General features: G+C 41.9%; 4 protein-coding genes across 6 annotated transcripts; 1 reads left to right on the top strand and 3 right to left on the bottom strand.

The window, feature by feature from the left end:
- Window positions 1–34,887: 34,887 nt before the first annotated feature.
- On the bottom strand, window positions 34,888–36,090 carry rxfp3.2b (relaxin family peptide receptor 3.2b). The gene has a single exon (XM_070832768.1). It carries the CDS (start codon window positions 36,088–36,090, stop codon window positions 34,888–34,890), a length of 1,203 nt encoding a protein of 400 aa, XP_070688869.1.
- Window positions 36,091–45,469: 9,379 nt separating this feature from the next.
- creb3l3a (cAMP responsive element binding protein 3-like 3a) lies at window positions 45,470–51,588 on the bottom strand. Its single transcript, XM_070831998.1, has 10 exons — window positions 51,402–51,588; window positions 50,897–51,013; window positions 50,454–50,697; window positions 49,927–50,060; window positions 49,192–49,302; window positions 48,988–49,094; window positions 48,169–48,237; window positions 47,842–47,926; window positions 47,121–47,214; window positions 45,470–46,082 (listed from the first exon to the last, which is right to left on the bottom strand). The coding sequence occupies exons 1-10, from the start codon at window positions 51,420–51,422 to the stop codon at window positions 45,775–45,777; spliced, it is 1,290 nt and encodes a 429-aa protein (XP_070688099.1). The 5' UTR covers window positions 51,423–51,588; the 3' UTR covers window positions 45,470–45,774.
- An 18,909-nt stretch (window positions 51,589–70,497) lies between these two features.
- celf5a (cugbp, Elav-like family member 5a) lies at window positions 70,498–249,105 on the top strand. Of its 3 annotated transcripts, none has more exons than XM_070832952.1 (11): window positions 70,498–70,855; window positions 86,800–86,882; window positions 170,491–170,539; window positions 214,946–215,074; window positions 218,295–218,374; window positions 228,091–228,237; window positions 234,908–235,056; window positions 243,049–243,254; window positions 243,561–243,647; window positions 244,593–244,736; window positions 248,978–249,105. In XM_070832952.1, the coding sequence occupies exons 1-11, from the start codon at window positions 70,498–70,500 to the stop codon at window positions 249,103–249,105; spliced, it is 1,560 nt and encodes a 519-aa protein (XP_070689053.1). The 3 variants fall into 3 exon arrangements, with proteins under 3 accessions (XP_070689053.1, XP_070689052.1, XP_070689051.1); XM_070832951.1 differs by having other exon boundaries at window positions 234,908–235,073; window positions 243,039–243,254; XM_070832950.1 differs by having other exon boundaries at window positions 228,043–228,237; window positions 234,908–235,073; window positions 243,042–243,254.
- Window positions 249,106–258,812: 9,707 nt separating this feature from the next.
- Window positions 258,813–265,993, bottom strand: rgmd (RGM domain family, member D). The gene is made up of 3 exons (XM_070832076.1): window positions 265,798–265,993; window positions 262,239–262,750; window positions 258,813–260,470 (listed from the first exon to the last, which is right to left on the bottom strand). The coding sequence occupies exons 1-3, from the start codon at window positions 265,991–265,993 to the stop codon at window positions 259,772–259,774; spliced, it is 1,407 nt and encodes a 468-aa protein (XP_070688177.1). The 3' UTR covers window positions 258,813–259,771.
- Window positions 265,994–275,017: the final 9,024 nt, after the last annotated feature.

Below are 275,017 nucleotides of genomic sequence, written 5' to 3'. Positions count from 1 at the left end.
AGTAGTTTAATTAGCACAATGTGTATGTGGAGGGCCTTTACTTGTTGTGGAATATAGGTACAGTGTGGTATTAGCACATTTACTGGATTGGAATACGCCTTCCACCACTGACAGAGTGACAATTGACACTGACGCAAGTGGAGTAAATATTAAGATATTTTCAATTGTATTTTAAAAAAATATTCTAATATTTAGGCCATTTAACTACGTTAGTGTCAGTTGTCACTCTGTTGCTGCTTAAAAACAAAGACGTAAAATGTGAGGAAAAGTATTCCGCAAAGTGAGCGCTTTTACTTTTGGTGCCTTAAATATATTTTGATGCTAATACTTGTGTACTTTTACTTAATTAAAAACTCTGAATACTTCTTCCACCACTGCAGACTGTTATCTTTTGATGGCAGGATTGAAAGATTAGGCAGAAAAGCTGATTTGCTTTTTTAGTGTTTCATTTGGTATTAATCATAATACACAGTTCTAGTAAAATACGATAAACCAAACATGTCAAGGATTACATGCTTATATCAAGCAATCTTTTCTCTTTGATCACTTACTTCACTGGCTTTGTAGTTAATCCCTGCACTTTGACTTCTTTTAGGAAAGAGGGAAAAAAATGAAATTACTACGTTACTACGTAAAATCTCACATTATTATCGGCATACAATACATACTAAGAATCATAAATGCTGCGTTCCAAAAGTAAACCCAAATCTGTCACATCCTGTTGTACAAAAAGTGGACCAAAAATTTTAAAATGTGGTTGAAAAGGTCATTAACCTGTATGTTACAGATGAAAAACAAATATTAAGAAGAGTGAAGCTTAAATCAGCATCCTTCACTCATCAAGAGACTGGCCCCTTGTTCCCGTCGTGTTGCCTGATTATTTTTTACCAGCAGATGGTGCCCCAGCCTCAGAAACTCCAGCTGTCAGCACTCCAGTCCTAAATTTTATAGGACTCGAGTGTAGATGAGGCTCACCTGTAATGGTGAGATGATCATTTCGCCCTTGACTGAGATGTGAGCAGTGATTTTAACCTCACATAACACCAAGTTAACATTGCTTTTCTTCATGGGCTCTTCATAAATGTGATGGAAAAACCTCAGCGTCCTTTTAGATCCTACTGGATTTTATGCACTATTTATTTCTAATCAATCTAACTTCAGTAAAAGATACATTAGGTGGCCTGTATTTTTCTTGTGTAGATTTGCTTTATTACTGCTTCCAAACACATATGCAGAGACACAAAGAACGGGAGGGAGAAACAACAAAATTAGCTGTGTGAGAGCTAAGAATTTGGTGGAGAGGGAACTCACCGAGGAATGCTGTTGTGTTTACCTTTAAAGGATGCCATTGTTTTAAACTCTCAGTAGTAATGAACAAAGGGAATGTGTAGAAGAGTATTACTCTTCCTTCGTTCAGGAATTCATAGTCCTCAGGTGGATGGGCTTCCAGTAACTCGTGTCATAATATTACATGTGTAGCTCAGAGGGAATAAGCTTATTCATTTCCCTTAATTCCCTATAAACTCCATGATACACTCATTAAGAGACAGACATATCTGTTGATAGAACTAAATATCATGTAAAACAAAAATTTCTATACACATTTCAGCTTTGCCACTTGAGTAATGGTTTTATTGACTGACTGGAAGCTGCAATGTATGACGTCTAGTAGACAATTTCTCAGGGTTACTAACAGTCAAGGTTACATTCAATGGGTGTTTTCATTACAATAGAAATTACAGGCATAGTGCTCCAAGGATTCATGCATGTGGAGAATCCTTATATCGCTGCCTATAAGTAATTGACATACCACCATTTACCGCAGTAAACACATATAGTGTGACATTTAATTGCATCTCTGTGGGGCAGTTTTGTGTTTGAATTTTGAAAGTCAGCTCTGTTAACATGATACAGATGAATAGATGGACGTCTCAGTCCTCATTTCTATAGAAGGTAAATGACAGTGAATGCACAATGTTATTGTGTGTATATAAAGGCATACGCTGCGCTGCTCTCCGTCTCCCTCGCATGACAGATTGACCATTACATGATGAATTGTATGGACATGCTAATGTCACAAAATTGCTCCTCAAAAAGCAGGAAATTATTCCATGACTCATATGCTGAGAAGAGACGAGGGCTGGGGGCGGCGCATCACCTGCAGAACTACAAAACAGTACGGCATAAAATGGACACAAAGACACGCTCAAGATCCACAAATATAGTAAACTGAACAAATTTGTGCGTGTTAATTATCCTACGTGTGAGAAGAGGAGGTAGATCTGCTTGCCGACCCATGTGATGCAGCTCTCAGTGTGCTGTCATATCTGAAAACAGTCACACAGAGTGATTGACTGTGAGAAATGGCAAGCAGCTCAGCCTGATTAATTGACTATGGATTGAAATGACACCAGGATTTTAGAGGGGAATGATTTCTCCCACAACAGCTCTCTCTGGGAATGTGTCTTGTTGTAATTCAAAGTTGTTGCGCTCACCTTAAGAAGAGTCCATGTTCTGCTGGTACTTTGACAGGAAGAGACAGAAGTCTGACATACCGTATCCACATATTAGCCTCAGTCTGATCCTCAAAAATACATGCGGGGCTGAAGGTGTTCAACATCTGTGAGTTATCCAGACTCATCCTCTCTCTCTTACTCTCTTGCCTTGATCCTTGCCCTCATTTACTCCTAATATGGGAGCCCAAACATCACTCATAGACACTGGTGGTTTTTTAACAACTTCTACTATTGCAAAAAAAGAAAACAGATGAAAATGTACTATCTTTAATTACAATCAATCATGCAACTCCTGAAAGCAGTGATGTTACTTCACAACATTGCTGATGCACTTGAGAGCCCAAAGATACTGTCAAAACACATAAGTACTATCTCGATTAGAGATTAGATTTTGCTCAGAAAGACAACACAAGCGCCCTTTCCCCTGGAGATCCTTCAAGATGTCAAACAGCAAATATATGTCATAAATAATACATGAAGCATATAAATACACATTTTTCAAATAACTCAGTGTAATCCATTGTTATGTAAATCCAATGTATGACTCTGTGACAGAAGTGACAGCTTTACAAAAACACAGAAGTATAAATATGAGAAAATGTGCTAATTGATGAATTTTGTTGCCCAATTAAAACGTGAGTTCAGTTTTCAGTAGGTCTGCTTACACTGACACATAGAACCAAGAACTAATACAATTCAATTCAATTCAATTCAATTTATTTTGTATAGCCCAATATCACAACAGAGTGTCTCATAGTGCTTTACAAAGTTCACTGAAATAAACAAGTGTAAGCGAACAAACAATCTAATAAAGAGTCCAGCAGTCGATGAGGCCAGTGGATCAGTCCGGTGGATCAGTCCGAGGCATCACCTGCCCTTTATGACCCTCCTTCTTCGGGAAGGAAAAACTCAAAAAACCCAGCGGGAAAAGAGAAACCTCCGGGAGCACCACAGTGAAGGAGAGATCCAGCTCCCAAGGACGGACAGGCTGTAGCCTTGGACAGACGCACATCCATTGGCTGATGGAGAACCACATCAGCAGGACCAGGACCAGGATCCATAGGAACCAGAGAACCACATCAGCGGGACCGGGACCAAGAGACATGCATAAAGACATAAAGATAAACACAGTAAACATAAACATAGCTTTTTTGTACCCCAAATTGTGTGGTTTATTGTGTGTCTATAGTGTTGTTTATTGTGCGTTGTAATGTTTTTAAGCAAAGGCAGATTATGAGACAATGGGTCCCTGGGCACAGGCAAGTAAGAGCCCCCATCTACCTCCCAACCCCAGCAGGGCAGGTACACTGATTTACAGTCAGCATAATAGCCAAATCCTATTCAACCAGGAGAGACTTCTTTCACTAGAGACTCAAGAGTGGTGAAGAAGATTTATTTACAAAATAACATTTATATAAAATAAAAATCTATGAATTTATATCCCTTGACAGAGTCTAGACACTGGTGGTGGTGATGAGAAGGCTGAGAACTAAATGATGAAGTGCAGGATTCTGGCATAGCAATGTTATAGTAAAAGATGTGAAATAGTTGCCTTAAAATAATTTTGAATAAAAGATATTGTACAGCACTTGATCAACTGATCGCCATCATTGCTTGCATTAGGTGATGGAAACCACGGGCAACGCCTTACCCCTGAATACTTCTCCTATAATAATTGTCATTGAGCGGTTTGTCAGTGAAGAAGACGGCAGTGTTGTTATTTTGTATCTTCAGTGATCTGAATGGAGGCAATACTAATCAGAAAGGGGTTTACAGGAAAATACGTGGAAATATTCATGTGTTATTGGCAGACTGGCCTCTGTCAATACTTCAATTGACACTGTAGAGACTCATTAAGTCCACATACACACTATAAGTCTGTGTGATTCGATTTTCACATATTTAGCCCTAACAAGAAAAAACACATACATGACTGTGTGTGTGTGTGTGTGTGTGTGTGTCATTCATCCCCACACATGATCAGACTAAAAGCTACTGTGCAGTCATGCTGCGTTAAACGTCCAGCATAATACCGACTGGTTAGTCTCACTTTTACGTCCATCCAATGGTAGACTGATGAACTTTCAGCGAAAGTCGAAATGCTTTTCTTTCAATTTAGTTTGAGTGAAGAGTTGAGTACAAGATAATTGTGGCGGAGGCCGGTTACATTAACATGTAAATATCATTGACCCTCTGTTTACTTTCTTCACTGAGACAGACGGAAACTAAAAGACTCTGTCAATCAAAGTTCGGCTTCAGGAAGGGAAGCGATAAGGGACAAGATAAGGAGACAAAGAGAGAGAATGAGAGATGGTACAGTCCACTGAGCTCAGGATAGGATCACCATGACATCCCTGTGCTGTTCAACACAAACAAAAACCAACCTGATATATTTACCTCAGGGATATATATATGTGGTTTTTTTGGTAATTACAATGTAACCTATGACTTGAACAACAACATATAATTATAGCATAATTATAGTGTAATAATATAGTGTCATGGTATAAATACTGTACATCACTGTAAAACTGAGGTTTTACTCATGTTTATGTGCACATATCTAAAACTCAAACATTAAGACAAAACAATGAAGTGTTAGGCTTTTACACGTTGGCAGCAGAGACAAGTGAGGAGTCGTGGAGAAAGGGACAGGCAGTGAGTACAGCGGATGAGAGAGAACAGAGAGCAGAAGATGCAGAGAGAGAAAATAAAGAATATAATGCTGACGGCAGAGAGACAAAGAGATATGACAGAGGGAGGGAGCGGGTTATGGAAAGGAGACACAGAAAAGTAGGCTAAGAGAGAGAGAAATGAAGAGGAATGAAAGAGAGGAACCCGCAAAGCCGAGTGATGCTAGGGGAAACCAGATGTATTATAGTTTTGAAATAGTTTGAATGTAGGTTTTTCCTTCATTTACTCTTTCATTTTGGTTTTTGAATTCAGTTTTATTTTAGTTCTAGTTAGTTAGAGGGCATAATTATTTTTATTTCTATTTTGAGGAATTAACCAGTTTTAGTTTAGTTTTTATTTAGTTTTAGTTTTTCAGTCATTAATCATTAAGGCTTACAAGAAAGCCTTGATTCATGTAGCTGAAAAATGTTGGATGAATGAAGCGTTGAGGCGACGTTTGCTCGATACCGTGCAGCGGTCTGACTGTGAGCTTACGTTAGCAGTCTCCTGCTCCCTCAACTCCGGGAACCTTTCGCGTGTTTCTCTGAGAGAGCTCCTCAGGTGAACTTTTATGAAAAGCTTGTTTCCATATCAAACATTTGCGGTTTTACAGCAGCCAGCAACTGGCTTTAGTTTTGAATAACCTGAGTGGAGATATTATTCTAAAGCTGTTGGTGTCCAATTTTTCCTCTCGAAATGTCTTGAAATGCACATATTCATCTTATCTGTCAGGATCGCAGGGGAGCTTGTGGGCAATTTTAGAGTCACAAATTAATCTAACCTGCATGTGTTTGGATTGTGGGAGGAAGCCGGAGTAAACCCACGCAAGCACGGGGAGAACATGCATACTCCACACAGAAAGACCCCAGGTCCAACCTGGAACCTTCTTGCTGTGAGGCAACAGTGCTAACTCAACAGTGCTAACCACCGCACCACCGTGCAGAGTCAGTTCAAATTAACCCATGTACCACATGGCCCTTGGGGTCTTTGTTATTATATCGGGGGTCAGAGAATTGCTGAACTCAAATTTTAAATCCAAGCATACAAATACAAGCTAATTTTGAGCAGTTTCTATACACAATATGTACATTGTTGGAAAAATCACTTTCATTACCATCATATGCCAACAATGTGGAGGTCCACCTTAATAAAGAAGTCCAGACTACAATGTTTCATAGTGTTGTAATATCATGAAGCGGATTTGGCTCTGAATAGTCATTTGTTTTGGAAGGTGCAGTCAAACGATGTCATCGTGCTGTCAGATCAGAAAATGCTTCATCAGAAAAAGGATAAATAATGTATTTTGTTGGTTAAATTGGAAGACTGTCAGCACTGTTGCTTATAAAATAACAGAGAAATATGAAACACTATGAAAAGAGAAAGATGAATCTAAAACTATAGGCTGCAGCCACAACATGAGAACACTCTATTTGACCTAGAACCAGAAATAAGGGCAAGGCTGCACATGGGACCAGAATATTTTTGAGTTCAAACCATCACAGCTGTGTACGAGTACCAGTGAAGTCTTTCATATTTCATTACAACATAAAGAATATATGCTTTCATGGCCTAGTGATGTGAATGCCAGTAATGATAAGCCTGTCTCCCATAATACGCAGTTTGACAGTCTTTTCAAAGCCACTTGACCTTGGTGTTTTATAAGGTTAGTTACAGCACAATATTTGTGTAAGACACAATAACACAAAAAAACTAACTGATCGAGGCCGTGATAGTCTCATATTCTGCAGGGTGAAATTGCAGTTTTTGTCAGTAGAGTCTGATGGCTTTGAGAAAAACAACATAACGACAGTTTCTGGTTAAACAAAAATTATCTTTCACGTCTATCTCTGTAGCAGTCCTTTCTGGCATGTTGTCAGTGTTAGACACTTCGGCCAGTGGCAAAAACCAGCACCTTTAAATGAAATACTGTTATCTCGCTTAGTGGCTCCAAAAGATTATGTTTCAGTCATTTCAGCTTGTTTCGTTGCTGCCAGCTGAGGTGATCTACTCGACCGATTCCAAAACTTTCTGTGCCTGCCACTCATTTCTAACAATTTGTCAAATAAAGAGGTCCCAGGTTTAAAAATAGTTATCCATTAATTAACATTAGATCCTGACTGATCCTATTGGTATAGAAGACGACACACACTTACTGTTTATTCTGTGATGGGATAAAACTTTTTTAATGCTCAGTGCTTTAGATTATGTAACTAATGTTTTCCTTATTAATGACGGATTATTTCAGCTCGAAGTCAGCTAAAGGAGTCAGATTGTCCATCTCAGTGTCCTTCAGGTGCTGCTCCTAGCTGGGATAGGCTCCAACCCCCCACCCTGCTGGATAAAAGGGTATAGATAATAAATTGAATTGATTTTGTTGAAACTTTGGCATGAAGAAAGGGTATGTAGCAGTACTGAATGCTGATTGACAAAATAGATAATTTGTCAATTAATTCTAAAACACTATAACATTTCTGCCGAAGACACACCAGCTCATTAGTACACTATCAAGGAAAAACTGACTGAAAGAAGACAACATGGACTATTGGTAGGAGCTTGGATGCAAAGTGTGGTCTCTGGAGTCCATGTCACAGTTTTTGTACATGAATCTTTCCACTCTAACCTTTCTCTGCCGCTTGACATCCTCGAATAATAAACCACTGCTGTCCTTTTTGCCTGGAGAGGACAGTCATTATTCACACATCCACAAGTGGATACTTGTCAGGAAAATGTAAACATGTTGTTTTAAGCCGTTTGAATAACAATGCTGTTGTTTTCTGAAAGGATGAGCCTATCTGACTGTTTTTACAACAGTGTCTTCGTATTTCACAAAGATAACTGTGTGTGTATGTGTGTGTTTGTACCGTACCTTCTAATTCAGACAACAGTTCATTCACTCCAAGTCCCCTGACAACAAGTGTGGATGCAACCTTATCTATCCACGTTTGTTTTGACTGCAGCCATTTACCAAATGTCTCTGGTGTGGGGGAAAAAACAAACTCAAACTCACTCTAAAAATGTAGAGAATTACATCAGAAAACACATTTTCGTAATTGCGATAGGTGACTGAGTTTAATACAATCCTCTCGTCTCATAATTGGTTATTGATTGTTACAGCTGGCACCTGCCTCGCTCGGAACATTACATTAAGCTCAGTTCAGGCAGTGCTGGACACACTGCTGTCTGTATTTGGTTACCGCTGGAATTTCCTCTAAAGTAGTTTGAGGCACGCTAAACACTCTTTATATTTAGCACTTAAGAAATCTTACAAAACATACAATACCACTTTCTAAGGCATAAAAGATCTAAGTAAACGTGTCTTAAAAAGCTGTTGATGAGGATGACCTTTATGGTGTGTCTTCCCTGAGTACAGCTTGTTTCGTCTTTTTACCAAGCGCTGTATTCAAGCCCTGTATTTTTTTAATCTGTTTAGTAAAATTCCCTTAACTGTGTTTACTGACATGTCAAATTTCTTCATAAGTTCATAAAAGCTTACAACCATGTGCATGAATCATCTCATTTACAAACTTCTTAAAAGTTTGTTGAGGCTTTCTTTTGGCTATCCGTCGGGAGACAGGTGGCTTTCATCAGTCCAGTACTGTTGCACTTGAATCCCAAATGGAGAGGGCAGCTAACGATAGTATCTCTCTCTCTCCTTTTTCTGTCTCTCTCACACTCACTGCATGAAGTCAATGTCAACTCTCTCTGTGGTTGTAGACTCCAGATGTTCACTCGTCCAGATTTTTGACTGAGCAGGTTAGCATACTGTGTCTCAGCCTTTGAGTCAGGACTCCTCATGGGATTTGCGGTGCGGATGAGGTCACAGAAGGTTTGTAACTATATTTATTTGATTTGTGTGTAGAAACCAAATTAAATTTCAAAGTACTTGTGCTCAGAATTAAATTATTATGCTTTGTTGCAGAAACAAAATTCAATCAGCACCTTTAGTTGAATAATTGAATCATGTTATTTTCCTCTCAGAATTAGTAAACGCTGTTGAGCTATTATTCACTTGAACTGAAGGCTAAGGTTCTGCCTTTTTTATTAGTTACACATTTAGCGACAGTTTAGACATCTTGACAAGAAAACTCACTATTCTATATTTGAATCCTTCAAATTTATTTCAATCATCACCTAATTTGATTGAACCGAGCAAAATTTATAACGTTTCGCCTCAAAGTGTCCACTGATCTATTACTTATGAGTCTGACTTGTACAAACAGTTGGCACACCTTTCTGTGTTTGCCATTTCAACTTCATTTGACTCACCAAATAGTGAGGTGTCTGCTGTAATGTGTGTGTGTGTGTGTGTTTTTTTTAAAGAATGTACACGTTATCATGACAAATGCTGTCACGACAACTCGTCTGAAAACCCGTGCTTCAGGAAAATCCAATCCTTGACACCAGGTGGGGAAATGAGGAGAGAGCAAAGACACCGAGAGAGGAGACGAGAGAGAGGAACAAAGGGAGAAGGGGTGACAGAGAAAGAGTAGCGGAGCTTAGGCTGGGGAGAGAGGTGGGACAATATAACAGCATTAGTACAAAGCTGTTAGACTGTGCAGTTGCTACCAGTTGCGATAAGTGTGGTGAGGAAGAGGAAACACACCGCTGAATGCAAAGGTAATGGCCAAATGGTTGACAACTTATATTTTCTCTCATCTCACTTTTTTTTTGGTTTGTGGGCATTAAGTGACTGGATGCAAACAAGCTTAAAAAGGCAACGACATTTTGAAATCTATCCCAAAAATTCAAGATGACTAATGACCCGGTTGTGGCAGGACACTTTACAGACAGGGATCCCAGCAAGAGCTTCACTGAATTTTGATCACTTTTCTAATATTTCTTTCTTTGCAGGTACATTATTTAGTTGAGGTTATACAATGTCTGGTAGCATGCCAAGTTGAATGTACTGCACTGCACAACAGTAGTGGTGATGCTCAGTTTTATTTGACAGGCTACTGATCCAGATGATATGATGATAGAGACGTTTGTTCAAGGAGGAAAAGTAATGGATGTGATTTTATAGTGTTTGTACTTTGTCATCATGATGCAAACAATGTCAACAATACACTAAAGCCAACTCGGAGCCATTTTCATATCCATAAGGTGGCTTACTGGAGTGCTGGAGTTACCATTCACACTGAAGCAAAAGCTGCTGACATGCTGCCTTTAAGCCGACTATTGTTGACGTTGAAAAGGGCTTCAAAGTCTATGTTGTGTTTATGCTGTGTCAGTTGGCAGCAAACCTGCCACACTCATCACATTTCCATCAGTTGCATTATTTTTCAAGGTCTTTATGCTTGTATTCACTCTGCACTCTGCACTCTGATATGAGCCTTGCTACAGTTGTTGTTGCTGCCTCCCATATTCTACCTGTTCAGTTCTGCTCTTTCTCCCTGCAGGGTCTTAATTTCCACAGAAACTGCCACAGGGGGATTATTTGCAATACTACCTTCATGTTATTTATCACTTTAGTATATAGTCTGTGCTGTTGTGCTTTATTTATTTTTATTTAGGGAGCACACCCGAGGCTACAGCTGGACTGCCAAGCAAAGCTGCATTACCAATTCAATTTTCAATATCTGGTCTAATAACACAAGTTATTCCTGACTGGGAGATTTTCAAGCAACTTTCTAAAAAGAACAAAATAATTTGCCTCAAGCTCTTTCCATACATATATGGTTCCCTTATGGCACAGTGAAACCACTGTTAGTTTGCTGAAGACATGCAAATTATGCATTGAAATAAGCATGTATAGTTTTTTCAAATTGAAAATACATTTTGCATCGGTATATTAAAGAATAATCACCATTTAGAGAATCTCAAGGAAGGTTAATTGAAGGTTATCTGATGATACCATCAACAAAAGCAAAATTTTGGTTTATGTACAAGGCATCATAACTAATGCTGTCACAAATGTGCTTTCTTTATTCATTTATTTTGTAATTCATTTCCATTCAATTTCATTTCATTTGGGCATGTGTTGGCTGATGTCTTTGTTTCCCTTTGGAAAAAGTAATAACATTTTATTTATAAAATATATATAACATATGTGGCGTGGATGTATTAAATAGTGCACATGGACAGTGAGGTTATCAGGATGATATTCACAATTTTGAGCTGGCCTCACTGAGGAAATGTCCTAGGATTGTTAAATCTATTTGGCCATCTAATCTTAGGTGCTGGAAGGTTCTCTGAGTCCCCTGTTGAGCATTTTGTGCAACACTGTTATCATGCCAAAAACATCAAGTGTAATTGAAATAGCTTGTGTCTGTCTTTTATGGTCTGTGCTGCATGATAAGAAATTATGTGAAACATTGATTAGTAAGGAACAGATATGGAGAAAAAGCAGATAGAATCAACATGAGGCAGAGAGCAGTGTAATCACTGTCTGCAGCCATGAAAATAAATAGATTTAGTTTTTAGACAATGAGGTCAGAGGCATTCGGCCGTTATATCGAAAAGTATCCTTACTTAGAAGCAAAATTGCTGGTAATCAGTGTATGAATGTAGACCTTTTTAACAGTCCTTTTTCTGATGACAACATGATTAATTTGTTTGCATGCTGCTCACAGAAGCATACACAGACACACACAGGCTACATTTCAATTCTATTTTCATGTCTCTACAAAAAAATGGTTGTCTTCTGTTTCTTAGTATTCGTCCAAGGGTTGTTATTGACTCTACTGCAGAGTCGTCAACAGCTCCAACTGCTTCTCACTACTGGTCACAATGCATCACAATCAGGCGCATGTTTGGGAGTTTCTGTTCCTGTGACAAGATACATGGCAAACAATTTCCACAAAAAGAAAGCACTCAAGTCATAGCAGACCTCGGCCAAAGCCTGATAAGTGTCCTCAGTTATACTTTCACAGACAATTTTGGACTGATGTTGGTGACAGATTGTAATTATAGGGAAGGTCTGGCCTGATGACGGCGCTGTGACTAACAATAAATAAATACACACACACACACACACACACACACACACGTATATATGTATATATGTATCTATATGTATGTATATATACACTCCCCTCCAAAAGTATTGGAACAGTGAGGCCAGTTCCTTTATTTTTGCTGTAGACCAAACCACAACTGAAAGAGGCTGCTGTGAAAGCCTGGAAAAGCATCACAAAAGCAGAATGCAAAAGTTTGGTGATGTCAATGGGTCACAGGCTTGATGCAGTTATTGCAAGCAAAGGATTTGCAACTAAATATTAAGTCACGTTAATGTATTTTAAGTCTATCTGTTCCAATACTTTTGCTCGCCTAAAAATTTGGTGTTCCGTTACAAATAATGCTATCTTCTAAGTTGTGTATCAGATCCAGATGTAAATACCTGGAAATAAAAGCTGAAATGTTGATCTCTTGTCTCATATTCATCTTTTGATGTCAAACCCAAATGTTTTCAGTCTACAGCAAAAATAAAGGAATTGGCCTCACTGTTCCAATACTTTTGGAGGGGAGTGTACATACACACTTTAGGGCATCAGATGTAGCCACCCAATTAATACACAAACCATTTAACGTAACTTTGTTGTTGATCATCTTTAAATGCATCTGATTTTATCCATGGAGATTAACCAAGATTCAAGATTCAAGATGTTTATTTGTCATGTGCACAGTAAGAACACGATGGTGAACCTGAGCAATGAAATTCTTACTTTGTTCGTTTCCCTCCACATGAATAAAAGATAGAAAAACAATTATAAATATAAAAAAAGAGGGCAATTTACAGAAGAATAATTTAAAAGATAGTGCAAATATAGTGTGCAAAAAGTAGTGTGCAAAAAGTATATAAGTATTTATGGTTGCAGAGGTAGTGTGGTTCACAGCTTATGACAGGTTATATGTATTTATTTAAGAGCCTGATGGCCTGTGGATAGAAGCTGTTTTTCAGTCTTGTTGTTCTGGCGGTGGCGCTCCTGTAGCGTCTGCCAGATGGAAGGAGTGTGAAGAGTGTGTGTTGTGGGTGTGTGCTGTCTCTGATAATGTTCTGTGCCCTCTTTGTGGCACGGCTGTTGTATATGTGATGGAGTGGTGTGAAGGCTGCTCCGCAGATGTACTGTGTGGTTTTAATGACACGCTGGAGAGCCTTCCTCTCCTGTATGGTACAGTTCCCATACCATACTGTGATGGAGTTGGTCAGGATGCTCTCCACTGTACATCTGTAGACGTTGCTGAGAAGTTTGGTGGGCAGACCGAATTTTCTCAGCTTCCTTAAGAAGTACAGTCTCTGTTGAGCCTTCCTGATGATGTGCTGTGTGTTGTGAGTCCATTTGAGGTCTTCACTGATGTGAGTGCCAAGGAGTTTGAAGGTTTTCACCCTCTCCACCTCAGACCCGCAAATGAACAGTGGTGCAAGCTGCTCTTTCCTCCGCCTCGGATCAATAATCATCTCTTTAGTCTTCTCAGCATTTAAAGAGAGATTATTTTCATGGCACCAGGATACCAGCTGAGCCACCTCTTCCCTGTAGCCTGCCTCTTCTTCATCGATGATCAGGCCAATGACTGTCGTGTCATCAGCAAACTTGATGATGGTGGCGTCATCCTGGGAGGAGATGCAGTCATGGGTGAAGAGGGTGAACAGGAGAGGGCTGAGCACACAGCCCTGGGGGGTCCCTGTGCTCACTGTTCTTGTGCCTGATGACCTGTCGCCAACCTTGACTTTCTGGGGTCTGTCTGTGAGGAAGTCCAGTACCCAGTTGCAGAGGAGGGGTGTTAGTCCGAGGGTGAGCAGTTTCTCAGCCAGTCTGCTTGGGATGACCGTGTTGAATGCTGAGCTGTAGTCAATAAACAGCATTCGGACGTAAGTGTCCTTCTTTTCGAGGTGTGTGAGGGCTGTGTGGATGACTGTGTTGACGGCATCGTCGGTGGAACGGTTCTAACGATAGGCGAATTGCAGGGGGTCCAATGTGTGGGACAGCCTTCTTTATGTGTGTCATTACTATTTTCTCAAAGCACTTCATCACAACTGAGGTGAGTGCAATGGGACGATAGTCATTCAGGCAGAAGAGGAAGAAACATTTCATCATTTCATTATTTTATACTGGACATGATAGAGATAATAATAACAATTTCTAAATTGAGCTTTTTTTGGTTTAACAACAGTGTTACATAAATCTCCGACGACAATAACACAGCCACTACCTGCACTTTATCGCTACTCATTTGTTTTATGCTACTGTGCAATACTTGCAATATCCTGTGCAATACACATATATATTTAATATTTTTATGTTCGTATGTATTTTTATATTTGTTATATCCCTTGTTTTTGCACTACTTCTGTTACTGACACTTTATTTCTGCACCTTTTCTGTCTCCTCTGTTGTTTTAACAAGTGAATTTTCCCAGTGTGGGATGAATAAAGTCTCTCTTATCTTTTATCTCTTTCATAGTTGGTCACACTTGCTTTGTCATACTTCATACTAGTCACCTCGTCATGCTTTAGTCATACTTCACCTGCCGTCAAAAGAAGGACAGTTATTATCCAAGAAGTTGCATGAAAATGAATTTCAGTTTGCTTTAGAGACTGCATAAAATTAAAGCCCCTTTTATTTGTGCCTTAAGGAGGCAGGGTGATGTGCTTCAAAGATTAGAAGAGAGTGAACTCGAAGATGTACTGTATGTAAGCCAGTAAAAAGGTTCAGCACCTTCTGATTTGTGTCAATATTCTAGCAGCAGTGTTTTTTTCAGCTGAACTTTCAGCGGCTTGATGTTAAACACCACAGACTTTGAGAACAGTTTACATATCAGGCACAGGCCACGCAGGCCATGCTCATCATTTTTCCTCATCTCCATTGCTGTTTAGGACAGAATGTACCAGCGATGTCTCTGAATTGCGAAGGCGATTGCTTATGTAAGGGGGTCCTTTCATATAAGCAACCTCAGAGAAAATACACTCTCAATTCAGTGGTACTTCAAACACAGCTATTTGCAAAGTTGGGTTCATTTTGTTATTTTTCGATGTCTTTCTTTGATTCCTTTGGATAAATTGTGTAACTTTGTCAGTGTTGCAGCACCTTGAGATATCTCCAGCAAAGCTACTTTGTACATTGGATTTAAACAGCAAATCTTTTTCAGACTTTTGGAAATTCAAGTTTGGGTGTCAGTCCCCAATGACTGTGGGCTTATTTCAAGACTAGGCATTTTGCTTTAATGTTCAACAGTCACGCAGGCAGAAATCCGTTCTGCAAGCTGCAAAGATAACAACGTCTCCATTGTCAATAGTCTCAATACACCATTGCAGGCTGAGGGAAAGTGAGTACAAAAACAAAGTGAGTACACGAGATTTCATTGCAAAATAAGTTATTTTGAGATGAAGTGCAGTGAAAGCTGAGATGTGCCGATGATTTATAACTATGAAGGAGGACAATAAACATGATTTCTGAAACAAAAATAATGATGTTTTCCTGCATAGCTTACCAACTTATCTTCTGACCCCGATACAATTCACCATTACGTGCTGTAAGAAGCTGTGTTTTGGCTTCATGTTTGGATGCAGCCTGCTCTCGTTTGAAGCCAAGCTTTTAAACTGGGAGCCCTGCAGCAGAGGAGCCATTCAGTCCAATTCCATTTGACGTGGCCTCTATTTAATATGAGTGAGAGCTATTCTCCTGTGTGGATGATTTCACTCATGTGATTTTATTGGCCACGTTTGGATGAATAGCTTGTGTTACTGGCACCTATGTTGCATTTTCCATTTTTGTTTTGTGATGGACTGATTATGCAGTGTGCAGAAAGCTCGGGCCATCACAAGCTTCCCTGGTGTGAGGAGAGGGAATGAAGTTCACTTCCTGAGGGAAACAAGACCCTGCTGTTTCTTTTTTACAAAATGCTGGCATGTGGGTTTATGCGTCCGTTACAAGCCAACTGCTGTAAAAAAAAAAAACTCAACTCGATGAAGGATATATCCCTGAGGTGAGTTGGCAGAAGAGTACAACTGTTTAGACAAAGAAAACAATTTATTCTGACTTCTGCTAGTCAAAGATCAAAATCCTTCCTATAGTAAAAATATCATGCTAAATAGGTCAGCGGTTTCTCTGCTGGGATATGAGGTTAAATCATATTAAAAGCTGAGGAAATGCCAAGTGTTGCAGGGAATTTTAAGCCTTCCAGGTCCTTTGAGGGGAGAGTGAGCTCAGTGATGGCAGCATCTGAATCTCTCCTCTTTGCTTGGTAAACAAACTGCGGGAGGTCAAAAAAGCCTTCCACAGTCCCCGATGCCTAATCTTTCACATTTATTTTACCCTAAAGAAATGTATGTGAACTGCAGTGAGACTAACACTTCTCATGACGTAAGAAATATTAGCTTCGAATCAACACCTCTCAGACACAACACACTCCCTGTAAAAAGTTATAAAAGTTAAGTTGTAAAATGTCTGTAAATCTACATCTAGGTGTAAGTTCTGATTAGTTGCCTTGTGCTTGATTTTGACTGTTTGATCCTTAAAGGAATAGTTAGACATTTTGAGAAATGGTCTTTTCGGAGGCACAGGACAGTCAAGGAAGAGATCGGTGGCCTCAGTGTTGCACCGTATTTGGTGACACAGAATCTGATGGGTCACCAAAGACCCGTCAGTCAACACGGCTACATATGTGGCAAACAATTCATCACAGGTTAGTCAATGATGCTAAAGTCAACAGTTAATGCTAGCCTTAAAAGGTTTAAGTTAGCCAACAGTTAACCTTTAGCTCACCAGCACTGGCTGTAGCAGGCTGCCTTTTCCTTGAAGGCTTCACGTGCCTGTTACCTGAAGGGATGTTATGTCATGGTTAATTAGTATAATGACCCAAATTGTGTCTAAATGCTGTATTAATGTCATAATCAAAGGGGATCGAATCCTAAATAAAAAAATACATTAAATTATTATAACCGGAGTTTTCAATTTTCACTCAACCACTCAGCTGGCTGAGATCAGAGTCAACACCATTCTTGACAGACTAAATAGAAATTCTACAAGAGACTTCCCAGGCAACCAAGGAAACAAAAAAAACGTTACACCCAGATTGACATGCTTCTCCTTTGCCATTGTTCCTGTTCGGATAATAGAACTTGTTAACATCAGCATAAATTACAGAGTGCACGGTCCTGCAGGCCGTGATGGTTCTATCTGCCACAGTTTTTTTTATTTAATGAATCCATTATTCATAACAACCCCTTTGCGTTTTGACAAAACAGTCACACAAGTGTTCAAATTAAAGGGTTGTGAGAAAAACTGTCATGAGGACGTGGACTCACTGGAATGGTACAGACTCTGCTGCTGCTGATGGTAATGGCTTTGATCCCTGGACACTATGACAGCCGTTAATTAAGTGTCCCCACTTATAGGGTGTCGGTCAGACACGGCAGCACGCGGTGTCCGACGTTGCCAGTTTAAGCGGGCTTTAATCAATAGCGTCTCCAAAGTCTTCGTTGCAGAGCCAGCAGCTTATGTGGGAAAAGGTTAGATGTTGTTTCTGAAGGTCACAGAATGTGATGTGTCAGGAAAGGATGAAATTGTTCATCAGTCGTACCATTATTAGCTCTTTGGCTTGTTATCAAAGGAAGAAAAGAATCTGCATCTGATGTACATAAAAATATCAATTTATATTTTGCAGAGATATCAGATATAAAACTTTATAATACAGCCTGCAGCTTAGTTTCTTGCCATTTACAGTGTAATTTCAAGTTACAGTATAGTTTTGTTCTATGAAATATTACATATAAACCACTTCTTACTAGTACTTAGTCTACTCATACTAGTAGTCTCTTACTAATACAGCGTCAGAGTGACGCCTTGTTTGACTGATACCCCGTAGTGAGGACATTTAATCAGTTGCTGTTGTGGTGTCCAAGGATCAAAAACAACAGCATGATGTCAAACGTTTAGCTGTTTACCAGTACTGTACCCCGTAGGTAACCAGTATTTACAAAAACATGTACTGTGTAATTAATACGTACTATAAAATTCCCAATCGATTCTCCTGCGTTCCCCATTACCTTCAGGAGTATGCTGATTTGCCCCAGACAGCCAATGGACAAACAGTACAGATGTGGGGTGTTAGCCAGCTAGCAAGGGACACTCCTATTGTGTTAGTGGGCAACCCTGTTTTTTCAGAAGTTATATTTGTATGGCATTTAATTGTTTCCCCAATGACGTTGTGCTAACAAATATAATCACTGCCTGGATTGTGTTCAGTGTCGACAGCCTTTTTTCCTATAATAAAATTTATAAACACCTAATTTGCTACAGTTTATGTGTTTTGAGGTCAACGTAATGCCAACCAAATTACATTTACTATTTACATGTACTACATTACATTATTATGAACATAATAAGGAAATGCTGTTGATTAACGTACCTGGCAAGTCGGAAAAATGTTGATACTGAACGTATCAGTGAAAGTCCACTGACCACACATTTCCTTGGTTTTCTGTATTTCATTTCAAAACACATTAAGTTTCTTGTCCTTTGTTTTCTGCCAAAAATAATGATCTTTCCCTCATCTTAACCAAAGTGCTTTTGTTGCCTAGACTCTAGACCTAAACTCTAGACTCTGTTGATACTCATGTTGTGTGAATCAAATAATAGTGGACTTTTTCTGTTCTGTACCAAGAACATTTACATAAACGTAACCTTGTTTTGTCAGTTCTTTAACATAACTGCAGAAAGTTTAATACTATAAGTGGAAATTGTACTACGAGATCAGATATTCTAACAGAAAACTAATAAAATACGTTATCACTGAATGTTTCACTGTTAATCTAGTGTCAACATTTTTGCGGCTTGACAGATATGTTAATTAACAAGATAAAGTTAATTGAAAACATGCTCTCTGCGGCATTATGTTTCTTTAAAAATGAATTTGCTCTGTCAAATTAAGATGTTGATGATGCACGTCATGTCTAACAGACTCACCAGGAGCTCTCTCCTGCTTCCTGTTACCTCTGTTGTAAGATTTTAAACTCAGGTGGATGCATCTAGTTGTGCCATTTTTGTGTTTACAGTAATTGCTTCTTTCCATTGACTTTTTATGCAATCACGCTGCCTCTAAAATTTGCTTGACCAGTTGTCAGTAGAATGAAGATTTACACTGTGGCTCTCCACTACGTAACCATAAGATTATAAGTATAAGTGAGTAATGGATTTATTGATGGTTAATAACAAATAGCTAATCCTTTATAGAAACCTTGCAGGCCAGCAATTAGACTAACATTTGAATTACCGGGTCGTGAAAAATCCCTTTTACTGGTGTTCATCCTCCTCCTGCATGACACTTACTTTGTCTTTTATAGCTCTTTACTACAATTAATCAATTAATTAACATTTACAACCACAGACTTGATGGATTGTCATAATGTGAGTATTTATCAATGGATTACTGACATTTGAGAAATACAAACAATAAAAAAATTGGAGTAATTTTTTGCGACCAGGCAACCCAAAAGTTGTTCAAAAGCTGGTTAAAACACGGGTAAATGATTCATTAAAAATTCATAAAGCCATTAATTACAACTTATAAACCCTCTACAAAAGGTGTTGCCTTACAGTAAAGATGAGGCTGTGTATTATTCTGAATGGAGAGCACTTGTTTTTATTCTTTATGAAAATTTTGATATTTGTATACACTGTTTAATGGTTTGGATTAGACTGAAAAAAGATTAAGATGTCACTTTAAACACAGAAGTAGAACCAGAAGATTGAGAGACTCATCACTGCAGATCAATAGACAGCCAAATACAATTCAAGTCACTGTGGTAGCGAGGTGTAAAATTTGAAATCTTCTCCTGTTTCACTGAAATGTCAGAACTATCTTTTCACTACACGTTTCCACCTTGAGGGATTGTTTTTTATTGTGTTCTGTTTTTCTTTGCAGCTAAAATGGCACTTGCGCACTTGTATCCACAAGCTATGAGACAAGCAAAATCCCTTCTACTTGAGATAAATATAATGAAAAGGAAAACAAAGCAAGTCAACCTAAGCTATTCTTAAAAAAATAATTCAGTTCAGATCACCTCTTATATCACAATATCCTTTCTTTCATCTACAAATTTGCTCTCTGTTTGTTTGATGCTCTATTGCATCTCAATCCTGGATCAGCCCTCACCGCTCATTGCCTGCCTATTTTCACCTGCTGCATCTCTTTTCTTTTTTCCCTATAACTTAGTATGCAGGTTCCCACGTTTTCATTTTCAGTGCCGATCAGACAGATGGAGAGGAGGAGGTGAGCGTTTTTGTTCTGTCCCTCTGGTCCGTTGTGTTGCTCTCTTTTTTGTTTTACAGAACACTGACTGCTGTCATAAAGAGAAGATTGTCCTTCACCAGAGCCACATTGACATTTTGAATCATTGTACTCTTATACTCAGTGTTTAGTTTAATTCAAGGCATGTCGCAAACTAGATTTTAGCAAGGATCAAGGCTCCTGCGGGATCTAAAGAGCTGACTTGTTATAATAGAATGCAAAACAGTTGCTCATTAAGCTTTCTTCAGCCTGTTTTGTTTGCATTAATCAGCACACAAAAACAGTTCACATTACTTTCTCTAGGCAGATCCATTTAGATACTAATATAGACTGAGGTATATACTACAGCTGAAATGGTTAGTCAATAAACCGATAAGCTAAAATGCCAAAAATTAACTGGTTAACTTTACTGGTTCCAGCTTCTCCCATTTATTTGCTTAACATTTGCAGAGTATTTGCTGTCATTCTATTGTCTTCTACATTTTTCCTTTTTCTGGCATGTTATGTATCAGGAAATAATCAATAGTCTAATTAATGACAACAGAGTGTTCGATAAAAGACTGCAAACTCAATCTGCCTCTGTTTAGAGTGAGTGATGTGAAACATCATGCAGTCACTGACGGCATTTCTGTAAAATCACCGCTGTCGTAACACTGCAGAGGTGACCTTGATTCATCTATCTAGCAAGTGAGTTTGGAATGTCCCTAGTTAACATACAGTAGAGCTGAGGTTTACAGTTGGTTAATCTGGCTTCTCTCAGTGACTAACGATAAAGCCGAGTGCTCTCCAGGCGCCGTCTCAGCATCCCGTCTCTAAAGAGATAAAAAACAAACCCACAACATGAGAAAACTGAGTTGACTCATGTGTGCCCTCTGAAAACCACTAAGCTGTCTTTATAATCCCCCTCAAAGATTCTGCAACGAGTGTGTGTCTGCATGTGTGTGTGTGTGTGTGTGCGCCTTTTTTATTGCTATTTTTTCTAGCTCTAATGGCATTGTGCTCCAGTAGAGAATGATGCTGTATGCAGATAAGCTTTATATCTGTTTAAGGGTAACCTTATTGTTCCTTTTGAGGCTAACATCTGCCTTCCACCTGCTTATGGGCATGAGTGTCAAGTCCCTGACAATGGATAATAGCTGCAGTACGAGCACGGTTGATGAATATTCAGCGATACACACTGTTGAAATATTTGTCCCTCAGAACCTATCCTAGACTTCAGTCCCAGAATAAGCGATATAGATAGATAGATAGATAGATAGATAGATAGATAGATAGATAGATAGATAGATAGATAGATAGATAGATAGATAGATAGATAGATAGTCCCTTGAGGATAGCTGAAATTTGACAACAAGAAAATGCCTGACCTACATTGCAGGGGTTTCAGTCTCTGGAGGAATCTGACTTGTGAATTGTTGTCTATGTGATAAGCCCCATGGAAAACCTTACAAAGCCCCATCGTCTTCTGAAAGGCTGAAAAATGTGTGTTAGGGTGAAGGTTAGGAAGCTCAATATTATCTGCATCTGTATAAATTGAATAACTGCTGAAATCCTCTTGTCTTTCAATTTAAAGATCAGAGGTACATGAGAACACGAGTGTGTCGCCTTGCAACGTGGAGAATGATAAGTGGACAAATGTGCTAATTATGCTAGTAATTCATATTCATGAGTCTGAGGTTTGTGATTTCATTTCCTTATGTAGTGCAATAGACCATGGTCATTTAAAAGGCATATTCATGGATATTCCTAAATTGATTCTGTCATGAATCTGGAAATAAATAAAATATCTGAACAACAAAAGTCTCCAGAATAAAAACCCCTTATATAGTTTATGTAATAATTAACATAATCACCTGTGCTACTTAAGGGATTATAGTAGCAGTGATACGCTTCAGTATTCTGTCAACACCTCAGTTCATCATGGTATACACAAACAGTAGGGCTGAGAGTGAGGAGAACATATTGTACACTCATTTACTTGTAATCTGTCAGTCACTTTCTGAACCATTTTTTTGTAAATGTGAGTGCACAAAACTCTCACTGAACCAATAAATAGGTCAATGTCTCTGAAACGTGTTGGTGACAGAAAGCACACACTTCTCAGAAATCCTGAAAATGACCTTCAAAAGTTCAGTCTCTTAACTACAATAATTTGGTAGCTCTAGTAGAAAACATAATTAGCAGAGGCACAGTTAATCACTTATTTATATGTGCTAGATGCTATAAATCATGATATTGTTTTGAAAGCTCATCATTTCACATTGATAATATTGATAATACTTTTTTTTTGGGTGCACCCACTAAAATCATAGGTTTCTTAGGCAGCTATACTGCTGATGTCCTTTTGGAAGTGAGTGGTTCAGCAAATGAAGCTGTTACTGAACAGAACCAAAAGATGGCAACTTTTCACAAAGTTGTGCTTGTGTGTAATGCGATTTAATCCCAGTTGCTTAACGTCTGATTCTAATTCAGGGTTCTTGAAATAGATCAGAGCCTGAGGAATATTTCAGTGGCAGGGTACTTTTTAAAATAGTTTTTTTTTCATCTATGCAGCATCAACACATGCTTTTCATTTCCAAATGTAGAAGAAGCATTCAAATCACTGCTTCTTTATATCTCTGTGAGGTAGCAGTGGCTCATGGTGCATGATGATGATGTTGCAAGATGATGATGGTGGTGGTGGTGGCGGCAGTTATCATTATCTGTTCATTCTCATATATTCTGTACACAACCGCTGACTGACAACCTCTCTTTGCTTTTGTGCTACTGTTTTAGCTCACTGTGTGTTTCACTGTGCTACAGGGTTGCTCGCTGAATGATTCATGGACTTACATGCACAAGCGTGCACATGCAGTTGTCCTGACTTCCAAAACAAAGGACAAAGAAGCTCAGATTACACACAGAGTGTGACTCTGCTCAGGTTGCCATCATTCAGCTGTATCTTTACATAGCAAATTGTTGTTTAATTCTATATTAATGTTCTGAATGTCTTACAGAGCACCTTTACACAAAAGAAATAATCCTTTATTCTTCAAGGCTACCCCATCTTTTGAAGAATGAGACTACAGCCATGCCAGCAGCTCTGAGAGATTTGCTTAGGCACAACTGCATTGGAACTAAATGCTACTGTCGGCATGGTGAAATTAATTAATCAAGGACGAGGACGAATTGAGGATGATGAAGGTCATACGTTTTGCAGGTTTTTGGTCATAAACCAAAGTAATGGACATTTGAAATGTTGATTTGTGAATGGTGCAAGACAAAAAGCCAAGGATGTGGTGTGATGTAATGAGTTTGGCATTTGACCTGTTGATGATGTTGGCGCGGGCTGTATGAAATCTGGTGAGGACCCATGGATGGCTGACCTCAACATCAGGTTACAGAGGTAACCTTCAAAATAGATATTGGGGCCAATATTATAGCCATTCTGAGCAGGTGTTTCAAAGAGTCATACAAAAAAGGGAAGCTAGATAAAGCCCGGAACCCGCTCTAAGGTGGTGACAGTCCTGGGGTGAGCTACAGAAATGCTCTTATATAGGGAGCAGAGCACCACAGGGAAAATATTTGTGTTGAGAGATCCACATGTGGCACTACTGAGCCAATCTGCTTCAATGAGACTCAAGTTGGTAGCCAGAGTCAACACCATAGACCAACAGACAGTCAGAAACCTTAGGCATGCTTAAAGTTCAGTTCATAACGCTTCACTAAGCTGGGAGCAAACATAAGTGAATTCCCATCTAAAGAATCAGCTCACTATACCACCTTCATCATGCCATTTGGGTGTTAAAACTGCCTGCTGTTTGGTATCTCCTCTGCTCCAGAACAGGTTATCACGAGTCTAGAAGGTGTTGTCTTCAATATGGTCCATATCCTCATACGGGGGACTACAAAGGAGCAACATGGTGCTAGGGTGCATGATATCCTGGGACAAGTGGAAAAGGCAGGTGTCACTTTAAACATGTCAAAGTGCAAGTTTGGGAAAACTTCGCACCAACGAATTTATGTGAGCTCAGGAGCTTCCTAGGTATTGTGAATCACCTAATGAGTTAATACCAAATCTGTCTGAAAGAGACGTACCACTAAAAGACTTGTTGTCCAAAAAGAACCAGTGGTAAATCAGCTGTACGACAATAACAAGCAAGTTAAAACATCGGTCCACGCCTTGTCCTATGAGCTAGGGGAGAGATGCTACCAAAGGAGGGATAGATTTGGTCACAGGTTGCTTATGCTTCCAGTTCGCAGACAGACAGAGAGCAGCGATATGCTGAACTAGAAAAAGTGACCCAGGCCTGTGAGAGGTTAAGTGATTTCATCCTTGGAGAACAGGGATGAGCTGGAAAGAGATCACAGACTTTTTGTGACTTTGCTAGGTAGGCAGGCTCCAAGCTGCCTTGGATACTGAGATTCAGATGCTCTTAATGAGGCATCGCTGACATATTCTCTTGCTTTCTTTTGATGGCGCTACATGTGATGATTGTGATCTGATGGAAGATACTAAGATCTACGTCAAGCATGTGCTTCTTAATCTCCCAAGTGATAATTAACTGATGGATGCTGACATTGTTTGCACACAAGCCATGAGATGCTGTGTGGAGAGTTGGCCAGACAGAGAGACAAGTTAGTTATACCTGCTACCATGAGAAATGATGAATATGAGAAAATACATGAGGGTCACCACCAATGCGGTTTGTGCAACTGAATCTATGTTTGCACTGCACAGCATTTCAGACACACTCAAGTGACAATGGCTCACAACTCATTTATTTAGTGGAATGTTTTCTTTTTACGTGTCATGTGACACTTAAAGATGACAAAGATGACAAAGTTTGGTAAATTTGTGGAAAATCTGCAGAAAATTGAAAAAGATTTGTCAAAATTTGCAGGTGCAGATTCTGTGTGGGCCTGCCCCAGAGTAATGGCAAGGCAGAGCGCGCCATTCAAACTGTTAAAACTTTGCTTAAAAAGGCCCCATTCATGCTTTATTGACCTACAGAGCCACACCTCTGAGTAATGATGACAGCCCTGCCCAGCTACTCACGGGACCTGACCTTCGCACCACATTGCCTGCCCCTCCAGAGAGGTTGCAGCTGGCACGACAACATGGATGGATGCGAAATGCTTTGATAGGAGGCACAGAGCGACTGACTTGAATGGTCAGTGGACCACAAAGTATATACTGAGGAGGAATCATGGCCATCTCGTGCCTATATCTCCAGCAGTGTCTCAGGATGAGAATCAGCATGAGCTCATACTGGAAGTGGACACTTCTGCAGAATCAGGTTCAGGGAGCCAAAAATCCCAGAGCACGTCTGGCATTATGAGAATCAGGTCACGCAGAGAAGTAATAAAATGACAGAGACTTAACCTGTGAGGGTGAAAAAAATAAAGTTAAAGTCCAACTGTGTATTTGGTTTATGGGGTGAGGTAAACTAGTCCAAGGGTTATGTAGCATCTATACTGGGACTCCTGCCTGCTCCTCCAAATTGGGGGCTTGCTGACCACAATCTGTTGTAAGTAATAAACTAGCTATAGATGAGTACCTCATACAGCCCCAACTAAAATAATCCAAACTATACCTGTAACTTTATTGGTTGATGTAAAGGTTCTAAATGTTGAACTAAAAGTAGTCATTATTGTCTGTGATAGAACCCAATACAACAGGGGAGTCACTTAAAGTGATTACAATTCATCCTGTGGGGAATCTGAAAGTTTGAACAAAATTTCCTGGCAGTCCATCAGATAGTGGTTGAGACAATTCAGTCTGGACCAAAGTGGTGGACTTGCTGTCCAACACTGCCATCCGTGGAGCCATGCCACTGGTATGGCTAAAAATATCTAAATCTAATTATCTTTCCTCAGCATAATCACTTTCAGCATCTGTGAAGTATTATACACTGACACAGACAAGACAACAAAATGACAAAGTGTCAAAAATTAGCATTCATTTTTCACACCTGACAACCATACCTCCATGTATGTGAGGTTCCACCTGATCCCTCAGTTTTGCCTGCTGTGTGTGATAAAAATGGCCCCAGATATGGATGACAGAATCTGTCCTGTACTGGCTTGGTGTATCCAAAGCTTTCTTTGTCTTGAACTGGGCTTCATTATGTGGCAAGAAAGAACAGATAAAGCTTGAAACACTGGCTGGTATTTTGGCTTATCTATATTCCTCAAGGCTGGGTGTGATCATCAGTGGGGAAAGGTCAGTAAGCATCAGCCGATGAGGCCGAGTTCATCCTCGGAGCTATTGCAAGTAACTGAAAAAAAGCTTCTACCCATTTTATCTCTGTGACAGTGTCAGCCTGTCTGTTGGCTGTTCGGTTCACCGCTTTGGTCCACACTCAAGTATCTCAACAACTACCACATGGATTGCCATTAATGGTCCCCAGAGGATTAAACCACGAGACTTTGGTGATCCTCAGACTTTTCCTCTAGTGCATGGGCACCTGGTTATAGTTAAAAGTGGGGGTGCATGATTAGTGATGGGCACAAGGAGGTATAGGAGGAACATTTTCATTTGATTAACACCTGAAAATGACATTTCATACAATACAGAGCCTTCAGTGATGACATAAGTGAGTGTACATAATGCATATATTTCATAGTTTGCCAAGAAAAATTCCAAAGCCACTGAACTCACTTGGACATACAGTACCACTCAAAAGTTTGGACACACCTTCTCATTCAATGTTTTTTCTTTTCATTATTTTCTGCATTGTTGATTAATACTGAAGACATCAAAACTATGAAGGAACACATATGGAATTATATAGTATTATACAAAAAAAAGTGTTAAACAAACCAGAATATGTTTTATATTCTAGATTCTTCACCTTGTGCTTTGATGACAGCTTTGCACACTCTTCCTCACAAGGTCTTCATCTGGAATGGTTTTGCAGGTTTCCAGCACAGGTTTTACAGAACTTGCTTTTCCTTCACTCTAACTCATTCGAAACCATCTCAATTGGGTTCAGGTCGGGTGATTGTGGAGACCAGGTCATCTGATGCAGCACTCCATCACCCTCCCCCTTGGTCAAATAGCTCTTACACAGCCTGGAGGTGTCTTTGGGGTCATTGTCCTGTTGAAAAGCAAATGATGGTCCCACTAAGTGCAAACTAGATAGGCTGGCATGTCACTGCAGAATGCTGTGGCAGCTGTGCTGGATAAGTGTGCCTTGAATTTTGAATAAATCACCAACAGTGTCACCAGTAAAGCCCCCAGCTCTAATCTGAAGTGCTGTTAATTTGCAGTTTCTGAGGCTGATAACTCTAATGAATTTATTATCTACAGCAGCGGTAACTCCTGGTCTTCCTTTCCTGGGGTAGTCCTCATGACAGCCAGTTTCATCACAGTGATTGATGGTTTTCGTGACAGCACTTGAGGATACATTCAAAGTTCTTGAAATTTGCTGTATTGACTGACCTTCATGTCTTAACCCCTTAGTGCCTGAATTTATTTACAATATATGAAAAAAATAATGATTTGTGTTTTTGCATTCAAGCAGATGCTAAATTAAGTGGAGATTGTTAATTTGAATATAGCATAGCATAGAATAGTACAATATAATAATAGTACAATAAAATATATACGTATATACGCATACTGTATATATATTTATTTATGTATGTCTGCATCTACGTATATATAATGTATACATAGAATATGCATCAACTGGCATTAGAGGGATACAGAGGCCACCTCAGCTGCATCAAGACCGGAAGAGGTTTGAGGCGAATTTGCGACAACAGGCAACAAGGGGTTAAAGTAATGATGGCCTGTCGTTCATCTTGACTTAGTTGAGTGGTTCTTGTCATAATATTATTTGGAACAGTAGTTGAATAGAGCTATTCACTGTATAGAACTGTGTACCAAACCTTCCTCTGCACAACACAACTGATGGTCCCAAACATATTGAGAAGACTACTTTGAAGAATCTAAAATATAAAACATATTCTGGTTTGTTTAACACTTTTTGTTTGCTACATAATTCCATATGTGTTCCTTCATAGTTTTGATGTCTTCAGTATTAATCTACAATGTAGAAAATAATAAAAATGAAGCAAAACCACTGAATGAGAAAGTGTGTCCATACTTTTGAGTGGCACTGTACATCACCAGATTTCCTAAAGTCTTTCTAGCAGAAATCCCTGAACGTAAACTTCATCATGCTCAGTGATTGAAAACCAACTACACACACATTCAATAACGTAGTTAGTTATTGTATCTTACTGTTAGAAGGTTTTTCTCATGTGAAGTTCTCCGGTGTTTTGTTTGGACCGCAGTAGTGTAGTTCTGACTGGGTCTGAACGGTCAAACCAAGTTAGTTTATACATTATCGCACGTTTCCATAGAATACCGAACATTACCTTACATTACCATAGAATACCATTCATTACCATTGAATAGTGTTCCTTACTTTAAGTTACCGTGGAATACTGTACTTTACCATAAACATTACCATAAAATACCACAGAGTACTATGGAATTCTGTACCAAACCGTAGATTACATAGAGTACCGTAGGTTACGATAAAATACCATAGAATACCGTACATTGCCATAGAATACTATATGTTTCCATAGAATACCCTACATTATTGTACATTACCACACAATACCACACATTACCATAGGATATCGTATATTACCATAGAATAACGTATGTTACCATAAAATGCCGTACATTACATTACAATCATATATGGTAATGTACCATACATTACGTACGTTACCATAAGTTACCACACATTAGCATATTTTACCGTACATTAGCATACCATATCCTATGTTTTTTAAATTACCAGACATTACCGTCCAGACCCTATTCTCTGGGAATTATGTTGAGTTTATATGAGAAAACAAATTAGGTAAGAGCAGGAAATTTATTTTTTAATTCGCATACTACATATAATGCTGCCAGATATAACCAAATTTGACATAATTTGCTAAAATTTGCTTAAAAACAGGAAGTTTTCTGATCAAAAGGTCAATTCATTGTATTACCTTAAGTGATCCTTTAACTTCTCATCTAGTGCCACCATCAGGTCACCGTCTTTATTTGTCCAGTGCTCACTTTTCCATCAGCCTCAGCTGTACTTTGTGTTTTGTGCTAATTAGCAAATGTTGCATACTAACACAATAAACAAAAATAATGAACATGATAAAGATTACACATGCTTAGCAATAGCATGTTAGCACTGACATTTAGAGCATATTGCCATCATGGTTGTGGTTAGTATGCTATTGTTAGTATTTTGCTCAAAGCACTTCTCTGCCAAAGTACAATTTCACAGATCACAACTCCAAACTTTACTCTGTTTCCCCAAATATGAGCCACTGCACCATCATCATTGAGCACATGCATGATTTGAATCTCATTGGCTGATACATTGACATTCGTGCTGAGCCTAAGACTATATGACCCAGTTGTTATAACCTCCGACTTACCTGGGAAATCTTTTGATCTATTTCCAGACTGTTCATGGAACCGTGGGGAAACCTCCTTTTATTATCTGCATGGATTTCAGGTTCACAGAGGAATTGCTTGACACTGTCTAGTGTCCCCTGGGAGATAATAAAACAAATCAGGAATCTTATGTCTCTGTTGTGCCTGCAGTATCGTATGTGGGCATCACACAGGGCGCAAAGCTGCCAAGACACTTGAATGACTCAAACAAGCAAAGAATCAGACAAGTGAGAGAAGATTTTTACTGACAAGTATCAGCAGGATCAATGAATGTATCACTAAATCTATTTGGACTTGGGTTACTGCTACAATCAGTTTGTGCTCTGTCTCAGCCTAACTCTGCTAAAGGCAGCCACAGAGCAGGCTTTAGTCTCAGGCTCTCCGTGTGGGCAGCAGCAGCAAAATGAGTAACCATATTTTGCCAGATGAAAAAGGCGTAGGTTTCCTGTCTTGCTTAGATCACAGCCAGGCAGCACTCATACTGAGTGAATAACCCCAGCGGCAGAAAATCTGGCAGAAAGTTAATCACGAAGTGTGGCAGGTAAGAAGTGAGCATCACAAGTGGAGTCATTATCAAAAAAGGAAGCTGGGAAGGGAATGAAAGAGAGGCAGAGTCAGCTTCTGACTCAGTGTCAGTGCTCAGCACTCATCAGGCCTCTTAATAGTCAGAGAGATAAGCAAATAATGTTGCTTTGGGAGAGTAAATTGGATTCAGTGATGGTCTTTTGAAGATATGGGTGTGACTGAGCAACTGGATATGACCACAGAAAATAGCGCCACACATAAATTCAATGATTTAAAATCTTCAAGCTCTTCTCCTAAATGTGAAAAATCTTGGAAATGAAAACGACTCCCACAAAGAGTTAGGTGCTGCTTTGAATGATGAATTCGTTATCACCCCAGTAAATTATGGTCTGGTGAGTTTGTGTGCTTTTACTTATCAGGAGTGGGATTCTCGTTTAAGAAATTAATAGGGAGAGGATAAAGATGTGTTTGCACTCTCACTGACGCTGAGTTATAGTTGGATCAGTCACGTTTGTTTTTTCATGTTTTCACCAACAGCCTCCTGTTTGTGCTCTGCTGTCTAATTGTTAACTAATGAGCACCCAGCATCTCCTGCATATATAAAGCCCCCAGCTCTCAGATCTTTCATGAGCTGCCCAGTTTGTTGCCTTTCACGTATAGATAATCAATTTAGCTGCCAGGGGTCTCTTTCACCTCAGGAGCTTCTGATGTAAACTATGTGGCATTAACACGCTATGTGTCATACCTGCTTCTAAATAATCCTATCCACGGTAGAAAAAGTCAACTCTACCTCTGCAGAGTCTGCGCCTGTGTACCGCTAATGAGCGATAATTAAATATTCTAGAGATGCAAGTGTGTTTAGGATATCATTAGACCTTAGACAAAGGTCGCCACCAAGGGTGTCGTGCAACCTGCTACCACTACTTCCTGTCCCAGGGGAAACTTGGATGCATATTGATCAAACAACCTGACATGAATGGCAGTTAAGTGCATGCTGATAAGTATATTAGCTTACTGTAACGCAATGAATACCTGTTATAGCAGTGCACTTCTGTGTCCGAGATTTAGTTTTAATCAAATACTTTATCTCATAAGTGGGAAAGTGAGACAGTAAAGATGTTTTGGTGTCCTGCATGACCCTGTTTGATATAGTCTGATTTGAGTGGGCAAGGAGTTCTTTGATTTACAGCCAAATCATAATGTAACACATAAGAAAAACCTAATTTACTTGTAATGAAATAAGAGCTCAAAGCCTTTCTGCTGCTTTGGCTTCTCTGTGAGTCACCCACTCTATTTTCTCTCAGGTGTTACCTCTAATATAACATTTACTCACTTTAAATGGAAAGTTATTGTTTGGTTACCCCTGACTTCTTGTAGCTCATGCAGATTAGTCAAAATCTATTCTCTCACTCAGCCACCCATACGCAGAACCTGCAGGGAAGACTAATGAAAGACAGATAAATCCAGGGAAGTTGTATTCTAAGAGCAAACTGAGCTGCCGAGGGCAGATCGTACTGTGTGAAGATTATTTCTGTGCAAGTGGCTACACAAAAACATATAGGTCAGCTGTAATTTAAGAAAAAAAAGCATTGTAAACATTGTATTCACTTTTTATTCCCGAGTTGCTTTCTGGCGCTAGGAGACCTATTAAGGAGAGCACATAAATGCTAAACAGTTCTTCCTCTACAGGGCACTTGTTCATTATCATTTTATGAGCTTTGCATGCTGAGTTTTCATTGCAGGCCATTTGGATTTTGGCCATGTGCCAGTTGTTATTGGAACGATGCAAACCCTGAACTGTTCATCTGTGGATTGCCCAGCAGGATTTACAGGATACACACGCTGAAGCTACAAATCCTATGAGTATGGATAATTACAAAATTGATAGTCCAAGGCTGAGAGTGAAAACAAGTGACCAAGTGCATAAAGATAAGCCCCTGGTTTGATACCAGTGATTTTTCATGTAGGCTTATATATGATGTGAGGCAAACTTATCTTAAAATCTGCTCATGCAACACCAGAGAGACTGGATGTGCTCTATATGCATCTAACGCTTTGCATGAGCAGGCTGCAGCACTGTTAATGGAAAAGCTCGGTACAAAACTTATCTTTTAATGATCAAATTAATTCAATTTAGTTATTTGAGAATCCATGTTCTGCATAATGAAGACCCCTGAGATTCAGAGTTAATGGTGTTATGACAGGAAATAGAGTTTGACTCTGCGTCTAGAAATTTTTGGATACACAATTTCTCATTAATCTACTCTGAATGACTACTGAGTAAAGGTTACTTAAGTCACTGATTCTGTTATTTGCCGAAAATAATTTTGCTCCCAGCATGGCCGGATTAACCCACGAGGGGGCCCAGGGGCAAAAATAAGCTCTGCGCTCCTGTTGACTGCCCTCCTCCGTTTCTTTGGTCATTATGCATGTTCCAGGTTGCCTTCATGTACAGCACACACAGCAGACCACCCATGGCAGATTAATTTTATTTTATATAGACCCCCAGAAAACCAACCACTAATTTCTAGCTGGAGTGTACTGTGTGACTTGATGTTTGATGTTTGATCATGCATAGTGGGACTCCACTCACAAAGTAGCTACTAATTAGGTCATCACAAATTAAATAACATACAGTGACTCTGGGGCTTTTGTGGGGCCCTGGTAGGTAATTATTTGGAGTAAGCTTTGCTATATCACCGCTGTCACAGGAGCTTTGGTCAAAAGTGAAACCAAATTCTTATTTCATCCCATCTCATCAGAGATGATCAAGATGAATAAGGAAAACTATCCCCTTTATCTGACAGCCATTCCTGTTAACAGCACTTTTGTCAGCGTTTTTGCTAATAGGTTATTTGTGCAGAGCCCTGCTGATTTTGTTAGTGATTGAAGAGGTGCTGCGCAAACGCGGAACAAGAAAATGAAATCCCATTAATAAAAGAACAAAGCGGTGCGTCTCAATTATCTGATGCCTGTGTGTCAGTGTGTAGGATTGTGTTTTTTTACAACATTAGTCCCACTTTATTTTTCTCTCAGTTTAACTCTCAGCTTGGCCTGGCCCAATTAATATTCACTTAATTTCATTTACAGAATGTCAATTAGCTTTATATCCTATTGAAACATCAAATCAATAAATGTCTTCAGTAAATATCATGGCGATGGTCACGGTCATGATAGAATACTGAGACACAACACATTCACGTCACTTTTACTCAGTTATGTGCGCCTTCAGCATACGTTACTACGTACATGCGTGTCATTTAACAGAGAAGGAAAGGCCGGTGATCCAGCACCAATGGACAGCCCATTGAGAAAAGCTTCATTTTTGTGAATGGCCTGATTCCAATATGCCCTACAAATACGCAAATCTAAAAATTTAATGTGGATTCTGAATTATTAATTTTGTTATTCAGTCTAACACATCTACAGCTATGAGAAAACTGCACCGGTATATGTTTCATGTGTGTGTGTGTGTGTGTGTGTGTGTGTGTGTGTGTGTGTGTGTACCTCTCACCAACTATACACTGTTTTATACTGATCCCTTTCATGCATCATATCATATTGTTTTTCTTGAAATATGACAGGAAATTGATATGCTCTTGTACCTACTATCGATTTCTTTTTTTGTCTTTTATTTTTTCACATTTTCAGGCATGAAGCTTTTCCCCAAAACACACACAGACAACAACTATTACAGTATTATTTTCAATTCCAAATAAATTGCACAGATGTTGTACAGTGCTTGATTTTGACATATTTCCACTTTTCAACAAATACATACCATTAGGCTTTTGAGTTACCTTGCTGTTTCTATTTTCCCTGGCTTGCTTTCACTGTATGAAAACATTTACACAACCATAGAACAAACACAAACACAGCAGCTGGCCAATACACTGGGAAATAATTTTTCATATTCAATTCAGGTTTTTCTATCTGGTACTTTTTTAAAAAAAAAACACCTGGGTCATGATTTATCCAAATGACTCCCTCATGAATTCACAGAGAGAGTTTTCTCAGTAAAGTACTCATGTACTGAGTGTAAAGAATGGTTTATCCCACTCATGCGACAAATCTTCATTGAGGTTTACTATTTTATTTATCCGAGGTCATCTCACACAAGTGTCTGAGTGCTGCAACTACTTATATATCTGATATCTATACATATTCATGACAAATTACCAAAGAGCAGTACTAGTGTTGCCTGTCAGAGGCAGAGAGAGAGAGAGAGAGAGAGAGAGAGAAAGACATACTGTATGAAAGTCATTGTTTAACAATTTGCAGCAGCGTGAATCTCAGAGCATGTGGATAAAGTGGGGCACATCCCACAGTGTAGTCCATTACGACTATGTTAATTTGAAAAGCCAAAAAGAGATTTGATTTTCAGGGTTGACATGATAAACAACTCTAGGTCACTTTAGGCAGCTTTGACCTATTGACTCCTTCAACCCATCTGTCACAGTAAGCCAGTCATCAAAGTCAGACCTCCATTTGGACCAGAACCAGAACGGGCGGCGCCTCTGCCACTTTGACCTTGCGACGCAGCAGATGAGTCAGGCTCCTGTAGGACGGCGTGGTGTAGAGCAGAAGTTCCTTGAGACCTGCTCGAAACTCCCGGCGAATCAGGCAGTACAGCACAGGGTTGAGGCAGCTGTTGGTGTGTGCCAAACACACAGTCAGTGGGAAGGCGTAGGCCTGCGCATTGTAAAATGCCTTGCTGAAGGGCACAAGGTCAAACTTAATGAGCACTCCCCACAGTGTCAGCGCCTGATTGGGGAGCCAGCACAGAAAGAATGACAGAACCACAATGATAATGGACTTGGTCACTTTGGAGCGACGATTTTGCCGACCCTGCTCAACCTCTGGCCCTGCTGCACCTGTGATGCGTCGGCTGAGGATGAAGCGCAGTAGCAGCAGGTAGCAAACAGTGATTATGATCAACGGAATAAGGAAGCCCAGCAGCACCTTTTGCAGCTGGTATAAACCCAAAAGAAGCTGTGGATCCCAGCTGCCTGAGTCTGGGAAGCGCACCAGGCAAAGCTCCTCATCTGACACCTGGGCGCTGGTGGAGTAAATGGCATGAGGCAAAGTGGCCAGCAGAGAGACAGCCCAGATGCCCAGGCTCGTCCACTTGGCCCTAGCGGCAGCCGTCTGCCGGCTATGCATCTTCAACGAAGAGGAGATAGAGTAATACCGTGCCACGCTCATTGCTGTGAGGAAGAACACGCTGGCATACATATTCATAGTGGTGACCGAGCTGATGATCTTGCACATCACGCGGCCAAATGGCCAGCGGAAGTCCAGGGCTGTGTCCACTGCCCAGAAAGGTAAAGTCAGAACAAACTGCAGGTCTGTGATAGCCAGTCCCATCACAAAGCAGTTGATGGATGACTGCTTCTGCCTGTAGCGCGAGTGCAGCAGATACAAAGCCAGCGAGTTTCCGACCAGCCCGAGCGCACAGACTATAGAGTAGACGCACGCTATCATCACACGCACCACTAGGCTGGAGCTGTCACCTTGAAATTCCATGATAGAATCCTTGGTGAGGAGCTGCAGCCAGCAGTGCAGCGACAGGTTGCAAGAGGAGCCTCCGCTACAGTTTCCAGCGTTGCCCTCCCGTAGTATTTGCTGCTCACATGGCTCTGGAGCCAGTGGTTGAACTCCAGTCTCATTCTGCTGCATGGTTGGACTCTCCTGCTCACATATCACCTTGCGCAGCAAAGTTTGGCGGCTGTGTGTCACAAGTGAGAGAGAGAGAGAAAGTTTGTGATGATGACATTTTGAGCCTCCCTGTTCTGTATCTGTCAGATTATCTCCCACAGCGCCTCAGATGCCATCCTCTGCCGTGATTATCCTCCCTTCCTCTCTCCACGACTACTCGCAGCTCTGCGCGCCACGACTGTTTATAGGTTCCACGTGAACGCGCAGAGCTCAGTCGCGCGGTCGACGCTCCTCTCCTCTCCAGCCAGATGATTGGACCAGAGCAAATTCACCCTCTGATAGCCGCAGCCACATCAAAGTCTCACAGCGTGTCAGTCAGCGGCGATGCTTAATGTATTTTGACACGACACCGGCACTGTCTAGATAATCGTGTTTGTGCGCTGCCGGTTTTAAAAAGCAGCTTTTTGGAGAGGTGGAGACGCGGGTAAGCGTAAAAAATGCAAAGGTGTGAAGAGGACTCCTGTGCTGGATTCCGACTGTCGATTAACACCCAGGGCTGTGATTGATGTTCTCACTCTGCACCTCTGATGAGGAGGCGCAGGGGAGGGAGAGCGTTACAATGAACCTTACTGGAGGCGATTTGTTATTTAAAAGAGCAGCCCCTCTGGATGAGCTTAATGCACTCTCACTATTCATTTGAACAGGATAAAACTATCCCCACCCTCAATCCTTGTGCGCCATGTATGTGGTTGTAACTTTTGCAAAGTTTGAAATACACATCGGAAATAAGATATTCTGCTTACAGGGACACATTGAAAATAAGAAATTACTACCACTATTATTATTATTATTATTATTTTTATTACCCACTCGTTCCTTAGTAACTACCACAATTTTGTATGATATTGTGAAGTGTTACCAATATTAATTATACTACTATATATGATAATAATAATGATGACAAGTGATTCAAAACATGTTCCAATATTTTCACTCTCTAACTTATGTTGTTTTTTTTGCTTGAGAATGGAGATGAAAAGGAGCGAGCATCCTTTTTTTATCCAAAGTAAAATCCAATAGATCATAAATATTAGAAATAATATCAAAGCTTACTGAAGACTTTTGATTTTCTCATGCGGTCAGAGGAGTGAAACTCTCAGCACAAATCTCGCAAGAAGCAAAATGAAAACCACGAGGAAGTCAACTATGAACAGAGTGGAAGATTTAACTGAATTCCTGGTGGAAAATCTCTCACGTACTGATCATAAAATGTTTTCTGGCTCAGAATTGATTCACTTTGCATCAGCTCGTCAAAATAACTTTGTCAGGAGACTTCCTGATTTTCTGTCTGTCCAAATTGTAATAATATGCTTCCTCGTCCTCTGATCACATGAATTATAGTTCTGTAATCAAAATTCACATTTCTTCAGTTCTTGTTAGCTGCCAGCTGGCATTATCTGGGGAAATGTGCTGTGCTACCTGTTGTAGCAGCTGCTATCCCACCAAAGCCCAGGTAGATTACAGTATTAAAGTAAAAACAGCTTTGCACAAAATGGAGTTGTCCTCGGACCATAAACTGGTAAACTGTGGAATCACTTCCCTTGTCCCTAATTAATCCTCGCTTTACATTTTGGAGCAAATTAAAAAGACACGACTGGATGAAAAAATTAATCTGCACTGTTTTAATCCACTGCAACCCACTCCTTGTCATCTTAGCAACTCTTAAACATCCAAATGTTCATGCACTGACAGCATGCCTGCGTTAAGCGTTCAAATCTGTGATGTAGAGTAAGTCTGCTCAGGCTGCTTACTAAGCGCCAGATATTTCACAGGTTGCATACTAAACCAGTTTTTCATCAGCTTCCAAGTTATTATGTGGCTGTGAAGGACCCCTCACAATAGCTCTGTGATCGAAATAAGAATAAAGCCATCTGTAATCGCTGGAGCTTATGGAAAGTAGCCTACTTATCACATCGTGTTCTCCCTTTGTCCCCTACTTGTGTGTGAAATCAAGTTTATTGTTACCAGTTCATTGTCACCACAAGCAGGGGACTTTATCAGGCTCTGTAGGCTTGTCAAGTTAGTTCTGCAGGTTCTGATCACTAAAATATGAATGGGCTGCTTTGGCTAAACTGAATGGACCCTCCACATTCCCCTCAGAGCTGTTTGTATACTGTTTAAACCTGGCACCACACAAAGCCACCGGCTGGATGTGCCACACAAAGCACTGTGGGATGGCAGGTTACATGCCAGCAACCGACCAGTGATGTGAGACACTGTTGGGTCAAACTTAATACAATAAAGGGGAAAATTCAGCTGGAAACTTTGCAGTGATTTACAACTAAAAAGTGATGCTGTGGTGAGTCAGGAAGTTCAGTCAGGTGTGACTAAATATCTGTAGAGAAGAAGATCATTTCTCAAGTTTCTGGAATTTTGTCTCTCAGGATCATAAATGAAGACAAAATGAAATTCTGCTTGTTTAGTTTCAGTTTAGATTTTTGTAGTTTCAGTATTAGTTTTAGTTCTGTTATTGTAATATGCAGCTTATTTATCTGGGGAAAGATTTCTGAAGTTCTGATTTAATAGCAATTGAGTCCCAGTCACGTAGACATCCCATTCTCGGTAAACTTATACACCAATTCCTCTTCATTACTTGTTGTGTTTAGAAATTAGATCAGATGGACCAAAGACTGAAACTTCAGACATTTTCCATTTATTTTGATGTTATTTTATTTAGTTTTAAATACACAATGTGCTTTCAGTTAGTTTTGATTTTCTCCTAAAATCTAGTCTCTATTCTTATCATGATGTGATGACCATCGACTAGACAGCCAGCTTCGGGGTTGTTGCTGCTGTCCTGATTGATCATGCAAATTTGGATACGAGCGAGACAACTGTTGAAAAGGCAGCATGTGTATGACACAACTTCTTGGCTTTGTTACTGATGACACAACAGCGACTCCTATCTAACTGACCCACGAGACAAAGATGTGTCTTTGACTGTTCAATTATCCTGCATCAGAGAATCATTAAAAATGAGAGAATGATTAGATGGATATATTTTGATGTCTGTCTGCCTGGAGTGCCAACTGTCTCCTTGTCTGAGTGGAAACAGTTCTCTATCTTGTCCCAGCAGGGCTCGAGATAATGCTAACTGAATACTGACATATTTGTGATGGCACAGCAATCTCATGTTGGAGATCTGTTCACAGAGCTGGCCTCAGGTCCCCGGTTGGATCACCTTGAGAGTGATTTGTATTCCAGGGTAGAAAAACAACATTTTCGGATTGTCATTTGTTAGGCAAATATTTGGTGTAGGTCTAATCCTGGGGATGAAATTCTGCTGTCAAACATTCATCTATGAATAGGCAACACTCCATATCAATTCAGAGTGCTTTGACAGCATTTTTAATGCTTTCATTTTCAGAACATGCAAGGGTAAGATTCCTTTTATGTGTTCTCAAAAATTTCATTTCATAATTAAAGAGAAGTAACACAAGAATCATATCACATCAAATTGTAGTACCGAACCTACATTTAAGTCTTGTCCTTGAGCTGATTGGTATGTTTCTGCTGCTATTATATCGCTCTGTAGAAACTGATTTGTACTTTCAGCATTTGCAAAGACAGAGGTAAATAGTGTGTGACCCGGTCATTTGTGGAGCTCATTCAAGTTCAGTTTGAGCGTCAAGTGGAGCCATCAGTTCAAGGGTGATGCCGTGCCCTGCTAATGAAATTTATTTGTCTGGGTTTGCTTGTGTATTGACTCACCGTCACCACGGCCCCCTCAACATCCATCCAAATACACTGTTGTCATGCTGCATCTGAGCTGATGGGACTGAGATGTAGTCTGTTTTGCTCACAATGATTTGTTTGCCCACTTGAAAGCTAAATTCCTCTATCTGTGTGTTCTACATAATAATTCATCTTAACATGGGTAATAATAATCTTTAAAAAAACAGATATTGGTGAGTGTGACATTATGATAAATTAATAAGAATCTTTCTTAAATGAAAAACCTGAAGACTCCAACTATGTTAAGCTTAAAACTAAAAAGAGAAAACTTAAAAAGTTCCACATGGATGTCATTAACATTTCATGAACCCCTCCGAATTCTCTGAAGAGCTTGGAAGTTTAAAACATGTTATTAAAAGTTGCTGATAGACTTTATATACTTGATGTGGATCAGCCTTCTAGGAAGAAAGTGTAATGCAGAAGTCAATTAAGATACTAGTGGGAGACCTATAAATATTCTCCATGTTTAATTACTCCTTTGATTAAAGAATATACCTGTTGTACATCTTGATAAAGGGAGTGGATCCAAAGCTGATTTAAAATGCTTCCTTTTTTACAGCAACGTGTTTACAGTGCTCCCCATGCCTACAGTTCGGACAAAGTGACTAGAGGCACAGGTGACTTGCAGAGATCTTCAGGCTATCTGTGCTTTCAGAATTTATCCAGATTTCTGCATCCAAGCCAGTGTTTACAGCAACAAATTGTATTTTTAGGCTATGGTCCATGCCTCTGTAAAAATAGACTGCCAGGGGTAATTTTTATCCTTTTCAACAAATATGGGCAACGCAGCAGCTGCACCAACTCTCTGTAGAGAAATGTTCCAGAGGTGGTACAACACTGATGATGTTTCTGGCACATTTGTGGAAACAGTCATGGTTTTATTCATTTGGTGATTACTTGCATTTGCTGCATCCATGGATGTGTTAATTTGTTAGACTGCCAAGCTCTAACTGAAAGCCTGTCTGGCCGAGGGTGTTTACACTTTACAGCTGACAAAATTGCAGTAATTTTAAAAGACAAACATAAGTGAAATAGGGACTGCATATCGTTCTGTTTGCAGTATAACTTCTCAGTTTTCTTCTTATTGGTAGCTTATTGTGAAGATCTGGCTTATGCAGAGCTTTTTCACCCTCATTTCAGGCTATTTTCAATCAAAGATTATTCTTGCAATGCTGATACTTAAAATAAGGCTGCATACATTTATTCGCCCATAAATCACCTCATGTGCACAGTTAATAAGTTGCAAACCAAGAACCCCTTTCCACGATTTACTTAAATGGGCACAAAACCATTAACTCATGCAGTGCTTTTGATTCAATTTGTTGTTAATTAGCCTTGTGGTTTTAGATAAGCTAACAAACTGTCAGTCTAAAGGAGCTTGATAGCATAAGCTCGTGTAGTAATTAAACTGTAAATAACAGTTGTGCTGCTAGTCTGCAGGGATCATAGTTTGTTTGGCAGCAAAGTGGGCTTTTGCAGGCAAAACCTGGACTGTGTACGAAGGGAAGAAAAAATTATAGTGCCTTATCTTTTGGCTAGTAACTCTATAGAGAATAACAGTCTATATTACTGAATTCTTATACCAATTATTTTTTTTTCAATTCATTGTAATCTAATGTCAGTTCAATCATGTCACCAATGGCTGACCTATTTTTGTTCTTGAAAACTGTACTCATAGATCCTTTAATCCCACTATTTAATTAATACTTTAATTAAATCCAGTTTACACAATTAATTAAGGCCCAGTTATTAGGTGCAAAGATATTAAGTCACTAAACTAATTTCAACCAGTCTCTTTGTTATTCCTGTAGAGTGCACGTCTGATGTCATGCAGGAATTCATTCAGTTCACCAAGTGGCAGATATTTTGAACGATACACCCTCACTATAAACAGAACATGCCCACTATATGTAGAAATAATTTGTATTAGAGGCACATCCAATTGGGTGAATTCCTATTTTCTATTTTCAGCAAGTGTAATTCAAAGAGACCCTCTTTATCAGATAGTTGATCTATACCAGGTCTACTTCACTGGTAACTTCCTGTGGTGAAGAGTCAGAGAGGTTGTCCGCGGCTGATATTTTAACAGCTCACAGTGTAAAGAAAAGATGGAAGGAAGTGACATTAAGAGACTGCGGAAAAATGTGTAGCAGATAATGAATCCTAAACCAATTACATTTCACAGTAGTTTCTTATCCTGCAGGTAACAACATTTCATTTATTCCATATATTGCTTGATGTCAAAGACTAAATTGAATATTGTATTGCATTTTAGTTTCGCAGAGATACAACCGGTGTACATACAAAAATATTCCAATATTTTCTTGTTGTCAGAAAACATCAGGCATCTGGACTTTTTGTTTCAAATTAGTGCTGCAGCAGAAAAGCATTGTGTTGAAAACAAAAAACACGAAAGAAGTCAAACATAAAACTTTAATCACTCCCACACTTCTCCAAGGTGTGAGATATTGATTAGACTCTGAGCTCTCAAGCTGGAGTATGTGCTTAGGTGTTTTGATTTAAGCTTTATTCCTCTACAATTTGAAAAGCAATTTTGTTAATAAGAAAGTTTGGAACTGCTCAGGAATCCACCACCAAGCAAGGAACACGCTAAATTTATTTGGCTCAGCGTCGCATGTTGAAAGAAAAAGTCCATTTTGAAGATTAAACCAGAAGATGAGGGCTCTTTTTGATAGACTCTCAGCCCTCCCATCATTCTCTTATGTCCACCTAAACTCAGTGGGAGCCTCCAGCCTCCATTGGGATTTGGTTAATCAAAGCGATGGGCTAAAATGCTGATTAGAGCCTAGATGTTCAAGAGACTTTCACCCTGATTAGAGAAAAAAAGGGCAAAGTCAAATAAAAGATGAAGGAGGTCAGAGATAGAGAGATGAGTCAACCAGCCCACATATCAGCAGTTCATGCTGACACACAACATATTGTGTGTTTATAGGCACAAAACATGTTTATTACTTTCATACAACATAACTGTATCTTAATTACACCGTACTGCCGTCACACTATCTAGCCAGTGTTTCCTCATATACCTGCATGCACTTGTTGTACTATTGCTTTGCTTTTATGGTGTCAGAGTGAATTATGTATTATATATTCTGTATGTGCTTTTGATGGCAGTGCTCCTGCTTTGCATGATTCGGTTTGTGTGTAATGGAATGATGCATTAATATTCTTTTTCTTTCATTATTGATATGCATGGATATAAATGTTCTCAGTAACTTTGCAATTTCAATTTCGTATTCTGTTTTTAGGCAAACTTTCATCTGCACATGGACAGGTAAAAAGTTGCCCCTTGGCAATCTCTGGTTCATTTAATGAGCTATGAGGACGCAGTGCAGCTTCTGAGCCGAGTGTAGTCGGTGTGAGCTAAAGGTAAAGTTATGTTTGTGACAGCTGTTTTATTTGTGTTTATATGATTGTGGTATTTAACAGTTGTTGTTTTGTTAAACTGAAAAACTAAGAGAGGTTATCGGAGTGAGGAGTGGCGTGTTTTCAACAGGATACTCTCAAAATCTCATTACTCTTGCTAGTTTCTCCAACGTTGCAGACTCTGCCTTTAAATAAACTAATAAATGATGATGTTGGTTTAACAATGAGGTTTAAATGCTTGAAATGCAAGGTATTGTTTCTTTCTAATGGTTGCTTTTACTGAATATGCAGCCCCATCCTCTGCAGACAATTGATGGCTATTAGTATGCAAATCAAAAAACCTGAAACAAGCTTATAGCAAAGTCAGCTATTAATAATGTGACAATTAATGGGTTTTGCAGTGATTGTAGGGACTTCTGGTCACATACAATAATCCTTCATTAATCAAAATGAAAGAATTTATTGAAAGAATTCAATATCCAGCAAAATTGAATGCTGGATTAATCTGATTTTAGCTTTTATTAAAGCAGGAGAGTTAAACTATTAACAGCAAAAGATGAACAGATGTGACTTTTTTGATTCTACAATAGACAGGGGTATGGAGGAAACAAATTATACATACACAAGATAAAAAAGATGAAAAAAAGGGAACTTGGGGCAGAAGTTAGCCCTAGTTGCGGCATTACTCTCTCTATGAACAGAGAGATGAGTGAACCAGCGCACACACACACAACATATTGTCTGTTTATAGGCACAAAACATGAGCTTATTACTTTGCATGCTTTAGCCACAGTGCTAACGTCCCTCTGCTGGTCTGTCGAGTCTGTCGATGGGCAATTGCAATAAAATGTGGTACAGACACGGATCGTGCCCTCAGGATGAATTGTAATAACTTTGGTGCTCCTGTAACCTTTCCTCAAACGCAGGTCAAAATTGGAATATGTACAATACCTTGGTTTAGGACCCTGAAAGCAGTTTCAAATAACTAAAGTCAGTAACGTCGCCTCCAGTCTTATGTTAAAAGTTCCACAAATACACATTGCAACAACTACGGCCAGCCGTCAGCTGACTGCTAATTGGATCAGCCGCTGAATGGTGCCTGACAGCCAGCTACTGGCTCAGTGTGTCAGCTCCACAGAGGGAGACTTAGAGAAAACCTGTTGTAGGGGTGGTACAATTTTCTTTATAGTATATACACTGTTGCTCATAAAGTTGGAATAATTGTTCAATACCCCCAATTTTGTTAAAGCCTGAATACACAGTTTGCAAATGTTAATTGTGGTTTAAGTTTCACTGTGATATGTTTGGAAGAGTTTGATCAATACAGTTGAGAAGATAAACACTTTATTTATCAAGAATAAATCACATTGTCACAATCATTTCATGAGAAGAGGTAAAAAACATTTTATTCCAACTTTATGGGCAACAGTGTATATATAGTTACATGCTATCATAAATCCATGTATCAGAGATATATTTATGTCTGTATTTTTATAAAGTCTTACACTTTTGGGATGCATTTGCTTTAATGTGACAGCAGTGGTGCTTCATTCTTGTCTTTAATATCTCTGCCCTGTCAAAAAATGACCAGACACTTTCTACAGTGGATCATTTAATCACAGAAATCAATCTCCGGTCCTCCCTTGAAGCAGAGTGAAGCTGACCACAGAAAATGTCAACCTGAGCAAGTCAGACCTTAAATGTTAAATGAAATTCTGGTCCAGGTGGCAGTGAGGACAGGAACACTTTCACCCCATCACGTCGTGGTCGCACTGACAAGCCAGACACGGTGAGCGCTGTGGACACAAGCTACAGCCTGTCTTCGATGAGTAAATATATCAATATGTCAATTATTGGGTAAGAAGTCTGAGTCATGAGATAAGAGGTCATCTGTCCCACCTTTGGCCCAGTTTTCCGCCTCCACTCCACACACATGTCTCCGCTGACATCAGACCTACTGTACTCTTCCTGTGAGCGAGGGCTCGTCTAGACATTGGATTATATATATTCACTTTCAAGGGAACTAGTCAGCCTCTTTTTAATTTTTAAAGTTACAAAACTTCATAGAGAAAACAGTGTTTTGAACCCACTGATCTCATTTCGACACTTTATTTGAGACAGTTTTATCTAAATGAATCAAATCAATTCTTCAACGAAAACATGCTTTCATAATCTTTTTTTTTTTCCAATTATATTCTCAGATCAAAACTGTACACATCATCACAGCTCTATTTACCCAGTTGTTGACAGTCTCAAACACACTCACATACAATGGCATTTTCACAAAGCAAGTAAGAGAGGATACACAGTTTATCTTGACAGGCAATTTCAGACAGATTTAAATCCATATACTGTTATAAAACAGTATCACAAATGAGGAAAAGACTAACAGACTACACATATGTTAAAGGAAAAACAGGTATGATTAAGACCTAATTTCCCAGTCTGTGTAAACAGCAGCCCGAGATAATTCCCTGCTCTGCGGTTTGGAGAATTCATGTGGGAATAATTTACTCATTTCTTTCACATGTCATCAGCATGTGGTCGCAGCCTGGCAGAGCGGTGGGGATCCAAGGTCAAAGCAGCTATGTGACCAGTAATTGGGTCTACATGAAAATGACCCATTCTGTCTTCCTGACTGCTGTTGGGCTCCAGACTGGACCTGTGAGCGTTCACTCCAAGCTTTCCTATCAGGGCAGTAAAATCTTCCAATCCCCGGTCTTCAGGGAAATGCTGGTGCTGTGGCTCTGATTCATCCTCAGCGGAGAGTGGCGGTTCAGTGACATGCAGCACACGGGAAGCCTGGAGGTTCTGCAGGGACCGTGACTGGACTGTGTGAGAGAAAGACAGCGGGAAGAGTTGACCAAGTTCAAAGCTCTGTGGACATGGAACTCTGCTTGTTATTGTGTACCTGGCAACAATCAACTTAAACCACATTATATTGCATTCATCGGCAGTATAGAGATATTCAATAAATGTGCACTATCATGGAGTTATAAAAAGATATAAGGTTTGCCAACAACAACTATAATTCTATTGGGTGGAAGTTACAATTTGCTGACAAGTACTGTGTATTAATAAACACATGAAAATGCCCTTTTATCTACGTATAACTACATTATATAAGGGATGATGTGCAGTGAGTCGGTCATCATTACAAAACAATCCCCAACAGGATGATTCAGGTTGAGTCCTGTATCACCCTGTCGGGGCTCACTGTTCATTATCCCTTACATAAACCATTTATCAGATGCTTGAACATGGCTTATATTTGCCAAACACAGGATGTTAAATGCTACTGTCTTATCTATGCTGGTGCTCGTGACATGCAAGTGTGTGTCAGTGTGTTTGCATGCATGCATGCCATTGTTTATCAGGAGTACATCAAATTCGGATCTAAAGTCAGACTCTAAAACTTGTAATTAAGCTGTTAGCAGTCAAGGAAAGTGCAGCATTGATTGCTTTTTCAAGGCCGTCACACAACTTATGGTAACAAATTACACATTGGTACTGTGCAAATGCTAATTTTGCTTCATAATTTTAAAAAATTCATATTGGGGGTTTGTGCTAATGAATAAATTGTAATGTAAGAAATAATCGTAATTAGTTAAATAATGGCAGAGCAATAATTTAATAACCGTTATTATAATGCAAGCCCTTGGTTCTCTGCGCATTGGCTCTGATCTTTAAAGTTTTAAGTCAACATTAAATCCTCAGACAGGCGGAGCTGGCTGTGATGCTCTGCAGGTGAGAACCCGTCCTGCAGTCGGCGAGACTGCAGTGCTAACAAACTCTTCAGCTGTGACAGAGAGGTGCTGGATTAGTGGCAGGTGGGCGTAGAAAGCTATTTGCTGCTGAAGGTTACTCACTTCTGACTGGAGTGAAATCTCCTTGGCTGACCTTCGTGTCAGAGAAGGGCTTGAGGCTGGGGAACAGGATTAGGGAGAAGGACAGCAGGAGCACCTAAGAAAGCGATAAAACAATCAAACGCAGGAGATGGAGGAAAAGACAGTTAGATAAAAGATGGTTAGAAGAGGTGGATAATACATCATTCACACAGGTACTTGAAAGTCAAAGGTCCTTGTGTTCTATGTTGTTGAACTTTTGAATGGCTGGTGGTTTGGATATTCCCTCTGTTCCTCCCTCTGTTCTCAGGTTGCAACGTTCAGAACAAACAGTTTTCTGTTTTTTCTTAAAGCAAAGTACTCTGTGACTTGGAACCGAGTCTCATTCATATTTATAGATTAAAAGTTACACATTTTAAAATTCTGCTCCACTCATGTCGCCTCAGACGTTTCACTTTATTCCACTTGACTGATCAAAGGCAATAAATGGCTTCTGCTCAAACAGTGTATATCTGGGGGACTGTGTCTTTTTGAGCCCTTTGTGCTGTCTTGTCCATTGTGTACAAGTCTAGATTGGCCTTTTCACGATGGCTAATCCAGTTACAACGGTTGTTTTTTGGCTTGCTATGAAAGTGGCTGTTTTTTTAACAATGAGTCATATGAAATGCCCGGACAGTTTGTTTATCTGCCTGATACACACACACACACACACACACACACACACACACACACAGGAGGTCCATACCAGTACACATGTCCCAGTCTGGGCTGGCTTGTTAGATGTATTCATGACCAGAGCCTGCAACCTGCGCAACTGTTCCATTAGTGACCTGCAGGGAGACAATGGGGAAAAAGGCCAGACAAAGAGACAGGAGAAAGAGAGAAATAAGAATGGAAAAGACAGAAAAAAGTAATTGGATTAACAAGGGTTTGAGGGAAGGGAGGCAAGGCTGATTAAAAATGCTACAGGCAGTTTCTGAGTAGAAGAAATGTCATAACAAACAACACCAGGAGATTACATGGGAATGAATTGTTGGATACGGAAAAGAAGTCCTATTTTAAAATCCCTCACGTGTTGCATTTCTCCAGCTGGGACACTTTCCTCTGCAGCTCCTGGTTGTGTGCATTGCAGGCAGCCATCCTGGAGGAGATAATACACAAAGGGGCAGACAGAGGGAGCAGGATGTAGTGAAATCCATCAATGACAAAAAATACAATTATCTCAGTTACTTTGATACTGCAAAAAAATACTATAAATCTATAAGTCTTTTTCAGTGAAGCTCCATTACTTCACAGGAAAAGCTTTAAAACTGCCTTTCTCATTCAGGAAGTGATTTGAAGGAGCATATGGGTGATATTACATGTTTTACTCCAGCATTCATGAATTGCATCCACTTAACTGCCACGTATTTTCCAAAGCATTGCAGTGCTGAATGATTAACTTCTAACCTGCTCAGCCCATGACTCCCGTGATTGCAACCGTTTCTAAACAGTCCCTGCTCATACATACATACATTACCATGCAATGATAACATTGAGTAGCTTTGACACAAAACTGACGATAAGACGGTTTACACATCCAAAGCAATTTGCTGCTCTCTGCAAGCTGATGAAAAAACATTAGTTCCTAATAGAGAGCGATAGTAAATATGGGAAGTGAGGGTAACCACATACGACGAAGGCCAGAATCAGACCACAGTTGCACAGCACGCTTGGCATACTGGGATGCAACAGAGGTGCCTTTAATAACTGAGACTGAAATGAACTGACTATGGGCTGCCTGGAGGGCATGGCAGAAAAACAGTTTTGTAAAATAGTTAGTATATTATGTTAAGATATACATGTGTGTGATGCAATCATCATGTTATTCTTGCTTGAATTAGATTCTTACCTGCTCTCCAGCCCATCAATATACTCCTTCTTTTTCTTCCTGCTCTCCTGAGCAGACTGCTTATTGCGAATCTTTCTGCGGATTTTCTTCAGAATCCTTTCTTCGTACTGATTGACAGAGAAAAGTACATTTTCATTTTGAGCCTCTGCAGGATAAACTCTGGCAGCTGTTGTTTTAATTATTTGGGTATTGATAGCAATTTACCTTGGTAAGAGGTAGCTGGCTGGGTAGAGTCACCCCCTCCTTTGCCAAAAGCTTCTTCTCATCGTCATTAAGAATCAACTCTTGAATGGCCTGCTGATATGGGTGTGGTGGCTGTCGGTGAGATATGAATACAAATATTCAAAACATGTTCACCACACTTTGATTAAATGTTCTCTGTCCCCACACTCATCCTCCTCCCCCTCCTCCTCCCCTTCCTCCCCCTACTTGTCCGCCGCCCCTCTCTCTCCCTCGAGCCTTGCAAGAAGTAGGTAAATGAATACAGACTATCAGGCCACATTCATCACTCTCATTCCATGGCTACCTCAAAGCAATTATGATGTGAGCACCTAAGTTGCAGTCTGCCTCTCTCTCCATCGTCTTAGTATGATGGTCTGATACGATGGGATCAATATGTGGAGTGTCCACACTACTGCATACCATCACGTTTCAGAATTCTGCTTGTGGTGATCTTGTGTACTCACTTGATGACCTCCATGCTAATGAATATCTCCTTTAGGATTTAAACAATTATGGCAAATATTATTCAGTGTGGTGCATGTGGCACTTTGGTGCAGTGGTTGGCATATCTGGACTCAAAGGTACCCACTTTTATACATCACTCACACACTAACTCACACAAAGGCTAAACAACAGGTCCTATGCACGAGTCATCCTGTCAAAGAAAGGTGCACAAACACACATAAGACACTACCGCTCTTCCCGGGATACACTTACGGGCTCCGGTGTGCCAGAAAGTAGCAGATCCTTGACAGTTAGCGGGAAGCCAGAGGACAGCTGTGGTGTGTGTACATCAGAGGGATACTGTGTAAGCCTCGTCCTGCCCGTTGGCAAGGGTGGCTCCCAGCCATCTGCACCAACAGACACACGAATACAAATGAAGCTCACACAATCAAAGATCAATAAGGCATGCTAGTGTCATTGTTTGGATTACGCGATAAACAACAAACAGTATTATGCAAATCCTAATTATCAAATACTTTGATTTCTCATCAGCAATAACATCAGTGTCTTTGATAGTTTGAATACGCTTGTGCAAATGCTGCAAATATCCTACTTTATCTTCTGTGATATAAGAGATTTTTACCCCCCTTTCCATTATATTCTTACAACAATGACTGGAAACACCATTTAATGTCGAGCCATCAGAATGAAATTATGATTTTATTAGTGCGTAATTGATTAACTAAAAACATAACTGGCAACAGTCTTCTTTTTTTTTTGCCTGGAAATGTGTGACTCACTGAGCTCAGTGGAGACGTTGGCATCCAGGGCCGCCTTGGTCAGTGGCCTCATACCGAAAAACTGAGCGTCCCCAGGGGGGCTCTCAGAGCGCTGAGGGCTGTCCATCTGGTCTGAGGGAGGGTCCTCGCTGATCCCACTGTCACTAGGAGAAGGGGACCAGAGAGGGGAGCCTGACACAGAATCACCTCCACTCAGGAGAACACTGAGGAAGTTGTCATCTGCCTGTTCAGTCGGCTGCAGCGCCTGCTGGATGAAAACCCTAAGTGCTATCATTAGTCTGTCAGATGTTTGTCAGATGGTCTGTGAGATGACAATACGATGAGAGGTGGGACAGGCTTTTGAAAACAGACAATAGACCTACAGAGCATGTCAAGGAACAACTGCACAGAAGATGCAGGCACAGAGCAAACAGCTACTTGTAGCATGTATGAGCCTCACGCACATTTGAGTCCGGGATTGGCCAGATGTGATGGTTGCCATGGCGTCCTGTTTCCTCGTGACGGAGAATTCCATCGTTTTGATCAAACAGCCAGTCGAGCAGCTCAATGCCATCACAGCCCTAAAATGAGATCATGACATTTTATGGGAACGCGCATTGCTATGTCTTTCAAGATGCAAAGATAACACAAATGTAAAGGGTTCCTAAACTGCCACAGCTGAGGACTGCTTTTTACTGCCAAGCATTCACCACAACCCTCCCTGAACATACTGTACTGCACAAGATGTTCCTCCAAACTGCCTTGATATCTGTAAGTCTCTGTGACCATTTTTCTGTAATAGTTACATCCTTTCACTGCCATTATAAAACAGGCATTTCCTCTGTAGATTTCTTACTTACTTTTTACTTTTTACTTTGCTCTCAAGCCTGAACTTTGCTCTACAAGCTAGCCCCATAACCCACAACTGGCAAATTATAATACAGTAAAGGATAATATTTAGCTATTTACCTGATCTGGGTAGTGCTCCATAGTTTCCTTGCTTGGGTGGCACACAAAAGAAGCCCCCAAGACAGCGGAGATCCAGCCAAAATATCCGATTTACTTGGCTGTGGAGTAGCTTTGTCTCCGTACCTAAAAAGTCTCCGCTGTATCTCTCAGCTCTTCTCCTAAGGTCCAAAGTTTAAACTCCAACACAACACAACACACCCAGTCACATAGCTTGCTTTGTTCCAATTGGCTAGGCTGAGATATAATCTGATTGGTAGCCAAGAGTACACAACTGACTTCACAAGTTGGTCTGTCTGACATGAAGTCTCCATTAAGATGTAAAGCACAAGAAAGGTCAAAGTCTATTGTTTTCTTTCCTCTTATTTATTTATTTTTTTGATAGCTTATTGACATAAGGATAGCTCCGACCTTTGGCATATACACAGAACACAATGGACGCACAATTGGCAGGTTCTACAAAACACTTTTTAAATAAAAAAGACAAAACAAATATGAGCATTGCTACTGTACAGTAAATTCTTACACACATTTATGTATGTATATATGGTTATTTGAAAGCAAATATTACATTTAGTTTTTGGTATGGTGTTATCAAGGGAATAATTTTATTTGTAGAATAATGCGGCCTGAGGACTCAGAGGAAGCATTTATCAGCCTTTAAAGAGGCTTTAAAACATGAATACACTCCAAGGTGGTGGGAGAAAACATAATGACACTGAAACAACTCTCTTTGAAGTCTGTGTGATTTGATTTTAGGATTCTTCATCTATCTATGGTTTTACATAGATGGTGTAAGCTCTGAATATTCATGTTAGACTAAAAGAAAGAAGATGAACCAGACAAGACAACATTAAAAAAAGAGAAGCAGCGTTCTGAGGATAATATCCCAGTAGGTTATCCAAATATGAGGGGCTTTTTAAGCAATGCAGTTTTCATAATACAGAATTTACTTTGACCGATTAGACAGATTGGTTACCACCTGGAGAGATTTATAGAATTTTTTAATATATGAATATCCCTTTTTTATGTCTGTGTGAAAATGCTCACAGCGGCTGACTGATTGAAAGGGTGCATTCACGTAGAGCTGTAGAGGCTGGTTGAAAACTTTCTAAATCATAAGTCAGCTTGCAAATGTAATGCTGTTTGACGGTTGGCTCTCAAAGGAATAGCTTGACAGCTTCCTCATTTTCTTGATATTGATACCACTCTTGTCAGTACAGTAAAAACAAAGCTACAGCTGGAGGACAGGACACACAGGGAAACAGCAGGCCTGGCATCTCTAAAAAAGAAATCTGCAAGATGACATTTTTGTTATAAATTAAACAAACAAGATATGATGCGTTTAATAGTGAGCTTTCGATGTGCTGGTAGGGGGACAGAGCCAGGTTAGCTGTTTCCTGTCCTTTTGCTAAGAGCTCAGCTAATTGTGAATGTGGTATTGATCTTCTCATCTAATTCTCAGCAAAGAAGTCTACAAGCAACTATTTTCAGAAATTCCAGGGCTTCACAAATTAATTCTTGCAAGAAATGCTGTAACAGTTCTAAGTTTAGTCTAAAATCTACATTATCGTTACTTGAAAACATACCAGGACCATTACGTCTTTCAGTTTCACCAAAATCACTCCCTCACATCCTCTCTGAGCTCACTTTCATGTACAAAGGTAGGATGAGGTCACCGCTACCAGCCATCCTTTTATTATATGTACTGCATTTAGAGATGGCAATAACTTTATTTGACTTGGTGGCATGGATATGCCGTTGGGAAGGCTCTCTCCTGCAGTACAGCACAACAAATGAACAGAGTAGACTAATTATGATAAATAACGTTAAGGGAGAAGAATAAACAACTGTTATGTGTTACACAAGCTCAGCTGGGAGGATAAAACAGAGCAGAACCAGAGGAGGTGGAGGCTGTGGTGGAGAAGTCTTTTGTGAAGCAGAAGCAGAAAAACAGCAACAGTAATTATGAGCACAAAGGCCTTTAAGTAGACCAACAAAATCGGTGTGCTGAGATTTGATTTGAATGATAAGCTAGCTGTCAGCTGACACAGCACAGAGCCAGTGGCTTGCTGGGACTAGTCTATTGGGTTTTTCATAAAAGAAGAATTATGCAATCATTATTGCTGTATTATCTGATGAGGGAAGGTTCCAAAGGGCAAAAGCTCTGTAGTTACTCTGCAAGCTGTTTTTAAAAACTTCTGCTCCATAAAAAAAAAAGAGCTCCATGAAAAGAAATGTGGAATACAAACAGAGTGAGCATGTGGTAGGAAGCTTTCATGACCCCCCATGCATGCTGGTTATCAACAGCATTATTTGACAAAGATTTATTTCATGTGCCACCGGTGAGTCTGACTCTTCCCACTTATCTCTCACTGCTTCGGTTTGTTTGCTTCCCTTCAGGAATCTCCCTCATGCTGTCATAGATTTGTCATCACTCTGAGTTGATTATTTTAATTCATTCAATTTGTTTCGGTAATTCTACCATATCATTGTGGGACATTTTGTGCTTTGTAAAGTTTTGAAAATTGACAAAAGCAGCAGTAATTGTCCAATAGTATGAACAAAGACAAATATGATGCATACTATGAGGTGTGCTTTTAAATGCTGCACTAAATGTTGAAATGGGTTAAGCTTTTTGCTGTGCTTGCAGCGTTGCCACTAGAAATGACCGTGTTGATGGATCGGTCAGTCTATGACTTTGGTCTAGACTGAAATATCTCATCTATTGGATGATTGCCATGAAATTTGCCAGAGAGATTAATATCCCCCTTATATCTGATTTCAAATTTCAATTTGTTATTTCTGACCAAATACCTGCTAAAGTAATGAAATTCCCTGCCAGCCTCAGCTGTACTATGTGTTAAGTGCTGATTAGCATGCTAACATGATAAGCTAAGATGATGTACACGGTAAACCTTAATTGCTATCTACATACTGTCATTGTGAGCATGTTAGCATGCTGACGTTAGTGCTTAGCTCAGAGCAGCACTGTCCCTAAATTCTAAATATCTTACTATATGTTAAAAACATTTATTAAAATATTTAAGATAAGATAAGGTAGATGTTTAATATAAGTTAGATGAATTAGAAGTCTGAAGACTCATAATGATCTTTGCTAAGTTGTTGTACCTTTCTATCTGCCCCTGCACATACACAAACCATACATGCAACTTTTGTGTACAGACAAAATTGTTTCAGCTGCATTACTTTTTCCTGCCTAAAACCTGCACTTGTTGGAACTGCATGCTCCAGCAGTTTCTTCCAGCAAGGGAAAACAACTAAAACAACCACTAACAAAAACAATACACTTCCAGTTGACCTCCCTCACCAGCATGAATCCAAAACACAGATTTTCTTGTGCTGAATAACAGCTACCCAACGGGATAAACTCAGATTTTGCTGTGTGAGTCTCTCCTTGTGTAAAGAGTTTGTTGGGCTGGGATGCACAAATCCCCCACAGCTTACTGTACCGCTGTGCGCAAGCTACTCACCTGTGGCTCAGGAGACTCTGCCTTCAAAATATAAGTACGACATGGTGGAAAAGTAATGTGAAGGTGTCTGTAGGGATGGAGTCAGGTACTTGACTGACTGCTAGTACAGCACCTACTTTTATCTTAATTTACTGTAAGTCAGGCCATTTAAATTCTAATTCCTAAGGTGTGATTTTTTTCAAAGTCATGGTTATTTACCATTGTTGTGCGGTGATGTGAGCCCTGCAGGGGAAATACAAGTTAAACATGCATAATGAATGAACTGGATAGACTCAGTGGCTGTTGTTGTTGTTGTTGATGAGTTGATATGACATTTGACAGAGACCTATTAATTTCCCATTTGAATGCACCTCTCCACTGGCTTTCATATTCCATAAATCTGAAATGAGGATCAGATGACAACATATTCCTAATTGAAGGTTGAGGAGGGGGAAAAGATATGGTAATGAGCCTCTGAAAACAGCACCCTTTGGTCTTCAGATGCTGAAGACCAAATGCCAATCATTACAGTAAATGCCAGTCTCACAAAAGCTGTAACACTGCAAGACCTCACAGGTGGCATGCATAATTTGAAATGAAATTCCTAGAAAACACTTATTTCCCCCTGAAAAAAAACATCTAATAAAAATCCCTATTCTGTAATAACATGAATTATTCCACAGCTTTGTTGAATACTAAATTCTGATTAGTCATTTACAGCAATCTACGGTGTTTCTGTATAACAGACCGTTGCTATGGACACAACTCTGACAGCGAAAGCAATAAAATCCATTTTAAATCAATAAAATCATGTCAAATTATTGATTTCTTTAGTATGAAGGCGTACAATAATCATTATCTGGTTCGTTTTGCAATAAAGACCAGCTCGCTGTACATTATCCTTTAAAAATAATCTGGATATGGACAATAGTTTAGCTGACAGCTGTGACATTTGGTGGCTATGTTTATATAAAACATGCCATGCATACATTAATATTGTAATTGGTCCAGTGGCACCTTCTAATCTACAATCGCTTTTATGTGGTTAACATTTATGTTTCAGTCATATCAATTTTTATTGTATTTATGAGCGATGCTGCGTCAGTGCTGGTATCTGTTCAAACACAATCATTTAATTTAATCTCATCCTTTTTTTTCATACAATAACAAAAATGAATTCAGACAACTGAGCTCATCTTTCTTTTATTCTAAACTGTCTTAAAATGACCTTGTAGCAGAACTTTGCTTTTCACACACCAAACAATACATTTGTGTACACTGAGGGATAAACGTCTGCTGAACAGTAGATGCAGCTAATACTGCATCTATCAAGCATACAAAGTACAGCTCAAGGTCTGACTCTGAGGGAGACTATTTGCGTATCAGACCAGAAATGTGACAATAGGCTCATTTGCATTAAGTCCCTAAGATAAGGTTGGCATCAAGGCTGTATGAATAACTGATCTGAGATCAGTGTGATGTTATATTTATGTCCTAAGTGCTTAAAACGCTTCTGCTGTTGGAAGTTTTATTTACTTGAAAGAAAAAAGGAAGAGAGAAAGGATTTGCTTTGATACAGCAGAGTTAAAGCAGTGGCTGAATAGATATTTCAAGTATTTGATCAACAGATAGTTAATCAAAGAGAAATGTGACAATCGCTTTATTGTTCAATACATTTAGCAACTGGTGGTATCAAACTTTTGCTGGTTTAAGCACTTGAAATTATTAAAATTTGTTCACTGGTCACTATCATATGATTTATTTCAGGGGTTTCATCTGAGCTTTTTACTCTTGATAACTCTTGATTAATCATCTGTGATGACCATGTGTCATAATATTTCACAATTTAGAGACAAAAGGATTCTTGATGTGCGAGACACAAATGTAATGACCATTCTTCATCAACATATTCATTGCCTACAAAAGCAATGTGAGCATATCATGGAAACTGCAGGTGTTGAATGCTGACAAATTAGTGAGTCTTTGTTAAAAAGAGCAGGAGCTCACGCTGTACAAGCACACAGAGCAGTAGATCCCCACTGGACTATGAACAGGAAGAAATATAAAAAGTGAAAGAATGTGTTCGTGAGAAATGACATGAGCAGTGAAAATGAGTGAACTGGCATGTAGCCATGAGGTGTGTTGGGACTTCAGCTGTATTTCATAAGAAACAAGAGATAGTCTTCCACATGAATCCACAGATTCATCTTTGCAGAAACAACAACAAAAAAAGAATTAATGCAAGTTAATCATACTACGTATTCTTCTTTGAGGCATAAAGTCCATACAGCACGCTCTATGGGATATGCATCATGCAAACGCACTTGGGACACTACTTTCATGGCAGTGGCAATAAACACTAATTAAAGAATTGAAAAGTTGCAGCTCATTAAAAAAAACTAAGCTGGTTGTGTTGTCCCTGTAGCAGCCACATAAACCATAAAACTCCAATCAAGTTTCACTTCAGCTCTGCGATTCATCAGGCTCTGGCCAAAAGGGGAATTTACCGGAGCATAAACAGCTCCATTACAATAATCAGATGGGAAAACATAATCTAAACTATTTCTTTATAGAGAAATAGAGTTTTTGGTGGCTTATTTATTAACTTAAATTTCATGCAAAGGAAACAAGAAAGTGTGAAATTCGTTAAATTATGCGGTCAGGCTGCAACCAAATAGCTTTAACAGCTTTAACAGAGGAATTTGCTTCAATTTCAATATTATTCCAAGATATAAAAAATAAGATAGTTAGAAAGAAATGAGAAGATGCTTTAATTTTCCAGTTGTTTCAGTGATTTGTGTTCCCGTGTTCCTCTTGAGTTGCAGTAACCCTGTTCAGTCATATCTCCACCTGCACGTCTGTCTTGTATTATTGTGCTCTGCCTTCATTGGCTGCTGCTGTAAGTCACTGCTACACGTCTACTTGTCTGCCATAACGAGGAGGTCAAGTTCCGCTCCGTATGTGTATTGAGCGTTGCAGACTTCACTTTTCATGAAATTTGGTTTGTTAAAGCCGTGACAAACTGAGCATGATACTGAATGAATATAATATAATAGAATGTGACTCTAAATTGCCCTTAGGTGTGAGTGAGAATGGTTGTCTGTCTCTCTGTGTCAGCCCTGTGATTGATTGGCGGCCACTCCAGGGTGTACCCCGCCTCTCATCCAGTGTCAGCTGGAACTGGCTCTAGTTTCTTTTAATTAGTTTTCTACATATAACCCTGTGTGTTTCCAGTGTTCCTTGTAAGTTCATAGTCTATGTAGCTGTGTTTGTAGCTGTTATATTTTTCACCTCATGGTTCAAAACTAATAAATAATAATTATCTTCAGTACCTGTCACCATCCTGTGCTTTTGCTTTTGGGTCCACCTGCCCGCAAACTGTGACAGTCTGCATTTCCTCTGGGTGCTTTCCTCCCACAGTCAAAAGAAACGCAGGTCAGGTGAATCAGAAACAGAAAATTACCCATAGGTTTGAATATTATTCTGAATGTCTGTTTGTGTTAGCCGTGTGTGGTCACTGTGTCCCACTGTGTTCTGGGACAGGCTAAAGGCATTAATTTAATAGTATGCCTGCTGACATGTGGCTAAAATGTGCTGCAAACAACAAGTCAAAGCTTTCAACAGTTAATAACTTTCACTTGAGCCTCTCTCTTTTCTAGCCCCAAGGAGCAGTGCAACTCAAAGCAGCTGAACAGCAAGTGTGATGTTTTTTAGATTAAAATGGAGGTATCTAAATGCAAGAAAATTATATAAATGTAATAACAAATCTAAATGAAAACAAATTAAAGAAGATTCAATTTTAATTTAAAGATTAAAATGGAGGTTAGTTATAGTTGATCATTTCAATTGTGGTTGCAATGTATTTAAGCCAATTATTTCCTGAGGAGCCACAGAACTTCAGTTTGTGAGAAGAATTTCAACCAAGACAGACTTAAAGAACAGTCACATTCATTCATTTGACGTGTGCTCGCAATGAAAACAATTTCAAGGATATATAGGTTCTTTAGTTCCCCTATATTGACGTCATCTTATGGAGGATGGGTTGAACAGAATAACCCCCGAGGGTCAAATCAACTGGACTGAAATGCCGACTGACAGAAGCAACGAGAGGAACAGTTTTAAACTTTGACAGAAACGAGATGATTGGCTCACGGTGGTCAGGGCGAAATCTTATTCCATTAACTGAAGGAGTGAACACCCGCAGCCAGCTGATTGAGTGGGAAGCGGAAAAAAGAGAGTGACAGAGAGCCAGAGGGAGAGAGAAAGCAAAGCAGAGCGAGCATGAAGATGAAGTCAGTCTTCCTGAGTGAACCTTCAAGAAACTTCATTTTAATTCACCTGTACGACGGAAACCTATGCTTACCTGCTTTTGATCCTCTTGGGGTTCATTGGTGTGGTTAATTCAAGTATGCTCTGACAATCTGATTACACTCTGTTGAATGAAAGATGGATCAGCTAAAACTAAAGTGAACAAGGGACTGGTGAGGAGACTCATTAGAAAGTTTGGACTTACATTCACATGACTCATGTGGATGCTCATGTTACCCTGGATGTTTAGGCAATAATTTGCAAATGTGATAGTATAAAAGAGCTAATCTTTAGGCGACACTTTCTGACCTAACTAACAGGCATTTCTCATAGACATTTTGGCCAGCAGAGCAAGTGTAACAGATAACATTAATGCTCGCTCAGCTTTATTATCTGTGCCAGTAAACAATGTCAATGAGCCAGCATGAACAATAGTGAGGCCCTGGCAATGCCGCAATGGCTTTTGCTAAATGGAATCCAGCCATTATTAATGTTGCACCTGCATTAGACAAGACAAAATATTGTGCTTTGAGAAAGGCCCATGCAGTTTTCTGTCTCTTCTTTTATGTCTCTCTCTTTGTTCAAAACAGGCCTTTTCATGTGTAGAGTTAATTTGTGTTTTTTTCAATAGATTTTTGGACAAATCGCATATAGCCAAACTGGTGCCACTTCTGTCAGTGTGCACTGATTATGTTTGTTGATGTTTCAGGTATTCAAAACTTCTCTCGCCCAAACTGTGATGATGGGATTCTTCTGTTGTTAACCAGCCTCCGTCACCCAGCAACCTCAACTATGTGTGAATGTTTTTGTATGATGTCTAGAGGTCATCTATTCTGTTTGTATGCACCTCCACTGGCAATTTGTTTTTCTTTTGAATTATTTGACTCAGTCCCATGCAGAGCAGAGTCCTTGCTCAGGGCTTGCCCGCAAAAATGCGTCTTCTCATACCTCAATGAGAATGTCTAGGAATGAACCCTGATAGAGCTTGAGGGGTGTGGCTCAAAAAGACCATCTGGGTTTTGTAGACTTTGCAGGTCTGCCAGCATTCACTGGGAGGGCTCTCACTTAAAAACACATTAAACTGAAGAGAATTTTGTCCTCCGGAAATATGCAAATTGCGATGGACAAAATGTAGAAACACCTTTTCATTTGATTCTGTTAAAAACACCACCACCACAGTCTTAAAAAACACCACAGAGACAAACTAAAATAGACTTATTAGATCAGTCAGGTGGGCAGAGTCCAGGTGGTGGGGTGGCCGGACACACCGGAGCACCCCAGAGCTATGTTTTGAGCCCTCTGTTGTACTGCCTGTACACCAGTGGTTCTCAAACTTTTTCTGTCAGGCCCCCCTTTGAAGGAAGAAAAAATTTCCAGCCCCCTGTGCTAAAAACACACAAAAACAAGTTGTGAGGGCCCAGGTCACTGTATCACTGTACTCAAAACAATAACAAAGAAGGTTCAATATGCAGCTAGTTTTTTTAAGGAAACAGGACAGGCAGCTGAATCCACGCAAAATGTGATACTGAATTTCACTACTGGTCAGCTGTTCCTTAGATGATATCTGGCAATGAATGGCGTTAAACTACCAGCAGTACAGTAGTAAAAATCTGTATCACATTTTGCGTGGATTCAGCTGTCTGTCCAGTTTCCTTAAATAAACACGTGTTCAACAAGTTCAAGCATCGAAACGTCGTTACCACGACATTTTCTTTTGGAGACGCCCCTCCTCCAAGAGACATGTGCCCAGGTTCCTCACGGGGCCCTGTACACATCTATGGATGGATGGGTGTGTTCTTTTAGACATGGTTATCTTATAAGGCAGGCTCTAATAGAACCTCCCCGATCCCCTCCACAGGGCAGAGGAGGAAGCTCTGCAGCTCGGAGAAGAGCAGGCCAGAACCTCTGCTCACCCTAGCAGGAGGTCAGCTGCTTCACGCAGGAGTCCCTTAGCAGAGTGCTGTAGTCCGCAGTGGACTCGGCCTCTGTGGACGCAGCTGGCCTCCAGCTAGGAGGAGAGCAGGTGCTCGCTCCAGGCTGCTGTACCATCAGCTGCCTGCTCCAGGCTGCTGCAGTATCAGCTGTCTGAAGCAGATGCTCAGATTGACTCCCCTCTGAGCCTCAGAGCTTCCAGGCTCTCTGCCCTGCCAGGGATCTGAAGCTGGAAGCTCACCACAGGTCCTATTTACAAACTTCTGTCACAACATGCTGTCAGAACAGGTGATGTCATCTATGAGGTCACAGCACTGACGTTGCACATGATGATGTTACAGAAGATGACCAATAATGGAATAATGGAACTTTCTCGTTGCATTTACAGCCTGACAGTAGAGAAATCTACTTTTCCAAAGTAAAAGACTTTTCTGTCCATTCAAGGCCGCCTTGACTCGTTTTCGTCGCGCTGCCTCTGTTGGTGTGCCGCCTGCGTCATCCCATCTTCGTATTGACATTTCAAGAATGAATTTTTATCTGGACTCAGGGCTTGGTTTGAAGCCTTGAGTCCCTTTTTAAGGGCGTCGCCATATTGTTTTCATGGCATCTTGGTTTTTTAGCACCAGAAGAGACAAACTGCTGGAACTGAGGAAACAGGACAGGCAGCTGAATCCACGCAAAATGTGATACAGAATTTTACTACTGTACTGCTGGTAGTTTAACGCCATTCATCACCAGATATCATCTAAGGAACAGCTGACCAGTCAGACAAAATGAAAAGACCCTGTCAATCACACCCAGTATCATTACCATCAACTTTCTAAGAACCCAGTGGAGCCTACAGGAAGTCAGTGCACCTTTATATAGAGCCAGGCTAGCTGTTTCCCCCTGTTTCCAGTCTTTGTGCTAAGCTAAGCTAAGCAGCTGCTGACCCCAGCGTAATTGTAGTCTCATCAGCAACTGCAGCCAGTTTGTCCCGCAGGGTGATGGACAGTCCGCCTTGAAAATGGATTTCTAAGTAGATCTGTGACCAAATTAACATCTTCTCCTCCGTCAGCCTTTGTGGGTTAAAAAAAAAAATGCTATTAATACTTACGATTATTGTAATGAATGGATGACACTGGGAGTGATGCATCCTGACGCTTCACTATCTTTGATACCATGTAAGTGTTATGGGTAATGGTTGCTAGGCAGAGAGAGAGAGCGGGAATACATGGCGGTTCAGTTGTACATACGTTGATGAGGGTTCAGTAAAGGCACGACAAAGAGTCACGGAGTCGGTGTAATTCATTTTATGTCCGTAAGCGGAGTCTACAGACATTACAATTATGATAAAGTTTTAGCTTGTGCAGGCCGCTACAGATAAGAATCGCTAGCTTTGGCTAAACTCTCTGACCAGCCAATCAGAGGACGTGAAAATACTGACGTCATCGTACGCCTGCTAGAAGGCCCTGGGGTCACCAACTCGAAATCTGATTGGTTAAAGCAACAGTTTCATTGTGATGTATTTTAAGCTATGGGCGCCTGCACTTTTGATTCTGAAGGCCTCAGGGTAGATTTCTTTGACCCTGGCAACACATGATGGCTGAAATATGATTGGATAAAAGCTCTAATATAGACATACACTGCTGGAAGCACCCCAGCCCAGAGACACAGAGACGCGCTATGAAATGAAAAGCATAGACTATTAGGAATAATAGTCAAAGATTAATGGGAAAATATTAAAACGTAAATCAGTGATTCTGAGTTTAGGCCAGCAGAGAAGGCCTTGCTGGCCCTGGCCCACTGTATCACTGCACTCCTAACAATAACAAAGAAAGTGCAGGTATCTACGTTACCGTCGTCCCACTTTCTCTTCTTTGAATCTGAAGCGTCTCCTGTTTTTATTTTCGACCCTGTGATATATTTATCCATTTTGCAAACTTGGACTGTCTCTCTCTCTCTCTGTCAAATCACCATAGAAGCGCTTTTTGTTTGGTGTGTCACCTGAAAATGAGTCCGAGTCGTCCGAAGTCAAATATTAGTTCCGCGTGCTACATTTTCCCGAAAAAAGAACAAAAAACAGGAGCGGTCACGCGCCCCCCTGTCACTCCCCCCACGCCCCCCTGGGTGGGGCGCGCCCCACAGTTTGAGAACCACTGCTGTACACAAACAGTATAGCCACTTTCAACACCATCATCATGTTTGCTGATGACACAGCATTGCCATGCTGGGCAACAATGACAAGGCCTTCCTGAAGAAAGTAGAGGACCTGACCTGCTGGTGTCAGGACAACAACCTACCCCTGAACATCAGCAAAGCTGTAGAGCTGACAGTGGGATTTGGGAAGAAGCAGGGGGAGAACTGTGCCTCGCTTAATATCAGCAGGTTAGGGTTGGACAGCTTTAGGTACCTTGGTGTCCACATCATGAAAGGTCTTACCTGGAGAAAGGCAATACAGAGGCTGTTTCCACTGAGAAGCCAAAGGGAATTCTGGGTATCTCCTCAAATACAAAAGAATTTCTACTCGTACACCATCAAGAGCATCCTGATGATGATTAACCTTATATGATTACATGTGACAAAACTTGAAATGGCACATAATTGCCAAAGTTATATTGTTGCACTTATCCAAAGCATTAACATCTATACTTTAAGGCTGATCATGAATTAAATTGGCAACAAGAAAAGTTAAAAATGTGGGGGGTTTTTTTCAGTTTTTGGTAATGGCATAAAGAGAGTAAAACACTGCATGTAGTCCTGATAAAAACAATAATTAACCTAACATCGTTTAACTCGAGGAAACACAACAATACCTCATGTTGTGATAAATGGTAAAAAAGAAATTTTAACACCTGAAGCATGGAAATCGCCAAATATAGCTGCCAAACAAAGTGAATATCAGCTCCAATTCAATTGTTGTTTATTTTTCCTCCTTTTGAAAAGATGAATGTTTATAGCATGAAATTGTATTCCACAGTTCACTGCAATGTAAGATACCACAGATAAGACACAACAAATGTAGATTCAGTCTGAAACTTTTAATTTACAGGTTGTGAATCTTCTGCCAGAGAAGATTTTTTAATGTATTAATCTTAGCGTTGACTGAAAAGTTTAGTTTTAGGCCACTGGAATTACATGCCGGGATCACAGTTGTCACAAATACACTTTTTTGAGTGGCACACAAATTATATCGAATTAATGAAATCTGAAAAACATGGTGTTAGATATTGACATATGTGTTCGAGGACTATTTGGGGAATCTTTCCTCAATGCCTCCTTGAGACCTAAATACAGCAGCTGTTCAGTGGCCCTGAAACATGATCATGTCAGTCTGCCTCAACTCACCAGAGCCAACTACACTTCACAGCTTTATATGTAATCAAATACCAAAACTTTCACGCAACTATTATTGTAAGATAGGCCATCTTATATGTGTACTTTGGTCTTGTAAAGTTTCCTGCAACAGCTGATTTTAATTGTGGAAATGCCTAATCTGTGTACACTGTGCCAAAGCACAGAGATAACCAGACTGAGGAGGCCAAACAACAAGAGCAATCTTCTCAGCTCTGCTTGTTTGGCTGGCAGTATCTGGAATAGAGTGATTTCTGTTGATATGGATTATTAACTGCAAATGTGATATTTAAGATGCAGCTTTAGGGGAACTGGCAATAATTTATTACAGATTAGTCATTATTTAGACAAGGGTGGCCTTACATGACTGAGAGAATTGGAGAGGAAATCAGAGTGGAACACAGCTTCCATCTGCTGGTTAAGAGCTGTAAGTACACTTCAAGCTTTGGATCAAGAGTCATGGATATTTTCATAAATGCTGATGTGCTGTGTACTCGAAGGCTATGACTTTAAATTTCATGACTGCAGTGTAACGCTGCTAAAGTACAACAACATAACAACAACAACATGCATGTAATTTAGCAACGGTGGAGATTATGGGGCGTTTCCATTACGTGTTCTCGACACTATTCTGGTCCAGATTTGTGTTCATTTTTCAAAAAATGGCAGAATCCACCTGGATCATTTTGTTTGAGGATTTTTCACACGTCCCAACCTGAACACATCCTCTCACTAATCTGTATCTTCTGTTTCAATATTACAAGGATTTACTTGAGGCTCTGTGACATTTCAAGCTACTCTTTTTATGATGGGGAAGACAAATATTCTCTCTACAAAATGGACAAGATTGCAGGAAGAGACGACACAGGAATCTGAACACCATGTAGTCTGCTGATATGATGATGTTTTCCTGGAGATAATTCTATTAATACTAAAACAGCAGCAGTCCAGACAATCTTGAAATTGAGGTAGTCGAAGAGGCAACTCAGCTCACAGCAGTGACTTAGATTACAAAGACGGACAAGATTGCTCCGCTGGGCCGACTGCAACAAAACTGCAAAAATCACAGTGTGTGATCAGATTGTTTTGGAGGCCGTTTTTGGATGGCAAAATTAATCTTCAATATGTCAACATTGGTTAATTATTTCCAATCATTCCTGCCCTTATCTTATCCTGCAACTCGTGCAATGCGCAGCAAGAGACCTTGTGCTGGAGAAAATTGTCTTGACGGCCTTCTGAGAACAACCTGCTGAGTAGGGGGAAGCCACATCCTGGATTTGGCTCTGCACAAAGTGTGGTGGAAGAAGTGCTCAGATCTTTTATTAAAGGTAAAGTAACAATGCCACCTGGTGTTAATACTGTTACAAGTAAAACTCATGCATTCAAAAGTTTACTCGAGTAAAAGTGCAAAAGTGTTATATCAACATATACTTGTAGTACCAATATGCAGTATGAAATGCATTTCAGAATAATGTATGTTACATTATGGGATTAGAATTATTGATGCGCTGATCTGTAGGCATCACTTTAATGATGCAACTGGTAAAAAGTAAAAAGTACAATATTTGCCTCTGAAATGTGGTGGAGTAGAAGTAAAAAGTAGCATGGAAGGGAATTACTACTAAGCACTAAGCAAGAGTAAATGTACTTAGTTACTTCTGTCCACTGCAAATCAACCAGCTGCCATAAACCAGCTGGAATCAAATAAAATCTATTGTAAAATGAAATTATTGTGAATTTGACATATGTTCAAGTTTAATCGGTTATGGTAGTAGATTATCAGCTATGTTTGGCTATATTTGAGCAAATTTTAGGTGAGAGGCACTTTTAAAATTCCTATGGTGCAGATCGAGTCTGAGATTTCCATAAAAAAAATATTCTGTTTAGTCCTTAGAGGCTGAAGCAAGGTTGGCGTAATCACAGTTTAGCATATGATTATTAAGACAGCTCGTTACAGTAAGCCCAAACTCAAAAGAGCCCAAAGAGCCAGTTCTCTTCCCTCTCTCTCCTAATGTCTACATTCATGTTCTAATTGAAATTAAAAATGTGGGTTGTGGTGCTCACATGCTTAAATAGCTCGCGTGCTTTTAAATTAATCTCTGTCTGATGGTTATTTAAACAGAATTCATAAGACCCACAATCATTTCTAGGTGCAGCCTGTTTCTTCTTCATCAACTCAAACTATGAAAAAAGTGGGATTTCAGTTTATTCTCTTGATCACATTAAACAAAGCTCAGTCCTTTGATGGCTGCAAAATGACAGTTCAGGAAAGGACATGCTGGAGTGTTCTTCAGTGGAGAAGCTCTGATCGATGTTGCAGAGCTCTAAACTACTTATAGACCACAGACCAAGTTCAGGAGAAAGGTGGCGCACACAAACTCCACAGTTCAGCCTGCTCTTATCACATCTTATCAGCCTGTTAAGTCAGTGGTCCATAAAACCGTCTCCAGTGTGATATGCCATCATCACATCACACCCTAATTTTCTTGAACAACACCTTACAGTTGAACAAGCATGCTTTGCAATGCATAACCACAATGCAATGGCGAATTAGGCACCAGGGGACACCTCCAACTCTTACCGCTTATTAAACCACCACTACATTTTCAGAACTCCACCATGCCAGCCCAAGCAGATAGGAAGCTTCCCCTTAGCAGCAAAGTATCGCACATTTTGTTTTGTCGAGTTCTACATTCGCTCACTGACTTCACCTCCTAACTAGATGGCACATGGCAACTTAAATTGTGTGTGTTCACGTTCACCGTATGCTTTTCGTGCTCATGTGCTGTATTTGCACAATATGCAAGTGAGTTACAGGAGAATAATGTTGAATTTGGGTAATTAGGAAGTGTGTGTGTGTGAGCATGTCTGCCTGCCTGTCTTGACTGTATGTCTACAAGTGCACACAGAATGCAAATTGACTCCCTTAGCTGTCTTTGTCTCCCTCTGGGCCTTCCAGACTTTCCAAGCTGAACAGATCAAGCCAGACTGCCTCCCTCTCAGGGTCCAGACTGGTTAACAAGCAGCAGAATAAACGCCAGCCACTTAAATTGTATGTAACTTTTTAGTTTGCACTAATAGTGTGACCTTTATTGATTTCTTGTCTCTGCCTTCAGCTTGGCGAAACACTAATGGCATTGGTCAATAAAAAACCATGAAGTGGAAGTTCTCAATACCCCTCCCCCTGTGTTGACCACATCCCTAAAAATAGCCACTCAACCTCCCTCAGAGTCTGGTGAGCCAGTGCCATGGCAGCTCAGTACTCTTATTCAATATGAGCTGCACTGCGCCCCTGTTTGTTTCCTCACTACAGATGTAAGAGGGCTATCATGCTGAGCCATCCGCCAAACACACAATCTACTTTGACTCCTGTCCCTGCCAACTCCCATTCAGATGGCCAGCCACATTCAGTGAGTACCCTGCCTCTTTTAATCAATACATTTATAACACGATGAACGAAGCATAAAATAACACTGCGACTTGGGTGCTCAAATCGAAAACAAACAGCAGTTTCAGCAACTGCATCTTGCACGGCACTCTGGGACCTACCGCTTCAAAGAATTACATTCACATTTCTAAAGAACTAGTTTACAATAAAAAATGCCCTGTGTCTGTGGAGCTGCCACCCACTGTTTTATTGACCGGTAATGTCAATGTGTACCCCGGCCTGCTGATGTCTTTTCCCTCTACACTTGCACTTATTGAGCTTTGCAGAAAGAAATTTTATGAGCAGAGTTCAATAGAGCTGAAATTATCCCCACTTCCCTCCAAGTGAAAACAACCATCTCCTCTGGACAGGTTGGGTCTTTCGCCAAACTTCTCACCCCTGAACTTTGCAGACCAATCTGCTCCTACTGCATTCCAAGGCCCTTTGGAGTTGAGCCTTCCCTTGCTTTTCAGGTAGGCTGCTGAATTCAGAGCAACGGAGGCAGCTGAAGGCGATTCTGTCACACAGTGATGCAGCCATTCGTAAGGCAAAGTTCGGAGAGGGGACCCCCACGGTGCCGCTCCTCCACAGACAGAGAAGCAGCAGCAGCCGGCAGCAGTATTGATTCACCTTGCAGCCTTGAGCCTGCTGTCACAGACAGTGTATATCACTTTATTTAATCCACTGTTAAATAGGCTGTAATTAGAAATCTGTCCAGCTGACGTGTTTTAGTTAAAGGGTTTAAGAGTTTGTTGCTAAGTTGCAAGTCAAACTGTTTTTCTCCTTTCAGTTACAGTTGAATGAGATTTTTTTTTTTTTTTTGGTGACGGATTTGGATCTGAGTGCTACTGACAGTGTCTGCAAAGAGAAGGCAAATGATGCAAATAAACTCTCTCTTGGGGGATTAGCCTGCGTGCTATTTGAAAAGTACTTACAGTAAGTCTCCTAATTGTGGTTAATGTTTGCAGGTCCCTTGACTCAATCTAATGACAGATTGCAGATAGCAGTACCATTTACTTACAACAGTGCACTTGCAGCAGCATTAACTGTGCAAAATACATGGTTACCCATACTAGCAACAGAGACACGTGCCTGCTTGTTCTGTGTTTGTACTTTTATATAGAGGAGCATATTTCACCACTATGACAATTTATTTCATGACAAAAACGAGTTTTTAATAAATCTCACAGCAATCGACTATTTAAGTCTGTGTCTGTGTTTATGGTAAGATAAGACACTTTAACAATATATTGTTGTTCTCTTGAAAACTTTAGCATGCATGCCCACCTGTAAGACAAAATCTACAAAAAGAGCTAAAAAAAGCACTGCTGAATTTCAGGAGAGGGGCCAAAAGGCCTGTATTGATCGCTCTCCCTCTCTAATACAAATAGACAGTGCAGGTGAAGCAGAATGTGTGATACAATGAAGCCAGAAAAGCTTCTGGATTAACAATGTCTCAGTACTGTGGTTTATTTTGCATTTTGTAATATACGTTTTTTGAGAAATACACATGAGAATTCAACCTCAGTTCAGTGCTCAAAAGGGGCTTGATAGACCCATATGGATCTACACAGCAGTTTTGATCATTTTGTCTTGGGAACTGATGGGTTACTACTAAATGTTTTGTGTTTAGCAGCAGAAGAAGTGACCAATTACTCAAACACTGTAGTCAAGCAAAGTCGAGGTATACTTTTTTTTCGGCAACTTTGTGAGACTTAAAAATGTGCTTCGCCACAAATTTCAAACTATTTGACTTCATTTATCTACAAAAGTTTCTGCAGCGTTCCAAATAAATTTTATCCAACCACAGCAGTAACTTTACATAATATGTCAGCATTTTACTTTACTTAACTACAGTCAGCCTCAGCATACAACTTACACTGAAACACTGCTGTCAAGTGTAGTACGACTATAATGTTCACACCACTGCCAATAGTTTAAGTTTAAATGAAGGGCTTTTACTTGCGATGGGCTTTTTAGTGGGAGACGTTTTGACATGTCACAGCAGGAGCCACACAGGTGCACATGATAAACTGGATGGTGGCTGTCATGGCTTCCTGGGACTCTTAAATAGAAAGGAACCATCTGACATTAATGTTATTAGTGACACCTGCGCTTTTCCTGTCAAAGTGTCTGCTGTGAAAAAAAAAAAAGGCCTGTGGAGTATTTTCCAATGGGCTGTTTTTTTTTTTTTAGTAGCATTTGCCCTACTTCTTCCACCAAAGAGAGCATTTTACAAACATGCTCAGTCATGTTCAAAAAAAAAAAAAAAGAAGCTGCTCACATTTCCACAAATACTTGGCAGCCCATTGGCCGAGCTGCCTCTCCTGGGCTGGAGTACTTCATTAATGACACTGGGTGTCGCTCCAGAGTGTCTAATATCGCTCCTGTGCGCTGACTCCGCCACCATCAACCCCCCCTCTGCCTTGTACAGTGTGCGTGTTGTGTGTGTGTGTGTGTGTGTGTGTGTGTGTGTGTGTGTGTGTGTGTGTGTGTGTGTGTGTGTGTGTGTGTGTGTGTTGTGTGTGTGTCGGATAGAAAGTCAGCCTGGTTTCCAGCTGAGTGCTTGCTCTCTCACAGTGTGTGTGTGTGTTGTCATTATTATCCACTCTGCTCCCAGCTCAGAATGGCCAGATTCACTCAGACTGAAACAAGAAGGCAGCACCATCCACAGCAGCCCCAGCCCGCTCACTCCAGCCTGGTTTTCACCGGACCGGGGGCACCACCGACCCAACAACCACTACTACTTATCCCACATCAGCACCAGTACCCTCAGATCACATTCCCGAAACCCATGAACGGGTCAGAACCCATTTCAATTCATCCGGAGAGCGGCAACATGAAAGACCAAGATGCCATTAAGCTGTTTATCGGGCAGATACCGCGGAACTTGGAGGAAAAAGACCTGAAACCCCTGTTTGAACAGTTTGGGAAAATCCACGAACTGACAGTTCTCAAGGACCGATACACCGGCATGCACAAAGGTAACGTGTCGCCCCTTAAATGGCTGCGAGGCCCATAAATATCTTAATAATTGCTTATTATTACCTGCACCTTTGCAACTCATGTGTGCCGAAACAGTGACGCGAAAAAAATGCGGATATTTCTCACTTTTAAAATTTTTATTTTTTTTTTATCTTATGCTATTTTATGTCACACCTTATCAAGCTTAATCCTGATATATCAGTCTACTACTCTCAACACTTGGTAAAATGTGCCTCGCTGCTTGCACATTTCCATCTAACCTCCATGAGCTTTGTCATTTTGTCCCAGTTATGCATTCTCTGTTTTAAAAAAACAAAAAAAGAAAGAAAGAGAAAAGGACAAGTTATATTTCTGAGAATTTCCATCTCCATCCTGACAATCCCACATTGTTGATTACACGGACAACCAAAATGGGAGATTTACAAACATTACGCGCGTTCCTCCAGCATCACGAATGATCCGGTGCCGTACCGTGCTGGCCGTGTTCTCTGTTTTATTGCAATTGAACGGTATTTTCTTAACAAGGTCTTAAGTGGGGCAGCGGCGCTTGGAAAGGATGCATTTTTAACGAGCTTTCCCTTGCCAGTCCCGTCTTGTGCGGAGGGGCGGCATCATTTATTCATCCATATGCTTTCTTTAACATCTCCCCATGTGCGAATGGGGCTGGGTGCAAACCCGACACGGCGAAATCAGTTCAGCACCACAGTGTCTCCAAAGGGCGCGAGAACTGTCGCAAGATGACGGCCGCTGCCACGCAGAGAGCGGGCGGTGATGCCGCGCCGGCTCTGCTGAAATGGGAGGCTGAGGGAGTAAATCCACTCAGCTCACTGCACGCTGTGACAACTTCCACCTTCCATAATGAAGTTGGTTATCAAGGATGTACGGTGTGCATCACTGCCTGGGTGGGAAAACCATTTCACAGTACGTGGTCCCCCTTCACAGTCGATCCACGCAGCGCAGACGTCATCATCATCATCATCATCATCATCACCATCATCATCACCAACTTTAATTTTGTTGATTGCATTACATTTGTGTTTGCACTCAGACAGCTGCAGCACGAACGTCTCTCCTGTTGAGAAGTGCAGGGTTGTAGATTCAGTGACATCAGGAGCCCTCCATGATAATAGTGACCAGCATTGTAATCATCACTGGGCCGGTACACTGTTGATACTGTTGTTGTTGTCAGAGACATGCTCCGTTCTCTTGCAACTTTAAAAACACGCTTTAATGTTTTAAAATGTGCTTCCATCTCAGTGTTTCTGAAAGTGCCCCATCTATGTCACAGGTCAAACCCACTACTGACATTTTGTCACAGTTTTAGTGAAAAAGCTTCTTTCTACATTCAGTCCCAGTCCTTTGGATTCCTCATGTTGCTCTGCTGCAGAGCAGATGTTGATATGTGAAGGATGTTAGTATAGGAGATAAGCCTTTTATTGCAGTGACATTTAGAAAAGACAAACGACAATCTGTCACAATAATTTAAATGCCATTTGCAAACATTGCAAACAGTGTCATGTCTTCTATGACATATAGAATCACCATCAAAAGATATTGAATTTGTTACCGTCACAGAGGTTGTCCACAACTGTCATAAAGCCCTTGCATTGGGGCCGTATCAAAAGTAGAGTGATATTTCTTCCTTATACAGCTAATTCATTAATACAGATTGACAGCTCAGTATTGATAGCATAGTTATAATGACAGAAGACACAGTGTTGCAGCAAAAAAGTAATTACAAATAAGATTATGATAAATCAAATGAGAGTAACGGAAACAAATATCAAGAAAGATTCAGAAGATAAAAAGAAAAAAAGAAGATAAAAAGGATTTGGAAGTGGATGTATTATTAGATTATGGCAACTATCTGCCACATATTTCATGAAGCCACGTGCCTGGATGCCAAACGCCCCTGATTCGACAGTTGATATTTTCACTGTGTAGAGGAGAAGACGTGTAGCACTCACTTGGCATTGGTTTCAGTGTGCATGTGTGTGCATTCATATACTAAAATGTCATTGCCCTGTGTTGCATAATGATTGCAGTGTTTAGCTCTGGAGTGATTGTCGCCTGATCGTGGTGTCAGGACAATTTAGGCACTCAGATGTATTTCAATAGAGCTTTCACTGAGCTGCATATAATTCAACCAAAACATACAGAACAATTACAACTGTCTGTTGTCGTATTCAGTAGTTTATTATCAGTAGAAGTTTAGCATAAATATGGAGAATTATTTGCTCACCTAGATTGTTTTTTTTTTTTTACATTTAAAAAGTTTCTTGCCTGTTTAGTTTATATTTTTATAATAACTAGCATCAGTTGTTACATCATTTATGCTCTTGTGGTGAAGTTAAACAACTGAAAAAAAACTATGAAATTTGAAGCGAGATGTGCTGTTTGTATTTAGTGAAAGTTTCTCAGTTCAGTTTGAAATGCAAAACTCAAATTCTAAAGAGCTTTGTAACAAAGTGAAATCCCCTTTTTTATAAAGTTGCGTGAAATAGAAAAACTTTTATATCCATTGCATGCCAATCACAAGTTTTTTTTCTTAGTTTATTCAGTTTAATAAACAGCAAAAAACTTAAAACACTGGCTTGTTTGAATGCAGCCAAATTGCTCTCTGATCTGCGTAAACAATATAAAAACTTAATCCTAAATGTATTTAAGTGAATTTGTACCTTTTTAATCATTAACTTAAAAACGACTAATGCATTTTAGATAAGTACTGTTCAGTCAAATGGCTTAAAATGTAATGAATCCTGGCCACACAATTAACAATACATAATCAAACTCTAATATGTCAATGATCTCTGATGAGGTTATTTTATAGTTAATCATGTTATTAAGCAGAAAAGGATTATGAGTATGGATCCTGATGGAAACACTGGAACAGCACCCTCAACGAGGCACATTCAGGCTGACAAATACATTGATGGACAGATGGATAAAAACTCACACACACACACACACACACACACACACACACACGCATGCACATTATTTTCGTCCCTGTAAGAGTTGTGCATTTGTAGCCACTGCACTTATTCTGTCATTTTGATTTTCATTTCATCCACATTGGGCTTTGTGTGTTTATTATTTCCTCTTTTCTTATGCAACTATTTTCCCCTTGGTAATCCATGAGGGAAAACATGGAATTAGTTTGTAAAGCGTGATAATAATGCATGGCCATAATAACTTGACTCAAGAGGATTAGCAAATGTGCATTGTCTGAAGCAGCAGTCTCTTGGGTGATCAGCTGGTTGCCTCCCTAAACAGTGGCTGCCTCTGCCAATTAAAAATTCAGTCTAGTCTGCCTCTTCAAATGATTAATTCTGCCCAAGCTGTCAATGGCCTGCCAATTATTGTCGCCCAATTGGTATTAATAGGTAGAGGATTTCCTGATGTTGAATTTATCACAGACTGTGAAAACTTCTCCCTTTGGCTTTAATTAGCTTCCACTTATAGCGCATGCAGAACACACACTTGCAGGTTTATGCGTATGCATATATGCAGAGCCAAGGCTTTAATCGGTAGTCTCATGTGTTTAGGTCTTGATTTTATGTTTTTAAATTTGGTTTATTTATTCTTATTCAAACTGACAGTTCCACTTTGAAAAAGTAAACGTGTACACGAGAAGGTTTTTGTTTAATTGCTTCCATTTTGTCTTTTTAGTTTGGTTGAGATTGACTAATCTTCGCTTGTGCAGTAAAGTAACGTGCACTCAGATGAGAGAGAGGGAAGAAAATGTGTTGTTTTTTTTTCTGCAGGTGTGATTCAGCACAGTAGACAGACAGACAGACAAAACAGCCCCTACGCTGCTTCAATCTGCCGACCAACTCGGCCCGGGTATCAATATTAAGCTGTTGTCGGCTATCATTGTGTTAATGCATTTATAAATGGACCAGAGATATTGCCGTAGACCCCAGCCAAGCAGAAGCACATTAAATCACAGAATAATCTAATGAAATATTTATTCAAGTTTTTATTTTTTTCCCCCCTCTGAGCTAGTCTGATGGATAGCGTTCCTCTGTGGGTTGCCGTCCCAACAAAAAAGAAAAAAGGAAGGAAACAGGAATAGTTGGAACATAGCACATGCATCACGTTGAACTGATAAGGTATTAATATGAGGCTGCAGTTTTCCCTACATAAAATGAAAGGCAGGAGCATTGATTAAATTCAGATTTGGTTTGTTGAAGCCTCCTTCTCCTCTTTGATATAAGTGCGAGTGCATCTACACGTCTCCATATTGTGCGTGCCTTATGGAAAGTGTCAAAGATCACGGCACTGCTGTAGGACAGCATCCCCCCTGAGGAAACAGATGGGATAAATTCACTTACAGGCTATAAAGAGGGCTGTAGAAGTGACATGGGCGGTACATACACACTACGCTGCAATGATATTACTGATTTACCACATATCAGTGTGGCATAGGCCTTTAGCCAGCATGACCATTATATGCTTGCTAATGAAATTAAACTATTTCATAAAGGCTTTAAGAAGGGATTTATTCCGTTTCAGCTGAGTGTGTGAACACTGAGGCACAGGGAAAAACAATTCTCTTCCTCCTAGCAGTTTTGTGCAGTGATTCGATTTAACAAATCGAGAATAAAATCGTCTGTCAGGGTTAGTGAGGGAAGGCCACCAAGCCAAGCTAATGCAGTAACAACACTCTGCTTCGCAATCTTTAAACGTCTGTAAATATTGTAATAAGCAACAGGGCTTTCCTCATAAAAGATGCAGCAGCTCAACTGGTACTGACAGGCGCTATGGGCCTTGACTTCAGGATGAGGAGCGCTGCTTCGCTCTCTCCTCTCCTCTTCTCTGTTGGTTTTCCAAGGAGATTGCCAATCTCAGATGCCGACAAGGCCGTGCTCTGCTGGAGGTTAGTGTCCGCACACCAAACTCACCTGGCTTTTATTCTGTCTCTGCTTCTTTCCCCTTAATCCCTGCCCGAGAGAGCCTTTCAGATGGATTGATTTCCTGCTCCAATGCAACATTCATTATGGCTTGCAGTATATTATGCTTTCAGTATGTTTGAAGTGCAGTTATTCCATGACCTTTCAGGAATATGTTTGCTCTTAATGGCTGCCTGCAGCAGAGACACATATAGGAAGATGTATTCTATGGTTTAAAGGAAAACAAGGACCAATTTCATTGTTTACTATACACTCCAGGTGTCTTTCATTAAATGAACTAACTTTTAGATGGAGTCATATTGGAGGCACAGTTGTAATGGCATGGGTGTTGAGGGTTGAAGACACTTGAGAGGGTTTGTCAGTCCTCGGCTACCAGGAAGTAAATCTACTTTTCATTCTGTCCTGTCTTTGCTTATGCTTTGCAGAGTTTTTTTGTTAATGATTTTTTGACAATATGACCGTTGCCGTGATACATAAATGTAGCCTTAAATGTTTTTAGAGAGTGCTTAAATATGACAAATGATGTTTAAAAGGAGAGATCCCTTTATCGTGACAAGCTCTCTATCATTAATTCTAGAGATATTATTGACACGATTGATGCAACAAGAAAGGAGGTAAATTTGATTTTATTCCAATTCTTAGGAAACTTTATTCTGGCTTTTATAGCTGCAGTAACAGTCTTTTCAAAGAGAGGATTTTGGGTTGAATTATTTTTGGTGTGTTGTAGGTCACATTTCTCTTCTGAAGGTAGAGCCGGTAGAGGCGTACCGCCTCCTTGTTCATGCACAAAGGTCACAGCTATTCCCTTAGTCTAAATAGAGGGATAGAAGCCTATCTATTTTGTATGGGTAGCTTAGCAGAGAGTGCCATTGCCTACAGAGCAGAGTGTACTCTTATGAGGGGGGGTTATAAAGGCACAGAGGGAAAAAGAGGAGGGAGTGAGGGAGGAGGGGGTTGGTGGTTTCTGTTAGAATAGCATGAGCTCTTTAATGTTGTGTTTGAGCCTGGCTGGGCACAGATTCATTTTAGAAGGAAAATGAAATAACAAGGGAGAGGGGAGAGAGGAGATTTTAATGCAATGTTTTGTGATAATCCCTCTCCATTTTGGAATGGTTCAGGAGAACTCATGCGATAAAGCCTTGTACAAGCCTGGAAAATAATAAGTTATTTGTCTTGCCTTATAGTACTGTGCCCTTGGAGGGCTCGCTAACCCCCATGTTTTGGCCAAAAAACAATCACAGATTAGTCAAGCTGTCACATCTCTCTGATTGCCAAATGGTTGAGCCCTTGATGCTGGTGTGAATGAACAATGCATAAATGTCGTACATGTATCTGCCTGAGAGTACACGAGCACAAAGCTGTGTGGATATGACTTAGCAATGTCGCTCGATGGAATTGGACAGGGAGGACGGCACGTGTGCGCAGCGGGGCCCACAAGGCAAATGACAGACACATGGGCAGAGAACAATGGATGTATGGACAGATGGATAAGTGGAGAGGAAAAGATGAAGTGTTTGTCAGAGATGCAGAAACAAATAGTTGCTTTTATCCCAAGGCAGTGGGGGAGTAGAGTGATGGCTCTAGCTTGGGACATGGAGGATCCCTGTGACAGGTTGAGAGCCGTTTAGACACTGGAGGGCGGGATTGATGGAGGATGGAGGAGGAGGAGCAGAGGCCAAGTTTGGCAGCTGTATAAAATAATCACCTGAAAGCTGTTAACATGAGATGATCCCTCTAGTAGCACTAGTAATACTTATTCCAGTATTACTACTGCTGCTGCTTGTGCAAATACTCGGACTTCTAGCACTGGTCTCTCTAGTACTGGAGGCAATTTACTATTTTATGGATATTATTGTTCTTAGATTAATATAAATAAAAATGCTTATTAGCTTTAAACAGCAGACTAAAAGCGCTTAAAATGTATCTCCCAGTATTTTGACAACATAAATAATACTCCACATTACTTGCCTAAACGGCAATTACGGCAATGGTAAACAACACTGTGAGCATCAAGACCTTTTTTCCTACACATTTTAAACAATCCCCAACTTGTGATGAAGACATATTTTAGACTTTTAGAAATGTCTATGAACGCTCAGGTCCGTGAGGGATGTGTGAAGATACATGCTGCTCAGCACGGTTATAAATAGAAATTCTGTGGTATTTCCGAAAATAGGTTAAGCTGCCATCGCTGCACTGCTGGCATGACATCACTGATTGCCTGCCAGCCTCCCCTAAAAGACTGCTCCCATACTGTGCTGAAAAGGAGGGAGAGAATGAGGGGGAGACAGAGGGAGCATCTGTGGGCAACTGTAGGGCCATGTCCCCCCACATTTCCAGCTTCACACCCCCGCCCCCCTCCAAAACCCATCCCTTCCATCACACCGCCATCTATCCCCTCACTCCTTCCATCTATCTTTCCCAGTGAAGCAGCGACGCTGTAGCTAACAGTCTCTGTGCTTTATTGCCAGACACACAAACTGGTCAAGGGCTTTGTACTGAAGATGTATCGCATCCACATTTTTTTTGGTGTGATACAAGCAAATTGCGTGCCAAATAGTGCAGAAGACACAGATGAAAGATGGAATTTGTCTTTCTTTTTTGATGATCAATGTGCTTGAATGAGCAGAGAATGTGGACTTCATATGAGCTCCAACATGGCACCCGTTCTGTGGTTCACTTTTCAACGGTAGATGTGGCTTAATTAAAAAAGACCACTCAAATTAATTAATGGCTGATGGGTTCTCATATCTCTCTCATATGCTCTTTGGGTTCACTCTGTCCTCTATCTATCTATCTATCTATCTATCTATCTATCTATCTATCTATCTATCTATCTATCTATCTATCTATCTATCTATCTATCTATCTATCTATCTATCTATCTATCGATTGTTTTGTCATTAGCAAGAAAGCATTTCTAGAATCCACTTGGCTGAATGTGGTTACTAGGAAATATACGTCAATGCAATTAACACCCTGGCGCCTGCTTGTTAGTCAGACCATTAGTGTTAATTATTACTCTTCTCCAGCTCAGTGGTGACATGAGAAAAATATAGAGAGAAAGAAAGCTGGAATAAGGACAGAAAGTCCTATTTTTTGGCATGCAGGGCATAATTGAAAATATGTGTTTGGAATATAGCATGCCGTGCTTCATTCAATACTTACATTAAATGGAAAGAGCAACCATAAGCAGAGTTTGTTTATAAAGAAGATGTGCAATGTTTCGTCACAACGTGGGCTGCGCATATAACGCAGTATAACGAAGAACAATGTGCGTGTGTGGTACAGCCTGGTCGTGTTTTTCCTCCTCCTCACATGTCTTTCCTTCTTATTCGTCTTTCAATCACTCCATCCAAGCAACCTCTGGGCCTTTGAGGCGCTGTCTTTAAAGGTGTCTAGAATCAAAGCGACTGAAAAGCTGATCCGTCTCTTAGTCTGTAGTCAGTTTGCAGCTGCCAGTCATCTATGATTGCGGCTTTGCTATGATCAATTGAACTGTCTCAAAGGTTTAAATGCCTTTCACCTTTCAAAAGAGGATGGGCATTGTTAGGAATATTGCATCAAATATGCCAATCAGGTACATTAAGTGAAGACTTTATATCAATGGAAACACAGTGCACTGTGCTGTGCTATATACAGCAGCAGGGAGTGGGTGTGAGCCAAGTGAAAGTGATTTTATTATTTCCCTTTGCTTGGTCTTGTTTGTTTTTCCAAGAGGTTGTTATAGTACATGAAAAGGAGGAGATGCAATTTTCTGACTTTGACTGGGGGGGCTCAGAGAAACTTTTATTGATTTCTGTGTAAATCCGCCGGCCAGAGCAGACTTGGCTGGGGGAGGGAGGGAGGGAGGGAGGGAGGCACGACGGGACTTGGCAGGTAAACTCTTGTTGCCCTCTCAGAAGTAACGCAGCAGGAAGCAGTAAGTGTGAACCCTCACATTATTTACAGCTATGTGAAACTCCATCCATTAACAGTGTCAATTAGCTTGCTCATCAGGGATGCAGGCCACTGGATGTATTTATAGATCGGGCCCTGGCTTTAATAGCAGAAGAGACACAGATAGTCTACAAGAGACGAGGCTTACTTGAAAGTACAGTGGAAGATGCCAAAGTGCTGTATCCTAAGTGTTATCCAGAACCACAGATTGAAAGAGGTCTGGCCAACTTGGGGACATTGCAGTCCATCACATCGCCTCTCGAAACTGCACCTACCACCAAACAGCATTATCTCAGGAACTTAATCATGAACTGGTTGTAACTGTATTACTGTTACTGCTGCACCCACAGTATACAACCAAAAGTGCATATGTCAGCTTTTGAGAGAAAACTCTACAGCTGGACTATATATATATGAAGAACCACTTGTGCCCAGAGAGAACTAGTTAACCTCAGAGCCACACGATAGATTGTGAGTGTGAAAGTGTCAAAGACGTTCTCTCTATGTTCTTATGATGACTTTTTTTGCGCGAGTATTGATCCTGGAACATACACAGAGCCTTTCAGAGAGAATTTATTGCGTTTGTCACACACATTATTACACAATGCACGTCACAATATAACACATGTATGTATATGTTCTGTAAATACACACACACACACACACACACACACACACACACACACAAGAAAATCCTTGGGGATGTGCTGCTTATGGATCTGTTTGACTGCTGCTTGGAGACTAGTGTAGTCTATATGAGCAAGTAGCAACAAATCAATGGCTGAGGTCTCCTACTCTGGGGTCAGAGAGGATACCAGGGAGGGTCCGGGGACTATTTGTTGCCTTCATGATGGACACCTCTTTGCTCTGCGTCGTTCATCCTCCCCCGGGCATTGCTCAAGGTGAAGGGATGATGGGAGGGGTAGTGAAAGGAGAAGCGGAGGAGGATTTGGAGGTGGCTGTAGCAGAGATGAAGGGATGGAGTGATTGATGAAGGAGTGATGGAAGAGTATAGTCAGTTTCAGGATCATGAGATGGTGACTGAGCACAGTTGCTGGCTCGCTTTAAGGTGCCTGTCGGACTTAATTAAGGTTTACAGGTTATGCTAGGCTACTGCTTATATTACAGTGCTCATTACAAGCCCATTAGGCCAGGGCAGAGAAAATATTGTTGTCAGAACAATGAGTGAGAGCATTTTGGAAAGTCCCTGCCAAGTCCATGCTCCAGCTCTTCTTTATTATACCTCTCTGTCTGTCCTCCCTCAAACTGTCCTCCCTCTCCCTGAACATAGGCATGATTGTTTGAGTGTGTGAACAGATCGAGGATCTTTTTTCTAAAGGTGAGGGAGTGATTATATGAGTTAAAAGCTTCTGCGAGACCAGACTGATTACCCCCCTCACGGTCAATCTGCGCCACTGAGCCTCCTGCCTCCCTGGCTGGCAATGATTCAGGTCATAATCACATTGTATCAGTGCTGATGATGTGTGTTTCAGCTTCCGACCCCTCTGAAAGGCTATCAGTTCCCCCGGAGCCCCACATGGCAGTAAATGAAGTAAGCAAGTAATCTACCCACAGTGATAGCATTTTCCAAAGAGTGCAAATGATGTGTGAGGGAGCAGGCGAGAGTGCCCGGACTGGCTCGGTTTCTGCTACCTTCACACTTTCTGGCCAAGGAAATGCCAAATTGAGAGCAAGTTCACACTTTTTTTTTTCACAACACTGGGGTGGTTTGGCTCCTCTGGGGCAAGAAGATGGAGAAAAGGGAGCAAAGTGGGCATGAAAGGTGGAGTGAAAGAGAGGATGTGAACTAAACCAATCTCAGTCTGCTGCAAATTGCATTCATATTTGACGATTCTACAGTACACGCTTTGTGCTCAGTGCCAATGTAGAAATGCTCATACTGTGTTCCTGCACTTGACATCGCTATTGTGATGGGCTCAAATTAATATCTTCATCTTACCAGCATATTAACTGCTGAGGTATTTAGTTTCTAATGAAATGTTATTAAAGAGAATTCCAAGAGTTAATGAGAGTTAAATTGTCCAATAAACATCACAGATCGAATAAATACCAGCACAAAAATGAAAGGACCATTGTTTGAAAGAGGGAGCCTGTGGAGGTCAGGCCTTTGCAGTAATCAGTGTAATAATGGTGTGGGGGCGTGACGTGCATGTCCTTATCTCCCCATTGTATTTCCCCTGCTTTTAAAAGCGAAGTTGAGACAGGTGGTCAGTGGATGGAAAGTGGACCCATTTAATCACATATTCAGGGAAAACAATGTGTTAGCCATTGTTGTTAATGAATGCCAGTGGATTGATTCTGCTACTCATTGTAGTGCTAGATGGCAACATCACAGCAGACAAAGGTTTAGTGGCTTTAAAAGCTAGCTAAATGTACAGCAAAACACTGAACAAATGCAGACACACAATAGTTTCATCACAATATAACAATTCAAATTAATAATGATAATACTATTCAACCCTTGCCGTTTTAGAACCCCATATTCTAAATTGATGAAATCATCTATTTGGTTTTCTTATGTAAAACATAATTATTCAACAGTGGTCAATTTAACATTCCTGCCAATAAAGTTTATTTGAATCTGGATTAGCCAATAGGGTTACAGCATGTGATTGATGCAGGTGAGGAGGGACAGCCACCTGTAAATAACATGTAAACCTTGTTATAACAGTGATAAGCTCATGTCTGTGTGCTACGGACGACCTGTTTACCTTTAATAGTTGGTGAGTTGTGACAAGAAATTAATCAATAATGTGCACCCCGTCAGGGACAATATTAAAAGGGATGTAATGCAAAGCTAACTGTAGTTAATGGAGCAGTGCCGTTAGCTCGCTAGCTAACCGTCCGTGTTCACCAGCTGAGAGTGACAGCTAGCTGTAATGTTAGCTAGCTAGCTAACTAGCTAACATGTTAGCTAACATGTTAGCTAGCTAATATTAATGTAGTCATGCTCATTTTGAGCTGGTAAACACGGATGTTTTGTCAGACACGTCTTTGACTTCAGTTCGTAACAACATCTAACGTTAATGCTTTCAGTGTAAGCTTGTCGGTGAGCTAAAGGACAGTGTTATTGTATTGATGTATGTATTTTCCCAAGATAACCGATTTAATGCTTATATTCCTAATAGACATCTATGGTAATTAATGAATAATAATAAGTTCTGAGGTGATGAAGCGCATGATGGGCTCTTTGAGTTTGATTGCTGATGGTGAACTCACCCAGTCAAGGGACTTTCCAATGTTTTTCCCTTCCCACAGTGATAGGACAGCAGGCACATTGATGGGTTATGTGGTTATGTACCACTTAGGCCCTGTGTTGTTTTTGTTTCATGCAAATCCACACACTGGATTATTTATGGAACTGAATGAGGGACAGGAGGGTGTTTACTTTGGGGGCACAACATCAGTAATTCTAAAATAGGTTTTAATAAAGCCAAATGTCCTTGCGCCAAATTTGGGTTGTTGCACCTGCACTGTACCAGATTATGAGCAGCTGTGATCTTAGTGACGAAGGTCCAAAAAGCACGATGGCCCCTCGTTATCACCAGCACAAATGGAAGTGTGTTGCTCCTTGGGGGGAAAAGTAAGAATGTGGATATTGGTGTTCGCTACACTTCTCTGAGTTTCATTTCCATAGCTGTGGCCATGTCTTAATATTTGCAGGACACAAACTTTAGTTGAGTCATCCAGTATCGACATCTGTTTAGCGAATAGGCTTCTAGGGTCTTTGTGCATGTGAGAAAGAGGATGAACGCAGTGAACATTGCATTTATCTGTATCTGGCCATGTGACAGCTGGGCAGACAAAAGCTGCGTCCCGATTCGATACTACATTGTGATTTTTAAGCAGGTTTTGATTATGTAGGGGATGACAAAATGTGACAGAAGTGTGAAGTGTACTCGAAGATGTCAGTTCGCATTCAAAATCAGCTTGATTTCTGAATGTTATGTTTGCGGGCATTATAGTCCCACAATGCATTGCACAAAGGAACTTGAAGAGCTGCTCACAGCTGCATTTAAACTGGCAGTGGTGAAGCAACATCTTTTGATAAAAGTCTGGTTTCCTGTTGGTACAAAACAGCATACAGAATTATTGTGCACTACACACAAATATGATCTTTTTATAGAGTACACACAGTATATAGTATTGAACTGTGACACAGTCAGCGTGTTGATTAATGTGTGTGCCTGAAACAAGGCTTAGACATGATAAGTGGTAGTACTACCAAGACCAGATGTGTGTGAGTGTGTCTGAATGTACATAGATTTCATCAACAGGACCTGTAAACTTGACAAAACAATTAGCAGAGTATCCTACTGCGCTGCACCAGATACACACACACGCAGTTTTGGTAATGGAGAGCCTGGGCCATGGTGAACGTTAATGGCTGCTGCTGCCACAACTATACAGTATCTTCCTCTACTCACTCTCTCTCACTCTCTCTCTCTCTCTGATTCGCCCACTCACTCTCTCTCTTCCATGTAAGACTCTTTAATTACATGCCAATTCAACACAGCGGAGATGGAGAGACTCAGCCCCGTTTCCCAGTACACACGCACACACACACACACACACACACACACACACAGACCGCACTTTAAAAGTATATCATTAAGAAATAGGAGACGAGGGGAGTGGAGTTTGAACTGGGGAAGAGAAAGAAGTCAGGAATGGAGAGGAGAGAGGAGGAAAGGGGAGCAAAGAAGAATTTCTTCTCTTTGGAGCTGAAATCAATGTGTGAGATAAGGCTGTTTTAGGTTTCTATCAGATGATGCAGAGGATCATCTCCTCACAATGGGAAGGCTTCCCCCATTGCTGTGTCAGCAGGCTCCGATTACAGTGGCTTTTTGTTGTGTTTCAAACAATTTCATCATGCCCCCCCCCCCACTTTTTTTTGCACTTGGTATGCAATGCAGCACTGGCAATTTGTACGTGTTTGGATTCCAATTATGGAGTTGTTAAAGCTTTTTCGCCTGTGGCCTGCAAATTCTTATTAAGCCATACATTAAAGAGCACAGAATCACATTTAAATGGAGTTCATGTTTCTCTTTTGTTTGCCAGTATTGTGGTAGTTATTAATTTATTCTCAATGCCCTATGCATTACACATTAACAAATAAATCGCGTTTGTGATTGTAATGCAAAATACTTGTTTCTTATTCAGAGATGGGGCCAACATTTGTCAAGTAAACAAACAACAACAAACCCAAAGAGAGCAACAAAGAGAGAAAAACAAGCACCAAAATGTAGCCATTCCCTCCTATTACCCTCAACAATTTGAGAAACAAACAAACAAACAAACAAACAAACCCAAAACAACAATGGCATTTCCGCAGTCTTAGTATTTCTTTACAAGCTGAGGCAGAAAAAAGGACGGGAATTAGACAGCACTGTGAATGATTGAGTGATTTGCTTGGTGGCCATCGGAAATCATTAGGTTAGGGGTGCTGGGACAAGGGAGGGTATGGAGGGGGCTGCGCCGTGACATCCGTGCTACAGTCAGCCACCTCAAAGGTCACGACCCTGGACAGACTCCATCACTGTTTGTCTTTCTCATACTGAAAATCATGGCAGGGTGCAGACAGACTGTCCCAAACGAAACGAGGACCTTCAGGAAATAGAACAGAGAGAACTGATTTGGATAAGAGTGGCCAAATGCTTGCTGCGCATAAATGTGCAAGTGCGCATACACACACACACACACACACACACACACACACACACACACACACACACACACACATGCAGACACTTCAGGCTTAGAGCAGCAAGGCGAAACAGGTTACAGGTCAATCAATGGATCAATGACTGACATGGCATTTTAACCCTCCTTGTTGATGCAGTCTCGCAGAGGTTACAGTGGAGACATAGCCGAAGTGCAGGGGTCAATTAAATGGCAAAAAAAAGCTACACATGCACAGTCACACAACAAAATTGGACGGTGAATGTTTGGATGGGTAAAAGTGATTTCTAATGCAAGAAGAAAAACAGATTGGAATATTGTCCATGTAAAGACACTTAATACATCACCACCCACTGAATACATTTGGCTGTTGAAATGAGATCCAAAATGCAGTGGCTGCTAATAAACCATCTTCAGAGTGGCAGAAATATGATGCATGGTAACCCATAGGAACCTCATTAATAGAACACAAGCAGATCTATTTATTTAGACAGTCAGGGGGAAAATGATTACCTCAATACTCCATCTGGTTTCTCCCCATCTCTCGTCCTCTTCGTTTCTCTTCTCGTCTCTTCTTTATGTATTCAGTGATTTTGACAGATGTTGTGTGTATGCGCATGCTTAACATCGGTGCTAGTAGGTGTGTGTGTGTGTGTGTATGTGTGTGCGTGCGTGTGTGTGCGTGTGTGTGCGTGCGTGCATGGCAGCACACTTGAAGTCTTGCAGTAAAGCATTCACCCTGGAGAGTTTTAACACCACGTCTTGTCCCTCTTCTCTGTCAGTATCTCCCTCCTTCCTCCATCTCTACACTGATCTCATCCCTCCTTCTCTCCTTTTCTACCCCCCCCCAGTACTCACCCGCAGTCCTGTTTCTTTTGTCTCCACTGCTGTCACAACCATTCAGAGTGGGGACGTTGGCCAGGCTGAGAGGAGTTTTTGACAGGACATGGCACTAGGGATAGGGGAGCTGGACGGGCCTGGCCAAAGAATTCTCTGCTCATCTCCCACTTTCTTTTTGTTGTGGTTTTGTTTTTTTCTCCTCTCCCATCACCAGCATAGAACATTTTCCACATGTAGCCTGGTGTATTGCACATGTGCCCATTTGATTAACTTACTTTTTTTATTCCATAGATCTGATTTCTTAATTTTACTAATTGCTCAGTATCTGGCCATAATAACTCATTATACTGAGGCAGGCCAAACATCTTTATTTCATTTAATTGCTTTGTTATTAATTTTGATCATTGTCCTAATATTTCTCCTAATTTAATCTGCTGCACCATTTTGTAATGTTTTTGTCGATGTTTCATACGTTGCTTTTGCTTCCGATTTTTTAGGTATGTTTAATTCAAGTTAGGTTCATGTGTGGTGTGCTTCTGTTACAGGTTGTGCATTCCTCACCTACTGCGCCCGTGAGTCGGCCATCAAAGCCCAGAACGCCCTCCATGAACAGAAAACACTGCCAGGGGTAAGTGTCTCTCTCTCTCTCTCTCTCTCTCCCTCTTTCTCTCTCCCCTCCTCCTCTCACTCCCTCTCTTTTCTCTCCATGGTGGTCAGCCGTACCATCTGCACCCGGCTGCACACCAGCCGGCATTCTCCTCGTACAGTCCCAGAGACGAAAAACACTTTGGAAAGCAATTCAATCAATAGCTCAGCCTTTTGAAGGCCTGGTTTCAACTTTTCCATGTGTCTGTTCTCCAGGGGATATTGCCAGCATTGATCAGACCCACTCTGCCTCACACTTTTGGAGCAATAGCACAGAATGACAGTTTTTGTGGGGGCGAAACTCTGTATTTCTGGAAAGGTGCTATCAACAGAAAAAATGTTAACCTTAAATGAATGATACTGAAATAAGATAAAGAGAATAATTTTGACACTTATTCATTGCTGCTTATGGTATTTCTACTCATGCAAAATGATATTTCTGTCATTGTGGTGCTCATGCATTTCTGTGTGATTGTGCACACCCGTTTCTGTGTGAGATCCTCACATTTGTTAAAAGAACGTCAGAGAGAGGCAGAAGGATGGAGGGGTGGGTAGAAGTGGCTCCCCACAGAGATAGCATGGCTTAACATGGCCAGATCAAGGCTATACCAGAGAGAAGCATTTGTAAAGATCCGCTCAGCCCCCCTCCCTTCACCACCAGCACCCCGTCTGATAGAAGGCAAAGAGCCTGAAAAACCCAGCCAAAAGGCACATGTTTTACTTAAACATGCAAACACTACTACCACAAACTTTGGACATTTTTCTGGTGGCTTTCTTGAAAAACAAGTTGTTTCGTTTATCCTGCAAATTAGCCAAGCACAAGGCTGGAGGGCGTTATTCTGCTCCTTTTTTCCTCTGCATTTGAATAATAAGATGGAAGACAGAGAAGAGGAAAAAAAAAAAGCTCTTTCACATAATGCCAGAGGATGTGTTCATGTGTTAAAAAGGAAGATTCTCTGATTCTTTTGCTGTTTTTGTCCGTGGTCTGGCTTTCCAGTAAATTTCTATGTTACCGGCTCCCCCCTCCTTTTCCTAGTTTGTTCTGAGAGAAGAGCAGATCTCCAAACCATCTGGGCTCTGAAAGGTTTAACAATCATCCGAATAGAGAGCTATAAACAACATTGCCATAAACAGCATTACTCACTGTTAACAGAAAAAAATAACATTTAATGACTATACAGCCTTGATGCATTGAGTATGTACAGAATTAACAGTCTTGTGTGCAGTAGCGTTGCATTTGTTACACATAAGCTCTGAAAGCTTGTCCTTTTGTGCGTGCGTGCGCGCACACACACACACACACACATTCAGTGACGTTGAAAGTTGCTCCCTATCACTCGTGAGAAATAAAACCCTTTTCTTGTACCTTTCAGTCCTGCTTTAGTCCTCCTGCCGACTTCCCCTCCACCCCACCCAGTCCTGTCCACCCCACATCCTCCTGTCTCCCTTTTCTCTCATTGCTCCTCTGCCGCTGCTCTTCCTGAGACGGAGTGTGTCATAGAAATGTAACAGGCAGACATTGATGGCTGTCAGGCCTCACAGACGTGGCTGCTCTGCTGTTCCCTTCCCTTTAACTTCACTCACACACAAACAACAGAGGTCCAAGGCAACACAGTGTATGTTATAATACTGCAGCCACACATAGCACAAGCATGGCCAGTGTCCCTAAACATCCTATTGACTCTGTTCACCCGATGACCCAAAGGCTGAGCAGAGATTTACTCACAAAAAATATCATACAAGACATTCTAGATAAATACCATGTCGCATTGCGTTGTGTGTTTCAGTGTGTGTGCGTAAAAATGTGTGTGAGTTTGTGCATTTGACTGCCTCCCATTGCTTCTCCTGTCCTTCTCTCTTGAGCCTCACTGCTCCTAAATCTTTTGCGATATGACCCCTGTTGCTTCACTGCTTGATGGTAAGTAGATATGCCAGTTGTTTGTTTGCAAAATCCTGCTTGATATGCAGCTTGCCAGGGGCTATGCTGTAATTAATGTAAACTAGGAATTCTCCAGAGATGAGTTATGACTTATTAACGTCTGCGTTTTGTCATTAACCCCTGCATTGCTTCTCTTTTGCAGGGGGCTTTGACCAGTGTGGTTACTCACCCGTGTCTGTATTTTAAACGTTGGAATCTGAATTCATGTCAAACTGCTAAAATTCAGCTGGACTTTACTTGTTGCAAATGAATAGAATATATAAAAAATGTTCCCTCTAACAAGCTATTCTTAATCTCATGCAGGGCCTTTGTTGAACACTGAGAAAAAACAAGCCCAGCCGCATACACAAAGGCCAGCATACATATGTACATCAGCATGCACACGGTTGAATTTCATGAGAAGGAGTGCTCTTGAGTAAGTCTTCAGCTGGAAGGCCTGGGCACTGTGTCTGCTGTAATGCCCTTGAGCTTTGGTTACTATTGGAAACAAAATAGAGTTGAGTTCGAATTGACACTTGTGTCGACCAACGGTGTAGCAGACACACTGTGAGCGGCTTCTCTTCTCAGATATACAAAAGACGACGAGAAACTTGTGCACCTGTTTACTGTGCACCCAAGCAAACTGTAGGCTGAGAGGATTCATGTTTTAGTATTTGAAAGAACACACTCACCAATGTGTCCTGCCGTGGTAGTACTGAACTTGATCAAATATTGCTTCTTTTGTCTTTCAGATCAGTTCTAGTACGTGCATGGATTATTTTCTTTGATTGTGTGTGTGTGTGTGTACTTCAAATCCTCCCTGCAGGAAAAGTGTACTCCTCCAAAGCTACCATATAGAGAGGCCATTATAAAATGTTAACACATTGGATTTCTACTGTTGAAAAAATGCTCGCTATAAAACTAATCAAAAATGTGTGTTGATAATTAAAATCTTATAGGATTCTAACTTTTAAGGATCATATTTTTTTAAAACCAAAAGCAATTTTTTATAACCCTTAAGATATTTTAAGTGTATGTCTTCCCACACTGAAATGGCAGTGCAGAAGCACTGTTTGCCACACACACACACACACACACACACACACACACACACACACACACACACACGACTGGTGTCTTCTTATTATCAGAAAGAAGCGCTTGTGTTCTTGGATGTTATTATCCATGTCCCCCTGTTACACATTAGCTGCTGAAAGGAACAGTATGGCCTAATGGAAGTGTACCGGACTGGAATATAGATTCCTGCAGTGAAGTGTGATGGGAACCTTGGGGACACGAGTGCCTGACATAAGTTTGGCCACCGAATAGGAGACGCTCTGACAGTTTACCAGGTGTGTGTTGCTTGGCTCTATTAGCCGTGTGTGATTGTGCGTGTGCGGTTAAGCTGGCTTTGCATTGCAGCCAGCTCCATGTAGATACAGATAGCAGTGTATAAAGGTGGGAAGAAAAACATGTGCACATGGCAGCTTGCCGTGATCACACGCTGCCCACGACAGTGAGGCTTGAATATATTATTTGTGTGCTCTTCTGTGCTTGTTTGCTGCTGATGGAGATGCACTACTTTTCGCATTACGTAACCATACGAGTCCTTTTATGTGAATATGCTTTCATGTGTTAACTTTAAAACTCAAGAATCAGGCTTTTCCTCTCGCCAAATAAAGTCTAAGTATCCCCTGATGACCTAGACACTGATTACCCTTTATGACATAATTTGTTCTTAATCCAACAGAAACAGACTGCCAGTAAAGGCCCAGTGGCTGTCTCTACAGCAGTGGGTGCATGTACTTGTGAATGTCACAGCTCTCTACACAAGTCGGCAGAGATTTACCCCACCCAGCTCAGCATCACGACAAAATCCTGCATCCTTTACACTATCCACCCACCTATCTTGGTCCCCATCTCCCCCCACTCCCCTCAAACTCTCCAATCCAGCCGATGCAAGAAATAATCTTGGTCACTGCACCAAGTCTATTTGCCGTAGCACAGAACAACATGCCACCCTCCCTTTTTTGTCATGCTAGCATTGTGTACAACAGTGATTGTCTTGGAGAGGCAATGGTGGAAATGTGTTTGCTGCATGCATTTACTCCAAGTATTAGTACAGCTCGACCTGGGGGGAGTGTAAGAGGCTGGCAGTGATTCAGGAGGCAGGTTTATGGAAATAGCACCCGCATTAAAAACCCAATGAGAGCAGGGAGAAGATTATGCTCCGGCACACACACATGTGGGCTCCTGCAATGTCAACACTCTAAGTAGATCCCCTCCCTCTCAATTGCCTCCGTCTCCCTCTGTCTCCATTTCTTTCTCTCCCACTCTCTCGCTCTTGCACTGTGCCCTTTGCTGCACACATACTCGCACTGGCAGTCCGCTGTGCGAGCGCACGTGAATTCTTGTATCTTCCTGCATGAATTTACTTGTGTTTGTATGTGTTATTGTGTGTACGTGCCAGTGCTTAGCTTAGTCGTAATAGGATGTATGAGAGATGAGGAGCAGAGCAGGGCTGAGTTACGGAGAGTGGCCGACCTTGTGCCGTGGAAATGAGGCTGCCGTGCGGTGGAGCCGTTCCTCGACACGCTGTGAACTGCCTAGCCTTCCATTGGGCTTTGCACGCGCACACACACACACACACACACACACACACTCACACACACACACACACAGACACAAACATATCCTATACACCATACATTAACGTGCATGCTATCCACCTGTTTATCAACTACAGCAAAGCTGTGTGAGGCCTAGCTGCCGCAAAGGCTGAATAATTCAATGCTACACTCTGTGAAGGTTGGAAGGAGTATAAGTGTACTGTATTGTATGATTGTGTGTGTGCTGTATGTGCCTGTGTTGAGTGGGCAGGGGTGGGGGCGGAAGTGGAGCGGACTGGTCAGCATGAAGCCAATCGGTGCTGGCAGGATTGGAGGCCTTGTAGTCAGGGAGAGGGGACTCGTTAGAATTTAGCCTTTGGGTAACAGGAGTGTGGATGTGTGTGTGTGTGTGTGTGTGTGTGTGTGTGTGTGTGTGTTTTCAGGAAGAAGATCATAGTGAGGAGAAGCTGGAACAGGCATGGTCAAGGTCTTTTCTTCTTTAAAATATTATTTTCTGCTTTATGAATTATACAGGGAAATGTGTTGTGAATTTAATATTTGAGTTGAGTAAGTAAAATGCTAATGCATCTTTACTGCCAAGCCTATGCTATATTTTTCATTTTTTTATATTAGCCATGGACCGTGGACATGTCTGTAATTAGTGAACTTAAATTTTTTCTTTAAAACACATGCACAAACACATGCGTAAGTACCCAGAACATTTGAACACTGCCTTTTTTGAGAATTTACTCATAACGAATCCCACCAGCTGATCTCGGCGCTACAATAAGCTGGATGGCTGCAGCTGATCTCAGAGGCTACAGGAGTCTGCCTCTGATGTCTATTTTTTTTTTTTATAACTTTTGTTGATACATTGAGATGAGAATAAAGAGGGCTTTGTAGATACTGGTACTCTAATGGTTTTATGTCTGTGACCTAGGCTGTCTCTGAACTTATTACCCAAGTCAAGTCACACTGATGAATAGAAGGAGCAGGTGGTGTTATAAAAAGTCTGGAGGACGGGGGCTGTTGTGCATGTGTGAGTAGACTTTCCTTTTTTACTGTGATGCATACATCCTGTGGTACACCAGCACACCGCAATATTACTACAGTGCTAGTAGCAGTGTGTAAGCACAACAAAACTAGTTTTCATTGAGTGTGTGTGTGTGTGTGTGAGTGTGTGTGTGTGCGTGCGTAGTAATGGCGTATTGGTGTAATGTACGCATCGTAAAGAGCTGCTGTACCAGAGTGCTCCCAAGGGATCTAAATCCCTATGCACTTATGTTCTCTCTCTCACACACACACACATGCACAAACACTCACTAATATACACACCCCTGAAACAGAGAGGATAGAAATAGACTAAAACACACAGGGTAACTGTTGGAGCCATCACAATGTTGCTTGTTTTCCACCTTCTGTCTGTCTCTGTCTCGGTGTTGCTACTCTCGTAACTCTTTAACACACACGCTCATGCACAGACACTTGCGCGCACGCACACACACACACACACACACACACACAGACACAGACACACCTCCTTTGTTCGGCTCGTTTTTCTGTGTGGTAGATTAGCCACATATTTAGAGAAGCCTTCCTCTCTCCAGGGGATTGGCTTCCAAGGGTATTTGGAAAAAAGAGCAGGATCTGCACTCTGCACCTGCCTTTGGAGAATAAACAACACCCACTGAAACACAGAAAATGTTTCATCATGGAATTTCATTTCATACAGTATATACTACATACATATGCAATGGTCTCCCCTTAGTTGCTACCAGACATGCTGTTGTTGGAACCATCAAATATCTGTTGCATTTCAAGAAATATTTGTGTGAAAATATTGCAAAGCAGTAAATGTGTTACATTGGTAGACTGACAGAACAAAAAATAGATGAAATGTTACAATTCATTTCTTTCAGCCAAACATTCCAGTAAATAATAGGCATTGTCATAATATGTGAAGCAAATCACCCACCAACATTTCAAAAGTTTAAGAGCTTGCTGTGAGTTACAGATGACCGTATTTTGACCCCAGCTGTGACATTAGTGCTGATGACATTACAATGCTGCTCCCCCTCCCTCTGCTCTGCCCGGCTCTTGGGGGTAGACGTTGCTCGAAAGACCAAAATAATCCACAGCACACCCTCCCCATTAAGCCACTTCACAGTGAGAAGTGTGCCATTTTTTAGAACAGTACAGGTTAGCAAAAAGCTGAATTATTAATGTTTTTGATATTTTTAGTCTGTTTAACCTATTTCTGGTTGTGGCTGGAGACTGCTCGCCCGCCTGTCTGTGAGATTCAATCATGTGACATGGCTGTGATCTGGGTTATAGAGCTGGGTTTTGTGTGTAATAGGGGAAATGTGTATGTGTGTATGTCGGTTTGTTTTTGACTTTGAATACTCTTTCTGTATACCAGACTAACATGCTGGTCTGGCTCATTTTGATGCTGTGCAGTTCAAATGATATAATGTCAGTTTGGCACAGTGAAACATCACCTGTACCAGTGGGGCTGAACCAGATGAGTCTGGTTTAATTCCAGGCCGGCAGGCATGGCTGTGCAGACCAATGCAAGAGGCGAGGCCCAGATACTGACTGACAATCCATCTGTGGGTCCCTGTACAGGCTTGTACAGGTGTGCCACTGCCCGCAGACACAAAGAGTGGGAGTGAGTGGAGGGGTGCGCACATGGATGATAAACTATGGCCCTGAATAGAGGTGTGGGTATGTGTCTGTGTGAGAGTGTGTCCTTGTGTGTATGTTGAAAGGTTGAAAGGGAGATGAGAAAAGATTAGCTTACAAAAACTGGATATCCAGATATACAAGACGACAGTTTAGGAGGCACAGGCAAGTGTAGCTGAGAACATGTCACTTTACTCAATAATGAAGGACACACTTAAAAAGCATCACCCAATGTGGCTAATCGGAGCTGACATCTCACTGGCTGGACCTTGTGCCTGTGGGAGAGAGAGGGGGATGAGTAAGGAATGTGTGAGAGATTAGAGGGGGGTGAAGTGACAGAATATTGAAATATTGAGAAAAGAGGAGAGGAGGAAGAGGGAGGCACAGGGACACAGGGAGACGGCTTGAAGTTATACCGTCAGAGTTAAAACAGCCGTTCCCTTCATCTGTGTGTGCATGTCAGTGTGGATACTGTCCATAGACACACAGACATGTGCTATGTATCTGTGCTCGATTGAAATCGTGTGGCGAAACCAGGGGGGAGCTGATTTGTAAGGCAGATCTAGCCGTGCTTTTGTGTAGTGTCCACAGAGAGGGTAAGGGGGCTGCACAGCACGACAGCCAGCATTTGTCAGCAAAAATCAGGACTAATGAAATACAGTACACATGGCTGGAGGGCAAGGAGAGGAATGTGACTGACAGGAGGCACGAGTGGAAACAGCCCATGGTAGCCCTCCTTCATGACTACCAACGCATCAGCCGGACTAACCGATTTGTTTTAAGCCCCAGCCCCCTTCCCATCCCCGATAAGGGTAGCAGCGTGAGGTATACAGTAGAGGAGAGGAATAGTGTGTGTGTGAGGGTCCCCGGGGGTAATGACATGGAATACAAGTGTATGGGGAGTGCTGGTGATGGGCCTGCTCATGTGGAAGTGGGTATTTGCATTGCAGAAGAGGGCTGTCAGTAGAGCTCGCTCTGGGAGCCGGTGTCAGGGTGATCGCTAGCGGTGGCTTCTGTCATCTGCCCTGCAGAATACCAGGACGCTGGATATAGCTGAGCTAGCACGAGCCAGCAAGATCAAGCACGTCAACACATTCAACATTTCTTTGTGTTAGGATTCCGCAAGTGTTTTTGTAGCAGTTTTTTTGTTTTGTTTTTCATTTTTATATTTTACCTGACACTTGATTTAAGTGGTTGTGTTTTGTCATCATGGAAGCCTTGAAGCATTTCATATAGAAAAGAACAATAAGCTGGATGGCAGCAGAATAGCTGGGAATATGAATTATATAGTTATGTGCCAACAGCTATAGTCTGTGGCCTCTAAACTATTTCAGTCCCAGCTGCAATAAGAGGCAGCTTTTAATAATTCAGAGTAAAACAGTATACTGGATGTCTTCCAGGCAGCAAGCTCACATTTAGGTGAAACATTAAATTCGCCTCTACCCCTCGTTGCCACCACAACCCCAAAAACATAGCAGGGTTGTATCCGATACCCGTGAAGGGCTTGTAGGAACACACACATCACTGGGTTGTGTTGTTGTGTGCAGAGTTTGTTGGCACTGTGCAAAGCTTTGCATCTATGTGAGTATAGGTGCGTATATGAGTGACTATGCGTGAGGGAAAGTGAGCCTGCAGTGCAGAGACTGCATGGTCTTTCACTTTCCTCAGCCCTTGTGGCTCCCCGCACAGCTGTGGCACACATACATGCGTGTGGCACGTTTTGGAGGATGCAATTTAGAGTCATGCTGCTCTGCGGGGTTAGCTGGTGCTCATCCTTTCATGTGCTTTAGGCAAGTTCTCAGACAGGAGGTGGCCCTGTGAAGTCTTCTTGAAAGTTGGAAAGACGAAATGGAAAAAAAAGGTAGAAAAAGATATGTAGATTAGAGAGGAGGAGTGGGGACAGGTCAAAGAGAAGACAAGGAGACTGAAACAGAATGAGAAGTATGTGAGATGGAGAGAGGGAAATGGGAGAGTGGGAGGTATGAAGGAGGGCCTCACTGCCTGATCAGAACTGCTACTTTTAACCTGCACTGTATGAAACAGGAGAAGAAGCCACACAGCAGTGGTCCCTCTTTTGTTGAATCCCATAATGAAGTCCAAAGGTGTCGTAGAGGCAATCATTAGGTTGACAGTGTGGTGCTCGCTAGCTGAATATCCACTACCTCTCAGAGTATCATATTAAAATACACGGACTGAATGGTAGAATAAAAGAGGAAAGTAGGCAGGAGAATAAAATTGAACAAAAGATTTAAGAACCAAAGCAATTATGCAGCCTTGATCCCTGCACATGTCCTGGATAATCCATGTTTTTCATATGGAATCAGATTCCCTCGTTCACGCTGTTTAGTCAATATAGTAATATATGACATTGACAGGTCCCATAAAACCTCTTCCAACAATTCTCTTGTAAACTGGCCCAAAGCAGCGCACAACTTAGTCCCGGACCTCTTTTGTCCATATGTATTGAATTTATGACTGAATTTACCCACCAAATAACTGGTAACTGAAGCAGCTGCCTTGAGCTACTATATAGTAAAACAGGTATGAATATATTGGACGCTGTACGATGTAATGATGTACTATACTTGAATTAGCGTACAGTGACAGCATTCTTTTTTCCTGATGATTTCCAATGTGCAGCTATAACGGTGAGAAAACGTTCTCTAAAAACGTATCAGAATCCAGGTTGTTTTTTTTTTGGCTAACAAATGCCAAATGCACATGCAGTACTGATAATAAAAATAACCTCATAGTTCTTTTTAGTTTAGCTTCAAATTTAATGGAATGAGATTGTTTCCTAATACAGGTTATGGTATCATGAAATTTAAAGTAAAATGCCTGGTATATAAACTCGGCTACAAAAGCATCTCCCCCTCAAGATTCAAGACTCAAGATGTTTATTGTCACTGTGGTTGTGCAAGTATACTCGTGAAATTCTTTGCCTGGGAGCTCTTTTACATAAAGATTTATATAAAGAAAAGATGCATTTTTAAAAAAAAAAACGATAAATGTATATAAAGATCTATATATGGAACAAATCAATATGAAAAACATAAAAACACAATAGGAGGTAATGAGGTATGGCTGCAGCAAAAGGTATAATTCAGTAAAGATGTGTTTGTGTGTGTGTGAATATCCAATAAATATGACAATATAAAACAGCCTAATATCAGATATATAACAGAATGAAAACGATAAAGGTGCTTATACAGGACAGTAAAATAGTTTGAGTGATAATTTTAATTTTTTTCTCCAATCTGTATTTCGAAGTGGCTGTATAAACACACTGAAATATTTATACCTATGGTAATTGAGTAATACCACCTTTCCGTTGTTAACATTCATAATCACCATATGCACACCACATATTTTGTTGATTGACTGTGTAGCTCTTCTGTTGGAAACTATTTTAAGATGACTACATTTGTCAAGTACAATTTTTCTCGCACTGGCTGCTGACCAGGAGCAGTCTGTGTGATAAAGTGTTGATTGATTTGGATTCAGAGAAAACTGTGCAGTTTAAAACTTGTCTCTGTTTTCTCCGCCTTTGCAGTGCAGCACAGATGGGTCATACCTTGGCCCACAGCAGATTGATCCACCCACTGATAATTATAAATCTCCAGAAAAGTGTGGCAGCTTTTCATGTCATCTCTTTTCTTTGCACAAAAAAAAAAAAAATACAGAAATGTAACCATGCTTTGACATTACATTTGCTTTAATAAGGGAGTGCCAGGCTTGTTCAAATTACCTACCGGGGAGTACGCATTTGCACACCTCTAAAGTTTGATTGTTTGTGCGCAGCTGTTGCAGATGTCAGAATATTAATGGCAATACTATATTTGTGTTGACGTTTCACCTGGAATTGTTTAGAGTTGAATGATCTTGAACTTACCTTGACATCATTTTATTTCAAGCTGCTCTATGCTCAAACTGCAGTTCTCCTCTTTGCTGTTGTTTTGTGACATGCAGCATGTCTTTCTAACTCTGGCTGTATACTCAATAAGGCTATACATAGAACATGAAACATGAATGTGAGTGGAGGGAATATGCTCACCGACAGGCAGACACCAGGATGCACGTGTGTCCGTGAGGGTTTCCATGAGGTGGGATAGAACTGTCTCTCATCATCATCACACAACATCAGTAATGGGGCTCTGGCAAATGATTACCATGGCACCATGGGCCGCCACAATCCTTGAGTAAGTGTACACGCTCAGAAACACACGCATAAATAAACACTGAAGCAAAGATGTGCACAAGCACAATCCATTAGGCACTGGGGCAGAGGACGAGACAGCACATTTATTTACAGAGTTTATTTTACCTGTTTTTCTTGATTCATTATTTATGAATCTCTCAAGCTGTATGACACGCAGCATATAGAGTTTGGCTGGATGCTTTCCTGCCCATTTTCCCATCTGCCAGCTTCCATGTGTCTGTATGCCTATCTGGCCTTACAAGGCCTTGTCTTTGTCTATCAGAATATGTCGGCTATGCAAACTCTCCTTCTCCCCCTTTTTTTCTCACTTTCTGCCTCTCATCCTACATCTTTGTCATCTGACTAGTTCCTTTTATTCTTTGATCTTTTATTCAGTCTCTAAAACATTTTAAATTATGATGATGACTTGCAAATTTATCTCAGATTAATTTGATGGGTTCAGCTTGTACCCACTCGCCTCATGGGTGTGCTTTTACTGCAGTGTTATTAATATATTCCTGAAAGACTACTCTCCAGTGCCCCTCTTTCAAGATTGGGAAAGGGCACAGGATGTTGTCCAACCCACTTCCTCGTCTTCCCTTCCATCTCTCCTGTTTTAACTACTTCTTTCTCCCCAATTTCTCCTTCCTAAAGGTAAAGGCTTAAAGGCATTTCAGGATCAGGAGCGTTTGACCAGTAGTGGCTCCGTAAAGCAAAGGTTTGACGAGCAGTCGAACATGCTACGAGCACTGGAGTGACATGATACGTATTTCTGTGCTGAGGATGAAGATGAAAACAGTGATGGTTTCAGAACATATGAAAGAGCAAATGTTACATGAAGTAGGAAATGAGTTCAGTGTGTTCGCGAGGCCTAAAAAGGACATACTCTGTTTAGGTGAAAAATGCTGCATATAAACAAAATCATGGCTGTGAACATTAAAGCACCATAGGGGGCTGTTAACCAACTTTACACGGGGTAAATGGGAAGTCATCAGTAGGGCAGGGAAAGTCTGTCATGTCCTCTGACACATCTAAAAGCACTTAGACTGTGTCTGCTGGATGACCAGGATCTGATAATGTCAGATTTATTATAGTGTCCGTTCATAGCGAGAGCCCTGTGGGTATACGTGGTTACACAGCCTTGGTATATTTAAGTTTGTGGCAAAAAAGAGAAAATAAAAGCCTTTTCTTTTTCCTCTCTCTTTCTCTTTCAGTCTCTCTTTCTTTCTTCCTCCAACACTTTCTTCCTGTTATCACTGCTATCTTTTGTTGCCCAGCCCCCTTTTATTGAAGATGCTTGATAGTGGTCTGGCTATAGCTTACAGAAATAGGACATACAGTAATAAAGGCTGAAGAGATGGCAAGTTATCTAAGGATCAGCATAGAGCCCAGCCAAAAGAAAATAAGAAATTACAAATATCAAAAAAAAAAAAAAAAAATGTCGGCCCACCTCAGTCCTACCCTATCAAAACACAGGATCACTGAGCTGTAAATCCAGGCTTATTTTTTTTTGCTGCAAACCAAATAGGCAGAAAGAGCTATTCCCTCTAGCAATAAACGAGAACAATGACATATTGCCTGGGTTCTGTGTGAATGGAGCTATGATGGTAAAGTATTTGTTTGATAGCTTGATGTGGGTCTGTCGGTCAGATGCAGTAATATCTTGCCATGTCAGATATGGCTCTATAGGTGTAGTATATGCTGACAGATCAGCACGAGATGGTTTGAAATTACCGAATAAGAATAAACTACAATCCTAAAGCCAAAAAGCATCTGGAAGCAAAAGAGAATTCTGCAGAGGAACACAACTAGTAACATTTTTTTTTTTTTTCAATTTTTTTATTTTATTTTATTTTTTTCCAGAGTGACAGCACACAGAGCTTGTAAGACAAATCCTTTCTAATAGGAAGCCTCCAGGGCTGCAGAAGAGCAAGGTCGATACAGAGAGACACAGAGGGCTTTGAAGATGGCCTATCTCTCTGCCTCCAATCAAATGAAAAGGCAGGAGAGGGGCCCACGGGGACACAGCCGGGCTAAGTTTCTATAAACACTATCTACATAACACCTAAGATGTCCCCGTGTTTGATGTGACAGCGTCCAGATTAACTCACATTAGGGAGAACAACAAAGCCCTGGGTGCTGCATCCTCGCTTATTGCCTGGGAGACGGGAAGAGATGGACTCAGAAACAAGGGCATTCAAAAACACCAATTCAAACATCTAGATAGGAATAGATTTATAGTTTTGATGTTTTGCAAATGTTGCCAAAGCTTTTCTGGGCTTGACATTAACATTTGCCCGGGGCAAGACAACTCCGTGTTCGGGCAAGTGGAATGCCTCATGCAGTTGTCCGATAGATCAAGTGAAAAATAAAAGTGATCTCTAATATAACGTCATCCCAAAATTAACTGAATACATTATCGCTGCTGTGTTGATTTTCTCTTACCACTAAGCGTCAAGGAAAGTCTTTTCTTTTCAAGTTAAGGGAGGCAGTTGGGGTGAAAAGGAGTAATGTGATTAATTTGCGTTAACTCACATGTCCTATATATATTTTTTTTTCTCTCCCCTTTTTTTTTCCTCTTCACACACGTCCTCATAAAAACAAAGACAGCACAGCGTGGCTTACCAGCTGTGCTGTTTTGGAGACACAGTGGTCTCTACCAGAGTCACATATTATGGATAAATAACAGAAACAACAGAAATGGAAAATTGCCCATGGCACTGTTAGTGGCCAATGGCTGCGCAGCTTCCAGCTGTCACTTGTGGACATGCGGAAGTGGAAGTGGCGCAGTTCTAGTAGCTGTTAGTAGCTAACCCCTGAGCCAAAAAGCCCAGCGTTTGTTGTTTTACCGTGCAACGACTACATCTTCCACTCCGTAAATTCACCAGCAACCGCCCCCACGCCGTCCATCCCCTGGAGCTGAGTGAAGCACGCCAGCCGTATAATGGAGGTAACTCCTGTGTTCCTGGAGCTTCACTAAGCTCGTCTATTAGAGGCATGAATCGGTTTTGTTGTCAGCAGCCAAGTTTTTTATGAAGTCCCAAAATGAGGCTCAAACTATTTTTGGACTACTCACATCTAATGGTGGTTATCACACTTGATACTATGCTGCCCATCTTTTTGAAGAAGTATTTGAAATTTAAATGACAGTTGTCAGGATATAAAACCAGTTATCTGTTGATTTTTATCAATCAAAAAAGCTCTGTCACTGCTGAAACAAAATTAAACCACAAATCGAATCATTACCTTAGAATTGAGAGTCAGATTGTTTCATGGATTTGGAGAATCTGGACACCTGAATGATAATTGTTTATTTGTTTTTTTTATAAATGGGCCTACATTTTTCTATTTTGGACATTTAAGTTTGGCTGTCGGGCAAGTAAAACAAAAAGCTAAAAAAGCAAAAGAAAAAAGCTAAATGGGCTCAATGTCAATGTCCTGCATGTCTGTAGTCATCTAAAGTCCTTGAAGATGTATGTGTTTACTTTTTCTAAATGAATAAAACAAGGTCTTGTATTGTGGATGCAGTCCTAGTTGCAAAAGCCGTGAGTGAATGACGTACACGATAATCATCACCAAAGGCATAAACTGTTTCTTAGACTCAAAACAACACAAACATTTAAATGCCCCCCCGCCCCGCAGACATTATTCACCATTCACCATTTGGAGCTATCACACTGTTGTGAAACAAATTATGTGCTACCTGTGTGTTTGACATTCTAAGTGTCAGTATTTGGTTCGACTAATGGATTTCTTCTGACAGAGAGGTGGATGGGACTTCTCAGTGTCACCATGTGAATTGCAAACACAATGAACAAAATGGTTGTCCTCATGCTTTTAAGTGTGTGTTATTATGTTTCTAGCATCCATCGGTGATGGGTGGACGAAGGTTAATAGAAGGTTTTGTGTTGTGTGCATGTGGCGATGTCCTCATCTGACATATTGGGGACGGAGATCACTCAGACGAAAATGCTCCGACTGAGAATAAGCATATAAATTAAAGCTTATTCTTGAGTTGAAGCGATCACATTCCCGGTTATACTGATGCAGACTTTATTTTAATGAAACATCTGTATTTTACATTATTATCATTATGAAAGTATTCCTGTGAATTTTGTGTGTTTAATGACTATTACGTAGGAGTCATACAGGAGTGCCTATAGAAAAATCAATAGTTTCATTTATTGACATTCAGTGGGATTGGTTTGTAGTGATGTGATCATATTCAGTATTAATCATTCCAAGCAAATTGCAATTATTTTTTGTTTTGTAAAGATTTCTGCCTGATGTATTCCACAACAGTGGATCACAATATGATTTATATTGATATCAGAAAAAAAAAACATTCTTATCATAATATTGATTTCAACCATATCACTGTGCTCTGATTGTAACTAGAAACATGCATCCTTTGGAGGATCTGCCATTGATTTGATAACGACTTAGGTAAAGTTACATGGTGAAAGTCTGACTGGCGCTCCCGACAAACTGTACTTGTATGTATGTGGCACCGGTGGGGAGCTGTGAGCATATGAAAATGTATTGAAGGACTCCATTTAACAATTATCATCATTATCAGTAAGTCTGCTGCTGGTTATTTTCTTGATCATTAAGAGTTGAACGTGACCCATTTGAATTGCGTGTCCTGTGTCACAAAGCCTGCAGAGTTAAACCTTAGGGCCCTTTGACCCTCCGGGAACCATTAGGTCAGAGTGAATCAAATTAACATCATTGCCTCAAATGAAATGTCTTTGTTTGACTGTTGATCGCAGTGGTGCGGTTATTTAGGATTGCCATGGGTGACAGGATGAAGGGAGTATTACTCTCCCGTTGAGAAACTGTAAAATTGACTTTTCCCCTTGAGCCAAAATGGGCTCTAATGCCTCGCCTCTTCCCTTTGATGTTGACTATAAATATGAATGGACTGGCTGCTGCGGTTATTATTGTATAGAAATCTTTTTTTGGAGATGTTTGTGTATGTTTATGTAGAGAAGCACTGACAGCAGGGGAACACTGAGTACCAAGAGATTCGAGTACATAGAATCATTGGCTTCAGTGTACTATGCCTTTGTACTCTTCTTTAACATAGCTATTAGGAAATTAATGAAATAATTCATTTCGTATTTCTTATTGTTCCCCTTAAAATGTTGTGGGATAAATGTATCCCACTAAACTAGGCTACGTGTTGTGGGAATGTGAGTATTGTTCAGAGTAAGGAAAAAATGATGAGCGCTATGGCTGTCTTAATATTGCAGAGCTGTGTTGAAGTAAAGCATTGCATCTTGAGCTTTCACCAGCCCACACGCTCCCACGTCAAGCCCATATATTTAGCAGGGGGAAAAGCTTTTCTTCTCCATGCGCTGTGGTGCGAGAGGTGCACGGGGGTTCTGAAATGTTTGTCTTTGTTCTCCTGGCAGACTTTTCTCTGTGTGGGCGTTCACAGTTTCTAGGAGCACCTCGGGAATGCATTTCAACAGATGGAGGTTTTAACTGGAGTGTTTGCTTCCAAAATCAGGGCTATATGCTTTTGTAGCCTGCTATTTTAATTTGTTTGTTTGCTTGTTTGTTTGCTTATGTGTTGTTTTCTAGCGGGATAATCACAGGGTGTGCTGACGAAAGTGGAGTTGTAATTATGTTGTCATGTAGCTATAGGTCTAATCTGCTAATCCAATATCTGTGACACCTGACACAGTATTTTATGCTCGGTGCTGTTTCACCCCACAACGAGTAGAGATAATATTTTTAATAGTTCACACTTTGACACAAACAGTGAATCCTTCTTACTGTACCACAGTGCAAAACTCACTGAAATAAAAAGTACTGCTCTCTGCTGGCAGTAGTGCTGTCCATGGTGCTGAAGTGACGAGTGGCATCAGCACCATTTCTTCTAGATTTAAACTAGTTTCTCTTTAGTATGAATTATGAATGTGTCCAATTCTCTATTTTTTTTCTTCTCCATTTGGCTGTTAGTAGTAATAGTAGTAGAGAGAGAGAGAGAGAGACAATGCATAGTAGGAGTGGAGTGGGTCCACAATTCGCAAAATGAATGAAATGTGTGTGATGCGAGCCGTAGACCCGTTTGCTGTAAAATATGCACATTAAAGAAAATATTTTTTGCAAGGCAAAACAATTCTTACCACCTCAGGGCAAAACTGCAGCGTGTTATGACACCCATCTAGTAGACTGCTTTCCGTCTTTTGTCTGAAACACATTTCTTATTCGATTTGACAGCCTCAGAAAAGAGTAATTGCTTTTCTGACCTGTAATTTTAGCTCAGCCTTTGTATAAACCAAAATGCATACCTTTGATTTATGTCTTTTGTCATGCTGCCGAACTCCTTTGAATTACCTGAACCCATGTGGGCCAGGCTGTAACGGTATTTTTCAACTTTCCCTCAGCTGTTGACAAGTTAAACATTTTTTTGTCCATGTTGTGTTTTTTTTTTCCTCGTCTTGCCAGGCTAATTAATGAGTGCTATGATGATAATGCATTCTATCGCTCTTCTGAATACCATAAATCACAGGGGAGACGCTATATGTCTATCCTTATGCTTTTTTTATGTGTAGGATGGAAATATTTTTTCTGTCTGCCTGATTGCACATTCTTGTCTTCTGTTCAGTATCCTCCTTCTCTGTCTCCCTCTTTTCTCTCTCTGACTCTTTCTCACCTTTTCTCTCTCACTCTTTGTGTCTTCCTCACAAATTTCCATCTCTGCGTCTCAAAGCCATTTTTCTCCTCACTCAGCGGTGGTGGCACTCCTTTCGGGACCGCGGGTGCTAAAGTGCCGCAGGCTTCCCTGGGGCCAGAACGTAGCCTACAAACACTCTGTCTAAGACCAGACAGGACTGCTTTATATTAGCCCTGCTTAAATCAAGTACAGTGATCCAATATCTGGATTCTGTATCAATGGGGAGACAAAGGATCTGTTCTTGAATATAGGCCAAGGTAACAGTGTGTAGTATACCAATTTGTATAGATGTTTTTTTTTTTTTTATTCAGCTGATGTCAAGTATATATTCCTCTAACCAACATTCTCCTCATAATACAGTGTCTAATTTAATGTAAATGTTAGCACATATTGTGTACTGTATAAAATGTGTAGCCCAGACAGTTTAGGAACCAAACAAATAGGTCACTGTTATAGTAATGGGCTATAAATAGTTGTGTGTGTGCGTGTGCGGGCAGGCTAGTGTGTTGCTGTGTGTGTGTGTGTGTGTGTGTGTTTGTCAGGGATGTTCTGTCTAATTTTAGGCTCTCGGGAGAAGAGAGCAGTGAGGAGATCAGGAGAGTGAAGGAGGAGTGAACCCCAGCTCCACAAGCTAATGGTTTAGTGTTTTTAATAACTTGCTTGGGAGGTATCTCCGGCTGTAATATATCTCCTCAGCAGCAGATAGTCCTTCCATACATTACCAGGATGTGAGAGCATTATAAACAGCTGAATATAGCGTTGGCTTTCCAATAAACCGGCATTATTAAAACGTCTATGTCTAATAAATAAAAAGGGATTTAATCTGCCCCACCTTCCTGTTTAGACCTGATTCCAAGCTGAAATGAAGGCACAGAATCAGCAAGGGTAAAAGTGGTTCCTGACAAAAATGAATACAGACAGGAAGGGTAATTTATTAATGCACTTTTCCTAACCTATTCTCCATCAGACTTGCTTGCTCTCTGTGCATAATTTTAAGAGAGGCTCATTAAAATCTAGATCTACATAAACAGAGCAGATAGAAAGAATAGATAAAAATGTATTCACTGGATTATAGATATGAAATAACTGTTTTTGTGTTCAATTAAGCTTATGTAAGCTTTATAATCAACCAAAATGGTTCCATGCCTTCATTTTGAACCATCTTTTTTTCTCTATCCATTTGCCCCTTGAACCTGTTTTTTTTTTTTTTTTTTTTTTTCTTACTCAGTCCACCACATTGCATGAGAAATTAAATCACTGTGCGGCCACTCATTCACGTGGAAAGCCCCTTATTTTAGTACATTTGGTTTTAATGCAGAGAGACAGCTCTGTCCTTTATAGTCATGCCCTGTTCCTGACAAATAGACCCCAAGCTCTACACAGCCAGTTGCTACGTGCACAAACTGTGTGGTCAAAAAATGTCACTACCCATAGTGCTTTCAGATTCCTTATAGTCTTTGTACTCTAATACCACAGAAATTGTCTCTGAATAGGTATGGATTTTGACTAAGAGGGGAATGCATAATGCTGACACTGGTGATAGACTGTATGATGATGCAATGCACAGTAACACAAAATCTTCGGATTCACTTGATTTTTATTACTTATCTTATTAATATTCTGCATTGTCAGCATCACATACTGCTTTACTTGAGCGTTTTGATACTTGCTAAGCATTACTCTAAGCTTTATCATCTTATAGAGTGTCAGTGCTCATTCATGGCTCCATGCAGCACAGTCACGTTTTAGCAGCGGATCCTGCAACATGTAAAGTATAGCTGTGACTGTGAGCAGTCTCATGCGCCGCGCTCCTGCTGTAGAAAGCCATCCCTCTCGTGACCTAGCAGAGACAAACGGCACACACAGTGGTCATTTTTTACTCTCCTTTGATATACCTGCTCAGTTTCCTTGAAAAGAAAGAGCAGATTGTTTGTTTTGCTGAGGCCTCTTTCATTTCGCACGGGAGAGAGAGACCATTAATATTGTCTTGCCATACATCTTATACACTGATAATGCAGGCATTGCTTGAAGATGAAAAGAAATAATGCATTACTGTCACCCTGGCAGATGACACATGAAGCTTTCACTGGGTGCCTCCTTTGAGTTGCCTTGATGCTATAGGGGGAGCAGAGGCATGGGGGAAAAAAAGAGGACCAAGTGTGGGTAGAGGGAAGGCAATGTTGTATGACGGGAAGAATTAGGTTTGATAACAGGACAATGTAGAGGAGGAAATTAAGGAAAAGGAAAGAGGAAACAACACAGCACAAAACAAAGAAAGCCACAAAGGAGATCCAGGAAAATCACAGTATTTCTTATATCTTTTAAGATGATGCAGAGACTAAGTGTTAGTCACCTACAAAGACTTAGTAAAAAAAACTCAGGGCAGAAACATTGCTGCGAAGAAGACTTAAATCTGGGATCTGGTTTGAAGGAGCACAGTGTTATAAACACAAAAAATAAAAGTAAATGCATTGTGTTAGACCAAAACTAAGTTTGCAAACTAAGAGCTTCAGTAGAAAAAAACCCTAAAATGTGTGAACCAAATATTTGCAGCCATTCAGGGTGGATTACATCAGATTGTATGTGCAACAGACTTCAGAGGGAAATTCAACTCAAAACGATAGAGACTCCCAATCCTTCCATTTCATATACATATACTCCTTCGAGTCCTCCATCTGTTTAAAAATATATCATATACAATTATAATAAATTATTGTCTATATGCCACATGCATGCAATGGGTGGCAGAATTTACATTAATCTGTAATTATCCAATGCAAAATTGATATCAGTAAATAATGCATAAACAAACAACAGTTAAAAGGAATAGAAATAGAATTGCAAATTTTTTTGTATAAACCCGGTAGTACTTAATATTCTCCAGTAAAACTTAATTGCAAAATACAAAGCTGAAATATTACCAGGCTAGATTATTTTAGTTTTTTGTACCTTCTGTGTTTTTTTTTCCTTTTGTCTGTGCATTAAATGCGTATATTCATCATGTATCTCTGCGTCGTTTCTGTGAAGAAAAACATTCTTAGTGAAGTTCTGTCACATTCAGACAGTCTGTGATATCGAAGCAATTGAAGCTTTTTATTGTTCAAATTTTAATGATGTGATGCACAAAACATAAAAGTGTAGCTCTGAGTGGAAAAACGTGGTACATTACTGACTGGGTTGCGATATAAAAATTCTGTTTGATATGTACCATACTGTATGCATGCTGATAAAATAGGCTTCCATTGTACCTCCTACAGTACCATCTGGCTTAGTACAGGCAAAAGGGATGGAATAACAAAACTGCCAAATGTGTGGATGACCTATGAACTATTTCATTATGAAACATAAACTCACACTTGTTCGGTCATGTCTACTGTATGCTAGACGTGGAGTAGGTATATTTCTGAAGCGTGTCAAAATATTCAATATATAAAGAGAGAGACCAAGATGTAAAACAATAACATATCAAAGCTTTAAAATCTGTCTTAAACCTGTAGTGCAGAACTTCTGTCTCCCTCTTCTGGCAGTGAGAAGTTTATTACACAAATGAGGTATGTCGATTTCATGAGTTTTATTTAATAATTGTGATTTCTATTTTATCTGTTATTTGGTTATTTGGATGCTTTTTAGGTTTTTCTGCCACATCCCTAGTTGCTGTAGACTACTCCATCGCTGTGGTTTCCCTCTCTTCATCTCTGGCAAGCCATTCAACTGAATGTGCATCACTACAATGGGGGAGTCACACTAGACGGCAGATTTGAAAACGCTAATATACTGTGAAATACAAAGATTTACCTGGCAGCGATAGGCTTAATCAGCATTTTGTGAACTTGTTTGACGAGGGCTTGAATGTAACAGGCATTTATTTATACGTAGAAGTCCCGCAGTCCAGCTTTAAGTTATCATCATCCTCCATTTTTGTTTTTGCTCCTCTCTCTGTTTCTGATTTCTTACTCCAGCTGTCTGTCTCTATCTCTCTCTGGGCATGTGACCTAGCAGCAGACTTGTGGGAACTGTAGTGATGCTGTCAAGCTGAAAGCCTTCCCAGAGCCTCAGAGGAAACAACAGAAGCAAACATTACAACAACCCAAAAATGTCGACACAAACCCGTGTATTTGTCAGGCTGACCTGGATTTGCTCAAAACAGCACTCAGTCTTGCCACAGAAAACTGTCACCACACAACATATTGCTTTTGAGAGATAGAAAAGCAGATAGGTTTGACATTGTTAAGTGTAGTTCCCCTCTTCAGATCCAGGTGCGCCTGCACGTATATCTGCTGGAAGACCCTTGTCAAGGCAAGACATTATTAAGAGCAAGAGTTACTCACTGCAACAAACAAGACATTCCTGTTTAAAGACAAGAGGAGGTGCTACTTGAATTTAAAGTGGGAGTAGGTGTCGGTCTCAATCATAAAGCACCACAGTGCATCCGCGCACACTGAAGCACAACCACGAGCACACACCGAAATGCTCATATGCTCTCAATCAACCCTCCATTTCTGTTACAAACCTAAAGTGTGAATGGAAAACACACAAAGTGCAGCAGCAGGGAAGAATTTCCTAAATCCTCCCTCCAGTTCTCTACCGATTCACTTCCTACCCTCTTTCACCCGACACCCACACCACTCCCACTCCCAACCCCCATTCCCACTTTTGCCTCAGTGACAAACCGAGTTTTATTTCCCTGGTGGAAATATTGGACTGTCAGTCAGATCAATTGCCAGTGTCCAGGGCACTTCATGGTTCCTCTAATTATAATCCTGTGCAGCTGGCGCGGGCCCACGTAGCTGTGGGGCAGCCATTGTAATAGAGGCATCACTGGGCTATAGATGGATAGAGCGAAGCGTCGGCCAAAGCCTTGCAGTCATTGCTTGCGTCGGTGGAGAGGCTTTACTCCAGCAGTCAGAGCAGGGGCCAGGGTGTCTTATCTGGCTCCTCCATGCGGCTCGCTGTATGCTGAGGGAGTGCATTACCAATTCTCTACCCCTCTCTCTCTCCTCTTTCTCCCCCTGTGCCGCTCCTCGTTCCTCACATCCTTATGAGAAGTCTAGGCACTTTGCCATGTTCGCGTGTAGAGACAGAGGTGCCGTCTTCTCAGCAATACTGCACCCTGGATGGCACTAAATTATGGCTTTGTAGAATATTTTAAGTGTGTGTGCCTGAGTGAAACTTATGATTTCAGGATTCATACTAGTTTGTCAAAAGCTCAAATATTCGGGAGTTGCATCGATCTGAAGTGGTGGCACCGAATAACCTTCAGTTGTGTGTCTGTGACAAATATTGCCACATATTTTCTCCCTCCAAATATTGCAGCGCTCTCTCTCACGTCTTCACCAGAGGAAGTGTGAATACTATGTAGAAATGGCACTGCCCCCCCCCCCCACCCCCCACCCCCTCCACCCCCTCCCCTCCGCGCTGGCATTGTGCGATTCCCATCTCAACATGCTGAAAGAGGTGTGAGAGGGGAGAGCATGTGAGGGAGAGAGGGGTGAAAGAGACAGAAAGGAAAGGAAGGGAAAAGGAGAGAGTGTGACAAGGAAAGAGCAAGAGTGGAGATGAACAAGAGAGAATGAAAATGAGTGCAGACAGCAAAAGGGTGGGGGCGAAGAGCGAGGGAGCGAGGCTAAGAGATGTGGTGGAGAAAAAGAGAAAGAGACAATTGTAATACAAAAAGACATTAAAATGTGAAAGAGAGCAGAGGAAACACAGGTGGGGATGAATGCGGAGAGTATGGCGGGTAGGAACAAGTGAGACAGTAAGGTATGAGACAAAGAGCAACAAAGGAAAGAAATAAGGGATACCAGGAGCAAACCAGCATCAGAAATACAGAAGCTAACTGAGTTATATAAGCAGATGCTGCTGCTAGGGATCTGTGGGCTTCTGCTGGAGACTTGGAAAGGCTCTCTGTCACCTAGAGAAGGAAAGAGGAAAGGGGACAGAGAGAGGTGAGAATCAAGATATAAACAGACAGAAATACTGAGAGAGGCATAAAGAAATGTGGAAAAAAACAACTCTGAAAAAATGTCTGGGTCTGAAAAAATGGTCCTATTTGACTGACAAAATAGCCATGGCTGAGAGAGAGAAAGTAGAGATGGGTGGAAGGGGGGGATGCATTTGAGAAAAGCAGAAAAAGAAGAAGAAGAGTTTGTATTGCTAGTCTGGAAAACGTAAAGAGACTATTAGGATGTACAGTATATGTGCAACAGAGGGTCCCAGAAAGCGACTGGGTCGATGAGGGATTAAATGGCTTAGAAGGAAAACTGGGAATGTGCGTCTACACCGACATGACTGTGTGTGTACGTGCATGTGTGTGTGTGTTTTTAACCCAGGTGTAACCTTGTGTAAAAGCATGTTCCAAACCACTCATGCTAAGTGTAACTCCACTGTTTTATTAATAATTTAGGTATCTTGTAATACTCTGAAGCATTAAATGTCCACGTCTGCGGTCGACTGTGTGCATGTCACATGGGCATGCATCTGTGTTTGTTTGCATGTGTGACACTGTATCTACTGTATATGCCTCTGTGTGTGTGTGTGTGTGTGTGTGTGTGTGTGTGTTTTATCCTCAAACATGAATTTGCACTGCTGCTAGTAAGGGGAGGAGGGAGGGAGGGTATTTAAGCTGCATGGTCTGGCAAACCAAATAGACCATGAAAGGGAAAAATAACAAAATCTGCCCCCCACCCCTCTCCCTCCCTCCCTCCCTCCCTCTCCCCTCCATTCCCCACTCCCCAATTCCCAGCGGATCACAGACAGCAGCTCTAGCCCACTCTTCACTCCATTGTGTTTCAAACCACTGGCTGTCTTTGCCTCCCTTTATCTTTTATTTCATTTCATATATTTTTTTGGGGGAATTCTAGCCTTGGTAATGTTTTCCCTCACCGCAGTGCCTTTCTCTCTCCCCTTTTCTGTCTTCCTTTCGGCATCCTCCCTCCCTCCCCCTCTCTCCCTCTCTGTCCTCTCACCCCCTCCATCTTGACTCTTGGTCTGTCAAAGGTGTGACAGGTGTGTCACGGCTCTCTCCGTCACTCTCTCAACTTGTTGACCTTTGTCTTAGAGATTACTCCGCTCTCAGCTCTCTCCTTGCCAGCTAGGATTGACAAGATTGCCTGGCAACAAAAGCTCCGGCTGATGCGCGGTGACCATGCCACCCTGTCGGCTTCCAGTCAGCTGCCCCTATCTCATCCTACCGCTGATTTGAAATTGGGCTGTGAGTGTACGTGTGTGTGGGCAAGTTCATATTCATATGTGTGGATGTGTTTTCCCAAATCACCTTTTAGACTACTATGTATTGAAGTCTATACATGTAAGAGAAAGTAAAACAGGTGCTGAGAGGGGACGAAAGCAACAAAACTTAAGAAAAAAGTAAAAATAGTACAAAAAAAGGTAGAAATAGAGGCATTGTAAAGTAAATAAGATGATAGAGCAAGCTAGAAAGAATAGAGAGAGTGAGAAAAGAGAGGAGATGAGAGTGAAAAAGAGGGAGGGAGTGTGTGTCAGGAAAGATGCCTATAGAACTCTCAACCATTGTTTCTCCCAGTGTGAGCGGTGTATAATCACTCAGCCTTACCACAGTAATGACACCATCTGGGCCCGGGGAAGACGGCAGCTTCTCTCCAGCTGAAAAATGGATCGCATAGATCCAGGGCGATTAGAGCATCAGCTGTACACGACCTACCAGCAGAATGAATTCTAGCAGCTAATAACTACAGCAGGCATTGGTGGGGAATCTCTACCCTCCACCAGTGAGAAAAGTTGGGGTGGTAATGTTTCTAACCCCATGTCCTGCAGGCATTACATGTGCACATTTTTGATTAATGGGACTATGCGATTGGTTTCAGGGAGGTAAAGTATATGAGTGTGGTGGAATATGGAGAGGCACATTTGTGCTTTGTGTTTGTATATGGTGTCGCTGTCAATATCTGAGGTGTGATTACCGCATACAGAAATTTCCCTATAAACCTGCAGCCGAGGGCTCTTTAGTGTGATTGGACATTGCTCACCCTAATTCATCCGCCTTTTCATTTACCAAAAGCAACTCCACTTTAAGCCCAGACACACTGTTACCAGAAAATGGCTCCGAGTCCTACAATCACTCAGATAAAGGTCTGTCATGTTACTTCAGGGTCCAAGGCTTGTGCATTCATTGTGTCTGTATTGCAACATCCATTTCAGTTTTTGAAATGACACCTCTCATTTATATTTTGTTTTTACATTATTTTTTTGTGAAGATGGTCCTGAAAAGAGAGGGGAGAAAAAAAACATGACAATGATGGTTCTCAATGACCTGTTGCCATGGCAACACTTCTCTATTGATCTAGCCAGCCCTCATCTCCTTTTACAGTCGCCTTCACTCTCACTTCGCTCTCACTTTTCCCCCCTCTATCAGTCTCTCTCTTTAGTTACTCTCTCCATCCCGGGCCTCACTTGCTTTCCATCTGTCTGTCGTGCTCTGTCATGGAGATTGATGCCTTGTGGGGCTATGCTAACCTTCACCTGGTTCTAGCATACATTCTGCTCTTCTGTTCCAATCTGTCAGATTAGATCCACCGCTACCTGCCTCATCCATAAACACATTTATTCAGAATTTAAATCCTAACCCCAGGCGATGATTCAGTAAATACTTTGAAGTGCAACTGCATAACGTGATTGCATTATTAAATGTTCTTATGCCCAAATATAGACAAACTGCAGGCTAGGAACAAAAATGTAGTTCATGCTCATTTCAGCTCATTTTAATTCATTCTGTAATCTATGCTGCATTTGCCCCCTGACACACTGTTGATAACATGCCATGCACATTTTTTTTCCCTTCTTATTTGTAGACGAGCTCTTGCATCAACTTTCACACTATTTCGCTTGGAGAACTATGAAATTAATGAGTTGTTTAAGGTTTGCAACCACTGTTCTCAACCTGTTTTGCCCTGCAAAGCCTTCCAAGCAAGCACCACGGCATTTATACAAGTGACACAGATAAGAATAACTTTGCTGCATATAACATTTGCAGTTATAGATAATGCTGCTATTCTCAAATATGTTTTCTCCTCCGTACTATCTGCAGTATGACATGATATACCTGTACATTATTCTTTCATGTTTAATTAATTCAGCGGGTAATAATGTGATGCAGACAGAAATCAATTTATTTTGTAATTAAACCTTGTACACACACCAACTTTTCATTTGCAATCAGCAGAGTTAAGATCATGATGACGGGGGGATTCACCCAAGACTGCTGAACATGTTCACTTATATTACTGCACATCTGAGAGCACACGGTTTTTTTCAAGGCCAGTGTAATTGTGTTCTGTGTTTCTTTTGCACAAATTGACCTTAAAATCCAAACTCATCTCTATGCCCCGAGGGCTTCTACCTAAAGTGAGAATTTATCAGTGTGTGTTTATTTAATTTTCCTATTCAGAAGGCGGTTATTCTTTCACTCTCAAATGAACTATTTAGCCAAACAAGTGCAGTGGTAAAGTGACACACGCATGCACATGACGATTTTGCATACTTCTTTGTGAGTAGTCACAAACATACACAGTCATGCAGTACATGCAGCATTTACATTGCCACCCTATGCTGTTTCTTCATCTCTTTCTTTCAGACAGGACCGTGACTAATGCTAGGAAAATGGCAGGGAATATTTTGAGCATGGAGGAGGCAATTTTTTATGGTCCAAGGAAGAATACATTTTAAAATGGAAACTGCACAGGCAGCCCGCAGACCTCCTACACAATAGCACAGTTGTAAAGCATGTGTGTATGTGTGCGCACATGTGTTGCGTGGGCGCACGGTTATGTGCTGCTCTAGGCCCCTAGTAGGTGGCTGATACATCATATTATGCCTGCTAATGGACAACAGGCATCACTGTGATTTAATGCTGCTGATCTTCTGCCTAATATATTGAGTCCTATACTATAATTCAAGACTTCAAAGGAAATTCTGGATGCATACAACCTGGGTGATATTGGTAAAAGTAACGTAGCACAGAGAACACAGCGAAATAAAAAGATTTCAAGATTTCAACATTCTGGTTTCAAACAAACACCCAGTTTAGATGAACATCACTGACCAACAGACCAACTTTCTGGTTTAACTTTGACCCACTGTACTTGCTGTAATTGTGTTTGCACGCTGTAGGCACATTCACAAATATAGATTAAATTCCTATGTCAGCCTTAATCAGGTTACTGTATCACTCAACTGTGTAAGTTACACTTTACATGTTGCTGTTAAGAAGCTCCTGCTCAAAGAATGTGTCCTGTCTATAATCCCCTGTCTCCATTTCTCTCTGCATCCCTTCTCCCATAGCTGGCTGTCTGCCTCTCTCTTCCCCTTCCCGCCTGTCTCCCTTTCCTACCTGCATGACTCCGTATTCCTCTAACAGCCTTTCTGCCTGTTTTCTCTCTCCCCTGACTGCCTGCACTCCTGCCTTACACTGTGGCTGCCTTCGCAGTATGACAGCCCACTAATGAAAGCAAGATAAGCATGCCAAGCAAACTGTTCATTTCAAATTAGAAAAAAAAAAAATCCCTCTCACATAAAAAAATACAAGTTTTCCCCCCCTTATCGTTGCTGTATTCCGCCCCTCTCTGCCTGTCCCTAGCTAGCCGGAGCAAATTTGATTGGGTCCGGATAGGGAGAGAATGGCAGCAGATAAGGCACCCGAAACTGTCGCCAAACGAGGCCTGATGCAGCCGAGGATAAGGGCCGAAACGCAATTATGCTGGCAGAATTCTTATATTAAACCCCAAACACCAGTATAACACCGCTGCCACCTCCATCGCCATTCTTCCGCCCCTCATCCCTCTATCCTTCCATCCCTACCTCACTGTGGATGATGAGTGTCTAATCTCTGTGGGTACAGATCTCTCTCTCTCAGGTCTTAACATGGCTGTAATCACACCCCTCGTCCCTTCTCTCCCCCAACCTCCCCCTGTCCTCCCCAACCCTCCCCAGTCAGATGGACTGATGCTGATAACAGCACAGCTGAAGAAACATTTTTTTCCCCCTCTGTGGAATAGGCCAGCACTCCTGTCAGCTTGGAGATAGTTACAGCTGTTTTCCTTTTTCTTCCTTAATGCGTTTCACACTTAACTCTGAGCATCTTTGAGGCTGTAATGGAGGAATACATGTCACAGTTAACAGCCGCACGCATGATTTGGAGTCTTCCATTTCCGAACCCACCAACAGTAAAGCGTGTTGTGCCATATTCCATTTTCTTCTGTGTAGATTATATTTATATTCCCTCCTGCCTTTTTCATTAGAAAAGGCTTAAGGAGTACTATGGAAACTACTGGACAGTCGTTCCCTCTGCCACTTAGTCACGACCCTTTCAGGAGGCAGTTACTAGGGCTGGAACATTTTCTGCTAATGACAGAGGGGCATTCCCCTCTCCCAAAGCTCTCTGTCAAGGAAAATGGACTCTAATTATCATATGGTGACTTGCTCTGACAGTCAATAGAAAGGCCTGCCATTATCTCAAATGTGCCAGTATCAATGCCAGCGAACAAATAAGTTTTATGTTGTTTGTCTTGTATAATGTCAGGCAGTTTTTCAAAGGTTCTTTGAAAGCAAAGTCTATGACATCTGAATTGTTAATTAATAGTAAAGTAAAATAGAAACAGGCGAATGCTGTGACCAAAATCAAACAAAGGAGGACTGGTATTCAGATGGCACTGATGACATTATTATGGAGGAAGAAGATGTCTGACGGGGATTGCATCACTGTGAATAGGGGTGATGATGGGGTATTGAGGGGAGTGTATTGTAGATGTATAGGGGCTGTAGTTTGGAAGAGGCCTTGGGGGCGGGTGGGCTGGCCAACATGCAGCATTCTGCTGTTTCCTGTCCTCCTGCTGTGAGGGCCATGACTGCCACAGCACTATTAGGGGGTCCGGGTCACCGCCTGCCGAGTGCTCCATTGTCAGCTGCCTGCTTAACAGACAGAGAGAGGAGAGAGAGGTCCAACCTCTATTGTGGCACCGTTGCAAAACAGCAGAGGAGACGGAAAAAAACATCTGATGACTGTATAATTACACAGTGAATGCAGTCCCTCCCCCACCAGCATTTTTTCTTTTTTTTTCCTATTCATTCCCTTTCTTCCCCCCTGTCTCTTTCTTTTTTTCCGGTAGAGTGTCTGCTAATTAAGCGCTTCCATTAGGCAGCCTGTAATTGGTTTGAAAAGTAATGACAAGCAAGTTTATTTACAAGGTAATTAGAATAAAGGCAGGCTTTGTGCTGATAATAATCATTTACAACTGCAGTAAAGGAAAGGAAAAAAAATCCACAATCACTATTATTTGACGGACAGGCAGTTCAGCACACTATATGTAGTTATTAATGTTTTATCCTGTCTGTAAACACACCGCACTCTACACATGGGCAGCCCTTTTTTTTTTTTTTATCTTGCTGCTGTTTTGTTCACTGTGCAAATACATGGCCTTCTTTGATAAATGGATGAGATTGAGCTAAATCAAAGAAGACATGCTGGGCAGCTTTCTTCATCTCTTCCCTCCCTGCCTTCATGCCATCATTATGCTAAATGCACAGAACTAGCCTGTCAGCTGAAAGCTGCAGACTCTGCTTAGTTGGTGTGATGGCTTGAAGGGAAGGGTTAGACATTGTGTTATTCCAACAATGTACAATTTTACTCTCACAGTGGATTGGTAGGTGGTTGCAACAGAGATGGCAGGCTTGGGGAGGAGGAGTGACAGGGAAAGAGTGAGAGAGAGATACATGTAGAGAGAGCGAGGGCGGGGGGTGGGGGGGGGACTAATACACTTGGACATCTCTGCCCTTCACTTTCCAGGCAACAGATGGAAACAGTGTATTAAGGCACCCAGGGGCAACCCTGGGCACCCTGGCATAGCCGAGGCATGGCCAGGTTCAGGGGGAGCAGGTGGGCATCTGTTCCATGCCCTTAATCGCTTGCCGCACCCGCCATCCCTGTGGTGAGCTTGGCTTTTTGTGTATATGTGAATGTGTGGAGAGTAGTATTTATATCTGTGTACAGTATGGGTGTCTCGGCGTGTCACCTCGCTGCCGCCTTCGTTCAGGAGGGATTTACTCTCTGGTTGCAGGCTGGTTTCACATGCACAGACTCAGGAGCTGCAGTACAGAAGCTTAGTCACTTTTTGCTCACACCAGTGAAACTAAATCAGAAACACCTTTCACCCCAACTCGAAGGTTTAAGACTTGTCTTTTGGTCAGATGAGTTGAACAAAATCAGGCATTCAGCAGCCCTGCCTATAGTTATCTGACATTTGTCAATTGACGTAAGCAGACATAGATGAGAATTAGTTTATGTTCTTTTAGGATATTTCCTTTCATTATTGTCCAGAGAAGTGTGTTGCTGATGATGGTCCTCGGATTACGCCCTCTGTGGAAAAGGGTCCAGACTATGGATTACATTAAATCTTGTGTAAACATCATTGTTGGTACAATAGATAAGACATGACATTGCATGAGGACAACAAAAATCTACGTGAAACAGTCTGGGATGTATCTGTGGATTTAATGTGGCCTTATATTATGTTGCTCATCTTTCAGAGGTAAATGACTGAAGACAACCACTGTTGTGTTAAAGCAGCAGTGAAGATTTTGTTCTCCATGTTGTCGGCTTGAAGTTTCTAGATTTTGTCTAGCGCCTAGCTTTTAAATATTGAGTCGGGCTCTATAGCAAACATAAACATCCCTCAGTAAATACGATTGGCAGTCATGTTTCAAAGCCAGGCTAATTCCATTAAGCTATTGATCTCTCTCTGCCTCAGCTTTGTCCATGTACTGGCTATGAATACCTGTTTACTTTACACTGGCACTGGGCTCTAGCTCCGTTTCATGCTGTCCGTCCGTCTGCCCATCTATCCGCCATTCCTACAGCAGGAGAATAACTTTTGCAGACATCTCTCAACATGGTGCTAGTGCATAGTGGATAAACAAAGAGGAGCAGCTTGCACTCTGCACAACAAAGCAGACATGCTGACTGAGCTGGTTACTGCAAAAGAGGTAGCTGCAGTTCTGATACAGCTAGAATATATGGTCTTTTTTGCAGAGTGAGAGTACTAAGTCAAACTCATGTTCATAACCTTCATCATGTTCATGTTTATACTGTCTTAAAAGATTTCATGTGTTGTTGTTTAAGTCCCTTGTTGCCCATCTATCTTTGTGTTTCTCTGTAGTTTGTGACTCATTCCCTGTCATCGTTTTGTACACTGTATTCATCTTCTGCCTTCTGGCTATATCTCAGTCCAAAATGATCTGTATGAAAAAAAGTATATTACTAGCTCTCCCTGCCTGAGCAGCACACTTTATTGCTGTCAAACCAAGCTTGAGATTTGGTGGGAATCGGGAGCAAAGGGGGGGATGAGGAAGGGAGACGAGAGGTGAGGGGAGAGAGAGAGAGAGAGAGAAAGAGGGAGAGAGGGAGAGAGAGAGATATGATGGCTCAGGCTTGACTGGAGAGTTAGCTGTTGTTCCACTTGAGTTTTACTTTACTGAGCAAATCATTTGGTTGACTGGCGTGGTGTGCTTCTCTTTTCCCCCCAACCCTCCCTTTCATCTCCTGTCCCACTCTGCCCTCTGCCGCTCTCCTCCAGATTGGGGCGATGGGTGTTGCATGTAGGAGGGTGTTAGTGGCTGTTTCCCCCATGTCCCGTTGGTCACAAGCCGCGGTAAAAGCAATGATAACTCAACACAACTACCAGATCACTGAGCTGTGTTGGTACTGGCAAGTTTGTGGCCACACTCCAGGAGCACCATCCAAATTAAGTTTGTCTCTGAGTGTTGGTGTGAGAGAGTGTGTGTGCGTGTGCGTGTGTGTGTATGTGTGTGCGTAAATTGTCCTACTTTACAATCAACAAGGAGCTTATTAAATTTTAAAGTTAGTCCCAGTAAGTTTTTGTCTGCTTTTCGCACACAGACCACACACACATGTGTAAGCCCCACACATGGACACATAAAAATAGAAAGGATGGACTATGAGTCTGCAGTAGAGCTTATTGTCTTTGTCCCTAGGTATGCTCTGTGAGCTATTTCACAGCCCTGCCTGGCATATTATGGACTGAAGAATGAAGTGCTACTTAGGAAAGCAAGACCACATCCCGATCTTATTTCTCTTCCCCACACATAAGCGCACTTAACTACACACACAGACAAAAGACACACATACAAACACAGGGACACACACACACACACGCACAGTAGCTGAGCTCTGAGGAGTAACGAAGCAAACAATGAGTTTCCCCAGTGCATTGTGGCTCGGCTGCCCTGCTTTAAATGTGAGCCGAGTCATCAGCACTTAAACGCTTGATTGATGGCACAGAAGTGAGGATGATTGTGGGATATGCCAGCTCCAAATGACAAGCAATTACTCATTTTGTGTAATGAAAACCTTAACACCAATCATTGAAGCTTTACACCGTGCTAACGCTTTATGTAATATTATAGGTTCCCTCCATCCACCCCTACACCCACCCCCACTGCCATCCCTCGGGTGTCGCAGCAGACGTTTACTAAATAACATAATTTGTAATGGCTGAAGTGATGGCACAACAGGCCTGCTAAGTGAGTGAGCAGAGGCAAGTGTTTTATGGCTGAGGGTTGTTTTTTATTAAAGCAGATCTATGGCGGAGAGCTGAGAGTCCTGGCAGGTCTACTTACAGCAGCCCCATAGACATCAGTGCCATTAGGTCCTCTGATTACCATTCTAAATGTTTGCGCCGCCTCAGCCTAACACTATCAACCGTCCAGCAAGGTGTTGCTATGGCAACCGAGGTTTAATTATGGTTTTCATATGTGCGTGTCTGTTTGTGTGCCTTCACGCGTGTGCACGCGTCCCGCAGCTTCAGCCACAATTATACATGTGTGCATATGTGTGAATGCGCACATGCACACGAGCGGGCGTGTTCGTCAACAGCTCTGTGGCATGAGATAGCGAAAGTGCTGTCCTCCTTTCTCTCCTCTCCCTTTGCTCTGCCAAGACTACAATTACCCCTGCACTCCTCTCCTCCACAAAATCACTGTAATTATCTGTAGCCTGCATGGGCATACTAGCTGGCAACAGGTGCCATGTGAATGCTAATCACCCCCCCCCCCCCGGCCACATGCTATTCTTCTGCCTGGCCCCTGACAAACCAACTGTCAGTGGCAGAGGGAAAGACACTCCAAAGCCGCACACTCCTTCTGAGCCGCATACGCGTGGACAATAATTAGGCTGCCCAGAGATGTTAAGTTGCAGGATGTCAAGTGTAGTTAAAATGTAGAGCTTTTGTTGAGCATTTACAGTGGGTTGTGTGTCTGTGTGTGGGCAAAAGTGTGAATTATGGCAAGGGAGCGTTTCCTCCTTATGGGAATGTGTGTACATGAGCATAGTCTGCATAGTCGGAAACACAAGTGCAGACACATACACATGCACGCATACACACAGACACACAGTTTTGACATCAATCCATGGAATTAAATGAAGTGTGAAAAACAGGTCAGTGAGGACTTCCTGTCTTTATAAACAGCCTAAACGCTATCCAGATGTTCCATGCCTCTCCTGTCCCTACAAAATCTGCTCACGTCAGCGCTAAATGGCAAAATATAGCCTCTTTAAAGTGATATACACTAACTGAGACAAGGACATCAGTACATACCACCTCGGCTGCTGCACTTTGACTATGGTCTGGAGTAAAAATGTCAGCTCCTCTTCCTGTATTTATAGTGCATTTCACTGTCTTTGCTCGAGCAATATCTCTTTATTTCTACTTTTGCCAGGCCGTCGGTGCCGGGGATCAGCTGTTCTTTTTATAGACCTCACCTGACATGACAGGGATCCACAGGAGGATACACACTGGTCCACTCACTGTCATGTAAATATGCATTGAAGAAGGTGAGCACAAGGTGGGGAGAAGACACAGAAGACTCTGGAAAGCCCCAAGCACCAGTAGCGCCAGCTCTTTAGGAAAGAGTATTCTTTTTCAAAGCAGCAAATACAGTATGTATGCAGAACATGCTGCAATTCAAGAGCACATAGACAGCAAAGTAGAGGTACTCAGTCAGTGTGGTGTAGTCTGAAGAGGTGGATCAGGTGTCCCCTGTCTCCATGTGGTTGAGTGTATCATGGCTGTTTGGGCCACAGTCTCCTGAATGGCTCCTCTCTTGCTGTCCACACGACACGAATGCATGTTAATACCAGGATGCAACATATTGAATGGAAAACATTTTGCTTTGCTTTTTATTTTGAAATCTGTACCAAAAGAGGAACAACACATCAAATCAATAAATGAATAAATAATGATGGCTCTTACTTTTTAGGAACTCACGCCCAACCACACACACACACACACACACACACACACACCAGTCCACCATAGTGATCCCTGGCCTCCTCTCTAATGGTTGTTAGGCACAATGGCTTGACCTTTCCATCTCTACAAAGAAGAGGAAATATCCAGGATGTCTGATTGTCGTCTCTCTTTTCATTCCGCCTCCTCTTCTCCCTTAACTCGCCCATTATTCTGGACACAGTCCTTTTGACATGGGGGCAATGTTCAATGTTTAATGCTGTTTGTTTTATATTCCTGCCTCATTTCCTTATATAAAAATTTATGATGACATTCTCTACCTTCCATAAAATATTCATAAATGTCATTACTAATAACTTTCATAGATCATCTAAATTGATCCCTCTGTCTGCTTTTATCTATACTGCCCAGCATGGATCCATTAGCCATTAGTTTGGGGAGAAAGACACAGGCGTCTTGCATATGGACAGGAAAGAAGTGATGTACTTTTGCGTGTTTGAGAGCATATATCTGTGCGTGTGTGTGTGTGTGTTGCAGCAGTGCTTCTACTGATGTATCAGCTGATCTCATTGCCCAGTCATCAATTCACTTTTCAATTTTTCTTTTCAAAAGCGGGAGCATTTCAGCTGTGCTTTGTGCATCACACACCGATCACCCATATTTCACCTCACACAACTGACAGATCTGCTCGATTCCTTCAAACAAGGCGAGGGACCGTCTCAGTCCAGGTGGGGCTCCCACTCCTGTGGCCTTTTGAAGTCAGACTTGAATTTAGTCTTTTTCACTGTAGTTCAGCAGGCTAAATTACTCATTCAAGCTTTTTTTTTTTGTAAAATTGACCATTTTCAGTTAAAGCAAATTTTTTTACATCAACGTGTAACTTGAGCAGTAATGATTAGAGGTTCCTGGTGTGAAACCTCATCATGTGGTCTACCCTGCTCTTGAATATATAATAAATTCCTCTCTCTCAATGCCTTGTGTTCCCTAGGAAAATGTCAAATGTCCCATTAATCATTCAGGGGCTAATTTCACTTACATGACATGTGCATTACGCTACATGCAAAACATATATATGACTAATTTTGCTAAAAGATAACAGAAGTCATGAGAAGTCATACATTTTTCCTTTACCTATCACTCTATCTCCTCTTTCCTTTATCCTTCCTTGTCTCTTCACTCCCCATTTCTCATTTTCAATCAGTCTGTCTCGCTCTCATCCTTATCTCGCTCTTTATCATTGCCACTTTTCAGATTGTATGGAATGCCGCTAAATTACTGGATTGATTTTATTTTTAAGCGTGTTTTAGAAAATAAAGTTTCTTCCGTTTTTACATTACAAAATTCATGATATTGGCATAGAAAAAGATAAAAGATCCAATTTTTCACCACAAATGTTCATGCTGGGCAGGACTTGAGCGAGCCTCATTGAAGTGACAACAATTTGTTGTATTGTTCTCCTTGTTTGTTCCCCTGGATTTGCTGGCTGTCTGTTTTAATGATAGGTCTGAGCTTCAGAGTGTCCTTCTGTCTCCTGTCTGCCATCCTGACACAGAGATGAAAGATGAAATGGAGATTGTGACTGATGCAATTACGGTGCCGCTGATTGAAGGAGAGGCCAAATTATCACCGCCCTGATTGGGCTTTGTCTGGACTGAGAGTATGCCACGCTCTGATTAAAGTGTCGCACAAATGTGTGTGTGTCTCTGTGTCTTGGACAGTAGATAGGCTTTGGATGGAAAAGGGAAAAAAAAGACCACTTTGTCATTTCTGACCTTCCCACGGGAGTCATTCTTAATAAGAATAGAATCTGTGCACAATCGACTGAATCATATTTTGTATCAGCAGAATATCTTAGACAATTTTTTTTTATATTTATCCCATCGAATGCCTCTTTTTAAAAATGCTTCTCTTTTAGGGACCCTCACCCAGGTGCACCTATTTGACTCTTATTTTCTTCATTAATTAAAAAAAAAAGAAAGTCAGTTCTATTTAGCTGCATATTGAATTTCTGTTGCAACATCCACCTTGTACCACTGGGGGCCTCCTTTCTGTGTTCCTCTATCTATTTTCCTGTCTTGCAATATAACCTCATGCTCTTACCATATATTTCTCTCACTGTGTCTGCGCATGTTTTTCTCATGGATCCATTTCTGTCTTCTCCCAACCCCCTTTCCCTCTGCCTCTTTTTGGCCTCTCTCTCATCTCCTGCTCCACTCTTGCATCAGTCTTTTTCAAACAGCTTGTGTTCAGCTGAGCCCCAACTTCAAACATACATTTTAAAAGAACCGAAACTATCTCATGTTAGAAAAAAAAGCCCCTGAGTCTTATTTGCCCAGCACTGCCACACTCTCTCGCTCCCTCACTCCTTCTCTACATCCAGCCCTGCATCCATCCCTCCCCATCCAAAATGTTGTTTGTTTATCATCATTGGAGCATTCTAGCTCCAGGTTGTTGCATCAGAATTAGCAAACTGACTGGCGCCGACGTATATGTGTGCGTGCGCAGTGGTGCTGTTGGTTCATTTCTGATTTCACAGGGAGTTAGTTCATCCCTGTGGCTGATCCCAGGAGCCAGCTGTTGGCTGTAGACTATTGCAGCCTCACAGCATGGCAACATGGAGGTAACACACTTCACATAACTCACCCCCACCCTTTCTCTGCTTAGGACCAACTTGAAAGGCTTTACTCTCTCTCAGCAGGCGCCTGATCCCCCTCCCTCTATCCCTCCATCCATCCATCCTTGCCTCCATCTTTCCCTCCCTCTCTCTGCTCGCTCTTGTTGTAGACTATAATACAAGGCCTTTAAATAATTACACACAGAAGTCCTCCAGAGCGGCAGAATGGGAAGCTAGAGCTCAGTGAAATTTAACCCCTTCAACGCGCATCACTTCATGGCTTTTTAAAGCAGGCTACTGATAGGCGAAGCTGTGATCATCTTGTATGGGTGTCTCTGCGCCTGTTTGCCTGGCTGTTTAAAACCAAGGCTGATGTAATCTGTGGGAAAAACAGCTTTCTAGTGACAGAGTATCTGGCTGGAGATCCCCAGGCTTTATCTGCAAAGAGAATCTGTTAGCTGGGATAGCTCTGAATGACAGGGTCTGAAAAAAAAGAGGATGATCTTTACTTAAGAGTTTAGGCAGATCAGAGGTGAGGATTCTCTAAGGCTGGCGGTGATGACGATGCTGATGGTATTACTTGAAATGTGTCTAATTGTTGCACCTTGTTTTGGTGAAGGGGAACCTTTTCCCACAGGTCTGCCACTGCTTTAAAGAAACTTTGGAAATACATTCATTTCGATTGATGATTAAAAATGGATCCAATTGTCTCAGTCCAAGATGTATTATGTGAATAATTATGGAGCTTTCCGCTGGTATGTGGTACTATTACACTGCTGTTTACACACTGCGAGGTGAAGCAGGTGGGGAAGCAGAACTGAGGAACTGACAGTAACAGCAACTATACATAATAAGTGCTCTACATCTTTTTATACCGCCAACAAGCAGTAAAGTACACAAACAAAACCAAACACTATATTCTTCAAACTACAGCTTTGTGTGGAGGCATTTCAAAAACTAGCATAAAAGTAACACTCGCCCACTAAACACTCCAAACTAGGATCATGTGGAACAGCTATATATGGCAGAGGGCTACTGTACCATCAATAGTCAAGCTGTACTTTTCACCATTTCACCTGCCAAGTGTAGGTTGCTTTGGAATTGGGTGCTGGGATTTGGCTTCACCCAGGCTCCCACTGATGTATATACGTATGGAGAAGGTTGGTGGATGGAGCCTAGCTCACAGCTTGAGTCCTGTTAATGCAGATGGCTGCCTCTGCTGGCGTATGGATAGGGTTTATGTGCAATGCCAATGAATATTTATGTGTTTAAAGCACATTTGTGGTGGGAGGCTCCTGTGGCTATGAGAACAAGACTTTGACTCAGAGCCGTAGTGTGTGTCACGGGGGTGTAAGGGGCATTGGAGTATGGCTTAGGGGGATGAAGATTCCTATTCAGCTGGCTTTATGGCTTAAAATGTCTTTGTCTTTATCACTGGGACTGGAACATGAGTATCCAATGTATATTCTGTAACACTGAGTGGGCAGTCCACTTTTTTTTTTAGATGTTTAATATGATTTATAATATAGTGAAAGAAGTAGAGGAAAGTAAATATTGCTTAAGCAGAGCTTAGGTTACAACATTAATTATGGAACATATTGTGACATGTTATGAAAAAGATAGAATAAAGTAATTATTATTTTCTTTGTCATGCCACCATGTTGTCATATGTGTCATGTGTATGCCACATGTATTAATTAACAAAAAAAGAAGCAATTCAGTCATTCAGCTGCAAAGTCATGGTTGCAGTTAATGCACTAATTAATGTAAATTTAGCAAATAGTTGTATACGCATACGATACTTGAACTGCTAATAAGTGTTTGTTGTGGTGTTGCTCCTCACAGTAAATTACTCTTTTGGATCTTTTATGTAAAAGTGTCAGATTGTACTCATGGCAGTGTTTTTTATCATACAATGTGGTAAAACCACAGAGGAAATGTTGAATTGATTCTCAGGGTGCAGTTTGCAGAGTTTGATTGCAGTAGTGTAATAATGGAGTGTACTCAGCCCCCGTAGTACTTCCCTATTGAGCAGGTACTGTATACAGTACAAGGCCACCACTAATCAAATTCTCTGCCTTTCTCTCCCCCATGCCATCGCCTCTGGTGCACCTCCAACATCAGGTAAGAAATTGTTCTATCATTCCACCAATCAATAGCAATATAGCCTGTAGCTAGCTACACACTGACACCGTCTACACTCAAAGATTTAGATGTGTGCAAATGGCAGCAGTGATATTTTACTCCCGACACCAACAATATTATCAGAGCCCAGGTGGAGCAGCACAGTAAATCCCCTTCTCGTCCTTTGTTTGGATCTTTTATCAAGACTGATACTTCCCATGTAATGAAAGCTATTTGGCAAGAGCTGTCGCTGTGTGGTGTCCTGGGAGGCAGCTAAAGATGCTCCGGCTCACGGTGAAAACAGCTCAGTGCCGGGCTCTGGCACCTGTACCACTGCTGCCGTTTGTCGTTTTGTGGTGCGTCTCCTCAGACCTCAGCCCACCTGTGACAGCTCCCCCCACTTTTTGACAAATGGTGGGGCGCTGAGTGGGCTAACAGGGAGGTAATGCCTGTTGGTTCATTAGTAGGTCACTGCAGTCTCACGACCAGACAATCACTGCTCTACGCTCCCTGCTCTGGGGGTGATGGAGAGAAACACTGGTCTCTTATGTATGCACAAACAAAATGTATACACACACACACACACACACAAGCAAAAAGCACAAAAATGCAAATGGTACAATACATTACTTGCACATCTTTTCTGCTCCAAAATTAACTTGGTGACGTGTTAATTTTTCATATGATTCCCATATATCATCCCATGATGTTTAATTAACCTTTTAATGATCAAGTCATGAAAGTTTCCCCAATAAGCCCTGACCTCTGACCCACTGACCTTGGCTTAAAGGACTGAGATGAGGTGTCTCTTTGGTGATTAGCTTGCATTACAGAGTTGATCCCACCTTAAATGTCATCAGAATTTAATCAAAAATGTCTTTATTGACAATTGGGATTGGAGCACCTCTTACAGCTCATCCTTGCAATCAATAGGCAGGCTCAGCACGATCCCTCTACACCTTTCTGTCCTTCATTCGCTCACTTGCAGCCCCCCCCCACCCCAAACTCTGTCTTTTTATCTCTTAGTCACTTAGCCTCTCTCTCCCTCCATCCTAACTAAGGGCTCTCTGAGGGCCACAGCCCAAACTGCTGGCCCTGTCTGTCTATTAATAAATGGCATTAACCACCTGGCCCTTCAGGGACTATTCATTTTAAAGATGAACTACCTTAAAGTACAACACAATGCCGTCTCATTTTTACTTCCTCATTACTGCTCAGGGCAGCTCAGGACTCATCACCGACCCTCCTCCTCCTCCTCCGCCCCTTTATCCCACCATCCTTCTGTCTTTTCATCCTGCCTTAACCACTCCCTTACCTCGCTGTCCTTAGGAGGTAAATGTGACCAGAGCATTCTTTGCTAGATCAATAGCAGAACAAGAAAAATGATTATGATCACAATTGCAAGAAAGTTGCCTTTTCTTTAGATGGATTTCCAATTTTGCTAAACTCCCATCAACTCAATGGTTTGGCCTTTGAATAGACAGCATCCCAATTCCCAGCTCTGTAAATGCACTTACAGCAATTGTGATGATAAATCTAGGCCCTCACGTTAAAGTGTTTTGTACTTATATAATTACCATAATAATCAAGTTTATTGTGGAGTGGCGTGCTATGCAGTACCATGGGCGTTTCGTTCGCAGCAATTACTGTTATAAACGTGCTACAGTGACTGTGTATCTGCACAATAAGCTGCCCGGGCCAATTTACTGTGATCCATGACAATGTGGTACACGGCTGGCCTGCTACATCGTTTACAGCATAACATATAGAGCCTGTTCTTGGCTTTAATTACTCTCACTCTAAATAAGCCCCAGTATCATGCTTACTAATTCTACAGTGGACAGCTAATATCAGGATCAAAGAGATCACAACAGTTAAGAAAACAACCACATATCAGCATTTGATTGGCCTCTCTTTTTCATTTATTCTATAGTATTTTTTAAAGGGGTTTTCTCCCTATTACTTTTTTTTTGTTTTTTTTTTGCAGAAGATGAATCAGAATGCTTGGAATCGTTGCACACGTCTTCCCTTGTGTGTGAATGTCAAAATATTTGTTACGGGTTTGTTTTAAAACCCTGGCAAACGGGTAAAGGGAAGGTTTGAAGTTGTAGAGGAACAGCCTCATTATACTCACCAAGCCGCACAGTTATTCTGTATGAAGTGGAGATAAAAGCAAGAGAAAAGCTGAGAGCAAGAAGAAATAAAGAACATGGTAAAAAAGAATATGGAAAAAAAGAGATGGAGCTTGAAGGAGGAGAAATGTGGAAAAGAAAGGGGGGCCGGATCAAAAGGATAAGGAAGGAAGGAAGGAAGGAAGGAAAGAAGGAAGGAAGGAAGGAAGGCACCATGTGTTTCAAAAAATGAGGCAAATACAAAGTGAAAGAGATGATATTATAACATAGTGACTCCACCGGTGTGACTGGAGCTTAATGGTTTAAAGTCTGTCTCTCACTCTCTCTCTCTGAAGTTCTAGAGACAATTTCAAATTACTCCACGCTGATATGGCTAATGTTAATTAAAAGCTGGATGCTTTAGTCCTTATTGTGTGATGTTTGAAGCAGCAGACCGCTTTCTTTCTCGACTCTTTTCTTTTTCGTCGTTTAATATGGCCCCAACATACAGTGTACACACATACACATGCACATATGTTTATATATACTCAGAGAGCAATGGAAGGAACGTACATATTTGTTTATTTTTCTGTCTCTGTTTATGTGTTTGGGGATGGGATTTCAGAGCAGAGGGTTTGTGTTATGAATCGCAGCCTTTGGCCAGTGAGCAATGGGTTCAATTCTATCTGTGACAGCGGTGTCCACACCCGGTTCTGTGTAGCAGATATTTTAATCCATCATGTGTACGTGCCCCACTAACATCTGACTTTTGACTTTTTTTTTTTTTTTTTTTAGAGAAAAGCGCATCTGTTAAACATGGAATGCTGTGAAATGATGCAACTGTTGTAGGCCTTCTTAACGCGATCACACACTTTCATGTTGGAGAAGCTAATAAACATTAGAGCACGTCTTTCAAGTCAGTATTATTTTAATCATAAAGAATATGTAAAGCATGGATGTCTTTACACCAGTGCAGCTGACCCTCTCAGCACATGGCAATAAGCGAACTTCACAAACTATTCAGCGGGAATGCATTCATTAGAATTTCCAATGCACAAGAATAATTTAATTCACATGTTCTCGTCTTACGTACTTTGTATGCCTGTGTACGTGTGTTTATTATTGGTAAAGGCCTGCCATTCGCAAACCGCTGGGTTACAGTCACGGCCCAGTGTGCAGCACAATGAAAGCAGCTGCCAAGCGTGCCTTTGAAGACTAGTTCAGAGGCAGCAGCATGCACATGCTTCCAGCTTGCAAACTTGGATTCCTCCACCTGACACTACACAAACATCGCGCCCACTCCCACGCACTCGTGCTTTTACACAGGAATTCATGCAAAGCAAGCATACAGACTACACGCACACAGACACTAATTCGCATGCTCCGATGCATGTGGATACACACACGCGTGCACACGGAAATGCACACACAGGCTTTTCCCAGGTAGGTGGTTTCAATCAAGACACAGTCCCGACATTCGTCAAAGACTAGGCTCCACTTGCTCTGTTTCATTCTTGTCTTATCTGTCTGTTCTAGGAGACAGATGTACTGTATAGTTCTGTTGAACTACTGAGTCGGAGAAAATCACTTTGTTTTTGCACTGAGATGCGTCAATCACAATCCCTCAATAAGCCATCTGGCATCTCCTTGGCAGTGGCTAGTATTTATGGATGGCATAATTATGTTAAGATTGTATGGCTGATTATTTTACGTTTCACCTACTGTGTTTCCCTGCTCGTCTAAAGCCATTCTAACATGCAGGAAAATGGCGGTAGTGAACCCAAAGCCTTTGAGACAGTGCAGAAATTGCTGTTATAATGTCATAATAGCATGTTTTCACAAATGTGACCATCTATGTGTGGCCACACCAGAACTGTATTTCAAGCTTTCCACCATAGATAAGATGGATAATTTGACACCTCCAAAAGCTATTTCACCACACCGGGGTGACTGTAGCTGCTGTAGCTGCCTGGCTTGACATTCTATCATGTTTGTATCCTCCCACGTTGAATATGCAATCAAATCGCTCCCCCAGCAGATGAAATGGCATCCAGTTGACTCTCATATCCTCCACATGCATGATGCGAGGGCTCGTCATAGTGAGTGTGTATGTGTGATGAGGGGGTTGTGTTGTACCAACCCATGGGATCTGGTCTGTGATGAAACATTCAAGAAGAGTTGCCAGAGGAGTGTATTCAACACCAGGCTGTAAAATGAAGCTCTGGAAAAGCAATCTCCACTCACAGAGACCTATTGCTTTCATTACCACCGAAGCTCTGTGCATCAAAGGCTGTATTTTACTAAGATAAACGTTACGTCGTGATTCTTCGACAGTGGGAGGGTCTAAATGGTCATTTGCATACCTTATACGTGGTTGCTGTGCACACAAAGTGCTGGATAAAAACATTACTGGGATCTTTTTATTTCAGTTTGAACTATCATATGTTATAAAGCGTGGAACTTGTACAGTATCCTCATCCCACACATATTAAATGAAGATAAATAGATTGCATTAATTGTACAGTATCTGCTAAAGCCACTGATTAATGCTGCTGTTTGCTTATTCAGACCCCGTAATGATTTATGAGCACTTTTACAGCTGATAATTTTCAGCACGCACATTGCTCACTCTGAAGCGCTGCACAGAAATGTGTGCGCACACGTGTGTGCGCGGTCCACGTGCACATACTTAACACACGGACAGTGAGCGGAGAGCGAAGGCCCTTGTGTGTGTGTTTGTGGTGAGGTGAGTGAGGGAGCAGTCAGCGTTTGTTTAGCTAATCAGACAAATGAGTGTCATAAAGCAAGCCAGAGGCAGCAGGGGAGCAGAGTGCAGGACAGAGGAAACCCACTGAGGAAAGAGTCTCCCCCTCAGGGAATAGACCGACCCACCTCACCCACGGCCCACACATAACATTTTAGCAATTAAACATTGACTGATGCCCTGACTGATCAAGGTTACTGGGCCAAGGTGAAGCCCAATGAACAGTGTCACATTGCTTTATGGTTCCTGTCCCATAGGTCTTCCTCTGCATGGACCCTTCAGCGCACTAATGCACTCAGTACATTGAAACTGTCCTCATCAGAAAAACGTCAGCATCAGTTCTGCTTAAAACACTCCTGTGCTTATTTGTTCCTGACAAGCGCCCTTTTGTGGTCAAGGATCAAACATTGAAATGGTATATGTTCAGTACCAAAAGTGAAAGTACCGTGACGCTACTTTCACTTTTACAGTACTGCCGGTATCAGAGAAGAGGTTGGTATGAATGGATAGTTGTATGAAGCTAAATTATAATCCTGTCCACATAATCCTGACACAATAGATGTGTCAGTCAGATGATTACTGTCTGAAGAAGGCAAGATGTGCGGTGAAAATGTTGAAAATGTCGAGGACATTTATAACGTTGATCCATAGAAATTGCAGTAAAAAACATTCTATCAGAGTTATGAGTGCTCGCCTTACCTCTCCATCCTTGGGCAGAGAAAGAACCTAATTTTGACACTGCAGACTGTAAGTCTCCGTCCTGTCCTCGGAGACCAATAAATGTTGGTTTATTTTAACCACAAAAGTATATCTGTGTGCGTAAAAGAGAAGTGAGAATGCATTTGGGTAAGAAGCATCCAATCACACAGCTCATAATTCTGCCACGTGCACTAAAGATTACAGTTTTCAGAAAACTGAAAACACAATCTTTTAAAGGAAATCATATGATTACTGCAAAGCGTCAGATTTACAACTGCAACAACAAATTGATGCGCAGCTCTGACTGAGCTAGCAATGGCAGCCGAGGCTCATGGGCATTATGGTATTCAGAGCCATCCACCATGCCATGCTGATGGTTAAAGCATGATTTCTTAAAAACAAAGTTGAAGTGAACTGTTGGCCATACTATAAACGTATGTTATTTATTATTATCCTGTAGACTCCCATGCTTCTATGTTGAGCAACATGGAGGATGCCATTGAAAGAAATATGGTAATTCAGAGTGAGAAAAAAATACTTCCTCCTACTTACCCGCAGCTCTGTTAGGTTAAGGTGAAGGACCGTACAATCATGATCGGCACAGGGAGAATAGTGACATACTGTTTATTGGTGTTGGTATAAATTTGTGAATGTTTGTGGAGATTGTGAACGTAAACACATATGTCCGCCTGTTTTGGTGTGTGAGTGTCTTTGTGTTCTGCCAGGCACACAGACCAGATCCCAAAGGAGAGATGCAGGTTAATCAGACATGTTGTTCTGAATTAGAGTTTCACAACCTGTCACCACCACCGCGCTCACTGATTTCCTCAGCCTGCCGTCCTCCATTCTGTGCCTCTTGGAGACCAAGTTGCTCAGCAGTAATGGAGATAACCGCTGTGTAATAGACTTTTTTGTCGTATTCACTGGTGTCAAAGCAGCGTGGGTTCCCTGTGACATGGCTATTGATTCCTGATTGGGCCTGCACACTAGAGAGGTTAGAAAGATAGGGACAGAGATGGAAGGCCAGCCCCAGGGCTAATGGGCCGAAGGCAAGGCTGAAGGGTGGGGCCAGGCCAGGATAGAGCTCTTCAATAACAGTCCCTTGGAGCTACACTGTCCTTTAGGTAAATGACTCATTTCATTATAATGATTTACTGGAAACCCCTTCCTCCGTCCGCTTGTCATTGCCTGACTTTTTAGCAGTCTATTGCTCTCTCCTCTGCTCTCCCATGCTGTTTTATTTTTTCATGTCCCCCCTCCTGCCCTTCTTCCATCCTCTCTCCATCTTTCTCTCCGCTAGCCTATCAGAGAGAGGGTCATAACTCAGGTCAAGTCTATAAAAGCGTCAGGATGGCAGCATGCACGGACCTTGCATTATAGGGTCAGCCTGGACTTCATTACCACAATTAGACCGAGGTGCTGGTGGCTGGCTTAATGGGTGACCACTCAACCCATTTGCTACCATGTATTTCTTTTACCACTGAATAATTGGAAACCACAAAATGCTGCAAGCTTCCATTAGACAGCCTGTTCTAAAACACTCTGTTAGTGCTGCCATGTTCACTGCCAAAATCTAGCACCAAAGAATGATTGCAGTAGAGCACGCAAGAGCCAAATTGATATGTAACAGAATGTTGCTGCCGAAAAAGAGAAACAAGCTGCAAATTACAGTCAGCGGCTTTTTTTCTTTCTTTTTTTCGAGAGTTGGGTTTGGCAAAAGTTTCAGAGACAATAGGCTCGACGAAATAAATAAATAAACAGAGCTAAGCCTAATCTAATATGTGAAAGACTGTCAGAGGAATGGGGGGCTCAGGGGGGGAATATTGTGTATGTGAAAGGCAATTGGAGGATTAGAGTGAAAGGCCAGACAGGGAGAGAGAGGGAGTGCAATATAATAAAGGCACAGCAGCTGTTCAAAAGAGGACAAGAGTGGAGGAGAAAAGAGAAGGAAAGAGTGGGCGGGTGAGGGACCCTGAGAAGAGAGAGAGAGGGAGAGATTGCGGGAAGACCAGAGACTGTATTTTTAGGAATTAAAGATTTATTGAGTGGCGAAAGAGCAGAGGCGAAGAGAGAGAGGGAGAGAGAGTGGATTGGAGAGAAGAATGGACACGTGTGATCATTTCAAGAGGCCCGAGCAGAAGCATTTTTTTCCTTGTCATTTTAATCTGGGGTTGGACAGCATGTCTCAATCAAGGCGATGGAGAGCGAATGAGTAGGCAAACAGTGCACAAACCCACTCTGAGGTAGACATTTCATTGGGGTGTCGCATGCCTGTTCTGAAGCCTGTGAATGAGTCGAGTCGAGAGTGACCTCCTCGCTGCTGGGATCTTTCGTTAATTCATAGAGCATTGGACCCAGGCGCTTTCAGTGCACCAGGTGTGGCCTTGAACGATGCCTGTTAAAAAAAAAACAGACCTAATTTCCATTCTGGGGACTTTAAGCACTTAGGCTTGTTATGCCCAGGAGGGCAGTATGGTGTGGTTTGGAGGAGAGCAAGCAAATCAGTGTGTGAACCAAGGTACTCTGACTCACACTGCTTAAAATTGAACAGGAGCAGGGGTACTATGGCCTCCTTCCCTCTGAGTTGCTTTGGTCTTTGCCACTTACTAGCCAGGTGACTGACTTTTAGGGCTGGCTGAGTAACTGATTTGTTGGCTTTATCTGGCCTGTCCGGCACAAGTAGCAGCATGCTACTAACCCCCCACTCTAAAATAGTTACATTAATATGCACAGCAGTATTTCCCCTATCCTCTTTAGCACCTAATCAGACTTTATTCAGATTTGCACAGCTGTAGTTCATGTATTATGCAGCATTAATTGCTACTTCAATAGTCATTAATAAAGAGTTGGCTGGCCTCTGAATAAGCGATGATGCAGGAGGGTGATGAGGTGTGTGAGAGGCGGAGTGCAGGGAACATAGCCTGTCATTTCCTACAATCTATGTCCTCCAAATGGTTATTTATTTCCTTATTGTATGCCATATTATGATGTCAACGAGGACGATGGCGTCAAACGTAATTATAGCAGTGGCAGCTTTGGTGCGCTAACTCTCAGTCTGAAAAGTTTTCGAGGTTTGCAGGGGGCCCTGAGTGCCCTCTGTTGAAAATTCTATTGAAATATTTGTTTGCACGGCTCAGTGGCATTTAATCTCCTGTTGTTTATCAGTTTCCGCTTGATTTATTTCTTCACCTTCGCGTATTTATTGAATTTAATTACACCTCAAATCCCAATGCAAACCTGCTGCTGTTAAGGGCTGAGGGAGGCGGGGATGGAAGGAGGAAAGGGGAGGAGGACGGGGAGCGGTGTAGGGTATAAACCATGACTCAGACAAATGGCCTACTCTTTCCAAAGACATACAGTATGTGCCCTCTTTTATTTAGGCAAGCTCACATATAGACAAACACACCCGCACACACACAGACACACACAAATTAGCTGTGGAGGTCAGTAAATCAGCGTGAGAGGGGTCCAGTAAGACACACATCCTCTAAAAAAAAACTGGCAAATGATCTGCAGTCTGTCTGCGGCCTCACTGACCACATAAAATATCGGCCAGTTAATTAGGCAGTAATTGTGCAATGTGCTCTCCTTTTTATGTGCCATGCACCGGGCCATAAAGAGGCCAGTGTGAGAATGGCTGGTAGAGAGGAACACTGAAGAGTGTGCTGTAGCATCAGCCCATTTCAAGTCTACAATATGGCCAGAGGTCACATATATTTCTTTTTTGAGGGGGAGTGGAAGAGGCCCAACCCCCCTGCTGTATTTCTCTGGAAGGGCTAATGAAAGAGGCAGCCACCTGAACTAGCTGTGTGCCTCTCACCCTCACTGTTGTATCAGTGGAGCATTGTAAGTCATAGTCCACCATGTTACATTGATAATGTCAAAGATTTTCGTTCATTTTTTAATTTGCATCCGGTAGCTTGTGTTTCCTCATCAATGCCGATTCAGGGATTGTTTGAACTCACGTGTCAGTAGAGAACCTTCAGACTCGGTTTTGAAGACTTAGACTTTCAAATACTTGAAAAAAATGTCCCACAGAGATACTAGTTTACTGACAGAGTTGAAGATTGAGGTATCATGCGGAACAGGCTGTGTTCACCTCTAAACCTTCACTCTGCTTGACTTTGTGCTTGTAGAAGCACAAAACTTCTTTGAGATTCTTTGTACATATTTGCTGAATACAGCAGAGAGCAAGCCTGAGATGATACAGCAGAGACTACAGAGCGGGCTGCTGGATTAATTGTGCTGTCTACACCAGTGATTGAATGAGTGTAGACAAGGTCATCAGGTTCACATATTAGAGAAGGGACATGCTTTATGCTTTCCTTCTCAGGAATGTAAAGGGGCTCTTTTGATGGTGTGTGTGCAGCTAAACGGAAGTCCCTATGGATGGAGCATGCGCAATTCATGCTCAAATGACATCTCACTCTGTGTATTTATGTCTGAGTCTCCCTGTGCTTATGTATCCTGAGGTTAGTTTATGTGTCTGTGAGTGTGTGTGTGTGTGTGTATGTGTGTGTGTGTGTGTATGTGTGTGTGTTTGTGTCAGTGTGTGTGTGCTCAGAGCCACAGGGCTTTTTGTGTGTGTGTGTGTGTGTGTGTGTGAGTCAGTGCTGCCGTGCTGCAGGGCCAGCAGTACACAGCAGTGAGACAGAGATGTGACAGTGATGGCTCCTTAGCCCCGGGCCACAGCTGGGAGGCCTGAGACACACCCACGCCACTGACCTTCACTGTCACCACTGCACCAAACACACACGCAGGCACCCACAGACACACACCGCAGATACACACATGGGTCCATGTTCTTGCAGCCATCGTAGCGAGGATACGTGTAGCTCAAATACACATGGTGGACACATGGGGGCGCGTGCACACACACACACACACACACACACACATACACACGTTCACTCGTTCTCCACCTACACTCTGTGCTTTTTCCTCCTCTGTTCTCCCCTCCTCTCAGTGAGTCAGAGCTTATCAGGCAGGGCGCAATGATTCACCACCAGTGTGAGTAAGCTGCTTTCTGCATCCAGCTCTGTCTCTCAGACCAGCTCCATATATTCATACTTCATTATCATCCATACTCACCCCCCTCACCCCAACCGTTTCATCTCACACCCCCACACTCACTGTCTTGCCTCTATGGCATGCTCCCCCCTCTATAGTATCCTAAGCCTCTGCCGTGATTATCACACTTTTGACAAGACTTTTATTTCTCCTCTTACATTTTATGTACATATATATACTTTTATACTACAAATGACACCTGTGGCAGTAACTATTATCCAAGATGATGAAGAACAAGATTTCTGACTTGAGGATGCTGTACTCAGATCTACACAAGGTTATAATGACTGTCCTTGGCCTCCCGGTTTCTCTATAAATATTTATGCCTGGGGTGGTGAGCCTACAGGCCTGCACATTCAGTGCTTGGTTCCTCTGTCAAATCAGTTGTCAGACGGAAGCATGATGCGCATAAGTATGCATCAGGCAGATGGGGAAAATTATAAATTTCACTTGGAAAGCTACAGCCATGCACTTCTGAACCTGCGAGCTTTAAAATGTAAAGATGCACAGTGCCTGTCTACTTTCTCTCTCACCTTTTTATCATTACTGTTGTAAATGGCACCCATCAGGATTCCATTGTTCATCTTCGTATGCATCCCTTATTTGCATCGTGTGAACAAAAGCAGCTGGAACATAGACCAGTGGAAATGTAATTCACACTATGAAAATATGATCTCAGTGCATGTAAAATTTATCGTATCCCGATTTACATTCAAAATCAGTCAGTGTACTTAATACTGCATTAAACCATATCTCACTCAATAGTTCAGCCTAAGCTTTTCTGGGCACGCTCCATAATCCACTTCAAAATCCTGTACCCTCATACACCCCTGTACTGGCTTTATATAGGAATTCTAGTGCATAATGCCAAAATGTTGTGTTAGCCCATTCTCCATAGCAGTGAATCCTTTGCTGCTTTGCTGTCAGGCTGTGTTGTGGTAGTCACAGTATACTTAGAAATATGCTAACAAGTGTTTTTTATGGTTAGTTAGTCTATTACACATGGCAGGGAAATATCTTTGATGGTACACAGAAGAACAGAGGAGGATCGGCGATAATAGGGCACAGGAGAGCAGAACAGGTTTTAATGGGGCAGAAAAGAGGAGATATGTTTGTGTATCTTAACCGCAACAGTGCCATCAGTGACTCCCGTTCTTTCCTTGATCCACCGTAACAAAAGCAAAGACGCAAACATGGAGAACATGTTTATTTTTTTCTCTGCTTTTACATGCACGTGTGCTTGCAGATGCTTTATGTACATACACATGGTACGTTGTGTCAAAACATCTATTTTAATAAGACATACATTCTAGTCCTTCCCTCAGACAAGTGACACTAATTTGAAATAAGTGCGCCTTTGTCTATGTGAATTAATTCATATCCGGGATATTCTTGAACCAAATGGTAATCTTGATTGCACTGACCTTCCCTTATACATCTTATTGCTAATTATCTCAAGAGGGTCCTTGAAACAGGTGAAACTGCAGTGAAAATACAAAATAATTACCTCAGTTTAGTGGAGGATTTTTTTTCCAATGGAAATAAGCTGTAAAGAATAACTGGTAGACTTGCAATGTATCTATATTTATCAGAAGAAGTAATGTAGTGCTGTAGGAATGACTTTTTCAGCTTATTTTGTAGGATAAGGAGGTGTTGTATTGTAAGTATGTGTAAACCTATGTGTATGTCTTTTTAAGTTTGTGTGTCATAAAATAAAGAGACACTCAATCCAGTAAAGAGGACATAGGGCCATTGTACTGCTGAGCAGAGGCAACTGTCAGCCACATTTCAGTTATGTACTGCATTAGTGCATGCAGGTTGTGCTAATGTGTAAATGCATGTGTGTGTGTGTGTGTGTCTACATAAGTTGGTATACACACACACACACACACACACACACACACGCACACACACACACATGTCATGTCAGCACACTACAGTACTGTATATCAGGTCCATGCAGCACCATTAGATCTTTCTATGACATCTGATTTACACGGGCTGTCAGGGAGTCCTATGGGGCTTTCTTCACTTCTTGGAATAACCTACACCTCTGGAAAAAAAGCATTGAAACACAAAGACTCCGGGGTGGAGATGCTGCGTGTTTGTGTGTGTGCATGTGTGCGTGCGTGTGTGTGTGTGTGTGTGAGTGTGTGTTTGTGTGTGTGCATGTGTGCATGTGTGCGTGTGTGTGTGTGTGTGTGTGAGTGTGTGTGCATGTGTATGCATGTGTGTGCACGCATGTGTGTGTCTGAGTGTGTGTTTGCATGGCAGAGGCAGAGCCTCGGGCAGAGAGTTCCTGCAACACTCATGATTTACACACGCACCAAGCCCATGCAGAAGGCAGGAATTAGATAATTAGCTACTGAATATATCGTGTGTGTGTGCAAGAACGAGAGGCATGCACTGTTTATTTATGTGCACAGTTGTATATGTGCAAGGGGGGGGGGCGTGGTTCGCAAGTACACAAGACTTAAGATGGAGTGCATGTGCATCATGTGTCCATCCTCACTCTAGTGGCTGCCGTGAGCTGAAAAGGTGAGCCCTGTGCTTTACTCCAGTTTTTACTCATGTGGATTAGGGGCATGCTGTGTTCGGCGTAAATCCTCAGCCATTCACAGAGCGCTGAGCAGTGAGGGTGGGGGTGAGCTTTTTGTTTGTGTATCCTTGCTGTAAGGATAATGATGTGATGAATGGAAAGAGGGAGCGAGTGGGAGAAAGAGAGAGAGATTTCAAGGCTAATGCCTAGGGGGATGTCAGACAAACCTGTGTATGTGTAATAACCACGGAGGTTAAAATGCTACACCGGCACTAGAGATGGCTGCCAAATATTTTGACATCCACTCTACCTCCTCCGCACAGCTGCTGAGGTTGAGGAAGAGAGGGATGATTTACAGTGGAGAGAGAGAGAATTGATTAATGTGAGTGAGAGGAGGGAGAGACTAGAATGTGAAAGAGTGTGGGCAACAGAGGTGTTGATGTACAGTCAGTAAGAGAGATAGGGAGAGAAAGAAAGAGAAAGCTGCCTGTTTGCCTGCCTGCAATGCCCGCCTGTCTGTCTCCCTTGATTTCTTTCTCCCAGAGCTCTGTGCCCGAGGATGCGTCCATAGTGCTATTTGTTTCAAGGTTGTTCTAAATGTGACTGATGTGCACAGCCAACGTGCTGTTTGCTTTGCTTTCCTTCACCACAGCTGCATGCAAAAAGACAGTCATACCATATCAAATGTGGCAGAAAAACATGCAGCACAAGTGATGCAGATGGACTCTCCCAACAGGGTTATCTCCAGCCTAACCTCATACAGGGGTGAGTGTTTAATGGCATATTCAGATTTCTTCATCCTTGTGAGCTGTCGAGTGCTGCCACAAAACTCAGTTATGGGCTGTGAGATAGGTCAGTTGATGCACAGTGTTTATTACCAATTGAAATAGGGGGGAAATTACTTTGCAGCAGATAGGACGCTTTGTTTGTTTGTGTGTGTGTGTGTGTGTGTGTGTGTGTGTGTGTGTGTTTGTATGCGATGCCTCCACAACCCCCCAGGGGCAGTATATATAGATTGTGTCTCTCATCTTCTTTTTATTCTGATGTGTATGGATAAATAACTCTTGTTCCCTTTAGATTAGCCGTGACCTTTCCACCCCCTCTATATGCACCTAGCAGGCCCTTATAACCCTTATCCTGTGATTGCATTGTGAATCCTTCACAGTAACAAATGTCAACGCCATTGATTCGCCATCTTCGCCCCAAAATAACAGACATCTAAAATGAGGGGTGCAGGTTCGCTGCGGCCACTGGGTCCCCGGGCTGTGCTGAAAACGCATGTCGCGAGGCATTGCAGAAAAAATAGAAAACCTTACTCATTAACTTCAAGTCCACAGCCCCAAGATTTCATGGATTAATCAATGCTAACCTACTTTATCAAAGACACTTATCTTCCACATACAGAAATCTATGCATGTCCCTGGCCAAGAGGTCGATAGCAGGAAATATTTCACATTGCCCACCTTTTTTCCATTACTAATTCTCCTTCTCTCTCCCTCCCTCTCTCTGTCTTCTTCAGTCACTGCATCTGTGTCTCTTCTTTTGCCTAAATGTCCTTGGGATTGGAGTGTGCGTGGAGAAGGGAGACCCATATCAGATAACTTATTGGTTCATTTTGCCCATCTCTTTCCAATAATGTGTAACATTACCAGTGTTATTAGATAGGAGATTAATGGTGCTTGGCCCTGCTCCTCCTCTCCAGGATGGGACATAGAGGAGAAAAGATAAAGGAGGGAGAGAGGGGGAGAAAAGAGGGAGGGAGTGAGGCGAACAGAGGAAGAGCGGGAGAATGAGAATGAGTGAATCCTCTTTGACTTAATGTCTGACTTAGCCCTGTAGTTAGAGGGTCATTTCGTGGAGCTGACTGACAGACAGCAGGGTCCTGAACTTCTCTATCTCTTCCCCCTTTTTACCCCCCTGCCCCATCTCCCATCACTCCTTCGCCTCCATTTCTCCTCCCTCCCTCTCTATCTCTCCATCTTCCTGAGTACTACTGTTGAGCAGCCTTTGATCCTCCTCCTTCACATCAATCAATGCAGACAGCAGAGAGAAGAGGAAGAGAGAGTAGAAGGATGACTCGTCTTCCAGTGCTTCAGGTGCTGTCTCTGCCATGTCAGGCAGAGGTCTGATGCTCTGTTTATTTATGCACTTATTTATGTATTTATTAGGCAGAGCTGCTCCCCTTCTGTGCTCCCGTTTTCCCCTCCTCTCCCTCTGAGGCTCAAATAGGCAGCAGGCAGGGGGCCGTCAAGTTATTTGATTTTACCAGTCGTAATGCCGTAAACACTGCTGATGTTAACAACCAAACTGAATAGGAATGCCTCCTTATCTCTACTGTATTTTTTTAAATCTGGATTTTCTATCTCTCTCTGTATTTCAGCTCTCTTTACATTTTCCCACTTTATCCCCTTCTTCTTTCCTTCCATCCTCCCTCCTTCCCCTGCTCCCCTCTCTGCTCCTTCTCTCTGTTGTATGGAGTAATAACTTGCTCATTATTGGATGTAAGAAATATCTACTAAGAGATTATGCCAGATATAAAAAGCTCACAGGTGATGGAAGTCAGAACCTCTTTGCATCCCTAATGAGGCCTGGGGATTGCAAAGCACGCTCCGCAGAGACTGAGCATCCTCCACTAGCCCTGCACTGAGGCCTAACTCAGCTTAGCGGGAGACAACTTTGCCCAGCTCAGCGCAGCTCAGCTCAACCCAGCTTGGCTCAGTTCAGCACTGCTTGGCCTTGGTCTGTGTAATTAATGTATTTACTGCAGGCTCATCTGCTGTTGGTCTGTCAGTCATTAGGGCTTGGGAGTTTTGTTGCGCCGCTGCGTTGCTGTTTGCCCCCTGCACCTCTGGCCTCCCCTCATCTGCTCTCCTGCTTAGTTCTGGAGAATGAACTACTTAGCTCTCTGGAGCTCTGTCAACTGAAGGCAGTACATATCTCCTCTCATTTTTAGTCCAGCACCGTGACTGCCAAGAACTGAGAAAAGACTGCCAATTATATCCAAACACATCTCTTTCTGTTCCAGGCTTTGGGTTCAAGATGTGGGTTATTATTGTTTCAGGTTTATTAGGCTGCTTGCTTTATTTACTAGTCTCTTGTTGGTCTCCAGTCAATATTCACTAAAGTTGTATGGCCAAATTCATTTGATCATGGATTTAATAGGCTCTTTGTTTGTATGTTTGTTCTGCCATCTACAGTTGTGGTCAAAAGTTTACATACACTTGTAAAGAACATAATGTCATGGCTCTCTTGAGTTTCCAGTTATTTCTACAACTCTGATTTTTCTCTGATAGAGTGATTGGAACAGATACTTCTTTGTCACAAAAAACATTCATGAAGTTTGCTTCTTTTATGACTTTATTATGGGTTAACAGAAAAAGTGACCAAATCTGCTGGGTCAAAAATATACATACAGCAACATGAATTAGCAATTTAGGTGACTTAGAAAGTTGTGTCAATGAAATGAGCTTCATAGCATGGCCTCTTAACTTCTTGTGAGTGATTATGAGTAACTACAGCTGGTGACTTCTCTGAGGCCATTTAAATAGGGCTCATTGGATACAAACGCCCACAAACGCTACAATGGGAAAGTCAAAGGAGCTCAGCACGGATCTGAAAAAGCGAATCATTGACTTGAACAAGTCAGGAAAGTCACTTGGAGCCATTTCAAAGCAGCTGCAGGTCCCAAGAGCAACAGTGCAAACAATTGTTTGTAAGTATAAAGTGCATGGCACTGTTTTGTCACTGCCACGATCAGGAAGAAAATGCAAGCTATCACCTGCTGCTGAGAGAAAATTGGTCAGGAAGGTGAAGAGTCAACCGAGAACCACCAAAAAGCAGATCTGCCAAGAATTAGAAGCTGCTGGAACACAGGTGTCAGTGTCCACAGTCAAGCGTGTTTTGCATCGCCATGGACTGAGAGGCTGCCGTGCAAGAAGGAAGCCCTTGGTCCAAAAGCGGCACCTTAAGGCTCGACTGAAGTTTGCTGCTGATCACATGGGCAAAGATAAGACCTTCTGGAGGAAAGTTCTGTGGTCAGACGAAACAAAAATCAAGCTGTTTGGCCACAATGCCCAGCAATATGTTTGGAGGAGAAAAGGTGAGGCCTTTAACCCCAAGAACACCATGCCTACCGTCAAGCACGGTGGTGGTAGTATTATGCTGTGGGGCTGTTTTGCTGCCAATGGAACTGGTGCTTTACAGAGAGTAAATGGGATAATGAAGAAGAAGAAGGATTACCTTCAAATTCTTCAAGATAACCTAAAATCATCAGCCCGAAGGTTGGGTCTTGGGCGCAGTTGGGTGTTCCAACAGGACAATGACCCCAGACACACATCAAAAGTGGTAATGGGATGGCTAAATCAGGCCTTCCCAAAGTCCTGACTTAAACCCCATTGAGAACATGTGGACAATGCTGAAGAAACAAGTCCATGTCAGAAAGCCAACAAATTTAACTGAACTGCACCAATTCTGTCAAGAGGAGAGGTCAAAGATTCAACCAGAAGCTTGTGGATGGCTACCAAAAGCGCCTAATTGAAGTGAAAATGGCCAAGGGACATGTAACCAAATATTAGCATTGCTGTATGTATATTTTTGACCCAGCAGATTTGGTCACTTTTTCTGTTAACCCATAATAAAGTCATAAAAGAAGCAAACTTCATGAATGTTTTTTGTGACAAAGAAGTATCTGTTCCAATCACTCTATCAGAGAAAAATCAGAGTTGTAGAAATAACTGGAAACTCAAGAGAGCCATGACATTATGTTCTTTACAAGTGTATGTAAACTTTTGACCACAACTGTATATGTATGCATTTTGATGCTTATTAGAGTATGCATCCAGAAAAAAACACCTCCTTGGGGTCACTTTGTTATATGGCACAGTAAAAATTGTGCTTATAGCACATTTAAAACTTTTTCTGTGTCCTAGATAGAAGTCTTGGCATGTGATACTCAACCAAAGGCTCTTTTGAAATTTAAGAATCAACGGAAAGGAAAAGGAAACAAAGCATAAAGGTACGCATGTATGAAAGAGGGCTATTAAAGCAAAAAGTGAAAGTAATAAATTGCAGCGCATTGGCTGAGAAGTGAGTGACAGTGAGGAGGAGGGAAGGAGGGAGGGGTAGCGGAGTGGGAGCTGGAGAGGAGACAAGGAACATCTTTGCCCACCACAGGAACAGCGAAGGGCAAATGTTTGAATCATTTAAAACTCCAGAGACAGGGATCTGTTACAGTGGCCAATGGCAACAGGGTCTGTCTGTTGGAGCGCATGGCGTGCCTTGGGCTATCACTCCTCCTTTCTATCCCTCCATCTCTCAACCTCTCCATTGCTTACACTTAATTGCCATGGAAAAAGGAGAGAACAGGTAGCAGTAAAGACATTTTGGGGTCCACAAGAGAAAAAATGTAAATAGTAATAAAGGAGAAAAGGTGAGGAGAAGAATCTTGGTGGGGAGAAAAGGAGTAAAGTAGCAAGGTGGACTTGGAGATTACTTTTTGAATGGCTGGCCGGCCGTATGTGCAATATGTTAAAAAGGCACACGTCTACTCACACTCATTCGCTTAACTACACAAAGTGAGAATTGCCTTTTTTTCCGGCAGCCTTTATTTGGTGTTTGTTACCCTCTTTGACCTGTGGGGACTATTAAATGTCACTCCTCTTTAAGTGAAGAAGAAAGACAACTTCACCTAACTTCAGAACACCTTTAAAGGTCAGACATCGCTGTGGTGACAACTACCGCTCTCAACACACATACACACACACATGCACACACACACTCTTACATACTCTGCAGAAAAAACAAACATGCAGGTACAAACTACCTAACATTTAGCTCACACATACCCGACCCTCTCCATCTTTTGCTCTCTCTCTTATAGAGTGTCTCTCTTTTTCTGACTTACTGTAGATTACTTCTATTTTCACCCATGTGAGATTGACTGACGGTTTGCCAATGGGAGTGTTTTTTCCTAAAGGTGTCACATGGGATATCAGGTATTGATTGTGATGTATTTATTTAAGGGGCTTGTTCGGTGGGAGAGAAGGAGCTCTGGTTCAGGAGGCACTCAGAGGACACACCATCACATCCACTCCTGCTCCCAAGCTGATGAGAATTAATGCACTGTCTAATGGTCAATGAGTCTGATGATGATGTCAATCTGACATCCAATGAGTCAATTATGTCAGTATCGGCACCCAATATCGATGTTGCATCGGATTGGTCCCACCTCTAGTATACAGTATGTGTTTCCTATATTTGTGTGAGTCTGTGGGTGTGTGTGTGCGTATGTGTGGTAGAGCATCTACTTCTCAGTCACAGCACAGCAATTTATTAGAATTTGTTTGCCTGGCCCTGAAGTCTTCATTAGGCAGCCATGAAGCACACACAGACGGGGCTGCAAGGTCGCCATCCGGCAGACCAAATGAAGATGCGGCCCTTAATTTAGCAACTCTTTGGGGAACACCACACGCACGTCTCTACACACCAGTACACACATGAACATATAGACACGTGTGCTACGTGCACTCGAAATCAGCCGTCAGTTTCCGAGTATAGATAGACCTGCTGTTAAATAACAATCAAGCACATTAACTACATCAAAATGCACTTAAATCAGTTGCATTGTAGAATGGATAAATGATGAAGAATGAGTTTTCCAGGTGATCTTCTTGCCACTAGATGCTGCACTAGTGGTGAAATGATGGTTCAATTTGATGGAAATGAACCTGATTTCATATTCATCCGTGCTTATAATTATAACTATTCATGCTAAGGATATCATTGCCGGATGTATTTGATCACTTCACTACAAACAGTCCTCCCAGACGGCTTTGTTGTATTTTTCTTTGCCCATTAAGCAGTTCATTAAAGAACGGCCTTGTCTGGGCCTACAGGGTGCGTGTGTGTGCGTGTGTGTATGCGCACAAGCAGGTGCATTAATGTGGGTACAGTATGTGTGTGTGTGGGGGCTACTTGCAAGTGCATGTTTGCGTGTACAAGTGGAAATGTGTCTGTACATTAGCATGCGTGTGTGTTAGTTAGGCTTTGTGTAGATACATGAGGGAGTGTGTGCATGTACTGTATGTTTGCATACTCGCCCCATTATCCACGCTTTGTGGCACTGTGAGTGGGGATGCAGATTTGTTTCTGTCAAGGTTAATAAATGAAGAAATCAAGGTGAGTGTGTCTCAATCCAGACACAAAGACACCGGGAGGGGGGGATCAGACACCCAGCTGGTACCTCTGAAATTTTAATTAGGCCCTCTCTTTATTTCCCCTCCACAGCCAGACATTGTGGTTGAGTATTCAGACAATCAGTGGAACTATTTTCTTTCTCAATATTACCTAAGTCAGTGATGGGATGCTGCGGAGCTGGTGGGTTTGAGTTTAAAGGCACACATGGTTTATTGTGGTGTGTGGTGTCATAATGGAGTATGTGGAGTGTGCAGAGGACACAACTATGTATTGTGTTCAGTTTAATAGAAACATGCACTTTTGTACACAAAAGCACACCTTTATGTACCTGCATGCATCTGTAGAGCAGCAAACAGAAAGCTAAAGGATCATCACATTGGATTTAAACATCAGTGTCAGCTATGAAAAGCAAAGACTTACAAAAGGTGATGCTGACGATTGAAGTTTTTCACACGTTACTTGATAAAATGTTACACACCTCACACACTCCTAGTTTCAATAACATTTTTACACATGGCTTTGCTTATTAACCATTTCATCTGAACTCAACTTTTCACATTCAATTAAATATTTTGAAATAATTTAATGCCACTGATTTAATGTAGAAGAATAGTGATTAGAGTGGTCAGTTTATTGTTTCGTGTGTACTTTCATTGGGACCATTTCTTGGAAATTAAACTTTAATGCAATTAAGTTGTTCTTTGCTTTTGGGTCTCTTGGATGCCCTTCAAACAGAGTCCAATTTAAGGACAACTGCTGTGCCACACTGCAACTCAGTTATTAGCATATAGGTCTAGGTTCATTGGCTCTAGCTAGTGACAATTACACCATGGATTGCAGTATGTGTTTTTTCATATGAAAAACGGCAACAAAACTGCACATTTTTTGATTCAGACAACTTGTTTAGATGCGTGTGTGTGTATGTGTGTGTCCAAACAAATCAAATTTATTAGCCACTGTTCCAGTGTGATGTGATTTTATTGCCTTGGCAGTTGGAAAGGAATTGGAGAGCAGAGTGAATATAACAGAGAGGAAACTATGAGAATGATAATGTAGAGCAGTGTGTGTGTGTGTGTGTGTGTGTGTGTGTGTCCACCACTCTTGGAAGTATTTCCACTAGCTGCAGAATGCTACTTTATGCGTTGGCTCATTACTATGAGAAAAATTTTACATCCTCCCAATAGTAACCCTGAAAACGCTTTTAGGCCTTATCAATGGCTTCACACACACACACACACACTTTTGAAAGCTGTCTTTGAAACATCTTCTATGCGATTATCATCTCGCTTTGAACAGATCTTGGGACAGACTGTGGGGCACGTTATGATCTCTCACTTAAAAAGGAAAGGGAGTTGAAGAAACAAGTTTAATAAAAGGTATTTCATACTCACAACAGAGATGCAAGACTCTCCTCTGTATCTTTGCCACACTTCATATGTATAGCAGATGGAACTATTTCAGCACATGAATTATTTACTCAACTTTAATCCAAAACAGTTCAGTCCAAGACAACCAATTTAGATCGCCCCACATATTTCAGCTTTCAAGAGTAGACATAAATAAAAGAAGATGAAGGATAACTTAAAGATTTTGATAATGAAATCAATGCATCATCAAAGGCATCTCTTTCATGAATTAGTTATGACAAATAAACATGACTCGTGCAATGCAAAGTCTAAAGTCAAAGTGTTGCAGCAATATATATAAGAGCTCACTTTAACGTGTCTGGGATTGTCAATTAGAGAGCTAATGAGTGAGTTGGCAAGAGAGTAGAGGGTAGTGAGAGAGCTAGTAAGATATTTATTTATTTATGTTTTTTGTTGGGGGGTCAGTGGTTGGTGAGATACAGTTAAAGGAAGCTAACAGAGCAATAGCACCAGGCCTGTCTGTCGTTGCCAGTTGGAAAAAAAAAGGTAAAAGTTATGTCCCATTCAAAACATACTGCATTGCATCATATTCTAGAGACACCACCGTTGGTAGAATAATTGGTATGTCTCACTATGTGGAAATAGATTTCTCTCTGTATTATTTCTGAGTATCAGTGCAAAGGAGTGAGCCTGGAATAATCCTTTGTGCTCTCATTCTGAGGGACTGACACCAAAACCTGCAGATACCCATTGATGTTTTTGAAAGCTGGAAACTTTTCTCCCATTAAACATCATCGTCACTGCACTGAAGAAAGTCTCAGCATGATGTTACGTTGTCAACATTTGGCCAATTATCCTTAAGAGTACAAAAAAAAAAAATCACCACCACACAATGAAATGGAGGAGAACGGTCTGTTGAATTTCAAAGAACACTTGTGATGTCTTGAGGGAAACCTGATCAAAACCTTAACCTGATCAAACTCATTTACAGGAGCTTCCTAACGTCGACCTTATGTTTTAGCTGTCTTTACCTAACCCTAACCTTACTGCTAACCTTGTTTACTTGGTTAACCTTTTGATGTGAGGTACCAATTGCTTGTGGTACTATCACATAATCCAATTTGTGTTAGAGGAGCAGAGTGCCTTAGGAGCAGTAGATACACTGCCAGTAGCTATTTATAACATTGTTAATTTTGTTTGGGTGGATTATGCTTTTAACGTAAAAAAAAAAAAAAAAAGATTTAAGATTTACCTGCCAAGTGTTTCCAGCTGCTCTCTGTATATTAATCTCATTAGGAGAGTTCTATAGGAAGTGGGCAAGGCACACTCCATTATTTATGGAAGTGTAATTATCTATGGTGTCACAAGTAGGCAGGAATTTACAGGACCCCGGTTCTGCATCAGCACAATGGCTACCTAGGTAATGAAGCGAACACACCTCCAGGCCCTACAATAGACTATCTGATCTGCTCCACTGTTTTCACTGTTGCTTTTTGCTACACTATTCTACACCACCGCAGTCTATCTCAGGAAAGGCATCGCAGGACAATCACGGGTATTCAGTTATAACAATGATAATGTGTATAATATACATTCAATATAGCAAAAAAGTAAAAGATAAAAAATGCACGAGTAATATTTGGTAATTGTTTAATTATTTAGCAAAAATGCTTTTAATTCATGGTTTTCAGTGAGGATGTGTTGCATTACTCTGTCTAACGTATTGTAAATAGAATATGTCTGGATTTTGGACGAAGTCGCCTTAGGCTCTGGTAGATTGTGATGTACATGACATTTCAAAGAAAAGAATAAATAGTGTGTTATTACAAATTAATCAATACTTAATAATCTATAATAAATAATTGTATACGTTTTAGCCCTGCTGTCTGCGCTGACAGCAGACAAGACAATTAGCAAGTGAAATATCTGTTCATATTTTGTCCAAGTGTTACCACCCCACAAAATGCCTTCAAGTTCTTGTCCCATATCAGCTAATTAGGCATTCAGTCTGAGTTCACACAGGAAAACGTCTCCTCAGACCGGTTCAGCACAGCCTATCATCAAATAGTTTGTGCGTGTACTTTTTTCTTCATTTCACAAAATGGTTGTCACTATCACTGTTGGATATACAAATGTGTAGGCGTGTTGGCTTGAAATGTGTGCTCTTTCAGCATCTCGGAATTTATTAACATCGAGAAAGGCAAACAGGTATTTTTAGTGTATGTGTAGATCACTGTGATCTGGTAGAATACACAGAGGCAGGGAAAGAAAGAGACAAACAAAGATTGAGAGCGAGAAAAAAAGGTTACGCAGAGCGAGAGGAAGGCAGAAGCAGAGACAGGAGTCAGCCGGGCTGGCTGGCTTTCTCTCTTAGGCCCAGCATTTCACTGTGTACAGACTTAGCAGCAGCTTCCACAGCAGCTGCTGCAGCAACGATGGGGTCATTTACATATAAATGAAAGTTGCCGATCACACGCTGCTGACCCCATTTATTTCAGCGGACAGACAGACAGGCAGGCAAGGCAAGCGCCAGCGAGTTGCCGAATTACTCCAAATTACCGCATTTCCATCTCCACATCAGGCCTGTCAGGCCTGCAACCATCGTCCCAGCAGTTTTTTCACTTCCCCTCCTCCTCCACGCACCCACCACCAGGTCTGGAGTGACTCTAATTGGCAGTGGTGAATTTAAAGGACCTGTCAGTGGCTGAGGCTGTCACCACCCAGGACAGCACAGCAAAGAAACAACATAGCCAGCTTATCACAGCGCAGCACAGCATTGCACAGCATAGCACAGAAACAACACAGTCAGGTTAGAATAGCACAGCAACAATACAGTCAGGTTAGAATAGCACAGCAACAATACAGTCAGGTTAGAATAGCACACAAACAGCACAGTCAATTTTGCACATCACGGTGTGGGAATATTACAGCTCAGCACAGCAGTGTAAGCAGCAACCCAGCTCATGATCAGGCAGAAATGTATGTTGGACGCAACATCCAGTGCCGCACTTTTTATCTTTCATCCCCTCTCTTTTAAGTTTTGTCCCTTTCTTCTTTTAATTTCCTTCATTTTCTATTCAACTCTTATTTAAATCCCATTCCGGTCTTCCTTTCATCCCCCCATGTTTTCCCTCTCTTCCCCCATCATGCTCCCTTCCCAGCTACAGCCTCACGCCACTGGTTTATGTGAGCATCTGGATTTGAATCTGGAGCCATATGCCCTACTAGCATCTTCATCTCACTCTTCCCATAGACATGCAACCACTCATATGTTCTCACACACACACACACACACACACATAAGCATGCTACAGCCCTAAGTACCACAGTACTTTAGGTCTCTACTTTAGGTTTTACAAGACAGATTAATGCTACAGGCCTGCATGATCTTAATGTGACAGCTGTGTCCTTTTCTGGGCTACAACACACACACACACACACACACACACACACACATATACACTCACACACTGGGTATCTTCAGTATTACTTTCCTCTATTCTAAAAAAGAGAGCAACGATCCTTCGTGGAGAAAGGCGACAGAGCTAGTGCTCGTGGCGGCTTTATTTAGCTGGTAAAGCAACCTCTCTTCCCACTTATTTGTCTCTTTCCTGTCTCATTCTTGGCTAGCCAAGCACGCACCCTTATTAGTTCATTAAAAGGAGTCTGCCGCTGCTGCCTCACTTTGGTATAAGCAAGCGAAAGAGGAAAAGAAAAGGGGAGAGAGTCAAAACACCACTCTCTAATTACTCAAGATTGATGCATCCAGTGAACATCCTGGTAATCAGTGTTGTTTTTATTTGTTTAATGGTAGGACAGGGATCACAGGCAGGCTGACCCTCTGTGATCATTAACAGAATTAATGCAGGCAGCAGCACATGCAACTTCTCTCTGCTTGCCTGGTCTCTACGCAACTGTCAAAGTGTTTGTTTGTGAATGCATATGTCTGAGTGTGTGTGTGTGTGTGTGTGTGTGCACGTTGGTTTACACTTGAATTTTGATTACATCATTGAGGACGATAATCAACCAACTGTCCATACACATCTGGATTCACTTAGGAGAATGGGTGTTACTCTGTGTGTGATCACTTCAGTGTCAAGCTCATTTTTGCCAAGAATATTGGATTGACTTCCTTGTAATTCACATTGTGCTTTGTGAAATCATAATATATGACCATAAATAAGTGATTTGATAGTTGTTCTGCCTATTTTTGTGATCGTCAGTGGTAGGATTTCTCTACTGTGATTTCTTATTTGTTAACAATACTCAGAGCCTAATATTGATACATTTGCATCAAGCTAATATCAGCCAGTTTACTGGCCAAGTCAATTCATTGGTTTCTTCAAGTGCATGTGCTGAGATTCCTTTACTGACTATTTTTCATTGCCCTGAATGGGAGTGACAGTGCTCACATTCCTCTCTGTTGTACAGGGATACTGTAAGGGACATATGGGGTGCAGTCATGGAAAAATGGAGGGCAGAGTGTCATGGAGGCAACCACTTGAAAAGATGTTACTCTAATTTCATGGTAATTAATTAACGTACAGTAGCTGTTTGCTTGGGATCCCCAATCTGCCCCCGGGGGCTGACATGCTATGTAACTGGCAAATGTCATGACTCCTACTGACAGGAAGAAGGAGGGTGGGCTAAGATGGGTCACTGGGTAATTAAAGTTTGTAGAGAAAATGGACTGAGTGTTAACTGTTGATACAGTTTGTGCACTTCCACATTACATTGGCCAGAGTTGGCTATTGTACTGTGCATGTCAGAAATGCCTGTAACACTATGGGCCAGAACCCAAAATGGATCCCATCACGACAGCAGGTGTGTTATCAAGCCCCAGCCACAAGTTTCTGAAACTTGTGCCTCAAGCTGCAAAACTTTAGTGTGGGTGTTGAAGAGGAAGTGCATTAAAAGAAGAGCAGCAGAAAAGACTCTAAAGTCCTGTAGTGTATATGCGGGGTATGTGTGACACACATTAGAACACTGAGAGAGTAAAAGTAGGAGTAAAATATGCAAAGGTCTAAATCCTCTCTTCATCTTCATCAGGAGCTCTTAAGACTCTCTGAGACATGTTTCCTCTGGTGACCAAGATTTACCCTGCACTCATTGCTCACTCATACATCTGTGTGTGCATGTGTGTGTGTGTGTGTGTGTGTGTGTGTGTATAGGTGTTTATAGTGGTTTAACAGCCTCTGCAGCCTGTCTGCAAGTGGAACATATGAAATGATTTGTGCTATGAATCATGGGTTTCACTGCTCCACACTGTGGCGGGATGTCTGGGATGTTAATGAAGGCCTAAAATTGCCACTGTATCTTTGAACTGAGAGGGAGAAGAAGGGAACTTAAAAAATGCAAAAGGAGAGAAGGCAAGAGCCTTAATTTAGTATAAGAGGGATGCATGACTATGAAGAGGAGTGTTAGGAGGCTAAAGAAAGTCGCACTGACTTCCTTGCCTTTCATGAAGAATCATATAATGAATCTGTACAGTGGAACTCAAATGTGCCTAATAAACACACCATACTTTGGAACAACGTTCAACAATTTTCCTGTCCTTGTCTTCTTTTTAGTTTTTTTTTTCCGCATGTGTCCCGCACACACTTGCACACACGCACGTACACACTCGGCAGAGGGATGTGAAACATGAAGACCTTGAAGGCGTTTTAAACCGTGGCTGTCCTACTGTCCTACCTCAGGCTAACCTCCAGCAGCCCCGGCGATGTAGTGTCAGCAATGACATTGGGATTCTATTAGCAGGTTGTGCGAGGCGCTGGCCCCCTGCCCTGTGGTGAGACCTACCATTGATCTGTCATGGGAGATGGCTGCTCCCTGCTCCTCGCTCCCACAGGGCTCAATTTGAACCTATCCAAAAACCAGGACCGAACACCTCTGCTTGAAATCTACCTGGGGAGCAGAGAGAGAGGAGAGCTGAGAGCTCAAGGTCAGGCGTGACACTGGTGTGCAGATAAAGACAACTGGGTATGGTCGACACCGACTATAATGGCCAGTGAAAAGTGAGGTTATTTGTTATCGATTCCCAATGAGGGAAATCACCGGGTCTATATAGTGCTGTTTATGGCTGGGCAAGGCTTTGTGTGTGTGTGTGTGTGCCAGACAGTCGATGTGAGGCCGAGAGAATCCTCTGAAGGACAGAGAAAAGAAAATGAAAGTCTCTGTCTCGCTCCTTGGCTCTCTCTCTCTCCTATTTTGAATGAGTGCATAGTGATCTGTTTTCCCAGCCAGACTCATTTGTATTTTTACTGAATTACCCCGGATGCGCAACCTGAACCCACTTAAGCATGTCACTTAGCGTTTGTTGAAGTTAGCTGAGACAGGGCCCTCATCAGGTTTCAATGAGGGAGGCTGTGGCTAAGTGGCCACTTGTCATGTTTATTTATTTCATTTTTTCCCAATTCCCACATGATGCCTATGTTGGCTGTCCAAGTTGTTTAGAAAGAAATGCAAGACCGGAGGGAGAGACGAGGTCTTATGATGGATATATAAGTGCTATGTATCATCTATTGTCTATTGTATTTCAAAAACTTGACTTTAACTTTTCTAAATTGAGATTGCTGTTATTTTTAGGTTGTTAGTATAGAGCACGTTCTCTTTAAGTGTAAAGAGAGGTTAAATACGCCGTCTTTCGTTGTAGAGGTATTTGAATAATTTTGAATAAAATGTGTTTACATATAGTCATGGAGTCTTTTAATCCTTTTTGACTTGCACAGTATGAAGCAACGCTAAGGAACACAGGGGTATATGTGAATTAACAGTATGAAAGTACAAACAGAACAGAATATTGAAATTGCCCCCACGGGCGATTCTCGGCTGTTCTGTGGTAGCGAGACACTTCCTGGTGCTGCTCCATTTTATATGTATGAAAATCTCTCACGGATCCATGATATACATTATAGATGAGGGCTCCCGTTCTGCACTCCAGTCACTGGAGCAGAATTTTCCATGATACGCACCCCCACCACCAGCACCACCCACACCCACACCCCCACCCCCACCCCCACCCCCACCCCTACTGCTGCCCACTCCTCTTCTCTCTTCCTCTCATCCCTCACTCCATTCACTTCTCCTTCCATATGCCCTCCCATTGGAGCGTTGTTTCATCCCTACCAGCTCCCTTTCATCGCTCTCCAGCCCTTTGGTCTCTTATCATTTCATCCTTCCATAAGTCAAGCCTTACATCTTTACTTCCACCCTTCCGCCCTTCCGTCTTTCACTTATTCCGCCCCTCCCCCATAGCACAGAGTGAACGAGCGAGCGAGGAACATGTGACCAGTGGATCCTGCTGGGCCTCCCCCTGCAGTGCCACCATACGTTGATTTGTCTCCTCCGGTTCCATATTGATTTTGTTTTAAACAAGGGAAAAATACAAGAAGAATGAGGTGCCGGAGGTGACATGAAATAAAAAAAAAAAAAAGAGGTAAGGCGGACTGGGAGTGAAGGGGGAGGAAAAGGAAAAAGAAGAAAAGTCCTTCTGTGTATCAAATCTACGAGTTGGATCCTGGATGGGTTCAGGGTATTATCAGGAGGTTACTGTACAGAGGGTGAACTCAAAAAGAAGGGAGACGAGGGGCAGAGATAAGGCCGAGATGAAGAGAGAGAGAGAGAGAAAGAGAGAGTGTGTGTGAGATCCCTCATTTAAAAATCTCTTTTTTATTCCCACCCTTTGCTTTGTGCATGCTAAATGGGTTCTGGGGTTGGCTGTGTGGCAAATGCATCTCATTCTACGTCATGGTACAGTTCCTGCCTTAAAATGATTCTCTGCTTAGTTCAATTTAAGTTGTGTGCAGAATAATCGATCCCCCCATTAATTCTACTTAGCTGAGCTTCACAGTACAAGCCTGGGCTTGACTGGTCCACCAAGGCCAGCGCTGCTGAATGGCTGACCTTTACACAGCTCGGACTGCCATTGATTTTCAGCAGGACTTATTTCATGAACTGGGGTTTGGGACAGGGCACCTAGATGAAGATGAACTATGAGGCAAAATCAGTTTCTTTGGCCGTTTCATTTTCTCTGCACTCGTCTTCCTTTTTTCTCTGTCCTCTTTACTTTGGAATCAGTACTGTACACCATATTGGCTCAGCTTTGCGGGTGGCATAGTCTGAGAGCAAATAAAGTGTCCCCTGTGTGACCCCCCCCTTTGAGCTAAGAGCCCCCCCATGTCCTGTCTGTGAAGTGGTGGTGTGTGCGTGCATGAACTTTATGTTCATGCTTTGGTGACTTATGTATCCCTGTTTCTGTCTGTGCTTGAGTGTATGTAGGTTACATTGTTAAGTGCTTGCGGATGGCTCTTTCTTTGACATGGCCCCTTGGTATTTGCAGTTTTGAAATAATGCAAAGCAGAGAGTGTGAACAGGCCATTAGAGCTCCCAGGACTGTCTTCAGAGCCAAAGAATTGAGGAAAACACTCGTGACCTCATGAAGCGAAAGACACAACATCACCTCACGACTGCCGGGGTGAGGAGGATGGAAAAGAAAGAGAGAATGCATCTCGAGTCCCAAATGTAATTTCAGTTGGATTTAAAGTCCTATACTGCACAATGCTAAACCTTTAAGTCCCAACTGTTGGATGAATGTGCTCAGATGGACATCATTTAAATGAATTAATTAATAAATAATAAAAGCTAAGACAAGAACAGGCAGAAGTGTGGGAGGCTTCTGAGTGTGATTCAGCTCGAGTTCAAACAGAGTGCACAGAGTGTCTCCCTGTCTCCCTCCCTGACTCTGTCTTTCTCTTCTTTGCCTGCATTAGCTCTACATCAGTAACTGTTGACTGAAAAAAAAAACATATTTAAATTTAATACCTGCTCATCAATACATGCATGCATACAAATGTCCCTGGATGGTGGGATGGTAAGGCACGAGGGGCAAGTAAGGTGATAGGCTGTCAAGAATGCTGCTGTAAAAATGGTGGAGGATGTGGTTTAAGGATAGTGGTGGGGATGAGGGGGGTGGACAGGTGTGTGGCATTTTGATTGCACCTCAAGTTTGGGCGCCATAACTGGATGATATGGTCTTTCTCTCACTAGAGGTCTTCACTGGTCCACCTGGTTCTAATGAACTGACACCCAACCGAAGACCCAATCTAATATCGTTGTGGATCTTGATGAATCCATCCATACTCAGCATCAGCTATGATCACTTGGTGCATCATAATCACAGCGAAAAATATTTAATTTGTAATCTATGTAATCTATATTTTTGGGGGGTCAGACATTTAGGTCTGACTGAATACATTTTTGCTGGTTTCCTACAGGTCTGTTTTTAGGTCCAACATTTGGCACCTGTAAGGACCTCTGTCTCTCACTGTAGAAGATTTTTGTGGGAGCTCACTTCCATTACACCTCAACAGAAATCTTCAGGGGTATAAAATTTTGGACCCCATCTGAAAAAGACCAGTGGAAATCCTACCTGAATCTGAAAAGCATATATTAAGGCAGGGGTCGGCAACTAAGTTTGGCCTAGGGCCAAATTTTTTCTGACCAACTCAATGGTGGGCCAAAATGACATCTTCGACAGGCAAACCTGTCTTTCCTACTAGAAAAACTTTTTTTTTTCTCATCTATACTATTTTATCTTGTACAACAACGTAATTTAATAAAGTTATTTATTTTAAATTAATTAATTTGCTACAGGCTGTTATTACTGTTACTGCTTTGGCTCCACACTGCTGCGTTATGAAACAGACAGTAACCTGGCGATAATAAGGCTGCTGTCTTTAATCACTTAATCACTCACACACACTGCCTTTAAGACTTAACGGTTAAATAATTACAATTTTAAGTAATAAACACTTCTCTGAGCCTAACTGACGTATTAATCATTTTAAGGACATAATTATTTGGCTATCCATTAGTAAAGCAGCCTATTCTCGCGTGACATCCTGATGCTGTTATTGTTTTTATGCTGAGATAATGTTGTGTGAGACATTAGCTAGAGATCGCTAGCTAGCAAGAAAAAGTGTCACTGTCAAAAGCAATGAAAAGAAAAGTTGATAGTGAAGGTAGGACGTACAAAGAAGAGTGGAAAGAAAACTATGCATTCATCCTACCTGATTTTATAAATTCCAAGCCAGTCTGTCTCATCTGCAATGAGGTTGTTGCAGTTTGCAAGGAATATAATATCCGAAGGCACCACGAAACGAAGCATGGAAACTTCAAAGAAGCTTATCCACTCCAGACAGAGGCGCGGAAGCAGAAACTTAGCGCACTAACAGCTGGATATGCGCACAGCAGCAAGATCCTGGTTCGAGGACTCACAGCGCAGCAAAAAGTGACAAGTGCGTCCCTTAAAGCAGCATGGGTTCTCACCCGGCACAACAAACCATTCACTGATGCAGAAGTTTTTAAAGAAGTGATGGTGGCTGGTTTGGAGGAGCTGGCTACTGATAAATCAATGGATGGCGTGATTGCCTCGGTGAAACAGGTGCCTCTCTCTGCGAGGTCAGCTTCCCGGCGCATAGACGCACTGTCGGATGCTGTGCATGGAGTCATTATCAGTGGTCTGAGTCAGGCCAATTACTTTTATATTACTTTATATATGTTTTTAAACATTTTTTTAAAATCAATTTCACCTGGCGGGCCAGGTATTATTGGTGGCGGGCCAGTTTTGGCCCGCGGGCCGCTAGTTGCCAACCACTGTATTAAGGGATTAAGGGATCCAAGGACAGTCAGAACTGGTCTGAAATAGACTAAACAATTTCCTACCAATCAGTGCAGTGCACTTTACAGTCCACACGCTCTATCTTGCCTCAAAAAATTTACTTTTCTTCTGTAATCAATATGACGCACCATGTGATCAGAGTTAATAGTGAGTCTGTTTTAATATGCTTGGATAGTTGACACATTGACATAGACTGGAACTATACCCGAACCCAGTTAGACTGAATATGATTTGGACTGGACTCATTAAAGACCTCTAGCCCTCAGTCAGTTAGAGGATTTTCAGAGCGTGCGTGCATTTATGCGTAACATGTATCCTGAATATCTGAAATATATACAGGACAGGATTCCTATTATTCTACAAGACACTAATTCCTCCCCTATTCTCCCAAACCATAGATCACTCTGCAGTGTAAATGGATCATGGGTCATCTAAATGTCCACGTCTTCAGAAATCCCTACCTCTGCCTTTTACAGAACATGACACAACTTCTTTTATTTCCTCTGTGCTCCTAACTTTGAGCAAATTTAGACATAAACACACACATAAGCACTGCCCCAAACCACATCCACTCACCCACTCCAAACCATACCAATGAAATAAGCCACCCAAGGCCATGGGAGGCAGTGTGGAGTGGGAGTTGGCAGAGACACTTCCAATGTGTTTCCGCTCCAGTGCTTCTTGTTCTCACTTCGTCAGAGTGTGTTTGCTGCAGATTGGGAGAAATGGCGAGAGGTCGGGCTGGTGTACCGGTTGTCTGGCCCTCAGGTTCTGTGTAGTTCAAGGTTGAACCAGGCACAGTGAGAGGGGTTTTTGTGTTTATTTAGCAAACAGTTTTATGGTGTTGCATCGTCAGACTTGAGAGGAGGAGGCAGAGGAGACGAGAGACAGGACTAGAAGACAGGCCTGTTCCTTTTGTTTGATACTGAATACGCTTATAGACAAGCAGGGATTTTCTCTAAGTGTCAGGATGAAACATAAGCAGGCTTTACAGCCAAGGGCTGTAGTGGTGGGAGAGTGATGGAACCAGCAGAAGTCGCAGGTGACAGAATGCTGTGTTCATGTGTGTGTTTGTGAGTGTGTGTGTGTGTGTGTACGAGATGTGGGGTATTGATATGCTGGGAATGAAGCTCAGAGCAGATGGACAGAGCAGGCTGGCCCTGTGTCGATCCTGTGAGCTCTGGCTCCTTCTTCCAATCCTCCCTTTGATGGACACACACACACACACACACACACACACACACACACACACACACAAACCAGGCAATGGTGCAGAGTCCAGATTTCACCAATTTGACAATGGTCCTATAGGATAACAAACTGTCGATCATGCGATCATTAATAAGCAGTATGTCATACTGATCTGCAGCTATGGCAGATGTGGCTGGTTAATGGGACTGAATGGAGAAGCTCTCTAGTGGTATATCAGAATAGACAGCAGGATTTGGGGAAGAGGGTGTGACTGAAAGCATATGTACAGTGAAAGGGAGAAAAAGAGCTAAGTGATTGGCTGAGGGAGGTAATGTTTCACTGTCATTTCTGACAGTTTTTTTTTCTCTTCCTGTCTCAATTTTTGTCTGTCCCTCTGTTTCTGGCACCCCACAGACATCTCTCCAATTCAAAGCTAACATGCTTGGCTACATCCCTCTCCCTTCTTCTTTCCATCTATCTCTATACCCCTCTGGCTTCTTCTGGTCCTCTCTCCTCCTAGGAGGGGTGGCATAGGGAGTGAAGGGCTAGAAAAGTGCAAGTGCTGGTGAATTGCTAATAGGCAATCATAGTGCTCAGGACCAGGATGCCTACTGGAGGTCTAGGGACCATTAAAGAAACGTCAACTCGGCATAGGTATGCCAAGAATTATGAGTCAGTGGGCAGGCAACACTTCTTGGCTCCTATTGGTCAGGGCAGCAGGCCGTAATCTGTCACAATCCTGGAGTTGCTGTGACAGCAGCAGGAGCATTCTGGGCTCAACACCGAGGGTAAAGGAAACATGCAGCTAAGGGTGTGTGTGCGTTTGTTTGTGTGTCTCCATGTATAAGCCTGTATGAGTGTGGTTGAATGCATGTAGGGCCGTGAAACAAATGGAAATTTTACAGAAACTGACATTATGTATCTCTCATGACTTAATTTAATTCGTGTCAGTATGTTCAGAAAATTGATTCTGTAGGCAAGTTGTCAATTGTATCTTACTCCCTTAATGCACCCGAAAGTACAACGATGAATCACACCTAATCCTAAATACAACAACTAATCACGTTGCTTGTGTCATTTCTGTGGGTTTAATCCAAACTCAGATTAAGACAGTGACTCAAATGTTGGACAAACTACAGCTGGGACGAACTGGTACTGGAGAGAGATGCCATATGCTTTGTGTGGGAACGCTTTGGCTCAATGTAATATATATGATCACCAAGCCCTAAGTTTACATGCGATGGAGTGCCTGCATGTGCACACGCTGTGCAAGATGTCGTACATCATTACCGTAGCCGTAACTTGCTGACGGTCTGGCAGTACATAATCTTCAAAGCAAATATCAAGGCAGTAGCCAGATAGGGGACGTGGCATCGGTGCATAAGGGCACCTTAAAGCATTAAAGCCTCACACAACTCCAGATCTGTAATTCTGTCACGGAACATATCCTCTGCCATTTCACTACTTCCTGCTCACTCCAGACCCTCGCTGTGGTGCATGCTGGGATTGGCGTGATGTTGCCCTTCTGAAGCCACTGGGTTGGGCCTGTCGTCATGATCTTATCTTTCTAAGGACAGTTCCTCAAAATGAACTGAAGAGCGTAAACCACATCAAACAGCGAGCAGAATAAGAAAGAGAGAGAGTGTGTCTGTGTGTGTGGGAGAGATGTGAGCCCACCAAAAGCTTAAGCCTCCAGTGTGCTGTGCAGATAAGATTCATTAGATAGGTCGGTAAATGCAAGAGAGAGGCAAAGCGAGGCAGACACAGAGAGAGAGAGATTGAGCTTGCTGCTGCTCCAGCATTTGTTGACACAGATTTACAATGAGTCTCCCACTGCTTCACGCATTACAGTAACACGCCATGTCAATAGCTCTCTGGGCTTGAAAAGCAGCCGTGCCAAAGATGTCTGGGAGTGATGCCCTTCCCCTGATAACCAAAGTGTGGCTCATAAGTCAGGAAGTGGAGGAAAGGAGGGGTAGGAGAGGGAGGAAAAAGGATTTTTTTTGGTCTTTTTGTTTCTCTTTCTTTTATTATTTATTAATACCCACCCACTCTTCACTCTCAATCTCTTCATCGTCTCAATCACCTTTTCATTAGTTTTCCCTTTTCTGTCACTTCTCAATGATCCTTTTCCCTCCCCCCTTCTCCGTCTCTTACCCCTCTCTCCCTCTGTTTCTCTTTATCTCTTGGACACCCCGCTACAGGCTCAGTAGGACAGGATTTAGGCATTAGCTCAATCCCCCTATCTACTCCCCCTCATGATTGCACACTGTTTCTGTCACCCACATACCCTAGTCCACTGCACAAGTCTTGTAGGACTCAGAGTTTCTTATACAAGTATTGGTGGAGAGCTTATACTCCTCAAGACAGGAAGACATAATCAAGTAGAGGGACAAGCATGGCGTGAGAGTGAGGCGCGGTGTCTGTGTGAAGGGCTGTGACAGTGATAAGCAAACTCAGAGGTGGAGGGTGAGGTTTTTATGTGGTATTTTGACTTAATCAGACTCTGCACAGAAGTAATAAAGAGTTTGATGAGAACCAACAGCAGCTCATGCCATGTAGCTCTGTCTGCTGAGTCATGGGGCGCCACAAATGAGGTGGTTTTGATGTGTGACATTCACCTTCATGAAATCTCGATGAGAGCTGAGTTCTGCTGTCTGTGTAACGAGGGCTGTAGCAGTCAGACAGCTGGCCAACCACTTCAGCTAGTAAAGCTATGATAATAGAGAGGGTTGGAAAGCCTTTTGGAAAGCATTCGGTAGATGAACTTCAGGCTGTTTCTGCGAGGCAGTTAGTGGTTTGGGGGAAGAGATAAACAGGAACTTGGATGGCATCAGACAACAGAAGGTCTAATGCCCTTAATCAGAGATGTAGTGGTGGTGCTAGTAGTAATGGTACTACAGATTGCACATGTTTGTGAGTTAGCTGTGCCTCATCACTAATTTGTGTACTACAAGAAGCGTTCAGTGTAACAGATGGATATCAACAGTTTAGTTCCAAAAGGAGCTATTTAGCCTTTGAAAAAAGTAACATTTGGTTTTACAAAAATAACAAAAACAAATTGCACTTTATCAACAAGAGCGTGCATTTTTGTCTTCGCATGATAAAACTCACTTTTACAGAATGCGAGTTTGTATTTTTTTCCTATTTAAAATGGATATAGCATCATGGAGCAGAACTTCATAAAATGTGATACGGACAAGCTGAGGTCCGCAGGTGTCTGTCAGTCCATGTCAGCGCCTCAAGCTCTAAATCCTGTTGGTTCTGATAGGAATCCCAAAGCTTATAGTGGCTGCCATCTCCCCACCACTGACTGATGCCTCTTATCAGGACCACCACACTGCTGCCGCCAGCACATTTTCACATATGGGTAAATTAGACCTCACTCCCACAAACATTTGCTCACGTGAATTGAAGCACACATGAACAGGCTCACATAGACTCGCTATATTCACGCAGGGCAGCTACAGGATGAGTCCATCAACAGACGTACTTCAGTCACAAGCAGATGGCCACTTACACTTCTAAAAACATGTCATGTGTAAGTCAGCGTGCCTATTTAATCAGACCTTGAATTTCAGAAAGCTTACATGTGAACACTTGAGATCTGTGGGAGGTAGTAATTTTCCATGTACACATGAAACATACAGCAGGAAATGTTATTTTTGTTTAAAGCTATTTCTTACTGCCTCTCTGTGGTAAACAAGGATAAAGGTTGTTTTTTTTTCAGTTTAGAAATGTCACCCAAGTGACTTCCAGTTTGTAACAAAATAACAAAGGTAATAAAGTATGAAGAACTCCACTTAAACAATCTCTCTCCATATATACAGCACACATTATGTATGTGAGGATGTGTGAGAGAACAGGTGGAGACACAAAACTGCATTCTCCACCTTCATCTAGCCTGAACACCCCACAGATAACATGCCATGTAAAGAGGTTTATGGTGAAGGACCACAGGTAAATTGTAATGACCTGTTTATTACAAAAAACTCGTAACATTGTGAAAGTGGTCTATTAGCTGGGTAACAATGTGTTGAAAAGACACCACAGTGCATCACATTTCCATGTAAAAAGGTCTTTTCATATCCACTTAATTCACAGTATTAAGAAATAGTTAATTACCGAGCTTGAGCAAGCCTTTAAAATTCGATCTTTGTTTGTAATTTGTGATTTTTTTTTTATTGTTAATGGACAATTATTGTGATTGCAATGAAGCACGTCATAACTATAAATCATTACACCGTGGCTCTCTCTCTGCTCTAGTCCCTCTGTCTCCCTCCTACTGTATACAGTACAGATTTATTAGCTGGAACTGGGGCCCCCGGACAGCCACCACTCAGCACTCCCTCAGATCAATAATTGGAAATATTAATTATATCAGCAGAGACGGCCCAGTCAGAAGGGGACTGTTTATGCTCCTGTTACTGAGCAGTACAGCAACATGAGCTTTGATGGCCCACTAATACATATTAATGATCCCAGGGCAAACATTACTCTATATTAAACCGGAATGAAGGCCAGCAGACATCACACATATTGTATGTCTATTAGAGTTATTTTATTGCAAGCACTGTAAGTAAGTGCTGTTCCATAACTGTTGTAAAAAGACTTTTACTGCTGAGAGATGAGCTTCTGCAAAACGAGGACAAGATTTACTGCAGTTTTATTTCTATTTGCTGCATCCTCCTGTACGGGAGGTTCCTCCTTTTGGATAACGTCAAAGTTAAAGGCAAGCAAAGTTTGGGGCTTGGAATTGCACCAAGTCTTTGAAAGTCTTTCCAAAGCAGTATTATTGTCTTGCTACTGGCCCTCTGTGGGATTTCAGCAGTGTGGAGTCTGGGACTCTGTACTTCTCAATCCCGCTAAACTCTACTAGTCATGAACTCATTACTGTCGTAGAGAGTGCCAACAGTAGACTCTAAATCCTCCACACTACTAACAGGCCAAGTCCTGACTACAGTTCCTTGACTTGCTCTGTGTAATTTGATATCAGACGGTGGAATGTCTTTTGTGGCCGGAGCCCAGGGCCTTCGGTCCTTTTTGTGGCTAATAATAGTTTTGGTAGAGGGACGTTTGCTCCCCAGCCAGGCCAAACTTTACTAGGGTACTGAAGTATGATAAAGTCAGAGAAAGCATAGATCTCTGTATTGTTCATATGCTGGTCTAAGGCATTTTGGCCAACAATTTGTAGTTTTATTTACAGAATAGCAGACCATCAGTCTTGAAGACTGGCTAACAGGAAACAGACAAACAAACAGGCACTGTGTGTATATTGCAGGCCTATTGCACACTACATTATGAACTGTCAGCCTGCGGGATTCCGCCTTACCCTCCATATAAAACTGCAGCATACTACTGCTAGGAGCTTTAATTCAACTGACTGGAGGCTTAACTGGACAAATGGGCCGGCTAAATAAAAGCATATGGAACTATAGATTTGTCAAAGCCCTCAGAGCAGCACAGCTTGTGGAGCGAGAAGGGCTTGAAAACAAAAAACGTATTTTCTACTAGAGAAGAAGGATGAAACATAGTAACTCATTTGAAGGTTGTGAAGCCACTGTGTTGTGAGTCATCAGAGACTTTTCTTTATTCAGATGAGTCAAAAACATTCAGCTCCCATTCACTTCAACCTGGTTATGGCCTTTACAAAAGAACCAATGGCTTAATGTTCCCACCACATTAGGACTGTGGCAATAACTGTATTTCCGAAATACTGCATTCATGTAACATCTAACTTGAGATTGAGCTCATTGACATTTGCATATGGTGTGCGATATGTAATAGGAACACAATTTAATCATTGTTTAGCTTTCATCATTGACTGTCTTCCATGGTATATTCAGGGCCCTCTGGAGAAACAGAACTTTTCTTAGCCATACAAACAGCATAGGAGTAGCATGCATAGGAATATGGTTGAGAACATGTAGTGACAAAGGAAAGGGCTGTCTGAAGGTAAAGTACAATGGTGAAAATATTCCTAATATGGCATAAAGTTAAACTGATATTGATTTTTTTTTAGTTGGGCCTTTTTAAGGTGCCTAAAGTACATTTTGCTGCAACCCTGCCTGTAGCAGTAATGTTACATTGCTTTGCTTCGGTGCCGATGATCCTGCCTGTTTCTCCAAACTGGGGGCAGTCCGTTGAACATATGGGGAGTTTCCTTTATGTGTGTCCAATAATTAACAGCTCTGTTCACAGTTTTGTTCACAGTTCATCCTATGTTGTTTGTACATGTTTTTTAATAGCATAAATGGACTGTAAAGCCCGATAAAAATAGACTTGTTTTTACCATCACAGCCCTACACCATATTTTTCTGTTTCTTCAACACATTATTTACACAATTTTAGAGCTTCTCACCAACACATACATGCACCATACGTCAGCGCACTCTTGGCAAATGAGTCTCTTGACTGCATGACCACACACTAGGTTATTGTAATTGGTTTATATTCCCTTCTATTTCTGTTTCCCCTTTTAAAAAAAATAAATAAAAAATTGCAGGTCTCTTGTGTCCGCAAGCTTTGTTTTCATAAAACAGGTAAGGGATAATGCACAGTGAGCAGCTTGTTATACATTAGCCCGCTTATTACATGGCTTCATACTAAAGAAATCAATAATTTGGCATAAAATATTGATTTTTAAAATCTTTTTTTATTGATTTAAAAATGATTTTATTGCCTCTGCTATCAGAGCTGCGTCCATAGCAATGGTCTGCTATACAGACATAACATACCATAAAATGTTGTGAAAAGCCGTGTAATAAACACATTCAACAACATACATTGTGACAGTGATGTGTATAATATGTGATTTGCAGGGCTGATACGAGCACAAACAGTATCTATCTGAAAGTGTTTTTCAGGGGACTACAGCTATGTTTTCCTCACTGGTCATCAATCGCATCAATACTACTAAACAAGTTCAGAGAGAGCAAATATTTGTACGAGTAAAATTGTTTGTGCCTCCTCGATTATATCGCATATGAATTGAGAACATCCGTAGCAGTCTTCTTTCGAAATATGAATTTTTCATTATTTTAACAAGAGGAATGTCATGTCTGGTTTGTTGCTTTGCTGAATAAGTAAAGGTGCTTAAGTCAAATTCATGTCCTCAGGTAGATAAACATGGCAAGGAAACAGAATATCAGGGCGGCCGAATGGGGGCTGTCTATGGGGAGGCAGGTGGTCCATTTGTAAATCTACAGTGCTTGCACGGTGCAATTGTGCTCCTCTTTTTCAGTAAGCGTTTGAAAGTGAGAGGCAGGAGGGTGGAGTCGGAGCAGTAGAAACGCCACTCAGCAGCGAGGCAATCTTATCTAAGAGTTGCAGGCGGCTTTCTTTTCTCTTTGTGCCCACTGTATCTATCACCCTTCTCTCCATCTCCTGTTGTCTTTTCCCACAATCTCTCCCCTCCTCTTCTCCTGCTTCTCTTTGTCGCTCCTCCTCCCTCACCTAACCACTCCCTCAGCTCAATGAATGGAGAATTGAAAAACATTACAATCACAGCAGCGGTGGCTGTTTCACTCTGTTCATTGTGGGTGTGTCGAGAAGCTGCTAGCTCCAGCCCACCAAAGACAGAGTGAAAACATACTCCACGGTATCAGGAGTTAATGAATGGTCTCCTTGGCAACAGCAGCCCTTGATGAATTCTACTTGAAGTCACCATGTCTGTGCACATGCATATAGTACAAGTGTGTTTCGCGATGTGCACTTTATTTCTGCTGGCATTACACAATTTTCTTCATATGTGTTCAAGGGGAATGGGACAAACTGAGAGTCATCGGTAGTGACTGTTCAGGACCATGATGCATTGCTCTTGGGCAAATAAGTAGACCATTAAGCTGGCATGTTGGAGGCTGAACAGTAACTAGCTTCAGAGAGAGCTGCCTCCCACACACAGGCACCCTGTAGCGATGGCTGAGATCATAGCATGTTTAGAGAAGCCACATCCGCGATTTGGCCTCCACCATTGTGCATTTGAGAAAAAATCAACTGGCAGGATGGAAGCATCTTTTGTCCGTTTGACATGTCAAAGGCAAATTCAAAGAGTTCCTGGGCTGTTGTGAAGGAGCAGAGGGTTGTAAAGTTATCTGTGAATTTGTCTTGCGGATGTTTTTTTCCCCCCATTCGGAGATGTTGCTGTCTCAGAGGTTGCTTTGAACATGTGTGCGATAGTGTCGCAGTTGATTCTGTAATCTATCCGTACATGCTGTGGAGCAGTGCGCCCTGTGGCTTGGCATTAGCATACTGTAGGGTTACTTTGCTTGTGTTGTACAGGAAAAAAAGAAGGCACTTGTAGAGGGAGGGAGGGAGGGAGAAGGATGGGGAGCGAGCCAAGAAACAAGGAGCAAAAACCTCAACCTTCACAAGCATAACATCCTCCCTGTTTTCCTACAAAGACTTAGCCAGTGCTAGTTATTATTTACGATGGGTAAATTTATGGAATAATTTCAGTGAGGGAAGGTTACTCAGTTCCTCAAGGTGAAAATGGATACACTTAGCACTTAATGAATCGGGCCTGGGCCTCTCCCCCATATATCAGCATGTTATTAAGACATTTTAAAATCCCATTATGGTGTTTCTCCTTGAACATGTCATGCTTTTATTGGACTGCCCTGTCTTTAAATCTGACCTTTTCAGCCCTGCTCTGGAATTGAGAAACAGAAAAAAAAAAAAGAAACATGACAGTGCAATGGACGGAAATATACATATGTAGGTATAAAAATATCAGGATAGTGCTAGATGGTTTTCAGAGATCTGTCTGGGATGTCCGGTAATGGCAGTTTGTAGCAATAAAGAGATGCTTAAATAGCAACTACAAATGGTTTACTGTAAATGGCTGAGTGTGGTAAGGGGTAGCTTTTATGTTCCAGTAATCTTGTTATAAAATTGTGCCACTTTTGGCCCCAATTTTATTAAAATGTGTGCGTTTTTTATTGCTAAATCTATTTGTTTTGGACTGAACCATGGAAGGAGGGGCACTGGCATCATAAAGCTGATATGATCTCGTAAGCTTTATAGTCAGCTACAGTTTATATATACATATTATATGTGTGTGTGTGTGTGCTAATATGTGACTCTGAGGCCTATATTCAATTAAAAAAAAACAAAAACGGTGTGCTGGAGCCGCAATAAACATTTTGTAAATCACAGCTACATCTTTCAAACTTCTCTTCCAAACAAATCGCGCCCAAGTCTGGTGGAATTGTTCAACTTGAACAACAATAATGAAAAAAGAAGGAGGTAAAATTGGGGAAGGAGGAGAGCGTGACACAAAGACTGTGATGACAGAGGCATCTAATCCAGGCAATGCCATTCTTATCAGGGTCCAGTGGATTAGAGTGAGCCTCCTAACCAGAGAATCCTTCCCAGCCAGACACTCTCCACAGCCCAAGGGCCTGGATCAATAGGCCTGCATTGATCTCTCTCCCCCTGTGGCTGGATTCACTTTTATTAGGACTGCCTGGGCCTCTATCACTTCGACACACATATGCAGCCTTGCAACCTCTCCACGCACCTGCCATGGCATACCACAAATGCGAATGGACACACACACACACACACACACACTTACACACACACATTGTACTTTAAATGGTGAAAGAGAGTCGACTTGTTTTGTTTACACTGAATAATAGGCAGCAGAAACACTACATTGTCAAGTCAACTTAGCTACGTGATGGTGTTTTGGTTTCCTCTCCAGCCAAGGCACTTTGATCAGTATCGCAGAACAGCTATTAGTATGGGAGAGAGAGCCTTGACACCTCTGGTTTGTGGCCTCTTGTTGTAGCAACGACAGCCCGAGTCACCAGCGCTAACCCGTCTGTTGCTCTTTCTCCTCTCTCCTCCAGATGACTCGCCCCATCCAGGTGAAACCGGCTGACAGCGAGAGCCGTGGAGGTAGTTGTCTTCTTTTCTTCATCATTTATTCATGTCCCCTTTTCATCTACCTTATCTAGGCTAATTCTTTTCATTCTTTCCCTCTGATCTCATCTGTTCCATTGCTCTCAATGCAATATTTCTTCAGCCAACACTCTTTTTGTCTTTTATCTTATCCCAATTCCATTCATTCTCATGTTGCTGCACCTACATGCATAATGGTTGCAGTTTGATCACTGCAACAAAGTTTTCCAAATACCTCAAAGCAAACTGTGTCTGAATGTCTATTAGACACATTATGTGACATCAAGCACAGAGATTTGATGTCATCGTGTTTTGACCGCCTGTCTGTGACAAAATTCACTAGAAATGTAATCTCATTGTATACATATTGTAGCTGTTTTATTACTTTCTGGTTCACATCCCTTGGGTTTGTGGATTAATCTCATACAGACTCATCCTGCATGTGCCCTTTTTCTGGTTATAATTGATTGAGAGTCTGTGTTATTGAAAAAATGTATGGCTGTGATGGGCTCTCCTGCTGCCATTATTGTTCCCCATGCCAAGTACATTACTGTATCATTGCACTGTAAATTAAATAGTGATTAGGCTTAATACTGGAGCCATAGCCACACAGAGAGGCCCACATGTTAAAGCCCACACTGCTTGGCCTGTGTGCGTTTGAAACATGAGCATAAATGGTATAGAGGGAGGAGAAAATGGAGCAGGAGCACACACAGCTTGCCAAACAATCAATACATTTTCAGGGTTCTTGCCAAGATCCTCATTACTTGGCCTTAATTCTGTCGTCTTTGATCTCTCCCGTTTTTGGAGGCTTTCATTTACTCACTGCCTATCTGCATATATGTTAATGGGATGAGGAGGCATCCTTCAAGTCAGTGGCAGAGATAATGAACCTTGCTGTTATTTTTTTGGTGTGCATCTCATGTGTCACCCCATAACAAAGCAAGTGCCTTTCTGTCGTTTAAAGGAGGAACGCTGTTTTCAGTCTCTCTCATCCGGGCGGAGGGAGAGAGGGAGAGATTTGGAAGTGAAAAACAGGCAGGGAGAGAAAATGCAAGCACGATGCCAACGGCATACAGCTGCCGTGCTGCACTTCTGAGGCTTTACCTAAAAACCTCTGCCTGTTTTGGGTGAATTAGAATGGCTGGCCACTTTGGCTGCCTGTCAAATGCACACAATCTTCAAAGGACAGCATAACCCCTTGAGATGGATGGAGGAAAGGCCAATAAAGATCACTGTCAGTCCTCTATGTTCTTTCTTTCTTTCTTTCTTTCTTCTCTTAAACATTCATTCAGAGCTTTAGAGCAGTGGTGAGACAAGCAAAAGGGTCTTGTGCTGTTAAGATTGATGTCTCCTATAGCTCCATTGATTTTGCCATTGTGGTGCTATGTGTCCACATTAACAATGACACTCGGCTGTCTCTTTACTCGGTTGTGAGTGGCCGGTTTTAGAACTCCCAGGACACTTTGGTCAGTATGGGGTCCTCTTACTGGCCAACCATGGGGACCCCACTGAGGAGCAAATGAGTGCTGGAACAGAACTGAGAGTTGCACATAATCTTAAATGAACAGGTCAGAGTGGCGCCGCGAGGGGCAATCAAATGCTAGCGTGACTTTAACGGGTTAGGAGGTAGAAGCGAAAGGAGGAGACGGGAAATGTGCAGAAGGGAATTGATCTGATTTTCTTCTTTCAAATCTTGTATTCTCATCCTGCTTCTAATTTGCTGGCTTGAATTCCTTCTGTGATAATCATTGGCAAAGATAATTTTGGCTTTCTCCGAATCTGGTTCTGTCTCTGACGGTGCTGCTGATGCTCCTCCATGGCCTACTTTTACAAGCCTTAGCTTCTTATTTGCTGTAAAAGATTGAAGAGGATTTCAATGTGCTGTCTGCAATTTCAGGGTCCTATAATTATTGCTCTCCTTATTTCACATTGTCAAAACTGCCAAGCTTAAGTTTTTGTTATTTTGATCCTTATTTGCCTGCTGTTGCCAGGATCCAGATCAATAACCGCAGAACTATAACTCAGCACAGTGCACAGGAGCTGGAAGAGCGGATGCAAAAAATATTAATTAGCCTCACAGTGCAGTAGAGGGGGGGTACACCAGGGACTGACCCAGTCTGGCCTGCTCTCTCAGGGGCCACACTGCTAGTCCGATAGGGGCCATATATTCCTCAGTGCACACAGTCACCCTACTACACACAGTCATACTAATTAGTCCCTTAATCTCATTATGAGGAGAACTGTTCAGATCACCTATGCTAGGTTGGGCGTCCATTAGGGAAAGACCTGTTACTGTAGCTGTATGCCTGCTGGACCTGCTCTCCTCCAGGAGCAACTCTCTACTGTTATTAAGACCAGACAGGCCTAGACCAGAACTGTGCTCGTTCCCTGGTTACTGTTTCAGGAAAAATTGAAACGGCCTGCCTATAGTCATCTAACAGAAAGACAGTAGAACATATTCTTCTAACCAGTTCCACTAAATATTTGATGACGCTTGCACACTTTATCAAAACTCAGCAGTTTCCTGATGGAGATGTTCATAGCTTTCACCTTATGGGATAGAACAAAGTGGTAAAAATTACATTACATCCAGCCACCAGGTAGCTTCACTAAGGCCGCATGAGTAAACCACCTTTCCTATAGAAATTAAAGGGAAATATACGGTAGAGTAAATCCATCCAAATACTCTGTCAGCCCCTGCTGCCGCCTAACAAAGACACACTGTGAAATGAATATTAATGGCCAATCACCTACCTAATCTAGCAGAACAGCAGCCGTTACACATTGAGCCACCAGCACCGCGAACGTCTCCGTCACTGATGACGCTGACCATTCTGGGATGTTTTCCGTTGAGGAGACGTTCAAAGAGGTGCAGCGAGGAGGCAGCAAGGGCCTGTCCCTCTCGTTTTCTCCTCACAGGTCTCTGATATGAAATAGATTGATTTTCCATCACACATGGCACTGATGACTGGCACTGACTGCTGCTGATATTTCATTTTTGAAGGGCTGTTCAGCACCTCCTTAGAGGGCTTGGCGTCCTTACACGGGATAAATCAGCTTTAACTGCTTTGATTTCATCCTAAACCCTTTACCAGCGGCACCCCCTTTAGCATTCCACCATTCCTATCTGCCCCCTCTTGTTTCCTTTTTTGCGGGCTGTCATTTCATTTGATTTTCTTTCATATAACCTTTTATATTTTTTTAGATCATCTAAAGAGAACCATCCATGCTCGCTGGCTAAATGTTTTTTTTCTGTTAAACTACAGCTCCTCACATTTCTCGGCTTAACCCGTTGTTAAAGTTTTGAGCTCAGAATGGTCCAAAAAGCAGAGAGGAGCAGGCTAGCTGTCAGCTGGGGCTCTGTTGGTGTTGCAGCAGGCCTGCCTGGCACAGCTAGAGCTACAGCCCACTGAGGAGGCCTGGATTAGAAACAGGCTCTGGCATTATCAAGGCAGGCCTGCCGCCCACGCATACACCCACACAGAGAGGACAAACAGGCAAACACATACATACCCATACGGCTCTTGCACACATGCTCTCTCGCTCTCTCTCTCTATCATGCTAACACACACACAAACGCAGTGGGAAGTTGGATGTACATGATAATAGGAACACGTGTGCACACACAGGGGACATGCCCAGTACAGGTTACATATTTACACACACACACACTCACACACACACACACACACACACACACACAGTGTACACATATGCGGAATGGAATGGGTCAATTTTCTCTTCATGAGCTGTGTTTCATGTTGCGGGCCAAGCAGCAGTGTTGCATTGTGTTTGTGTGTTTACTCCAACTGAAGGACAATGAAAAGGTTTGCTCCAGTTCACTGAGATGTGACGGAACAAAGAGAGAGAGAGAGAGAGAGAGAGAGAGAGAGGGAGAGAGAGAGAGAGAGAGAGAACCAGAGCGAGAGGCAATAAGTTAAATGGAGAGTGAGGACAAAAAAAAAAACAAAGAAAGATTGGAAAGCTAGATTGAGAGAGCAGGTTTACATGCTCTGTTGCTGTTCTGTGTTCAGTTTTTGATGATGAATTTATCTGGCGTGAAAGACAACAGAGTGGTCCATGTATTAAACATCAGTGGTGTTCTCCTTTCCTTGCTAGAGAGACGAGCTCCTCATGTCAGAGCAGCTCAGTAATGAACCACGCAGGAAGGGCTCTAAGCTCCACTGATCCCCTTTAGAAAAGAGAGAAGGAATGAAGGAGAGAGGGGTTGTTAGAGGGAGAGGAATGAGGGCTGGAAAAGACGGATGGTGAGAGTAGAGAGGTGAAAGAGGGAAATTTGTACTGAGAGACTGAAAATTGGAGCGAGAGAGAGGGAACAAGCGCAAAATAAACAGAGAAAAGTGTGGATAACCCAGCAAGAGGGAGGGGCGACAGGGGCTAATCAAAAAGCTGAACAGTATATCTTCTCCCTTTGGAGAGAAGAAAACTATAGATTACTGGTCACAATGTGCTTGGCTGGGCATAAATGGAGAGATCGTGAAATAGTAGGGAGCATGTTCAGAGGTTGTGGGGATCAGGGTGAGCTAATCCAATGGTAAGGCCAGCTGTGGGTCACACATTCACAGCTCACACTCCTTGTCCAAATCCCCTCTGGTGCTCTTACACAAACAATACCGATACACAGGCCCAGAGTTCAGTCAGCTAACTCCACCAAGCTGGCCTGGGATGTTCAGGTCACTCTGCCTGTAAGCTCTTAAATTTACCCTCACATCAGCACAGAGCGGTTTGTTTTGAAGGGGAGCGGTGGGGTGAATTAGGTTTATGGGAGTCAGACAAGGGGAGAGACAGCAGGAGAGCAACAGACAAACAGAGAGAGAAAGAGATGATGAAATCATTTCTATAGGGATGCGCTTTGCTCCTGAGGGTCAGATTGTGCTGAGGCTGTTGGAGTTATGCAGAGTCAGTGGAAGAAGTAGATCACAACAATTCGCTAATACACTGGGTGGGTGGAGGTCAATTAGCCTTATCTAACAAACTACTAATGCTAATACCAAAGCAAAACTTGCTGACATAGCAAAGAGCAACAAGACAAGGCAGAGTGATGATGTAATGAATTTAGCTAGCTGAAAGATGCGGTATTTCTGCAAACACAGTATCTCTTACCCTTTTTCCAACAAAACGCAGTATTACTGCAACTTCTGTGGCACTCTCAGTCAGCACATACACAGATGGAAGCAGCAGCTACTTGTAGACAAAAAAAAATCCAGAAACACCTTATAATATTGCATGTACAACAAACTAAAAAATTACAAGAGCTCACAACAAAATTTGGACATTGTAAGCTTCACAAAGCTAACATTTGTTGCGGGGCTATCATATATGATTGCAGGACCTGGCAGGAGAGCTGCACTGGCCTTTCAATATGCATACATCAATAAATTCAGCTTAACACCCATTCATCTTTACTCCCCTTTTTTAAAAACACACACATCCCCTCCACTCCATCCCTTGTTCATTGCGATTGGTCTCGTAGCGTAGGCGGAGCAGCAAAGGTTACTGTTGAACACAGAAAGGAAAGGTCAGAAATCATGTTTAGTTTTCCTGGGGCCGGGAGGTAATTCCAGCCAGCAGATTGTGTTCAGACGAGCAAGCAGTCAGGGCAGGCCAGTGGTGGAGATGCTCATGCAGAAGGAAGCGAGGCGGGGATGGGGACAAGGTTATCCAGTCAGCCACTGCCTCTCAGCCCCTCCGCTGTCACCCTTAATAACACCCTCTCCCTTATCACCACAACAATCACCTTGAGAAACAAACTTGTCTTCTTTCAGAGAGGGATGGAGATGGGAAAGAGACGGCCCCCGTATGCATCTGGTCTGCCATTCTCATTACAGCACCTCAACCTCTTTGGGGACAGACAGACTGCAGATCAATTTAGTGCTCAATTCTCTACACTTTATAATTCATTCTCCCTCTCTATCTCCCTCGCTTTGTCCCTATGTGGCTCTCCTGCCTATTTCTCAGTACCCTTTGAACACATCAGAACATGCAGATGATGTACAGTAGTTGTCCACATTGCTGTGACAACAAGGGATATTAAGTTCTGCGCCACTCAAATGTAGTGATCTGGTGTTTAAGTTGTCATTTCAGCTATAACGCATAGATAATCTGATATATCAATGTGACTGAGAAAAGAATAAATCATTATGGTATTGATGGGAGATACTGTGAAGATAACCTTAGTTAGTTAACATCTTGAGACAAAGGAAAGCGCTAGACGACAAGGTGTCTATTCACAGTGTAGGCCAGATTAGCAGAGAGGTTTTCTATACTAACATACTTAGAATGTGTCCAGTAAAGTGGCATGGAGATGGACAAGAAAGCTAACCTCTCTAAAGATTTCCTTATTTAGACTTTGCTTTGTTTTTCATTTTATTGGCCATTAGATTTCCATTTACTTAAAACAACCTGTGTGCAGTACACTAGTGGAAAAGCAGCTTCTGTAGCAGCCCGTAAAACAGCAGATATTTCATCCTACTGTTAAGTGTCTTTTCCTAATCCTCGTCTCTAATGAATGTACATTTGATGGAAACATAGGACTCCTGCAGATTTGTAATTCTGTGTTAGACAAGTGTTGCCACAGAAATTCAACATGTGATTAATGAAAAATATATACAACCTTATTAGAAATTAGCATGATGTACAGATGTCAAATCTTCTGGTATCTGTACCCACAGTGTCAGCAGATAATAGCAGTGACAAGCCCATACCTAAGACTGATAAACTGGTGTGTGTGTGTGAGTGTGTGTGTGTGTGTGCATGCATGTGTGTGCGTGTGTGTGTGTGCGTGCGTGTGTGTGTGTGTGTCCTCTGTGGACATGGTGCTCGGTGATTGCAGTGGAGCTGGAGGAGGCCAAGCAAGGGCTCTGATTGGAGGACAGAGTCTGTGCAACCTCTGCCAAATCACTGCAATCACCCGTTTGCTCCTTCTCTTTGCTTTAATGACACCACTTCATAAGGAACCAGGCTCATCAAGCAACCCACCACACACCAACACACCCACACACACCCACACAAAAACACACACATATGCACAGCGAGGTCAGGCTTGGCAGATCGGGCGGGGCGCGGCAGGCCTCTGAACAGGGAGAGGAGGTCCACTAGCAGATGGGAGGAGATTAAAGCAGACTGGAGACACATGCACACAAGCAAATGCGCACATACACACACACGCAACCACACACACACTCACAAATGCAAGCTCTCACACTCACGTACATCAGAGATACAAGCTCCACTCCCCACTTTGGGTTGAGTTAGACTGAGTTAGACAAGTGTCATGGTGTGTAGTATTGGGTTTCTAATGTCTGTATTTTCAGCATACAAGTAAAAAACAAAACAACAATCATTTATACAGATACTAGAATGTTGGTGAGATATTTTTCTGGCGGTTCGATCATTTTCAGGACAACAGTACATTTTATGTTTTGCTCTCTCCACCGCCTGGCTTCTGTTCAGCGCTGAAATCTCTGCCCTAATTCTGTGAGACCTTTGCTCCCTACGCTCCATGTGGAAAGAAAATGTCCTGTTTGTTCACTGAGAGAGGCCAAAGACTATTTGGAGCTTTTGTGTATACAAAAGCTGACGAGAGGAACAAAAATGATTGTTGCTCATGCACAAACATTGGCCCATTTAAGTACACACAAACACTTAGAAAAGCCATACTGCAGATTCCAGCTGTTAGATGTTGAGAGCTAATAGCTCATTGTGACTCTAATTAAAAACCTTACAGTGTTTATAAGGTGTGACAGTGTTTACACATTCATATAGTCCCTCAGTGTCTGTTGAATATAAATAAAAATATGGGTTCTTTTTTTTTTTTTTTCAAGATTTCTGTGCTGACTATTAAATGAAAACGATCTTGGATGTCTCATGATTGGGGACATGCAAAGAGCACCACTGACAAATAGAAAAACGGGTGACAGAGCAAACACAAGGAAAAAAAATGCTGGGGCAAAGAAGTGATGACAAAGAAAGAGGCAGGAAAGACAAAACAAGAGCTTTTTCCACCTCAGGATATGGACAGAAAGAAAATGCCTTTCCAATCAAAGAGAGCTTAAAATATATGCAATGCACTCACTCTTTATTTTGTCTACACAACACAACACACTGTAATTTCCCTCTGAAAATGTCTGTGGAGCACTTTAGTGTGGGGAAATTGAATATAACAATATGCCACTGCCAGATAAATGAAAATGCCAGCTCATATATTATACTTTTTTAATATAAAATCTAAATTTTACACATTAGGTGCATGCATGAGGACAGGAATAGATTTCAGAGTGCATTTAAGCTCTGCAGGTATAAACCAGTTGCAAAAGCTGAAAGTTAGAGACACACAAGAAAGTTAAGGTAACACAGTCAGCTGTAAACTTTGATCTGTATTCAGAATCAGCACCTGTAACTCAGTTAGCTCTCCATTTCTGTCCCTCCAGTCTAACCTCTTCTTTCCTCTATCTCTTCATCTCAGCATATTAACTCCATTAGCCTCTCATATCACCCTCTGTCTCTCTCACTGTCAGTCCATGCCATTCACTTAAATCACTGCACTGTGCTACCATGGGACTGGAAAGGACACCTGCTTCAGCCAAATGATTCAAGCTGAGATACGGAAGCAGTGGATTAAACAGAGATTAGTACCCCTGCAGGCCACAAAAATGCACTGCTACAGAATATTTAATCTGTGTGGAATTTGGCTATGCGTTGTAATGCCTATTCTGTCTGTGACTTAAGCTTTGGCAGCTATTAAAGCAATGACAACAGACAAGGACATAGGGATGGGAGGAATAGCATGGGATGACGTGCCTGTGATGCACCATTAGGGAATGCCAACGTTGGTTCAGTGGGCACCGTAAAGAGGATTTTAAATAAGGCCCATCCACGTCTCACCTGCCTTTCCCATCTCATCTGCTGAGACGACAAATAGTGCTGCGAGCACGCACGCATTGTGTCACACAGTCCCATGATTGCCCAGCCGCCCACTCTCCATTCACCGTCTTTCCACCCATCTGCCAGTCAAACGAGTGCAGAGGTAATGGAGAGAGAAGCAGTCATTCTGGGGCTGTAAAACTGCGGCAGCCGAAAAGATGATTGGGGCAACCTTTTCTTTGGTGCATGAAGGAAGAAGGAGTGTTTTAACATTATTCATCAGTATTAGTGTGTGTGCGCGTGCGTGTGTGTGTGTTCCTGACTGAGTCATTATTGCAGCACTACTGCCTGAAGTACGAGTGTTGATGTGGTCATGCTCTGACTGCCCTGGCCTTGCCATGGTTCATGGTAACTCATAATGTGAGTTTGTATTTTCTCCTCTTTTAAAACTTACTCTATATTCCTCTTCTGTCACTATATCTCTTAGATCTCGCACTGGTATATGTAGCAGGTTTATCCTATCCCCTGCTTTGTTTGCTTTTTCTGTCCTTTATTTATTTTTACTTTTCCCCTGGCCCCTTCTCACTGATGAGTCTATCAGGCGAACTGGCATTGTCAAGGATGATTGGCGAATGGGCCTCTGTGCAAAGTTAATAAGTGTATCCCCAGACACTTCAGTTCTTAGGGGCTTGTGGCCAGGTCCAAACACAGGCCATCTTGATTGCATCTTTGCAATAAACATGAAGAGGGCCCACGCTAAGGAATACAAAGGCAGCAGAGGTTGCATTGGAGAATATCTAGAAGGAGGAATGAGGCTTCAAATGACGGCAGTACCTTTGGCTGCGGGAACTCTGACCTGACACTTGAACCATATAGAACGTGTACTTCAAAGAGCGCTTTGATAGAGGAAGGAGTTATTGGGTGAGATCTGAGGGACCGAACTGTCTTTTCATTCTAGATTAGCTACTGAGCTGGACTTAGACTAATGACAAAGGTAGAGCAGTGTCTTGATAAGGAACAGATCCCCATCTGGAACAGATGTTATTTGCTGTAGAATGACAACAGCTGATAAAGATCCACACACATGCTTTTTTTTCATTATTGTACTGCAAATCCTCGTCCTTGGTGCCCCCCTACAGCAATAAACTTGTCACAAAACCCAAAACATGGCACATCATCGCTTGAAATATAAATAAGCCCATTCGTCAGCTATTGATTTTCCTACCATTAGGGAGGCGAATGGCTTGGATGTTGTTGATGTGGAAGGTATTGTGGGTCAATATTGTGTTGCTCTTAAAAGCCACGGGAGATTTTCAAGAAATTCTGTAGAGGCAAAGAAAAGAGGCCAGTCTACAACTCTAATATTAAAAAAAAAATGTCTGGACTAGTTCAGGGACATCTGCTTGGCATTAATGTTATCAGGGAATCGGGGAGCAGTGTAGGCACAATGTGCTTTAGGGAAAGGTATGGCCCTCAACAGCTGCCTGCCTGGACTGCTGGCACACATCAACCTAATACGCTGGACTGGAAGCAGGGATTGATTCCTGAATGTAAAAGTGAAACCTTGAAGCGGCGCTACGACCATCTTACTCTGACAGTTGGAGGGAGGGATACTTTTGCAAGGCAATTTGGCATCCTAATCTGATCGAGTCTCTTAATCTACGCCAGCTGAGTTTTTACAAGACAAATCTGACAGCAGGGGCAGCAGCCAATGACAGGAGGAACATGTTAAATCAGGCGTAAGACAGGAGGACGTCGTCTTTTGGCTGCATTGTGGGTGTAATGATAGCTGGTGCAGCAGTGGTATCAAGGAATGCTCCCTATCCCAGGTCAAGGAGGGACTGGAGGTTGAGCTGCTGAGGGATGACAAAGTCCCCAGCTCGCTGGCTGTCAGCCCCCTCCAATGGCTGTTGTCCTCTTTCCTACTATCCACCCAACCTTCCTCCATCCTTCCATCCTCCTGTTTTTTTAGGAATCTATTCTTGGCCTCCCAGCATGTACAATCTGAATTATTTATCTGGAGAAATGAGATCCCTGCACGACAGTGAAACAGGATTTTATTTGTACCATTTGATTCCATTAAAATAAACAGAGCGTGCCATGGTAATTTTGCCACACCCCCACCTAGAGCTGAGCAATAATGCGATATTAACATTTATCTAGTTTCATCTGAATCATATCTTGATTGTGATTTTGCCATTATCATAATAGTTCTACTGAAATCTTTCGTCCAAATGAATGACTCAGAGAAAGCTGTAATTAAAACCGAACAGAATTTTTTATTTTCTCAGTGCTTTGGAAATCAGTTTATTTTACTTGGGATTTTGTGTAACACATATAATGACACATGCCAATATACTAAATATATTGTGACGGTCAATTCAACCATATCACTCAGTCACACTCTTCACTCACCTTCCTCCTTCCCATTCCTTCAAGCTGCTTTTACCCTCCTTGTAGTCACCTCACATACCATTGTGTGTGTGTGTGTGTGTGTGTGTGCGTGAGAAAAGTATTCTACTTTTGTGTGATTCCACTAGTAACCCACTTATTAATGTCCTTTCTGTCTTTATTGCGCATGATGAGGGCAAATTGCCTATTTCAGTTCTTATCACATGAGCCCACAAACAACATAAAAAGCTGAAGCAGTCTGCAGACAGCTCCATCTCAGTGTGAAATGAATGTGACCTACAGCTGCAGAGAAGTAATGTACAGCAACAGCACAGAGGAAACAAAGGGTTCTGTCAAAATCCTGTGCTATCTCACCAGTGTGTCTGCGAAATCCTTGTGTGTGCATGTCAAGCTGCCTTGCCTTCTATCTGGATAACATTAATGAAAGGTGAAAGAGGGAATAATCAAAGATCACAATATTTTACCCTTGATACAGATGCATGTTCGTACGCTGCTGGCAGGAGAGATCTCCTCGCTGCTCAGCTCAGCTCTGATCTGACATTAAGATTCAATGCTACATTTCTCTCTCCAGCTCACTCGTCTCGCTTTCTCTCTCATTCCCTCGGTGCCCCCGCACTCCCCCCACCTACCTCTGTCCACTCAGCCTGCTTGCCTGACTGCAGCTAAAGGGTAAATGTAGCTCAGGGGAAGTGCGCTACCTCCACCACAAGGTCCTGGGGCTCACCATGTGACCTGGACCTCCCAACATCTTGCTCTGGCTCTTCTCCTTCCTCCACTTTGCCTGCTCTTCACAGCAAATCTCTTCATCTCCATCCACCTCGGTGACCTCATTCAGAGAGACTGATGAAATAAACAACTAAGTGCAAACGCCTTCTCTGCCAAACAGTGCAAAAGTTCTCTTTTGTAGAATAACAATGTTGACAAATGCTCTGTACCATTAAGGCCATCTTCTGTACACAAAAACAGCACATATTGAAGGCAAATTTGTTTGAATTATGAAAGTTGAAAGCTCAAAATATTACAGTATTTTATGTTTTACCTCATGAAGTGTATAGTTATGTAGAAGAGAATGATGACTTAACAATAAATATAACTGTGATAATAATAATAATTTATTCAAGTGAATTTTAATTATTAAGCCCAGGATGAGTTCCTTTTTCTGCGGAGGTCATGTGATCACTCTCTATCCTTAAACTGTCACTTTGGTTACAGGAAAGTCTTTTACACCTTTAATGGTACAAAAAGTTAGAAACCACATAAGGAGCAAAATACATACAACACTAATTATGAACAGACGAGCAATAGTAAACTTACAACATGGAGAGACAGTATTGCAACACTCATTAAAGTACTTATAATATTAAATAAATATTAAGATAAAGACATTCATTCCAAGTGTATTTAATGAAATATTTACCAGGAACATTACAGAGTAGCTAACTAAGACTTTTGCTTGTAATACATGTGTAGCTTATAACTAACAGTGTATTCATATTGCTCCAATCCCTCACTTTGAATGGTTTTGATATATGTTGCCTGGCTTGTTAGATTATAAATATTGTTAACGGATGGCCCAGCTGAACAGGTTATTTTGCCCTTTGCGGACAGCAGAAGCTGTTCCTTTGAATATTTCTCTCTTAGAGCTTTGATGTACACTAATGTGTCGTTCTGTGTGTGTGCTAGTATGTGTGTGTAGCTGTGTGAGGCTGAATGGCACCTTTCAGAGTGGGGGTGAGACCATGTGGTCTGCACTGACTGCTTTGGAGGGAGGCAGAGGGCCCAGCTGGTTCAGGGAGAAGAGCTCACTGACTAGCCAAGGCAGCCTCACAGCCTGCCAACCAACCCGACACACACACACGCACACGCACGCGCACACACACACACACACACACACACACACACACACAGACACACACACACACACACACACAATCACATAGTGCATGGTAAGAGGAAGATTGTACACAGAAAAAATGCTGAGAATGGCACACTCTTCTCCATGCAATTAAAAAGATTTATTTTAACGCCAATGTGGTTTGGCTATGACTTCTGCAAGGTGCAGTGTGTCTCAGCTTGTGCATGGATATAAACATAACATGCAAAGAAGTGTGAAGAACACATTCAGGCCTCCTGTTTACATGGGGATAGTGCTTTGTGCACCCACAGAGCTCACAGAGATTCAATCATTTCAGCTGACCTGCAGCCAGGATTTGGTGAAAATAGCCGCCTACCTCCAACAAAATTGTCCAATATCCTTGAATGCAACTTGCAGAAAAAAAAAAAAAAAAATCTTTATTTGTTGGCAGCCAGGTGCTGGCCCTGCAAATTATACATGACCACAGGTCCTATTGATTCGCTCTTGTTTTTGTCTGTCTCATAACACATTGTTAGAGGAAAGTTGGTTCAGCTGACTTTCACAAATTGTTTTGTAAACACAGAGGGAAAAAAAGAACAGTCCAGAAGCTGTCACATGTAACGAAATGAATTTTCTCAGCCTGTAATTCCATATTTCTCTCTGATTCAATCAGTTGGGATCCTGTGGTTTAAAAAATGCCATAGAAAACATTAAATGAAAGAACTTAATTAGATATAAGTTTTTTTTGTTGATTTTATGGGACAACAAAACTATTCCCATTTTACTGTGTTTACCCACAGCTGCTGCAGTACATTTGCAATAGCAGTAATGTTGATTGCTGCTTCAACAGCTTTGGCAGAGAACGATGGTTGCTGAAACAATACATATTTTAAATTTATTTCTCCTGGGTTGTAGCAGCTCTATTTATTCTGACCTCCATCCCGCCATACGGTCCACTGGTTCTCTAGTGAAATCTGAAGTGTATCTCTAAATGGTGTGCAAGTGCTGCAAGACTTGCACAAATTAGCTGTGTTAAAGTATATGTATGCTGTCGATGGAGGGAAGGCTCACTGGAGGCACTGTGCTGCTTATCTGAACAGTAGGAACGTGGACGGAATGATTAGGTAGTCTAACCATAGGCCTCCACCCCCTCCAGCCTGGCCATTTTCACTGCTTTTCTATATAGCAGTTTCTCTCTCTCTGCAAATAGTCTAAAGGGTAAGCCTAACCAGGGGCTATGTGTGAGTGGATGGAAGACAGAGAGAAACAAGAGCTCTGAAAGGAATTTGTCATTTTTAACAAATTGGTTTGGAGAGAATCAAACTGAGCTTTTCCCCCCATTTAGTCCTAACTGTCAGGATGGACAGAAAAAAAAAAGTCTGACCTGAAGTGGGAGTGTTACTGCTTACCTGTAAAACCCGTAAACCTGTGAGGGGACCTAGCAGCGTGTGGTCCCCAGTTTCTCCATTAGAGAGCCAGCTTGGCATTCGGAGGGAGTAATTGGCTGGATAGGGTTTCAGCAGGCTTAGCCACCATGCTGGCACAACAAGCCTGTCTGTCCCCATCCCTGAGTCGCTGCTCTGCTAGGCAGGATCGTAGCCAGCTCAACTGCTGCCACGTCCCCTTCAAAGCCTGCGGAGAAGATGGGGATGGCAGCAGCTGTTGTCCCAGGGGAGCCGAGGGAATTCAGGGCCTCTGGTCATTAGTGGGAACCACTGTGCTGGGACGAGCCTGGGTCTTAGACAGCGGGGAGACCTCTATCACCCCTTCATCCCTTCATTCCTCCATCCATTCAATCCCCCATCCCTGCCAAGAACAATTTTGTATTCTCAACCTGAGGAAAGGCAATTTAGGTTGTGCTTTTGGAGAAATGTGTAGTTTTCAGCTAAAGTATATCTATGTATGTTTTAGGGCGCTATGGATCAGAGGATGCATAGTTTTAACCAAATTGATAATGGAAAACAAACAAAGTGGTCTCTGCAAGTGGATAGTGTAACATAGCATTTTGTGGGGCATTTAAGATATTTACTAACAAATTGTCAGAAAATATGTTATTACAAATTGCTATTATAAAGCTATTACAGCAATTAAAGCGATTACACTGACTGTACAAGTGACTAAGTCAATAAAACAGACATTCAGAACAACTACTATCAAAGGTCAGTAGTTTACAATGGCAATGAAGTGGAAAAAGAAATGGTGACATTTTTTGCAACATTGCTACCAGTTGTCATATTTTAGTCCATCTGCAGAGAGTTGCCCTTGGGAAGCAGGTTGATGAAGAATTTCTGAAGTTCCAATGCCAAGCCTATCCACACTGTGGATTATGATGGGCCGCTCCATTTTCTTTTTCTTTTTTGTGCATACGAATCTGATACAATTTATTTTCACAGCAAGCCTGACCTTGGGGTAGCCAAAGTCAAAATCGCACAAATGTTTCATAACCAGCATCTTCTACTGTATTTGCAGTGAGAATATTTTGCTGAATGTATTCTTTGTGTGGGGGGGGGGTGGTGCAAGAAAAATTCAGAGGGGCTTATGAACATTATATTCTTATTCTAAATAAGATAGAAATGTATATTTGAATGTGACCCTGACGTGACTTGCTTTATCTTTGCAGTTTTTCCAGTGATCCTGTTTGGGTGTGTGTGTGTGTGTGTGTGTGTGTGTGTATGGGTGTGGATACACAATGCTGAGTATGTTTTGATACTATCTGACTTCTGACTGTGTCTGAGTCACTGACATTTGATGTGGGCTGAATGGAGAGGAGTGTACCCATGTCTATATGATATAGTATAGAACATCTGGATGGGCCCAGGCACCTCGTAAGTCTGGACTGCTGTTGGCACTCCTCGTCATAAGTTTCCCCTGGTTTTTATTATAGCTCTATACCTTCCTCATCATTGTTTCTGGATCAGGTGGAAGGGAGGCTGGATAGGGATAAGGTGGCTGGTGGATAAGGATATACAAGTGCTGAAATAAGTATCAAGGGAATTGAATTTAAAACTAAATAAAGCACCCTTTAAAGGGAAGCTACGTGCCAATGAACAGTGTCTTAGATTTAAAAAGATCTACATTTTTCAGTGCATAAGAAAAGTGATAAGCAAATGACACATTGAAAGTTTCAAAATTAAAGCGACAAAAGGAATAGCTTCCAAAATAATGACAAAGTCTGAAAATGATTAAAGCATAGCTATACAAAGTCCGTACAGTGGTCTGTCTGTGTCGTGGATTGTAGGTCCCACGGTAACTTCTTGCTCCTCTGCAAACAACAGCAGCAGCTTGATGCCATGTCAGATGCAGTGTCAACAAACGATGACTGGAGCAAGTGCACAGATGGACAGAGGAGAGGTGGGCTGTGCTGCAAGAGTAGTTTGAGTTTCCGTGGACGTTTTGATATCCTCTTTCCCTCTGAGGATTGAACGTCAGCCTTTGTACAGGCCCAGAAACATCATGTTGTTCAAACACTGTTGCCCCAGTGTTCCTGTAAGATGATATTGTTCAAGGTTCAATGTTCAAAGGTGGTGTCATGAACAGTGCAGTAGACCTTCCTTATCATAATTATTAAATAACACTGAAGCTCCATAATATGCAGTCTGAAATTATTTAGTCCGTTGTTTGTTTTTGCAGTGCAGTTTCTGTTTTTGTAAACAAATGCCGCCAGAAATAACGGTTGATGCTGTCAAAATAAATCAAGGAACTAGACTGATCAATTGGGCCGATGTTTAATATGTGTGCTTTAACAGACAGGACATACGTGTAATGATTCTGTTGCATTCTCAACAATAGAAGTTTTGTGATAAACTGCTCAGTGCAACTCTGCACACATACCCAGGAGAAAACATTAACTTTTTTTCTCTCCCTGCATTTTCCTCTGTTGGCTTTGCACGCATTGTTAAATGGGACTGATGGAAGCACCCTGGCCATTACTCACTGCATTGCCTGGCTAATTTCTGTGCTCTTACAAGTACAAAGATGTCAAGCAGGAGCAGCAGGCTTACCTTGGCTTCCCCTGAGACCATTAATCCTTTGGCTGGTGTCGTCCCTGCCTGCACTGGCTCACCTGGTTCACAGCGCTGCCAGCAAACTGCTGTTCCCAGCCTTTTTCCCGTTCTATCTATTTATTTTGGTTCCGAGTCAGCTCCCATCACCAACAAAATCTGATTGCACTGGAAGAGCTGAATAACTCTTTAGGCATATAGACTCCCTTCTTAGAGGCAGAATTGCAGAATCTGTGGAAATGTTTTGTTGTGTATGTGTGTACGTGTGTGTGTTTCAGAGAAAGAGGAAAGTTGTGGAAAGATAAAAGCTGGTAAAATAGTAAACGGAAAAGAAAATGAAACACTTGCAGAGATTTGTCCCCATGACCTTCATACAGAAGTTCTGTTTTTTTGAACGACATGCAAACCTTTAAAAAAAACATCTTCTACAACGACACTGAAGGTCTTTGCCCTAACTTTGTCACATGAAAATATGTTTTTCCCTCATAAAGATATCCTACCTTGTAACATATTCCAATTATATTATGCATGTGATCTTCTAACAGATAACTAAGAAAAAGATTGGTAATAGTAATAAGAGCAAATGTCTCCCACAGCCAGACTTCAAAGAATCAAAAGAATTAAGTCTCAGATCAAGGATCGGGGATGACTCGCTCTGTGACCTTTAAAGGTACATCCACATATCATTAATACATAAATTGGGAGGCAATGTGGTAGGTTTGTGACTCTATAAATGCCCCTCATTGGTCGAGTACTGCAGTGTGTATAATGGTGAACAGTGTCATACAGTTTTTTCATATGTGGCCTTGGAGCTCATGTTTCAGGTTTACCTGTTGTCCATATTATTTCCTGAGTCGCTAGATAGAAAGATTGCGAGACCAAAATGAATCAATGGCAGGCAACTTGGAAAGAAATCCATCCTTTGAATCAGCGATAATATTCTCCATGAGCACCATTTATGCATCTTTCACACAGAAAACTATCACATTCATTGGTTTGAATTATCCAGGCTGTACAATAGCTGTATATGCATCAAGTCATTAAAGAGCAATAGCAGAAAACATGCAGTCAGTAGCTGTACGTAACATCTTGTGCTGGAGCCCTTTGTTTCTTATGCTTTATCACCAGAGCCAGACTTTGTTACTTTTTGACTGACTGTGTGCTTGTTGTGTGCTGTTGTTTCAGCTTTAAGGGAAATTGGCAAGAGTGTTTCTTAAGTGTTACTAATGCCACTTTGTGCATAAACTAATTGTGCTACATTTTAGAAATCAGAGTAAATTCATGCAGATGACCCAAACTCTAGATCGATAAGTCGATTGCTAAAGGCCATGACCATCAATTGAAGGTGTATTGGAATATCCAGTTCATTCAGCTGCTGCAGTAAAGAATGATAAAATGTATCCTTTCCTAACTGATGTTGGGAATTTAAACTAATTATGATAAATCTTTGTTTGTGTCTTTCATGGAACTTATAGTGTACAGTATATTCAAGCAGGAGCTTTAGATCATTTGCACCAGATCAGTTGATTATCAATTAATCTTCCTGAGCACTACACACTCACTCACTCATTATAGCTTTTGGCCTTTCTAATATGAAAAGGCTTCCTGAGCAGGAAAGCTGCCTTAAATAGAAACATTCCACTAACATATTAAACTAAACTATCATGAGTATGACCATTGTTTCTAATCTTTAACAGAATGAGATAATACTGAGCATTACAATGTTAACCATAAACTTCAATGGATACTTTCAGTCATTGCTCAGATGATTTCATGTCATACAGAAAAAAACTGACAAACCTGACATTCAATTTAAGATTCACTCAGCTGAATGTTGTGCTGTATTGTTTCCAATATTTCACTATCTTTCCTGTTCCTTTGTATTTTCTCCAATTCTCTAATTCCCCGTATCTTTTTCTTAACAATTTCTCCCACAATTTTGCGATGGAGGAACACGTCTTCATCCGGCAGTGAATTGAGGGAAGTAAGGGGGTGGTGGTGTTGGGGGCTGAAGGGGAACGAGGGAGGTGGACTTTAGATTACCTTTGCAATTTCAAGAGAGAATGCAGCATATAATGATCCGGGATGTTCCCGGGAAAGGTCAGCTGAAATTGCAACAAGCGTAATTAGTAGCTTATCAATAATGCATCCAAGGGTTCAGTGGGTGTGCAGTCTCAGTCTGTATGTGTGTGTGTGTGTGTGTGTGTGTGTGTGTGTGTGTGTGTGTGTGTGTGTGTGTGTGTGTGTGTGTGTGTGTGTGTGTGTGTGTGTGTGTGTGTGTGTGTGTGTGTGTGTGTGTGTGTGTGTGTGTGAGTGAGAGCATGTATGCATGGGTTGGCAGGTGTGTGAGTATGTGTAACCTACACATGTGTGTGTACCCAGGGATGACCAACGAGATCTCTTCTCCTGACATTCATTAACATAAAAACACCTATATGTCACACAGGGGAACTGCTATAAGCATCAGCATGCAGATCCCCACTAACAAATCATATACTACTCTACAATAGTGTGAACCCAACTGATGGCAGTACAGACTGATGGAAAACTTCAAGAGACACATCGATCACTAAGTCAATTACTATTGATTACAGTGTCAAAATTAGGGGCCATAAGGGGGGGAAGAATGTGAGATAAGGGTATATTTTGCATGAAACATGCAGAAAATATTGGAGTATTATGCAGAATTGGTATCAGCTCTCACGCAATCACTGGCTAATTATCTAGTAGCGGAATACATTCCCTCAAGCACCATCTTGGTCCAGGCACAGTCTGTATCATCGGCTACTGTTGAATGTCAAGTCCTCTCTTATAGGAACTACATTTCATACCTATAAAACTTCCAAGAGATTTGTAGAAAACAGCCCTGGTTCTGCACTAGCTGAAGCTGAGGAGGAATACTGATACCATTTACTATGGCGATAGTTTGTACCTATACTTTCTATAGTTTTGTTTGTTTTATCTGTTTACATTGGACTTCATCATCTAACAAATCCCTTTGGTGCAAGATGACACAAGTCTAGATTATGGTAAAGCTCACTCAACAGCCATCTTCACTGATTTCATTTCAGTGGGTTGCATCAGAGATGTGATCAAAAAAGATGCTCTTGTTTAACTTCTTTTTTGATCAACACTATTTCCATTTTCTTCCATCATGTTGCACAGCCGCAGCAGAGCTGATAAAGTAGCCACTAACTTTCGCTGAGCACATCTTTGAACAATTTCAGTCAGAGCGTATAGTTGAAATATTAAGCGAGAAAAAAGGAAACTTGAGTATCTTGCATAAATAATTAGGAATGTTCTTAGTCAAACCCTGACTCTCTGATAAGGAGATCAGGATTGAGTTAGATATCATCTCGCCTACAAAACTGTTTTGTCTTTCTCCTACTCAAGCAGGTGAAGTATGCAAGCTCTTAAGATCAACGTTGTGTTCGAAGGAAGAGAGAAACCTGAGGTGCATGTTAGCGGTGTGGAACGCGGGAGGGAGATTGCGGGGGTCGAGTGGACCCCAGGGAATGGGTTTGTGTGCCGAATTGTTGTTGTGTGTGATGTAATGATCCCAGGTTCTTTGGCCCCTGCCTGTTGATAAGTTACTGCAGAACACATGAACAGGGGAAACGGGAAGCAAGCGAGATGAATGTGATTGGATTGCCGGCCGAGTGCAGCTCTCCCATCTGTCTCAGAGTCTGCCATCCCATCTCACAGGCGGCAGGAGGTAATTGGGTTCATTGTTCTCACCACAGGATCCCCCGGATTGAAAGCTTCATTATCTGGATAACCATGAATGTAAATGAACCACACGTATGCAGTAGGGTAATGGGAAAAAATAGATCATTGCTTGCCACAATCACAACACACAGCACATCTCCAAACACATACAGTGCACTTGCATTTTTTGTGCAATGACATGCAAAAATGGCCACATGTGCAAACATGTTTACAGCATTTCTTATTTCCTCACTCTCTCTGATACACGCACACATTTTCACACACTCGTTTTCTTTTCTTTATTACAGGTGAGAACATAATTTAGAATTGAATCTTCGGTTTCAGGTTGGTTTCCTAAAAGCCGTGTTGTGTTCCTCTGCGTGCATAACTGCAAATAAAGAGTTGTCCCTGTCCTTAGACAGAGCAAGGGAACAGTTCTGACTGCTGGCGTATTCGGCCTCTGTGGGCTGGTAGCCATGATGTAAACTTTCATGGCTGCAGCTAACAGAATTGTTTGTGACAGTGCTGTGATGAGCTGCTAACCACACTTTCTCTGTAAGCATATTTACATGAGTGGATGGCAGCCACCCATATACACACTGGAGCCTCTACCATCAATGGCAAGAGAGGGCCTGAAGAACAACAGTAAGCCTGATGTGCTTTGAATTATTCATGCAAAACCAATGTATAACAGAAACCAGGCACATCTTTCTCTCTAATTAGGCAGAGTTTGTGGGTGAATGTTAGGCAAAGCCTTTGGACAGCTATGTCACAGTTGATGGCAGTGTGCTGCTAGCTCCAAGATTCACTGGCCTAAAGTCGACAGCCAGAGAAGGGTTAAAGCATCTGCCTTCTGAAAATAAACAGGAGCTCACAGCGGAGCCCAACCACTCTCAGATCCTCTGGCAAATCCATCAATTAGCTGCAGATGTGATCTGCATTCGAGATTACTGCAATTTAAGCATGTCGGGAAAACAGCCTAATCTGGTCTCTGATGGGCGCTCTGGTTTTCAATTTGCTTTCCAGGAGGGACCTGGGATCTGGTAGGACCTGGGATGGAAACCTACGGAGAAAACTGTACTAATATGCTTATATGAATGATCACCCCATCCCACTGGATTCATGTATCCCATTTTTATTTCAGAATTGAAAGTGTGCGTGTGACTCTGAGCAATGCATATATCCACTGCAGTGGAGAAATAACTCCCAGAAGAATCCGACTAAAGTGTCCAGATACAGCAAAGAGCACTGATGCGTTGTGGGTCATTGTACAGATTGGACGCTGGGAGGAAAGGAGGGGAGCGGGAGAGGAGGCGAGTGTGGAGCAAAGTGCCATCCTTACTGACTGTGCCATGCTGTGCCTTTGCGTCTGTTGTCGGGCCCTGTCAGATTGTGTTTACTTTTCTGAAGGACGTTTCACCTCTGGAAGCCTGGGAATGAATGGAGAACTCATTTCTCCAACAGAGACTAGTCAATCACTCGACATTTATTCTCCTCCCTTGCAGTGACCTCTCCCCAGCCAGGCGAACAATGGCACCCGCGTAAACTGCAGATGAGTTTGACTCAAAGCAAGGCCTTATATACCGAGCACGTCAATACTGCTACAAAAGCTCAGTAAAATCAAAGAAAAACATTACATTTGACAGAGGCCAGTCTGTTCTCTGAGTATACAGTATAGTAAAGTTTAAACCATGTTCTACAGGGATCTGCATAGCCACAGTATTTTTCTAATGCTGTTGAAACTATTCAGTGTTTGTGCCGGGTTGTGGCTTTCCTTAAGGTATGCATGTGGTTGTGCTTCAGCACTTGACACAGAGCGGATGAGGGTTGCTTCATGTGAGAGGTTTGAGGCTTAGCGTGGCTGCATAGTTAATGTCATGACTAGGGCCTGGCAGATGGCAGAAACAGTTAGGGATCTCATTAGATCAACCAAGCGTCCATGCTTGTTGCAAAACCTTTCATTAAAGTTCCATCGCTGAAATACTACTATCTCTCAATATTGGTCAAAGTCAAGAGAGGGGAGAGCAAAGTGTTGAAATTTTACATCTGCGTAAAGCTGAGAGATTAAAACGACGCATGAGTCTAATCAGGAGAGATACACAACAGTGTGCATGTGTGTGGTGTACAGAAATGTGTAGATGTGTTAACTGGAGTCTTCGGATCTATGTGTTTTCATTTATGTGTGCGCGCCAGTGTTTGTGTGGGTGTGATGAGTGATGCGTCCTTGCTGAGCATAGCAAACAGGATTGTAATGGTCACAGAGCACATTTTGTACCATTTGCTTTGTAATTAACTGGAATTTGTTCAGCACAAATGCACTGCGAGCGTGGGAAACTGAAAAAAAAATCTTCTAGTGCAAATTATTGACAGTTGGTGAGGGGATGCTGGTTTTTTTTTTTTTCCAGGGGAAGGATTCAAAGTGCCTTCATGTTAACACTTATTTTATTTGTATTATCTTTAATGACACAGAGGCTAAATGGACCATAGAGGGAACTGATTAGCAGCACCCTACAGCTTGGCAGCCCGAAGTCAATATGGATGTTTTATGGGTTTTTAAAGGACATTTAAAATGTATTTTCATATATGGTTTAAGGCATAGGGCTAATCACAGCAAGCAGCCCTCTTGTGAATGATGCTATGAACTGGGAGGCATCAGTATTGCTGGCTGGTAGCAGTCATTACAAAGAAGAGGGGCATCACTACAGAAAGGATGATCTTAGACAAAGCAATAGACACAGCAGACTGAAAGAACTGTCTTTAAAGGCACATTTCCTCTGCCAAGTGAATGTACCATTATTTTTAATGCTGATTGATGCTATTTGAATGATACAGTGAAGTGAGGGCATCTGACATTCAATTTACACCCTTTTTTCTTCCTTTTCTTTCTTCAGTGATTTTACACAAGTGTCGTCAGTTGCTGAGCTGAATCCCAGAAATTTTATCACGGTTCTTGTAACGAAAGAAATGCATTGGGTAAAGTCACGTCAAACGTCACAATTCAACCACCACCTTTTCTTTGTCTGTTGATAGGCATGCACTGTAGTTAGATTTCAATCATAGGGAAATTATATGGTTTGTGAATACCCACTGATTGGCTAGAAGGTTTGTGTCAAAAGCATTTAATGCTGCGTTATTATAATCAAGTTAAATCACTGCTCTTCATTAATGCAATATCCAGAAACTACATTATAGAAAAAATGCTAAACAATAGCGAGTCCCATAAATATTCGAATGACGAAAACTGAATTAAGTGCACGCACACGGTAAGTGATTGCACTATAAGAGCATCAGGTGGTAAAAGTCTTTATTGTCCCTTACAGTAAGCGCAATGTGTTACTGTTAATGTCCTCACCAGATGAACATGTGATAAAAGAGACTCTGAATGCTCAGAAACTTCTAGCACATCACAGGGAACCACCATCAAACGCAAAGATGAGAAGTTTGATCGTTCAAAGGCGAGAAGCACAACATACTCTGGATGCTTGTGCCCCGGCAGACTTGGATTGAATTTAGTTGTTGTGAGCATTACTGATCAACACCTTAGGAAAGCAATCGGCAGAACTATTATGCACAGTGATTTTTTCCCTGTTACCTCTGGTGATAGGAGATCACGGAGGCCCATGCCCACAGCTCTCTGGTAGATGCTGCTTTGCTAGGATCTGTGGAACAGAAAACCAAGCTATTTACAGGGAACACAGCAGCCTCAGAAGTAGCTCCTAGCCTCAGGGTGCAAAATACTTGAAAATAAGCTCCTGGTCTCTTTGATGTGTGTGTGCACCAAATCTAAAGGCATTTCAAGTAGTGCTGCCTTTGAGCCAAGGACGAGTCTAAATTGTCTCTTGGAGCTGAAGATGGGTGAGGTGGGGAAGAGGGTTAAATAAAAATCAAGAAATATAATATTTTTTCTGATGGCTGCATTACCATAATGTACACTTCACACGCCTGCTGACAGGAGTAATCCCAGTGGTGTTTTTTAAGATGGCTATCAAGGATATCTGGAGCACCAGAGGTTTATTGTTCATCCACTGATGAGTGAAGACAATAGTCTTGGGAGGCTCTTCTGAGGAGAAGATGAGTTTTTATATAGGGGAGACATAACATCTCTGTGCAACACTTGTCCCTGTTTAACAGCTCTAATATGATGGAAGAAAACTGTTCTGAAGCAAATTAAGTGAGTGGCTTATAACATCTGCCTCTTCACAGCTATTTCATTTTGTATTGCTGCTGCATTAAAGGCTCTGTTCTGCATGGCAATCTGCTGTTGTTGTTGCTGCTCAACAGTTATTTGTCACAGCAGATAAAGAATCCAGCAGCCCAAACAGTGATCGCATGTCTCAGAGCTTGGAAATCACAGACCAAAGCAACATAACATATTCAACTACAATAAGAAACGATAGAATACATGCAACAGATCATGCATGGTCATACATGAAGGAATAATAACATTTTGAATGTCACTGGACTGCTTATAATGATGATATGCTGAAAGGAGAAAGAGTTAAGAAATGGTGGGATGCAGGACTTCTTTGTATAAGAACAGATCAGACATTATTACATGTATTATATTGCAACAACACAATATAGCCGCTCTGCATGGTTCCAGGAGAAGCCATAGCTGGTAAAGAAGGGAAAATGTGATGGCCATACTGTTGAAAAAAGCTATCCACAATTTCATCCAGCCCGTAGACATGGCAGGACTCATAGCACACACTGCAGAGAATCGCAGGAGGTCTGAATGGCACACAACATCTGAAAAGACCTCAATTTTGAAATAGGATGGTTACTAAACTGCTGTAACCATAGCTTTTCAGGTTTCCTTGTGCCTCAAAGAAGAGAGATGAAAAATAACATTTCACAATCTCTGGACCTTGAAAGCTTTCTTTTGCTCCAAGAGGAAAAGGAAAAGAAAATTTTCAGACTTTCACGCTTGAACAGTTATTTGGCCTTTTTTTCCCATTCTGTGTCCAGTGAGTCACCTTCCTCCATTTTCTCTCAGACACACTTTGATAGCCAAGGTCCCTCTCTCTGTTGTGAAGACAAGTGTTGTTTGAAAGGCATGTTTGAAGATAGGTTTAGGGGAACCATATTTTATATTTTCAGTGGAAGAGCCCTCTGGCACAAAAACAAAGGCGGTGTGGACCTTGATAGATTTACATGGTCAGGTCAGGGTTCATACATAATGACACTGGAGCCATTTTCTCTCGTCTTAAAATGGGATCCAGCAACTGATTTTGCAACAGTGTTTCGGCTTTTTTGCCCCATAGTTTCTGGACACTCCACACTATTCATTATAGTGTGGGCTATGGCATTCATTGTGGCTGTGGTCAACTCAGATATGTGTCAGGTACATCTTTATCAATGGGAACTTGCTACGCTGACTGGTGCTCTTGTTTATGTGGCTATATGAACTCTACATTGCATTTGTATCATACTTTGTCGTTTGTCCACTTGATAGATTGATCGTACACTTTTATCTGCTTTGAGATGCTGTCTTATATTATGACATGGAGTAAGTTAATGCAGTCCACAGTGCGATGGGCACGACAGACATGAATAAATGTTAAGGTTGCATAATTGTAAACCAATCTACCCTGATCATTCTTTTGTTGCATGGGGGCACAAACGTCATGTTGTACACATATGCATGCTGTAAGATTTCTACATTATATTTGTTTTCACACTATGAAACTTGTCATTCTATTTTTTCATTCTTCAGAAGAGTTAGAAAAAGGAGACCAGATGCGCTGCTCTAATGGTCTCAGAGGGCAGGGCCTCCATCACTGGCTGCCATGGAGACAGTGCTTATTCTCTCCCCCTCGTTTCCCTATTATCCCTACATCTTTGAAGTCTATAGACGGAAGTTGTGACAATAATTCTGTGCCAGATTTCCTCGTCTAAGCCTCCTGCGTTCAATAGAAGCACCTGCATTAATCCCAGGTAACACCTCTGATCAAGGATTTAATTTAGACCAGGAAAGAGTGTACACTCCAAATCCTACAGGCCAGATTGTTGTGTTGACAACACAGGTGATGGATGGATTTTGCCTTAGGCAGAGGGAAAGGCAGAGACCTCTCACTTTGCTCCTTTTTCTGGGTGCTACAAACACAAGATTATACAGGAAATAGAGGGAAATCACAGTCTGTTTTCTGTATTGATGTTTTTACAGGTTTCCTCTGTTACAGCAGTTTTCAACTGAAACCCTTGAGTTACACTAAACATACTTTTTTTTTTTATTCAGAGGAAATACGTACATATATATATACATTTTATGCAGAGGAAACTGTTGTAAATATTCACCAGACTGAACACAATAATCATTAATAATGCCATTTCTTAAAGGAAAGCTTGCAGGAGTCTGAATATGTCTGGGTTGCTGTCTGCTATACACCTGCAGACAGCAAAAGTACCAGTATTTCACCTCTGAGTTATTTACTTTTGATTGAGTGATCTTCAAAAACAAAGATGGTCTTTGGTTTTGCTTGAAAAAAAGGAGGCTTATTGCCATCCCTCAATTCTGAATGTTTTACTCCCGGCTGCATTGATTTCTCTTGTTACTGCAGGTCAGCGAGAGGAAATTGAATTGGAAATTGTAGAAACAGTCTATTATTTAATTTTCTGGCATTTGTATTTTTTCTCACCCCCGTCTGTTTTTTCAGAAGTCAGCACTGAAACTAATGGGAAGAGCAGTTACTGTCAGGACAGTTAAATGACTGCTCTGACTTTGGCTTCTCTAATAACATTGTCCTCCAACGCAAAAGGTTACATTCACCCCTGTGGTTTTAGACCATATTGGTTTGCGTTTATAAAAGCTCTTACTCTTTTTTTGCCGTCTGCACTCCCTCTGTGCACGTAGGGTTATCTCTGCTTTTACACTGAGAACATTTGGTCAGATTTTGTTGGATTGCTTCCTGGGATATTTTATTTTTGGGGAATAGGTGAAGTAGCAGACTAATAGTGATGTGAGTAAAAGGGGTTTGGGAGGCATCTTGGTGGAAAGATTGGGTCAACATGACAGTATTTTAATGTTTGATTCCTAACTGGTTAGAAGTCAAAGTGGGTGTCACCACCCATCTCTGCGTATTCAGACACTGAAAATGTGCACGTCTTAGTAATCAATGATGGCTGCAGTCTATTTAGCTGCTTTGGTTTAAATGTCCTGGCACTGTTCTTGCTGGCTCACTGTCACTTGAACTGAACTGAGCCGTCATTAACGTTACAAGTGACACCTGTGCTTTTCCTACTGTGATTGGTCACAAAAAAAGACTGTTAGTTGGAGACAGTCGAATGAGAATGGCTGCACTATTATTGATGTCAAGACCAAAGGAAATTAAAATACTATTAACCCTTTATAGGGCACTCATTGAAATACTTAGAAATTCAAAATTTCACCCCTAGACCATTACTGGTGGTCATTACTTTTGTGAGTTTTCCACAATAAATTTCAACTTTATGGTGAAAATCAAGGTCAGTGAAGTTACCATATATGGATTCTTGCCAGTGTGTCATGTAGCCTGATTGTCGCTGATTGTCTTGGTGAAATCTAGTAGTTATACTGCCTCATGGTGAGGCAAGGGGCGGGCATTTTGAACTCCCACTTAAGTTATCAAATATGGTCCCTTGCCCGATAAAGGGTTAAAGACAGTTACAAAAGTACTGTTGGACAATCTTAGGCAATCGTGTTTGTTGCTCACAGGGATGTAAAAATCAAATATTTAACTTCTGAAACTGAGATTTTCAATGCAGGGGCTCTTTGGGGAGAAGAAAAGGGACAAAGCATTAGTGAACTGAGCGTAGAAATGCCACAGACCCAATAGGATTAAAAAGGTAGCTTTTTCATTCCTAACAGCCAATCAGAGACAGGTTTCCACCTGGGATGAAAGGTGGACGTGATTAACTTTATGGTAGGATCTGCTACAGGCTGCTTGGATTAAAAACCAACGATAGTATGGGTATCCAGGGACAGGACGAACAACGACTACTGAATGCAATATCAGTGGTGACAAAACATACTGTAGGATTGTAAAGCAGGGGTGATAAAAGCATGTGCACTTTTAAAGCGTGACCATGAACAGTCATACATGAATATCTTTTAAATTATTGATGTTTTAAAGTATTCATAACTCGTCAAGATGACACTCTGTGTAAAAAATGAGCCTGTAGTTATTTACTCAGGACACGGTTAGCATGGGTGTTACACACTTCTAATTTATGTTTCTAAATATTCACTCAGACAACATCTGTCAAGCAGCATCCACAGCTTCATCCGTGGATAGCAGAAGTCACAAAAACAAGTCCAGTCCATTCTCCATCGCTAGACGAGGGAAAATGACTCAGGAAAAAAATCAGCACATTACCACGAGACATTTGAAGCAAAGTCCCTTACAAACTGGAAACTCAGGAAACAATTTATTTTATTTCTGCAAAGAAGTGATAAAAAAATAACTTGAATCTTTTCATGTCGTGTCTTTTGGAGAGTAGCACCAATAAGAGCACTGATAGATAGCGGTTCAATAAGAAGTATCGATATCAGTATCGATAAAGTCCTAACAATATCCATCCTGAGTCAAAATTAATTTTCAAACCAGAATTTTAAATTCTACACTATCTTTTGAACCTATTCATATCATAATGTGGAAACATGCAGGTTTGAAAAGCCTAGTTTTTGTCCAATGAGAATGTGTTTACAGTGAATCCTTGAATAAAATTGGCACATTGCCTCTCATACTTCCCCATGGGTTGCTGGATTACCCAGAAAAGCAGTTTAAGAATTAATTATGGGGAACACAGAAATGCTTGTTCAGTGCTGAATAAACTAAAAAAAAAATGCCCATTTTTTTTGTTGTTTTGGGCTGAAATATTTACCTCATAGTTGTTAAAGTTTAAAAAAAAAACAAGCACTGGAGAGCACAAGTGATGTACCGTAAATATCTTTTCACTGTCTCTGACAAGGTTTTGACAAGGGTTTCTCTGTTTGGCCATATATAGCATGGTGAGCTGAATCCAGTATCATAGCAACAGTAACTATGGGAATAGAAACCTGTGGAGAGGTCAATGTGATGGCCTCCACTTGGCCTCTTTGTACAAAGGCTTGCACATTGATTTTTCTAATTCACAACATCTATAACCACCTCCGCCACACAACACCCACCCCTGCACACAAACAGAGAAATATATAATGTCTTCATTTTTGATTTGATCTGAGCACATGAGCACTCTAATTAACTGTAGCTCGACAAAAAACAGGCACAGATTGAAGTTAGGTCGTGGTTGTATCTATCCTGCATCTCGTCCCTTCTGTATTTTCTTCTTTCTTTACTTTGCTACAGACCCTTCTCTGTTATTTCTTGTGTGTGTCCCTATCCCTTTCTTTTGTTCTGTAGGTGTGTTTGATGTTGGCTTCAGTCCTTGTGGGACAGACACTCCTGGGACCCTTAATTGACAAGTGTGTACAATAACTAATCAGCAGCAAAGCAACTGCCCTTTAAAATGATGAATTAACTAAACTAATTTGAGATAATCCTTCACCATACTGGGCCACACTGACAGCACCAATTGATATTTGAAATGCAGACACCCCCCTCTCTCTGACTTCTGCCAGTCATTTCACTGCATGCCCAAACCCCCCAGCAAAGGTGGCGTGGTTGATAAACTACTGATGGAGCTCTGAGGAGATTAAAACAATTTTCCCGCTCGGCGTGACTGTGTGCAGTCTGACAAACATACCCCATCATTCCCTCATACAGCTCTATACACACACATGCACACACAGAGTGACAAATACCTAAAGCATGGATCGCAGTTACCAGCACACATATATGCACAAGCCATAATGAATTAATTTGAAAGGGCAGGGTTAAGTCTAGTGGGCATTTGCTCATAAACGTTCATGCCCTATAAGAGGTTTACCAATTTAAATTCTACTTCTGTGTTGATGCCTAACCTTTCCCCCCTAAAGCTCCATAATGTGTTCTGTCAACACGGTCCTCTGCTGCAGATTAACATTGTCAGACAGTTGTAGAGTGAAAAGGACAACATGCTGTTTTCATCGCAATAGAGGAAATTCTTGACAGATTGACCTGACACCAGCCATCACCGTGTACTGTAAAAACAAGAAATAAGCCCAAAATATCTGTAGCACAAAACAGGGATGCACAAACGCAGTGTAGGTGTGTGTGCTTTCATGTGTACCTAAATATGTGCTGTTTAGGATTGTACTGAACAAGAAGGTTTAGGTTCTTAACATTGATTGAGTTGTTCTGCAGGTGTCTAATTGCCAGTGTTTCTCTATCATTACATCACCTCTACTGTGTGATTAAGGAGTCTTGTGAAGGTTGTCGAGGAGAATGGAGCAGAATACTGGTTCTTTGATTATAACGAGCACCGGTCTGGGAATTGACAGCCGACAGGTTTCTCCATCAACCAAACTACAAAAAATATGTTGCGTTTTTTGGAGCTTTTGTTACAAGCTGCTTTGCCTTGCCTCTACTCTATAGCTTCCGGTTGCATTCAGTGCGTTTTTGGAGAAAGGTGTGCGAGCACATTCTAAATTACTGTAGCACTTCTTTGATTATAATTAGTTTCTATTTTATTGTTTTCACAAATATATATATATATATTTTTTTTTTTTTCCAAAAGAAAATCTTCAAGTACACGTCTGGAAAAAGTCACCTTGATAAAGTTTCTTGTCCTACTATAGCTCTATCTATCTATCTATCTATCTATCTATCTATCTATCTATCTATCTATCTATCTATCTATCTATCTATCTATCTATCTATCTGTATGAATGTCACTTTATTCTGTGTGTGTGGTCAGATGGGGAAGCAGCACTGTCAGTAGAGGCGACTGGATAAAGAGGAGGAGAGGATTTGCAGGAGCTTCTTAGTAGACAATTGTGTACTGTCCCCCTCTCCCCTCCATCCATTTTTCATCACACATTCATTTTTTTATACTATTTAGCTTTTCCCTCCCCTCTAAACTTCCATGTGGTGTGTGCTGACATGGCATTTCTCAGCCTTCCACACAAAGCCCTCTGGTGCTCAGTGTACTAGAGTTGGAGTATGTCCGTGTTTGTGTGCCAGCTTCTGTGGGTTTGTGTGCGCGCCATGTGCCCATGCGTGCATACATGTGAATATTGGGGACGCTTTGCTCACTATCCCGTCTTACCCCTCCTCACATACTCATATCACACTATATGTGATCCCACAGTCCCATAGGCATAGAGAGAAGTAGAGAGAGAGAGAGAGAGAGAGAGCTCTTACGGAAAGTCTATTTAGTCCGTTGGCAGCACCCAAACTACAAAATAGTTGAGACTCCCTGCATAGAAAGGATCATCTTAAATTATTCTGAGCTGAAATTCAAATTTCATTTTGTTTTGGCCCTAAGCAACGGGCAAAACTGCCTGGGCGAGATCAGTAAAGGTCAGGGGGAATTAAAATGCTTACTGTAAGGTTTGTCAGTGAGAGAGAGTGAGCTAGGACGAGATAGAAAGCCAGAGGAAAAGGCCATCTGGCTGATAGTTTAGTCTGCGTTGGTGAGAGAAATAAGTCGGTCTTTTTGCGGTCTAATGCTATTAGGTATTAGCTTGACAGGTCCAAATTTTACCACTCCCTCATATCTATCATATTCCAAGATATAGATTGCACTTGCACATTCTGCATGCAGAATTGAGTCTTACGGTTCAAGAGTTTCATCAACAGACAGTGTATGCGTTTACAATACATTTCTATGCATGTCAGGACACTAGATGATTCGCTATGACAATAAACAAATCCAATAAATCTGATGCATGAAGTAAAACAGCAAATGCGAAAATGTAACTGACATCCGATGACGAATTTCTCCCTCCCCTCTTGATGATTTGTTCAATATATAGATATTTATTTCATTAGATATCAAGCAAAATCTCTTGGAAATGAAAACAAATGAGCTGTCAAGACGATTGGGGCGGAGGAGAGAGACAAAGAGAGACAGAGCAGACCATCCCTCCAATGAGTGTGTGTGTGTGTGAGATAGAGAACATTATGGGGGTCACTTTTGCCACAATCACACTCACGCGTACGTATTTTTATCTGTTCTTGTACGTCTCTATCCACATGGAAATACTGCCAAACCGTGACGATTTTACAAGATGACATGTTTGTTCCACTTGCAGTTTACATCCGGACATTAGTGCCGAAAGCTGCGTAACATCTCAGACACAACTGTTAACTGGCGATGTGCATGAATTATTGATAATTCAATTTGTCGCCCAGTATTTCTGGTGCTGACTAGTGAAGGTTGCTAAGTTCAATTGACTAGCAAACTGATCGCATGCTTCCCAATATATATGCACACATTTTATGAATCTGTCACCATCTTCAATTAAATTACATTATATCATGCATTTTGGCATGAAGTGAGACAACAGTGTGGTCCTGGATGGGCAACTGGAAGTTTTATGTCTGTAAAGTTCCTTTTTCCCCATTGTGTGCCAGTCTTTGGATCAAATCATCGGCCTGGTGGGGCCAGACATGAACCATAGTTGTAGCACACCTTGCCTGTATGGTGCTCAAATCTCAGAATTTAACAAATTCCCTCATTTACACATCAGGATTTGCAGCTTTAAACTGCTGCTGCAGGTACTTCTCTTGCCGACAGGTGGCACATGCTGATCCAAAACTTCACCACCACTGGTGCTACAGCTCTGCAAATGGATGACACTGTATTAGCTGAGCCTGGTTTCAGGTGCTTGCTTGATTTAGACTGTTGTTATCATGTTTGTATCACTAAGCATAGTAAGTTGCTGAGTTAAGAATGGTTCACAAATGACTGCTAGATGGATTCATGCCACATTTGGTCTTGCTATATGTTGAGTTTTTTGGAAGGAAACTATTTTGGAGAGAAAGAAGGATTGTTGATGCTCCAGGGAAGCTGTGCATTTACCCCTCAGCTCACCAAGACTCTGAAACTAGAAGTGAGATATTAGCACATTGTAGAAGTACACCGGAGTACACAAATGTACTGATTTAGCAGAAACTGTAGTTTTAATTTACTCAGAATGAAGCCGGTCTTTTCTCTATCTAGCTGGAAATCCTTTTTTGAAGCTTTTTTCATGTTTCTTTCAAAATGATTATGATCACAGGCACTGAGTAAAGGGGCCCCAAAGGGTCCTGTGAAAATTTTAAATTAGATTCACAATAAAAACTGACATTTTCAGTTATTCCGCCCCAAAAAAATCACAGATAACATATGCCACAGAGTGTTTTTAGCAATATCAATAAAACCTGCTCGGCTCAGACAACAGTGTGCAATTCTGGCCTACTATGCGCCTGCAAGGGACGATTCAAGAAAGCCAATTTGGTAGTTGATGATAGAGCTTTATAACAGTTTCCACAACAAAACTGAAATGCATTTATCTGAGCAGGGTGGGCAAAAAATATAAAAGGAAGAGGAAAGCAAAAAATAAAGTGTTAAATTCTCAAAGGTAGCATATTATTTTGCTCTACAGTGTATTATTCTTGTAATAGTGCTTCAGAAGAACAAGCGGCTGCTAGCACATGCGATGTTGCTACAACCCATAAAGTTGTGATAATGTTGATGCTGACAAACTGGTAACACTCTCATCACACATGAATAATAAAAGGCAATATTCTGAAACACACTACTTAGATCAACTGCAGGCAATTCAAGCCAGGGTTCCTAGTCAGGAAGCTAAAAGAAACCAAGGTATTGTTAAGTTGGCTGTCAGCAACAGTGAAAAATACCTTCAGTGTATCATGCACATTTCTTTTCTCACAGATGTAATACAGAAGATAAGTTGTTGCAGTTCATTAGTTCAGCAGTGCAGGGATGTGATATAAGTATATCTGATCATTCAGACAAGTCAAGATAAAAAAAAAAGTGAGAATAGAGGGTGGGGGAGCCCCGTACGCATGTTTGCCTCAGGCCCAAAAACACTATGGCAGTCCTGGATTATGAAATGCTTTCACTAGAATCACATCTTCTAAAAAAGTGCTGATTGACCTTCTAGCCTAATTAAAGTGCACCGTCGCCAACAGAGAGCAGATAAGACAGCTTGGCTGTCAGTGTGACTGACAGGGTTAGGCTCTCCCCCTGCAGTCACATCAGCACTACAGAGGCCATGCATACAAAAAGCACACGACAGCACAGAGAGTGGAAAAGCTCTAAGTTTAGCATCTTTCCTCCCATCAAGAATCAGCCCCAACTAATAATACAGAACTGGTAAAATATAAAAGTACACCGGTGACATGCTTTAGGGCTTATGTATTTATTTATGTATTTGCAACTTTACCACATACAGCAATTCCCTATCTCATAACTGTTAACACTGCAGTTTTTTCACAGGAAAAAGATGCTCTGTACTAAGCTGAGTATATGCAAAGTGAAGCTGCTGGCTGATGTCATGTGCATATAGCAAATCTCACCAAGGTCTCTGTAGGTCTAGGCAGGTGAGAGCTTGAGCGCACCCTATATTCCCCTACAGCTCTCATGCTGCGGGCCGGCGAAAGCTGACATGCAGGGTGGCCTGTAAGCCTCTTTTGTCCATGTGCAGCAAAGTCATCTGCCAGCTCAGTTGCTCTAGCAGACAAAGCTTCAGAGAGATAGCCCATATTCTGGTACATCCTCACTTTCTCTTGAGCTGGACTTGGGCATGGCCCTCGCTCTCTATCTCCTAAGCCTCATTCCTTTCATTTTCAGCCTCTCTCGCTCTCTCTCTCTCTGTTATGCACCCTTTTCACACAGTAACCTTTAGGTATTATCTTGCACTCTTCCTCCATTACTGCTTTGTCTCACTGTCAACCACTGTCTTTTCTCAGATAGAAGGTTTTCTTCCAGCATGGGTTTATGTTTTATAATATTGCACTGAGTGCAGAGGTGAGAGGATATTGGTATTGTACTCAAACACAATAAAATCAGGAGGGCAGGATATCACATGGGGCTCAGTTTGGCTTGGTGTGTAATGAAGTTTGTTGTCTCTTGCCGTAGTCAATTTTGTCCTTCCATATGAGGCAAAAAGGTAATTACTTGAGAGCAACCATGAAGGCTAATGAGTTACCATGAAGGTAACTCATTAGCCATCCAAGATAATCACAAGGTAATGTGAGAGAAAGAAGAGAGATCGAGGTAGTAAGGCAGAATGAGAGGGATGAAAAAAGGGGGATTAGACAAAGAGAGGGAAAATATGTTCGAGAGATGACACAAGAAAGAGCTAAGAGCAACTCTGCTGCAAGGAAGAGGAAGGAAAGAGAGAGAAACTGCACGTGCAGAGGGGAGGTGGGGGTTGGTTGAGGGGGCTGGCCGAGGGGGTGTGTCCAACATTACCTCCATGAATCAGTGTCAGTGGAGCGATGAGAAAATAATTAAGAAACAGGCTAGCGCTGTGTTAAATACTGCCAAAGGTAAAAGGCCCATTCTACTGTACAGAAACACAATCTGGACGGGAAAGAAAAATGGCAATAAATGGGACAGAGGAAAATAGGGGAGAGAAAATCCATATCATAACGGATGCCAAAATGCCCTTCAGATGGCATTATGAAGGGAGACAATATAAATAGCACTGCCATATTGTAAATGTTTATATACAGTAGCTACGTATACACGTTACACAGCAGTTTCGGGATTTATGACCGCAGCTGTAATGCACTGAATTCGACACAAGGCTGTGAGTAATATTTCACATTTGTTATCATATTGAGTGTAAATTTGCTGAGACGTATATGGTGGAGATAAAATATTTTAAGCAATTTCTCCTTCTATTCTTCTCCTTTCCGTTGTTCTGAGGTGCAGGTGGAAGCTGTCATCAGGGCCACGAGCTGACTGAAACTACACAGAAAGAGAGAAAGGAACACACATGCACGCTAACAGTTACGCTCACACACCTCCGAGGTTTAACACGGAGCATTTATGAAAGGGGGAACCAAGTAAGAAGACTGTAATTGTATGTCCAGGCCTCCAACGGGGCCAAGATGCAGCTGAAATCCCCTAGCCGGCAGCTTAGAACAGAGCAGCCATTAGATTGCAGTGATGCATAAAATCTGTGGAGCTCTTTGGAGAATATTGAGAACATACAGGAGGTCCTGTTTGTGCTTTATGTGCATTTGCTGCATGCATATGTGTGTACGAACATGCATGTGCACGTGGGTGTGCGCGCACAGATGTGTGGGTGTCTTTTAGGTGTCATATATAATATCCATCATCCTTTTTGCCAGCGGCACAGAGAGAATTCATGATCACTGGTCTCCAAATCCCCTCTGAGATGGAATCGACTCGGTTGGTGTGCGTGGAGGAAATGTGTACGGTTGGAATGGAGAAGCTCTCTTCCCGTGAGGCTGCTGTTCGGTAACACATTATAGTTTGATCTTGAGCTCTTTGGCCTGACTAATACGCTATAGGGCTTCTGATGCAACAGTTACCAACCACAACCTCCCACTCACTGCAGTGATGTTTGTTTGTAGAAAGTCTTTCAGATGCCTCTTGATACTGTGTATTTGTATGTATACAGCACAGCATCTACTGTATGTACTGTACACTTTTCAGTATGTGCCTGTTGATATACAGTATTCTCTGTGGCTGCCTGTAAGTGAGTGTGTGTATTTCATTTTATGGTTACTTTGTGCAGTTGCCCTCGTGTTTACAGTGTGTCTCCATATATAAGCAACCTTGTGTCAGCGTGCTTATGTGTACTTACATGTATGTGGAAGCAGTGAGGCTTAATCCATCCCAGAGGAGTGCTTAGTGAGGGATGCGCTGTTTCTGCAGCGTGGCTATCAAGGCCCTGCACGCAGTGCTCAATGGCATTTTTACTGATGGCTTTTATGGGTCACAGCCGAGCTGCCAATGAGCAGCCTTGACACCAAAATGATGAAACTATGACGTGAAATCAAGCCAGTGTCACCATAGTAGCTGCCAGAGTTAGAGACGCAGGTCCTTGTAGCCACTCTTAAAGGGAACATGTCAAAATTGAATTATAGACTCAGTATATGCAGAGCATGCCTGTGGATTTAACAGGCAACCTGGGCAAGTATCACAATAAAATATAGCATGTTTAGCATTCATATGTCGGTTCAGTCGGTATAATTCTCCTTTCTATTCTTTTTTCAGTCATATATGTTTCAACAGAAGTCCCTATTGCACTGCTTTGGTGTTGAAATTGCACAACAGGGAGCATTGGGTTTGATGGCTTTTTGGTGAGAACCACAGTATTGTTTTCTTTGCAATGCTGTTTCTAAGCAACATCCAAAGTTGTGAGGGAAACAGCACTAATAAGCTACCTCATTAGGGCCGGTGCATGGTAGGCCTTACAGCTTGTGCTGTCAACTCTGTGGGTTAGCATGCAAACTTCAAAAGACAGCTGCAAATACAGCACATACACACAGGAGTGCTAATTTACTTTCGAAATTGGTAAACAAACTATTTTATCAACCCACATTTCCTTCTCGGTTGAAGGTGCTGGTGGAACCTACTAACTGGGTTCTGTCTGAAGTGGCTCCAGCGTTATGACAAAATACAGGGCGTCCTCTCGCTGGAGATAAAGCAGCACATAAAAGGCTCATTATTCAGGAGTTAATTTGGCAGGGTTTTCTCACCCTAAGGCAAACCTTAGACTCCTTCATTTGTTGCCCCCCCCGTCCCCGTCCCTCCCTCACCACTGATCCCTTACTGTACACAGAATGGGAAGAATGGCCCTAGCACACCTATACACAACAGGCCACACATACACTCCTATATACTGTACACACACACACACACACACACATCCATTCTCACCATCTCATTAATGCAAACACAACCCTAGTTAGATCCCTATATGTAATAAATTGGATTAAATTCCACTGGCTAAGCACTGTGATCTCTTAGGGTTAATTAATTTCATTCCATTCTGTCTGTGTTTTTTATGCTTGAACACATGCTGACACTGTTATTGTGTGGCATCCTGCTCATTGGAGAAGTATAATAGGCTCATGAAGGAGGGAGAGGAAGCCACAATGTTTGGTATTCCGGCTACAAAGTGATTTTGATTCTTTCTTTCTCTCTTTTGACAAGGAAGTACGCTACAGTAGCTAGCTCTAATATGGTGGATCCTTCCCCTCCTCGCAGCCTCTCTCCAGCTCTTATCTTCCCCTCCAAATGAGAAAACCTGGATGGCTTCTCAGGGCCCCTGTTTCTGCCTGGATGCTATCTCATTTGGTTTTAATATATTTATCCATTCATTATTGTTCTCTTTTATCGGCCTGCTAATATTGTTCATAATTTGTCCTTATCTCCAAGCCTGACAGTCAAATTTACACTCTGGCTCAGCAGACAGATGGAGAAATGACCCTTCTCCTACCCCTCCTTCCATAACTCCTCTCCTCCCTTCATTCCTCTCCTCCTCTCCAAACTCCAATGAAACATGACTGACAGCCCGCTGTATAAGTAGTTGTCATAGCAACCTCCCCATCCTTCTGACAAGTGCTTTCTCTCTACAGCGCGCTCTCTCCCACTGTCACAATCTCTCTCTCTCTCTCTCTCTCTCTTTCCATCCCCACTCCCTTGCTGTTGCAACGATTGAGAAATAGACAGACAGAGAAGGGAAAGTTGAAAACCAGAGAGCACCTAAGGCAGTCGGTATGCTTTCCTTCCCGGCATCACCCCCATTCCCATCCCTCCCCCCTCTCACTCTCCTCCCACCCTTCTCTTTCCTCATCCTCCCCACCCCTGACAATGATTTACCAACTCTTATGGTGCACCTCTTTCATCCATCCTGGCTTATCAAGGACTGCAGGACTGTATGCACATCAACTTACAGTACCGGCGCATCCTTCTCACTCTGCTACACATTCACTCTCTCCTCCTCTCTCTCCCTCACTCTTTCTCTATGTCTCTGCTTACCCTAGCTCTCTCCTTTTCTTTCTTTCTCTTGTTGCTCTAAAAACTCCTACTCTGCCCCATTGCTATTCAATAAGTCTCATTTCTCTGTCAAGACCCTCAGCAGTCTGCAGTGTATTACGTACATACAGGTGCATACGGTAATACGTCTCCAGTATACTGGGCTGTGCTGAAAGTAAAATATACAGGATGTATGAACAGGAGATCCTTCAAACTTCCAGTGGAAATAAATATTATGTAACAAAAGGTATTATGCAGAGATTTGGAGCACGTTTATAGGGAAGGAATTACAATGGTATTGTTTGTCATGCGAGTGCTGTAATGATCAGACCGCTGAATGAAGAATTGAGATATGAAATATTGCTGATATAATTTGTTATTGCGCAGTGGCTCACTAAGACTTCACACACAGCCAGTGCACTCATACTGAAAAGCTTATATTGATTAAAAGGGTTCAAATGGACCCAGTAATCTTCAGTATGTAAAACCAGGCATCACACTGCCATTTCATTATTGTGGAGTTTAATTTTCAATGCATTTATTCCAAACAAGCATCTGTTTAGTAACTCAGAGTAAATTAAACATGATGGGGGGTGAATTTCAGAATAGCAGTGGTGTGGCACAATGAAGTTGCATACAGTCCTCTGCCACAGTGAGCTATAACTGCATGCTAATGCCAGCGTGCTGCACAGTTTTCACAGTTAACTTGCTCCTGGTTATCAGACCCCTGCATTGTTTAGGTAATGACATTTCACTGTAAACACTATAGAGCTGAGAGTGGCTCTAATTGAGGATGTATTCATCTTGACTCGGCTCAAAAACAACTCATAATTTCTTGTCTTATTTAGTATTTATGTATACAGTAGGTGCCACTGATCACAGGTGAGTAGCTAGAACAGGAAGATGATTCATCTAAAATAGGCATTTACTGCTAGTCACATGTTAAACACTCAGCTTTACAGAATGTTTCAGGGTAGCATGTGACCAGTGAGTACACCATCTTGTATTAAGCTGTGAAAACTTGGCAAAACACCTGCATATAATAAAGGATTGCATATGTAGCAGTAAATCTCTGTGTGAAAAGACCTCTTCACCCAGTTAGGGGGTCAGTTGCTGTACATCTGCAAAACCTTATGTCATTGGGCAGAGAGAAAGTACGCTGCATGGACTGTGCTGCATTCATGGGGCATACTTAAAAGCATTGAGAAACACTGATGCGAGATTGAATTACAGATCCAGATTGAATACTTTTTAGTTTGCGAAGACTGAATTGGAGAAGTCCAGGTTTTTGCAGAAACCATTTGAGGTAATTGAAACAAAGGTAATAATAAGTCAGGATAAAGATCATGATTTCAGAATCGGGGTAAAGAGGCAGACCGATGAGAGAGCCATAATGGGAGGCAACAAATGCTCAGATAAAAATCATATTTACTCAGTTTTGCATGTCATTAAAATAACACACAGTCTGATTATTGGTGTTGTGTTACCACCTGTAATGCAGCAGTGGCCCAGCGGTAGACGTTATCAATAACATCACAGTTGCACCATGTCTACACACCCCACAAAGTGGAAGCAAAACAGCAGCTTCAGTGCACTGTCTGTGTCTGCACGGGGTGTGTTCGGGTACAGTATTGAGTGTAGGTCACCCACATTTTGGCGGCGCTCAGAGCTGAATACACACTTGCTGTAGTTTTGCGCGTAAAATTGAATAAATAGACCTGAAGTGTAAAAATACACTTGGGTCGAGTTCAGCATGAGCCATTATGCGGCCTGTGTATATGTTCTGTCAGAGGCCCGTGAGACAGATGACTAAAAAGTGTAGCTGAGTAATGTACACACGCTGATTGCATCAGCATAACATAATTCAGATTGAATGGTGAAAGCTGAGGTGGTGAGAGTTTTGTGTAGTGGCAGCTGGTAGATGGAAGTTAGCAGCAATAGCAGTGGTTAAAGTTGAAGTGGTGACACTGTTAGTTTCGTATGTGTGGTTTTTGTGTCCCTGAGACTCCACATCTTTTTGTATTGTACTAATATGTGAGAAACACATATTAGACAGCACTAGTCTAAAGAATAGCTGCCCAGAAGAAAAAATCTATTCATTTCAGTTATGGGGTAGACAACAACAAGACATGCAACTCGTTGTGTGTCTACTGTGTTTGGACATGGTGGCGGATATGTCATCCTCTGTGTCAGGGTGTGAGCTTGTATTTTTTTTTCCCCCTCCCTCTCTTTCTCCCTCTTTTGCTCCTTTCTTTCCTCCCCCCTTCAGATACGTGTAAATGACTGTAGGTGTTTTGCGCTCTCTGTGTGTCTGTTTGCACACTGTCTGTGCTGCAGTGTTGTAGATAAATGAGATAATGTTTCAATTGGCGATGAACACAACACCTGAATTCCCAAGGTAGCATTTTAGTTCAGAGCAGCCACAGCAGAATCCTAGACGGTGGAACAGATCTCCTAGATGATCTGTTTTCATGCATTGTTAGCTTGTTTTCAAAGCACACTCACGTTGCAGAGCATGCACTCCATCTCTCTCTCCGCCACAGATGAGGAACTCCTACTAAATGCCACTGCTGGTAAATATAAAATAAAAATGAAGTCACATCTTTCTTACATTGCCTGCATGCATGCATGTTTAGATTAGTGCTTCTTTCAGACATAATGCGCGAAGCCAGCAGACTCCAGTGTGTAAGGCGTTTGTGCAGGTCACTGTGACCCAATATTACACAGGAATGTGATATATAGTGGCCAATGATCCTGTTATACTTGGAGGCGTATAAATATTATTCCATTCAGCTGGGGGTGACGTGCCAGTTAGCAATCTTTCAGCTGAAGGATGGATGCGGTGTCGTATTTTAAGACTTGCCACATCTGAGCTGTTCGTAGTGTGATCTTCAGAGTGCAGTTCATATGAAATTGATAAAGGTCATGCATTAATTCAAAACTTGTCAGAGCCCCATCATCTACTTGAAGAAGGGAGTTGCAGCCAAGCTGGGGGCAGGAGTACTGTAAAGGCTGACTGTGGTTGCATGGGTGGTCCTGTGTGCTGCGTGTGGCTCTCCAGCCGTATATGAAGGCGTATATGAGATGTGGTCTGCCGGCATTCGGGGAAATTTGTGCAGTGTCTAGCCCCTCCCCCCTTCTCCTCGACTCATCTCCCACATCCAACCTCAGAATTTATATTCTCCCTCCAGCAAAAGGAAGGACCATCTTGGCCTTTCATTTTCCAGTTCAGGGCTTTCCTTTTTTTGCAGATAAATGCTCTCCAATCCACCCTGACAGATGTCACATTGCATCACTTCCATTTTGATACATAGCCTCTGATCCTGCCACTTGCAATAAGGAGCCAGCACCAGGGACGCCCCTCCCTAGACAACGCTCTGACACGGGTGATTATTTTAAAGGTGCATCATTGGTGGTGCTGAGTGCTGAAACCCTAGCTGGGCACCGTGTCCGCACATACTCGCTGCCGTACCCGCTGCAGGAATGTGGATATCGGCTTGTGTCTGGGTCAGGAAACGACAACAACATGACATGCTCGGTAGTCGTCACAGGTCACCCTGACACTGTGCAATACCTCTGGCAGCGATTTATGCCGCTCTCAACCTCTTCGCAGCAGTGGCCGCTAGTCCTGTCTCTCACTCAGTCTCTCTACTGTGACTTCACAGGTCAGAGTTGGAGAAACAATCTGTATAAAGGGAAGGTTTTAGTGCTTCTGCTGCCAGCAGAGACACGCTGCACTGTAGCATTAATCATACAAGGCCAGAGTACATCAGTAAACACAGTGTGTCAGGTCAAGGTAAAGATCAGATCCCAAAGCATTTAACAGGACTCAATAGCATACAGGCTATCTATTGAAAAGTCAGCGTTATTCATGGCATATCTCCCAGCCTTCGTTGCTCACAGGAGAGACACGCCATTGTTCACTGAAGAGCATACTGAAATATTTCTCTGGCTACACAAGAAACACTGGATCAGCAGCAATTAGTAGAGTAAGAGAGAGATAAAGAGAGGAAGGGAGGGAGGGAGGCAGCTGAAAAAGAACGCGGGGGAAAAAAATGTAGAATCAGCGAGAGAAACGAGAAGCAAAAAGAGAGAGGGGAGAGAAAGATGAATAGAGAGGAGAGAGAGAAAGAGGGCAAGAGCGTGAGTTTCCAGCCAGTACAGTGTGGTGTGTAGGAGGATGGAGCAGCCTGGAGCCCCTGGTGCTTTTAAAGGACCAAAGACTTGCTCATTGTCTTGGGTCTCTGTGCCTGTGTGTGTGTGTGTGTGTCTCTGTGTGTGGGTGTGTGTGTTTGTGTGCGAAACCTCTTCATTAGTCTTCCCATTGCTCCCCCCTCCAGCCCCTGACCACTCACTTACCCCCGGCAGCTACAGTATATGTGGCCATGTGGGACTGAACCCAGTTGTACCAGAGATTAAAATGATCAGTCTTGGAAAAGAGATAATACAATGTGACTCAAGCCCAACCAGTGCTAAATAAAGTGGGCAGTTACTCTACTGTACCAAGGCTTTGCGAACTTATATCTGTGTTTGGTTCTGTGGAAGAAAACGTCTTAAATTATATCCTGTTCCCCCGACAATGATGAAGTTTCACTACTGCACGTTCTCAAATTGGTTTCATAATTGAGGTCAAAGTTATAATTTAACCTTTTGTCTCGTTGTTTGTTCCAGAAGACAGGAAGTTGTTTGTTGGGATGCTGAACAAACAACAGACCGAGGAGGATGTTTACCGCCTCTTCGAACCCTACGGAGTCATCGAGGAGTGCACGGTCCTAAGAGGTCCTGACGGAAATAGCAAAGGTAGGAGCCATGATACAGTTGTCAACATTATTTAGGTCACAGGCAGAGAAGTGACAGAGTGTGTGAGAGTCTACGTCAGCTGGGGTATGTAAAATATATGTGACATAAGCACCAGATGTGGGTCAAATAGCATTATTCACATAATTACAAACAATTCTTGCGCTGTTAGATGTGCTAGTAGGCTGCAGGCAGTGACAAAAAAGTTAAGCTGAATGTATCAAGTACAGTTTGATTGATGTCTGACTTTCATAATTAGGAACAATGAGGGACATTAAGTGGATAATTAGTTGGTTTGACTTTCTCCTTTTGTTCAGTTTGCACAGAAATCATTTAATTTTTCTTGTGACAGCAGACCCTCGAGTGTATTAAATACAAAAAAAGGGGGGTGGTAATGGATTTTTCCTTCATTTGAAGATAGACAGGGACATTTTGGACAAGAGGGGAAGGGATGATCTGTGATAAAATCCAAAGGCCAGGCACAAAACCAGAAATCTCCAACTGCATGTTGGCCACTGGCAAAGCAGGACACCCCATATTATCAGTAATTGCAATCCCATCAAATACAGCAGTTATTCAAAAAAATCCTAGTAATTTTAAAACGCTGACATCACAAACTCTCCCTCAGCATATATCTCATTTCAGAAAAAAAAATCCTCCACATTACAAAGCCATGATTTCTATTCTATCACTGCCCTCATTTTTTTTCCTGCAGAGTCTTAATCTGAAGCATTTGTTCCTATGAACGTACTGCAGGCCCTTACTGTAACTTGGGTTCTGTAGTGTTGATATCTTGCAGGCCTTTTTCAGACAGCCAGAAACTTTTGGAGACATCAAGCCCCTCTGACATGCAGCAAAGAGCAAAGGGACTAGTGGTTTTTCATGTCTCTAAAGCCTATTCCCCAGCTGGCGCTTATGGAAATTGTTGTGGAATTATATCTAAGGGGGTTTGAAGCCAGAGCGTTCACACTCTGCAGTGGTTTGGAGAAGGAAAAGGGAAAGATGGATGTCAAAACAATTCAAGTCTCCCCACTGTGAGGAAGGGGGCAGCCAAGGGAAGCTGCCAGTGGTGGAAAGCAACATTTACTCAAGTACTGTATACTTTTTACTTCACCACATTCACACGACAGCTCACTGGTTACTTTGCACATTCATATTAATTATACAAAATATACTAAATCACTATGTATTATCATACATTTAGCTATCCAGCAGTAAATAAAGTCGTAAAAAGAAAAAAAAAGTGGCAACAGCTGCAACATTAAAGTGATGCTTACACATGAATGCATCAATAATTATAATGCAATAATATATTCTGCATTACTGTGAAGTGGGTCATTCTGCATTAAGGGCACTTTTGCTGAAGTAAAACTTCTGAATACTGCACTCCAAGTACTCCAAATATAATTATCATGTTAATCGTTTTCTACGAATGGGTGTCTGTATTAGTTTGTGAAATTCTATTGTTAAAAACCTATAACACAAGCCCATCTCTTGGTGGCAAAAACTTTGTTTTGTACTATCACAAAATCCTATTTGTACAGAATCATGTGCAACACGGTAGCTATTGGAGAGGCTGTGTGTGGTGTGCATGTTAAGAATTAAATGTATATTTATTGTGGCACATGCTTTGTTTAACAATATATCTCCCAATGCGAATCAGGATTTTCTGTTACCAATAATAAAATCCATGAAATTACACTTCAAGATATTCTCTTAAAGATTAAATACGGGGTGACAAAATCTGTTAGCTGATTAATCGGCTATCAGGTTTTTCGTGCTCGAAGTTATCGTTATATTACCGGCCTTTAAAAATCCACTACCATTCGACCTCTAGTTTGTACTACTCTAGCAAAGTCCTTGTACAGGTCGTGCCGAGCTCTAGCTCTTTTCTATCCATATCTCGATAGGGGGTAGTGGTTTGACAGCTGAATGGGCATCTTGATTGGCTGGTGTCCACAGGGGTAAGCCTATTAAGAGGGGAAGAATGGCAGGGCGGCTGGGTCAAGCAGGATAAATGATAAGAAGAATAAAGTGTGAAAGATTAAATAAGAACAGAAAGAAACTTCAAATGAAATGAAATTAGGGTGTAATTATAAGAGGGCATGGATGGCTCAGTAGTTAGTACTGCTGCCTCTCTGCAACAGACCCAAGTTCAGTACTCACATGTTTCTGGTGAAGAGTCTTGTTGTTTTAGTTAATTTTGGTTTCCTCTGCACTCAGATTGATAAACTCCCCCCAGAGACATATAAGAGCAGTGGACTGGGCACCGTAGAAGCTGCACATAAGAGTCATATGTGTTCATTTTTAGCACTGATAATGTGTATCAGTGGTTTCTGCCTTTAACCCAGTGTGTTCAGAAAAACACCTAGATAAAACCAATGAATGGATAAAGTACAACGTTATTATTATTGCATTATTATAAGTATATAATAATCATAATATATATACTAATCATAAGATAACATCAATGCATTGTTGCTGTTGCTGTTATGTAGTTGACTACATTATGATTCGGGGTTGGACCTCCAGTTTTGTCTATTTACTTTGGCGTGAGGCCGTAGGGACACCATAATACTTTACATACAATAATACATAAAACTTTGAATCAATTCGTGGAATATTTTTCTAGTTTTCAGGTCTAAAAGGCAGCCTTACTTCTCTTTAATAATTTAGTAATTATTGTGCAACGGCCCACTTTTTGAACCTACAAAAGCTATCTTCAACTTGTTTCCACTTAAAGTACCCCTCACAATATTCCTCAAGGACATGAGAGCTAAGAGTGCTGGTTCTGCGTTTTCTGGCCTTTGGACAGACACCCTCAGATTTACAAATACTGATGAGAACATCCTGTTGTGGGAGCAATAAACTGTACTGAGTTCTCGAATGGAGTGATTTTCTATTTGAAAACGTTTTATGAGTTTAGCCAGTTTAGCTAGTATTTAATATGCACAGACAGCCATGTGGTGCTAAATAGCATGCTTTTCTGCTTCATCAGTGCAATCTTTAGCCTGCAGCTTCTGCCTGCTTGTCTGCCTGCCTAATGCCCAGAGTTGGGCAGCCTGCTGTGCAATGAGAGCCTCTCACTGCACTGTGATTTCTGTGGTGTCAAATATAATTCAACATCCTTTATTAATATACCGTAGGCTTTTAAACTCACCCGATTGATTACATTTACTATATATATATAATGTGTGTGCGGTGCATCTGTTCTCTCTTCCAGGTTGCGCCTTTGTCAAGTTCTCCACACATACTGAGGCTCAGTCTGCAATCAGTGCCCTCCACGGCAGCCAGACCATGCCAGTGAGTACAGCTATCTCCTTCACATATAAAAACACAGAAGCATCAACACCGCCGTACACACATCACATGCACAACATGTACACACAGACCAGCAATCACAATAGTTTAGTGCAGTCCACCTCAGTTGATTAAGAGCTCCAAACTCTTACTTTTGAATTTGCCCCCAACTTCAACGGTTTAATCAACTTACAGAAAGTGCAACCATCCTGATAAATATCCCAGCTTCAAAAACAGATACAACCAGAAATAGCCTTCTGTCTTTTTAATTAACATGGCACTTTTTTAAAAGCTCCAAATCTCATTTCCAGATAAAACTGTTTAGAATGATAATTGAATTTTGGATGAGTCATCAATCAGTAGTTCTGCTTGCATAATCAGTGGATATAACTCCAGTGTGAGATTACATTTGCTTGTTATGTAAGCACACCGTGTCCTCTGAATTCTCTCTGTATTGGATTTACTATGAGCACAGAAGCTGTGCTGCTCATTTGTATTTGTGTCATGTTTAGGCATGGTCCCTGTACACCTGATGGTGTCAAAATAAAAGCTACTTACTCTGCACTACAAAACTGAATAGAGTTATTCTCTGTGACATCCAGCAAGCGGACAGAGAGTCACGTCCCATATTATGCAGTGGCTTGATGTATACTCTGCTTTTATCCTCATTTTTTGTTTTCGGAAACTCTCGCCTCACGGAAGCGGGGACCCTGAACTCTCTACCACCCTATCTCACAGATGTTGTGTCTCACTGTATGATTTTATTATTAATGGTTGCCAATGTGTGGCTCAAGAGAGGAAAACAGAGAGAAGCACTAGAAGCCAGCTGTGCCATTTTGGCGCAACCTCAGAGTCAATCTAAGTGCAAATGACTGCAGGTCATGAGGAAAGACTCTGGATGTCCATTCTCCGTAGATACCCTCCTTCTCTGTTGCTCCCTCCCCCTATCTCTGCTAGCTCTCTGCCCTTACTCGTCTCTCTTTGGCAGCCTCTCGGGATATTAGGCAATAGACTTGTTTACTCCACCTTTCACCACATTGGCTTCTGAATTATTCATCTAACTATAAGCAGGGGGCAGAAGGGAGGGGAGGAAGAGTTGGATAGAGAGTGAGAGACGGAGAGTGAGGGAGGGGGGCAGAGGGAGAATGAGTGAATGGACAGGATTTATACCTCCTGCTCTGGTAAATTGATTATAGAAATCTGATCAGCATCTCATATCCTGTGGCTGCTGGAGGAGAGGGCGCAGTGTGCCTGCCTCACTGAGATTAGCGGACCACCGGTGGACCATTACGCCTCAGCAGGGTGGTGCTATTCAGAACAGAGTGTTCATCAGTGGAGCAAAGATCCTGGAAAAACCTTGGACCATACATCCTGTATCCATTTGAGTTCATGCTGATTGTAGTCACAGTCACAGCTGCGAACAGAAGTCATGGAATGGAATAGATAAGTAAATAATAATAACATAATAACATAAATTGTAATAAATAGTGACACTCTGGTATCCCTTAAAACTGAATACATGAATAAAAAAGTAAAACAAAAGGAGACAGACAATCTACAGATACAGTACTGGAGCTTGTAAAAAGCATCTATTGCCAGGCAACTGCTGTAAGCAGTCATCTCATTTGCACCTCTCGTGGACAAATAGAAATTATTAATTGTTCTAATGAACGAAGACAAACTGAGCCAGCATATGTATATGTGTGTGCATATTTGCTGCCACATCAAGGCCGTGGCTGTGGAGCAGATTCAGAGAGATGACCATGAATGAAGCCCAGCCAATAGCATTGCGAGCTGAGGCGTTGAAGTGCACCGAATATTAACAGTGCGACTAACAGACAGCAGTTTGATAGATCGACTGCCAGTACCCCAAAGCATGAAGACTGGCTTCTTAGAGTTTATCAGTGCGCACACACACACACACACACACAGACACACACACACAAATCCATGTGTGTGCATACATAAACATCCACAAACAAAGGCACTTAGCAGCTAGCACATTTACATGAGCACAAACACGCACACATGCACAGTCTTTCTATATTGCTCCTCTCTCTTTTTCACTGTCGCATGCTCATACAGCCACAGGCTAGGGTCAAAGGCTCCCTGACTGATCTTATTTTCCAGCTCGGAGGACTTGAGCTGAATACATTTGTGTTATTCATGTAGAGGGGGAGTGGGCATTTTGTATGTATTGTATGTGTGAGTTGGGAAGGAAAGAGTGTGTGCATCTATGTGAAGGGTATGTGTTCACAAATATTTTTAGTGCATGCAAAAATATACCTTATGCTAACATATGTGTTAGAGATAATATACTTCCATGGATCCATCTGTATACATTTGTGATGGACACCGAATGAAAAATTATCTGCCATCTGCCAATAGCTAACTACGACATAATGTCACTGTATGAGTGATGACAGCAAGATTAGTGTAAGTGTATGAATTATAGGAGAGCATCAGCAGGTCACATATAAGACCTTGGATGGATCTTCATCACACCCTAACCTGTCATATTTCAAGCATGCGTACGTCCGCCTCCCATACACACCACCGCCATCCCTCAGCCTCCTGAAGCTATCGCACACACACATGCACACACTGCCACAGTTCAGGATATGACTGGCTCAATTAAACATTTAAACGCTAGAGCTGTAGAGCAAATTGCTGGGATTCAGCAGGGCCGTGTAGGAAGTAAGTCCCGGGACAGAATTACATCAAGGCGAGGGGGGTGTGGGTCAGGTCCATAGAGCCGTGCTGATTTTTTTCATTCCGTATCTACGTTAGCTCAGCCTGGGTTTGAGGCTCTTTCAGGTGGCTCGGGGACAGAGTTAGAAACACAGGAGCAGGATGATGGAAGGATAAGAGCAGAACAAAGGGAAACGAATGAGGTAAAGTTTTCATAGAAGAGAGATCTGGATGATTGAGAGGGAAGAGATGAGTAAGGAGGGTAAAAAAAAGAAAGCATCCAAATGTGATTCCCCAGCTGCTGGATCTTCTCTATTGCTTCAGACAGAAAACACGCACATACAAGTGCCAAGAGTGGCAGGATTTGATACTCAACAAGACACGTTGTTTTAATTTACAGATCAATATGTCACTGCTTTAAGTAACAATGAAATGAAAGGCAAAATGCAGCACATACTACAATACACTCCCCTCCAAAAGTATTGGAACAGTGAGGCCAGTTCCTTTATTTTTGCTGTAGACTGAAAACATTTGGGTTTGACATCAAAAGATGAATATGAGACAAGAGATCAACATTTCAGCTTTTATTTCCAGGTATTTACATCTGGATGTGATACACAACTTAGAAGATAGCATTATTTGTAACGGAACACCAAATTTTTAGGCGAGCAAAAGTATTGGAACAGATAGACTTAAAATACATTAACGTGAAAAGACTTAATATTTAGTTGCAAATCCTTTGCTTGCAATAACTGCATCAAGCCTGTGACCCATTGACATCACCAAACTTTTGCATTCTGCTTTTGTGATGCTTTTCCAGGCTTTCACCGCAGCCTCTTTCAGTTGTGGTTTGTTTTGGGGGGTTTCTCCCTTCAGTCTGCTCTTTAGCAGGTAAAATGCATGCTCTACAGGGTTGAAGTCTGGAGATTGACTTGGCCAGTCTAAAACCTCCCACTTCTTGCCCCTGATGAACTCCTTTGTTGTTTTGGCATTGTGTTTTGAGTCATTATCTTGTTGCACCATGAAGGATCTCCCAATCAGTTTGGGTGCATCTTTCTTTAAATTGGCAGACAAAATGTTTCTGTAGACTTCTGAGTTCATTTTGCTGCTGCCATCATGTGTTACATCATCAATGAAGATGAATGATCCCATCCCAGAAGAAGCCATGCAAGCCCAAGCCATGACATTACCTCCACTGTGTTTCACAGATGAGCTTGTATGTTTGGGATCATGAGCAGATCCTCTCTTTCTCCAAACTTTAGCCTTTCCATCACTTTGGTAAAGGTTCATCTTTGTCTCATCAGTCCATAAAACTTTGTCCCAGAATTTTTAGGCTTGTCTCTGGACTTTTTGGCAAATTCCAGCCTGGCCTTCCTATTCTTCTTGCTAATGAGTGGTTTGCATCTTCTGGTGTGGCCTCTGTACTTTTGTTCATGAAGTCTTCTGCGAACAGTAGACTGTGACACCTTCTCTCCTGCTCTCTGGAGGTTGATGCTGATGTCAACAGTTGTTTTAGGGTCTTTCTTTACAGCTCTCACAATGTTTCTGTCATCAACTGCTGCTGTTTTCATGGTCTACCCGTTCGACGTCTGTTACTTAGTACACCAGTGGTTTCTTTCTTCTTCAGGACATTCCAAATGGTTGTACTGGCTATGGCCAATATTTGTGCAATGACTGTGATTGATTTTCCATCTTCTCTCAGCTTCACAATTGCTTGTTTTTCACCCATGGACAGCTCTCTGGTTTTCTTGTTGATTAGGCCTCTAACTAGAAATGCAGTCTGCACAGGCAAAACCCAAATCTGAAACTGAACGTAGACATTCAGCGCTATTTATTGTTTGAATAATCAATGTAATAGGACACACCAGGGCAACAAAACACACCTGTCAGTCACATGTTCCAATACTTTTGCTCACATGAAAAATGGGTGGGTTCAAACAAAAGGTGCTATCTTCTAAGTTGTGTATCAGATCCAGATGTAAATACCTGGAAATAAAAGCTGAAATGTTGATCTCTTCTCTTCTCGTCTCATATTCATCTTTTGATGTCAAACCCAAATGTTTTCAGTCTACAGCAAAAATAAAGGAATTGGCCTCACTGTTCCAATACTTTCGGAGGGGAGTGTATATAAATGCTGGTCTAACTCAGAAAACAGCAATGATCTTATTGTATATTCAATGAGATGCAGAGTTTTAATCTCAGTGCTTCACAAGGATGATGGATCTTTGCGTTCTACTCATTAAACAATGTTCTGCCTGTATATTTTAAAGTTAGTGTTTATAATTTAAGAGCTGTCATTTCCTCCACAAGTATTTATACTCAGGCAATTTACACTCTAATAACCTAATAGATTACAGTCGTCCATTATTTGACTAGCCAAGCTCAAGGATGATTCGTATTTATATATGATTCCATGGGCAGTAATGCCTTGTCAGTACAACAAGCATGGAACAATATCATGCAAATGACATGAATTATAAGCTACAGTGGTGTGAAAAAGTATTTGCCCCCTTACAGATTTCTTCTGTTTTTGCTTTATTGTCACACTTACATGTTTCAGATCATCAAACCAATTTTAATATCAGACATAGATGACCTGAGTAAACACAAAAAGCAGTTTTTAAATGATGATTTCATTTATTAAGGGAAAAAGCTATCCAAACCAACCTGGCCCTATGTGAAAAAGTAATTGCCCCCTCCTTGTTAAATCATGAATTAACTGTGATTAACCACATTTTTGAAAGCTGAGTTCAACTTCACTAGCCACACTCAGGCCTGATTACTGCCAGAGCTGTAGAATCAAGAAATCACTTAAATAGACAACATGAAGTAGGCTGAAAGATCTCAAAATGCAACACATCATGCCCCGATCTAAAGCAATTCAAGAACAGACAAGAAACAAAGTCATTGACATCTATCAGTCTGGAAAGGGTTACAAAGCCATTTCTAAGGCTTTGGGACTCCAGCGAACAACAGTGAGAGCCATTATCCCCGAATGGAGAAAACATGGAACAGTGGTGAACCTTCCCAGGACTACCGGCCTACCAAAATTACTCCAAGAGTGCATCAACGTCTCATGCAGGAGGTCACAAAAGAACCCCAAACAACATCTAAAGCACCGCAGGCCTCACTTGCCTCAGTTAAGGTCAGTGTCCATGATTCAACAATAAGAAAGAGACTGGGCAAAAATGGCCTCCATGGGAGAGTTCCAGGGTGAAAACCACTGCTGACCAAAAAGAACACAAAGGCACATCTCACATCTTGATGATCCCCCACACTTTTGGGAAAATATTCTGTGGACTGACGAGACAAAAGTGGAACTTTTTGGAAGGTGTGCATCCCGTTACATCTGGCGTAAAACTAACACAGCATTTCGGAGAAAGAACATCATACTGACAGTCAAACATGGTGGTGGTAGTGTGATGGTCTGGGGCTGCTTTGCTGCTTCAGGACCTGGACACCTTGCCGTAATTGATGGAACCATGAATTCTGCTCTCTACCAGAAAATCCTGAAAGAGAATGTCCGGCCATCAGTTCGTGACCTTAAGCTCAAGCGCACTTGGGTTATGCAGCAGGACAATGATCCGAAGCACACCAGCAAGTCTACCTCCGAATAGCTCAAAACAAACAAAGTGAAGGTTTTGGAGTGACCTAGTCCAAGTCCGGACTTAAATCCAATTGAGATGCTGTGGCATGACCTTAAACAGGCCATTCATGCTCGAAAACCCTCCAATGTGGCTGAATTAAGACAATTCTGCAAAGAAGAGTGGGCCAAATACTTTTTCACACCACTGTATATACTGAACTGCTTAACTGGATACTCATTAATATAGCACACAGTGGGGGCACAGTAGGATATTTGTTAGATATAAAGATATGGTGTCAAATGGTGATCAGATGAGCAAACCATGCCATGCACTGATGTTCTTGAAGGGCTCCCTCTGGTCAAATTAATTTTTATTATCAAATCGTAACTTCTTGACTATAAAATTGTTTTTAAGCTACGGTGATCAATGTGGATGGAATATGATGCCATATGTTGTCGAGGAAACAGGCAGCTGTAGTGGTAATACATTCTGATTAAAAGAGGCAGTTTTTATTTCGCAGGCTGTTATGAAAAAATGTTTGCTGTAAAGATGTTGAAATCACATTCATCAAAAGGACGGGATGCATTTCTTAATTTGTTTTTGTGCTAGCACTTGTATGGACTGAATGGTAGTTTGACCAACCCTTGCAGAAGTCATTAAGGCCTTCACCATGTGACACTTGACACCGATACAGCTATATACCAATACAGGATCAGTCTTCCCCCTAGCTTTACCCCAAACTAACGCAAGCAATGTATAGTTGGTCGTGCAACTTGGACTAACATCAAGCCTCCTTGGCAACAAGAAGGAACTATGAAGAAGCAGACTTTCCTTTCCTGGATCTGAATCTCTGTGGTGCCTTTTTTATCCTCCCTGTTTAACTCCCCTTCCCTCAGCGGCTCTCTAGGCAGCTGGAAGCCGCCTGGTGGGGGAAATCTGCTCACACTTGGCAGCTTAAAAATTTAATGAGACTTTACTTCACACTTCATCCTATTCTCTTTATAGCGATGGAGATTCTGCTCACTGATATCCTGACATGCCTAACTGGTAAAACCTGGGAGATAAACAGATGTGGCAAAGGATGCTTAGCCAACAAGTCATCTGATTCAGGTGTCCTGAGGTGAACCAGTAGGAGGTCAGTGTATAGACCTCGAAAAAAGCTCTGCAGAGAGTGGGACATAATGTACATGCAAGAGGATGACAGAGAATGGCACAAGGCTCTTATACTATCAGACAAGTGAAATCACAATAAACCATGTTTCTATTTGTCAAGCAGGCTCACTGTAGTCTAGCTCCAGTTGGAAGAGACATTGACTTCAGTGTTCCAATTTAATATCCTCAGATTATAAAACTCACCCTTCCTCAAATATAAGAGAAGCAGAGCAGGAACACGCATCTCTCATTATGAAAGGGGGTAGGCCTTTAATAGCTGTGAGAGGGAGTTAAAATATTCAGTATGTACTAGTACATTTCCTCTGTATTCTGGTGCTGCACTGCCCTATCCCAAAGTTAAACCTCTTAACAAAGATAGTAAAAAGCTGGACAGACACAACAGACAAACCCTAAACCTGCAACTGTGCCAAAGTTAACCTTGCAGTGGCTGAACGTACTCTTCATATATGAGGTGTTTCTTTAAAAGATTGAGAAATAGGAAGTGTATCTCTTCTATTTATTTTAGAAGCATAAGTGTCTCTCAATGACCAGAAAAAGTGTTGTTCCAATGTGGCAGGATGGCAAATACAGTAAGGAGCACAACAATGAGTCACTCAGCTGGCCAGAGTACAGTTGTCAGCCAGCTTGACAGTCGAACAATTAGTCTGTCAGCCAGTTAGCCAATCATCTAGCCAACTAGTCTGCCAGTCAGTCAATCACTCAACTAACTAGACAATCAGCCATTTAGTCAGACAGCCAACTAACCAACTGGATACTCACCTACAATCCTTCAAAAGTGTGATTCAACCAGCGAGGAAGCCAGGTGGAGAGGGCTTGGGGGAATATTGAGAAAAGTGGGAAGAAAGGGAAAGGAAGAGAATTAAATCTATATGCTGCAGTTGAAAGGGTCCAGTGCCTGTCTTTGAACATCTCTTGCTATCTGTAGATGTCTTTATTAGCAGAGACGATGGGAACTCAATGAGGTGAAAAAAAAGAAAAAGAAAGTAAACGACTTTAATGAATTGTATGGTAATAATACAGGTAACATCACAGTTGCTATTCACACCTGCTAGCCAATAGTCCAACATCCTGCCAGGAGATCCAACCAAACAAAGAAATACCCCTTTAGCACTTGGAAAGCCCCAGCCTTCAATCCAGGCACTTCCTCAGTCACCACTGTTATTGACAATCTTGCATCAATTTCAGGGGGCCCCTTATCATGACTGACACACAACCTTTCTACACTGTCAGATCAGAGTAATATTTCGGCCTTTTATGTGGATCGATTGGCCAGTTTGGGGGCACAGAGGGGCGGAGAGGCGGAGCACACAAAAGGTCAACTGTAGCGCTAAATCATTTGAAGATTCTTAATGAAGGGTGTGTGGCAGACACACCTGCTGTTCCATCATTGGGCTGCAGAAAGAGGTAATAGTGTTGATAAGGGGATGATAGCCAGAGCCATAGAAAGAGGGAGGCTGAAACAGAGGGAGGACAGAATGAGAGAAATTGTCCTAAAAAGCAACATTTTCAAGGTCAATAGTAACCACTGCCAATTGCAGCTCTTATTTCAAATCATTGTACATTGCAGGTCTTTTAACCTTAACTGTGGCAAGAACACCAAGGTTACATATATGTACTGTACCAGGGAGGCTGGGGGGGGATTAAGTATTTATGTCAAGCACAGTGAGGCTGCTTTGCCCCGAGTGACTTTGTACATATGTTAAACACTGATTGAAAGAACCGAGTATTTCTGTCTGCACATCTGCCTGCAGAGCTGTTCACTCAATAAGCAGAATATTTTTATTCTCCACATATCTCTGTTAGGTTCATGTTTATGTATGCCAGCCACAAAATAAGAAGCAGGATTCTCTGCAATAATACAAATGTGCAATGATGTTGCATCTAGAAAACCCAAAAAAACTCTGACATGCAATTAGAGGAGCTCACTCGATATTGATGTTAACAGCGGTTGTTGTTGCTAATGAACACAGCATACTAAGAAATCAGAAATAATAACCAATAACATTCTTCATGCTCTTGCACTGGATTTTTTTTTTTGCCTTCTTTTAGTGGCTGTCTCTAAGTATGTACTAAATCATAACGGTCTCATAGGCAAATTATTCCTGAAGTGGCTGAAAGCCTTCTGGAGATAGTGGATGGGATGCTATAAGACTATGATCCTACTGTGATTGACTGAGTGAGTGTTGGCATTAAAGGTGCTTTTGGTAAAGCAGGGTTAAGTGTCCGTGCTATTTTCCATCTGACCTTCTGTTCTCTCTACCCCCTCAGGGCGCTTCATCCAGCTTGGTGGTCAAGTTTGCCGACACAGACAAGGAGCGCACCATCAGACGTATGCAGCAGATGGTTGGGCAGTTTGGCATCTTCAACCCAGCGATCGCCCTTCCCTTCAGCACCTACAGCTCTTACGCACATGCGGTGAGTTGGTAAAGACACATGTCGCACACACAGAGCAACACGAATGGAAATACATTCTTCCATATCAGACAGACTAGTATAAGTATATACATGTATGAATACAATTGCAATAGATGGAACAAACTGTCCCAAGGGTTTCTTACTTCTGTTTCAAGATAAAGATATTGCTAACTGACTTTTTTCTTTGTTAAAGTCGTTAAAGCTGCCATAATCATGGTTAAATATCAGCGTTATATAAATATTGGATTAAATGACAATGCATATTTGAAAGGTGTCACAGTGACGAACACACTGAGAATTATCAGCGGTACGGAGCGTTTCAGCACCTTTCAGCTCTTGTTTTGGTTTCATGCCAAATGGCAGACAAAGTTTGTGACTAGCTGGTGAGCACAGTGGAGCAATTAGCAGATAATATAGCCAGCCAGATATTTCCCCCAGGAGTTGGTGGAGAGCAGACAAGAGCAAATATTGGGCTTCATTCATGCCAGAAACACTCTAAATGAACCCTAATATTTCTCTGTATGAAGGACGTAAAAAACGATCAACAGTTTATTTTGCCTTGAGCTTGGCTGCAATTTGGTCCAAATAAAAATCTGATATTTTTACACACTCCAACACAATAACTTTTTAAGTAATTTCAGTACAGTTTTTGTTTTTTCCTGTTTTTTTCCCTACTCGATAGACATTGTCACAGGTGAAAATCAGTTTGCCAAACTATCATAACTCCCATCAGCACCACCTCTTTATCCTCTCCTCCTCTTAGGCAGTGCTGCTATGCCATCACATTCAAGCTTTCACTACCCATAGCACGTAGGCACACACACATTTTGTTAGCTTGTGCCCTCCAACGCCTTCATCAGCTTCCTCCTGCCCTCCTACCCCCCGCCCACTGTACCCCCCCCTCAGGGCATGGCACCATACACACACAGTAGACCCCCAGCTCTTTGATGAGTTCAGACAGCCTATGCAGCCCCTCTCACCATGCGCCCCCTCTACCCTCTATCACACTGCTTCTCTACCCTCCCCCCTCCCTCCCCCTGTCCCTCCCTCTGGGCCCATGAGATGCTTCAGGGGCCACAGTTGACTCAGAATATTCCACAGGCAACTTATCTGCACACAAACTTTCTTCTTCCCCGCAGAGGCAGAGCACACGCGCACACCCTCACATGCCCAAGCATGCACGCACATGCGCTACGTTCTTGGAGCAGGCTAAAATGAATTTAAGAAGAGTTTTCCATCCAATGCTGAGATAAAAACCTAGGCCTCTGTCACAACACACTGCATAAATACACATAAACCTCCACAGAGTTTTTATTTACAGAGAAAGAGGAACACAAATTCACTTTACCCTGTACTTATTTGGATGTCAAAGTTATATATTTTTTACTATTTCTAAATGCCAGGATTAATTGTTGACGTTAGTCAGGTCCTGGGGGCTTATCCATTTCCCTCATTTTCACATCACAACCATGGGACCCAGTGTGAAATGTGCAAATTGACCATCCCAGAGTAATTGCGAGGCCATCTCTTGTGCTCTCTCCAGTAAAACTCCCACCTTCATTACCATTCATGAAATGCAGCCCTTTCCCAGGAAATGTGGAGAAATGCAAATGTTTAAGGGCTGGTGGAGGCAGTGGCGGTCTGCGGGGAGACCATTGTGCCCCACTCAGGTTGGCCATGACTGTTATTTACTGTGGCAGAGACCCGTGTCGACTCATACAGACGCACACAAGAGTGTACATACTCACACACTACACAGCAAATGCTCTCTCTCTCTCTCTCTCTCTCTCTCTCTCTCTCCCACACACACACACACACACACACACACACACACACACACACACACATAGTTTGACAAAGAGCAGGATGATGTTAGGAAATTGAGTTCTGAGTGAAAGTAACAAGGGCACTGGGATACTTCTGCATTAGAGAGAATCAATTACCATTAAATCTAAAGGAGAAATTGCACGTATGTGGTTTCTCAACAAAAAGATTATACAGCATGAATGATGTTAGTGAAGGTGAAATGCTCCTTGTATTAATATTATGAATCACAGAGACTGTGGATGCCATGTAACTATAATGAATTTAGCAAAATAAAGCAAGTTGGTGGAGGAACTCCGAGGCAAGGCAACCTTGGAGATAAACTCACCCCAACTTTTGATAAAGCAATGAGCGCACAAGAGGCAATAATGGATTATCAGCGAGTCTCTTGTTTTCATATCTCGCCAAAGACTTTAATGAGTCTAAATACTGGTTCAGACTGCTAGGTACGCAATAATGTGGAGTAAAGGGGAATATTAGTTATCTTTAGTGTGGGTGTCCAGCTTGTGCAGGGGTTATGATTACATTACAGTCACTGGTGCTGGCTGTGTGCACATGGTGGCTCTGCCTTGATTCCCCTGTAGCCACCGGGAATGTGCTGAAGTGATACGATGAATGTTTCTTTACGGCAAGATAAACTACACATATTCCCCCAAGACGACAAACCTGCAGTGACAGAAAAAGGACTTTATCTCCAAAGACACACTACATGTTCGCCCACTCTCCATATACAGTGGCCAAGAGAAGAGGAGGTGGCACAGTATAGAATACAGACATGGGGAGGTGGTATATATAGCTATAACCAGGCAGTACAGTAAATGGTAAATTCAAAGAGCTACCTCTCCACTACGGCTGTGGATAGGATTATAGAGTTGAGCTGACAGCCAGTAAATTGGATTTTAGTCAAACCAGGAGAAGGAGGGGGCTCTGAACACAAATTGGAGGGGTACAACACTGACAACATATGCCAAAAATGAGAAATGTGCCATTTTCACGATAGACACAGACACTGGTGTGCTCTGACAGGAGACATCCTATTTGCAAAAAGGTGATTTCATAAAACACAAGCCGAAGGGGAGCGAGAGAGTGAGATTCCATGTTTCATTCCAGTGTTAGCAGTGAGTGATAATAGTTCTCCCATGAATTGCTGAATGCAAGTAATAAAACCAGTTTTATTACCTTTTGTTTCAGCTTCAAGACACAAACATCATATTTGTACACGATTAGATTTGATTCAAGTCACTTTTCTTCCTTGTGTCGTCTAAAGCCATGTCTCTTTGTGAAGACAGCAATTTTAGCTTCCCTTGGTGCAGGACTGCACGCTGTGTCATAGGACAACAGACAAGTTTTAGATTTAAAGGCACCTCCAGGACCGTGCTCCTCTCACCTCCCTACAAGATGCATTAGACTGAGTGTGAGGTAGATAAATGAGAGGAGAGAAAATGGTTTAACTCGGTGCTAATAGTGACAATGTGTGGGTGGATGAGAGGGAGGATGATGACTGTAAACTCACATTAGGAAACATCTCCCCCTGTTGGAGGGACTCACACTCAAACAGAGCCTTTTGCAACACAGCACACATGAGAAACGATGCTAACAGATTACTGCATCATTTGGCTGTGCTGTGAACTGCGCACACACACACACAAGCATGTGTGTGACCTGGTTTAGCTGTATTATACTTGTGAGGACTAGCTCCGTTCATACACATTTACACGCATAAGGCAGTGCATCAGATGGAAAAACCTGTTCAAATCTATCTGAGGAAATACAGCCTGCTAGCATGGGGCTAACAAATGAGGCCCTTGAGCTTCAGTCTTCTGTCTTCAGTCTTTTAGTTCACCTCATTGACCTACTGTCTCCCTCTCTCTCTCATTCTTTTAACCTTTCTCACCCTCTCTCTTTCTCCCTCTTTTTCTCTCTTTGTCTCTCGCTCGCACCCCCTCTCCCTCTGTCCCTGGCTGGTTGGGCTATAAGGGGTCACATGTGACAGTGCTGAGAGTCAGAGAGTCACAGAGCAGCGCTACAGAGATAATTGCCATGTGATAAAGAGGTGATTGCCTGCTGGCACCAGGGGAGAGTAATGCCATCAGGTTGCAATAAAAAAGCAGATGTCTGACACTAAATGAATGCTGCTGGAGCCCGGGCAACTTTCTTTGCTCCCTTTCATCTCACGCGCTTCCCTTTTGTCTCCCTTGTTTCTGTCTGCCTTTTCTTCCCTCTTCCTTTCTTTTCAAGAGGAAGCAGAAATGATGAAGACTCAGTTCTGCTCGTTCTCTGCCAGAGACATTTGCTTTCTGCTGGGTAGTGCATAAATAAAGAAACGGGAATGGCTTTTGAATATAATGCCTTTGAAATTTTGTGAAGGAAGAAAAAAGCATATACACATGAAAAGTAAAATGGAACGACTTTGAATATCTCTGTCAACATAACCACTCTGCTCTTTATTTTATTTTATTTTTATCAGAGCCAGTTTGTATTAACCACTGCATTCCAACATAATTACATGCTTGGATTTCCAATTTGCTGCATTTTAATTTGGAACGAAGCATCAATGAATGCCAGAGTTGTTATCCATGACAATCTGACGGATGGCATTAAGGATTTCATTATCTATGACATGCATTGGGAGAGAGGCTAGCATTCTGGATTCGCTAGTATTCACTCCTACGCCATTATTACTCCGTCCAGGCCTGTAGCTTGTATAACGCCACAGGGCCCACAATAAATAGGCTGCAAGCTTATTAGAATCAGCCATAAGTCGCCAGTCCTCCTGAAAGCAGCAAGCAGAGCCTAAGAAAAGACAAAAAAAAAGACCTGCAAGTGGAGTGACAGTGTATTTATTCTGTAATACCAGGCCAGTCAGACCCTTCATCCTCAAGTTCAACCCTATTCACGTCCTAATAGGGGGGGGCAGTCACAGCATTGCCAAAGCAAGGGAGCCCCAGATCCTCTAGACCTCTTTGTTTGTTTCTGTGTCATTGCTTTTGTTTAGTTTCTTGTTCCGTCGCTGTCTTTTGCAGCTATGGCCCCTTAAAGGCTCAATTCATCTTATTTGGAAAGGAATGGATGATCCCCATTTGTCACATTGAAATTATGCAAATGAAAAAAGGTGTTAATAGATAGCAGTGGCAAGGCATGTGGCTAATGGATGAGATGCCAGCGCTGGGCATTCTACAGCGGGACAGCCGCTTTCAGGTTACTTGACAGGGGCACTGAGGGAAAATAATTGGCTTTTCCGTTGCAGGGTCCCCATGCAAATACAAGCAGAGTGGCATTCTATACCTCCACTGTCTCACAACATCGTCATTAGCATTAGTGCCAGTGGCAGAAGAGTTTGATTTCTGCCTGTACGAGTCATTCTCAGGCCACGGCCATCAGCAGCTCCCCTGACACACAGCAGCTATGCAGTATTAAACATGCAGAGACGGGGGTAAAAGGTTGGTCAAGCAGTGTTTGTATTCCTATACCACACAGGTCTGCATACCTTCACAGCCTGCAAAAGACTGTTGATTCCCCAGATAAACCCACTGGTTCACAACCTGCGAAAGCTATTGTACAATGATAGATTTTCTTCTGAATTAGGCATTCAGCATGTGGTTTGCACAGGGAGAATTTAAGCTGAGTGCGGAAACTCAAATACTCCCTATCTCTCCTCATGCATGTTGTGTGTACGTGTGAGTTCTTTTGTGTGACTGTGTGTTTGTGTGTGAGCTCAGTGCAGGGCAACGGTGCATGTGAGCATATCCTATGCATATGAATAAACACTCTGTGGGCTGCGTTTGCCGGAAAATAGTTTCAGCTCCCACTTCTCAGTTCATGCCAAGTAAAAATTCTGAGTGAATGAAAGGCTATTGATTTTATCTCGTTGTGGGATTGTCCAATGGGTGAAAAAAAGACTGCCACTGCAATTTTCTGACTAACATACTGTATTACTAACATGGTCTGGAATATGAGTTGCCAGCTACGCCTGCTTTGAAAATATTGTTTTAATGACTCAGGGTCTGGATTCAGTGACACCTCAAAACGGTTCTGCATACCAAGGAACACAATGTTGTTTGGCAGAAGTATGTCTCTAAAACAACTTTTCAGTGGCAGAGACAATGGTCATTTCATGAAGTTCCAACCCTAAATCTATTCAGGTTGCATAATGCCCACTGTTTTGGTAAAACTAGTCCAGAGACAGGCATAGCGTTTTCCAACTAAATTATAAACTAAAGACAATTCTTGACTGTGAATGAATGTCAGGCTACAAGCATGCAATCATTACAAATACATCAGAAAAATTAAAGAAGAGTCCAGGGGGAAAAGACTAGAGGGAGCGTAGCTTATTTTATACAACCAAATGGAGTATTGTGAAGTTTGACAATTGTAAGGAAAGAGCACAGCAACTCTACAAACTTTTCCTCTTCTCTGAATACAGAGATAATGTGCACATGTCAATGCCTTGATTTGTATGAGCCCAACAGACAGCTATTAAATCGTTTCTGCAGCTGGTGACAGGCTTCCTGCTGGGAGGATAGACAGATTCACTAAACATAGGTTGACAGGCTTCTTTTTTCTTCCCTTTCTTTTATTCCGCTCTACTTTCTCTGTACTTCCCATGCACTATCCATCCATCAACCTCAACATACATCCCTCCCTCTGTTCTTACCCTTGCTATGTTTCTCTTGCCTCTCGCTCCCCTTCTCCCGTCTTTGTCTGACTCCTTCCCAACTTACTATATTTTTCATTACCATCTGTCCTCCCCTCACCTCCCCGGCACCCTGTTCTCCATCCTGCTCTCCCTCACAACCCATCCAACCCTCCTTTCCTACACCCATCTCTCCGTGTCCCTCTTCTTTAGCTCATGCAGCAGCAGGCAGCCATAATGGCAGCAAGCCACGGCGGTTACCTCACGCCTAGCGTGGCTTTCCCGGCCACACAGATCCACCAGATGGGGGCGCTCAACATCAACAGCCTCCCACCCACCCCCATGACCCCGGTGTCGGGTGAGTTTCATCAAACCCTGGGTGAGCACTCGGTTTCATTCCCTTTCCTCTTGTGAGTGTGTATGTTTGTGTTTTTGGACTGAGGGTCGGTTAGTGATGCAACGACCAAAGTCTTGTGTGCTTGTGTTAAATGTCTGTTACTGTGTGTAGGTTTTGTGTGTGTGTGTGTATTTGTGCATGTTAGTGTGGTAGTTATAGGTTGACTTGTATTTTTAATAATGTCTGTATGAATATTTGTGTGTGTGTGTGTGTGTGTGTGTGTGTGTGCGTGCGTGCGCGCAGTGTGAGAATAAAAAAACTACAGCTGCAGCAAGGCCAAAAGAAAGGGTGCCTGCTTACTGGTAATCCAAAATTATTCCACTGGAGAGAAAGAGAGACTAATATGAAAAAATACGTTCAATGGGATTTGCATGTTTATGTTGTTTGTGAATGCAGAAAATATCTGTGGATAGAAGCAGCAGAATAAGGAATATCAATAAGTAAGTTTACAGATAAGGCGTTAATTTCCCTGTAGTATTTTGACCTTGTGCTTTGAAGCACTTGTGCATGATCTTCATGCAGTTGGTTTTGTTTTCCATAACAAACACCTCCTATGCAGATACATTACAGAGGAAAAGGAAGGACTTTGAAATACCAACCCACTGCATAACATTTGCTTATTCAGCAGTGCTTCATTTTCCTTGAGACAGTGGAAACTTCAAGATTCTCCGCTCAACAAAAGCACGAGCTGAAATAAATAATACAGTAACCAAGTCTTTGTTGTGCTCCGCTCACCTACTTTGTCAACACTGCAGTATTGAGTTTTTAAGGTGATGACTTTGGTAACTTTAAACCAATCAGTGAGTGTGAGAGGGAGAACCGTCACCAGTGCAACAAGGCCTATTTTAGATTTTCTTTATAGCCATCACAGGAATCCGGCTTGTTACTACAAACCTGCTGCACTATATCAAATTCTCTCTACACTGGGGTTTCTATGGGGAAGAAAAATATTCTCTCAAGTAGATATTTTGTTCATGTCTTCACCCACAAACACAAAGATAGAAAGCTTAAGTCCTGCTTCACTTAATTCACACCAGTCAGTCGAATTAAACTAAAAAGGACAGGCAGCAGGCCAGGTGTGGAAATCAATGCTACAGGACACTTATTAACCTTTTAAACATGCATGTCTCCACCTCAAGCCAGTTGAACGCCTGTATAGAAAGTGAAACGATGGAGCATGCCAGTGGACATACTGTACATGCTGTATGTGTACAGTACATCTGCAATAATTTACACCATCAGGCAATATATCTAAAGAGGAGACCCATTTGTCAAATATTCACGGTGATGTTTTCAGTGCGAAGTGTGCACTTTTGGGCGGGCATAATCAATCAGAGACAGTGATTAAAAGTGGAGCTCAGTCTTGCTGAGTAGCATCTTATTTTGATGGGTAAAGCACTGACAGTATGGCAAAAATCTTTGTGTTCTGCATGCATACCTGTATTTTGCAACACAATAGTGCTGATGAAAGATAGTGCAACTGTATTGCAAGGAACTCAATCTTTGTGTGTGTGTGTGTGTGTGTGTGTGTGTGTGTGTGTGTGTGTGAGAGAGAGAGAGAGAGGGAGAGCTTGAATTGTTTGTGTGTCTCTTGAACTGTAGCCTCTCAAAATCAGTACCTTAATCTAAGGGAAATATTGCTGAATTTCGTTTTATTCTGTAAAAGCAGTACTTCTGTATAGAAAAATTAAGGCTGTTTTGTATCAATTGGCAATGCCAGGAGCAAACAGCTTGGCTTAGGCAAAGGAAAAATATGTTGTGCTTTTTACAGAGACAAAGACAAAGAGAGAGAGAGAGAAAGGAAGAGAATTGAGTGCCTCTAAGTCTGTGAATCAGATGTGTGTGAAGTGATGCCATTTATCTGGACATGCTTCTGTGTAAGCTACAGTCGACTGATTACCGTTTATTATTGAAGGTAATATATTATTAATCCTTGAGTGAAAGCATGGCTTTCATGAATTTTCATGGACTATCATAAATATCAAATGTTTTATTTCCCCTTTCTTCATTCATTAATTTGAGTGAGGCAACAGCTGCAGGAGTGGTAGTCTAGCTTGCTGCTTTGGTACACACAGCTATTTTCTCTCTGCCCTTTCACACTTGTGGGTATGACTTATTTAGAGTTCATTGAAGGAATACATAACATTACTGGCAAGGCTGTCTGTATAAGTAGGGCAAGAGAGTCTGACACTACTGAGAGACTGGAGGATGTCTGCCACGAGTCAGTGGAATAATTCATTGTAATATCAGAATCTGTTTTTTGGGTCTGGGAGCAGAGTGCTTCTCTGCTTCAACAGAAGTGTAATTTATGCATTAATTTGTCTCATCAACCAAATTAGAGCTCAAAGTATATCTATAAATTCTAGCATTTGGCAGCCGTGTCAAATACAGTACAATAGCTTAAAAGGTAGAAAGGTTAATGTCCCCTTTCCTTCCAAAATGAGAGCAATTGCCAAGTGATGGCTAGACCACCACCTTTGTGATTTACACACTGCTGCATTAACATAAAGCTCCAATTGTAGTTTAATAGAAGAAAAACCCTGCCTGATCTTGAGGTAAATGTGTGACATTTATCTTTTATTTAAATGATCAGTGTAACCTCTGCAACATAAAAGTCTTGTTTGTGACAGCAAGCCGAAGTACAAAGAGGCTCAGAGGTTAAGGGTGTTACTCTGAAAACAATGAGACATCCATTTGATCAACAGATGCAAAGCATTTAAGCTTGATGGTGCATACGCCATTTGCCAGATGGTTCAGCTGATTAGAGCATGTATCCTTACAATGATGCATGATGATGCTTTTTGAAAATAATGTTCGCCAGGTGCCGCTCCCTGAGCACTGCAGAAGGAATAAAAGTTAAACAAAACAAGGGAGAGAGAGGCATAGCTGGATTAACAGGAGGAGAGGGAGATGGAGATAAAGAGGGTGAGGGAGAGGAGGAAGGGAGAAAGGGAGAGAGATGCGGATCCTGCTGGGTATATGTGGTGAGGAACACGCAGTGTCAAGGATTCTTTGTTAGGATGTGAGAATTGTGTAATCAAAGCCACTGTAATGTTCTGTTGCATGGTGCTGAAGGTGTACATGCACAAGTATGTATTACACAAAGTATACTGCAGATGCTCCACAGACAGAGACAACCTACTCACAGGCAGGCTGGATGTGCCACAGCACCCCTGATGAATTTGAGCATGGTTATACCATTGATGCAGAACACTTCCATGGTGACAAACACCTTGAAACTAATGAGCTGTTTGACACAGTGATCTTTCTCAATATGTGCACCTGTCCTCCACGAGGCAACATACATGTACAGGCACTTTATATTTAATGGCCAATTCTAATACAAACAAATGCTAAAAGCAGATATCGTTACGATTTAAAGTACTAAAAACGAAATATCATTAAACAGGACTGCATGGTGGTGAGTCAAGTATCACATTGAAGCTTTTTTGGGGGAAAAAACGTCCTGCAGTCCATTCAGAGCCAAATGAAACAGCTTGGGAAATGAACACCTGTGTGTCTTAAATGATGGTTTGACCTTCAGCTTCCAGCCCATCTCGTCTTTAAGACTTTACTCTACCCAATGTGTAAAATTACTTTCACAATAATTTTATCTTCAAGGGCAAAATGTCGACTTAGAAACATGTCTAGTTACACAAAGAGCTTTTGTACCTCATACAAATTTGCCCCCTTTCAGTTTAGATAAGGCCTATTGCATCAGAATCATAACAAATCCCAAGAGCGACAATGAGCAACTCTGTGACAGCAGAATGTATCCCTGTTTCCAGTGTGTGCGAGCACATGCAGAGAGCACAGCCACAGCTCTTTGTTGGACCAAATCTGATTTCTGTAAGCAAACTGAGCTTCACATGAGCAGCAGAGCTTCACAAACTGTCCAGCTGGTCTGCTAAGTGATCTGAAAGTCAGACACATCACTATGGTCAATGCGTTGTATGTACATTAACCTCAAGAGTGGAGCAGACAATAGGGCTAGTATTGTGGAAAGTTGTAGTTTCACATAGTCCACTTTTAACATAAGCTGAAGACAAATCACAGACACTTACTATTTTTAAAACCACATGTAATTTATATTTATTGTAGTGGTGTGACTTATTATATTGTTATTCTTGCATTATTATATTTTCAGTGTCTTTTATCTGTCAAAAACATCACTCTTTTCCACATTTGGCTAGATGTTTGGCAGAAGCTTTTATCCATAGTGGTGTTGTTAAAACTGGAAGGGACAGAGCATGGTTTAGCTATCGGTAAGTGGTGCAGTGCCTTTACAAGAGGGAGCATAATTTGGATTTATTTTGGTTGGTGAGCATCTCATATGAGAACCTAACAGCAGGGAAATTGGGTAAAGGCCTCGTCCACTCCAATACCTCCTCAGTTTTCTCATATATTATTAAGCAGGTCAAGGTGACTACTATAGGTGGAGCACACTCCAAGACACTGCAGACCTGGGCTTAATAGACTGCGGCTTGACTCTTCATGTTCAATTTAGTTGCAACTCTCCTCAAACCTCCCATTTTCAGGACTGCCCAAATGGAAATTGTGATTAGGTGTTTGGAACTTGACAGTTTGCCTTTCATTGTTACTCGCAGAGGGCTGAGCTCTTCAGTCGGCGCTAGCTAATAACCGTTGAAGTGTTGTTCCCGTTTTGATGGAATATATGGAATATTTTTGTATTCTAATGGTTAAAAATGTTTTTATTTGCCTCTCCAATTATTTTTTTGTCGGTCTTCATCCAGAGATGTTACGTGGCTGTACAGAGTTAAGTCATCAGCATACAATGACAAACAGGAGGAAGATTTAACTAATTAATTAAGGCACCACTGCAATTCTACCCAAGCAGAAAATGCTCATATTATTACAGTACATTATTAGTACAAATCGAGTGCACATCATTGGTCTTTGCTATGATGTAACAATGTTTAATTAAAACTTAAAGTCTATGAAGTCTATGAGAAAAGAGGCTTTCTGAGTCTTTCAGTGGAAGGACTATATATTCTGCAAGCAGTTGTGGGTGATGGTATTGGTAAGAATCACCCTTAATCTAATGCAGAGCAGACTATGCCTTAATTAAATTTGAAATTCAGTTTTGACACATATTCTTTTAGAACATTTTATTTGCCTCACAAATATTTATTTGTGACCTGAGGGGCAGTATTCAAAGTCACATGGTTTTTCACGGTAAACCAACTGACAGAAGGGGCCTTTGCAATATTCAGATTTATGATTCACACACCAGGCAGACATTTTCTCTTTGAGTCTAAATGCATCACATTTTAAATCACTTAGATGAAAGCATCTGTTTTGAGTGCTTATTGCTTGCTCCAGTGAAAGACAGTACTTGCTGGTAATGACTGCTCTCCCCAGTATGGGGATAGCTTTCCTCGTTGATTCGAATGTATAATTAACATAATAAATACTTGCGTTGCATGTGAAGACTTCTTTCGTGAAGCAATCATCGCAAGGGGCAAATCAGCAGTTTTCCCCTCAAAGAATCTGCCTGCAAAAATATGAATGTGAATTCTGCTTCCATAACATAAATATATGTGGCATACACATATGCATACTGTTTAGCAGTGCAGCCTTCTTTCTTGCAGTAATCAGATGAAGAAGTGCTAGTTAAGAGCTAGCTGCACAGTATATGTAATCTGCTGTCCTATAGCTCTAGTACTCACCCATGCCAGAGTGGGGAACAACATGTCATTATTAGAGGCCAGCACACACTAATAGTGTGTATCTGCACTCTTGTGTGTGCATTGCACACAGACTATGAATACAATTTCGCACAATGCAAGAACTATATGTCCACTGAGGTATTAAATGAAAATGTCTTGTTATTTTCTAGTTCAGGATAGTAAAAAATACTTCCCCATTTCAACTGAGGAGAACACTCGCAAGGTCTGCTCATGTTGGCCATTGTGACAGTGAGGATAATGCCCCATGAATGGCTTTCTCATGTAATCATTGCTTTACTGGCCATGGTGTTGCTTATTGTCTCTTCCTAATATCATAACCCCATTTTGTGGTCCAGTACATCTACAACCGAGCTACTGTAGTGTTTCTTGCCATTCAGTTTAGCTTAGTTACTGTATATAAATGTTTCAGAGCTTCGCCTCACTACATTATCAATGCTTTCTTTATTACATTTATGATTCTTATCTTGTTTCCATGCTGTGACATTTCCAGCATGACAACCTGACTGGACTCATGGCCCCAATCTGTTATTTCTGTCATGTGTTCTTCTTTACAACAGATGTCATGTCCAACTGCTGACCCTAGAGCTTATGTAATTGCATGTAAGGGGTCCACACTACGACCTACTACTACCACCGCTACTCCTACTATCACTACAACTGCTACACATACGTAGGCGCGCGCTCCCACACCACTGGTAAGCCTTGGAAAATGAATTTGCCTGATGATGGAGAGGGTGCATTATCTGGCGGTACAGTAGAGTGCGTGTGGCCCGAGCAGACTCGCTGTCTCTAGCCCTCGGAATAGGAGCGGCAGTCTCCTGGGTCCTGGTAGGAGAATGGGCTGAAGCTACAGTCTAATTCATCACAGCTCTGCAGGAAACAAGCAATCGTGGGGAGCCTTTAAAAAAAAAAAAGGAAACCAGCGCAAAAGACACAACAGCTCTCACTGGACCCGGGCAATTCCCTTGGTCACTGCAGTTGCCTGCCTGACTGTCAGCCTCCTCATGACTTAAATGCTGAGGCAGGGAGAGGAAAGGGGTAGGAAAGAGAAAAGGAAAAATTGGTAAAGAGAAGGAAAAGCACTCCATATGGATATGTAGATGATATTACTCAGTGGTGGGAGGTTTCAGCGTGTGATGTACAGCATATTTACAGTGGCATTAGCATAAATCTCAGAGGCATGTTATGTGTACACTGGATGTGATTGTTTACCCTATCTGGACCACCTCTCACAGGGGCTTCTTTACTCAGGCACCAGATTGTGGGGATATGGCATGCTGGAGGGTTTCCGTGACAACCTGGGCTTTCTGTCCAATCAGGGCGAGGGTCTCCAGATTGAGAGGTGGTCCTCAGGGGAGCCGTACTTCAACGAGCTTGGATGCTTTGCCACGGCGCAGTCCTTTTAGAGAGACCATCACACAGTGAGATTCTGCTCAAAATGGGTACTTTGATGTTCCCGGCATAATTGGAAACACTTTCCAAAGGAGGGTCCTTTTAAAATGCATTGAATGAGAGAGGACAGGGAGCATCCAATTTCAATTCCACTCATGAACCATCCTGCAGCTGCCTTTCAGGCGTGTGCCTTATATGTTGTGACCCACCCATTTGTCAAACTGCCAACTGTTGTTATTTAGTTTTTTTTATGATGTATAACAGTATGAGGCATCTTTGTGTTTTTACTACCTGCTCATTCAAGCACATCTCCGTCTGTAATCTTCTATTTAGTCCAGACCTTTTCCTTTTTTTCTCTCTCTCAGAAGTTGCATAGTGGTTTCATCATCTTGAGCAGTGGGAGCCAGCAGGGTATCGCGCAAACATTACGGACAGGCTCATTTTTCACAGGTTGACTTCCCAGCTATCCTGCAGGATGTGTCACGACAAACTGTAGATATGTGACAGACTCACGTCACACCCGTGTCCTTGCATTAGAGAGGAGATGCAGTGTAACTCATGGTCATAAGCTCCACATGTGTGCGTGCGTGTGTGTGTGTGTGTGCGTGTGCGTGTGCGTGTGCGTGTGTGTGTGTGTGTGTGTGTGTGTGTGTGTGTGTGTGTGTGTGTGTGTGTGCGTGTGTATGTGTTCGTGCAAGTGTTCACTCTGTGTACACAATGGGACTGCATGTCCATGTGTGTGCGCACTTACCTATGTCTTAATAAATACAAATGTTTTGTGGAATCATGCAGAGCTATGTAGGAAGACTGTTCGTGATTCAGTAACTGTAAGCCTTTTTCCCAGCAGGTCTCAGTTCTCCACCAGCCAACATCACCACCTCCGCCGTGCCCAGCATCGTCACGCCCATCGTCAACGGATTCACCGGCATCCCACATCAGCCCAACGGACACCCTGCTGTGGAGACTGTGTACACCAACGGCCTGCCGCCCTACTCCACCCAGAGCCCCACCGCTGCTGACACCCTCCAACAAGCCTTCACTGGAGTACAGCAATACACAGGTTTGAGCCAGGAATGCTTACTACACTGTATTTCTGAGATTTTACAGTCTGCCGTAAATGCTAAATGTGTGGTAGCTACAAGACAATTACTGCAAGGTAACTACTGTATGAGTGTGAAGCTGTATGTATTCAGATAGTGTAGGACAGTGCCTTAGAACATAACATCAGAGAGCCTTTGATTACATGTTATGCTTGTGTGATCGACCTTAAGCATCCTTGACACCAATCTCTGTGGGATCCCCGTTTTTACACCCCTCTCTCTCTTATACTCTTTCTCTCTCTCTCTCTGTCTCTGCTTCTATGCAGCGATCTACCCAGCCACCACGCTGACTCCCATTGGCCAGACACTGCCCCAACCACCCCAGGTCATCCAGCAGCAGCAGCAGAGAGAAGGTGAGGGTGAGAGAACATTATTACTTTTACACTTCACACATCTCATCCCATGTAATAGGCATATAAAGAAGATGAGCATGAGAGACCAATATTACTTTAGCACTGTACACTCCTCATTCTGTGTAATACATATATAAAGAGTATGAGAGTGAGAGAAGAATATTACTGTAACGCTGTACACATCTCATTCTCTGTAATAGATAAATAGAGTGTAACGGCTGAGAGAACACAGACCACATCTCATCTTACTGTAGGTTGTAGATATATGAAGCAAGAGAAGAGAAGAGGGAGAACAATGTTGATAAAACTATAACATTGTACTTCTTGAGAATAGGTTGTATATTGTCTACATAGACAGTATCGTATAATATCTAGTTGTGAGAATAGTGGCATTGCCCACATGAACAAATAAAATTAATTGAAATGTACAAAGTAGGGTTACATGAAAATGATAGCAGTTTATTTGAAGATAAAGTAGCTCAAAAGTTATTATTTACACGATAATAATTCTTTCAGTTTGCATTGCAGTTTGTAATTGGCTGTAAATTGGTAGGTTGGGGGTTGATTTGTTTTGCAGCATGTCAGTCACGCTACAGACAGTTTCTAGTTGGAGAGCGTGATCTATCATCTAGATTTAGTCCTTCATATTCACATTTAATTTGAAAAGTTGGTTTTATGTAAATAGAAATTTTAAATACACATTATCTACACTCATCTGCACAGTATGAGAAAATCAAAGCGAACATTTTCAAGTTGTTTTTGCGTGTTTAAGAACAGTTATGTTTTATCACTCAATTTCCACTTATCTTAATTTAGTGAACATGAAAGACTTCATAGATCAAAATGACAAAGTCACAGCTGTCTTTCTCCATTCATCACCCACCAAACACTCTCTCTCTCTCTCTCTCTCTCTCTCCCTCTCTCTCTCTCTCTCTCTGTCTCCAGGTCCAGAGGGTTGTAACCTGTTCATCTACCACCTGCCACAGGAGTTTGGAGACAATGAACTCATGCAGATGTTTCTGCCCTTTGGCACCGTCATCTCCTCTAAGGTCTTCATGGACCGAGCAACCAACCAGAGCAAATGCTTCGGTGAGTTACTCGCTGCCACTCACTCAGCTCTCAAGTCCATATGTTGTATAAGGATGAGGGACTTCTTTTTTTAGCCATACACATAAAGATGTGTTAATGGCGACTTTGTATTCACAGGTTTCTAATATGACTGCTAATATGAACCCCAGTTCATGTCTCTTAGACATTATTTCCTCATGCCAGACACACCTAGTATTAAAATCAACAATTCAAAGCCCTCCGGTCAATAGTTCTTGCATTAAACTTGCCATTATACACTCTCAAAAAACATTCCTTAGACCAATCTGTTCCTAATAATAGCTGACCCATCTCAAAGCTCTTATTTTTATCCAAAACGTTTGGAAAAAGTAGAGTTCTCTCAAGTCATCTCCTTCTTGGACAAATTCAGCATTCTGGACGAATGTCACTCACACAGGTTTTAGGGCGCTCCGTAGCAGAGTCTGGTCTGCTAAGTTCACTAGTTTTTTTTTATTCTTGTAGATCTCTTGGCTTTCAACACAGTTGATCATTCAGTCCTCTTGGACCTCCTTAAGCATGTTGTTGACATTCAGGGCCAGGCCCTTCAGTGGTTTGCCTCCTACTTCCAAGATAGATCAGCCTCTGTTAGAATTGATAATATGTCATACCCTCTCCACCCATCTCCTGTGGAATACCACAGGGCTCCATTTTGGGCCCTATATTATTTTTCCTATATATGCCTCTTTTGGGGTCTATTTACAGAAAATATATGATCTCCTACCATTGTTGTGCTGATGACACCCAGCTGTACCTTCCACTGAAACCTTATGATCCATGCAGTGTTAACTCCCTTCTAAATTGCACTGAGGATATAAAATCCTGGCTGGCAATAAGATTCCTTCAGCTAAACCAGAATAAAATTGAGATCATAATCCTCGGTCCTGCAAATAACTCTGTTGCAACTGCAATCAATACCCTTGGGGCTCTGTCAGTAAACATAAAGTCTCAAGCTAGAAATCTTGGGCGTTATCTTCGATTCTGGTTTAAAATTTGATAAACAAATCAACTCAGTTGTCAGCACTGGGTGCAGCACTGGCTTCTGGCTTGTATCGTGAATGATTTCCAAAATTAAAATTATTCCTGTCCACTAAAATTTTGGAGACGGTAGTTCACGCTTTTATTTCCTCTCGCATTTGCCTCTGCAATTCTCTGCCTCTGCAAAAATATTCTGTTCTATTGAGAAATCAGCCTGATGTCACCTGCAGCAGTGAGACTCCTCACTGGTACCTAGAAGAGAGACCATGTCTGCCCTGTACTGGCCTCTCTTCACTGCTTGCCAATGAAATACAGAACTGATTTTTCTTTTATTATTTTCAAAACACCGCATGGACTAGTTCCAGGTTACATTTCTGAACTGCTCATGCACTATTCCACCTCCTGACCCCTCAGATCTGATGACCAATCACTGCTCTCCATTCCACGCTTCCAGATAAAAACCAAAGGTCACTGGGCATTTTCAGTTGTTGGCACTAAATTTTGGAACAGTTTTCCACTAACAATTAGATTGTCCCCCTCCGCTGATATATTTAAAGCCCATCTCTTTGAAGATCTCTTCTCTTTAGCCTCTGAATTGTAATCCTGACGACATGCTTGACAAACTCTGACTTTTATTTCTTTGTATTTTATTTGTTGTTTGTGCAATGCTGTACGTGTTAAGATTTTATCAAGATATTCTACACTCCTGTGTTTTATTTAATTTCTTCTTACAGCACTTTAGTCAACATTTGTTGTTTTTAAATATGCTCTATAATTAAATTCAACTGACTTGACAAATATGTAAAGAAGTAGAGAGCAATACAGCAGGAAAAATGACCTCACTACTTATTAGACTACATTCAAGGTAAATGTATAATGGATGCTTACAGGAGTTGGTTACAGCAATGTGCTCTTGCACAAAACAGAACTTGCTTTTGCAGTCTGATCTCTTATAGTTTTTGTAAAACATTCAGCCATTTGTGGGTGTTGTGTAAAAATTCACAGCTGAAGTGTGAAGCTTGATAGTCTTATTTTAGTTATATTTTCACAATAATGGACATTTTTATTTTCGTGCTGCGCACCAAACAATGTACATTTGCTCAAAACTGCTTTGTTTTGGGGGACGCTATAGATTTTGATGATGTTTGACACAGTGGATTGAATGATCTTACCCCTGACTGACTGACCCGAATTTGCATCTTGATGACTGTTGTGTTTTGGCATCAGGAAAAGAAAATGTGCTGAATACATTGTAGCCAAACTAGCCATGATGCAGTCGATCAGAGCCCATGTCCTTGTTTCTGTTTGGCAGCTGTGTGACCTGAAAACCTGGAGGTGCTGTATCAGCATCCACATCACCGTTCTGTAGCCCCAATATCTGTCAATACCCTCACTGCTGAGCCTGATTCACACACCTCCATGCCTCCCGTCCCATTTAGCCCCATCAGCCTACACATACCAACAAGCCCCAGGGCTTATACAAACTTTGAGGAGGCAGGCAGGGGATGGCAGGAGGGGGAGGGGGGCAAAGGACAATTATGGATCAGCATTTGTTTTCACTTCAGGGAACCACAGAACCCGGGGCAAAATTGATCGCCAGTCCCGTCTCCCTGGGGGGACCTAATAACATATAAATTCATGAAAGAAGAGCTATTTGCAGTATTGACTTATACACTATGCATTTACAACATAATGTTAGGCCTGGGGAAGGAGGGAGCACAATGGTGTAATTAATCTCGATAGGAGAAAGAGGGGATAAACTTAGATTGATGGTATGCAGGAGACAGAGAAACAGAGTAAGAGAGAAAGCACACTTGTAATGTGTGACAGGACTGAGCAGGAGGGCTTAGAGCTCTAAGCCTGCGTCTCCTTTTCCATCTCATCTCTGCTCCCAGCCCGAATGTGTTAAACTGATGGTGGGTTAGGAGGTCACCTCCTTTCTCCTGCCTCTATACTTTCTTCAGACTTGCATTCAGCCCTCCTCCACGCTGGCCAGCCTTCACCCTAATGGGCCAACCCAGAGCCAAGCAGGCCAGGCAGACATCTCTCCCAGGTGGCTGTGGACGTGGAGAGGCTCCTGCTGTTTTTCATGGGTCATCGACTGTTCCTAATGACACCACAGACACAGGGGAGCGCATCAAGCGGAGACACACTCCACTGCAGTTTCTGGTCACTGAATCCTCAAGGCTTTATTTTTACACATGATGAAAACAGGATGTTCAGCATAGGTTTGAGGAGGGGTGTATCTTGAGGGAAATGCACTGAGGTTGTTTTTTTTTTTGCAGCAGACTTGTCTCCTCATGATGAACTATGTTTGCTCTTGTTTTGGTCGAACTACTTTGCACAGTGACTTGTGCTCATTCATTTTGGTATTTTTGGCTTTCTTGGGATGTCAGAAAGCTATGTTGAAAAGGAAAGTTAAAAACAGAAAGTATTTATAGGGATGACCTGATCCTGATCATGATTACCAATGGCCTGGAATCTGCAGATCTAATACAGATCACAGATTAGTCTGTGCTATTATACTATATAAAGAACCTGCAGAACCAGTGAAGACACATTTGCCAACGTTCGTGTCTTGCCCATGTTACCAGGCTCACTACTATTTTACTACTATCATAAATATTGATAAATTCTTGTTACTGTTTTTTTTTTTTATTACAAAACTAAATCTTTATATGGGGAAAATGCGATCCATTGCATTGTTTTATATTTCACTAAAGCCTCCAAAACCAGCTGTTGCATCATTCTTAACCATCAAAATTCAGGATATGTCTTACTCCGTTACATGGCTCAGTGAGGGATCACAGAACAGCTTGATATTACATCTCTTCCAGACAAAAACTGTCACCCACAAGATAGCATCACCACAGTGATGCCTTATGACAGTAACACCCCCACACTTGTTGCATCTGGAGTCCCACAATGGTCGGTTATCTTATCTGTTGCAAAAGTTAAAGAGAAGTCCCGCACCAAGTTAGAATCCAATTCTAACACACTGGTGTGCAATTGCAGACACATAAAGGCGCTGTCTGCCTCAACAACGCCATCTAGACTTCTTCAGGAGGTAGACAGGCCCTGATGACCAAGCAGTGAAAACGCTGGGAGATATTTTCTCAAATCTCTCACCTTTTTTCCAGCAGTCTTTTCTCAGGGTTTCTTGCTTAAATTCTCATGTTAAATCTCGTTTAGGCTCTCGTAATTGTCTTAATTCTCGACAGGCTCGTGAACTTGCATTGTCTTCACAGGTTTCGTGAGCTTCGACAACCCTGCCAGTGCACAGGCAGCTATTCAAGCCATGAATGGCTTTCAGATTGGGATGAAGAGGTTGAAAGTCCAGCTAAAGAGACCGAAGGATGCCAGCCGCCCTTACTGACACAGCCTTCCTTCAGTATTCATTGCAGCAGCACAGGTGAGCCCGCAGAGTTTCGAAGCCCTGTCAGTGGTTCGAGATTCAGATCCTCGACATTATCTCCCCTGAAGCTGAACATTTAACTCTGGTTTAAAGAGTGTCAGTTGATTTTTCCTGGTGTGTTGACGTCAAACGTCCTCCAGACTCATTCAGGTTGCCTGAATTTAAGAGCTCGTATCAATTTCATTAACTGCACTATATGTTCAGTGAATATAAAGCTAAATATTTCATGTTTCTGGAGTTTAGTATCCGCAGACATGTAGAAAATATAAGGGTTGATTTCATATGCTGCACAGCAGGAGTGTTAATTATGAGCAAATCTGTCATCATCGTGATTGACAAAGATTGATTGGTGTGCCAGTGCGGGTTAGCTCTCTCCAGACCATTACACTGATATAATAGAGCGATATTGAACTATCCAAAGTTTAAAGAAATGGATCTTTGGAATGACAGTTTAATGAGCAGTGAGATCTGAAATTGCCTCTTTTTTTTTTCTTCTATTTTTCAGGTTTTAGAGGACACGTGAAGATATCTCGGAGGAGTTAAACTTTTTTTCTTTGAAAGCAAAATATGTTTTAAAAAAATCAACACATAAGGAATTTTTGAAGACATATCAGCATTTACTTATGAAGATATAGGTTACGGCAGAAAAAGAAGATGCGAAAGAGGAGGAGGCGCTTCACCGGGGGACTTAACAGTAACAGATGGCACAGTGCAAGAAAGACGAGAAGAAAAAAAACTGAAAAAAGATGTGATGAGACTGAACAACAGAACTTTTTCTTGTTGAGACTTGAATTGTTAATTAAGCAACAAACTAACAAACAAAAAAGCAGCAACAACAAATAGATTTCTATATACATATTATATACACATATATTTAAGGAAAGAGGCGCTTGTGGCTTTTACTGTACTGGACAAATGAGGGTTAAAACTTGAAGATCAAGAAAAACAGTGGAAAAAAAGAAGCTATTCTATACATCCACTGACAGACTTTCTTTCTCTTTCCCTCTTTCTCTTATTCTCTCACCGTCTCTCTCAGCAAGCGCAGAACTATGACTCTTGGAGGTCACTGAGGTTTCCATTAGCAACAGTAGAACTGCAAATCTTTCACCCCTAAGGGACCAAAGGACCAAACATTTTTATTGTTCTGAACAGTAATATATAGTATTAATGATACTAATACTACAAACTACTACTAATAATACTACAAGTTAAACTTAAGAAGAAATACTAGCTTCAGGTTGAAAAAAAAGAGAAAAGGGGTTTTGTTTTATTTTCCTTTTACATTTATAGCTACTGGGTTTGAGGATATTAAAACAAAACAGAAAAAAAATGTATAAAAAAAATAAAGCTATACTAATTTAGTGGCGTAGAATATGTGGGTTAGACATTGATTCGGGCATGTTCAGATATGTTCTTTTGCCATGCGTCATCTGCATCACAGCATTTCATCTCGGAGGTGCGATCCGTCGCCGTTATTGTGTCAGTAAAAGAAGAAAACAGCCTTGTAGTGCCAAAAGTGACACGATAACAGCCTCTCAAACCAAACATCACTGATCAACAGTGTGCGTTAAGCCATGCAATGCCGTCTCCTGTTCGCGTCAGCACATTGAAATTCCATAATTGAAGCAAGAGCAATTCCATGTCATCATTAAAGCCTTGATATTACAGATAATCTGACCATAAAGCACTGTGGTAAAAGTGCCACCCGGCTGAGCTGGATACGCAGCAGTAAAACAGCACAGCCTCTGTAACTGCTTAATAAAATATACAAATGAGCCTGACAGCAGTTGTAAAAAATTTCCATCGGCGTGTCACAGTGGTCCCTGCCGGGTCGTGCCCTCTCCCGCTGCCAAGCTCCTCCAGCTGCTCTCAGCAGGCGAGAGCAGACTCCCCTTCCCTCTCTCCTCCCCTCCCTCTCTCCTCACCTCACCTCCAAGTGCCAGCATATCTCTCTCTTAATAGGGACCATCAGTTCACGGGGGCCGAGAGCTAACCCACAGCATAATTAGGATAATGATAATATTGATCAGATGGGGAGCAGCACCGCAGGGCAAGAGATGCGCAATCAATTACACATTGGCATTTTGAATAAATTGAGTGAGTGACAGAGTCCATTTTTCTCCCAGTGGTTGGACAGGAGTCTTTTTCTCCCCCTCACTGCTGTCCACAGTCTCAGAGGGGACCGACAGGCAGCACGTCCTGCGGGACACTTAAATCTACATCTCTATCGCAAAGAAGCAAAGAGGTTCAGAGGTCTCCATGGCTGTGACAGGATGTGTGTTTAGAGTAGATTGTACAAGTTCTTCAGTGAAGAGCAGCTGTATATTTTTTTTTCCAAAGGGTATAATAGCACAGTAAGAGCTTGTACACGGTGAGGAACAGCCTGGCATTACCAACCCTAGGAGGTCAAATTAAGAGCAAAATGATCCATCAATTAGACAGCAGCAGGCCTGTAAGTGTAGCTGCTACAGCTGCTGCTGCTTCAACAAGACGACAGCTTACCATTAGCGCCGGTCACACATGGCTCCTATACAGTGTGGTCACGACATATCACGCCGTATCAGTGATGATTGATTAACTAAACTAGCGTCATCTCTGGAGACACTTTTACAAAGAGACGCATGTGCAGTACGTACGAGATGAAATCTGTTTTTCATGAGTTGTTTACTGATTCACCTTTTTTTTAAAAAAAAAAAAATCCATTTCACTCTCAGATTTGTTCAACTAATACTCAGTTTTCCTTTAATTTGAAAATCTTTCCAACATGCCGTTCACTGACTCAGTTTGGTCTAAAGCAGCTTGCCCCTCAGGATTCAGCGCTCTGATCATCGCTCTAAACTTTATACACATCAGCGCTTCAGTCAGTGAATCACAACGCTGTCTCTACGGCCCCTTCCACACAAAACAGGACCACCACGCCTCTGTAGTCTGCTGCGACAAATGTCATCACCAGAGCAGCTTCCCAGGTCCTCATGACTGTGTCTTTTGTGGTCAAGTATTATTGAAAAGGGGCTGTTTAAGTTCCAGGTCAACACATTTTACTCACTGTACAGCGTTCTGTTGCAGGCAATGCTTAGAAAGTCTTAAAAAATGCCTTTTCTCTTCATGAATTGCCAAATTATGCAAGCATATCCACTGCATTTCCTCATCATTAACACTTTAAATCGTGCCAGATTCCTTGAAAATGTAAGATCTTTCTTTTAAATGAGGTAATTTTCAGGAAATGTTGATAAGTAGAAAAAAAAAGCTTGATTTTGTGATGAAGTATAACATTGCAGGAGGGTCAGTTCAGGCTGTAATGATACAGAATAGGATTTCCAGAGAAAAGGTTAGATTTCATATATATTGGTCAGAAGACAGCTTCTTTTCCCCCCTGGTGAATTACTGTGAGTTCCCTCTCTGCTGTCAGGCCCCAGCAGCTTTAGGAAGCTGTGATATATACCCTCTTTTCCTCGGGCCATACAGGGCCTTATAAACCCACTCAAAAATCTTTTCTTATGGGATTTAAACTGGAGAGTTTTTTTAAATTATTAAAATCAAATTAAATTTGGCCTTCACAACAGCTTGGGTAATGCAAATTAAAGATGCCAGCTGTGGCTGAACTGTAATGAGTTTGAAAAGATGTTGAGTTAATTTCATTCTGCCAAGAAAAAAAATGAAATTTGATCGAAGGCAATTAAAACAGTGAAGGTTTGCGGATGGAGACAGTTTGCATGGAGTGCATAAGCCTAAATATACGTATCTGCAGTGAAATTCAGAAAAGGGGAAGCAAAGCATTCAAATGGCTGAAATCCTAGAAATTGAGTTAATGTTTTTTGAATTAGCAGAACTGACTGAAAATCCACTAAAACTAGCAGGAAATAGCAGCACTTATTCCAATCGTGTCATAATTAAGCTGCATGTGGTCAAACTAAAGTTCATCTTCTACATGTTTTCACACTTGCATCCATTTTTTTCTCTCTATATATTTGTCATCCTGCCATGGTGCCCTTTCAATCTCTGAGCATGCTCAATGGGGGCTGGGAGGGTTAAAGATTATGATTATGGTACTACTCGTATTAACAATGATTCTTTAACTATGGTTTGAATGCTAAGGATAGTAGCTTATTATAAATATGAAATCTGTATATTATGGAAAATCAGCACAGGACCTTTCTTTGGGTGCATAGAGGTTAGGGTTTGAAATGGGGGAGGGGCAGGGTTCGGGAGGGCGGGGGGGGGGGGGGGGGGGTCGCTTTATAAAGATGTTAACTTTCTGGTTTCTCAGCACAAAGCATACAAAAACATATAAACAGCAGTATGGAGTCTGTGAAGAAGACTTCACTGACGTACAGGGCGCAAAAAGAGGAATCTCAGTAATATTCTTTAAACCTGGAGGAGGAAATGCAGTTTACAGGTTGTATTGTTTTTCTTTTCTTTTTTTTCTTTCTTTCTTTTTTTTTTTTTTTTTTTTAAAGGAGAGCGCCACCTGTTTTTGTGGCAGCGTCAGTACAGCATGGATTAACTGACAGGGAAAGCAGTATCTTTTTATAAAAAAAACTTTAAAAAAAACTGTGTTCTGTATTAGCCTGAGAAACCAAACATTTTTTCCCCTGTTGAAATTTCTTAATACTTGCTGCTTAGATTACTTCATATTAATGATTGATGATTTAATAATTTTATAATTAATTATCGGGTCAAGTATGTAACTTGATGTTTATTTATTTATCTATTATTTATTTTATGCATTATTTAATATTTATTTATTTATCTATTTATTTATTTATTATTTGTTCAGCCACTTTTCTTTCTTTTCTTTAATGGTTATGGTAAGATAAAGATATGTATCAAAAAGAAACGCTTATTGGGGCTTTTCTCTCTTTCTCTCCTTTTTTTCCAATTTTACAATAAAAATTCAAACTGGATGTTTTGGTTCTCACAGTTATGTTGCTGTATGTTGAAAGCGGTGCTGAACCGCAGTGCAAAGAGAGGGGGAGTTGTTGCACAAGGATCTGCTCCACTCAGCATCTCAAGGACCTTGAAAGTTTGCGAGTGCAGATATTGCAAACCCTGACAGCTCGCCACCTCGGAGTACCGATGCCTCTGGGATGGATCTGTGATGATGGCGTCATTTCAACCTTAAAGGATAAACCGGGGTACTGCTGCACATCCACAGCTTGAACTTTTTAAAGCATTTTATTTTTCATACGAGGCAGTTCCTCTTGCTCTCACTCCATGCTGGAGTCTTCTTTGGAAGACACCTTAAAAACGCTGGAAGCTTCAGGGGAGGAAATGTGCTCAATTCATCCTCTTATAGAAACTCATTGTCACCTTCACAGCATGTAGGATGATTTGGATTGTCAGTCTGTGGAGGCTGGAGGCTTTGCCAGTTAGCAGGTCACCTAGTGCTGCTCTGCTGCAGGGAGACGCGCTGAGATACGAGTGAGGACATACATGATGGGAACAGAATCCAAAAACAAAGCCATGGCACATAAATTTCACACAGTTAGGAGCTATTGTGGTATAATTTCTGTCAGAGGAAGACGGGAGAACAAATAACATCATCATTTTGACAAGCATGAGGCAGTAAATTGAAATAAGGAAGGCATGGAGTTTACATACAGCGCTGCTTTGATGCCAGAAGTCAAAATCTGATGCAACATCTGTTGGCAGTTGACTTGCTTCTGCACATACACTTTGCAACCACCCTCTTCATACATCAGAAGTCACTGTAGCATCAGCAGCAGCACAGCTGAGACTGCACATCCACATTTTGAGGAGCAGCGACAGATATGAGGGAAAAAAAAAAAAAGGGAAGGGGAGGGACAAAAAAAGTAGAACCACTGGCTCATGAAATAAATTGTCCCAATTACAATAAAGTGTGGCTCTTGGTCAGTGTGCACGGCAGGCAGTTCATCTTTATTACAATCAGTTAATGAAAATCAATCCCCCTCCTGATAAACTCTTATCTCCACGGCCTTTGCGCGCCCCTCGTGCGGGGAGATAATAAATTAGGGTAATATTGCCTTTGATGAGGGAGTGAATTGCAAATTATTGTAACTTTCCAAGATTTATGATGCAGATGCTTAATTTCCGAGCTGGGTTTTTCGGGGCGTCAGGGTGCCGGGGGGCCATTTGTTAAAAGTTTGGTGACACAGGCTCGTTAATAAAAATACACACTCAGACAACCAGGTGCTCTCAGCTGTTCTCTACTGTTACAGTAGCAGAGAAAAACACTGCTTAAACGGCACGGACTCCTGTGTGTAGGATTTTACGGGCCGCTTTCCTTAGACGCTGCACCTGTAACAGAGGATGCATATGAAGAGGCAGAAACCCAGGGGATGCAACGTGTTTACCAAAGTAGGACTGCCAATCATCCCCCCCCCCCCCCCCCCCCCCCCCCACCCCCCCACCCCCCCCAATCTCTATCACACAAGCCAGGAGCGTATGATTTGATATGTAGGTCAATACCCATTCTGGAGTGAGCCAGTGGGTGAGATATGTCTAGTTGCTCGCTGTCACTCTGATTATTGAGGAGACACAGAGATTGAGTTGGTCAGGTATGAGAGAGCCTGCGGTATGAGATAGCTGTATAATCGCTGCAAGTAGAGCAGTCTGAAAACCACACACACACACACATACACACACACACACACACACACTCTCACACACACACAAACTCACTGAGAAATGAGTAACTTCTCGCTCTTTGTTCTGCAGCGCTGACCCATGTAACAGGGTGTTAATGTATGTGTATGTTGAACGTCTTCTACCCGGTGCAACAATCAGACTCTGAGTGCATCATTAAGCAAAATGCTTCAGCGGGAGAGGGTTTGAGGGCGGCAGGGGCGGGGGGGGGCCTTACAAGTCATCAGGAGCTGCAGGAATGATGTAAGGTGATCATTTAAAGAGCCACTTGTGAAACGGAAGGCAAACACAATCTCACCAGAGCAGATTAGTGAGTTTACAGCTACGGCTGACCAACATCACATGCATTTAGCATCAATAAGTCTCAACAGCTGAAATACAACATTCTTTTTCCAAAAGATGTAAAAATGTTTTCCACACAAGCAAAAGTCACTATTCATCCTCTGCGTGATCCGTTATTAATGTTATTATCATCTAATATTTGTCTGAGCCCTCCAGTATCCTGTTATACTTGAGGCGTGGCGCCTTAAATATCAATATGAAAGTCATTTTAAGCCCCATAATGCTCTGCACACTTGATCATCTCATGATGCAAAAGTCTCTCCTCATCAAGGCCACCTCATTTAAGTCTAAGGAACATTTTGCATTAAGACAGCCATCAATCTATCCATTATCAATCAAGGAGAGGACTCACACACCACTATCTATTTATCTTGCCAAGTGCTCTATTAATATCAAATTAATTTCCCCATTGAGAGTATCAATCACTCCAGCAGTTTTTTTCTCAACTCATTAGCTTGGTAATTGTCCTTGTTTACAGGGGAAAGTCAAGACAGGATGGCTCAAAGAGGGTGGACGAGCAATCTATACAGGCCTGAGCAGTTTCCTGCAAACCTACGATACATCCTCCACGCTAATACGTGAGCGGGACTCCTCCTCAGTCTAAGAGGTGTTTTGACACATTCCTCATTTCCAATTTCTTTAAAAAGTTTTCAATATCAGTCTAGAGGTTTTTTTTAAAAAAAAGGAGCTTTCAAATTTTAGATGTTCAGAAGTTGTCAAGAATCTCACCGTCTTTGAACAGACTGAGAGGGCGCTCTCACATGGGGTTATTATATAAGGCTGGAGCTGCCTGGTAGTGTTGTCAGATGACTGCATCTCAACCGATGACATCAATCAGGACGAGCCCTGAAGCTTTTTAGCTTTGTTTCAAAATATACAGCGCACAAACACGGCTTCCATGTCATCAGTTCAGTTTACTACTCAACATTTAGAATCGTCCAGAACGAGTCCAGTGATGGAAGAACTATTAAGAACTAGAGCCAATACAGTGATGCAAACATACCTCAGTGCAAGTAAGAATCCATCCATTCAAATTCCCACATCAGTAAAAAGTGCAGAGGTCTCAAAAGTTAAAATACTTCTGCAGTAAAATTTCCCCTGTGACAGATTGTTCATACTGATACATCAGTGAATAAGCAGCACGTCACTCTTGTAGCTCCTCTAGATGGAGCTGCTTTTAATCATAGACTGATTTAACTACTGTACATATATATATATATATATATATACACACACACACATACATATATATATGTGTGTATATATATATATATATATATATATATATATATGCCATTTGTTTAGTTTAGTCTAGTGGTTCACGAACTACAGGCCGGACCCCTCCAAAGATAAGTCTGGATGTGAGGTGATGAATGGGAGAGGGAAAAAAAGGAAAAACAAAGTTTTGCTCCACAAATGGTTTTGTTTTTTGGACTTTTCTCTAATAAGTTTGACTCCTCTACATGTCCCCACCTAGACACACACAACATTTGGTGACCACTGGTTACATTTTGCATTTTACAAGCTTATAGGTTTTTAAATGTAAAATCATAACCTGGAAAGAAACTAGTAACTAAATTTGATGTGTAAATGTGGATTAAAAAGAACAATATTTGCCTCTGAGATGTGGTGAAGTACAAGTACAAAGAAGAATCAAATGGGGAGACTCAAATAAAGTACATCTAAATTGTACCTAAGCACGGTGCATGAGTACATGTTCTTAGTTACTTTCCACCATTCAGTGTCTCAACATGTCAAGACTGTGACAGTTTTTAGCACCAGTCCACAGTCGCCTCCCTCCCTCGTCCCTCTCCACCTCTCTGCCGTCCTCCTCACATTAAGAATGAGGCGATGAAGTTGCCCAGGAAAGACTGGATTCAGTCCAGGGATGCGCTTCACATATAATGGTGGAAAATGGTGACATGTGTCAGTGGCCAGCGTGTTCCCAACCACACGGCTCACTGTGGTGCTGCCTTTATTTGAAGAAATGGGACATGGAGAGATAAAGTATGATCACATGTGTGAGCAAAACATGCTGTCACTCAGAGTAATAAGGACACCTTTAACTTAGATATAAATTAAATCTACATCTAATTATAGAGCATTAATTCTTAATGTCTTCAGACGGAGAGAGCAGGGGCTGTTAATTGCATTTTTGATGGTGATAAAAAACGATCACACCACTTCTGTCTAATCGTTGTTCATATATAGTGCAAATATCTGCAGCGTGTGTGTGTGTGTGTGTGTTGACTCCAGCCTGGTGTTAACCAGACTACATCCTATTTGGAGCCATGCAGCGCTCTGGCAGACAAAAGCAAAGCCAGCAGCCAGCTCAGCACTCAGAGGTAACATTTACACAGGGGACTGAGAACATACTGTGGATCCCTACAGCTACACAGCCAGCTTGTCAAAACTGTCTTCATACTACAAGCTGACAGACCTTATGGGCTGAGGACCCCAGCAGGGCAGAGGCGGCATTACAAGCACACAGGTAAGAAATGCAAAAGTGCCGTGTGACTTCTTGAAAGCTTTTGAATGTCATTTCACGAGCCGTGTCTGGACTTAGAAACAGTAAATGTGTTTCCATATTCGGCAGTTTAGTATGATGGGATGTGATGGTGGAAAAAAATCCCCGTCTTCTGTCCAAGACACCAGGAACAGGAGTAACAAAACAAAGAGGAAAAAAGAACAGACCTTGATACAGAGTGTCCAACACTTTAATACAGAAAATTACAGATACAGCACGACACATATTAGTTTACTTTTCTTACATTGTCTCAAAATAACCTACTAAAAACACAACAAATGTAAAACATATTACAGTTAAAACATCTATACACAGGCAAATGTACACAATATAAAACACATATATACACTCTTTTAATATATTATTATATAAAGATTTGTGTTTTTTAACCTTTAAAACTGGAAGCCAAACAGCTTGAAGAGGGAGTGTGTCACAGAAGATGAGAGCTGAGAGCATTTTATGGATAGGTAGTTTTTACATACAGTTGTTGGATCCTGTGTATTTACTATGCCAATTACTGAAACAACAACAGTTGAAGTAGACAAAGAAATAACATTTAAATACACAAAACTTATTGTTAAACCCGTTAAGTGCTATTGATATTACTGGATTATAGAGGATCTAGTAGCCGCGCTGCTCTGCACAGAAACAGCTTACATACAGGATGGAGTTACACATGCAGCTTCATACATGGTGGAGTGTTTGAAGGCTGAGGGTTTTCTCAGGAAAAAAAGAAATATTTACAACAACAAAAAAAAAAAAAAAACTCCTTTCTGACATCAGCACACAATTATGAGTTTAACCTTTAAGGGCTGTTGTAAACCAATTAATAGTGAGAATGTGAGTATGTTGTTGGACCCCAAACCATGTGATGTATGTATTTGGTGTGACCAATGTATGAATCCACAGAAAATGTGAAGTGGGAAAAAAAAAACCCATCTTTTATAAGTGAAATCCTTCACGTGGTGAAAACAGAAAAAGATCAAAACATTCACAAATCCCCGCCCCCCCAAAAATACAAATATATACGTCTGAGCTCTAGTCACTCTTTCCTCAAGCTGGTGATGCTTCCATGTTCTGTTCATCTCCATGTTTCTCTTTTTAAAGATCATTTATATTTATTTTATTTGTTCACAAAAGCAGCAGAATGAGGAGGAGGAGTGAGAGCAGGGAGCTGTTGGCTGCTGCGCCAGCCGACGCGAGTGACACCCCTCGGTTGGAAAGGCGAGGAGTCCTCGGGGAATTCTGCTTCAGTTTACTGGGCGGCAGCGCCTTTAAATCCTCCAGAGCGCCGTAGGCTGCCATAGAGAACTCGGGGTCTCCTGTGGTCAGCAAGTCAAACACGCAGGACTGAAAGTACACGTCCTCCACCTGCAGAGTCTCCCTACACTTGGCCGTGGCCCGCTCCACTGTGTAGACCTGGTGAGGAGGCCGCAGAGGACCCAGCTCTGTGTTGGTGCCCTGCAACCGGGGCTGCTGGCTCTGACGGCCCAGCGTGTGCTCTTTGATGAGCTCGTTGCGTGGGCAGCCGTGCAGGCAGAGTTGCAGGCCGCCATTGTCCTCCGAGAAGTCCAGGGTGTCCTCTGGCATGCGGATGGCGAAGGTCAGATAACTGCCCACTCGCCGGACGATTATGGAAGTGCCGATGTAACGGGCCTGTATCTTCACCTGCCGGCCCACCCCAGAGCCGCCGCGCTCCACGATGGTCAGGCTGCCGCTCTCACCGCCACTGCGAGTGCCATCCTGAAAGGCCAAAGGCAGATCTTCTGTGGTAGCCTGGTACACCTTCTGATCTGTACAGCCATGGTAGGATTTGAAGATCACTGTGATCTGAGACAAAGGGGATATAAATATAAGATCAGTATTAAGTAAAACATTTTAGAATACAATTTATTTCATGTTATATAGTTAGAAAATTCCTCCTTAGGTAAAGCAACTAGTAGCAACAAGTGGTAGATGAGCTACAATGCTGCATTTGCCTAAATATGAAGATAAGAACTACAAAAGACGGCTGAAGTAATCTTGAATAAGAGCAGTACCAACTGAAGCCACAAGGTGGCAGCACGAACCTGCCATGAAAGGTCTTAGGCTCATACTGGCCTTTCTCCAGAGTGACAGGGACTCTCTCTCTCTCTCTCTTATGCTAATTCATAATTACTGGAGGACTGCTGTCAGTGATTCACTGGCCGGTCAGTACCCACAGACATGGCTTCTCCTTCACTAGAACCTGTTCCTTCACACCTAAAACAAACCACTGACACTAAAAATAATGCCAACAACTCCGCTAGTCTTCCCAGGATGTTGGCTCAGACAACAGCTTCAAATCTCCATGCATCGTCCACCACGTCTCCCACTCTGGCACTGCGATTGCTTACTCAGTGACTGACTGTGATTTGTATTCCAGCTGAGCTTTGAAAAATTGGGGCCTAACCTTTGTTTCTTGACAAAGCGGTGGCTGCGGTTAAGTTTACACTTACGGGGATACTGTATTTGATGGATGATTTCCTGTCTTAAGTCTGGCAGTTGAAAACAACTCCAAAAGCATGATGGGGGCGTGCGGGTGCTGGCACAGACATACCCACACTAAAGGATTGCATTAGGCTGCACACCCAGAACACGCTGCAGACGCCTTTGAAGGAGTTTGTTCTGAGAGCCTTGGTGCAAAACCTATTTAATTAACAGAATCAAAAACCCTCATTGCTGTCCAATTATTCCTTTATTTTTCCACATTATTTCATATTTACACAAAAAGCGGCCAGTTAATTATTTGACCAGAGGGGTGAAAAAACATTCCAGATCGTGGCGGTGGAGGAAAATGTTTGAGTGAGCGTTAATCACTACCATATGACCACCCATGTGTTAAAGGTAAAGCGCTCAAGCATGTCTGTGATTCAACACCGCTGAAGGACTGCCCTCCTCTCTCTTTTCCCCTCATAGATCTGAAGGAGCTCCAAGACAAGAGGAATGCTGGAGGCTCGAGAGGCACCGTGGAATGACGATTAACTTCACATGTTTGATACTTTATGGCAATACTTGAACTAGCAAGCCAGCGCTCAGACACGGCCTGCTCATATCGGCAATTAGTCTCAAACTTCCTACAATCAGTGTCTTCTAATATGGACTTTGGTGGTTGTCCTATGAAGGGTTAATCTGAGGAGCAGTGATTTTATTTGATTTTGCCAGTTTTTTCTTTAAATCTTAAAAATCTTTTATTCAGGCCTCTAAAATGTATTTGAATTACGCACTGACAGAAAGGAAAAGAAAATCAAACCCCAAAAGACGTGAAAAAAGTGAAAGGGTTTGCAGGCAGACGGCGCTTCATTTTAAAGGACTCACATCAGTTTTATTTGACTAATCATTTTGTCTATAAAACGTTGTAAAACTTTGTAAAAACAATTTCTTGGGTGACATTTTCACTTTGCTTGTTTGTTTTCTAACATTTCAGTCTGAAATGTGTAATTCACTGTCACATATGAAAGCAGAGGAGAACAATGTTCTTGCTTGAGAAACCACTGAAACTTTTGGTCGATTGTCAAAATAACCGAATGAATCCGTTTATCGACTTATCGTTGCAGCTGTTCCCTAAACCCATCCTTACCTTGCTGGTTGCTGTGGCGCTGGAGCCTAGGACAACAGGCACATTGGTCACCTGCACCGACAGGAAGCGGTTATCGATCAGAGGCCACGCCCCTTCCACCTTGCAGGTCTGAAACTCGTCGCGGAAAGTCCGTAGGTGCGGGTCTCCGAATAATCCACAGTGGGCGTATTTCTTCTGCTGGCCGGCTGAGCCAGACACAAGGACCCGACTCTCGTAGTCGCACAGCTCCGGCACGGCCGGGCGAGACGTACTGGGGACCTTGGCGGAGGAGGTGGGCCCATCGCTGGAGCAATTGTGCTGAGAGAATAACTCCTTAATGCGGAAGACGGCCGAGTGGTAGACCAGGTCGCCCCTACAGCTGCGTGCCTGCCGCCGGGTGCACAGGGCATAGGCCCGCAGGGCGATGCAGTAGTCCACGTCCAGAGCTACGTCCTCCTGCAGACCACTAGAGGGTGAGGTAGAAGCCACATACTCCGCATTGCAGCGCTGGATTCGACACTGCTGGCTGTGAGCTGGAAAACAAAAACAATGCCCATCAACATAACTCTACATTAATGCGTCACAATTACTGGGAAAAGTTTCCTTCACTACAAGAATCGTTCTTGCTGACCAATCTGGACAAGAAAATGTTTTTTTTTACTCCTAAAGAATCTTAAAATCCATCTGCCGTTTACGGAGAACATATTACCTCAGCACGGTGCAAGAGGTAGCAGAGTCAAAACTTTTCCACTATCGAGTTTAGCTAAATCAGGAGGGCCATTAAAACCCAAATGCGTGAGCTCACGAGGCCATGATCCCACACTGTGCTCTAGAGTCAGTCAAAACTTATTTCCCCCAACTAGCCCTCACAGAAATAGCATGTAGCCTCACTGTAGGAGGAAACCAACCTGTGTTAGTTTGCCTGAGGGTGTTGAATGTGGTTTGGCTGGTGCTGAGGTAATGGAGGTCCATTAAGCTACACTACACGGCACGACGGGGCTCAGTGTACGGGGCCAGCTAGCTTGAGGAGGGTCACAGGAGGAATATCACAAAGAGTTGCACTCGTTCAGCAACTCTGGGTCAAAACTGGAAGCTGGAGGGGTGGAGGTGGGGACAGCAAAGCCCAGCGTGTGATAACTAGGGTAGTATCTCCTAAGTTCATGGCTGTTAAGTTATGACTCCTGTGGGATGTAAATTATCAAGGAAAACAAAGAACTGCAACTATTTCTGTGGGAAGCAAAATTGAGGATATTCAACAAGTTCACTTGAGTGTTACTTTTGGGTGGGATGTCTCATATGCTGGGTGGGATATTAACTCCTGCTATATAGTGGACACATTTTCCATTTCAAATCAGCATCCACAACACATAAATCACTTTTACGGCAAACCCAGGATCAGTTGCAACACACTGCTCTTCTGTTGCGACATAGTAATCTTCTGTTTACTCCGAAGCTCCATCTAATCTCCCAACAGCTTGGACAAAGACAACAAGATCAACATGGAGATTTCACACCAGTGCACATGAATATTTTTGCACCATTTCCTCCCTTTCACATGCATCTGATGCACTGAGGGGGCACGACAGATGATTAATGCATCTCACAGTCGCAGCACTTCAACACGAGCCCTGATAAAACTGAGATGGAGTGTGAGAGGTCAAGTTAGAGGCATTCGGCATCCCTCCTCTGAATTCCAACAGGCCTCCCCAGTCTCGCTGAGGGGTCACCCGAGTCTGCTGTGATTGACACTTTCTGACAATCACTGCCTGCACGGCCATCAACAACCGTGCATCTCCCTAAAGGGTCTTCATGCTACAGCACTTAGTAGGCTACCAACAAGTGTGAGGACCATGCAGGGAATATGAGAACAGAGAAGGAAAAAGCAAAACGACCACATAAACCGTATTTGTATTAGTATGCTACAGATTAGTGGGTTTTAGTTAGAGCTGGCGATACAGACAATGCTTGATAATGGTTTAGGCCTGGAGTTTTGGCTTCAGACTAATAAGATACTCAATATTTTCAGCAACACAGCTACGATGAAAGCCTTGCTCTACACAGAGGCAGCTCGAAATGAGCACAAAAGAAGGCTGGAAGCCCTTTTAGATGGTGGACAAACATGGTGGCTTTAAATCACTGATTACACACTGACACTTGCAATCTAAATACTTCAACTTAGAAAGTATGTTTTGGATTCAGCTGGAGACAGGAATGTTTTAAATGACAAAGAAAAAACAACAACTCTATATCTGAATGCATTTCAGCAGCTATTGTTGCACATTTCAACCATAAAATTAACTTTTCCAAAACTTTTAGATGCTAAATGCATTTATAACAAGCGATGACCAACACAATACAGAGGAGAGAATGTGGTGCTGGGCAATAATTCAATATCATTGTTTATCATCTTTACACGTGATTTTACCAGGATTTAATTCTCATACTACAATGTGATGGTTTGCAGTTTTCATGTCTTATAAATCTTAGAAGCCTGACAACTTTTTTTTACAGAAAAAAGTTAGTAGACATACTAATATTGAACATCTCTCTGATAATTAGCAGTATATCACTGATGCCCATGTTGCCAGACTATTGACTTTATCCATCATCGCCATCACCTGAAAACAAAAGTTAAAGTCTTATCAAACGTGGGTCTCAAAGAGTGTCACCTTTGTGGTGCCCATTGAGGAGATGGCTCCAACGTGTGAAGAGGATAAACCTGATGGCTAAATGATAAAGTAAACTCCAAACTCTCAGGGTTGATGTGTGTCTGCAGGTTTCTGCAGAGACCAACACGTTCAGAGGCCACAGAGCTGGAGCTGCATGCATGGTGGCTAACAAAGTTAATAAATGAAGCATGAATAGGGGGGAAATACCGTGGTCCGCTTAGCTTCCACTGCTACCAAAACAGTCAAAACTGGGCGTTAAACTCATATTCACGGCTGGAGGAGCGCTGGTGACCGTGTGGTGTCCGATAAGCGGCGTTTTCTGGTTAAAATAAACAAGCTCGGTGGTTTTGTGTTGGTTTAACGGGAGCTGGACGCCAGTTGCTAGCTATGCTAGCTAACGGGGAGCTAAGCCCAAACTTCACTGCCTTCATCAAAAACCCGAACAGCCAAAGTACTGCTGCTGCTTTCTAAAACTTGATAACAGTTACGTGGTTGTTGACAACTTGTTTGGTGTCGTTGTTTTGTGGGAGAAATGTGGGGAAAGTGTCCAGAAGGACGTCCGTGTAGCGGCTGAACTCGTGCTGGGATCCTCGGCAGCAACAGGACATTACTTTGTCCCCGCAATGGACGGGACAACTGAGAACAACAGCGCCTTTTCTCCTCCTTTACACACCGAAACAAACCCTCCAAAACACAAGTAGCTATGTGCGGGAAACGTCCGGAACAGAGCCGTCAGACAGGCTGAGTCCAGCCACACAACGCCGGGGGAAATAAAGTTAAACTTTTCCTAACATCTCCACCTCCATTCCGCGCAGAGCGGGACGCAGGCTGTGCATGCAGGAGAGGAGTGCAGGAGCACGGGTTGGGGATAAAAAACAAAACAAAACAAAAACAAAAAGCACACCACTTACCTGGTCGAAACAGCAGCGAAAGTAAAACCATCGTCAACGTTACACAGTCCAAAAGCTGCCGCTTAGCCGTGATTAGTGGTCCGCTTCTCCCCATACCAATCCATTCAGTTAGAATGGAGCCGCTCGACTGCTGCTCATGGACGCTGTGGCTGCGGGAAATCACACAAATATTCGTCTTCCTTCCCAGCGCTGTCATTCAAAGGGGGCCCCTGTCTTCAGGGCGGCTCTACGAGGGAGGGGTCTAAGGCTCAGACGGGGCCCAGAGGTGATTGCTGGCCAATGAAACTCTAATTATTCACCAACCACTTGATATTTACATGTAGTGGCAATTACTGTGATGAGGAAGAGTGAGGAGGGGAAAAAAGTGCCTTCAACAACAGAGGGGCCGGTGTGAAATTATGATTGCTCTGATTATAATGTGGTTATGATAGTATAACAAATGCCAACTATCTGTTTATATATATGCACAATATGTTTATTTAATTAAAAAAAAAAAAAAATAGAACTTGGGGCCATTCAGTGTATTCAGAAGTGACAGGTGAGTAACTACAAGTGGTTTAAATTCTTTGCAGTACAAAGCACTCAGGAGCAACTGTTGTGTTTGAGTCCCCCTCCTCCTGAGGACAAATGTTTGTGTGTTTTCAGCATTCAGCATTCAGCTGGATGCCCCCACCTGTTGTTTTCTCACCCCACACATACTGCTGAAATAATTTGAGTTTGAGTGACAAATGTGTGTGCGAACCAGCAAGTTATGTCTCGCTTAGATTATCCAGCAATTTTATCTGGCATAATCCTGACCGAGGATAAGGAGAACTGTGGTGGTGCCCTGTAACGTGGGGTTTATTCTCCATTTCTGTGATTAGCTTTTGTATTAGAGCTCAATAAATACCCTCTTGTGTCACCAAGTGATGTTTCAGCATTGTCTGTTTTTGTCACTTCACATAATTTAGAGAAAATACTCTGACTCAATTATTTTCTGTCAGCAAATCTCAGTGCGCTATTAATTTTTCCATTACATTTTCAGTTAACAACGTGTATGTTACTCTTTTCCTTTTGTGGCCAACTTTCCATCTCTCTCGCTCCTTCAACGACACTCCGTCTTTCATTTGCACAGCTGCTGTGAGGCCGGACCATCTGCAAGGCACACAGACTCACCAGCTTTCAGCCTTCGCCTGAGACACACTCTGTGGTTTTTGTGCCATGCAAATAAAGAGTTTCGATGCACCAACCAATTACTGAATAAAATATTGGTATTAAGAAAATCAACAGTCAAAGTTTGCGTAATTTCTCGAATTAGATTGAAAGTCGAAGCTTTGTTTTGGTGCAGCTGGAACATTTGGCTTGTAGCTGTGGGTCTCCCTCTGCGCCTCCCTCCTGACTTTATGAGAGAGAAGTGAACCCAGACAGTTATTGGATCACTGGTTTTTCTATACACATGCAGGCTCCTCCGGCCACACAATTGTGTGATTCAGGTGGCCTGTCAGTCTTGTGAAAGGTCTTCACAGGCCCATGTTGATGTGGGGCTGATATATATAGTGGAGGGGGAAACGAAGACAGCTCAACCCAAGTGGAACGTTTGGATTGTTCTGAGCTGCCAGAAGGGCCTCTGTCACACTGGATCCAGTGTGCCAAGTTTATCCCCCCTGAGGGCTCTGCCTTACTCTGTTTGTTCAGCTAATTTTGGAGGCTTGGTTGGTTGATCTGCTTTATGGCTGTGCTTTATGGTCACATTTTAAATCCCCCTCAGACAGGTTACACTTCGTATTCCCCGTGACAGCTTGGACACGGGGCAGTGACACAGTGTAGGAGGGAGATCTGCTGATGGCAGCGATATACTGTACGGCAAATTGAAATGAATCTGTGCAGGAGATGTCTCACCTGTTACAGTGTCCGCCTTCAGGAGCGAGTGATGCCATCTCCTGCAGGAGAAGGAACATTGTTTACTTCAATTTGTAGCTGAAGATAAGTCAGCTTTAATAATAGTGATAGACACAATACACCTGCGTGGATGTGTTACATCCAAATAAAAAAGAATAGATTTAAAAAAACAACAGAATCAAAGCCATAGTTTCTCTCAATAAGCTGCTGTGTAGTAAATGAGCTGAGGTTTCCACACTGCGGGACTGATGACCACTGAAGCACACAGCTAATTGATCCAGGTGGACGGTAAGGATGAATTCAGCACATGAAAGAAACTCTGAGATCTCCTGTCAGGCTTGATGGGCGGAGAAAGACCTCTTTCTTCCCACGTTTCCTTACGAGCGTATTGCATTGCATGACCCAGCAATATGTATGTAGCACTGACTCCAAAACATGTCAGAGTGAGGGAGAGAGTTTGTGCACTACAGGGGTGTATATCGGGTAAAAACAAGTATACCAGTATATTTTTCCTGCCGACAGTGGGTCACTTGTTCTGGTACAATAGAGAAAAAGGGAGTCTAAAGAGGCAGTTTGTACAGACCTCAGAAAGAAAACTATTTCTTTTTTGGGTACTTAAAGAACATTAAGAGTATCTGACAGAGGCACCTACAAGAACAGAGGACCGAAAAGCAGGGCTACATTATGGAAACTTCAGAATAAGCGATAGAAAATGTAAAAAGAGAGTGAGCAAGAAAGAATGGGAGAAAGGGGGGAAGGGAGAAGGAAGGGGGAGAAGAAGAGGGAGCGAGGGATTGGGTTTCCTCTGACTGTGTGTCTGGGCAGCTCCACATGTTCCTCATTAAGGTCCTCACACTGTGGGACCAGCTCCACACCGGGATGCTTGTTTTTGTTATTAGGCCCAATGTGCTGTGGTCTGGTGGAAGCCCGAAAAAAGGGCCAGTCCAGGACCATCTCCTCAGCTCGCTGTCCTCAAACCGAGGAAAAAATAACTGCAGTGACCTCAGGCATCTACACCACAACATGGCCAACATAACAGTAGTCAGTAATGCATTCATACATACGTGAACCTGGAAAATTTATATTCAAATCTAATCTGATGCAATTAATTATGCATCTGTAGGGCACTTTTGCTCAACTGCACAACCCTGAGCCATGTGTTCTCTTTGCTTATTAACGGGAGCCGTGAATCTTAAACGACTTAGTTTCTCTGGTAATGCACTGTTTACAAAATAACAAAAACTACAGTTGCAGAAAATTGTTAATGTGTCATGCTTCTGATTTTTGTTAAATTTCATGCCCATCTAGATTTGCAGCGGAGACATGTATCATGTTTCGTCTAGAAGTTGATAACATCAGAGATTGGAATCAGAAGGAGCACGCGCCCTCTGTAGCCTCCGCTAGCGCCACACGGTTGCAATGTAAGAGACACACTTATTGAATTTTAAACAGGAACCAGAGCAAATTGACTGTTTTTTTTTTTTTTTTTTTTTTTTGAGGGCCCCCGTCTGAAATGAAGTAGCCTATAGCACCGCTGAGATAGAGAGTAAGAGAGAAGCAGAAAGCGAGTGTGCCTGGTTCAGGCCTCTTGCTGTTAGAGGGGATCTGTTATCTCAGCAGAGATAAGGGACACTGTGGTGTGAGCGTATACGGGGCAGCGCTGATAGCATCTCCACTCAAGGATCCCACTTACGGCTCCCTGATTGATAGCTGACAGCACACACGGGGGGGCTTTTGGAGTGTTTTTGTAGGTACCCCTCAATAGGTATCCATGCAGGCATCTGTTCACTGTGCTCCTTTGGATCTTTGCCTCTGAGTAAACAGGAATTATCACACGTGCGTGTCATCTGTGTAAGAAGTCAGGGTGCTGCACGACCTGAAACCTGAGCTCATGAGAGTGGGGAACAAAGGATGGATAGATTTTTTATTCATGATTTCAATATTAAACAATCTCTTTCTGTCTGTCTCACTTGGACTTTTGTGTTTGTTGCTTTGGTCTTCACCGCGCTGAGCCAAACTCCTCTCTTCTTCCTCCCTCCTTTCTCACAGAACAAATGTTGACACAGCGTCAAGCCCCTTGCTCATGAATAGACAGTCAACTGACAGGTAACCCTAGCTCTCGGGTCGTGGGGTCATCTCAGCCTGATGAGGGATGATGGGTAAAATAAATGGAGGCCAGCACACAGAGGGACCTCTGATGTCCTCGGCCTGAAGGGAGAGAGTTCAGGGCCATTTGACCTCTGACCTAAACGCTGCCTATGTGTTTGTGTGAGCATGTTTTGAGGGTTAAACCTCTCCCCGATCTTGAATTCTCTAATATTTTCCTGCTTTTTTTTCCTTCCTGGCCAAGTTTTATTTTCAAACAAATAAATCAAGTAGCAAAAACAGTTCAATGTATGGCTTCACCAAGCAGCCTGTGAAGCTGATTCCAGAGCATTACTTTGTTTGAACATGCCTCGTCTTTCTCTTTTCACCACAGCACTCCTCCGCGTCTAGTCACCTCAGCCACGATGCGTTATGGAAACAGGCAACAAATTGCTCAGTAATGACCTATGACAGCTCTCTGTGCTCCCAGAAACAGCTCAAGAATGAATTTTCATCTCGACGTTTTTCAATTTTCGATTAGTGCATCGGTGTGAAAGCACGTTTGTGCGATGCATGAAATCTACTTTAACCCTTTTTCAAATTGTCTTCTGTTTATTTCATTTACCAAGAAACAGTTGCAACAGTTTTTGTTCCTATTTATCTTTTACTTTTTACTGACTCTTCTCAAACATTCAGCCCAATGTGCGGCGTCGTAAAGCTGGTTTAGTTTTCTCTGCCATGTGCTCTCAACTGCTTGCCCTCTACACCTGACGGCTCGAGGCTTAATCTGCAGATGCATTAGTAATAAAGCGTGTTCTTCAGTTAGTCTGCAACAGTTGGTATTGTTTCTGCCCTGTCCCACCCAGACGACTGCCCTGAACCAGGAATAGATGGACAGACAATAATTCATGAGCGTATAAATTTAGCCAGTCTAATCTACCAAATTTTAGCCAAGAAGGCATTCGGAGAATGTTCCCTCCTGCCTGAGTTGGTTTAAGGCAGCGAGACATGGAGGAACATGGCAAGGGTGTGCACTTCTCCCAATCAGGTTTGACTGACTCACTGCTATGTACTCTGAGCCCAGATCTGTTAGGTTAAGAAAAATCCACGAGTTGCTGGGAAATTGATATGGCTGTTATTGCCCCCTTTTCTTTTCTGCAGATGTTTCTCTCATTCCAGTTTACTTTAAAGAAAAAGCCAGTCCTTATATGGTTACATGGGATCATGCATGTCATGTCACACTCTTACACACTTAAAACAACCCGCCACCTGCTATGTTTGCATGGATGAGTTGCTATCGTTGACAGTCATGTATGTTAGTAAATTAATATATTATCTCTTAGATTATAACAGTAGCTTTTAGTGGCATTTTACAAAGTAAAAACAACATTCAAAGCAGTCCAACAGTGTTTCTATTCATATCATTCTATCTTTCTGAAATCTTGATAAGCATCTTCAGGCATGTATGAATATGAGGATGTTATGAGTAATGCCAGAGAGGAGAAAAAAGAAACTTACCTTGGATTAGTGTTTGTTTGTGGTATATGCTGTGTTGTGAATTGGAGCACTGCTCTAACAGGAGTTTGAACTGGCAGATGCAGTTAACCCTCGTTCCCCCTACAACTTCAGCTGGCCAACTAAGAACTTGGGCAGCTACAGGGACAGATAGCCATTGGATTCGAGGCACATGACAACAGCTGTCTGTTTCAAGAATCGGCACTTTGATTAGAGAAGGATGGTAGTGAGCGATGTGGCCTAATTCCCACATATCTGGGTAGGGCACTTCTGTGAAGAGAAAAAAAAACTACAACAAAAGAATTGAATGGAAAAAAGATTGAAGTACAATCACATGCATGCACATTCAGAAACATGCACACTTGCAAACACACCCACATGCTACACTTATGCTACTTATATTCGTTGATATTCATAGGCTAGAAACCATGTGTCACACTTGGAAAGCTTCCCATATTCTGTAAAAGTCCATCAAACACACAGACAGAAGGATATGAGTGCAGCCAACCATTGGCCCCGGTGTAAGCTGAGCATGTGTGCAATGTGAATGAGACCTCTGTCTGTTATTACGGTCGATCCTCATCTACTTCTACCCCGGCCCCACCCCGACGGTATCTGTCTCTCTTCTTTTGCAGCAACTCTTTATGTGTTTTGGCTTCATTTTTGTTGTTCAAACACCGAGACGCCGCTGTTTATGCTTGGTAACAATCACCAAAAACACTATGGACTTACAGCTTTACCTACATCCAACTCTTTCATGTGGCGTCACTGTTAAAGCACGATATGAGCAGAATTCGCAAACAAGAGGGATCATGCCCCGTAATGTGTGTTTGGTTATCAATTGGCTGCTGCAAACAGGCCGAGGAGATGTGAATGTAATTAACCTTGCCAGACTGACTCAGCGTGCTCGCTCCGGGATACAAGCATGCGTTCCTGGTGATTTATAGATGTGGAGAAGGCAGCCACAAGGCCTCGGGCTGAGGGAGAGAGAGAGAGAGCAAAACAACAGTACTTAATTCAAGTCTGACAAATATTCTGCAGGAAATCCATACAGACTGCTCCATCAAATCTCTCAGACCCCCTGGTTCTTCCACAGTTGTAAATTGCAACTTGTAAACTCCAAAACTCCACATTAATAAAGCTGAAAGAAGAAAAACACATTGTCTGCTTTAGTTTACTTTTTGCAGTAACACACCATACTGTTTCTGCATTGCCCAGACAGCATAGAAAATGCATCTTCACATGCTCCCTGGGAAATACGCTTTGGAGCAGATGTGAGTTTCCAATAAAAGTGATTCTTAATCCAGCATGCATTTTTCAGACTTGCGAAATAGCAAAATACCTCACAGGCCGTGCATGATTCATCCCGCATTGTCCTTTCCTCCCTCCCAGAGTTTGTTCTGTCCAATCTTTTTAGGCAAGCAGCTGTTCGCGCAGACAGCTGCATCGGCCATCCATTGCAGCCGAGGGGCAATTAAAAAATCAAGCCAATGTTGTGTTTCAGTTGATCCATTTCTATTTCTACATGTAATCCCTGCTCTCGGCCTCCCCTCTCTTTTACGCACACACACATGCACACGCCAGCTCAGTTCTCAGGCACACACACATGCTCGTGAACAGCCCCATCGAGAGTGTCAAAGACCGATGATGGTGGGATGGTATGGAGATTCACTTTTTTTTCTAAAAACAAAAGCCCCAAATTGCAGTGACATGGCACCGTTGGATTTGAGGCATTATTGAGGCCAGAGCTGAGAGGAGCCATGTAATCTCCAAGACTTACTGGTCCACAGATTTTTTCCATATCTTCTTCAGTGGAGGTATGTGGCCACACAAAGTCTGACTGGCGTCACAGTGGCATTCAGCGGAGAGTTAAATCGAGCTGAGGCCATGCCTTGTGCCACAAGCACTGATGCATTCTTATAGGGCCGCGCACACGTAAACACACACATTCATATGAGAGCATGCGTGCCCAGTTGTGCTCTCTTCCAAACACACACACACACACACACACACACACACTGTCCATGCCTCCAGTTGTTCCATCCTCTCACGGCACACAGCAGGTGTGAGGTGGAGTGTGATAGAGCTGGGCTGGGAGGGGGTGGGTGGGTGATCTGCAGTCTTAAGAACAGCTTTTCTATTGTTTCTAGTATGTGTGTGTGCTCTTTTGGAATTGATTTGGAAAATTTAATGGGATTAAGCCATTGGCCATGCAGTTTGGCTACATACACAGAACAAGCACAGAGTCATGTATGAAACATGATACAATTATGTTTCCATGTGCAAAAGATATGATATCATCATATCATATGATTTGAACTTTTGGGGCATTTTTGACTCACACAAATTTACACTCATCACCCAACATGGTGCCAAACTGGCTTGTGTATCAAAACCCTCGGTCAGCTGCAGTCACAAAGAGAGCGATGGCCTTGTGTGAAAGAACAAGCTCTCTCACCAGGGGATTCAACAAAAAGTCAAATGCATCCTCGGCCTGCCACAGAGTACTGTAGGTGAAGCAGAGGAGGAGGATGGGGGGATGAGAGGACACTCACTCACTGACTTGGAATCAGAAATCAAGCTGGGGAGCAGCAGAGCAGCTTACCATGACAGAAAATTGCAGAGGCAAGCTAGCTTTCTAAAAGAAATCTTACATTGGAGATTAGCCAAGTTATTGTCATGATTCAAAAGCTGGAATTAAAACAAATCCATCGCAATGAAAGATGATACTCTGTATGATATGACAATAATATGAGAACTTTTTAATACCTTCCAAGCTTTACTTAGAAAAGTTTTTATTTTCAAAATTTGCAAGCAGTGGAACAGCATGAAATGCTGAACAAGCAATTATTTTCCTACTCTCCAGACAAGTAAACATCCCTGATGCCAGCTCTTATAGATGCAGCCCATTCTCTGTTCTGGAAGCAGCACGAGATCAGAATTTATTTTCCACAACTCTAAGCGAAATATGCCAAGATTACCACCCATCCATGGGTCAAAATTCATTTCAGCATGCAAGCCAACCATCAGACATTTTACTCAAACAGGCTCAACCTCTCTTTTATACCAACGGCATAAACTTGTGATGTACCAGTAAAGTACCCTTCAATTGGTGATAAATGTTAGATTCAACTCACTACCTTGTTTTCTCTATCTTCCACTAAAATGAGATTTTAATATAAAGTTTGCTCTTCTACTGCTTCATCCTTTGCTCTTGCCGTCTCTGTCTCTGCGCACCATTCCTAGCAGATGCCTTCACTTTGTCAGTGCAGCGCATAATTGTCCCTAACCGAAGAAATGATCCACATGATTTATTTGTAATGGCTGGTGCACAGACAGACCATTATATACATTGAATGGCAGGCTTTAACCAGCTGTGGACTGTTTCCACACACACACTGAATATTTTAAAAAAGCACCCGTCCCATATTCTGGGAAGACGGGAAGTTTGGATCATATGGGATGGTGATTTCTGACTTCCTCTGGAGTCTTGTCTAATGATTGCTGGGGATAAAGGGGCCATCATCTTTCCTGCTCTCCCCCCATACCCAAGTGCTTCCTGTCTGCCACATGTGTGCTGCAGCATCCAGACGTCCGTAGTACATTTTTTTCTTTCTTCTTTCAGTAGGAAGGTTGAGTGAGCGAGCTGCCAATCACAGCGTTGAATTTCCTAATAGTTCTTTTGAATATTTAGGAATTCCTGGGCCTTCTCCATGCTGCAATAAACTATAGTATGTGGTAC

Source organism: Pempheris klunzingeri, chromosome 6, assembly GCF_042242105.1.
Source record: "Pempheris klunzingeri isolate RE-2024b chromosome 6, fPemKlu1.hap1, whole genome shotgun sequence".
Lineage (NCBI taxonomy): Eukaryota > Metazoa > Chordata > Actinopteri > Acropomatiformes > Pempheridae > Pempheris > Pempheris klunzingeri.
The sequence above is the reverse complement of the archived record's forward strand: the minus strand, read 5'-3'. Positions and strand labels throughout refer to the sequence as shown.

Coding starts and splice junctions, on each gene's coding strand:
- rxfp3.2b (XM_070832768.1), bottom strand. CDS start 36,090: ATGCAGCAGAATGAGACTGGAGTTCAACCACTGGCTCCAGAGCCATGT.
- creb3l3a (XM_070831998.1), bottom strand. CDS start 51,422: ATGGAGCACTACCCAGATCAG. Junction 49,303..49,926: donor TTTCTGGCACACCGGAGCCC/GTAAGTGTATCC, acceptor TCTCACCGACAG/CCACCACACCCATATCAGCA. Junction 49,095..49,191: donor GCCAGCTACCTCTTACCAAG/GTAAATTGCTAT, acceptor TCTGTCAATCAG/TACGAAGAAAGGATTCTGAA.
- celf5a (XM_070832950.1), top strand. CDS start 70,498: ATGGCCAGATTCACTCAGACTGAAACAAGAAGGCAGCACCATCCACAG. Junction 70,856..86,799: donor ATACACCGGCATGCACAAAG/GTAACGTGTCGC, acceptor CTTCTGTTACAG/GTTGTGCATTCCTCACCTAC. Junction 243,255..243,560: donor TGGAGTACAGCAATACACAG/GTTTGAGCCAGG, acceptor GCTTCTATGCAG/CGATCTACCCAGCCACCACG.
- rgmd (XM_070832076.1), bottom strand. CDS start 265,993: ATGACAGCGCTGGGAAGGAAGACGAATATTTGTGTGATTTCCCGCAGC. Junction 262,751..265,797: donor TTCGCTGCTGTTTCGACCAG/GTAAGTGGTGTG, acceptor TTTGTTTTCCAG/CTCACAGCCAGCAGTGTCGA. Junction 260,471..262,238: donor GCGCCACAGCAACCAGCAAG/GTAAGGATGGGT, acceptor CCTTTGTCTCAG/ATCACAGTGATCTTCAAATC.